Source organism: Nycticebus coucang, chromosome 9 (genome assembly GCF_027406575.1).
Source record: "Nycticebus coucang isolate mNycCou1 chromosome 9, mNycCou1.pri, whole genome shotgun sequence".
Taxonomy (NCBI): domain Eukaryota; kingdom Metazoa; phylum Chordata; class Mammalia; order Primates; family Lorisidae; genus Nycticebus; species Nycticebus coucang.
In genome coordinates, this window is record NC_069788.1 from 115348987 (window position 1) to 115637344 (window position 288358).

At 38.7% G+C, this 288358-nt stretch overlaps 4 protein-coding genes and 1 pseudogene across 5 annotated transcripts; 4 read left to right on the forward strand and 1 right to left on the reverse strand.

Moving 5' to 3' along the window:
* Positions 1-15583: 15583 nt before the first annotated feature.
* Positions 15584-24519, reverse strand: LOC128594789 (disintegrin and metalloproteinase domain-containing protein 20-like). The gene is made up of 2 exons (XM_053603654.1): positions 22287-24519; positions 15584-15876 (listed from the first exon to the last, which is right to left on the reverse strand). Exons 1-2 carry the CDS (start codon positions 24517-24519, stop codon positions 15584-15586), a joined length of 2526 nt encoding a protein of 841 aa, XP_053459629.1.
* A 34809-nt stretch (positions 24520-59328) lies between these two features.
* On the forward strand, positions 59329-158996 carry SYNJ2BP (synaptojanin 2 binding protein). Its single transcript, XM_053601871.1, has 6 exons — positions 59329-59512; positions 106225-106361; positions 114105-114200; positions 116225-125816; positions 143381-143452; positions 158934-158996. Exons 1-4 carry the CDS (start codon positions 59449-59451, stop codon positions 116363-116365), a joined length of 438 nt encoding a protein of 145 aa, XP_053457846.1. The 5' UTR covers positions 59329-59448; the 3' UTR covers positions 116366-125816; positions 143381-143452; positions 158934-158996.
* On the forward strand, positions 125711-193623 carry LOC128593656 (cytochrome c oxidase assembly protein COX16 homolog, mitochondrial). 2 transcript variants are annotated; one of them, XM_053601873.1, is made up of 6 exons: positions 125711-125816; positions 130637-131345; positions 143381-143452; positions 158934-158996; positions 182141-182262; positions 193594-193623. In XM_053601873.1, exons 2-5 carry the CDS (start codon positions 131277-131279, stop codon positions 182255-182257), a joined length of 321 nt encoding a protein of 106 aa, XP_053457848.1. In that variant the 5' UTR covers positions 125711-125816; positions 130637-131276; the 3' UTR covers positions 182258-182262; positions 193594-193623. The 2 variants fall into 2 exon arrangements, with proteins under 2 accessions (XP_053457848.1, XP_053457847.1); XM_053601872.1 differs by lacking the exon at positions 193594-193623 and having other exon boundaries at positions 182141-185071.
* Positions 138414-139695, forward strand: LOC128593653 (vasculin-like; annotated as a pseudogene).
* Positions 193624-254816: 61193 nt separating the features above from the next.
* On the forward strand, positions 254817-255617 carry LOC128594119 (DNA-directed RNA polymerase III subunit RPC9-like). Its single transcript, XM_053602653.1, has one exon. It carries the CDS (start codon positions 254831-254833, stop codon positions 255278-255280), a length of 450 nt encoding a protein of 149 aa, XP_053458628.1. The 5' UTR covers positions 254817-254830; the 3' UTR covers positions 255281-255617.
* Positions 255618-288358: the final 32741 nt, after the last annotated feature.

A 288358-nucleotide genomic window follows, 5' to 3' on the forward strand; every position in this document is an offset into this window, starting at 1 on the left:
ATCTTATGGAATTGGACAAAGAAGAACAATCTAAGCCTAGTAGAAGAAAAGTAATAACCAAAATTAAATCAGAGATCAATGAAATTGAAAACAAAAGAATCATTCAGAAAATTAATGAAACAAAGAGTTGGGGTTTTTTTGTTTGTTTTTTTAATGTGGCTACATTCCAGTGAAGCTTTATTTATGGATACAGTTTGAATTTTATGTAATTTTTATGCTTCATGAAATATTATTGTCATTTTTATTCACTTTCAGCCACAGGCAGAAATGGAAAAGCTACCCTTAGCTCACAGGCCATACAAAAGTGGGTGGTAGTCTGGATTTGGCCCATGGACTATAGTTTGCTGTCCTCTATGGTAAACCCTATTATTAGTTATCTATAACTGTGTAACAAATTACCCTAAGATTTATCAGCTTAAAGCAGCACATTTATTTCCTCAGAGTTTCTGTGGATCATGAATCCAGGTTCCATTTAATTGGGTCCTCTGACCCGAAGTTTCTTACAGGCTGCTAGTGAGGTGTTGGCTGGGGCTACAGTCACCTCAATGTTCACCTGGGGAGGATCTACTTCCAAGCTCACCAGCTGTCAGTTGGCAGATTCCAGGCACTCACTGGCTATTGACTAAAGACCTTCCTCAGTTTTCTCCCACGTGGGCCTTTCCAGAGGGAAGATCACAGCATGGTAACTGGCTTCTATAAGAATGAAAAAGAGAAAGCAAGAAAAAGTGAGCAAGATGGAAGTCAGACTCTTTTTGTAACCTAATCCCTTAAGTTATCTCATCACTTTTGTCATATTGAATCCTTTGGAAGCAAGTCCATAAATCCAGCCCACACCCAAGGTAAGAGGATTACACAGGACATGTTGGAGTGAGGATCATCTGGAGTCATCGCAGAAGCTGCCTACCCTACCCAGTGAGCGTGGGGCCATGCACCAAGGCATGGAGAAGAGTGGTTCCAGAGTGCAGAATCAGTCAACTGTATTAAATGTGTTGAAAGGTGTAAACAGATAAGAATGGGGAAAAGTGTTCATTAGGTAGAAGGGGTTGAAATGAACAATGAAATGTAGGAGAGTTCAATGGAAACTGTGCAAAGGCCACTTTCAAGAATTTTTGCTACAAAACAGAAGCCAGAAATGGGGGTGGGTGGGTGGAGGGACCATGAACTAATAATGAGTTTTTAAAAGAAGCTGAGTGATACTCGAGCATTTTGTATATAGCTGGGAACAATCCAATAGAAAAGGAGAGATTCTTGATGCAAGGGGGAAGAAGTAAAACTTAAGGACTTTAAGAGAAAGAGTAATAAGAAGATCCACATTTCTCATGGAAGGATGTGTCTCTGAGGAGGAAGGACACATCCTCTCTCGTAATCGCACAGACACTAGAAGACAGACCGAGGCAGTTTGTCTGTTTGGTGGTGGAAAGATAAAAGAGAGTTCCTGGATAGCTGTTATGTATTCAGATACATGTGGAGCAGACTTGTAAAGAAGTGTGAGTATAGAGTTGTAAATGTAAATAGGGCATTATTTTTTGGAAAGTAGGAAAGTCAACTTCGTGGGACTGCATTTCAGATAGTGTGGCACGGTTGAGCACTGTGTTCAAGTTCATCATGTGAAGCGGTTAGCCCGATGCCTTGATTTCCTTTATTTTTTTTTATTAAATCAGAGCTGTGTACATAAGTATGATCATGGGGAACCATACACTTGGTTCATAGACCGTTTGACACATTTTCATCACACTAGTTAACATAGCTTTTGTGGAATTTTCTTAGTTATTTTGCTAAGAACTTTACATTCCACATTTACTAGGATTCACATATACCCTTGTAAGATGCACCGCAGGTGTAATCCCATTAATCCCCGTCCCTCCACCGACCTCCCCCCTCCCTCCCCTCCCTTTTCCCCTTCTCCCTATTCTTAGGTTGTTACTGGGTTATAGCTTTCATGTGTAGGTCCTACATTAGTTTCATAATAAGGGTGAGTACATTGGGTACTTTTTCTTCCATTCTTGAGATACTTTACTAAGAAGAATATGTTCCAGCTCCATCCATGTAAACATGAAAGAGGTAAAGTCTCCATCTTTTTTTAAGGCTGCATAATATTCCATGGTGTACATATACCACAATTTATTAATCCATTCGTGGATCAATGGGCACTTGGGCTTTTTCCATGACTTAGCAATTATGAATGGGGCTGCAATAAATATTCTGATACAAATATCTTTGTTATGATATGATTTTTGGTCTTCTGGGTATATGCCCAGTAGAGGGATTACAGGATTGAATGGCAGATCTATTTTTAGATCTCTAAGTGTTCTCCATATCTCTTTCCAAAAGGAATGTATTAATTTGCATTCCAACCAGCAGTGCAAAAGTGTTCCCTTTTCTCCACATCCACGCCAAAATCTCTGGTTTTGAGATCTTGTGATGTAGGCTAATCTCACTGGAGTTAGATGATATCTCAAAGTAGTTTAGATTTGCATTTCTCTGATGATTAAAGATGATGAGCATTTTTTCATATGTCTGAAGGCCCTGCGCCTGTCTTCTTCAGAGAAGTTTCTCTTCAAGGCCCTTGCCCAGCCTGAGATGGGATCCCTTGTTCTTTTCTTGCTAATGCGTTTGAGTTCTCTGTGGATTCTGGTTATTAAACCTTTGTCGGAGACATAACCTGCAAATATCTTTTCCTATTCTGAGGGCTGTTTACTTGCTTTACTTACTGTGTTCTTGGCTGTGCAGAAGCTTTTTAGTTTGATCAAGTCCCAATAGTGTATTTTTGAAGCTGCTTCAATTGCCCGGGGGGTTCTCCTCATAAAATACTCGCCCAGACTGATTTCTTCAAGGGTTTTCCCTGCCCTCTCCTCTAGTATTTTTATAGTTTCATGTCTTAAGTTTAAATCTTTAATCCAGTGAGAGTCTATCTTAGTTAATGGTGAAAGGTGTGGGTCCACATTCAGTCTTTTACAAGTTGCCAGCCAGTTCACCCAGCACCATTTGTTAAATAGGGAATCATTTCCCCACTGAATGTTTTTAATTGGCTTGTCAAAGATTAAATAACGGTAATTAGCTGGATTCATCTCTTGGTTCTCTATTCTGTTCCAGATATCTACTTCTCTGTTTTTGTGCCAGTACCATGCTGTTTTGATCACTGTCAATTTGTAGTGTAGTCTGAGGTCTGGTAGTGTGATTCCTCCTGCTTTGTTTTTATTTTTGAGTAATGTCTTGGGTATTCTGATTTTTTCTGATTCCATATAAAATGAAGTATTGTTTTTTCAAGATATTTAAAGTATGACAGTGGAGCTTTAATGGGGATTGCGTTGAAATTATATATTGCTTTGGGTAGTATGGACATTTTAACAATGTTGATTCTTCCCAACCATGAGCATGGTATATTTTTCCATTTGTTAACATTCTTAGCTATCTCTTTTCTTAGAGTTTTATAGTTCTCTTTATATAGATCTTTCACATCCTTTGTTAGAAAACTCCCAAGTATATCATCTTTGGCACTACTGTGAATGGGATAGAGTCTTTAATTGTTTTTTCAACTTGACTATTGTTGGTATATATAAAGGCTACGGATTTATGAATGTTGATTTTGTAACTGAGATGCTGCTGTATTCCTTGATCATTTCTAAGAGTTTTGTAGTAGACTCCCTAGTATTTTCCAGATATACAATTATATCATCTGCAAAGAGCGAAAGTTTGATCTCTTCTGACCCTATGTGGATACCCTTGATCGCCTTTTCTTCCCTAATTGTGGTGGCTAAAACTTCCATTACAATGTTAAAGAGCAATAGAGACAATGGGCAGCCTTGTCTGGTTCCTGATCTGAGTGGAAATGATTCGAATTTAACTGCATTCAATATGATAGTGGCTGTGGGTTTTGCTGTAGATGGCCTCTATCAGTTTAAGAAATGTCCCTTCTATACCAATTTTCTTAACTGTTCTGATCACGAAGAGATCCTGGATATTATCAAAAGCTTTTTCTGCATCGATCAAGAGAATCATATGGTCTTTGTTTTTTAATTTGTTTATGTGCTGAATTACATTTATAGATTTATGTATATTGAAACAGCCTTGAGACCCTGGGATAAAACCGAGTTGGTCATGATGTATGATTTTTTGATATGTTGCTGGATTCTGTTTGTTAGAATCTTGTTGAATATTTTTGCATCTATATTCATTAGTGATATTGGTCTATAATTTTTTTTCTTGTTGGGTCTTTTCCTGGTTTGGGGATCAGGGTGATGTTTGCTTCATAGAACATGTTGGGTAGTCTTCCTTCTTTTTCTAGCTTTTGGAGCATGTTGAGTAATACAGGTACTAATTCCTCTTTAAAGGTTTGGTAGAATTCTGACGTGAAGCCATCTGGTCCCGGGCTTTTCTTTTTGGGGAGATTTTGTATGGTTGATGTTATTTCCGAACTTGATATGGGCCTGTTCAACATTTCCACTTGATTTTGGTTAAGTCTTGGAAGGTGACGTGCTTCCAAGTAATGGTCAATTTCCTTCAGATTTTCGTATTTCTGAGAGTAAAATTTCTTGTAATATTCATTAAGGATTTTTTGGATTTCTGAGGAGTCTTTTGTTATTTCGTCTTTGTTATTTCTGATTGATGAGATTAGAGATTTTACTCTTTTTTTTCCTGATTAGGTTGGCAAAAGGTTTATCTATTTTGTTGACCTTTTCAAAAAACCAGCTTTTTGATTTATTAATCTGTTGTATTATTCTTTTGTTCTCAATTTCATTTAGTTCTGCTCTGATTTTGGTTATTTCTTTTTTTCTACTGGATTTCGGGTTGGAGTGTTCTTCCATTTCCAGTCTCTTGAGATGTCCCATTAAGTTGCTTACTTCCTCTCCTTCCGTTCTTCTGAGGAAGGCTTGCAGTGCTATTAATTTCCCTCTTAGAACTGTCTTTGCGGTGTCCCAGAGGTTCTGGTATTTCATGTCTTCATTGTCGTTTTGTTCCAAAAATTTGGCAATTTCCTTCTTGATCTCATCTCTGACCCAGCAATCATTCAGCATGAGGTTATTTAACTTCCATGTTTTTATATGAGTATGCAGATTCCTATTGGTACTCATCTCAAATTTTATTCCATGATGGTCCAAAAAGATGCATGGAATAATTTCTATTCCTTTAAATTTACTGAGGTTAGACTTGTGACCTAAGATGTGATCGATTTTGGAGTAAGTTCCGTGGGCTGATGAGAAGTATGTGTATTCAGTTTTTTTGGGATGAAATGTTCTGTAAATGTCTGCTAAATCTAAATGCTGGATGGTTAGATTTAAGTCTCGAATTTCTTTACTCAGCTTTTTGTTGGAGGATCGATCCATCACTGCCAAAGGAGTGTTAAAATCTCCAGCTATTATAGAGTTGGAGGAAATCAAGTTGCTCATGTCTGTTAGAGTTTCTCTTATAAATTGAGGTGCATTCTGGTTGGGTGCATAGATATTAATAATTGAAATCTCATCATATTGAGTCTTACCCTTAACAAATATGAAGTGACCATTTTTGTCCTTCCTTACTTTTGTTGGTTTAAAGCCTATTGTATCCGCAAATAAAATTGCAACTCCTGCTTTTTTCTGGTTACCATTTGCCTGAAATATGGATGACCACCTTTCACCAAATACAGAGTCTGTATTTGTCTTTTAAGTTAAGATGTGACTCTTGTATGCAACAAATGTCTGGCCTGAGTTTTTGTATCCAGTAAGCTAACCTATGTCTCTTTAGAGGGCAGTTTAAGCCATTCACATTGATGGAGAATATTGATAAGTTTGGTGAAATTTTGGGTATTCAGTTTTCTGAAAGTCTAGTGGGCATTTTAAATCCTTTTGCCATTGTGGAAATTGGAGTTTGATCAGAAGTTTCTGAGTAAGTTTACTTTTGCAGTAGAAAATTGGGTTGGTTATTATGGAGGATAGGTCTGAGAATATCCTGAAGAGCTGGTTTGGTTATGGCAAATTTCTTTAGCATATGAATGTCATTAAAGTATTTAATTTCTCCATCATAAATGAAACTCAGTTTAGCTGGATACAAGATCCGGGGTTGAAAGTTATTTTGCTTCAGGAGATTAAACTTTGATGACCACCCTCTTCTGGCTTGAAGAGTTTCAGCAGAGAGATCTGCAGTCATTCTAATGTTCTTCCCTTTGAAGGTAATAGTGTTCTTTCGCCTGGCTGCTTTGAGAATTTTCTCCTTCACATTAACTTTAGTGAAGTTAATTATGATATGCCTGTGGGATGTCTTATTGGGGTTGAGTCATGCTGGGGTTCTAAAGCTATCTGCTATCTGAATTTCAGGTTCTCTAGGCATGTCTGGAAAATTCTCTTTCATAATTTCATGCAGAAGGGCCTCTGTGCCCAGTGAGGCCATTTCATCTGTTTCAGGAATTCCTATGAGTCGGATATTTGCCTTCTTTGAGTTAACCCAGAGCTCTCTGAGTGAGTGATCCATTTTTGCTCTCCATTTCTCTTCCTCTTTGAGAGTTTGAGACTGTTTAAAGGCTTTATCTTCAATGTCAGAAATCCTTTCTTCTGCTTGGTCCATTCTGGTGCTAAGGGATTCTACTGTATTCATATCATTGAGGGCTGCAAATTATTGCTTCAGTGTGTCTAAGTTTTTGGTAGTTTTGTCTTTAAATTCGTTAAATTCTTGAGACAGCTTTTGAATTTCTCCACAAATTCCTAGTTCCATTTTGTTAATCTTGTTTGCCATCCAAATTCTGAATTCGATTTCTGACATCTCAGCCAGTTGTTTGTGAATGGGATCTTCAATTACATCTGCCGTATCTTTCCTTGGGGGGGGGGTTGATCTATTCTGGTTATTCATGTTACCAGAGTTTTTCCGCTGATTCTGCCCCATGATTGTTTTACTCCCTTTGATTTCTCCCCTGGTGTTTTGTCGAGGACCCGTACAGTGCTGTGGCCTGAGAAACGGGGGCCCTGTTTGGTGTAGAGGGGCTAAGTGGTTCTGTCTTGTTTTCAGCTGGTTTCTATTTGACCCTAGTGAAACAGTTACTCTGGGTTGAAGTCTCAGCTGTGGAGAAATACCAGCAATTAAGTCACCCCACCCACCACAGGCAACAAATGGAAAAGGAAAATCAAACCTTCCTACAACCGCACACCCAGGGCACCACCTGGATAGTCCCCAGGTGAGTGGCTCAGTTCAAAAGGTCCAAATCAATTGTCTCAGTCAGCAGCTGCCTCGGGTGGGAGAGTTCAAGAGGTCCCTGGGAACTGGATCACAGGGGTCTGGTGACTGCTCTAACATGGCTTGCTCCAGTGCTGCGTGGAGTCAGGAAGAGCCACCCAGTAAATAGATCAGTCTGGGAAGATTGATGCCTCCTTCCCCACCTTGCAGCTCTGTCACACCCAGTCGCTGCTATCCCCATAGGGCTGTGACCCAGTCAGTTGTCTGCAGTAAGCAGATACTCCAGGGGGTTGCACCTGCCTAAGTCACAGGGTAGTCTGTGTCTGCTCATCTAGGCCGCTACTCTCTGTCTTTATCCAGCAGGGTGTGGAGTGGCCTGTCAACCTCGGGCACTTGATGGAGGCTGGAGGTGTTCACTCAGTTCCAGCCCCACTCTTAGTTTATGTTACTGGGTGAACGAAACAACCCTGTGGGAGTTTGTTTCTGACCCTGCTAGATTCTTCTGCAGAGGAGAGGCTGATTTGAGTTCCCAGAACCTGTGCCTCAGGCCCTGTCGTTAGTCCTGCGGGTTTGTATTCGCAGCAGGATCAGTTCCCGGCTGTAGCCTCTTGGCCTCCTTTGTCTATAGGCTGGTGATCCCCTGAGGGCCAGGTGTGTCTTAGGCTCAGTAAAGCGGTCCTCTGGATCAGCCCCTCCCGGGATTTTCCCAGCTCTGTGGGTGTGTTTTCTAGTCCCCGTGTTCCACCCAGGTCAGTGCCGCCTCAGGCAAAGCCTTTACTCACGGGGCCTGTGTTTCAGTCCCAGGTGTGTTCCATGGTGGTTGCCACCTGAGAAGATGCTCAGCCCCATCTGGTTGCCCAGGAAGACAGGAGGAGAGGCTATGGGATACCTGGGTGTCAGCCTTGTTATTGCCGAAGACGGCTGTTCTCTGCACCTCGGGGCACCACCACTCCAGTGTAATTCCCTCTTATCCGACTGTCATCTTCTTGCTCCTTTGCTACAGAGTCAGCACTGGCCAGCTGCAGTCCAGGTCTTGTCTGCACCTCTCGAGAGTTCACCCAAGAATCTGGACTCCTGGGGGGGCAGGTCTCCAGATCACGGAGTGAGAGTGGAGGGGAGTTTTAGGAGCTCAGAGTTGCAGGTCGTAACACCAAGCTCATTGAGACCAAATGAACAAACAAACAGATACAAAGGTTACCAGGCACATGGGCCCATAGATACAGAGATAGACGGAAACACATAGACATACAGGTAACAGCCACAACAACAGCAATATAAGAACAACTGCAATAAAAATAGTGATAATCATAAAATAATTGAAAGAAAGGGGAAAAAAGAGAGAAAAGAGTGGTGTTAGTAGGAATGTTAAATGAGGAGAAAGAAGAAATTAAAATTAGAGGACATAGAAATAAAAAATATATCTATATAAAAAGTAATAAAAAAATTATTGAAATCTCCTCTAAGAAAATGGTGAGGAAAAAGCAGACAAAAACAAAACAAACAAAAAAGAAACACAAAAACCAAACCAAACAAAACAAAACAAGGCACCAACTACAAAAATATTCTTGCGTGTAGAATTATACCTATATATATCTATATGTGTGCTGTAGGGATCAACTTTCGTAGGAATATATTCATACCGCAATATACTTTCTGGACACCAGGTGGCGCTGTGACGGTTCCAAGACTTGTACCTGATTTACAGTTTATACTATTACCATGGTAACCACCTTCCATGGCCGATCACCATTTTGGAATTTCTGTAAAAGTTTGTCGCCTAAGAATTGTGTAACCTCGGCTGTTCTTTTCCAGACAGCACTGCGACCGACCTTCCCACTCAGTGCAGGTGTCCACGCTTCTTAAGTCTTTCTACTCTGTTCCCAGGTTCTCCTGCAAACTGGCAACTGCAATCAGCTGTAGGGGGAGTGGTGCTGAGTTCGTGAGGTCGTTGGCAGGCTTGGGGTTTTATCTGCTGTATCTGGCTCCCGGGGCTGAAGCCAAGTTCGCGGCTTTAGCAGCTAAAGCCTGGTCTGCAACTTCAATAGCTTCACGGCTTTAGCAGACAAAGCCGGGTCCGTGGCTTCAAGCCAGTTCCTGTGGTTGGAGCATTCGGGGGACTTATTCTGGGTTTTATAGTTCAGAGTTTCCCTTTTGGATCGGCACCCGTCAGTTTGCCGCGCAGCCTGAACCGCCAGCCCCCTCCAATACCTGGGGGAAAGGTGCCCGCCCTTTTGGGTAGTTCAAAATGTCTGTTTCCCGGGCAGGATCCCTTCCCTTCAATTGTCCAACATTTTGCCCAGCTCCCCGTGGTTTTGAGTGGCTCTCCTTTTGGATGCCTCCCTCAGTTCAGGAATAATTATTTGTCAATTGGGTTTTGTCAGTATTTACAAGCTGCTGACCTCTGTAGGGGAGGGGCCTGCTGGCCGGCATGGCCGAGCAGGGAAGGATATCTACAACAGACTCTGTGATTTTAAATTACCCCTCATATATAGCAATCCGCCAGTTCGCTGGGTGTCTCCAGCTGTCTGTCCACTCCAATAATCCATTCACGAGGAGGGTCCAGACCGCATTTCCTCACACCTGATGGCTTGGGAGAGGTGGGCTACACGTCCGTCCTGTGCGCCATCATGCTCCGCTCCCCTTTTTCTATATTTGGAAAGAGATTTAGTAGTATAGGTACTAGTTCTTCTATAAAGGTTGGGTAGAATTCTGATGTGAAGCCATCTGGTCCTGGGCTTTTCTTTTTAGGGAGATTTTGTATTAGTTGTTGCTATTTCAGAACTTGATATAGGCCTGTTCAACATTTCCACTTCGTTCTGGCTAAGTCTTGGTAGGTGGCGTGCTTCCAGGTATTGGTCAATTTCTTTTAGATTTTCATATTTCTGAGAGTAGAGTTTCTTGTAGTATTCATTGAGGATTTTTTGAATTTCTGAGGGGTCTGTTGTTATTTCATCTTTACCATTTCTTATTGATGAAATTAGAGATTTTACTCTTTTTTTCCTGATTAGGTTGGCCAAAGATTTATCTATTTTATTGACCTTTTCAAAAAACCAACTTTTGGATTTATTGATCTGTTGTACAATTCTTTTGTTTTCAATTTCATTTAGTTCTGCTCTGATTTTTTTTATTTCTTTTCTTCTGCTGGGTTTGGGGTTGGAGTGTTCTCCCTTCTTCAGTTGCTTGAGATGTCCCATTAAGTTATTGACTTCCTCTCTTTCCATTTTCTTGAGGAAGGCTTGCAGTGCTATAAATTTCCCTCTTAGGACTGCCTTTGCAGTATCCCAGAGGTTCTGGTAATTCGTGTCTTGATTGTTGTTTTGTTCCAAATATGTGGTGATTTCCTTCTTAATCTCATCTATAACCCATCTATCCTTCAGCATAAGGTTGTTTAGCTTCCATGTTTTTGTATGGGTATGCAGGATCCTGTTGTTATTGAGTTCAACTTTTATTCCATGATGGTCTGAGAAGATGCAAGGAATAATTTCTATTTTTTTCAATTTGCAGAGGTTAGATTTGTGGCCTAGGATGTGGTCGATTTTGGAGTATGTTCCGTGGGCTGATGAGAAGAATGTGTATTCAGTTTTGTTGGGATAAAATGTTCTGTAGATGTCTGTTAAATCCAGATGTTGAATGGTTGAGTTTAAATCTAAGATTTCTTTGCTTAGCTTCTTTTTGGAGGATCTATCCACCACTGCTAAAGGGGTGTTAAAATCTCTAACTACTATGGAAGTGGAGGAAATCGAGTTGCTCATGTCTGTTAGAGTTTCTCTCATAAATTGAGGTGCGTTCTGGTTGGGTGCATAAATAATAATAATAGAGATCTCATCATATTGAGTATTACCTTTACAAATATGAAGTGTCCATCCTTATCCTTAATTATTTTGGTTGGTTTAAAGCCTATTGCGTCTGCGAACAGGATTGCAATGCCTGCTTTTTTCTGCTTTCCATTTGCCTGGAATATAGATGACCATCCCTTCACCTTGAGTCTATATTTGTCTTTTAATGAAAGATGTGATTCTTGTATGCAGCAGATATCTGGCTTGAGTTTCTGTATCCAGTCAGCCAACCTGTGCCTCTTTATAGGACAGTTTAAACCATTCACATTAATTGAGAATACTTATAAGCCTTTTTGGAGTCCAGTGGACATTTTTAATCCTTTTGCAACTGTGGAAGTTGAAATTTGATCAAAATTTTCTGGGTGGGTTTACTTTTGTGGTGGAGGATTATACTGGTCTTTATGGAGGATAGGTCTGAGAATATCCTGGAGAGCTGGTTTAGTTATGGCAAATTTCTTCAACATGTAAATGTCATAGAAGTATTTAATTTCTTCTTCATAAATTAAACTCAGTTTAGCTGGGTATAGGATCCTGGGTTGAAAGTTATTTTGTTTTAGTAGATTAAAAGTCAATGACCATCCTCTTCTAGCTTGAAAGGTTTCAGCAGAGAGATCTGCAGTTATTCTGATATTCTTCCCCTTGTAGGTAATGGTTTTCTTTTGTCTGGCAGCTTTCAGAATTTTCTCCTTCATATTAACTTTAGTGAAATTGATTATGATGTGTCTGGGGGATGTCTTATTTGGGTTGAGTCGTGCTGGAGTTCTGAAACTGTCTGCTATCTGAATTTCAGAATTTCTTGGCATGTCTGGAATGTTCTCCTTCATAATCTCATGAAGAAGAGACTCTGTGCCTTGTGAAGCCACTTCGTCACTTTCGGGTATCCCTATAAGGCGAATATTGATTTTCTTCGAATTATCCCAGAGCTCTCTGAGAGAGTGATCTGTTTTTGCCCTCCATTTCTCATCCTCTTTGAGAGTCTGGGAGCATTTGAAAACTTTGTCTTCAATGTCAGAAATCCTTTCTTCTACTTGCTCCTTTCTGTTACTGAGGGATTCTACTGTGTTTCTCAGATCTTTAAGGGATGCAAATTCTTGTCTCAATGTGTCAAAATCTTTGATCATTTGGTCTTTGAATTTGTTGATTTCTTGAGATATCTTTTGGGTTACTCCTTGGAGTTCTAATACTATCTTATTTGCTATTCAGATTCTGAATTCGATTTCTGACATCTCAGCTATTTGTTTGTGCATTGGATCTTGTGCTGTGTCTGCCCCATTGATCCTTGGGGGAGTTGATCTACTCTGATTATTCATATTGCCAGAGTTTTTCCTGTTATTTTTGCCTCATGATTGTTTTTCACCATTGCCTCTGGCCATCCTCAGAGTTGGGGAGATGTCTCTCCAAGATTAGATCCCCATGGGATCACTCCATTGTTGCTTGAGCTTTGTAGGGAGTGACCCTGTGTAGTTCCTCTGGGGCTGTTTCAGTTGGGGAGTTCTGGTTTTGGAAGCAGCTCCGGCGTGTGACACACCCGGATCCAGCAACAGGGCGGGAGGTGGTGCGCATGGTTCTGGAAGTACCTGGCACCCAGTGAGTTCAAAATTATACTTTCCAGCAGTCTCTGGCCACGAGAAGGGCTCTGCGCAGAGGCAGGGAGTGCTCCAGAGGGCATGCGGCTAGCAGTATCCCTGGCCAGATGAGTGGGCCAGTGTGGAGGCTGGGAGGATACAGGAGGGAGGATGCAGGGTTCCAGAGCTCCCACAGTTCCTGGTCAGGGCATGCTGAGGCCCAGTGGGTGTGGGGTCACGGCACAGATCTTACGGAGGTCTGAGCAGCACTAAGCCTAGGAATTTGAGGTTGCTATGAGCTATGACACCACAGCACTCTACTCAGGGCAACAGCCCTAGCCTCCAGTGTGCCAAAACCATCTCACTCTGCCCTTAAGGGTTAAGGCTGTAAGGCAGCTCAGGCCCCGCCTTTAGGCTGCTCAGTCACTAGGTTACTAGGTCCCACCCGGTCCTTGCTCTGGGACCCTGAGGGTGGAGCTTGCCGGGGCCGTTTTCTCACACAATGACTCCCTGTAGTCCAGCTCGGTGGCTCTGTCTGGGGCCCCAGACAATGCCCAAAGTTCTCCACACTCCTGCTCAAGCTCTCCCCAAGGCAGTTCAACTGAGTGCCAAGTCCAAAAACACTGAAACAGTTCACAGGTAAGGCCTTTCCGGTTTGCAGTCTCACTGCTGCTTGTACTTATAGTTGCCGGCGTGATTAGGTCGATCGAACACACACAACCACTTGCCAGTTTTCCACTGCTTTTGTCCTCCTCTTGGGGTCCAGAAGTCCCTTGTTGACTCCCTGTGTTTTCAAAGGGATGATTATAGGAAGATCCCACCAGCCAGAGATGTCTAGAGTCTTATCTCCCCAGACTCACCATGCCCATTTGCAGGGAAGCTGTTACTCGGCTACCATCTTTAATCTCTCCCAGCCTTATAATTTTTTTAATTATTTTTTATTTTTCTTAGCATGAAACTTGCAGGTTTTGATTATTTTAGGCCAAGATTTTGTCATAGTGAAGTCAGTGTTTTCTTGTTGTCTTTGGATGTTCTCTGGATGGGCAGAGAATTTAAGTGATTTTAAGAAAACTCCTATTCAACCTAAACCCCTGTCCAGATGTGCACTTAATGTACGATCTGGCACAGAATTTGTACATCCATTAAATTGATAAGTGGCATGATTTCAGAAAGTATAATTTTGAACTACAGTGACCTTTTGGTTACTTGGGACATGTCAAACTTGTACATTTTTGTGGCATCTTAGAAGAAAAGTATAATAGAACTAGTCATTTTGAGGCCTCTTTTCAACAATTTCCATGTTCTTCCTGTCTCTTACAACCCCCCACGCTTCTCATGTCCCTTCTATCATGTTCCCTGTCTGCTTTATCAATGCTAGCTCTCTCTTAACATTTGATTTGGAATACTACCTCCCATTGGATATGTGAAAGCCCTAAATATAGGGGAAAAAATATTTTAAAGGTGACCCTGAAATTTTCTGCCATCATGTTGATTGGGTTAATGGCATCAAGCTGACAATGGCGTGATGACTCTGTCTCAAATCTCTGGCAACAACTAACAGCCACTTTTGATGAATACTTACCTTAGGCCTTCACACTGAAATGGACACCTTTTTTGTTCATGGCCCATAGCCTGAATTATCAAATGCTAGTCAGAAATATCAAATAGTCTGGCACACCTTTTAGCTCTTCTCAAGCTAAAACAAGTAGTTCACTATTTTTCAAGCTAGCATGATAAACACAGAGAAAACCACACATATTCACACTTATGGAACTACAGACAAAACAGCTCAAGGACAACAAAAATGCTTCACAAACACAAAACAGACCAAAAGGATATAAGAAGATATTGCAAAGGAGGAAAAAGAGAGAAAAGGCTACATGGCCTGCAGCTGTAATGCTTCGACCCACAGTCTCCTCGAATGACTCTCCTTGTTGGATGACACACTCTCCTTTGGATCATGAGGACATAACCTGGTTCAGTAAGTGGTCATCCCACCTTGTTTTCAGTAGATAGTGGTGCCAGATACAAATGTGGCAACTGATGTTTGACAAGGGTACAGTAAACAGGGGTTAATAACCATCCACTACATAAAGATGCAGGTTACTGGCAAGACATGGGGACAAAAGAGCTATACAAAATTGGACATACTACAATGTCATACGTGGTGACCAGATGTTTTTTCTAGTTCCTCTCCCCTTTGGTGCTACTCTCATTCCCATTTGATATTTTCAGAAGGAATTGACCTGAGACCCAAGTCCTTAAAACATAAGGAATGCAATCATTAGTGCCTCTCAAACCCTATTGTAGTGCACTATTTCTGATGCGATTCTTCCTGTTTTCCCTTTAGCTAAAATAATATATCTGTCAACATATCAGGCACTCAGGTTCATCCTATAATTTACAGACAGGGTGTGCTTAGACAATTCCTGATCTTTGAAATATAAGAGCCTATGATTTTGATAACCAGAGGCATTAAGAAGTGATATGTCAGTGAACAATCACTCCCAATGTAATGATTTAATGACAAAGATCAAATGCCAAAGATGTTGCATGTGGAATACCCCAGGCATAGCACAACATGACTCTAATAATGAGAATTATGAGAATGATAGGAGACAGCACTAAGGGCCTAAATTGCTCCAGGTCTTTCTTAGGTGTTTTCTATTATCAGAAAACTTTGGGGAAGCATATTTTATCTCCAAAAACAAAATGTCAACCTTAAAACTCTGAAATACTAAGACTTTGCCTGTGATCACAGAGAAAGCAGGTGGTCAAACCACTGTTAAAACTCAAGGCGCCTATGACCCCGGGATTTTTAAGCTTCCTACCACATCACTGCCAGAGTTAACTTCTATGCCTATTTGTTTAATGCTAACAATGAAATGGACAATTGGCAGATATCTAGTACATAGAGAAAATGACCTTAAGACTTGTTAAAATGGAGCCCGGCCCTTAGCTCCCAAGATGCCCCGCCGTGCCTGGTACTGCTTCTTCCACCAACCTTCTTCTTTCCCCGCCAGTCACTCCTGGGACCTGCAGTCACATCTGCTCCTGCTCATCCACAGCCAGGGAAGGTGCGGGGCAGTTTCCCAGAGTGCTCTGCAGGAGGTCTTTTCTCATCTTCACCTCTTTCCAGGTCTCCTCCCACAAAACACTACAACTCCCAGTGTCCTCCGTGAGGCTACAGTGGCACTGTAGAGCCTGGGCCCTGCCCCTGTCTGCTGAAGTCTGCTCACGAATGCTGTGGCACGAATTTGGGACTACAACGTAGACCTGAACGGAACCGAGTGTGTTACCCTGGCAGTGGTGCACTGGATCCAAGCAAGGAACAGCTGATGGGAAAGGGGAAGAACTGGACAGGAAGGGAGAATTCTGATGCCAAGATGAAGCAAAGTATCAGTCATTTTTCCATCCCAAGAAAGAGGGTAAAGTGAAGAAGCCTGAGAAGGAGGCATCCAACAGCAGCAGAGAGATGGAGCCCCCTCCAAAAAGCCTGCCCTGGACTGCCTGAAAGTCTCCCTTCCTAATCCTGCCACATCTCCTGAGAACAGCCCTTCCCTCTCAAATACCTCTCCCATAGGGGTCTCCCCAGTGGGGATCCTGAAGCGCCGTATTGCAGGTAATCTGGTGGATCTGAGCTGCACTAAGAGAGAAGGCTGAAGAACACACATCAACCCCACTGAAGTGAGCTGAGACCACAAGGATGCAAACAAAAGCTGAGACTTCAACCCAGAGTAAATGTTTTACTAGGGTCGAACAGAAACCAGGTGAAAACAAGACAGAACCACTTAGCCCCACCACAACAGACAGGGCCCCAGTTCTCAGGCTACAACACTGTACTGGCCCTCGACAAAGCCTTAGGGGAAAAACCAAAGGGAGTAAAACAATCATGGGGCGGAATCAGCGGAAAAACTCTGGTAACATGAATAACCAGAATAGATCAACCCCCCCAAGGAAAGATATGGCAGATGTAATTGAAGATCCCATTCATAAACAACTGGCTGAGATGTCAGAAATTGAATTCAGAATTTGGATGGCAGACAAGATTAATAAAGTGGAATTAGGAATTCGAGGAGAAATTCAAAAGTTGTCTCAAGAATTTAACAAATTAAAAGACAAAACCACCAAAGACTTAGATACACTGAAGCAAGAATTTGCAGCCCTCAAAGATATGTAAAGTACAGTAGAATCCCTCAGCAACAGAATGGAGCAAGCAGAAGAAAGGATTTCGGACATCGAAGATAAAGCTTTTGAACGCTCCCAAATTCTCAAAGAGGAAGAGAAATGGAGAGCAAAAATGGATCATTCTCTCAGAGAGCTCTGGGATAATTCGAAGAAGGTCAAGATACGAATAATTGGAATTCCGGAAACCAATGACGTGACTTCCATGGGCACAGAGGCCTTTCTGCATAAAATTATAAAAGAGAATTTTCCAGACATGCCTAGAGATTCTGAAATTCAGATGGCAGACAGCTTCAGAACCCCAGCACGACTCAACCTCAATAAGACATCCCCCAGGCATATCATAATTAACTTCACTAAAGTTAATATGAAGGAGAAGATTCTCAAGGCTGCCAGGCGAAAGAAAACCATTACCTTCAAAGGGAAGAATATTAGAATGACTGCAGATCTCTCTGCTGAAACTTTTCAAGCTATAAGGGGGTGGTCATGACTTTTAATCTCCTAAAGCAAAATAACTTTCAACCCAGGATCTTGTATCCAGCTAAACTGAGTTTTGTTTATGATGGAGAAGTTAAATACTTTAATGACATTCATATGCTAAAGAAATTAGCCATAACCAAACCAGCTCTTCAGGATATTCTCAGACCTATTCTCCATAATTACCAACCTAATCTATACCACAAAAGTAAACTCACTCAGAAACTTTGGATCAAACTCCAACTTCCACACTGGCTAAAGGATTAACAATGTCCACTGGACCTTTGAAAAACTCCATACCCCAAATTTCACCAGATTTATCAATAGTCTCCATTAATGTGAACGGCCTAAACTGTCCTCTAAAGAGGCATAGGTTGGCTGACTGGATACAAAAACTCAGGCCAGATATTTGTTGCATACAAGAGTTACATCTTAACTTAAAAGACAAATACAGACTCAGGGTGAAAGGATGGTCATCCATATTTCAGGCAAATGGTAACCAGAAAAAAGCAGGTGTCGCAATTTTATTTGCAGATACAATAGGCTTTAAACCAACAAAAGTAAGGAAGGACAAGAATGATCACTTCATATTTGTTAAGGGTAATACTCAATATGATGAGATTTCAATTATTAATATCTATGCACCCAACCAGAATGCACCTCAATTTACAAGACAAACTCTAACTGACATGAGCAACTTGATTTCCTCCAGCTCCATAATAGTCAGAGATTTCAACACTCCTTTGGCAGTGTTGGATCAATGCTCCAAAAAGAAGCTGAGCAAACAAATTTTAGATTTAAATCTAACCATCCAATATCTGGATTTAGCATACATCTGCAGAACATTTCATCCCAATAAAACTGAATATACATACTTCTCATCAGCCCATGGAACCTACTCCAAAATCGATCACATCTTATTTCACAAGTCTAACCTCAGTAAATTTAAAGGAATAGAAATTATTCCTTGCATCTTCTTGGACCACCATGGAATAAAACTTGAGCTGAGTAACAACAGGAATCTGCATACTCATTCAAAAACATGGAAGTTAAATAACCTTAGGCTGAATGATAGCTGGGTCAGAGATGAGATCAAGAAGGAAATTGCCAAAATTTTGGAACAAAATGACAATGAAGACACGAACTATCAGAACCTCTGGGACACTGCAGAGGCAGTTCTAAGAGGGAAATTTATAGCACTGCAAGCCTTCCTCAAGAGAATGGAAAGAGAGGAAGTTAACGTAATGGGACATCTCAAGGAACAGGGAAAGGAAGAACATTCCAATCCCAAACCCAGTAGAAGAAAAGAAATAACCAAAATTAGAGCAGAATTAAATGAAATTGAAAACAAAAGTATAATACAACAGATCAATAAATCAAAAAGCTGTTTTTTTGAAAAGGTCAATAAAATAGATAAATCTTTGGCCAATCTAATCAGAAACAAAAGAGTAAAATCTCTAATCTCATCAATCAGAAACGACAATGACGAAATAACAACAGACTCCTCAGAAATCCAAAAAATCCTTAATGAATATTACAAGAAACTTTATTCTGAGAAATATGAAAATCTGAAGGAAATTGACCAATACTTAAAAGCACGTCACCTTCCAAGACTTAGCCAGAACCAAGTGGAAATGCTGAACAGGCCCATATCAAGCTCGGAAATAGCACCAACCATACAAAATCTCCCTAAAAAGAAAAGCCCAGGACCAGATGTTTTCACGTCTGAATTCTACCAAAACTTTAAAGAGGAATTAGTACCTATATTACTCAACCTGTTACAAAAGGTAGAAAAAGAAGGAAGACTACCCAACACATTCTATGAAGCAAACATCACCCTGATCCCCAACCAGGAAAAGACCCAACAAGAAAAGAAAATTATAGACCAATATCAATAATGAATATAGATGCAAAAATATTCAACAAGATCCTAACAAACAGAATCGAGCAACACATCAAACAAATTATGCATCATGACCAAGTCAGTTTTATCCCACCGTCTCAAGGCTGGTTCAATATACGGAAATCTATAAATGTAATCCAGCACATAAACAAATTAAAAAACAAAGACCATATGATTCTCTCAATCAATGCAGAAAAAGCCTTTGATAATAGCCAGCATCTCTTCATGATCACAACACTTAAGAAAATTGGTATAGAAGGGACATTTCTTAAACTGATAGAGGCCATCTACAGCAAACCCACAGCAAGTATCATATTGAATGGAGTTAAATTGGAATCATTTCCACTCAGATCAGGAACAAGACAAGGCTGCCCACTGTCTCCATTGCTTTTTAACATTATAATGGAAGTATTAGCCACCGCAATTACGGAAGAAAAGGCGATCAAGGGTATCCATATAGGGTCAGAAGATATCAAACTTTCACTCTTCGCAGATGATATGATTGTATATCTGGAAAACACTAGGGACTCTACTACAAAACTCTTAGAAGTGATCAAGGAATACAGCAGCGTCTCAGGTTACAAAATCAACATTCATAAATCGGTAGCCTTTATATATACCAACAATAGTCAAGTTGAAAAAACAGTTAGGGACTCCATCCCATTCACAGTAGCACCAAAGAATACGAAATATTTGGGAATTTATTTAACAAAGGACATGAAAGATCTCTATAAAGAGAACTATGAAACTCTGAGAAAAGAAATAGCTGAAAATATTAACAAATGGAAAAACATACCATGCTCATGGCTGGGAAGAATCAACATTGTTAAAATGTCCATAATACCCAAATCAATATATAATTTCAACGCAATCCCTATTAAAGTTCCACTGTCATACTTTAAAGATCTTGAAAAAGCAATACTTCATTTTATATGGAATCAGAAAAATCCTCGAATAGCCAAGACATTACTCAGAAATAAAAATGAAGCAGGAGGAATCACGCTACCGGACCTCAGACTATACTACAAATCAATAGTGATCGAAACAGCATGATGTTGGCACAAAAACAGAGAAGTAGATGTCTGGAATAGAATAGAGAACCAAGAGATGAATCCAGCTACTTACCGTTATTTAATCTTTGACAAGCCAATTAAAAACATTCAGTGGGGCAAAGATTCCCTATTTAACAAATGGTGCTTGATGAACTGGCTGGCAACCTGCAGAAGACTGAAACTGGACCCACACCTTTCACCATTAACTAAGATAGACTCTCACTGGATTAAAGATTTAAACTTAAGACATGAAACTATAAAAATAATAGAGGAGAGTGCAGGGAAAACCCTTGAAGAAATCAGTCTGGGCGAGTATTTTATGAGGAGGACTCCCCAGGCAATTGAAGCAGCTTCAAAAATACACTACTGGGACTTGATCAAACTAAAAAGCTTCTGCACAGCCAAGAACACAGTAAGTAAAGCAAGTAAACAGCCCTCAGGATGGGAAAAGATATTTGCAGGTTATGTCTCCGACAAAGGTTTAATTACCAGAATTTACAGAGAACTCAAACACATTAGCAAGAATAGAACAAGGGATCCCATCGCAGGCTGGGCAAGGGATTTGAAGAGAAACTTCTCTGAAGAAGACAGGCGCACAGCCTTCAGACATATGAAAAAATGCTCACCATCTTTAATCATCAGAGAAATGCAAATCAAAACTACTTTGAGATATCATCTAACTCTAGTGAGACTAGCCTATATCACAAATCTCAAGACCAGAGATGTTGGCGTGGATGTGGAGAAATGGGAACACTTTTGCACTGCTGGTGGGGATGCAAATTAATACATTCCTTTTGGAAAGATATATGGAGAACACTTAGAGATCTAAAAATAGATCTGCCATTCAATCCTGTAATTCCTCTGCTGGGCATATACCCAGAAGACCAAAAATCGCATCATAACAAAGATATTTGTACCAGAATGTTTATTGCAGCCCTATTCATAATTGCTAAGTCTTGGGAAAAGCCCAAGTGCCCATCGATCCACGAATGGATTAACAAATTGTGGTATATGTACACCATGGAATATTATGCAGCCCTAAAGAAAGATGGAGACTTTACCTCTTTCATGTTTACATGGATGGAGCTGGAACATATTCTTCTTAGTAAAGTATCTCAAGTACGGAAGAAAAAATACCCAATATGCTAAATTATGAAACTAATTTACGGCTTTCACATGAAAACTATAACCAGTTACAACCTAAGAATAGAGGAAGGGGGAAAGGGAGGGGAGGGAGGGGGCAGGTAGGTAGAGGGAGGGGGATTGGTGGGATTACACCTGTGGTGCATCTTAGAAGGTTATATGTGAAACTTAATAAATGTGGAATGTAAATGTCTTAGCACAATAATTAAGAAAATGCTGTAGAATGTAAATGTTTTGGCACAGTAACTGAGATAACGCCGGAAAGGCTATGTTAACCACTGTGATAAAAATGTGTCAAATGGTTTATGAAGTGAGTGTATGATGCCCCATAATCATATCATTGTATACAGTTATGATTTAATAAAAAAAATTAAAAAAAAAAAAAAAAAGAAAATGCCAGGAAGGCTATGTTAACCATTCTGATAAAAATGTGTCAAACGGTCTATGAAACTAGTGTATGATGCCCCATGATCATATCAATGTACACAGCTATGATTTAATAAAAAAAAAAAAGAGTTGTTAAAACAGGCAGCACCTTTGGCTCAACAGAATAGGGCGCCAGCCCCATATGCCGGAGGTGGCAGGTTCAAACCCAGCCCTGGCCAAAAACTGCAAAAAAAAAAAAAAAAAGAGCTGTTAAAACAAGTGCATATTAGTGCAAATGAGATCTGCTAGAGGAGTATTTAGAAGATGTTAGACCTCAAATCTTCGATGAGTTCAGATCCTCTTGTTAGTGTCTAAAGGTTTATGCCACCATCTATAAGAGTATTGGGAACATGACCAGGCAGGACATGGCAAGTGGATTTAGACACATAGATCCTTTTTTAATTGCCAAGTGATTTTATTTCAAGATGACAACTTCCAGAACTGCTAAAAGAGTAGGCAATTGTCAGAGTGATTATTGATCATTTCTCCCAGTAAGTGGTGAATGTGATTTCCTCCATTGCATGGGATTTCATTAGTATTTACTTTTTCTTAGCTTTACCTGCAGGTACAGTGGCTTGTACTTTTGTTTCTTTTACTTGTCGTTTTGTTTGTGTAAAGGCACCAATGATAATTACAAACAGGAAAAGAGCATAACGAGTAATCACAAAAACTAGCATCATGTTTATATTCACATTTATGTCATATCGAAAACCAAGTTCTGTATCAGGAGGAGGGCCACTGTTTATACTACCTCCAAGTCCTTTGATGTCACAAAATGGTGGTTTCCAGCCATGCAAACAGTGACAATTTTTGATATTGTTACACACTCCTCTGAAATTGCATTTCTTTACATTACAGTCAAAATGTATGTCATCATAAAAGGTACAATTCTGTCGCACACAATATTGTCCTGGGCCACATGTTGCACCATCCACTACAAGCCCCATTTCTGGCAACTCCGTTCCATGATGTGCATCATATCCAAAACATTTTTGTGCTGGAGCATCTCTTAGTAATATATTACGAAATGTGGTGTGCTCACCTCCACCTGGAATATACTGGACACCACTACAGTGCAGCATTCCACAAAAAACATCTTCTTCTTCACATGCAACTGGCCTACTTCCCCCAGAAACAATCTTTACCCCACAATTTCCAAATCGGTCCCCCATTTTATTCAGCTGTTTATAGCATTCTGCTGGACCATCTTTTACTTGGTAGCCAAAAAGTGCTTGACACTGCAAAGCACGGTCACTGCAGTTTCCTCTCACACAAACAGCTAATGCTGAGCATGGAGTTCCATCCTGGATGTAGAAATCATCTGGGCATGTCTCATTTTTCCCATTACAGTATTCTGGTAGATCACAAATACCAAGTATCTCTCTGCAAATCACTCCAGGGGGAGAATATTTACACTTCTGGCAGCAAATTCCCGTATTACATTGACTGCCAGATTTAAGGACACAATTGGTCTCGCAGCATTTATCAAGAACACACTCTTTAAGAGAGCCACAATCACATTCTTCCCTCCCATTTTTGATCCCATCTCCACAACGAGGAGCCTCATAAGGAAAGTTATGATATGGAGTGTTTGGAAGGCTCAAACAAGGATCCCAATTAAAAACTGTTTTGTGTATTGTATCAAAAGAACAGTTGCTCATCACATCTCGAAGACCAGGTGGTTCTTCCATAACACAGTGGGTTCTTCGAAAACAATAACAACCGTATGTATCCTCATGCACATTAAGGACATGACCCAATACATGTGCTGAAATAGTTGCAGCCAAAAAAAAGTGAACCCTTTCAACATAGACATACAATACTCCCCAGTTGGGATTGCAGATCCCATTATAAAAGCCATGATATTTTTTTCCTCCTCGAAGTACATGTCCTGTAAGAAGAACTGAAGTATCATGTGGAAATTGCCAATACCAATTCCAATATTTCCACAAACCAAAATCTTCTGCAGCTTTTGCAGCAAGTAAATTGTCAATGTTATGGTGGTCATTATCATCCCATATGCATAGCATACGTATGAAGACATTTAAAAAAACTGCCTTGTAAATGGTATGGAGTATGCTGTTTAAAATCAGTACATTGTCTATTACGCGTGTCGCATTACTTGCCTGCACCCGGTATAATGAGTTAGAAATCGTGTAGTGAATTTTCAGATTTTTCTGATGATGTCTCCACAAATAAACAGGGCCCGCTCTAGGAATCTGAGTAATTTTTTCCTTTTCAAATGCTTCATTTGTCCTTTTCTCCTCAATCATACACTTTTCAGCCTCTCCCGGTCTTTCTTCTGCCACAAGCAAAGATACCAGATGCTCAAATTTGGAAGAAGTTTCCAGGGGTTTGATTTCATAAGTCAAGTCATCCACCTGTATCATGCCACGTAGGCCTCCGTAGCAAGTGTCCAATGTGGCCATAGACCCAGGAACTCCTTCCAGGTAGCTGTAGTAGTAACAATCTCGGGGCACAAAGGGGTAGTTTTCCTCCGTGGCCCCTTGGTCGTTATCAGTGATAACAGGAAAATGTCTGGGCAGCAGGTCCTTCTTAAGCTTCATGTGGATCACGTGCCTTTTGCCCCAGAAGCGAATGCTGTAGGAGAGCTTGTCTGGCATCTCAACTCCACCCCTCCTATGGGGCACTTTTCTGGGGATCACAATTTCGGAGGAAGCGAAGCGCCATACTGGAGGAACAGGAGAGCAGCAGGCAGGGGATAGAAGTGGCCAGAGCATCAGTAGCCAGAAAGCACTTGTCAGGGGGACTTGGACCCAGGCGGGCCCCATGAGTGAGGGAGCTTTTGACCACAGAAAATGTAGTCACCTGGGAGGTAGCCAGGACTATCCCCCACACATCAACTGTCTCATAAGGAGAGCAGAGTGAGGCTACAGGCTTGGCACTTCCTGAGAGGTGAATGGGTAGGGTTAGGCTGTTACATAACAATGGTGTGTTCATGTGCTCATCAGGGGAGGCTGAGCTCAGTGAGCTGGAGAGCATAGGACAGGGGGCCTAGGGAAGAGGAACAAAACAAAACAAACAAAAAAGAAACCCTAGAGGAAAAATAGTGTGTACCTGAGCTGAAAAGTTCCCTGTCCTCCAAGGTTAGTCACAGGTAGGGGGGAAATGAATGATTTTGGTGCAATGAGTGGGTTTAGGACAGTTAATGAGTTATTATTCTTCTTTAACCTTAAAAGAGAAAAGCATTCAACATGTAATTAAAAGAAGGAATGATACTCAATGGTAAATAGACCGGAAGCTCCTCCTTAAAGGAATTTTGAGGGTAAATTACAATTTATAAAAGTTGAATGGAGTTGTGTGCGATTGATGGAATGTAAGAGTAAACAAATGTCTGGAGTAGAAAAATTCATGTGTACAATGATAGTATCTTATGGAGGACTGAACTCTGACCTTTATTTCTTTCTCCTGCCCAAGTTCCTTTCTAAGCAGCTTGGTGAGTCACATGTACCATGAAAAAGTCTCCTTAAATGGGTTGAGATTAGCCAGTGTGATGTGGCTTACTTTCTGACCTGATTCTGGTAGAGTAACACATGACCTATCAAGGACCCTCTTATCTTAACTCAAACATTGTAGCAGACCTCCTATCTTAACTCAAGCCTTTCTTTTTACTGAATCAGGATTTTAGATAAAACTTAACTTTTTCAACCACTTGCCAGTAAAGAATATCTAAAACCTACCTAAGGCTTATAAACTCCTGCTTTAAGATGTCCCACCTATTCAGGCCAAAGCAATGATACTTTTTCAATGTATGGACTTATGGTTTTACCTGTAATTTCTGTCTCCATGAATGTATAAAACCAACCTGTCGCCTGCCTGCTTTTGCTGCATTTTCTCAGAACTCTTGAGACCATGTTCTCCAGGCTGTGGCTGCACATATTTAGGTCATAATAAAACCTCGTTCAATTATTTCACAGAGCTGTGGGTTTTTTTTTTTTTTTCCTGGTGATGATATCAAGTTAAACTTATACCTACCTTATAATCTAGCAGTTCCACTCCTAGGAGCCTCCCTGTATCATCCTCTCCATGAATATCCATAGCAGCATTATTCATAAGTTTATTCCACAATCTGTGCACCAGAAACTAGGTTTTAGTAGGTGAGTGCATAAAGGAACTGATATATTCATTCACTGGAACAATTCCCTGTACATATAAGCACAGTTGTTATCAGATGAAGAGGGTCTGGTTGCCCTGTCACTGTCCAGCCAATATGCAGAATTGGGGAGTATGTTCAAACCAGCTTTATAATCAGAAGGCCAGTGATTCTGGAGAACAGTGAGAGTAGGCTCTCCATTCTCTTCTGCCTCAGTTACAGTTCTAATAGTTTTTGTAGTGAAATACAAGGAAATAAACCTAGAAAAAAGTAACCCCTGCTGGTTCTGTAAACACTCTGAAGGAATAATGGCCACAGAGGATGCTGTGTGCAAGGCCTAGCAAGAAACATTAACTAGGCCATCCCCTGCCTCCTTAACGGTGAAAGCAAACACGCATTGTGGAGATTTGTATTTGGCTGGGGCAGAGATCAAGGGAACAGCTCAAGCCCTGAAATATGGGTAGAAGGGCTTATCTTCCTTATCACAGAGTGATGAGAGGAAAATTCCTCTTTTCCACTGATCTTCAGAGTGATGCCAGTGGCCTTTTACTCCACAGTGAACTAGTGGGTGTTAACAGCCCCCAAGGAATTTATGTGTGTGACCAAAGACAGGAGGCTGCCCCCATGCAAGGCTCAGGTTTTGGATTTCTGAAGACTGCTTAGACCCTTAAAGTTAAGGATTATGGAAACAATAGAAGCCGATATGCTTACTCAGGGAAACTGCTGACGTCTTTGTTCCCTTCCTAATCTTACCCTCTGGGCTAATGAGGAAATAGTCTTCAATAAAACTGAGTGGAAATGACAGTAAGGGCCACCCACCAGAACCCCACAAACAGGCAGTGGTCCCCTATGCTCCCACCTTTGAAAATTCTGTTCTGTGTGTCTTGTCTATTTGTCTCTCATCATTTCCCTGATCAATCTATGTGGACCCTGCCCCCAGGTTGGGACTCCAGCACAACATCATATTTTTGAGATTTGGAAAAAAAAAGTTTTTTTAGATTTCAGGTCAATCTGAGGGTACAAACAACGAAGTGGAAATATTTGAATTTGTTACGTAGAGTGACTTTTGTAGTTATGTCAAAAGGTGTACCAAACACACCCACATCATCCCCATTCAGTGGGAGCACACGTGTACTTTTTTTCCCCTTTCCTTGTAGTCCCTTCCCCGGGATCAAATTGAAATGAGTTTTTCTCCTATGTGGGCATACATTAGATCGTCTACTGCAGCAGTTCTCTACCTACAGATCACAACCCCTTTGGGGGTCAAACAACCATTTTACAGGGGTCACTAAAGACCATTGGAAAACATATATGATTCATAACAGTAGCAAATTACAGTTATGAAGTAGCAACAAAAGTGATTTTATGTTTTGGGGTCACCACAACATGAGGAACTGTATTAAAGGGTCAGGGCACAATGTTAATTCTTTCCAGCCATGAACATGATATACTCTTCCCTTTTTTTTTTGTTTTTGTTTCCTTTTTTTATTAAATCATAGCTGTGTACATTAATGCAATCATGGGGTACCATACACTGGTTTTATACACCATTTGACATATTTTCATCACACTGGTTAACATAGCCTTCCTGGCATTTTCTTAGTTATTGTGTTAAGACATTTATATTCTACACTTAGTAAGTTTCACATGTACCCTTGTAAGATGCACAGTAAGTGTGGTCCCACCAATTACCCTCCCTCCACTCATCCTCCTCCTTCCCCTCCCCTCCCTTTCCCCTTTCCCCACATACTTAGGTTATAATTGGTTATAGCTTTCATATGAAAGCTATAAATTAATTTCATAGTAGGGCTGAGTACATTGGATACTTTTTCTTCAATTTCTGAGATACTTTACTAAGAAGAATGTGTTTCATCTCCATCCATGTGAACATGAAAGAGGTAAAGTCTTCATCTTACTTTAAGGCTGAATAATATTCCATGGTGTACATATACCACTCTTCCCTTTGTTAATGTCTGCTGCTATTTCTTTTCTTAGGATTTCAAAATTCTCTTTGTGAAGGGCATTCACCTCTTTTGTTAGATATATTCCTAGGCATTCCATTTCCTTTGAAGCTACTGTGAAGGGAATTGTGTCTTTGATTAGCTTCTCAACTTGGCTGTTACTGGTATATGCAAAGGCTGCAGATTCATGGACTTTGATTTTGTACCCTGGGAGCTTACTGTATTTCTTCATCACTTCCAGGAGACTTACGGTTGAGTCTTTGGGGTTCTCTCAGTATAAGATCCTATCTTTGGCAAAGAGGAAGAGTTTGACCTCCTCTGCCCCTATTTGCAAACCTAAGAAATTTTAACTTTATCTGATAGGAAGTAACATCAAAGTCATCTCCTCATAACAATGCAAAGTGATTAAACAATATAAAGGTAATTTTGAGATAATTTTTACTTTAACAAAATAGTGAAGAGAATCGTAAAAGGAAACATGATATTATCAAAGCAACCCTTACTCTACTAGTATCAAAACACCTATTGTCTAAGTATGTCTGACTACATTCTCAGGCATACAATCCTCACAAATCATTAAGGTTTCAGAAATGAAACCTTAACTGGACAATCACAGGAGAAAAATCTGTGGGAAGAATGTGAATTCAACGGGCTGGCTAGGTTCACTGCACTGCTTCAGCTTAGCTTCTCAGACTCCAAGTTGTAAGCTGCTTTTGTGGCTCCATGTTCATTCCTGTTTTAATACATGGTAGAATATGGATGAATTTCACAGAAACTATGAGAAAAACCAGATGAAATGGAGTAGACAATGTCTAATTTAGTTTGTACAGAGTTCTAGAACATTCCAAATTAATTTTTCAGAAAATAAAGAATAATTGATAGTTTTCTGAAGTGTGAGTAGGGGAATAGGGCACAGAGGGAACTTTCTGGAGTCAATCAAGTATCTTAACGCAATGGTCATGTTAAATCAAAACTCATCAAGCGGCATTCTTTAAAAGAATCTATGTGTTTCATAACATACTAAGTATACCTGTGAAGGAGCTCATAAAATTTCCCCCCAGAATATGTTTCCTTGGTATAAACAGTATTTTGCAGGCTCTTTGAGATGAAAAAGCACTGGAAGGGGCTTTCCCTCTATCTGCCTAAACCATGCTCACCTGGCCAGAGGATAAAAGCCTCCCCTCTTCTCACTTTTATCTCAATATATTGCAGGGGGTGGGGGGAAATACCGGATCAAGAACGCAAACTGACCTGGCCCAAATCATTTACAATCATTCTGTCTCCCCCATCCATTTGTCTTCCCTAGCAAACATTTATTTTCCTTAATCAGTATTACCTTTCTTCATCATTTTCACTCCCCCCCTAGAAAGGCATTTAAAAAAAATCTGGATCCCACTGCAATACTGGGTAATTGATCTGTGATTCTCCACATGTAAACCTTTGTTTTACTCATCTGCCTTCATGGTGAGTTGATCCTTCAGTGAACTTTTGTGGGTTAGGGCTTGTTTCCCCTCATCTCATACCTCAAAATGTTTCGTTTTTAATACAAAGTCTGACTTCAGCTTCTGTTTGACTCTGCCCAAAATTAGCACATCACTAACTTAACCTCGGAAACCATCTTCTTTACCTTTTCAAAAGTAATGTTATCATGGCTTTCCATGTAAGTGGGCTCAACTTGGTATAAGGAAGCTAGTGAGAGGAACTAACCTCATTCATTTTTCCCTTATGAATCTTCTAGTTGGAGGGGTCACATACACAGAACACTTAGAAAAGAAAGAAGTAAGAATGTACAGATTTGCCCCAAAATGTATACACATTTTAAGAAAGAAAAAACTGGATTAAAATCATAATACTCAATAAATACCATTAAGCAATGATGAATATCAGTGACTTTGAGCACCTCTTATAATTGCAGAAGTCAAACATGACATGAGTATTACAAATTTAGTAGTTATTTTCCTTTCTTAAAATGTGTATACAATTTTGGAGGACCCTTGGTATTAATGTTTCAATGTGGCATATGCAACATTGAAAGATTGTGTTTAAATCAGTGGAGGCAGAGATATATGAAAAGTTATAATCGTGAGTTGATCTCAGCCTGAAATAAATTTGCCATGATGAAAAAGTGTGATTTTTAAGATAAAAACAATGTAAAAGAGATAAGGAAAAGGATGAAAAGCAGTTGCAATGGTAAGAATTATAAACCCTCCTAATTTGTACATTAGATACATATTAAGAATTACTGGAAAAGAGGAACATATAAAAACAGTTGGGCCATTGGGAGAAGGAATTAATTATCCATTTATTATTTGGTGTATTAGAAAATGTTGATTGAAATTGAAATTTGTAAGAGTGGACATGACATGAAGAAGGTGACATTAGAAAGCAATGATGCTACTGAAGTATAGCCAGGAAAGCCCTCTAGTCAAAACATTGTATAAGTTAATATAGCATTGAAGTGGTCCAATAGGGACTGTGTGTGGACCCAGAGAAAATCCAGAAATGAGTTACGTTTGTTTGACTAATCTTGTATATGTGTGTGTATCTTTATTCTTTCGAACATCACCTCACATTTAATTCTCCTTTGCTCTGTTTCTCATTTGGGTTTAAATTAATAAGTGTATATTCTTTTTTGAAATCATGAAGATGTTTAAAAGTTTTGGACAAGAACAAATCAGCAACATATCATATTATGATAGGAGCTGCAAGCTTGCATTCCCCGTAGAAACATTGGGAGATAAACCCTATCTGAATGCACTTTGGTGGTGCTCTGGAAAGAAATAAAAGGTTTATTACAATCAGATACACTATGCATTAAAGAAAACATCTTTAAAATGCTCAAAGAATTCAAGAAAACCCTTGTGAAAACATCAGTCAACACAAGCTAAAGAAACAGTGACTTCACTGAGCGCACACAATGAGAAGTCTTGGCTAAATTTCTCTGGAAAGTCTCTAAACAAATAACATATATCCTTCAACAATTAATTTTTTAAAAGCATCACTAGAAAGAGTGAGATTTGTTTGTAGTCACCACATTATTACAAAGAAATAGCCAGTTTTCATCAACAACAAAGGATCACAATATATACAAACAAACAAACAGTAAGACATCACAAACTGAAGGGAACAAAACCAGTTGTTAGAAGCAATCCCTAAGAAAGGCAGACATCAGACTCACTGGCTAGACAAAGTCTATACAACTGTTTGAAGTACATTCAAAGAGCTAAGGGAAAACACGGACAAAGGACCAGAAGAACCAGGAAAATAATATACGAACAAAATATCTTATTAAAAAAGAGATCAAAATATGAAAGGGAATACACAGAAATTCAGAACTCGGAAAGTACAATAGCAAAATTTAAAATACATTAGGATCAAATAGAAGATTTGATGAAGCAGAAAAGAAAACTCATGTTATCTGAATATAGCACAATTGAATTCATTCTTTGCTCCAAACATGTGCTATGACTCCCTTTAATGGCAGAAATGAGACAAAAAGAGACTGTTAGCATCAGTTAGCATCAGAAGAACCAGGAAAATAATATACGAACAAAATATCATATTAAAAAAGAGATCAAGGGTGGCGCCTGTGGCTCAGTCGGTAGGGCGCTGGCCCCATATACCGAGGGTGATGGGTTCAAACCCAGCCCCGGCCAAACTGCAACCAAAAAATAGCCGGGTGTTCTGGCGGGCGCCTGTAGTCCCAACTACTTGGGAGGCTGAGGCAAGAGAATCGCTTAAGCCCAGGAGTTGGAGGTTGCCGTGAGCTGTGAGAGGCCACGGCTCTCTGCCAAGGGCCATAAAGTGAGACTCTGTCTCTACAAAAAAAAAAAAAAGAGAGAGAGAGATCAAAATATGAAAGGGAATACATAGAAATTCAGAACTCGGGAAGTACAATAGCAAAATTTAAAATACATTAGGATCAAATAGAAGATCTGATGAAGCAGAAAAAAAAACTCAGGATATCTGAATATAGCACAATTGAATTCATTCTTTGCTCCAAACATGTGCTATGACTCCCTTTAATGGCAGAAATGAGACAAAAAGAGACTGTTGTAATATTCTCCTTATTACAAACCACAGAAAAGACAGAACCCAGAAAGACAAAGGCCATATGTGGGAGGCTGAAGATGAGTAACCAAAGGCACTTAATGCAAACCCGTAGAGTCACAAATTCAACAAAGTATAAACAAAGGTTTTGTATAAATTTTATAGAAGTGTTTTTCTCTTGCCAATCTGAACCTGGAAGACCAGGAATGAGGAAAACTTTTACTTTTCTCTATTGACAAGGCACCACAGATCAAAATCTGGGAGAAGCTCACATTGGTATGAAATGTGAGAATTGAGAAGTAAGAGGACAAAGAGAAAGCAGTCCCAGGTTCCTGAAGTGGGTGGGATGTGGGGAGGTAAATCTATGGTGCTAAAGTCAGCTTCCAGATTTCTCTGTCCCTGCTGGCACCATCTGTGGATTGACATGTGCCGGTCTCCAGTAAGGTAGGATTTATAGCCCGTCCTTAGGAAAACACAGGAAAGGCAGTAAGAGTCCTCTTGCATTTTAACTGTCTTGCGCTCAAAAATTCTCAGTATAGGGTGGCACCTGTGGCTCAAAGGAGTAGGGTGCTGGCCCCATATGCCAGAGGTGGCAGGTTCAATCCCAGCCCCAGCCAAAAACTGCAAAAAAAAAAAAAAAAAAATGAATCTCAGTATATTCTCAGCATATATATTTTTTTAATTCCCTCACTGAAAACTGTTCAGGAAAATGTTTAGTATTCCAGTCACCATTAAGTTTTACACAAGAAGCGTATTGGAGTATTTGCTGAGTTTCATGACGTGGATGGACTAGCTGGTGAGCTACACCAACCACTCACATGAAACTCCCTGCTGTTGGTTTTCTCCTTCTTCCTTTGTAAAGGTGACGAGGACTATAGTAAATGGGAGAAAAGGTGCAGACCTGAAGATACAGCTCATTATGTTGAAGTAACACTAAGAACTCTGTTTTATGCCATTTGGAATAAGAAAACTTAAAGAGATGACCATAGATGATGAGAATTTCCTCAGGGGTTGTAGGCCATTCATCTGTCATCTTCAGAATTTGTTTCAAGTCTCTTGCCCACTAATGAATGGGGCTGTTTGCTCTTCTGTTCTGGATTAACTTGAGTTCTCTGTATATTCTAGCTATCATGCCTTTATCAGATTTGTGTTGAGCAAAAAGCTCCCATTCTGAAGGCTATCTGTTTGCTTTGGTTATGGTACAGAAGCTTTTTTGCTTGATCATCTTATTTAGTTTTGGTGTTGCTGCAATTGCCGGGTGGGGGTCGGGGGGCTCTTCTTGACAAAATTTTTTCCCAGGACAATATTTTAAAGTATATCCTCCACATTCTCTGCTTTAATTTTTATTGTTTTGTGTCTTAAATTTGAATTTTTAATCCAGTGAGTATCAAGTTTTGTCAATGGTGAGACGTGTGGGTCCAGCTTCAGTCTTCTACATGTGGCTAACCTGTTCTTCGAGCACCATTTATGAAATGGGAATTTATTTCTCCAGTGCATGCTTTTCTTTGGTTTATCTAAAGATCAAATGATGATATGTGGTTAGGTTCATCTCTAGACTATCTATTCTATTTCATAGATCAGTATCTCTGTTTTTGTGCCAGTACCAAGATGTTTTGATCATTATGGACTTTCAGTATAAGCTGAAGTCTGATAATGTGATGCCTCCACATTTGTTTTAATTTCTAAGAATTGTATTAGCTATTCAGTGTTTTTTCCCTTGGTTCTGCAAGAACCAAAATAGTATGTTTTCAAGTTATTCCAAGTCTGACATTGGTTGTTATTTCCCATTTCCCATTTCTGATTAAAGTTATTAGAGATCTTACTTTTCTAATTCTCATTAGTCTGGCCAAGGGTTTGTCAATTTTAGGAATCTTTTCAAAGAACCAAGGTATTGTTTCTCTGATCTTGGTGATTCTTTGGTTTTCAATATCGTTTAATTTTGCTCTAATTTTGGCTGGGTGCCCATAGTTTAGTGGATAGGGCACCGGCCACGTGCACCAGGGCTGGTGGGTTCAAACCTGGCCTGGGCCTCCTAAACAAAAAAAATGAGTGTTGTGGTGGATGCCTGTAGTCCTAGCTACTAGAGAGGCTAAGGCAAGAGAATTGCTTGAGTCCAAGAGTTTGAGGTTGCTGTGAGCTATGATGCCACAGGACTCTTCAGAGGGTGACAAATTGAGAAAATGTCTTGATAAATAAATACATCTCAAAAATAATTTTTTTGCCTGAATTTTGGTTATTTCTTTCTTCTGCTAGGTTTGAGGGTGGATTGTTCTTCCTTTTCCAGTTGATTGAGATATTCAGTTAGGCTGACTTCCTTTTTTCTCCTTGATGAAGGCATCTAATGCTACAGATTTGCTTGGAGGACTGCCTTTGATGTATCCCACAGGTTTTGATAGCTTTTTGCTTCATATTCATTTTGTTCCAGAAATCTAATGATTTCCGTCTTCAGCTTGTCTTTGACCCAGTTGTCATTCAGCATAAGGTTACATAGTTTCCATTACTTTATTTGGGTATGAAGATTTCTGTTGCTGTTGATCTCAACTTTTATTCCTTGGTGGTCTGAAAAGATATACAAAACAGTCTCTATTCTTTTGAATTTGTTGAGGTTAGACTTGTGTTCTAAGATATGATCTATTTTAGAGGATGATTAGTGGGGTTATGAGAAGTATATGTATTCATTTTTGTTAGGATGAAATGGGATGAAATGTTGTTTCTATGTCTCTTAAACCCATTTGTTCTAGGGACATGTTGAAGTTCATTATTTCTTTGTTCAGTTTGTGCTTGGAAGATCTGTCCAGGACTGTCAAAGGGGTGTTAAAATCTCCAAGTACTCTGAGGCAGGAAAATATCAAATTGTTCAGATCATTTAGGGATTTTTTTTTTTATAAATCGAGGAGTGTTCAGGTAGGGTGCATAAATGTTAATTATTGAAATCTCTTCATATCACGCGCTTCCCTTGACAAGTACGTACTGTCCATCCTTGTCTTTTTTTATTTTTGTTGTTTAAAATCCAATTGCCTCTGCAAATAAGATTGCAATCCCAGCTTTTCTCTGATTTCCATTGACCAGGATGATTGTTTTTCATCCCTTCATCTGGAGTCTTGTGAGGTCAAAGTGTTTCTTGGAGAAAACAGATATTGGGCCTGAGCTCTTGAATCCAGTCAGCCAACCTGTGCCTCTTTTGAGGGGGAATTCAAGCAATTCACATTTATTGAGAGAATTCATAGGTATCATTGGGTTTTAGTCATTTCATTTTTCAGAGGTCCAGAGCTCATTTTTATCCCTTGCACCATTGTGGAAACTCGACTTTGTGCTTTAACTTCTGGGTGTGTTTACTTTGGTGATTGGCCATCATGTTGATCATTATCAAGAATGGATCTCAGTATGTCCTGTAGAGCTGGTCTACTTATGGGAAATTTTCTCAACATTTGCATCTCAGTAAAATATTTGATTTCTGAATCACCAATGAAACTCAGTTTGGCAGGATACAGGATTCTGGGCTGAAAATTGTTTTGTTTAAGATGAGAAGGGCTGATGACCATCCTCTTCTGTCTTGAAAAGTTTCACCTGAAAGGTCTGCATCCTGATGTTTTTCCCTCTGTAGGTAAGACTTTTTCTTATGCCTAGCTGCTTGTAGGATTTTTTCCTTCATGTTAATTTAGGCAAAGTTAATTACAATGTGTCTATGAGACGCTTTGTTTGTATTGAGTCATGGTGGGTTTTTGAAACCACCTACTCTCTGAATTTCTGTATCTCTCACAATACTTGTGAAATTCTCTCCAGTAATGTTTTGGAGTAGAGCCTTAGTACCTTTTGGACAGCCCGTTCTCCTTCAGGAATCCCTATAATTTAGATGTTTGATCTTTTGGAATGATCCCATTAATCTCTGAAGGAATATTATGTTTTTATTTTTTCTTCTTCCTATTTGAATAATTGGGATAGTTGAAAAGTCCTGTCTTCAATTACTGAAATTCTTTTTTTATCATGTTTTCCTCTATTACTGAAGATCTTGACTGTGTTTCAAAGCTTTTCCAAGGCCTCCTTGGAAAAGTGAGCTCAGGTACCCACTATGACACACTACTGCTTTTGTCTATACTTGGCAAAGCAGTGTCTTGCTCTTCCTCAGGCTGATCAGGAGTACATGACTTCAGGTGACCGTCCTGCCATGAAGCCTTCGAGTTCTGGGATTGCTGTCACTGCACCCAGCCTATTACCATTATTATTACTTTTTCTCTTTCAATCTCTCTTCTTTCTTAATTTTTTTCATTCTAATGTTTTCCATTCTTGTTCTCTTGTCTTCTCCCTCTTTCATCCATGTAGCGATAGGCTGCATCATCATGAAAGCACAGAGGAAAGGAAGATTAGGGAGAAGGAGAAAATAAGAGAAGTATGGAAAGGATGTAAATAAGAAGAAAACACACATGAGGGGAGCCAACAAAACAATTCTGCTACATGAGAAAACAGATCAACTGCCCCAAGAGACCTTGAGGCAGCTGGCACCGATGATCCCACTCATAAAGAAATTATGGAAATAATGGAAAAGGGAATTTAGCGAACACATGGCAAAAATGATGAAGGGAATTGAAGTGATGTGGGAAACTACCAGAAGGAAACCCAGAAATTGAACAATGAAATGAATGAAAGACCTGAAGAAATTATAAAGTATTAGACCTTACAGTCTAAAATTAGAATGTTTTGGACCTTAAAGAATTGAAGGGGGCATTTAGTGAATTTCAACATACAGTATAAAGTTTCAATAACATTAAACTAGGGAGAAGAAAGAATCTCAGAGCTTGAAGACAAGTCTCTTAAGCCAACTCAGTCATTTAAAGAGATGGAAGAAGGGAGTCAAAACAGAGTAATGACTTGGAGAATTAGGGGACTGCATGAAGTGTACATACATATGAATTATAGGTTTCCCTGAAGGAGAGAAGAATGACCCAAAGGTATGGAAGACCTACTGGAGGATTTCATAACTGAAAACATCTCAAGCATCATCAAAGATTCACACATACTCCTTTTGTGGAGACCAAAGCTCAGTTCCTTTCAATTAAACCAGAGTCTGACCTGGATACATTGTAATAAACCTGTCCAAGGTCAAACTGAAAGAGACAGTTCTGCATATATCCAGTAGTTAATACCAACTGACCTACAGAGGCAAGTCCATCAGTGTGACAGAAGATTTCTCAGGTGAAACTTTATAATCCAGAAGAGTTTGAATCTCCAATTTCAATAAACTCAAACAGGCTTTTTTGGGGGGCAAAGTAAGAGTGTGGACCAAAAAAATTGTTCAGCCAATATACTCAAAGAAATCAACTTCCAACCTAGGATTCTTTATTTTGCTAATTGAAGTTTCATTTTGCATGCAGAAATCAAAATTTTATTGACAAGCTATTTCTTTGAAATTTGTCAGTACCAGACTAGCTCTACAGGAAATACTCAAACCCATACTGCATGTGGGCCATCAAAAGAGATCACCTGCAAAGTAAAGATACCCCAAGATGAAAGGTTCCCCAATGGCCAAAGTGATAAAACTAAGTGGAAGACCTGCATACTACCAGATAATCAGAACTCCACCGTATTTATCAATTCTCTCGTTAAACATGAATGGCTTTATTCCCCCACTGAAAAGGTATGGTCCAGCTTACTAGCTAAAAAGGCAAGAGATAAGTATGTGCTGTTTTCAAGAAATATATCTAACCTTCAAGGACAAACAAGACTCAGTGTGAAGGATTGGAGAAACATATGTCAGGAAAGTGGAAGTTTTAAAAAGGGCAGGAATTCTCATGTTATTTGTATATTCCTTGGCCTTCAAACCAATGAAGGTAAAGAAAGATAAAGATAGACGCTATATACTGCTGAAAGGAACAATACAGCAAGATGACATTTCAATCCTAATGATATATGCACCCAACATAAATGGTCCCAGATTTATAAAGTGAACCCTGAACAGTCTGAATAATATGATATCCTACAACACCATAATAATAAGGGGCTACAACACTGCATTGACAGAGTTGAACAAATCCTCTAAATAGAAACTAAACAAACAAACAAGGGAGTTAAACAAGTCCCTAAAACAATTGAGCTTAATGCACATATACATAACATACTACCCCAGTATAACTGAGCACATGTTCTTCTCATTAGTTCATGGATCATTCTCCAAATTGATCACATCCTGATACAAATCAGACCTTAAAAATTTGAAGTAATAGAAATTATACCTTGTATCTTTTCATACCATAAAGGAATAAAGGTAGAACTCAATTCCAAGGAAATCTTCCTCTCTTCGCAAAGCCATGAAAACTAAACAACCTTATGCTGAATGGCAAGTGGGTCAGGAGAAGACAAAGAAGGAAATCATCATAATCCTTGAACGTAACAATGAAACCTCAAGGTATCTAAACCTGTGGGTTAATGCAAAAGCAGTGCTAAGCAGGAAATTTGTTGCATTAGATGCCCATATTCAAGGAAGATACAACAATAACATATTGACTCATCTCACAGAACTGGAAAGGGAAGAGCAACCCAATCTCAAACCAACAGAAAAATAGAAATAACCAAAATAGATCAGTAATAAATGAAATTGATAACAAAACAACCATTCAGAAAATTAATGAAACAAAAAGATGATTCTTTGAAAAAGTAAATAAAATTGATAAACTTATCACCAGACTAACAAGAAACAGAAAAGAGAGATCCCTAATAACCTCAATCAGAAATGAAAAAGAGATAGATACCACAATAATAGATAACAATAGATACCACAGAGATACAAAAGATCTTCTCTGACTATTACAAAAATGCCCAGAAATTTTAAAATGTGGAGGAAATGGACCAACTTCTGTAATCATACTACCTCCCTAGACTTAACCAAGAAGAAATAGAACTCATGCACAGACCAATATCAAGCACTGAGATTGTAACAACAATAAAAATCCTTCCAACAATAACAACAACATCAACAAAGTCCAGGACCAGATGGTTTTACACCAAAATTCTAATAGGACTTCAAAGAAGAACTTGTACCTATGTTGCAGAACCTATTCCAAAACGTTAAGGAAGGAACCCTCCCCAACTCCTTTATGAAGCAAATATTACCCTGATACCTAAACCAGGAAAGGACTTGAGAAGAAAAAGAAAACTACAGAGCAATTTTACTGATGGATATTGATGCAAAAATACTTGATAAAATCCTAGCAATTAAAATACAGCTGTACATTTAAAAAAATTATACATGATGATCAAGTAAGCTTTATTCCAGGGGTGGAAGTTGGCTGAACATACACGAATCCAAAAATGTAATTCACCACCTAAATAGAAGCAAAAACAAAGACCATATGATCCTCTCAATAGATGCAGAAAAAGCATTTGACAAAATTCAGCATCATTTTCTGACAAGAATACTTAAAAAATAGGCATAGATGGAACATTTTTTAAACTGATAGAAGCCATCAATGACAAACTCACAGCTCATATCATACTGAATGCAGTAAAACTGAAAACATTTCCACTTAAGAATTGGAACCAGACAAGGATGTCCACTATTACCACTACTGTTCAAAATAGTGCTGGAAGTTCTAGCCAATGTAATCAGGCAAGAGAAGGATATCAGTGGTATGCCAATGGTGGCAGACGATGTCAAACTCTCACTCTTTGCTGACGATATGATCTTACACTTAGAAAACACTAGTGAATCAACCATGGGGCTCCCAGAAATTATCAAGAAATACTCTAACATCTCTGGATATAAAATCTATGTCCACCAGTCAATAGCCTTTATACACACCAATAACAGTGAGGTTGAGAATCAAATCAAGGACATGATACCCTTCACAGTAGCTTCAAGGGAATCAAATACTTGGGAATATACCTAACAAAGGACATGAAGGATGTCTACAGAGAGAACTATGAAATAGCAGAAGACGTTAACAAATGAAAGAGCATACCATGCTCATGACTGGGAAGAATCAACATCATTAAAATGTCTATACTGCCCAAAGTGATTTAAAGATTTAATCCAATGGCTATTAAATCACCAACATCATACTTTGAAGAACTTGAAAAAATACTTCTTCCTATTTCATGGAATCAGAAAAACACCAAAATAGCTAATGTAATACTTAGAAATAAAATTACATCTGGAGGCATCACTTTACAAAATGTCAGGTTATACTACAAGTCTATAGTGTTGAAAAGCATTGTATTGGTGCAAATATAGAGATATACATCTATGGAATAGAATAGAAAACCTAGAGATGAAGACAGCCTCACATTGCCACCTCATCTTTGATTAAAGAGGAAAAGAATCCTTGTTTAATAAATGGTGCTGGGAGAACTGGTTAGCCACATGCAAAAGACTGAAACTAGACCTGCATCTCTCACCACTTAGAAAAACTGACTCATGATGGATAAAATATTTAAATTTAAGACACACAATGATTAAATAGAAGAAAGTGTGGGAAAAACTCTTGGTATCAGCTTGGGGAAGAATTTTATGAAGAAGACTCCAATGGCAATTGCAACAACAACAAAAATAAATAAATGGGACCTGATGAAGTTACAAAGCTTCATCACAGTTAAGGACACAAAAATTAAAGCAAATAGACAACCTTCACAATGGGAGAAAATAATAGCATGTTACAAGTCTGACAAAGAACTGATATACAGAGAACTCAAATTAATCAATAAGAAGAGAGCAGTCAATAAGAATAATTTTATTTTTCACTGGGCAAGAGATATGAACAGAACCTTCTCTCAAGAGGATAGACAAATGTCCAATAAATACATGAAAAATGGTCATCATCCCTAATCATCATAGAAATGCAAATCAAAACCACTTTGAGATATCACCTATCCCCAGTAAGAATAGCCCACATCACTGAGTTGCAAAGCTACAGATGCTGGCATGGGTGTGGAGAGAAGGAAACAATTTTATACAGCTGATGGGATTGCAAGCTAATACAGCTGCTGTGGAAAGCAGTATGGAGAATTCTAAAGAGATAAATCAGACCTTCCATTTGATCCTGCATTCGCATTACTAGGTATCTATGCAGAAGAAAAAGAAATTATTTTATCATAAGGACATTTGCACTAGAATGTTTAGTGCAGCTCAATTCACAATTACCAAGATGTGGAATCAACCCAAATGCCCATCAACCCATGAGTGGATTAACAAACTGTAATATATGTGTACCATGGAATACTATTCAGCCATAAAAAGATGGAGACTTTACATCTATTGTATTAAACTCAATGGAGTTTAGGAACATTCTTCTTAGTAAAATATCACAAGAATGGAAAAGCAAATATTCAATGTACTCAATACTAGTATGAAACTAGTAGATGAACAACTACAGGCCCACTTGAGAGAAAAACAATTAAATTCAAGAGGAAGGGAGGGGGGAGAATGGAGATGAAAGAGGAAAGAAGAGGATTTTGGTGGGTTCTCATCCAATAGACACAATGTAGGGGTGGGTATATGGCACGTCTCCTGGGTGAAGGGCTCAATTACAATTTGGACTTTACCTAATAGATGCAAACAGTGTAACCTAATAGTTGCGCCCTCATATTAATATGAAATTTAGAAAAATAAATAAATCTCACAGGAGGCAGCCCTCAAAGAAAATAGATGAAAAATATTTCCATCAGACCTTTAAAGGTGTCATGCTTTGAGTTAATCTTCCCTAGATTCTGACAAAGGACCTTGGAAAGGCTGACTGCATCAATGTAGATTTTATTTGCTGTTACAAATTTCCCCTACAAAAGACATACTTTCAGCTGTTCTTATTTTTTTAGCCTCTCTGAATAGCCTTCTTGAAATATGCTCAGTGGAGCATATTTGGGGATGAAATATTTTGCTTTCCTTCAGTTTCTTCCAGACATTGGGTGAGGTTTATAAGTAGTGCACTGCGAAATAATTTAAATTTAATTCTAGCACTCTGGGAGACCAAGGCAGGTGGATTGCTTGAGCTCAGGAGTTTGAGAACAGCATGAGCAAGAGCAAGACCCTGTCTCTACTAGAAACAGAAAAAAACTAGCAGGGCATCGCATCTGTTACCTATATGCCCAACTACTTGGGAGGCTGAGGTAAGAGGATCACTTGAGCCCAAGATTTTGAGGTTGCTTTGAGCTATGATGATGCCACAGCACTCTACCCAGGGCAACAGAGCAAGCCTCTGTCTCAAAAATGAATGAATGAATTTGGTGGATCCCAGAACAGAATGTATTAGAGAGTATCTTTTAATTCCTTAGCTATTCTGTTTCTTTTTCTGCAAATGTATCCCACTTGAGGGAAGACAAGTGCAAGCTGAAAGGTTAAAAGGAAATGGGCCAAAGGAAGTCTGTTTGACCCAATGTATAATCTATGTAATATTATTTAAAATTCTTTTCTATCAATTTTCTTTTTCAGATTGTGAAGCATTTGCCTGATAATCATATCAGTAAGAGATAAAGGCAGGCCTCTAAATTGAGTGGAAAAGGATGGGGCCTCTGGCTTTAGTTGTATACTTAGTATCCTTCTCTGTCCTATCATTCCCTAGGGATAGGGTGTCAGTCTCTTTAGCCTGGGTAAGAAATAATTGCAATTTTAGTAGTAAGGTGAATACCTTGTAATATAGCAGGAATTATATGTCCTTTGACAATTAAAGTACCAGCAGAAGTTAAGAATCCACAGGATTTCCAGATTGTGCAGACAGCACAGCAGACTTCAAAAGCATCTGGAGTCTTTGCGAAGAGTAACAGTTTTTTTTGTTTGTTTGTTTTTTTTTTCAATAATTGCAAGCTCTAGTAAGGGATATAAGCTCAGGAGCTTGGGGTAACTCTAGAGTAGGCAAAGAATATCCCTCAAGTGTTTCATGTGGGGAAACTATAATTTAGAGTTATTATGTTTCCCCTGAAATTTAGATTACAATAGCCTTTCACTCGAGTAATTGTGATAATCACAGCCCTCTTGATTATATTTAGAACAAAGGGCTATTTGTGTTATAGCTGATTGCTCATGCTGTGTGCATGCACACGCGTGTGCACAAACACATACATACATCTGTCAGTGAAAGTAGAAATGCATATTGATAGTATATGCATTTGGTTACAACATGTCAGATGATGATGAAATGGGGCTAGGCAATTTGTTCTCAACAATGTTTTCTTGGATTCCTCAGGAAATTTGCTCTGTTCTTTCTGGGATCCTAAACTTTGGTTTCTCTTTTGTATTAATTATTTTTCTAACTTACCTAACAATAAATATGTTAATCAAATGTGGATTGAAATACTGTTCTAGGACGATATTAATCAAATAAGGATTTATGGCTATGGTAGATATGTAAAGATGTTGAAGATATCTGATCATCAACTTAAGATTCATATGTATTTTTTCCCCCAAAATTAATGGTAGGGTACATTGATTAGGTTACATTGTTTGCATTTATATTACTCTACCTACATTTGTAAGGTAAAGTCCAAGTGGCAGTTGTGACCTTCACATGCTACCTAGGAAGGGTGCCATTTACCCATACATTGTATATGTCAGGTGGGAACTTACCAATCCCCTTCTTTCTTTTCCCTTCCTGAATTTAATTGAGTTTTCTCTCATATGTGCATGTTGTTGTCAATCCGCAAGTTTCAACTTAGTATTGAGTACATGGGATGTTTGATTTTTCATTTTTGTGATACTTTATTTAGGAGAGTGTTCCATAAATCCATGCAGCATGTATGGAAACATGTGACAAAAGATACAAAATCTCCATCTTTCTATGGATGAATGGTATTCTATGGTATACTTATACTACAATTTATTAATCCATTTATGTTTTGAAGTGCACTTGGGTTGTTTCCACATGTTTGTCATGGTAAATTGAGCTGTTATAAACGTTTAAGTGCAAATGTCCTTATGATTAAATGGCTCTTTTCGAGTACATACCTAGTAATGGGATGTCAGGATAAAATGGAAGGTCTATTTCTTTTTTTTTTTTTTTTTTTGAGGTCTGTTCACTTTCATTTTTGTTAGATCATACATTGTGTATTTTTTTTTCTTTTTTTTTTTTCATTGTTGGGGATTCATTGAGGGTACAATAAGCCAGGTTACACTGATTGCAATTGTTAGGTAAAGTCCCTCTTGCAATCATGTCTTGCCCCCATAAAGTGTGACACACACCAAGGCCCCACCACACTCCCTCCGTCCCTCTTTCTGCTTCCCCCCCCATAACCTTAATTGTCATTAATTGTCCTCATATCAAAATTGAGTACATAGGATTCATGCTTCTCCATTCTTGTGATGCTTTACTAAGAATAATGTCTTCCACTTCCATCCAGGTTAATACGAAGGATGTAAAGTCTCCATTTTTTTTTAATGGCTGAATAGTATTCCATGGTATACATATACCACACCTTCTTAATCCTTTCCTGGGTTGGTGGGCATTTAGGCTGTTTCCACATTTTGGCGATTGTAAATTGAGCTGCAATAAACAGTCTAGTACAAGTGTCCTTATGATAAAAGGATTTCTTTCCTTCTGGGTAGATGCCCAGTAATGGGATTGCAGGATCAAATGGGAGGTCTAGGTTGAGTGCTTTGAGGTTTCTCCATACTTCCTTCCAGAAAGGTTGTACTAGTTTGCAGTCCCACCAGCAGTGTAAAAGTGTTCCCTTCTCTCCACATCCACGCCAGCATCTGCAGTTTTGAGATTTTGTGATGTGGGCCATTCTCACTGGGGTTAGATGATATCTCAGGGTTGTTTTGATTTGCATTTCTCTAATATATAGAGATGATGAACATTTTTTTCATGTGTTTGTTAGCCATTTGTCTGTCATCTTTAGAGAAAGTTCTATTCATATCTCTTGCCCATTGATATATGGGATTGTTGGCTTTTTTCATGTAGATTAATTTGAGTTCTCTATAGATCCTAGTTATCAAGCTTTTGTCTGATTGAAAATATGCAAATATCCTTCCCATTGTGTAGGTTGTCTCTTTGCTTTGGTTATTGTCTCCTTAGCTGTACAGAAGCTTTTCAGTTTAATGAAGTCCCATTTGTTTATTTTTGTTGTTGTTGCAATTGCCATGGCAGTCTTCTTCATGAAGTCTTTCCCCAGGCCAATATCTTCCAGTGTTTTTCCTATGCTTTCTTGGAGGATTTTTATTGTTTCATGCCTTAAATTTAAGTCCTTTATCCATCTTGAATCAATTTTTGTGAGTGGGGAAAGGTGTGGGTCCAGTTTCAGTCTTTTACATGTAGACATCCAGTTCTCCCAACACCATTTATTGAATAGGGAGTCTTTCCCCCAAGGTATGTTCTTGTTTGGTTTATCGAAGATTAGGTGGTTGTAAGATGTTAGTTTCATTTCTTGGGTTTCAATTCGATTCCAAGTGTCTATGTCTCTGTTTTTGTGCCAGTACCATGCTGTCTTGAGCACTATGGCTTTGTAGTACAGACTAAAATCTGGTATGCTGATGCCCCCAGCTTTATTTTTGTTACAGAAACTGCCTTAGCTATATGGGTTTTTTTCCAGTTCCATACAAAGCGCAGAATCATTTTTTCCAAATCTTGAAAGTACGATGTTGGTATTTTGATAGGAATGGCATTGAATAGGTAGATTGCTTTGGGAAGTATAGACATTTTAACAATGTTGATTCTTCCTGTCCATTAGCATGGTATGTTCTTCCATTTGTTAATATCCTCTGTTATTTCCTTTCTGAGGATTTCATAATTTTCGTTATAGAGGTCCTTCACCTCCTTCGTTAGGTATACTCCTAGGTATTTCATTTTCTTTGAAACTATGGTGAAGGGAGTTGTGTCCTTAATTAGCTTCTCATCTTCACTGTTATTGGTGTATACAAAGGCTACTGACTTGTGGACATTGATTTTATATCCTGAAACATTACTGTATTTTTTGATGACTTCTAGGAGTCTTGTGGTTGAGTCTTTGGGGTTCTCTAAGTATAAGATCATGTCGTCAGCAAAGAGGGAGAGTTTGACCTCCTCTGCTCCCATTTGGATTCCCTTTATTTCCTTGTCTTGCCTAATTGTATTGGCTAGAACTTCTAGCACTACGTTGAATAGTAAAGGTGACAGAGGACAACCTGGTCTGGTTCCAGTTCTAAGAGGAAAAGCTTTCAGTTTTACTCCATTCACTACAATATTGGCTGTGGGTTTGTCATAGATAGCTTCAATTAGTTTTAGAAATGTGCCACCTATGCCTATACTCTTCAGTGTTCTAATTAGAAAAGGATGCTGGATTTTATCAAATGCTTTTTCTGCATCTATTGAGAGGATCATGTGTTCTTTATTTTTGCCTCTGTTAATATGGTGGATAACGTTTATGGACTTGCGTATGTTAAACCAGCCTTGCATGCCTGGGATGAAGCCTACTTGATCATGATGAATGACTTTTTTGATGATAAGCTGTAATCTATTGGCTAGTATTTTGTTGAGAATTTTTGCATCTATATTCATGAGTGAGATTGGTCTGAAATTCTCCTTGGAAGGTCTATTTCTAATTTTTTTTTTTTTTTTTTTTTAATTTGGCCGGGGCTGGGTTTGAACCCGCCACCTCCGGCATATGGGACCGGCGCCCATACCCGCTGAGCCACAGGCGCCGCCCTATTTCTAATTTTTTAAGGATCCTCCATACTTCTTTCCATAAAGGCTGCACTAGTTGTCAGTCCCACCAGTAGTGTGTGAGTGTTCCCTTCTCTGTGCACCCTTGCTATCATCTGTTGCTTTGGGTCCTTGTGATGTGAGCCATTCTCATTGGGGCTAAGTTACATATCAAGGTGGTTTTGAATTGCATTTCTCTAATAATTAGAGAATATGAGCATTTTCTCATGAGTGTGTTCACCATTCATCTGTCATCATAAGAAAAGATTCTGTTCATGTTTCTTGCCCAGATGGTTTGCTCTTTTTTTGTTGATTTGCTTGAGTTCTTTGTAGATTTTGGTTATTAGCCCTTTGTCAGATATGTAGCCTGAAAAAAATCTTCTCCCATTTTGAAGGTTGCTCTTTGCTTTGTGTATTGTGTCTTTAGCCATCTAAAAACTTTTTAACTTGATTAGGTCCTATTTATTTATTTATTTATTTATTTATTTATTTATTTATTTTTTGCGGCAGGTGCCAATGGGATCTTCTTTATAAATTCTTTCCCAAGTCTGATATTGTTAAGAGTTTTTCCCATACTTTCTCCTAGAGTATTTATAGTTTTGTGTCTTTGGTGTAAGTCTTCTATCCATTGTAAGTTAATCTTTGTAAATGGCAAGAGTTGCAAGTATAGTTTCAGCCCTTTACATGTGGCTAACCAGTTCTCCCAGTACCATTTATTAAGTAGGGATTCTTTCCCCCAATGTATGCTTTTGTTTGCTTTAAGGAAAATCAGATGGGGATATGAGGCTTGGTTTCATCTCTTAAGTTCTCTGTTCTGTTCCATAGATATATATCTCTATTTTTATGTCAATACCATGCTGTTTTGATCACTATATATTTGTAGTATATAGGTTATATTGGTAGTATAACCTGAAGTCTGATAACATGATGCCTCCAGATTTGTTCTTATTTATTAGAATTGCATTGGCTATTCAGTGTTTTATTTGGTTCCATACAAAATGAAGGACCATTTTTTCAAGTTCTTCAAAGTGTGACAATGGAATTTAATGGTATTGCACTAAATATGTAGATTGTTCTGTGTAGTATAGATATTTTGACAATGTTGATTCTTCCCAGCCAAGAGCATGGTATAGTCTTCCATTTGTTAGCATCCTCTGCTATTTCTTTTTAAGTGATTCATAGTTCTCTCTGTAGAGATCCTTCACATCCTTTGTTTAGCAAATCCTAAAATATTTCATTTTCTTTGGAGCTATTGTGAAGGATATTGTATTTTTTATTTGATTTTCAGCTTGCTTGTTGTTGATGTACATGAAGGCCACTTATTTCTGAACACTGATTTTGCATACTGAGATGTTGGTTTATTTCTTGTTCACTTCCAGGATTCTCATAGTTGAATCCTTGGGGTTTTTTAAGTAAAATATCATCTCATCAGGAAAAAGTGATAGTTTGACATCTTCTTTCCCTGATATCCTTCTCTTGCCTGAATGCATTGGCTGGGACTTCCAGCACTATGTTAAACAGCAGTGGTGATCATGGATGGTTCCAGTTCTAAGAGGGAATGCTTTCCATTTTTCTCTGTTCAGTATGATGTTGGCTGCAGGTTTGTTGTAGATGGCTTCTATCAGTGTAAGAAATGTTCTATCTATGCCTATTTTCTTAAGTCTTCCAACAACAACAACAAAAAGCATGCTGAATTTTGTCAAATGCTTTTTTCTGCATCTCTTCAGAGGATCAGATAGTCTTTGCTTTTTCTTCTGTTTATATGCTGGATTACATTCATGGATTTGTATATGTTGAACCAGCCTTTCATCCCTGGAATAAAGCCCACCTGGTCATGATGTATTACTTTTTTGACACACAGCTGAATTCTATTTGCTATGATTATATTGTGTATTTTTATGTCAATATTCCTGAATAATATTGGTCTATAGTTTTCTTTTCTGTCAAGTTTTGGAATCAGAATGTTACTTGCTTTGTAGAAGGCACTGGGGTGGGTTCCTTTTTGAATTACATACTTCAATATAGGTATAAGAAGCTTTGGTTGGAATTCTGGAATAAAAATGTCTGGTCCAGGACTTTTTTGTTGTTGTTGTTGGAAGCTTTTTTATTGTCGTTGCAATTTTGGTACTTCATATTGGTCTGTTTTAGAGTTCTTTTTCTTCCTGCTTAAGTCTAAGGGAGCTAATGTGATTGCAGAAATGGGTCCATTTCCTTCACATTTTCAAATTTCTGGGCATAAAGTTTTTTGTAATATTCAGAGATGATCTTTTGTATTGCTATGGTTTCTATTGTTATTTCACCTTTTTCATTTCTGATTAATGTTTTTAGAGATCTTACTTTTCTGTTTCTGGTTAATCTGGCCAAAGGTTTATTGATTTTATTCATTTTTTCAAGGAATCAACTTTTTGATTTTTTAATCTTCCAAATGGTTCTTTTGTTCTTGATTTCATTTAGTTCTGATCTTATTTTGGATATCTTTTTTCTTTTTTACTAAGTTTGGGAATAGATTGAATTTCCTTTTCCAGCTCCTTGATATGATTTGTTAGATTGTTCATTTACACTTTTTTATACTTCTGGCTATGGGCATTTAATGCAATACATTTCCCTCTTGTGACTTCTTTTGCAGTATCCCACAAGTTTTGATAGCTTGTGTCTTCATTGTCATTTTGTTCAAGAAATCTAATGATTTCCTTCTTTATCTCCTCTTTGACCCAGCTATTGTTCAGCAAGAGGTTGTTCAGTTTCCATAACTGTGTGGGAATGTGTGTTTATGTTAGAATTGAATTCTACTTTTATTCCATTGTGGTCTATGAAGATATAAGGTATAATTTCTTTTCTTTTAAATTTGTTGAGGATTGATTTGTTTCAAAGGATATGTTCTTTTTCAGAGAATGATTCATGAGCTGGTGTGAAGAACACATATTCGGTAGTATTGGGGTGAAATATTCTGTATAAATCTGTTACACACATTTGTTCTAGAGTTGTGTTTAAGCCCATTGTTTCTTTAGTTTCTGCTTAGGGGATGTATCCAGTTCTGTCAGTGGGGATGTTAAAGTCCCCAACTATTATGGTGTCATAGGTTATCACATTGTTAAAATCAAGTAGGGTTCATTTTATAAATCTGAGGGTGTTACTGTTGGTCGCATGAACATTTAGGATTGAAATGTCTTCTTGTTGTATTGTTCCCTTGACCATTATATAGTGTCTATCTTTACTTTTGTACCTTTAAAGTCACAAAAACAATTGTGACTCCCACTTTCTTTTGGTTTCTATTTATTTGAAATATTATTTTGTAACCCTCATCCTGAGTCATGAAATGTCCTTGGAAGTTAGAAGTGTTTCCCGAAGACACCATGTACTTGACTTGTACTTTTTTAATCCAATGAGCAAGTCTGTGCATCTTCAGTAGGGAATTCAAGACATTCACAATTATTGAGAGAACTCTTTTCATCTTGTTATGGAGTGGTCTGTTGCCTTATTTTATCACTTGGGCCATTGTGGAAACCAGGATTTGTTCTTTAGGTTCCAGATGTCTTTGCTTTGCTGATGTTCCATTGATTTGGTCTCTGTATAATACAGGTGTGAGAATTACCTACAAAGATGGTCCTATCGTGGCAAATTTCCTCAAATTTGTTTGTCAGTAAAACATTTGATTTCTCCATCAAATATGAAACTTAGTTTTGCAGGATACAGAATCCTAGGCTGAAAGTTGTTTTGGTTGAGAAGGTTGAGAGTGGGAGCCAATTCTCTTCTGACATGTAAAGTTTCTGCTAAAAAGTCTGCTCTTGCCCTTAAGTATTTGCCCTTCTAAGTCAACTGCTGCATATACCTGGCTGCTTAAAAGATTTTCATTTTGGCTCTGGTCAAGTTAATTACAATGTGCCTAATTTACATGCTTATTTTTGGGAACTCCTGATTATTATAAGAAGCTATCATGAATCCTAATTGCAATAGGGTCTCTGAATTCTCTGAAGTAAGGAGATATACTATGAAACACATGGACATTTAAGCACTAAGTTCAGATCCTGATAATGCTTCTTTCTACTCATGCATCTTTAGGCAACTTAATATCTTCCCCATCTTTAGTTTCCTCATCTCTAAAGTAGACTTAATAGTACTTACTCTGAAGGTCTTTGTGAAGATTCAGTCCAATGTAGGCTGGGTTTGGTGGCTCATGCCTGTAATCCTAACACTCTGGGAGGCCAAGATGGGTGGATTGCCTGAGCTCATAAGTTCAAGACAAGCCTAAGCCAGAGAGAGACACACATCTCTAATAAATAAATAAATAAATAAATAATTGACTTGGCTTTGTGGCAGGAGTCTGTAGTCTCAGCTACTTGGGAAACTGAGACAAGGGGATCACTTGAGTCCAAGAGTTTGAGGTTGCTGGGAGCTAGATGCCATGGAACTCTACCAAGGGCAACAAAGTAAGACTCTGTCTCAAAAAAAAAGAAGAAGAAGAAACATTAAATGAAATGTACGTTAAACAAACCCACCTTATCCCCACATTTAGTTAAGTGATAAAGTGGGTTTCAAGATTCAAATTCAGACCCAGGAACTAGGATTAAGTTTCCCAAACCAAGATGTGATAAAGGTTACACTATTATTGAAGAGTGGGCATGGAGGGAGAACTGGTTTAGAAAAAACAAGGTATCCTGAGAAGGGATCCTATAGTCTACTCATAAATAACAGTTAATTGTTTTCAAGGAAATTGTGGGCAGTTGATCTTGTTCAATTCTAGGATAATTAATTTATTTACTCATTAAATAAATACTTAGTGAATAATAACTATGTATGCACCATTACACAAGAAATATACATAGGATGGACACAATCACTACATCTAAAATATAATGTAAGTAGAGAGATCAATAAAATGTATGGCATGAGAAACTCAAGGTGTCCAGATGTAAGGCAACTAAACTAATCTTGTTTGGGGAGAAGAAAGTGTCAAGGAAGTTGTCTTGGAAGATATCCCCTCTTTACTAAGTTGTAAGGATAAATATCAATTACCCAAGAAGAATGGATGGAAGGATAGTTAAGATACAGAGAATAAATAGCATATAAAAAAGCAAAGAATTTGAATAAATATAGCAAATATGAGGAACTGCTTCTAATAATGCATGGCTTGATATGAACTTAAATTCTACTGGGAGGAAGACTGAACATAAATCAACAAGATAGAAACATAATGATAAATTCTATCATGAAAGTGAAAGGGCTATTACTTAGTATATCAATGGTCAGAAATGCTTCACTGAGAAGATACCATTTTAGTTGAGATGTGAACAATGAGTCAGACATGTGAAGATCTGGGAGCAGATGACTCAGTAAGAGCTAAGACTGAAAGCAAGAACAAACTTCTGTGCAATGGAGAGAGAAGCCAGTGTGGCTGCAAAGTTGGAGGAATGGGCTGTCATAAGACTGTGGTAGTAGATGAGTTAAAGAGCTAAGAAGGGAAGATCACATAGACAATGTTAAGATTTGGCTTTTCTCATCAGTGAGATAGAAAGTTGTTGAAGGATTTTGGCAGGGACATGATGTAATCAAATTTATATTTTTATACCAAGAAAAATGTGTATAATGAAGTTAGAAAGATATATAAAATCAGATCATAAATCAGATCATAAATCAATGTGTGCCCTACCAAGGAATCTGGCTTTTACCTGAAGACTAAAAGTTGCTGATGGATTTGAAGTAGAAGAGTCAGAATAAAATATGAATTCTAGAATGATAACCTGGAAACTTGCAGAAGATGAATTTGAGGGACAAATCTATAGTCAAAGAGACCATTTAAGAGGTTTTCGAAAGTATGCAGACAAAATCTAAAAGGATAGGAATTAAAGAAATTAGTTTGAGAATGAAGAGGAAGAAAAAGTTTCAGTGCTTAAATACACAAATGGATGGACTTGATGGAGTAAAGAGGTTAGAGAGAGGAAGCAGGCTGGGATATCTCCCAGGTTTTGTACTTAGGTCACTTGGTATATAATGAGGGACCAATTCATTTAATAGAGAACAAAGTAATAGGAACAAATACGTTTTCTAAGTGTCTTAAATGAAAGGACTGTAAGACTTATCAAAAATTTTATAGACAAATTTATTTCAAACATATGTCAATTTTTTTTTTTTTTTGTCAAAGGAAAGGGAGGTACAGGGAGGGAGCCACATGTCAGAGTATTAACTTTTATTAACAAGTTGGGTGACTAAAAAAGGAAACCACTCAGGTGACTGAAATAAGAAAAGTAAACTAATTCAGAGAAGGTGTGAGGTATTACACAGGTGGGAAACAATACTTACAGGGGCAACTAAAATTTTTTTTCCCCTACAGGCAGGGTCTCTGTCTATCTCCCAGGCTGGAATGCAGTGGTGTGATCATTGATCATATAGTTCCCTGCAAGTTCAAACTCCTGAGCTCAAGCAATCCTCCTGCCTCCACCTCCCAAAGTGCTGGGATTACAGGCATGAGCCACCAGGCCCAGCTCCAGTTTTTTTTGGTTTTTGATTTTATTTAGTTTATTTTTTATTTTTTACAGACAGAGTCTCACTTTATCACCCTCGGTAGAATGCCATGGCATCGCACAGCTCACAGCAACCTCCAACTCCTGGGCCTAGGTAATTCTCCTGCCTCAGCCTCCCACGTAGCTGGGATCACAGACGCCCACCACAACACCCAGTTATTTTTGTTGTTGTTGTTGTTGCAGTTTGGCCAGGGCCAGGTTCGTACCCTCCACCTTCAGTATATGGGGCCAGTGCCCTACTCACTGAGCCACAGGCACCACCCTGTTTTTATTTTTTAATAGTAAGACTGAAGATTCATTTCATAAGGTCATAAAAATATCATGTCCATATCAGTTGTTTATTAAGGAAGACTGTGGAACAATGACCAAAGATGCTAGGCAGCCAACTCCCTTCACAGGGAAAGAAAAAAGCACCACAATTGAGAAGCAAAAGAGTCCAGGCATGGTGGCTCATATAGAGGCAGGAGGATCACTTGAGGCCAGCAGTTCAAAATCATCCTAGCCAACACAGTGAGAACCGTCTCTACAAAAAAATTGTTTTAATTAGCAGGGTGTGGAGACAAGTGCCTGTTGTCTCAGGTACTCAGGAGACTAAATCAGGGGATCTCCTAGGAGTTCAAGGTTACAGTGAGCTATGTGATACCACTGCACTCCAGCCTGGGTGATAGAGCAAGACTCTGTCTCGAAAAAAAGAAGAAAAAAAAAAAAAAGGGAGAGAGAAAGAAGAAGAAGAAAGCAAGTAATGAGAATAGTAATACATTTGGGTTTCATATTAGCGTAAAAAGACTTTGTCCCGCAACAGCGGTGTCCAGTAGGTCCAATTACTATATAAGCATTATGAAATAGTGTTAGCAGAATCCAGAAGCAACAAGTTGTAGTTTTAAAGAATTTTTTCATGGTATATAAAAGCTTTGAAAAAGGATGCAGATATATAGTTTAGCCATTTGTTACCCATGGGACAAAATACCTTCTTTTGACAGTCTGAACAAAATAAGGCTGCCTTTGGAAGCTGAACATTCTAGATTCATTTTGAGGGCATCAGTGATGTTAATGAGAATAGCAGAGAGGAATATAGGTGACAGGGCTAGGACACTAATGGATGCAGCAGGTAATGAGTATGATTTTTTTTTGTTTTTTTGAGACAGAATCTCATTCAGTTGCCCTGGGGTTGAGTGCTGTGGTGTCATAGCTCACAGCAACCTCAAACTGTTGGGCTCAAGAGATTCTCTTGTCTCAGCCTCCTGAGTAGCTGGGACTATAGGTCCCTGCCACAACACTTGGCTAATTTTTCTATTTTTCTTTTATTTTCTTTCTTTCTTTCTTTTTTTTAAGTAGAGATGGGGTCTCACTCTTGCTCAGGATGGTCCTTTTTTTTTTTTTTTTTTTGAGGCAGAGGCTTACTTGTCACCCTTGGTAGAGTGCTATAGCATCACAGCTCACAGCAACCTCAAACTTTTGGGCTTAAGAGATTCTCTTGCCTCAGCCTCCAGAGTAGCTAGGACTACAGGTACCCACCAGAACACCTGGCTATTTTTAGAGACTAGGTCTCTCACTGGTTCAGGCTGGTCTCGAACCTGTGAGCTCAGGCCTTGGCCCGCCTCAGCCTCCCAGAGTGCTAGGATTACAGGTATGAGCCACCAGGCCTAGCCTCTCAGGCTGGTCTTGAACTTCTGAGCTCAAGCGATCTACCTGCCTCAGCCTCCTAAAGTGCTAGAATGATAACCGCCAGCCACCCTGCCTGGCCTGCAGTATGATTTTTAATAAGTGACTGAGTTCACGTTTTATCATCACTAAAATTCATTTACTTATTGAAGGCCTACCACATATTGGCAACTCTTGTAGGCAATGGAGAGTAAAGCTGTAAACAAGAAGTAGTGGGGATAGATAGCATAGCAAATGCAAAGATCCAAAGCAAAACCAAATTTATTTGTTTGAAGAAAAAAGAAAAGTGCAAAGTAATGAATGGGGTTGTGGTAGCAAATGAGTTAGAGAGCTGGACAGAAGCCAGATCACAGGATCTTAAAGGTAATATTAAGGACATTGTCTTTTTTCTAAATGAGACAGAATTGATTGAAATATTTAAATTAGGAGCATGACAATATCTGATTTACATTTGTGTAAGATTGGTCCACCCAAAAGAAGAATGGATGGGGGATGGACAGTGAGCAACAGGACAAACTATTAGGAAGAATAGCAGAAGTAGAAGCGATAAATATACTTGTGGTTGTAATAAGATGGTAGTAGCAGACATGGTCAGACACAGACTATATTTTGTATGTAGACATAACAGGACTTTCTGAAGTGATGAATGTGGGTATGAAGAACTATCAAGAATAGCTCTTAAGATTGCTATTATAAACTGAGTAAATTAAGTTAATTAAAGGAAGGGAAAGACTAAGGGAGGTATACATTTGGGGGAATAGGAATTCTGTTTTCATCAGGATAATTTGTTTGTTAGGTATCTACACTTTGAGATGTCAGTAGGCAATTGGGTAATATATGACTGATACTCTAGAAGAGTATTTTCACCTGTTTTATCTCGCAGACCACTTGACCTATAGTTAAATTTCCATGGCACACTTAAATTATGTTGATCACAAAAAAGAGTAAAAAAAAAAAAAAAGAATATACTTACCATGCTTTGAACTTTTTTTGAAAATAATTTATTAATGATTTTTGAAAATTCTCACAGCGCAACTAAAATTTTTTCATGGCACACTGGTGTGCCACTAGGCACTTATTGAAAATCACTGCTCTAGAACACCCACTTGCTTAGAGGGTTGGGAATGGCCCTCCTAGTACAGGCTACCGTATTGGCCTTATAATATACATCCCTGCTTTTTCTAATGGTACCAATAGTTACTCCTCACCCAGTGTTGGTTCCACCTCTTCCATCTCCAGGATCAAGATGAAACCATGACTGTGTGATTTGCTTTGAGAATGAAGTTATTGCTGGCCTAGTTTCATGTGGACATGGCATGTGCTAAAAAGATTTGTGAAATGAGAGCACCAACATGTTCAGTTTGTCAGATAGCTGTTACTCAGGCAATGCAAATCCACTCTTAACTATATACAATTTGCATAGATACTATATCTCTGTACGGACTCATAAAGGCATGGGTAAAGTGGTACCTCTCAGTAAATTTCCTAATGAATTGTTATGACTGGTTATCAGGCTTTATTGGGATTAGGCTATGGTTGTTGGTAAACTTATAAAAGGCTGCTATGGTAACACTAAACCTAAGTGGTCTCTTATCTATTAGTTTGGTTTGAATTATTTATACTATCCTGTAGACTTAGAGACAGCTTGTATGTCATATCTGGGAGTTAGGGAATTTGCAGTTGTAACTGCGGACACCTCTTCTGCTAAGCCAGATTTGCCTGCTAAAGCTGAAGTTCAGTCTGGCTGAGTGAAGATAATCATAGGTTGTATGAGCCAATGAGAAAGAGTATATGTCTAATATTTCAAAACAATGGATTCCAAAGCACAACTACATTAAGAATTTAGTTGATTCTTACAGATGATTAAAACACTTCCAGTGCTGCCTCTTTACACTGCCAGTTCTAATGAAACAGGTTTGATTTTGTTTTACAACAACTTATGCCTAATTCAGTGGAATTTAAGTCACTTTTTAAAGTATTATAATTACTTAATGTGACAGTAGGGCTGATGGCCGTTTACTAGATCACTGGTTATAATTTCAGACAAAACATTGTCTGAAGAATGGTCAGAATCCTCAAGATTGATATTAAGAGTGGATCTGGAATGCAGCTGTAAATTCCTACCCATTTTCTCCCTTGGTGAATGTGGAAAGAGCCGCCTAAGTTTTCATATATCAGGAAGGGCATGAAGTAAAGCTACACTCCAAGGTGTGGGGCTAAGGAGGGACACAAAGCAGGAAGGAACTTGGGCCTGGGGCGATTGAGAAGCCTCCCTATCAGCTCTGGACTGTCTTATCTCCAGAGTTCTGTAGTGTGAGAGTAATAAACTTCCATCTTAGCCTCTCTGCATATCTTGTATATCTCTGCACCAGTCTTCCTACACAATTGCCTTTTCTTTAGTGTCATCACCTCACAGACTCAGTGGTATATTTTATTTCCTGAATATTCCCATGGCCTTGGTCCATTTGTGTTGCTATAAAGGAATACCTGATGCTGGGTAATTTGTAAAGATAAGAGGTTTACTTGGTTCATAGTTCTGCAGGCTGTACAAGAAGCATGGTGCCATATCTGGTTCTGGGCTTTAGGTTGCTTCCACTCATAGAGAAAGGAGGGCAGATGGCATGTGCAGAGATCACATGACAAAGAACAAGCAGTGGGGCAGGGAGGTGCTAGGCTCTTTTTAGCAAGCAGCTTTTACTGGAACTAGGTCCCACATCCAACACTGGGTATCAAATTACAACAAGAGATTTGGAGGGGACAAATATCCAAACTACAGCCATCTATTAACATCACTCTCCTGATTCTATAATTTTTAAATTGTTTTTTTCTGAATAGAATTTTCTTCTTCCTCTTCTTCTTCTTCTTCCTCTTTCTCTTCTTCCTTTTGTCTTACTACATATTAAAGCTTCCTACTTCATACAAACTATACTTCCATTAGGGAATAAAGGCAAGTTACATGCTTCATCTGTCCCTCTATTTATTGTCAGCATTTACTGAACTTAATTCATGATCCCTTTTTCTTTCACTAGATTTCTAAGTACAGAGTGGTGAATTTTCTCCCTAATAGTCTATAAGAAATCTTATGGTTTTGCCCTTACCAATCTCATTGATGACATCTTGATTTTCCCCCCATTTCTCTTTTATCTCTTATCTCTTGGCACTCCTATGTTATTTATTTATATTTTAGTTTTTTTAACTAACCATTTTCTGCATTTTAGAATGATCCTTTTATTCACTCCTTCAATCAGCTTATGTTGAGGAAGATTGGGGAAGTGAAGGTGGTAAGTCTGATAAGTTTTAAGTAGAAAAGTAGTTTTGAAAATTTCACTTAATTTAATTTTTTCAATAACCTTTTACACTTGCTCTTAGCCAAATGGCTAAGAAGTGATTTCATTTAATAACCTTCTAAAAGAGATATTATTGATCTATTTTTAAGATAGGAAAACAGAGTTCAGAGATATTGCACTACTCCATGAAAGACAGAGAAGTAAAAGAAGATGGAACTGAAACTTGATTACAGGTCTAATGGCATCCTCTCCTGTGTTCTTTCCTTGATTGAATAGGGTCTATTCCATGTTAACATAGACATCTGGTTATGTCTCCCTTTGTTTGGTAAACATAGTGGTTGTGCAGTTACTGAATTTGAATATCTTTACATTGGCCCTGCACTTTCCAGTCTTACAACATCCCTACCAATCCCTGCAGTCTAATTCTAGGTTGCTTGGCACATTTGGTCACTTTCCTGCCTCTTAAGGCTTTTGAGTTTTCGATCTCTGCAGTTTTGTTCAAGGTCAATTTGAAATGCTTGACCCTAAAAGTCAGAAAGGCCGGGCTAAAGTCATACTTAAACTGTGCACTAATCTTATTGTAAGAATGAAAAAAAGAAAAAGGGGGGGAAAAGATGGAATCTTCCTTGTTGCCAAAAGAGACTTTCCTCCTCTCCCTTTTCCTAAATTTTTCTTGAGAAAAATCTGTAATTAAAATCCTTTCTCTATCTCTGTGTATGTGTGCGCATATTTTTTTAAAAGCTAAATTTGCTTCTTCTCAGATACAGCCCAAGAATCTTTTTCTAAAGGTCCTGGGAACCAACTCTTTGTAATGTAAATAAACATCAAGAAAGATAGTGACTCTATTTCCCGTAGCAAAGCAGTTAGCCTAAGTACCTTGTTCCAAGCTGCACATACTGCTTGCCACAGAGATGAGAAGTTTTATTTTTTCTTTGGATAAAGGTAATTAACCAACATGGCTACCCAACGGTGAATTACAAATGAATGAGTAGCAAACGGTGTTGTCGTCTTCTCTTACATTAGAATTTGTATCTAACGGACTGTATCTGTTTGGACATATAAAAAGTGACATTTTTGTCTCTCTTTGCACTCTTATTAGTGGACTGCCTGTCATGCCCATCCCAGTCTGGTTACAGAATATAAATCCTTTTTTTCTTTTCTACATTTGTGGAGATTTACTGAAATGGCAAGAGACTTCATTTTTAATTTTTCCTCGACAATATCAATTTGTTTGTGTCCCCCGCTGATACTAGCCTCCCCCACCTTCACCTCCCCACCTGCTTTCAGTGGCAAATTTGAATGGTAACTTGTTTCCTGTTCACCGGCTACTTTGCTTTGAGAACCGGGAGAGAAACTGCAACCCGCGGGCGCGGGGACCACGATTCCCAGAGCTCCCCGCGCCCGCCTTCCTCTTCCGGTCTGGAGGCTGCGGAAAGCGAAAGTGCTGTGCTTCTGGCGCAGCGCGGAGATTGATTTACCTCCACCTGTGTGGAGCCCCAGCTGATCCCAGTAGGAAGCCGGGCGGCCGGTACAACATGAACGGAAGAGTGGATTATTTGGTCACGGAGGAAGAGATCAGTCTTACCAGAGGACCCTCAGGTATGTGCGAGCGGGAGTTAGGGGACTTGCGGTTGTAACTGCGGACACCTCTTCTGCTGAGCGAGATTCACCTGGCCTTGGAATGGGCAGGCCCCAGGCTGGAGATTTCCTGCAGCGCTTTTGAGTACTTAGAATTTGTTGGCATCCATAATATTCTGAGGAGCCCCTAGAGCAGTCGGATTAGCACACGTTTATAGTCAGGAAGGGTTTATTTCTGCTAATAGTGCTAGAAAAGGCTGGAAAAACAGTCCGCTTTAAAGTCAGCATACGGTGGACACCACACCCTTCGCTTGCCTGCTCAATCCCTGCTCCTATGCAGGACCGTTTAGTAAAAGTGGGGGCATAAACGGTGCGAAGTCTGAAGGCATAACTGTTTTCCTGGAGGTAAGATCTCTCCCTCTCTCTTTTATTTCTGGGAAATTCAAAACATTAAAATGTTAATTCTTAGGTCCCATCTCAAGGGATTTGGATTCAAAACGGGTTTTTATTTTTTATTTATCACGAGATTCTGATACAACCAAATCCTCACGCCCTCACTTAACCCCTGCTGTCCTCTTCCTTGACCATTTTCACTAAACTGGGCTCTTGACCTTAGTACACACTGCCTACTTTGGACTTTGTTGGCTTTCCTTTACAGCTGTTTATCAATGAAAAACTTTACTTATGAAATTACACTACCTACGTCTAAATCTTGTATCTAACTAGTTCTTTGATATTTATTAAGCTGATCTAAGACTTAGTTTATCATCTATAAAATGGGGATGGTTATACAATACTCTTCATAGCGATATGAGAAGGAAATGAATGAATCTGTGTAAAATATTTAGAACATTGCCTGACACACGGTAAACAACATGTGTTTGCAATGATTGTTATTGTTAATGGATGAATGGGAAGACTGACATGTAGTTAAGTCCTCCTGAATTCTGTATTCTAAGAATTTCTACTAAGTAATCAGATACTATGAGAGCTATCTCTGAAATATTTCTGAATTTTTTTCCCTCGTGTTCCCATTGCTACAACCTAAACTGTTCATCACCTTTTGTCATCTGCAATTTTACTGTAGCTTAATCATCACTGATAGATTATTCTTTATAAAATATAGCTTTTCAAATTATCCATACTTTGTATTTTCCTTTCTGTTATAAAATATTGAAAGTTGGTTTTATTTATGAGAGTATGACTTAATTGTTAATCTTTGTGGATTAGTGTCATGCTCTCCATATTAACTCCTAAACTTTGTTAAAGGCTAATTCAGATTGCCCAAGTTTTTTGGATTCATTTTTTTTTTCTTTTTACATAAATTTCACCTTCTCACATTCTTAATATTTATTGACTTTAATGTTAATATGGAAAGTGACTTTTAGACTAAAATCTGTTTTTCTGAACTTTTCATGGACTTGTTCTTTTCCTAGGGCCAACTATAACAGTGCTACTTCCTTTTCTGATAGCTCTGTGAGTTTTTAAAGGCATCTAGTTGTTCTTCACTTCTGCCTCTTCCTTCTTTAGCCTAAATATCCCCAGTTATTTTATTACCTCTTATGTTGTTTAAGGTTTGATTCTTTCCTCTGCTTAAGAATTTAATGTTAGGGTGGAGGGAAGGTAATAGGTGGGGCCACACCTACGGTGCATCTTAGAATGGGTACAGGTGAAACTTACTAAATGCAGAATACAAATGTCTACATACAATAATTAAGAAAATGCCATGAAGGCTACGTTGAACAGTTTGATGAGATTATTTCAGATTGTATATGAAACTAGCACATTGTACCCTTTGATTGCACTATGTACATAGCTATGATTTAACAATAAAAAATATAAGTTAAAAAATAAGAATTTAATGTATTTTGACATAGTCCTTTCACTGTGGCAGCTATAGTGTTTCCAGAGTATCCTCACCAGAAAAGAATAGAACCCTGATACTATCTTTCTTGTTATAACACTAAATATTTTTAAAATTCACTATAATATTACTTCATCTTTCTTGGCATTGGCTTAACAGTGTTGCCTAACGATCCGCTCACCATTCACTAAAATTTCAAAGCCTGTTGGTCTTGCAGACTTAAAGTTCCTAGTATTAGCATTTTTCTAAAACATTGGCATTCTGGCAAACTTCACAGGACTAATTAAGAGGAATGATTATATCCAGATAAGGTATTTCACCCAAAAGTGGTTTAATTTCTGTATTGTGTATGTATTTATTCAGAATGAACGAATGTATTCACTAAATCACTTCTTGAATTTTTCTAAGCATTTTCATGTCTTAATTATATAAGTCAATGAACTTACTTGGAAAGTGGAGCCACAAATTTAGGATTGAATTTGGATTAAAAACAGTCATTTGAAATTTGATTAGTTCAGTGAACAAGAAAAGGTTTCAAGTTGCTCCTGAATATCACTCCCTATAGCTGGTTTCCTGTATGTGATACTCTGGGTCTCTGAATTCAATTCAGCTTTTCTTCGGGGGTGATATCATAAAGATATATAGGGAAGAAATCAATTATCACCATTGGAAATGTCTACAGAATTTTGGTAGTCCCATAGGAATTTTTCTTTCCATAGAAGAAATATGAAAAGACTTCTAAATATGCATTTCTTTTTTGTAGGCAGCATTGTCATTTTTCGCCTTTGTAGTTTAGTAAGGTAACTGCAAAAATACATGTACTGTGGGCCTTTTGGGCTAGCATTCTGTCAGGGACAAGAGTCTTCGGTTATTTCCAGTGTTTGGGCCCCTGTTATAAAGCAAATGAATGTGTTCTCTCTAAATCTGCTTTTTGCAAGGGAAGTAATGCAATTTGGGAAAGTTATGATAATAAAGTGAGGAGGCAAAAAGAAGCTTGATATATAGCTTGACATCTCTCCTGTGTCTACTTTTTTAACTATATAAGGAGAGAGGGTGGGCTAGATAACTTTAGAGGTCCTTCTACATATAAGAGTTTATGATTCTTTGGCCCACTCCACATGTTATTTTATGATTCCTATTCTGGACTAATTAATTGTTTTAGTCTATTTTGTGTTGCTATAAAGGAATACCTGAGGCTGGGTAATTTACAAACAAAAGGAAGTTTATTTATCTCATGGTTCTGGGGGCTGTACAAGAAGGATGGCATCAGCGTCTGCTTCTGATGAAGGCCTCAGGAAGCTTTCTCATCGCAGAAGACAAAGGGAGAGTAGGTATGTTCTTTGCAGAGAGAGGGAACAAGGGAGTCAAGAGCAGTTGCCCAGGTTCTTTTAAACAACCAACTCATGTGTAAATTAATAAAACAAAAACTGTCATTACCGTGGAGGGGACACCAGGCTGTTTATAAGGGATCTGCCCCCATGACCCAAACACCCACTAGGCTTCATCTCTAACATTGCATCATCAATTGCAACATAAAATCTGGAGGCGACAAATGTTGAGACTATACATGTATCACTGAATGAGCTGAAGAATTTCAAAGGCAGTGGTCGAAATCTCAAATACCTTTAAGGGTTGAACAGTTCACCTTTTATTCTTTATGGAATGCTGTCTATTCTTTCAAGGGGAGTACAGCTTAATTATAGTCTCTAAGGCTATATATAATTAAGTCACTTTTCTTTTATCAAATTGAGAGCCTGTTAATGAGTCTTAAGACTCAAGTTTTTTTAAAAAGTGTGACAGGACTCTAATAATAGCTGTACCAGGTAAAGATTAGTCATAAAAACAACTCTACTGTACTTTGGGTACCTGTGTTTAGGCCTGAGGCCTTCAGGGGTTTCAGTAAGTTACTCCTGCTACATCATCTTTAAAGAAGGACGAGAATCTCTTTTCTTTCTCTAAAGACCTTACAAAGGGTGACATAGCAATGAATAATTAAGGAAGTTTTGTCTTTCTGGCAGTATGCTAGTTACTTTATATGTGTATACATACTAACTCATTTAATCTTCACAGCAGCCCTGAGTGATAGGTGTTTAGTCCCCATTATTAGATGAAGAAATTGTCCCAAAAAAGGTTAAAGACTTGCCCGAGTTTGAATGCCAGTAAGTTTCAAAGGATTTTAACCCAGGTCTATTGATTTTACTACACCATATACTACCTCCTACTATAGTTGTTATGCTTAAGAAGTTGACTGCTTTTCCCGGACCTTTAATTTGTTATATCATGCTTTATTCCCTGAAGGATTTGAGGCATATTAGATGACTAACACAATCTACAGTGGAAAGTTTTTATAGTTTGCTGTTGATAGCATTGATGGCATGTTAAGGTGAGAATCTGAAAACAAAAAGCTCCATTAAGTCCAAGCATTTATGCCTTTACAGACTTGTGTACTTTGAGCTCAACCCTGAGACTGTTGCTAACAGTTTTCTGATTTATTCCTTCCTTCATGTATCAAATATATCTGAGACTAATGTGCTATATCCTTACCCTATTTTCTCTTGATTACAAGAAGTCTATCCCTTTGTGGAATTTACAGTCTAGTAGAGACGTCATGGTCTTAAATAAAAGCTAAATCTCAGAGCAAAGATGCAGATGCTTGGGTAGTATGATAAGCATATACATATATGTAGTGGGAGGGCATGGAAATTTGGAAGGGAGCCTTTGCTAGAAACGTTCAAGGAATGGAACCACTGCTAAGGACCAGAGTAGTCAATTAAAAGAAGGTAGAACTTAATGTTTGTCTTGTAGAATGGACAAGCTTTTGGCTAGAGCCAGGTTTGGGGATGGGTAAAGCCTAAACAGGAATAGAAAAAAAAAAATAAAGCGTATTTTGAGGTCAGCGAGTAAACCAGCCTAGTTAGAAGGGAAGTTTCATTTAGGAGACTGAAAGGCTAAGAGGTTGGTAAGGATAGGTAGAGATTGGATTATGGAGAGTCTTCAATGTTAATGTGGAAATTTAACCTTTCTCTAAGGTTCCATCTTGATTAGTTTCTCTTCCTTTTCATTGATTAAAACCCAATTGAAGTCTTTCTTATGCAGAATAGATGCTTCCTTATTATCAGTGTGAATTGTATTTGTTCCCAGTTTGTTTTTTACTTCAAAATAAGATATGTGCAGTGTGCATAGGAATTTGTTCATAATTTTTTTTTTAAACTATAGTCCGGCCCTCCAACAGTCTGAGGGACAGTGAATTGGCCCTCTGTTTAAAAAGTTTGAGGATGCCTGATTTACCATTTATAGATTGCTAAGCACTTTATCTTGGCTCCTCTTTAACAGGAACAGATGAAGTGGTCATTGTTTCTGTTTTACAAATGAGGAAACCTTAATTTTTTCATGGTACAACTCTGTAAATGGCAGATTTAGGATTTTCATCCTCTGTGTGATTTAATAATAAAAAGCTGTGAACCACTATAGATAATTTTTTTCCATTTGCTTTCTCACTTGTGTCTCTTCCTCCCTCTATCTACATCACTCCACTGATTTAAAGAATATATATTTTATTTCTTATTTTCCTAATACTTTGTTCAATGCATGACAGAGTGGTAAGTAAATGTTCATGAAATGACTGGGCAAACTGATGGATGGCAGAATAATATAATAGAATTTTTTTTTTTTTTCTTTTTCTTGTAGAGACAGAGACTCACAGCAACCTCCAGCTCTTGGGCTTACATGATTCTTCTGCCTCAAGAATGTTTTTAAATAAAGAGAACTAGTAACTTTTTTTAGCATCAAAAAGTCTTAAACAAGGTTTTCCACTAAGTACAATTTGAGAGTAAAGTTGGACAGTTATGTTGGATAGTAAACTGGCTAAAATACAAGACAGAGGGAGAAATAATAATGGAAAACCCTTGGGACAAATCTCTTAAAGATTTCTTCAAGGATAAGTCTAAAGATCTCTTCAAAACTTTACTTAAAAAAGACTATAAAGTAATATACCTAGGAATTACTTTGGAGAAATAGAAAAGCAAGCTGATAGATGTTCAACTATGGAAACATTTTGTGAAGCCATGTGAGGGAGAAAAGTGGCCAATGACTATATTTGAATAAATGCAAAATTATTTATTGAGGGAAAATATCTAAACTATACTTAGAATCAGAACTGTTGGTTTCAGAAGACTCAAAATGAAACTTTTCAAAAAATTATTCCGTCTTTTCTATGTGCATGTACTATGATTAGGAATCATAGAGACTAGAATAAATAATAAGAAATTATCCCTGTTTTTAAGAATTTTACTGTTCAGTTGAAGGGGGATTGTAATAGGCATTGCTCTAAGTACCCTCAAGAGGTACCATAACCAAAGGGCTATAGCCTTTTATAAGGTATCTATTTCAGGGTGGCACCTGTGGCTCAGTGGGTAGGGTGCCGGCCCTATTTACTGAGAGTGGCCGGTTCGAACCTGGCCCGGCCAAACTGCAACAAATAGCCAGGCATTGTGGCGGGTGCCTGTAATCTCAGCTACTCCGGAGGCTAAGGCAAGAGAATCACCTAAGCCCAAGAACTGAAGGTTGCTGTGAGCTGTGATGCCATGGTACTCTACCAAGGGTGACGAAGTGAGGCTTTGTGTCTTTAAAAAAAAAAAAAGGTATCTATTTCATATAAATGCAGGCTCAATGGACCATTATAGACTCAACAAACTATTAAATGCCTTTAGGAAGGATTATGGAAACAAATTAGATAATGTTATTTTCCTCTTGTATAGAACTATGGATATTCCAGTGCAGAACCAAATAAATGACTAATGCAAAAATGTCAATCAGTGGAGGTTTTTCAAGCTAAGATGTTGAGAATGCACCTGGGAAAAATGCCAGCTGCAGACAAGCAGTGGGTGTTTTTCCAAGGGGCAAGTTCAGCATTTTAAAGACATACAGACAGAAGGAAAAAGGTGGTGGTGAGGTGTTGGGGAGGGACACAGTCTGATGAGGTAGTGGTTGCATTCTTGTAAGGCCCAAGAAGTCTACATTTTTACATAAAATAAGTGAGTGAAGGAACCATCAATTATGTTCCTGGGTGATAGAAGAATGTCTGATTCTATCTTGTCTCCTGTTCTATTAGCTGTAATAATTCATTATTAAGTATGGAATGAAACAGGTTTTAGTTGTAGGCGCTGGATGTAGGTATAATTTGCATGTCCTTGCTTATGGGAGGTTAGCGAGAAATTTCCTTACGAAATGATCTTTGGAGCCAGTTCTTCTCAGGTCCTGAGGCTTTTACCTTCTCTTTTGCATAGGAGATGGGGTGGCTCTGAGGTTTTGGTTTTCTTTTTACACCAGTAACATGGTCTGTTTCAGCATTTGCCTTTACTGTGTACATTTTACCATACATCAGGCAAGAAGTAGTAGAGTAAGAGAAAAGAGGACATTTGACAAGTATTGAGGCAATGGGGCAATCAATATCAGATTGAAATATGACACAAACTGAAGAAATTGAAGCTTTTCATTACCAAAAACAAGGGAACAAAGTGGCATGATAACATTTAAGTCCTCAGCAAGGACTTATTCTAGAGTAAGAAAATAAGGATGCTTACGTAAGTATTTGAACGAGAAGTTTAGGAATAATAAAAAGAGGTCCCAGGTACACCTGAAACATCTTTAGTGGGTATTTCTTTGTTGTCCCATCAGATGGAGCACCAGTTTGTGGAGGGACTGACTGTAGGCATGGTACTTTTTTTGTAACATCATCTTTCTCTTAATTCTTCAGAGAATTTAATAGTTTGGATGAAAGGATGCCTAATGATTTAAGCTCCTTGAGTTGCTTGTTTTTACCAACAAACAAACAAACACCCAAAATATAAAATAATTTAAAGATGTTATTCTGAAGCAAACATATGTGACCATGGCTGGGGAGGCATGCCCAAGAAACTTTGAGTAGGTGGTCCCCAAGTGGTTGGGTTACAGTTTGGTTTTATACATTTTTGGGAGACAGAAGTTGCAGGTAAAAATCATAAATCAGTACATGGAAGGTATACCTTGGTATGGTCTGAAAAGATCAGAGGTTTACAGGTTATAGGTGGGTTCAAAGATTCTTTGACTTATAATTGGTTAAAGAAATAAAGCTTTGTCTAGGATGTTCAACCTACTGCACCTGATTATTTGAGGACTATTTTGCTTATCTGTGGTGTGGGATATCATAAAAAGTATGCCTGGATCCTTTTTTTCCTTTTGCTCTTTAGCTTTATTTAATGTGTATTTAATGTGTGGGCCCAAGACAACTCTTATTTTTCCAATTTGCAACAGAGAAGGAAAAAAAGTTGTACATGCCCAGATATTTAAGATAAGGAGGTCTGCTAATCAGAGATAAATCACTCAAGTGATCTGTTAAGCACCTTGGTAGTCCGCAGTTGAGTTAACCTTTGCTCTATATGGCCTTAGGTCCTGTTAATAATTTAGTATCTTATTGTCACAAAGAGTGTGTTTTGTCAGTTGTTATGATCTCTGTTTTAACATTAGTGCTGATCAGTTGTTGTATCTGTACTCCAAACGTCCAGAAACCCAGTTTTAATGTTTTTCTGGGGTGCCCTTGGCTAAGAGGAGGTTTATTCAGTTGACAGGGGTGACGGGCAGGATTTTATTTTAGGTGACATTCCTTTAAATGCTTCAATTTTGTTTAAATTCACACGTATTTATTGAGCAACTATAGTGGGAAAAGCTTCAATGCTAGGCACTGTGGATACAATAGGGTATTGAGTTTTAATACAATTGCAGTGAAGAGAAGTATTTAATAGCTTGAGTTCAGATCCTAACTCTGATTAGCTGTTTAATCTGTGTAAGTCATCTCACTTTGATATGTTTTAGTTTCCTCAGCTATAAAATAAGAATATTACTAGAACCTATTTGTTGAGTTACAAGTGTTAAATGCTTTTGTATTCTGTTAGAAGTACATTTGAGAATTAATTCTGTAGCAGGTACTGTTCTAAGCACTTTACCAAAAAGTTACTCATTTAGTTTATTTAAAGTACTTGAGTGGTTAGCTAGGGTCAAGATAGGGTAACTTGAGTCATGGTAATTTTAGAGACATTGGATTCCTATTTCTGTTTTTTCGTCTTTTTCTTTTGTGCCTTTTTGGGTTTTGCAAAACCTTGCTAGAGGTTCACAGGAACACATTTAACTTTGTTAGATTTCTCCAGAACTAGAAATGTTAGGCATTCTTGACCTACATGTTCTTTCTTTTTTTTTTTTTTTTGTAGTTTTTGGCTAGGGCCAGGTTTGAACCCTCCACCTCTGGTATATGGGGCCAGTGCCCTACTCCTTTGAGCCACAGGTGCTGTCCAGACCTACATGTTATTTCTAATGGTATTACTAGTTAATTATAATTGAGCTGTATTTGTACTAGATACTATATTGGCACAGGAGATGTAAAAATGAATACAGGCTAATTACTTGGTCTTGCTGGTATTAATATTGCAATAGGTTATCTTTAATATACATGGAGGTATTTTCATTAGATATGGAGATAAGTCAGATATTCTACTTCTAGAGTCAGTTTCATTAACTTGTGATTTTTTGAAAGACTTTATTTTCTTTTCTAAGATACTATAATAATACTATAATATTCCCTTATTCTGGTGGTGCCTGTGGCTCAGTGAGTAGGTGCTGGCCCATATAACGAGGTGGCGGGTTTGAACCCGGCCCCAGCCAAACTGCAATAACAAAAAAAATAGCTGGGCGTTGTGGCAGGTGCCTGTAGTCCCAGCTATTCAGGAGGCTGAGGCAAGAGAATTGCCTAAGCCCAAGAGCTGGAGGTTGCTATGAGCTGTGATGCCATGGCACTCTACTGAAGGCGACAAAGTGAGACTCTGTCTCTTAAAAAAAAAAAAAAAAATTTCCCTTATTCTTTTAATGTCTTTAGGGTCTATAGTGATAATCTACATTTTAGTTGAAAATTGTGAGATGCATCTAGTATTGGTAACTTGTAAATTCTGGTTTTCTGGTTTAGTCTTGCTTAGTAGTCCTTTCAGTTTCATGAATCCTTTCAAAGAACCAACTTTTGACACTTAAATTTTTACTACTTTAGTGATTCTGCTCTTTTTTTTTCTTCTATCTCCTTTAAGTTTAACTGATTCTTTTTCCAATTTCTTAAGAAATTCAAATCATTGATATTATAGCTTTTATTTTCTATTGTGAGCATTCAAAGCTATAAATTTCCTTCTAAACAATGCTTTAGCTGCATCTCACAATTTTCAACTAAATTTTTTTTCTATTTTCCCTTATAATATCTTTAACACGTGTATTATATAGTTTCTAAATATTTAGGGATAAAAAATACCTTATTGCCAATTTTTAATTCAGTTCTGTCTTTTGAAATTTCTTACTTGATTGAGTCTTTAATTTTTTTTGAAACAGAGTGTCACTCTGTCACCCTGGGTAGAATGCCATGGCATCATCATAGCTCATGGTAACTAACCTCAAACTTTTGGGCTTAAGAGATCTTCTTGCCTCAATTTTTCTATTTTTAGTAGAGCAGGATCTCGCTCTTGCTCAGGCTGGTCTCAAATGCCTGAGCTCAGGTGATCCGCTGCCTCAGCCTTCCAGAATGCTAGGATTGCAGGTGTGAGCCACTGGGCCCAGCCTACCAATGAGATCTAGAACTCTTGAGCTCAGGTGATCCACTCATCTCAGTGTCCCAAAAGTGCTAGGATTACAGGCATGAACCACCATATGGACGTAGCCTATTGGGTCTTTATTGACCATGTTTGTGAACATTACCTTTGCAGTAGGAAAGAATGTCTATGTTATTCTGTACATGTAAATTAGGTCAATTTGGGTCTTGGTATTGTTCAAGTGTTCTGTATTTTTATTGATTTTTTGGTCTACTTTTTCAGTCAGTTGCTGAGAAAGGTGTTGAAATCTACAATTGTCATTTTTTATTTGTCTTTCTTGTTTCAGTCTTTGCTTCAGAACTTTCTAAGTTCTGCTATGGGATACATTAATATTTAGTTATTTTAATGATTTCTTGGTGAATCAACCCTTTTTTAAAATTATGAAATATTCTTTTTTGTTTCTTGCAATATTCCTTATCTTTTTATGATATTAATAGGGCTATTCTAGCACATAGCATTTGCTTAGGATATCTTTGTTCATTCTTTTTCTTTTGATTTGTATTTTCCCATGTGCTTTCTTTTTCCCTTCTTTCTTTTTTTGGGGTGAGGGGCACTGAGTTTGGGATCTTCTGGAGAGCAGTGGCACAATTACAGGTCACTGCAGTCTTCAACTCCTGGGCTCAAGTGATCCTCCTGCTTTAGCTTCCCAAGTAGCTAGGACTGTAGGTACATGCCACTATACCTGGCTACTTTTCTAAATTTATTGTAGAGATGAGAGTCCTCCTACATTGCCCAGGCTGGTCTTGAACTCCTGGGTTCATGCAGTCCTTCTACCTCCGCTTTCCCAGGTGTTGGGATTACAGGCATGGGGCACTGCACCCAGCTCTTTATTTATCCATGTTCAGAGGGGAACAAAAAATATACAGGTTCTGACAGTTAAGTTTGTGAGCTTGCTACCGTTTGCTTATATAGGCAGTACTGTACAAACAACTTGGTAAGGTTTCATAACCTTAGTATATCAGTGTCTCACAGTTGTGTGTGTGTGTAGATGTGTGGCAGTGTCTTGCTGAATGGTGTTCATTGTTGTTTTTGTGTTCTATTGTGAGAATGTAGGAATTTCATCAGAGCAATGAAAAAATATTTGTAAATTTCTTGTTAAACTTAGAGTAGAAATGAAATCTTTCTGATTTATGGGGATGATACCATTAAAAATGACATTGTACAAATGGATTAAAGATTCTTCTGAGGGGAGAGAAACATCACTGATGAAGAGAGGTCAGGGAAGCCAGGAACAAGGAGAATAGACGAAAACATTGCAAAAATTTGTTGAATTGTGCATCAAAATCATCAGCTGAGAAGGATAGCAGATCAAGTAAATGTCAATAGAGAAACAGGAAAATCTTAACTGAAAATCTTGGCTAACAACTCATAGCTCTTGAATTATGCAAGGTACCAGCTCACATGGCACTGTCCATGAGGGAGTATTTAACTAGTAAAAAATAACTGCATTGGGACACTCTCCCTGCTCACCTGATTTATTCCCCAGTGACCTTTTTCTGTACGTTTTGATGACATTCAGGACATCAAGGGCAATATGATGACAGCTTTTATGGCCATACCAAAATCGTTTTGAAGGATGGACTAGGTGCTAGCATCAGTGCCTACCTTCCCAAAGGCTGTATGTTGAAGGTGACTGTAGTGATATTCAGCAGCAAGGTGTGTAACACTTTTTCTAGGAATCGTGAACTTAATTGTCAGACCTTTGTATACATATTTTAAGAAAGGGAAAAACTGCATTAAAATTGTGATACTCAATATGTACTGATAACAAAAGATTTAAAGTCATGTTTGAGCACCTCTGGTAATTGCAAAAGTCAGACATGGCATGAGTGTTAGACTTTTCATACAGTTTTTTCTATTCTTAAAATGTGCCTACTTTTTTGGCACCCTCTATATTTGTGATTTCTGGCAGTATCCATTCCAGTCCAGTCTAAGTGTCCATTTAATATTATTTTTCTTTTGAGAACTTTTTGAACATTTATCATAGTGCAAGTCTGTTGGGGACAGATTCTTTTAGCCTTTGTTTTTCTGAAAACATGTTTATTGTGCCTTTTTTTTTTTGAAGCCTATTTTCATTAGATATAGAATTTGTAGTTGATCTTTATTTTTTTCTTTCTCATTTTAAGGATGTCATCACATTGTGTGTCTTGTATAGTTTCTGAGGAGGTCTATTGTCAGTCTTATCTTTACTCTTTTGTATGTCTTGTCCTTGTACCCTCTGGCTACTTTTAAGCTTTTTTTTTTTTAACCTGGTTTTGCAAATTGTGATTATGGTATGCCTTACTATTGTTTTCATTTGTACTTTTCATGATTGGAATTTGTTGAGCTTTCTGGATCTGTTTGTTTATAGTTTTCATAAAAGGAGAGCCAGTTGCATCTTTTTTCCCCCTTCCTTGAGACAGAGTGTAATTCTGTTGCCCAGGCTAGAGTACTATGATGTCAACTTAGCTCACAACAAGCTCAAACTCTTGGGTTCAAGTGATCCTGCTGCCTCAGCCTCCCAGTAGCTGGGACTGGGAGGCACCTGCCATGATACTCAGCTTATTTTTTTTCTATTTTTAGTAGAGATGAAGTCTTGCTCTTCCTCAGGCTGGTCTCAAACTCCTGAGCTCAAACAGTCTTCCTGCCTCAGCCTCCCAGAGTGCTAGGATTACAGGCTTGAGTCAGTCACCTTGCTGCCCTGAGCTAATTGTTGCTTTACGTGTTTTTCTGAATCTCCCTTCCTCTCCTTCTGAATTCCGAAAACATACAAGGTGGACATAAAGTGTGTGGACAATTTAAATAGTAAACAAATTTAGTTGTATGTGAACTTTCCGTCCACCCTATATATTAACCCAATTGATGTTATCTCACATGTTACTATGATTTCCCCCTCTCCCTCCCACAAGCCTTTTTTTGATATGTGATTTATTTTGGATTGATTCTGTTGCTGAGTTTTCAAGTTCACTGACCATCTGTTAATTGAAGCGTATTTTTTCCTCAGGTACTGTAGTTTTCAAATCTTTAAGTTCTGTTTTAAAATGTCTTTTATGCTGTACTCAAATGTTTATAACAGCTCAGTTCACAATCACAAAGATATGGAAACAACCCATGTTCTGAACAACCCATGAAGGGATTAATAAACTGTGATATGTTTACACTGTTTGGCCATAAAAAGATGGAAACTTTACATCTTTTGTATTTACCTGGTTGGATTTGGAGAACATTCTCCTCCATAACGTATCTCAAGAATAGAAAAGCAAGTGTCCTATGTACTCAATACTATGTTGAAACTAATAGATCAAAAACTACAGGCCCAAGAAGCAGGGAGAGGGAGAGGAGGTTTGATAAGTTCCCACCTAACCGGTACAATGTAGTGGCATATGGCACACTACCAGGGTGAAGGACTCAACTGCATCTATGACATTACCTTACAAATGCAAACAATGCAACCTAATTTTATGTACCCTCATATTAATCCAAAAATAAATAACTACATAAATAATTAAAAAATATCTTTTGTTTTCATTATATTTGTCTTCCTTTAATTACTTACACATAATTTTAATAGCTTTTAAATGTCCTCGTCTGCTATTTTCATGCTGTCTTATTTCTGGCTTTGTTTTTATTGACTGGTTTTTCTCTTAATTTAGAGTCTTCTTGCTTGGAATGCTAGTAGTCATTAATTAGATTCTGGATATTATAAATGTTATATTATTGAGTGCCTGCATTTTTTTTTTCATGAAATTTTGAACTTTGTTTCAGCAGGCAGTTAAATAAGTTGCAGGTCACTTTGGCTTCTTTAAGGCCCATTTTAAGCTTTTCTAGGGTGGTTCTAAAATAGGATTCATTCCTACAAGTGAAGTATGACTTATGTGGATACTCACTGAATTTCCAAGTTAATCACTGAGGATTTCCATTTTGGTTAGAATTTGGTCTTTCTGGGGGCGGTGCCTGTGGCTCAGTCAGTAGGGCGCCAGCCCCATATACCGAGGGTATACCGGTTCAAACCCGGCCCCGGCCAAACTGCAACCAAAAAATAGCCAGGTGTTGTGGCGGGCGCCTGTAGTCCCAGCTACTCGGGAGGCTGAGGCAAGAGAATCGCTTAAGCCCAGGAGTTGGAGGTTGCTGTGAGCTGTGTGAGGCCACGGCACTCTACCCAGGGCCATAAAGTGAGACTCTGTCTCTACAAAAAAAAAAAAAAAAAAAAAAAGAATTTGGTCTTTCTGGATAACTCTTGAGAATTACTCAGTTTAGAATTTTCTAGTTGTTGCTTGTCTGATTTGTGGAGTTTATAGTATACTCAGTAAAGACTGATGGAGCTTTGTGGAGTTCTTTTTTTCCATCTAGTTTCCTCTTTTCTAAACCCTATCCTGTAACTTCTAGCAACCTATCCTTCCCCAAACTCTGATCTTCATTTCATCAACTCAGTGAGGCTGTTAGACTCTGCTTGGTTCTTTCTCTTTGGCCATGATTCAGAAATTACCTCTACACAGAAGAAGGATTGATTTCCTTCTATCATGTATTTTAGCTCTGCACTGCCTTAGCCTGGAAACATTTATTTTGTATATCTGGTCTAGTTTTCTTGGTTTGTTTTATTGTGAGAGGTTAAATCCCATCCTTGTTCATTCATCATGGTTGTAACACATAAATTTTTTAGATTCATCTTGTTATTTTATATAATTTTATGGATACCTGAGGCTTTATTCTTTTTCTTTCAAATTTCTTTTTCAAATTTGTGTTTTTTCTACTGATCTGCCTTCAAGTTCTCTTGACTTTTTTTCTTTGCTCTCAAAGCCTGGCCAATGTACGTTTTATTTCGGTTACTGTACTTTTAATTTTCAGGTTTAATATATTTCCACTTAGTTCCTTCTGTTCACTCATTAGAAATAATATTAATTTTTAAAAATACAGTTCTTAGTTTTCTGAACATGTTTATAACAGTTTCTATACATCTTGACCATATCAGAGTTTGTATTGACTACTTCTCTTCATGATTGTCTCATATTTTTCTGTTGCTTTGAAAGTCTAGTAATTTTTATTCCTATACTGTACATGTACATTGGTACATCATGTTAGTGCATTATGAAAACTATTGTCAGAGCTTAGCTTCATGTTTTAAGGTGGGTCTAAAGTAGTACTTACTGTGGGCTTTATTCTTTATTTTTGAGGCCTGGCCTTTCTAGTATCTCACTTAGATCTATCTTGGTTGTTTACCAGGGTTAACAAGGTCTCCTCATTAAGGATGAGCCAGAACTCAGATGTCCCAGTGCTACTCATACTCTAGTATCTGCACAAATCCCAACCTAACCTCTGAGAGGCTGATCTCTGGTAAGCCTTGGGTCATCTTACCCTGTACCTGTGCAGCCCAGATTAAGCCAAAGATTTGTGGGGATGCCCACCTGAACTTCTGGGGTACCTCTCTGCATAGCTTTCTCTTTTCTGGTGTTCTGTAGATTCCAGCTGTATCAGCTTCTTGAAATTGTTTGTGCTTCCTCAGCTCAACAGGATTTATGCTATGCTTGGACTCCAGCTCATTGACAGCAGTTGAGAAAATGTTCTCAGAAACATTGAGAACATGATGTTTGTGGGGTTGACCCCATAAGTTTCTGTTCTTTCAAGAATTGTAGTCCAATGCCTAAAAAACAGATTCCTCATGTATTCAGTTTTATGCTTGTTTATAGCAGAAAGGTTAGTCTACTACTGTTTACTTCATCATACCCAGATAGAGAACTGATTCATTTTAAAGTATCATCTTTTGATTCCAAAATGATAAGATGATAAAGCAGATTCGGGGCTACTCTTTGCATGTACATATTGAATATATGGATATTTTCATTCCAGTAAATGTAAAGCCATCATTATTTTTTCATTGTTTTGTCTTTGTAAGATGCAAACAATTGTGCTAAAATACCTTATACAGCTGTCACTGCTGATCCCACGTTTCATCACCCTAAAAGGAAACCTCTTACTCATTAAGCAGTCACTCCCCATTCCCCTTCCCTGGAACCCCTAGGAAGCACTAGTCTGTTTTCTGTTTCTATAGATTTGCCTCTTCTAGATATTTCATATAAATGGAATCGTGCAATATATAGACTTTCCTGTTTCTTTCATGTAGCATAATGTTTTCAAGGCTTATCCATGTTGTGCCATGCATCAATATCTTCATTTCCTTGTATGGCTAAATAATACTATGTATTTCAACAGTTGGTGGATATTTGGGTCGTTTCCATATTTTAGCTATTGTGAATGGGGTCACTATGAACAGTCATATGTGAGTTTTTGTTTTAACACTTTATGTTCTTTTGGGTGGAATTGCTAGATTGTATGGTAATCCTTATTTAACTTACTGAGGAACTTCCATCTGTTCCTACAGCAGCTCCACCATTTTACATTTCTTTGAGCAGTTTATAAGAATTCCAAGTTTTTCACATGAAGTATGTGTGTGTAGCCAGCTAATGTGAACTGGTATTTTATTGTGTTTTGGATTTGCATTTCTCTAATAACTACTGACATTGACCATCATTTCATATGTTTACTGGCCATTCGTGTACCTTTTGGGGGGTAGTGTCTATTCAAGTTATTTGCCCATTTTTTAATTGGTTTAGTTTTCTTTTTGTGGTTGAGTTGTACAGGTTATTGATATACTCTAGATACTAGATTCTTACAAGATATATGTTTTACAAATATTTACTGCCAATCTGTGGATTATCTTTTTACTTCCTTCATGGTGTACTTAGATGCATAAAAGTTTTTATATTTGTTTAAATCTATTTTTCTTTTGTTTCCTATGGTGTCATATCTTAAAGCCACTGACAAATGTGAGGTCATAACGATTTATCCCTGTTGTTGTCTAAGAGTCTCATAATTTTAGCACTTACATTCTTAAATGTAAGCATTCTTAAAAGTGCTGATTCATTTGAGTTTGTTTTCATATGATGTAAAGTAAGTTCAACACTATCTCTTCCATATGTGAATATCTCATTGTCCCAGCACTGCTCCTGAAAGAGATTATTTATTCTTTTTTAATGAATGGTCTTCATGCTCTTGTCAAAAATCAACTGACCATAAATGGGTTTATGGGTTAATTTTGCTTACTTAATTCTGTGTTTTCTAATGGAAAATTGTTAATTTATCATGTTTAGTTCTGTCATCCATTTCAAATTAATTTTGTTTGTGGTTTGAGTTCAGTGTGACAGTTCTTTTTTGTGTATATTTCATGTAGATATCCAGTTGTTCCAATCAGCCTTTTGGCCACTACTTTCTGCCAGTACAACCCTTTATTGATTTCTGTGGCTTCATAGTGAATTTTGAAATCAGGACCATGAGTGCTCTAATCTTTTTCCTCTTTTTAAAATTGTGGGTGGTGCCTGTGGCTCAAAGGAGTAGGGCACCAGCCCCATATACCGGAAGTGGTGGGTTCAAAAACTCAGCCCTGGCCAAAAAAAGAAAAAATTAAAATTATTTTGGTTGTTCTGGATCATTGCATTTCTACATGAGTTTGAATATCAGCTCTCCTTTTTCTGCAAAAAATGCTTTGGGATTTGGATAGTTATTGTATTGAATCTGTTGATCGCTTTGGGGAGGATTGCTATCTTAATATTATATACGCTTGGATACATGAAAGTTGAATAGCTTTCCAGTTATGTAGTTTTCTCTCATTTCTTTGAGCAATATTTGTAGTTTTAGTAAGTTGTGTCCCTCCTTGGATATTATTCCTAAGTGTTTTTCTCTTATTGATGCTACTGTACATGACTCTATCTTCTTTCTTTTCTAATTATTCATTTCTAGTGTATATGGCAGTGATTTTCAACCAGGGTGCCATGAAAAATATTAAAGATCATTAATTAAATTATTTTCAAAAGAAATTCAAAGCACAATAAGTATCTTCTTCTTTTCATTTTTTTTTTTTATAAACATAAGTGTGCCATGGAAGATTAACTATAGGTTTAAGTGTGCCAGGAAGATAGAAAAAGGTTGAAAAACACCGGTATATAGAAATACCTCTGATTTTTGTGTTTTGATCTTATATCTTCAACTTTTCTGAATTTGTTTATTAGTTCTTGGAGATCTTTTAGAATATTTATAAGACTAGATTACCTTCTGAAAAGAGGGAGTTTTACATCTGCCTTTCCAATTTGGATGACATTTATTTCACTTTTTCTTTTCTTTTTCTTTTTTGAGACAGAGTTTCACTATATCACCCTCAGTAGAGTACAGTGGCATCCCAGCCCATAGCAGCCTCAAACTTTTGGGCTAAAGTGATTCTCTTGCCTGAGCCTCCCAAGTAGCTGGACTACAGGCACCTACCACAGTGCCTAACTATATTTTGTTGCAGGTGTCATTGTTATTTAGCTGGCCCCCAGCCAGGTTTGAACCTGCCAACTTGGGTATATGTGGCTGGCACCATATCTACTGTGCTATGGGCACTGAGCCTTTTTATTTGTTTGTTTGTTTGTTTGTTTTTTGGTTGTAGTTGTCGTTTAGCTGGCCCCAGGCCAGGTTTGAACCCATCAACTTCGGTGTTTGTGGCTGGTACCATATCCACTGTGCTACGGGCGCTGAGCCTTTTCGTTTGTTTTTTGTTTGTTTGTTTGGGTGGTTGGTTGGTTGCAAATGTCATTGTTTTTTAGCTGGCCCCGGTTGGGTTCAAACCTGCCAGCCTTGGTACCTACTCACTGAGCTACAGATGCCACCCTTCTTTTTTTTTTTTTTTTCTCTTCCTCTTCCTCTTCTCTTTTCTTCCTTTTATTTCCTTTCCTTCCCCTTCCCTTTTTCCACCTCTCCTTCCCCCTTCTCCTTCCACTTCTTTTCCTCTTCCCCTTCCCTTCTCTTTTTCTTTCTTTTCTAATGTCTAAAGCTTCAATAAAATATTGAATAGAATAGCAAAAGCATACATTCTTGTCTTGTTCCTGCTTTTAGGAGATAAGTTTTCAGTCTTTCACTATTGTGTGTGACATTAACAGTAGGTTTTTCATAAATGCCCTTTCTCACATTAAGGAACTTCCCTTCTGTTTCTAAATTGTTGAGGTTTTTTAGTTTTTAAAAACACAATTTTGTGAAATGTTGCCTTTTTTCTTTATTTTATTAATGTGCTATTTTACATTGATTTTCTTATGTTGAACTACTCTTGCATTCCTAGGGTAAGTCCCTCTTAGTCATGTATAAATAACCCTTTTAATGTGCTGTTGAGTTCTGTTTGCTGGTATTTTATTGAGGATTTTTACATCAACATTGATAAGGAATTTTGGTCCATAGGTTGGTATATGTATGTGTACTGTCTTTTGCCTTCATATCAAAGTAATGCTGATCTTACAGAATGAGTTAGGAACTGTACCTGATTTTTTTTGTTTTTTTTTTTTTACTTTTGGAAAGGTTAAAGAAGGACTGCTGTTAATTCTTCTTTACATGTTTGGTGGAATTCACTAAATTAAGCTATCTGGTCCAGAATTTTTAGTTTGTTAGGTAGCTGTTGAGTACTAATTCAAAATCTTTGTTACAGATCTGTGTAGTTTTCTATTAATTGGTGAGTTATTTTGATAGCTTGTATATTTTAAGGATTTTGTCTATTTGGCATGGGTTAGTTGGTGTATACATTCACATAGTATTCTCTTATTATCTTTTTTTTTCTTTATAGTGTTGATAATATAGTCCCACTTTATTTTTTTTTTTTTTAAAGAGCGCACCGCACCGGGAAGTGAAGGGCTGCCATGCGCTTCCCCAGTCCCAACACCTGGAAAACACAGTGGGGCCTGGGGTCAGGTCCCTGGATGCCCAAAGGCCCGCTAGCTGGGGGCCCTCCTCCGGCCAGCCTGAAAGCCGAGGGCGCGGCCAACCAGTGGGGTGCACATGGCAGTGGAGCAGGCCGGCAGCAGCGGCTGGGTGTGCCCAGGGGGAGTCTTGACCTCGCCCCTAGGAATGGCCTTGGCAACCCACACTCTAGCTCCGCATGAGCCGCCGCCCTCAGCTCCTGCGGTTTGAACTCCACTTTCTTTTTTTTTTTTTTTTATTAAATCATAACTGTATACAATAATATGATTATGGGGCATCATACACTCACTTCATAAACCATTTGACACGTTTTTATCACAGTGGTTAACATAGCCTTTCCGGCGTTATCTCAGTTACTGTGCCAAAACATTTACATTCTACATTTATCAAGTTTCGCACTTTCATTTTTTTATTTTAGTAATTTGAGTCGTCTTTCTTTTTTCTTAGTACACAAAGGTTTGTCAGTTTTGTTGATTGTTTAAAAGAACCAAGTTTATTTTATTGATTCTATTTTTCTATTCTCTATATCATCTATGCTTTGACTTTATTATTTTCTTTCTTTCACTATCAGTTTATTTCACTCTTTTTCTAATTCTAATACAGTGTTACAATAATTTTAGTCACTTCGTATTTTCTTTTTTTTCCTATTTTTTTTTTTTTTATTGTTGGGGATTTATTGAGGGTACAATAAGCCAGGTTACACTGATTGCAATTGTTAGGTAAAGTCCCTCTTGCAGTCATGTCTTGCCCGCATGTCTTGCCCCCATAAAGTGTGACACAAACCAAAGCCCCACCCCCTCCCTCCTTCCCTCTTTCTGCTTTTCCTTCCCTCCCCATAACCTTAATTGTCATTAATTGTCCTCATATCAAAATTGAGTACATAGGATTCATGCTTCTCCATTCTTGTGATGCTTTACTAAGAATAATGTCTTCCACTTCCATCCAGGTTAATACGAAGGATGTAAAGTCTCCATTTTTTTTAATGGCTGAATAGTATTCCATGGTATACATATACCACAGCTTGTTAATCCATTCCTGGGCTGGTGGACATTTAGGCTGTTTCCACATTTTGGCGATTGTAAATTGAGCTGCAATAAACAGTCTAGTACAAGTGTCCTTATGATAAAAGGATTTTTTTCCTTCTGGGTAGATGCCTAGTAATGGTATTGTAGGATCAAATGGGAGGTCTAGCTTGAGTGCTTTGAGGTTTCTCCATACTTCCTTCCAGAAAGGTTGTACTAGTTTGCAGTCCCACCAGCAGGGTAAAAGTGTTCCCTTCTCTCCACATCCATGCCAGCATCTGCAGTTTTGAGATTTTGTGATGTGGGCCATTCTCAACTGGGGTTAGATGATATCTCAGGGTTGTTTTGATTTGCATGTCTCTAATATATAGAGATGATGAACATTTTTTCATATGTTTGTTAGCCCTTCGTCTGTCATCTTTAGAGAAGGTTCTATTCATGTCTCTTGCCCATTGATACATGGGATTGTTGGCTTTTTTCATATGGATTAATTTGAGTTCTCTATAGATCCTAGTTATCAAGCTTTTGTCTGATTCAAAATATGCAAATATCCTTTCCCATTGTGTAGGTTGTCTGTTTGCTTTGGTTGTTGTCTCCTTAGCTGTACAGAAGCTTTTCAGTTTAATGAAGTCCCATTTGTTTATTTTTGTTGTTGCAATTGCCATGGCAGTCTTCTTCATGAAGTCTTTCCCCAAGCCAATATCTTCCAGTGTTTTTCCTATGCTGTCTTTGAGTATTTTCATTGTTTCATGCCTTAAATTTAAGTCCTTTATCCATCTTGAATCAATTTTTGTGAGTGGGGAAAGGTGTGGGTCCAGTTTCGGTCTTTTACATGTAGACATCCAGTTCTCCCAACACCATTTATTGAATAGGGAGTCTTTCCCCCAAGGTATGTTCTTGTTTGGTTTATCGAAGATTAGGTGGTTGTAAGATGTTAGTTTCATTTCTTGGTTTTCTATTTGATTCCAAGTGTCTATGTCTCTATTTTTGTGCCAGTACCATGCTGTCTTGACCACTGTGGCTTTGTAGTACAGACTAAAATCTGGTATGCTGATGCCCCCAGCTTTATTTTTATTACTAAGAAGTGCCTTAGCTTTAAGGTTATGGAGGGGGGAAGCAGAAAGAGGGATGGAGGGAGAGGGGTGGGGCCTTGGTGTGTGTCACACTTTATGGGGGCAAGACATGATTGCAAGAGGGACTTTACCTAACAATTGCAATCAGTGTAACCTGGCTTATTGTACCCTCAATGAATCCTCAACAATAAAAAAAAAAACAAAAAAAGAAGTACCTTAGCTATACGGGTTTTTTTCCGGTTCCATACAAAACGCAGAATCATTTTTTCCAAATCTTGAAAGTACGATGTTGGTATTTTGATAGGAATGGCATTGAATAGGTAGATTGCTTTGGGAAGTATAGACATTTTAACACTGTTGATTCTGCCCATCCATGAGCATGGTATGTTTTTCCATTTGTTAATGTCCTCTGCTATTTCCTTTCTGAGGATTTCATAATTTTCTTTATAGAGGTCCTTCACCTCCTTTGTTATGTATATTCCTAGGTATTTCATTTTCTTTGAAACTATGGTGAAAGGAGTTGTGTCCTTAATTAGCTTCTCATCTTGACTGTTATTGGCATATACAAAGGCTACTGACTTGTGGACATTGATTTTATATCCTGAAACATTACTGTATTTTTTGATGACTTCTAGGAGTCTTGTGGTTGAGTCTTTGGGGTTCTCTAAGTATAAGATCATGTCGTCAGCAAAGAGAGAGAGTTTGACCTCCTCTGCTCCCGTTTGGATTCCCTTTATTTCCTTGTCTTGCCTAATTGTATTGGCTAGAACTTCCAGCACTACGTTGAATAGTAAAGGTGACAGAGGGTAACCTTGTCTGGTTCCAGTTCTAAGAGGAAAAGCTTTCAGTTTTACTCCATTCAGTAAAATATTAGCTGTGGGTTTGTCATAGATAGCTTCAATCAGTTTTAGAAATGTGCCACCTGTGCCTATACTCTTCAGTGTTCTAATTAGAAAAGGATGCTGGATTTTATCAAATGCTTTTTCTGCATCTATTGAGAGGATCATGTGATCTTTATTTTTGCCTCTGTTAATATGGTGGATAACATTTACGGACTTGCGTATGTTAAACCAGCCTTGCATCCCTGGGATGAAACCTACTTGATCATGATGAATGACTTTTTTGATGATAAGCTGTAATCTATTGGCTAGGATTTTGTTGAGAATTTTTCCATCTATATTCATGAGTGACATTGGTCTGAAATTCTCCTTTTTGTTTGGGTCTTTTCCTGGTTTTGGTATCAGGGTGATGTTTGCTTCATAGAATGTGTTGGGGAAGATTCCTTCTTCCTCAATTTTTTGGAAAAATTTCTGCAGTACATGAATAAGCTCTTCCTTTCTGGTGTGAAGCCATCTGGACCAGGGCATTTTTTGGTTGGAAGATTTTGTTATTGTTTCTTTAATCTCAGTGCTTGAAATTGGTCTGCTAAGGAGGTCTATTTCTTCCTGGCTAAGTCTAGGGAGAGGGTGTGATTCCAAATATTGATCGATTTCCTTCACATTGTCAAATTTCTGGGCATAGAGTTTCTGGTAGTATTCAGAGATGATCTCTGATATCTCTGTGGGATCAGTTGTTATTTCCCCTTTATCATTTCTGATTGAGGTTACTAGATATTTTACTTTTCTATTCCTCGTTAGTCTGGCCAATGGTTTATCTATTTTATTTATTTTTCAAAAAACCAACTCCTTGATTCATTAATTTTCTGAATGATTCTTTTGTTTCAATTCCATTGATCTCTGATTTGATTTTGGATATTTCTTTTCTTCTACTGAGTTTAGGCTTAGATTGTTCTTCTTTTTCCAATTCCATAAGATCTCTTGTGAGATTGTTGATGTACTCTCTGTTTTTTGAATGTAGGCATCTAAAGCAATAAATTTTCCTCTCAAAACTGCTTTTGCAGTATTACACAGGTTTTGGTAGCTTGTGTGTTCATTGTTCTTATGCTCCAGGAAGTTAATGATTTCCTGTTTTATTTCTTCCTGCACCCATCTGTTATTCAACGGAAGATTGTTTAATTTCCATGCCTTTGTGTGGGTTCGAGCGTTTTTGTTAGAGTCGAGTTCCACCTTTAGTGCCTTATGGTCTGAGAAGATGCAAGGTAAAATTTCAATCCTTTTGATTCTGTTGATATTTGTTTTGTGTCCCAGGATATGATCAATTTTGGAGAATGTTGCAGGGGTGATGAGAAGAATGTGTATTCTTTATCTTTGGGATGGAGTGTTCTATATGCGTCTATCAAGTACAGTTGTTCTAGGGTCTCATTTAAATCTCTTATATCTTTGTTTAATTTCTGTTTAGAGGATCTGTCCAGCTCTGTAAGAGGAGTGTTAAAGTCCCCTGTTATCATGGTATTATCAGATATCATATTGCTCAGACTGAGTAAGGTCTGTTTCAAGAATCTGGGCGCATTTAAATTGGGTGCATAAATATTTAGAATTGAAACAACTTCTTGTTGTGTTTTTCCCTTGACCATAAAGTGACCATCTTTGTCTTTTTTGACTTTAGTTGCTTTAAATCCACATGTATCTGAAAATAAGATTGCAACTCCTCTTTTCTTCTGAATTCCATTTGCCTGAAAAATTGTCTTCCAACCCTTGACTTGGAGCTTTAATTTGTCTTTTGAAGCCAGGTGTGTTTCTTGCAGACAGTAGATGGATGGCTTGTGTTTTTTTAATCTAGTCAGCAAATCTATGTCTCTTCAGTGGGGAATTCAAGCCATTAACATTTATTGAGATAATTGATAAGTGTGGTAGTATTCTATTCGTCTTATTTTGTGAGAGTCCATTGCTTAGTTTTATCTTTGCATCCGTGTGGAGGTTAGGTTCTGTCCTTTAATTTCTGAGTTCCTACTTTGCTGCTGATCCATTGTGGTGGTCAGTGTGCAGAACAGGTTGAAGTATTTCCTGTAGAGCTGGTCTTGTTGTGGTGAATTTCCTCAATGTTTGTGTATCCGTAAATGATTTGATTCCTTGTCAATTTTAAAGCTTAGCTTAGCAGTGTACAGAATTCTGGACTGGAAATTGTTCTGTTTAAGTAGATTAAAGGTAGGTGACCATTTTCTTCTTGCTCAGAAAGTTTCATTAGAGAAGTCTGCAGTCACTCTGATGGATTTGCCCCTGTAGGTCAACTGGTGCTTACTCCTGGCAGCTTGCAGAATCTTTTCTTTTGTCTTGACTTTGGACAGGTTCATCACAATGTGTCTTGGAGAAGCTCAGATAGAGTTGAGGTGACTTGGGGTCCGATATCCCTCTGAAAGCAGTGTGTCGGAATCTTTGGTGATATTTGGGAAATTTTCTTTTATAATATTCTCTAGTATGGCTTCCATTCCTCTGGGGCATTCTTCTTCCCCTTCTGGGATTCCTATAACTCGTATGATGGAACGCTTCATAAAGTCCCATAATTCTGACAGTGAATGCTCTGCTTTCTCTTTCTTCTTTTCTGCCTCTTTCACTATCTGAGTTATCTCAAGAACTTTGTCTTCTACCTCTGAAATTCTTTCTTCTGCATGGTCTAACCTGTTGCTGATACTTTCCATTGCATCTTTAAGTTCCCTAATTGACTGTTTCAGTTCCTTGAGCTCTGCTATATCCTTTCTGTATTCTTCATATCATTCATCTCTTATTTGATTCTGTTTTTGGATTTCCTTTTGGTTATTTTTCACTTTATTAGCAGTTTCCTTTATTGTTTCCATCATTTCTTTCATTGTTTTCAACATGTGTATTCTAAATTCCCTTTCTGTCATTCCTAACATTTCTTTATAGGTGGAATCCTCTGCAGTAGCTACCTCATGGTCCGTTGATGGGGTTGTTCTGGACTGGTTCTTCATGTTGCCTGGAATTTTCTGCTGATTCTTCCTCATGAGTGATTTCTTTTATCTGTTCCTTTCCCTAATTTTCCTTTCACTTCCTCTTGCTCTTTAAGTTCTCGTGCCTGTGGACTAAGGTTTTGATAAGTCCTTTTGGTACAGGACCAGAAGGAGGAGAAGGTTGAAGAGCAAGAAAGGGATGGAAGAAAGGAGGAATGAGCGAAAAGAAAAAAAAAAAATAGAGAAAGGGGGGGTGGGTAAAAGGAATATTGACAAAAAGAAGAGAGGCACAGAAAGAGGGAGACAGAGCAATATAGGTGTACAGTAGGGTACTTTGATACAACCTTAAAAAAAAAACCACCTTCTGGGGGTGCCCAGTTGGGTGGTTCCCTTGAGGTCAGCAGCTCTTTGCTTATCTGGTCAGAGACAGTACCCCACTTCCACCAAGTAGAGAGAAAAGACAAAAATGCTATAAATCAAACCAAAACAAGCAAACAGAAAACTTTATGGGATAAAATTTGGTGAAAAACCAAATAATAGGGTAGAAACACTAGCAAAAATGAAGTTCTAGTTTTTGAAACAGGCAGCAATGGGAGATTATAATTACACTAGAAAAATTGAAAAAGAAAAAAATCTGTACAGAAAAGGTTGAAATTAAAAAACAAAGAGAAAATGAACCAAACAAACAAACAAAAAAAAACAGAAAAAAAGACATAACGGAAAACAAAGCAGTATGTATATGTTGTTGAATATTGTCTGGGGAATACGTGGTCTTCTGGGGTATGAGCGTTAATCACATTGCTGATACGACTGGAGGCTGCAGATTTCTCCAACCCCAGCACGTAGACACCATAACTGTCTCTTCAGCCCTCTTAAAAGGCACTTTGAACTTGTAAACTCGCTGAGTAGAAGCTTTCCCAGGAAAGTGCTTCTTGCTGGAATCACTGCTGAAGTGGCTATCCAGTTACCCAGTGTGCCAAAACCGGTCTCACTCTGCCCCTGAGGGTTAGGGCTGTAAAGCGGCTCAGACCCCACCCTTAAGCTTCTCAGTCGCTGGGTTACCAGCTCCCGCCTGATTCTTGGTCTGCGACCCTGAGGGCAGAGCTTGCCAGGGCAGATCACTCACAATGGCTCCCTGTGGCCCACAGCCAAACACTATTAGCGCCATCTGGCTCAGTGGCTCAGACTGGGGCCCTAGACAACAGCCAAAGTTCTCCGCATTCCTGCTCAAGCTCTCCCCAAGGCAGTTCAACTGAGTGCCAAGTCCAAAGACACCAAAACAGTTCACAGGTAAGGCCTTTCCAGTTTGCAGTCTTGTTGCTACTGTACTTACTTACAGTTGCTGGCGGGTTTAGACTGATTGAGCACATGCGACCACTTGCTGGTTTTCCACTGTTTTAGTTCTCCTCTTGGGGTCCAGAGGTCTCTCGCTGACTCCCTGTATCCTCACAAGGATGATTATAGTCAGATCCCACCAGCCAGAGATGCCTGGAGTCGTATCTCCCTAGACTCACGGAGCCCAGATGTAAGGAAGTTGTTACTCGGCCGCCATCTTGCTCCAAAGCCCCACTTTGTATTTTCTATAGGAGTTAAACCACAAATACAAAAAGCATAAGTTTATGTTATCAGGCGAACAGTATATAAGCATGTAATTTGTGACATCAGTAACATAAAGGGGTAATAGAGTTATACAGGAGTAGAATTTATGTAATTGACATTAAGTTGGTGTAAATTCAAACAAGATTTTTGTCTGTTTGGGATTTTATATGTAATCCCCAAGGTAATCACCAAGAAAATGTCTGTAGAATATACATGGAAAGAAGAAGAAAGTCAAGAAGTGTTATTATAAAAATAGTAATTAAAGATAAAGCAGTAATGAATGAAATGAACCAAGAACTCACTGTAAGGCATATAGAAAAATAATATTCAAATGACAGATGTCCTTCCTTAGTAATTAAATGTAAATAGTTTAAAGTCTCTAATCAAAAGGTAGATATTGGCATAATGGATTTAAAAAGTGATTCCACAATAATGCTGTCTATGGGAGACTCACTTTAGAACTAAAGACACAAGTGGGTTGAAGTGAAAGGCTGGAAAAAAAAATTTCATGGAAACAACCAAAAGAGCGGTTCTGCTGAAGAAGTAGGGGCAGGGGGAAGTTTAGGAGTTAAGGAAAGAAGATAGGGTGGCGCCTGTGGCTCAGTGAGTAGGGCGCCAGCCCCATATGCCGAGGGTGGCGGGTTCAAACCCAGCCCCGGCCAAACTGCAACCAAAAAATAGCCGGGCGTTGTGGCGGGCGCCTGTAGTCCCAGCTGCTTGGGAGGCTGAGGCAAGAGAATCGCGTAAGCCCAAGAGTTAGAGGTTGCTGTGAGCCGTGTGACGCCACAGCACTCTACCCGAGGGCGGTACAGTGAGACTCTGTCTCTACAAAAAAAAAAAAAAAAAAAGAAAGAAGATTAAAGAGCGTGAGGAGACATATCGAAACGTGTGTTAAGAATTGCCCTTTGAGACTCTGAAGACTGAAGAGTACCTGACAAATTGCAAGTCTGTTTGTGCCCCATAGCTGCACAGACTGCCTGAAGTTACATTTAGAGACTGAAATCACTGCACCTTAAAAACAAAAGATTGAGCCACACTGTATTCCTAATGTTTCATCGTCACTAACTGGATATTCATCACAACATTGCTGTCCAGTATATACATTGCTTTGAGTGGAAGTTTTGGTATGAATGAAACTGCAAGCAGTTAAAGGGCAGTTCTTTGACCATCGGTCTGGGCCTGCTTTTGCTCCTTATTCCGGCCCTTCAGTGGTCTGAGGGACAGTGAACTGGCCTCCTGTTTAAAAAGTTTGAGGACCCGGGAGGCGGAGCAAGATGGCAGCCCAGTAACAGCTTCCTTGCATCTGGGCACCGTGAGTCTGGGGAGATAGGACTACAGGCAACTCTGGCTGGTGGGATCTGCCTATCATCACCCCTGAGAGGATACAGGGAGTCAGCGAGAGACTTCTGGACCCCAAGAGGAGAACTAAAACAGTGGAAAACCGGCAAGTGATGGCGTTTGTTCAATCCGTCTAAACCCGCCGTAAGTTCAGTAGCAGCGAGACTGCAAACCAGAAAGGCCTTACCTGTGAACTGTTTTGGTGTCTTTGAACTTGGCACTCAGTTGAACTGCCTTGGGGAGAGGCTGAGCGGGAGTGCGGAGAACTTTGGCCTTTGTCTAGGGCCCCAGTCTGAGCCACTGAGCCAGACGGAGCTAATAGTGTTTGGCTCTGGGTCACAGGCAGCCATTGTGAGTGATCTGCCCCGGCAAGCTCCACCCTCAGGGTCGCAGAGCTAGAATTGGGCGGGAGCTGGTAACCCAGCAACCAAGTAGCCTAAGGGGGGGGTCTGAGCTGCCTTGCAGCCCTAACCCTGGGGGGCAAAGGGAGACCAGTTTTGGCACACAGGATAAATGGATAGCCACTTCAGCAGTGATTCCAGCGACAAGCACTTCCCTGGGAAAGCTTCTGCTCAGCAAGTGAACAAGCTCAAAGTGCCTTTTAAGTGGGCTGGAGAGAGATTTAGGGTGTCTACCTGCTGGGGTTTGAGAAACTAGCAGCTTCCAGTCGTATCAGAACTGTGATTAACATATCATACCCCAGAAGACCACGTGTTGCCCAGGCAATATTCAATAACATATACATACTGCTTTGTTTTTGATTGTTTTTTTTTTTTTTGGGGGGGGGGTTTGGTTGTTTTTTTTGTTTATTTTGATGTTGTTGATGTTGTTTTGTTTTTTAAGTTCAACCTTTTCCATACAGATCCTTTTTCTTTCTCAATTTTTCTAGTTTAATTATAATTTCCCATTGCTGCCTATTTCAATAATTAGAACTTCATTTTTGTTAGTGTTTCTACCGCTATTATTTGGTTTCCCACCCAATTTTATCCCATAAAGTTTTCTGTTTGCTTGTTTTGGTTTGATTTATAGCATTTTGTCTTTCCTCTCTACTTGGTGGAGGTGGGGTACTGTGTCTGATCAGGTTAGCAAAGAGCTGCTGACCTCAAGGGAACCACCCAACTGGGCACCCCCAGAAGGTGGTTTTTTTTTTAAGGTTGTATCAAAGTACCCTACTGTACACCTATATTGCTCTGTCTCCCTCTTTCTGTGCCTCTCTTCTTTTTGTCAATATTCCTTTTACCCACCCCCTCTCCTTTCTCTATTTTTCTTAACACTCGGTTCTCCTTTCTTTCATCCCTTTTTTGCTCTTCAACCTTCTCACCCTTCTGGTCCTGTAACCCTTAGTCCACAGGCACAAGAACTTAAAGGGGAAGAGGAAGTGAAAGGAAAATTAGGGCAAGGAAACAGATAAAAGAAATCACTCATGAGGAAGAATCAGCAGAAAACTCCAGGCAACATGAAGAACCAGTCCAGAACAACCCCACCAAAGGACCATGAGGTAGCTCCTGCAGAGGATTCCACCTATAAAGAAATGTTAGGAATGACAGAAAGGGAATTTAGAATGCACATGTTGAAAACAATGAAAGAAATGATGGAAACAATGAAGGAAACTGCTAATAAAGTGGAAAATAACCAAATGGAAATTCTAAAAGAGAATCAAATAAGAGATGAATGATATGAAGAATATAAAAAGGATATAGCAGAGCTGAAGGAACTGAAACAGTCAATTAGGGAACTTAAAGATGCAATGGAAAGTATCAGCAACAGGTTAGACCATGCAGAAGAAAGAATTTCAGAGGTAGAAGACAAAGTTTTTGAGATAACTCAGATAATAAAAGAGGCAGAAAAGGAGAGAGAGAAAGCAGAACGTTCACTGTCAGAATTATGGGACTTTATGAAGCGTTCCAACATACGAGTTATAGGAATTCCAGAAGGGGAAGAAGAATGCCCCAGAGGAATGGAAGCCATACTAGAGAATATTATAAAAGAAAATTTCCCAAATATCACCAAAGATTCTGACACACTGCTTTCAGAGGGCTATCGCACCCCAGGTCGCCTCAACTCTAACTGAGCTTCTCCAAGACATATTGTGATGAACCTGTCCAAAGTCAAGACAAAAGAACAGATTCTGCAAGCTGCCAGGAGTAAGCGCCAGTTGACCTACAGGGGCAAATCCATCAGAGTGACTGCAGACTTCTCTAATGAAACTTTCCAAGCAAGAAGAAAATGGTAATCTACCTTTAATCTACTTAAACAGAACAATTTCCAGTCCAGAATTGTGTACCCTGCTAAGCTAAGCTTCAAAATTGATGGAGAAATCAAATCATTTACGGATATAATAACCAAAAGAGTGCTAGGGTAACTGTACTAAAAATACAAAATAAACTGAAAGTAAAAAAAAAAATAAAATAAAAAACAGTATAAGAAACAAAGAGGGACATTATATATTGATTTTTTTTTAATCCATTAGGAAGTTGTAAAGTTTGTAAACATATATGCACCAAACAACAGAACCCCAAAATATTTAAGAATTGAAGGGAGTATAACAGTTATACTTGAATATCCTTATTTTCACTAATGAATAGGACAACTAACAGAAGATCAGTAAAGAATAGAGGATTGAACAATACTATGAACACGTTAGACCTAATAGATGTATATAAAACACATCATGAAATAACATCAGGATACACATTTTGCAACATATGATGCTGGGAAAACTGATTATCAGTATGCATAAGAATGAAGTTGGATTCTGGCCTTACACAATACACAAAAATATATTAAATGCCTAAATGCAAGAGCTAAAACTTCAAAACTTCTAGACAAGGGAAAACTTTTCTGACATTGGATTTGGCTGTGATTTCTTGCATATGACAGAAAAGCACAGGCAACAAAATAAAAATAAACTACATTTCATTAAAACTAAAAATGTTTGCGCATTAAAGGGCACTATGCCTTAAAGATAACAAATAGAATGGGAGTAGGTATTTACAAATTTATAGCCAATAATGAGTTAATATCCAGAATGTATAAAGAATTCTTACAAATCAACAATACAGGGCGGCGCCTGTGGCTCAGTGAGTAGGGCGCCGTCCCCATATGCCGAGGGTGGTGGGTTCAAACCCAGCCCTGGCCAAACTGCAACAAAAAAATAGCCGGGCGTTGTGGCGGGTGCCTGTAGTCCCAGCTCCTCGGGAGGCTGAAGCAAGAGAATCGCGTAAGCCCAAGGGTTAAGAGGTTGCTGTGAGCCGTGTGACGCCATGGCACTCTACCCGAGGGCGGTACAGTGAGACTCTGTCTCTACAAAAAATAAAAAACAAAAAACAAATCAACAATACATAAACCGAATTCAAAAATGAGCAAAGAACTTAAATAGACATCTCTCCAAAGAAGATAATACAGATGACAAGTAAACACACGAAAACATAGCCATTAGTGAAATCAAAACCACAATGAGTTAACTTAGTAATAACCATTAGGATGACTATCATAAATAAATAACAGGTGTTGGGTAAGGTGTAGAGAAATTGGAACCCTGTAGATTGCTTGCAAGAATGTAAAATAGTGCATGCTCTCTCTGTGGAAAACAGTTTGGCGATTCTCCAACTTAAACATGGAATTATGATGTGATCCAGTAATTCCACACTTAGATATATACCCAAATAATTGAAAGCAGGAACTCAGATACTTGTACACCAATATTCTTAGCATATTCCCATTAACTAAGATGTGGAAATAATACCAATGCCCATTGACAGATAAATATATAAACTGTGGCATATACATACAGTGTTCTATGTTACTCAGTCTTTTTTTTTTTTGTGGCTTTTGGCTGGGGCTGGGTTTGAACCCGCCACCTCTGGCATATGGGACTGGCACCCTACTCCTTGAGCCACAGGTGGCGCCCTGTTACTCAGTCTTAAGGAATAAAATTCTGATATATGCTACAACATAGATGAATCTTGAAGACGTGCTAAATGAAATAAGCAAGACACAAAAGAACAAATATTGTATGATTCTACTTGTATAAAGTATCTAGACAAATTCATATAGAAGTAAAGTGTCATAGAAGTTACTAGAGGATGGGGAAGGGGAGAATGAGTTATTTTCTGAGTATAGAGTTAATTTGCTGAAGAAGTTCTGGGTATAGACAGATGATTGCACATCATTATGAATGTACCTAATGCCACTGAATTTTGCCCTTAAAATTGGATGAAATGCTAAAATTTATGTTAAGTATACTTTACAACAATATATGATAAGATAGACAAGGTGTTGTGTGTCTGGTAGTTTTGTTGATGTCTAGAGGGAAATAAGTGGGATTGATCTTGGTATAGAGAAAGCCTTGAGATAATTAAAGTGAAAATGGGGTCTAGTCTTTATAAATCAACAACTGTTTATAATCCTTGGTGTTAGTGGTCTATTTTATTTCATTTTAATTATGTTCACAATTATTATTTCCAGAATAACAGGAAACACTGTTCTTTTACTTTATGATTTTTAGATTTTATAGAGAAGAATTTGGATGAAATGAAGGGTTTTCCTTATCTGATCTGCAGGTAAGCAATAGGAACAGTGACAGAACTCCGGAAAAACTCCAGAGTGATGAATTCTCCTCTGGAATGTACCATATTTTGCCCTGTATAATGCGCATGTTTTTTGCCCAAATTTTTGAGGAAAAAATAAGAATGCACGTTACACATGGATGATACTTATTCTGTGTCTATATTAATGTTTTTAATTCTATTATTTATGATTATGCATTAAAAGTATAACTCTAGAAAGCACTAATGATATCTGTATGCAAAACATTATGCTGGAATATGGTAATCAGTTTTGTTGAACTCATGAAGAACTCGGAGGAAAGCAGTTCAGCCAGTGGACTTGAAAACCAACTAACCAGCCAACTGCAAACCCTTGATATGTCAGTAAACAAGCCTTTTAAGCCCTAATGAAGAAAGAGTGGCCATCGTGGATGCAGTCTGCTGGTAATAATTTAATACCTACAGGCGAGATCAAAAAGCATCCATTGCCCAGCTTTGTGATTGGATCCTAAGATTGTGGAACAGTGTTAAGAAGTAAGTGGTTGTGGGCAGTGCCTATGGCTCAAGGGCACCGGCCCCATATACTGGGGATGTTGGGTTTGAACCAGGCCCCAGCCAAAAACTGCAAAAAAAAAAAAAAAAAGGAAGTGGTTTTGAAACTATATAAAAATTTTAGCATCAGCAATGCTATGGATGGAACTGAGGACAATGAAATTTACCAAGATGAGGAAAGTGTGACTCTTCAGAAGACACTGGTAATGTGGAAATTAACGAAGAAAATACATCTGATACAATGATGAAGAGCTCTTGGCCTTCTATGGTGCATAAATATTGTAAATTTGTACTGGTACATAAAATTTCTTGTACTTTGTATTTGTTATCATGTTTTATAATTATTTGTTACATAAAATTTCTTGTACCATAATATGTTAAAAAGTAAATGCTAAGATTCCTTTATAATAAAAAAGTACCTAAATGTAAACATAAAAATTTGAATTACAAAATTAAAATGAAAGATTTCTTTTCCTCAAAGTTTGGGCCAAAAATGTGGGTGTGCATTATACATGGGCATGCATTATACATAGCAAAATATGTTTTTAACTTTAGGGACTGTTCTACAACTATTATCCTAATATCGCTTATTCATAGCCAGCTCAAAGACAAGTTGGCTTCCCAGATAACCAGCAATGCTTAGAATATTTTTTTTCTAAAACGGTTCATGTTTTCTACAAAGAAACATCTGTGAAAAGTGAGTAATACTGGTGTTTGTTGAAATGAGATAATGCATATGCACAGCATATTAGTTGGAACGTATTAAGCCACTCAATAAATATTAGCTTGTTGCAACTGCTATTGCTCTTACTCATAAAGGTACTCGGGGTCTAGAATTGTAGTCAGGAGTCCAAAGACAGACATTTCTTATTGAACTTCCAATGCTGTGACCATCAAGCTGCAGTATGGTGGACTGAGAGTCCCCCTATACAGGTACCTTTCCCCACTGCTTAGGGTCTGGCAGATAAAGGGAAGGAAGGTGCTGTGAAATACACACACACACACACACACACACAAAATGTTTTGACCCATGAAAGGCAACACACACACACACACACACACACACACACACACAAATGTTTTGACCCATGAAAGGCAACACTGTATCAGCCCCTCGTGAGGCTAACAGGCACCGCCTCAAGCAGAAAAATTCAAGACTTTTTATTTAGGGGTTTTGGGGGTCTGTATAGACAAGGCAAAAAATGAAAAGATAACAGTTTCATGTTTCAGTTAAACAGGCAGTTCTTTGTTCAAAGAAGAAAGCTATCAGGCTGAAGGAAGGGAGTACTTAACTGCAGATCAAAGAAACCTTTGGATAGGATTTAATGAGGGAAAGAGTCTGCAGATCAGAGTGGCTGCAGGGTATCTGTGGGGCAAATATGAGTTACTTTCTAGCTTTCTTTATATCCTGTCTCTAAGCTTCTAGACATTTCCCAAGACTATTTTCTCATCTACTCTGCTGGACATTCCAACTCCCCCCTCACCACTTTAGGCATACCTCACAGCTGGTGGGAGCTGAGACTCAGGGTCTCAGGCGAAGCCAGCTTACTCTAAGCTCTCACTCACTCCAAGTCTCTTCTGGTAGGTACACTTTTCTCTCAAATCCTGTAGTGGTATAATTTTTACATCACCTTTACTTTTTTTGCGTTTAGATTACTTATCTAAATTAGATATCAAGCAACCCATTTTAATTTTGCTACATTATAAAATTTATTGGGACATATAACCAGAGTTCACTAAACTTTTTCATTCACTTGCTTTTTAAAAAAGTTATGTCGAATCCCAGTGTTTTTTTCTTTCTTCCCTTCAATCCTCTTAAGACTTCAGATGCTGACACTGAATTAATTGTACCCTTTATCTCGAAACCACACTGCTATCATCAGTATGTTTCTTGCTAGTTTTATTTTGCCTTTCATACCTAAACCCTATCCTGTTATTCTTCCCAAATACCCACTCCAATGTGTCTTTACATGTCCTTAAATATGCATATATTTTTGAAAATTGGTAATATTTTTTCTATATGTGCTTTTATTTATAGGAAGGGTTGTGCTATGAATATCAACATTACATTTTAAAACCTATTTTTGATATTTTGTTATTATTAAGTGTTACTAACTTTTAGCTAAATTTTAATCTATTCCCTAAAGTATGCACACCTAAATTACCATCAATTTCACAATACCACAAAATATGCTAAAGTGAACATACTCTTATATTACCCTTTAGAAATGGAATGATCACATTTGTCCAAATGGGATGGTTTTGAAATTGGAGAGGAACTCTTATAATTATGTTGGGACAACAGGTATATATTATATACATATTAGACTGTTAGACAAACTAGAATGTGTAGTCACTCTCTTAGGACAGATTTTTCTGGGACACAGCTGGTAATTAGCAAATATGTACTGAATAGCTTTTCCTCTTCTGACTGTTTCCAGCTGACATCTGTTCCAATTGCTTGGTGCATGTGCTGGATGATTGTTAAAGATTTTAAATACCACTCTTGCAGCTGGGTGCCGTGGCTCACACCTGTAATCCTAGCACTCTGGGAGGCCAGTGCCCGTGGATTGCTTGAGCTTAGGAGTTCTAGACCAGCCTGAGCAAGAGCAAGATTCCATCCCTAAAGATAGCTGATCTTTGTTGCAGGTTCCTATAGTTCTAGCTGCTCAAGAGGCTGAGGCAAGAGGATCGTTTGAGCCTGAGTTGATGTTGCTGTGAGCTCTGATGCTACAGCACTCTACCCAAGGCAACAAAGTGAAACTCTTGTCTCCAAAAAAAAAACAACAACAGTTAAATAAATAAATAAGCAAGTAAATACCACCCTTGCTAGAAACTACTATGAGGCAGATTTTTAGGTCACAGGTCATGGACATACTTAATTTCAATATGTTTGAGTTCTAATCATTCTTTTCCTGTTTATAGGTGGGTGGATTTTTTAATTTCTCTGTCTTGCTATCTTTCCGGAGGTTTTGTATTTGTACTGTCTATTCATTCATCCTTTCTCCATTAGACTTTCTAGTTTGGGTCTATACAGCCACTAGTTTATTAAAACTACGCTTAGTCCCTTACCTTAATATAGCAATTACTATGTAGTTTTAAAAAAGAGTTTTTTTGGCTGGGTGCCTGTGGCTCAAGTGACTAAGGTACCAGCCACATATACCTGAGCTGGTGGGTTTGAATCCAGCCTGGGCCCGCCAAACAATGACGGCTGCAACCAAAAAATAGCCGGGTGTTGTGGTTGGCACCTGTAGTCCCAGCTACTTGGGAGGTAGAGGCAGGAGAATCGCTTGAGCCCAGGAGTTGGAGTTTGCTGTGAGCTGTGATGCCGCAGCACTCTAACCCAGGGCAACAGCCTGAGACTCTGTCTCAAAAAAAAAGAAAGTTTTTTCAAATTTTATGTTAATGGCCCCTGCAATTTCCTTTGAAATAGAAAGGGCACAATTTGTAATCCTTATTTTACAGAAAGGGAAGCTGAGGATATGAGGTAAACTGACTTGCTTCAGGCCACATATCTGGTAAGTTGGAGTCAAACTTGGAACTAGGTCTTCTTCTTTTGTTTCTTCAGTATTTAAAAGGGATGAACTTTGGTCTGTGGTTAAAACCAGTACCGTCCAGGTTAGTTTTCTGTCTTCAGAACATACAGTAAATAAATGATCAATAATTTTTAGTGAACAAATTAACTAGGGATTATGTAGGTATCTATATGTCCCAGGTTTGAATTAATAATGCTACTAGTCAATGCTATAGTGACTTCTTTTCATTGTAGCAATGGTTTGGATTATAGATAAGTTCAGTTCTGTGAATATTCTGGCTGAACAGAGGACTTCACGTTAGTCCAAGAGTTCTCATCTTAAGTGTTTTTGTTCATTTACAACAAAGTAGTAATAGGATACAAATGTATTTATATAATGTGATGTTACAGGGGTAAGCGGTAGAATGCATTTGCTTATGATAAATCTCAGTTAAGATTTCTTCCACACTTTTTTTTTTTTGAGGCAGAGTCTTACTTTGTTGCCCTTGGTAGACTGCCGTGGCATCACGGCTCACAGCTCACAGCAACTTCAAACTCTTCATCACGGCTCACAGCTCACAGCTCACAGCAACTTCAAACTCTTCGTCACGGCTCACAGCTCACAGCTCACAGCAACTTCAAACTCTTGGGGTTAGCGATTCTCTTGCCTCAGCCTCCCGAGTAGCTGGCACTACAGGCACCTGCCACAACACCCAGCTACACACGTTTCTTTTCTTTTCTTTTTTTTTTATTGTTGAGGATTCATTGAGGGTACAAGAAACCAGGTTATACTAATTACATTTGTTAGGTAAAGACCCTCTTACAATCGTGTCTTCCCCCAAAAGGTGTGGCACACACCAAGACCCTACCCCGTCATTCCTTCCCTCTCTCTGCTCTTCCTTTCCCCACCTCTCCCTCCTCCTTTCTCTCTCTGATCTTCCCTTCCCCCACCCCACCATGTCATTAATTGTCATTAAGTGTCCTTATATCAAAATTGAGTATATAGGATTCATGCTTCTCCATTCTTGTGATGCTTTACTAAGACTAATATGTTCCACTTCCACCCAGGTTAATACAAAGGCTGAAGAGTCCCCATTTTTTTTAATGGCTGAGTAGTATTCCATAGTGTACATATACCACAGCTTGTTGATCCATTCCTGGGTTGGTGGGCATTTAGGCTGTTTCCACAATTTGGCAATTGTAAATTGCGCTGCAGTAAAGAGTCTTGTGCAAGTATCCTTATGATAAAAGGATTTTTTTCCTTCTGGGTAATGGGATTGCAGGAGTAAATGGGAGGTCTAGCTTGAGTTCTTTGAGGTTTCTCCATACTTCCTTCCAAAAAGGTTGTATTAATTTGCAGTCCCACCAGCAGTGTAAAAGTGTTCCCTTCTCTCCACATCCATGCCACCATGGGCAGTTTTGAGATTTTGTGATGTGGGCCATTCTCACTGGGGTTAGATGGCATCTTAGGGTGGTTTTGCTTTGCATTTCTCTAATAATTAGGGATGATGAGCATTTTTTCATATGTTTGTTAAAGCCATTCATCTGTCTTCTTTAGAGAAGGTTCTATTCATGTCTCTTGCTCATTGATATATGGGATTGTTGGCTTTTTTCATGTGCATTAATTTGAGTTATCTATAGATCCTAGTTATCAAGCTCTTGTCTGATTCAAAGTAGGCAAATATCCTTTCCCATTGTGTAGGTTGTCTATTTGCTTTGGTTGTTGTCTCCTTAGCTGTACAGAAGCTTTTCAGTTTAATTAAGTCCCATTTGTTTATTTTTGTTGTTACAATTGCCACGGCAGTCTTCATGAAGTCTTTCCCCAGGCCAAAATCTTTCAGTGTTTTTCCTATGCTTTCTTTGAGTATTTTTATTGTTTCATGCCTTAAATTTAAGTCCTTCATCTTGAATCAATTTTTGTGAGTGGAGAAAGGTGTGGGTCCAGTTTCAGTCTTTTACATGTGGATATCCAGTTCTCCTAGCACCATTTATTGAATAGGTAGTCTTTCCCCCACGGTATGTTTCTTGTTTGGTTTATCAAAGATTAGGTGGTTGTAAGATGTTAGTTTCATTTCCTGGTTTTCTATTTGGTTCCAAATGTCTATGTCTCTATTTTTGTGCCAGTACCATGCTGTCTTAACCACTGTGGCTTTGTAGTACAGCCTAAAATCTGGTATGGTGATGCTCCCAGCTTTGTTTTTATTACTAAGAATTGCCTTAGCTATATGGGCTTTTTCTGGTTCCATACAAAACGCAGAGTCATTTTTTCCAAATCTTGAAAGTACCATGTTGGTATCTTAATAGGGAAGACATTAAATAGGTAGATTGCTTTGGGAAGTATAGACATTTTAACAATGTTGATTCTTCCCATCCATGAGCATGGTATGTTCTTCCATTTGTTAATATACTCTGCTATTTCCTTTCTTAGGATTTCGCAATTTTCTTTTCTTTTTTTTTTTTCTGTTTTTGGTTGGGGTTGGGCTTGAACCCACCACCTCAGGCATATGGGGCTGGTGCCCTACTCCATTGAGCCACAGGTGCTGCCCCTCATAATTTTCTTTATAGAGGTCCTTCACCTCTTTTGTTAGGTATATTCCTAGGTATTTCATTTTCTTTGAAGCTATGGTGAAGGGAGTTGTGTCCTTAATTAGCCTCTCATATTGACTGTTATTGCCGTATACAAAGATTACTGACTTGTGGACATTGATTTTATATCCTGAGACATTACTGTATTTTTTGATGACTTCTAGGAGTCTGTGGTTGAGTCTTTGGGGTTCTCTAAGTATAAGATCATGTCGTCAGCAAAGAGGGAGAGTTTGACCTCCTCTGCTCCCATTTGGATTCCCTTTATTTCCTTGTCTTGCCTAATTGTATTGGCTAGAACTTCCAGCACTACGTTGAATAGTAATGGTGACAGAGGACAACCTTGTCTGGTTCCAGTTGTAAGAGGAAAAGCTTTTAGTTTTGCTCCATTTAGTAAAGTATTAGCTGTGGGTTTGTCATAGATAACCTCAATCAGTTTCAGAAATGTGCCACTTATGCCTATACTCCTCAGTGTTCTAATTAGAAAAGGATGCTGGATTTTATTGAATGATTTTTCTGCATCTATAGAGAGGATCATATGGTCTTTGTTTTTGCTTCTATTAATCCGGTGGATAAAGTTTATGGACTTGTGTATGTTAAACTAGCCTGGCATCCCTGGGATGAAACCTACTTGATCTTTTTTAATGATAAGCTGTAATCTATTGGCTAGGATTTTGTTGAGAATTTTTGCATCTATATTCATGAGTGAAATTGGTCTAAAATTCTCCTTTTTAGTTGAGTCTTTTCCTGGTTTTGGTATTAGGGTGATGTTTGCTTCGTAGAACATGTTGGGGAAGATTCCTTCCTCCTCAATTTTTTGGAATAATTTCTATAGTATGTGAATAAGGTCTCCCTTGAAGGTTTGATACAATTCTGGTGAAGCCATCCGGACCTGGGTATTTTTTTGTTGGAAGCTTTTTTATTGTTTCTTTAATTTCAGTGCTTGAAATTGGTCTGTTCAGGAGCTCTATTTTTTCCTGGCTAAGTCTAGGGAGAGGGTGTGATTCCAAATATTGATACATTTCCTTCTGGGCATAGAGTTTCTGGTAGTATTCAGAGATGATCTCTTATATCTCTGTGGCATCAGTTGTTATTTCCCCTTTATCATTTCTGATTGAGGTTACTAGAGATTTTACTTTTCTGTTTCTAGCTAATCTGGCTAATGCTTTATCTATTTTTTTTTTTTTTTTCAAAAAACTAACTCCTTGTTTCATTAATTTTCTGAATGATTCTTTTCCATTTCATTGATCGCTGATTTAATTTTGGGTATTTCTTTTCTTCTGCTGGGTTTAGGCTTAGATTGTTCTTCTTTTTCCAGTTCCATAAGATTGCTTGTGAGTTTGTTGATGTGCTCTCTTTCTGGTTTTCGAATGTAGACATATAAAGTGATGAATTTTCCTTTCACAACTGCTTTTTCAATATCCCACAGGTTTTGTTAGCTTGTGTCTTCATTGTTGTTATGCTCAAGGAAGGTAATGATTTCCTGTTTTATTTCTTCCTGCACCCATCTGTCATTCAATAGAAGGTTGTTTAATTTCCATGCCTTTGTGTAGGGTTGAACGTTTTTTGTTGGAGTTGAGTAGTTCCACTTTTAGTACCTTGTGCTCTGAGACAATACAAGGTAAAATTTCAATTCTTTTGATTCTGTTGAGGTTTGTTCTGTGTCCTAGAATATGATTAATTTTAAAGAATGTTCCATGGGGCGATGAGAAGAATGTATATTCTTTTTCTCTGGGATGGAGTGTTCTATATGTGTCTATCGAGCATAGTTGTCTAGGGTCTCTTTTAAGTCCCTTATATCTTTGTTTAGTTTTTGTTTAGAGGATCTGTCCAGCCCTGTAAGAGAAGTGTTAAAGTCCCCTGTTATTATGGTAATATAGGATATAGGTCCTATATAATACCTATATGGTATTATAGGATACAGTAGGGTACTTTGTGTGAATGTTAGTAAATGTGGAATGTAAAGGTCTTAGCAAAATAACTAAGAAAATGCCAGGAAGGCTATGTTAACTAGTGTGATGAAAATGTGTCAAATGGTCTATGAACCAAGTGTATGGTGCCCCATGATCATACTAATGTACACAGGTATGATTTAATAAAAAAAAATAAATAAATAAATAAAAACCTCCCAATCTCTGGGGGTGCTGGGTTGGGTGGTTCCCTTGAGGTCAGCAGCTTTTTGTTAGCCTGTCTGGACACAGTACCCCGCCTCCACCAAGTAGAGAGGAAAGACAAAAATGCTATAAATCAAACCAAAACAAGCAAACAGAAAAGTTTATGAGATAAAATTGGGGGGAAAAGCTAAGTAATAGGGGTAGAAACACTAGCAAAAATGAAGTTCTAATTGTTGAAAAAGGCAACAATGGAAAAGTATATTTAAACTAGAAAAACGAAGAAAGAAAAGAAAGGAAAAAGAAAGAAAAAATGTATAGGGAAAATGTTGAAATTAAGAAAAAAAACAAAGCAGTATGTACATCTTGCTGAATATTGTTTGGGCAACAGGTGATCTTCTGGGGTATGATATGGCTATCACAATGCTGATATGGCTTTACGAGATGGAGACTGGAGGCCTCTGCTGATTTCTCAAACCCTGCAGGGTGGAGAACCTAAATCTCTCCTCAGCCCACTTATAAATGCACTTTAAACTGCTAACCTTGGCTAAGCAGAAGCTTTCCCAGGAAAGTCCTTGTTGCTGGGATCACACCTGAAGTGGCTATCCATTTACCCAGTGTGCCAAAACCAGTCTCACTCTATGCCCCTGAGGGCCAGGGCTATAAGGCATCTCAGTACCAGCCTTTAAGCTGCTCAGTCACTAGATTACTCGCTCCAGCTGGATCCTTGCTCTGCCACCCTGAGGGCGGAGCTTGCCAGGGCAGTTCTCCCACAATGGCTCTGGGTCCACAGCCGAACACTATTAGCTTTGTTCTGCTCAGTGGCACAGTCTGGGGCCCTAGACAACACTTAAAGTCCTCCAGACTCTCTCCCTAGTTCTCCCAAGGTAGTTCAACTGAGTGCCAAGTCCAAAAAAAACCAAAACAGCTCACAGGTAAGGTCTTTCCAGTTTGGAATCTCACTGCTGCTGTACTTAACAGCTGCCAGCAGGATTAGACCGAACAATACATGCAAACACTTGCCAGTTCTCCACTGCTTTTGTTCTCCTCATGGGGTGCAGAAGTTTCTCACTGACTCCCTATGTCCCCAGAGGAACGTTTCTGGGCAGATCCCACCAGCCAGAGATGCCTGAAGTCTTCTCTCTCCTGACTCACTGTGCCCAGTTGCAAGGAAGCCGTTACTCGGCCGCCATCTTGCCCCTCCTTTCACTACCTACTTTTTTAAAGACCCTGTTCTGTAGTCTTAAAGCCTTAAATAACCAGTAAAAAAAGCCCTTCCTCTTGTTATCTGTTGTATTGCATTCAGCTGCTTGATGCGTGCTTGCCTTTCCCAGCATCCCCAGAGGCAGCTGTAGTGTTTGGTGAAAGATTCCAGTGATAGTGTTGATGGGTTTCACTGGAAAATTTTCCTCCCGTTGACCTTAGCCTGGTGGTTCTCAACCTTCCTAATGTCCCGAACCTTAAAGGGGTCGTGACCCACAGGTTGAGAACCACTGCGCTTAGCCTAAAGGCCAAAAAGCAATGAAAAATTTAATCTAAGTATTTTTTTCCAGCATTGAAAGAGGCTGGTTGGCCTCAGCCCCCTTGCTCAAACCTCACAGTTTTGAAGTCATTTCAAAACCTTGTATGATCTTGTTCTACCTACCTTTCTCCCTCATCTCAAATTACAATTCCCTCTCTGAAATCTCCTGCCTTTTATGAGACAAATTAAGGGGTTGCTCTAAGAAACTGTTCAGTAATGTAAAGCTCCTATTTTTCATACCTTACCCTTCAAGGAAGTTAAACTAGTCTTCTTCTAGAGGTAGCACTTTCTGTCATGTATCTTAAATCCTTTTTATTTTCTTGCTGCAGAGACTTCATGCACAGTGTGTAGTATTAAATTAGATGCTTCCTGCAGTTACTTTCTTTGGTTATGTTTTTCTTTAATTTACAGTTGATTTAATATCCCTTATGTTAATACTATGAGCTTCAGATGTAAACTTTCTTCTGACCAATGGAAAGAACTTTTTAGAGAGTCCCCATATCTCTCTTTAAGTATCTATTTTCTCTTGTGTCCAGTAGTAGGTTGATGATGATGGCTGTTCTTTCCAGTTGACCACCAAATTTTTTGTTTGGAGACAGAGACTCACTCTGTTGCCCAGGCTAGAGAGCCATGACCTCAGCCTGGTTCACAGCAACCTCAGACTCCTGGGTATAAGCAATTCTCTTGCTTTGAGTAGCTGGGACTACCAGTGCCCACCACAATGTCCAGATAACTTTTTCTCTTTGTTTTTAGTACAGTCAGGGTATCTTCCCACCTTGGCCTTCCAGAGTGCTAGGATTACAGGCATGAGCCATCATCATAGCTAGCCCAAATTTTTGTTTTTTAATTGATTCCAAACTATCTCCTTTCTTTTTGCACTGTGGCCCTGAATACGACTAGCTGACATTAAGAAAACCCTAGAGAAGTTTCTTTTTTTTTTTTTTTTTTTTTTTTTGGCCGGGGCTGGGCTTGAACCCGCCACCTCCGGCATATGGGACCGGCGCCCTACACGTTGAGCCACAGGCGCCGCCCCCTAGAGAAGTTTCTTAAGTTCCTTTTTCTTATCTTTATTTTTTAAATGCATAGGTAAAATCCCTTTATAGCAACTGGTTTCTTTAAAATGAAATCCTTTCAAAAACTTAGTTTTTGGTCCATGGAAATAGAGCTTTGGGAGTCAGCTTGCTTGTTTTCTTGTCTGTCTCTCCCTCTCCCTCTCTCCCTCTTCCTGTCTTATTTATTAACTTGAGATCTACCCTCTTAACAGATTTTAAGTGTATAATACAGTATTGTCATCTATAGGCACAATGTTATACAGCAAATCTCTAGGACTTATTTATCTGGGTTAACTGAAGTTTTATATCCATCTAAAATGTTCAAGGTCATAGACACAAAGAAGAGCATTGTAGTTGTCAGGGACTTGGGAGAGAGGCGACGGGGAGTTTCTAATCAACAGGTAAGTTAGTTTTTCCTACACTGTATAAAGCTTGACAGTAACTGTATTTAGGTATAGGTTGAATATCCCTAATCCAAAAGTCTGAAATCCAAAATGCTTTAAACTTCAGAACTTTTTTCCTTTTTCTTGAGATAGAGTGTTACTTTGTCACCCTAAGTAGAGTGCAGTGGTGTCATTTTAGCTCACAGAAACATCCAATTATTTGGCTCAAGCAGTCTTCCTGTGTCACCTTCCCCAGTAGCTGGAACTACAGGCAGTGCCACCATGCCCTGCTAATTTTTATGTTTTTAGTAGAAAAGGGTCTTGGCTTTGCTCAGGCTGGTCTCGAATTCCTGAGCTCAAGCAATCCACCCACCCCAACCTCCCAGAGTGCTAGGATTACAGGCTTGAACCACTGCATCCAGCCTACATTCCAAAACTTTCTGAGTATCAACATGACATTCAAAGGAAATGCTTGTTGTAGCATTTCAGATTTGGGATTTTTGGATTATGCTAGTAAGTATGCTAGTGAGTATAATTCAGATATTCTAAAATCTGAAAAAAATCAAAATCTATAATTGGTCCTAGGCATTTTAGATAACAGATATTCAAACTGTATGTGGTTTTTTGCCATTGAGGTAGAAAAGGACAGAAGAATAAATTTAGTAATTTGTCCTGCCATGAACCAGTAGTTACCTTTCTGATTCTGAGGTTTCCTGCCAACACCTACACCACTGCCCACCCCCAAACCAAAATAGAAAAAAATAAATGACACACCCAAGATCCCTTTTCCAAAACATTACCATACGTAAATTCTTTAGAAGCTTGAGAGAAGAAAAAGATGGAAGAGAAAATATGGTTAGGAATCTCTTTCCTCTATTTTAGGGGTTCATTTGATAATCAGTTAAAAAGCATAGCTTCTTCTCATGAACACAGCTAACCCTGTTAATGTTAATATTGGAAATGTCAGGAATTGGGTCCTCCGAATGCCATCAATAGGATCATAATTAAATGTGAGTGAAACTTACGTGTTTTAACAATCAATCATTATTCTTTACCTAAGTTCTGTATATATCTTTATTACATTCAACAAGCCATGTTGATCAGTGTTTGTATTTTTAGTCCTGCCTGATCTAAATGGATGCTCTTGACCTCTGTTGGTGATATTACTGACCTTGCTTATGGCTATATCACAGTCTGACTCACCAGATTTATCTTTTTTTTTTTCTTTTTTAAGAGAGCCAGTCTCCCTGTCTCCATTAGCTCTCCTCCCCATTAGGGCTTTCTTACCTCTTTTTTTCTCTACTTCTCTAATCCCTTTCTTTCTTCACCCCCGCCCCTCTTTTACTCCTCCATGATTTTCTCAGGGCTGGGCTTCAACATCGTCGGTGGGACAGATCAGCAGTATGTCTCCAATGACAGTGGCATCTACGTCAGCCGCATCAAAGAGAATGGGGCTGCTGCCCTGGATGGGCGGCTCCAGGAGGGTGATAAGATCCTCTCGGTGAGAACTGGCTTTGGCTGCCTTCACTGTCCTTTGCTTCCCAGACCCCAGGTCCTATCCCAGCCCCTTTCTTGAGAAGATTCCTGCTTGCCTTTTTGGATCTGGAAATACCCAGATTATAGAGTTGAACGTGAGGAACCTTGATCAGTCATCCTTTCCAGGTCTGTTATTGGTTTGGAGGGTAATATTTTCCTCATTTGACAGACAAGGCAAGTTAAGTGAAGAATGTGAAGTTACTTACCCAGGTTAAGAAAACACAAAGCAAGAAAAGTGGAAGACTGGTATTGGGGAAAGATCTTTAAAATTCACAATTTTTGTCTTCTATTATTTATTACCTCCTTTTGTTAATTAAAACACTAAGGTGTTGCTCCTTGAGGTATTATTGGCCCTTATAATTGGATTTAACTTCAAACACACAAAGAAAGAAGGTCAGAATTAAGACAGAGCTTTTTTTCACTTATTTTGATGAAAAATTAGAATGCAGTTTGATTTGGATATCTGTCCACTATGCTCCTATTTCACCCTGCTAATGCCTCTAAGACACTTAATACATGGTAATCATTAATTTTACTCAATTCTGGAATTTCTCAAGGGCAGAGGTCAGATCTTCTTTTAACCTTTTATACCCTAGTACAGTGTTCAATATATGTTTAACAAATGAGCAAGTTAAGAAATTCAGGTAAACCTAGAAAGATTGACTGATAAATGGGGGCCCACAGACCCCTGGTCTTAAAATAAATTAGAATAAGCCTAAAATCAATCCTAATACCTACAAAATAAGAATTTTTTTTTAAGTATTAAAATGCAAAATATAACTCTATACTCTTTAGTTCCCTATCATTGATTATGGTAACACCATGATACTATCAACTTCGCTAGAGTTAGGGAGAGTGTAGCTTAGAGATAACCATTCTGTAGTTTTTAAAATTAATTTTCAGAGCTAACTGAAGATGGCCAACTTATCACTTGTATGGAAACAGTATAGGTGATTCATATAAAGAATAGAGAAGTGCTAAGGGGGTTAGATACCATCTACGATATTTATGGGAAAGCTGGCTTCAAAACATTAAACTTAAAAGGAAATTTGAACTAGGATAAGGCTTCTCTTTGCAAAAGCTCCTACCTTCTTCTCCAAATGGGCTGTCAGTCCATGCTCTGAAGAGGAGGAAACTATTCCCTCCTTCCTCTTGTGAATTGAATAGGTTGTGATAGCCAGATTGAAAAAGGTTGACATAAGTGAATGAAGTACAGAATAAAAGAAGTGTTGATTGTCAGAATTAAATATTAATCTCAGAGACTTGATTTTGAACCTACCTCTATAAGATAGGTTTGTTTGTTTATTTCTTTAAAAAAGAAACAGGATCTCATTTTGGTACCTGGGCTAGGGTGCAGTGGTGTCATCATAGCTCACTGCAACCTCAAATTCCTGGGCTCAAGCAATCCTCTTGCTTCGGCCTCTCAAGTAGCTGGGACTACAAACACATGCCACCGTGCCCAGCTAATTTTTCTATTTTTTTTTTTTTCTCAATTAAAGATGTATCTTGCTATGTTGCCCAGGTTGGTCTCAAACTCCTGGTCTCAAACGATTCTCTTACCTTGGCCTCCCACAGTGCTTGGATTGCAGGCATGAAGAACCATGCTGGCCCAGTTTATCCCTTTAAAAGTTTTGTTACTATAGGTTTATTTTGAACTTTCCCATTTAGTTAATAAGCGATTAAATGCCATATGTTTGAAGTCTTGTGGCCCTCTTAGTTGCCAGTTTGTTGGACACTTCTCTCCCATCAAGCCCATTTAGTAGCAATACATGAAGGCAGAGATACAAAGCAAAGGAAAGAGAACTTCCACGTTTTCTTCATTTGGCATCTGAGCATTTGAGAGAGAAAGCTTAGCAGTATGGTTCTGAGCACCTCTTCAAGAAGACTGTGATTCCACTTAGTTCCCAGAAAAGAAGGAAAATCAGAACAAGTAGCTAATGGAGCTACCTAAATTAACTCACGAATGTTTCTTAAGAACTTGTTCTTGTTGATATGAGGACAATTAATGACAATTAAGGTTATGGTGGAGGGGAGGAAAAGCAGAAAGAGGGACGGAGGGAGGGGGGTGGGGCCTTGGTGTGTGTCACACTTTATGGCGGCAAGACATGATTGCAAGAGGGACTTTACCTAACAATTGCAATCAGTGTAACCTGGCTTATTGTACTTCAACGAATCCCCAACAATAAAAAAAATATACTGCAAAAAAAAAAAAAAAAGAACATGTTCTTGCTTATCCATAATATAAATACAGTGTCGTGGCAGTATTTAAATCCTTCTTACTATTGCTTTTCTTCAGTCAATTTCTTGTTGATCCTATTTATTCATCTATGAGATGGAGACAATGTTAATCTTCTTTTCATCTCAAAAGCATAGTGAAAAGTTTAGAAATATTTCCCATAGCTTCCAGGAGAAGGACATTCTTAAAATATGAATTAATTTGGCAATGGTAGGTAAGGAAAAATTAAGATTGGGTTATTAAATCTTAGGGACAGCATATACTTGGAATCTATGCAGTGTAATATTTGATGCGTAAAGCACATTCTCTTCACCTCGGGTCTACGGGTGAAGAAGAACCTGAGCATATAGGGGTTAAAGAAGAGAGCCATGTTATTTGAAAAACTTTGGTTAAAAGTAGATTATTATACAAGGAAGATGGTGAGAAGTTTTAGAGCACTAAATGCCAAGTAGAGTGCTAAGAACTTTAAATTTATGTTATTTAATATTGTAGTAACCCTAGGAGGTGGGTATGATTATTATGCCCATTTTGCAGCTAAGGAAACTGAGGCTAGGTGAAGTCAAGCAGCTTGTCCAAGATCACACAACTACTAAGCAGTAGGGAAATAAAACTCAGTCTGTCTGAATTTGGAGTATCTGCTCTTAACCAGCATGCTGTGCTGCCTCCTGAAAGGTAAATGCCAAGCTAGAATTAGTATCCTAAAGAAAAAGTTGCATAGCAAATTAATAGTAAAGTGTATGTATGCTTTTACATTAAAACTGAAATTAGTCTTTCCATAAAGAGTAGAATTAGGGAGGAGAAAAATGATGTAAACTGCAATGTGGAAGAATTATTAGATAGAAGCTGAGATGAGGAATCTTTCTTATGTGGGCTGTTACCTCACAGAGAAAAGAAAATGTCTAAATTCATAGCAAAGAGAGTTTACTTTATCAAAAATGTATGTAAGAAATCTAAGAAATATTGCAAAGATATATAGAAGATATTAAATGTTACAAAGATATATAAGATATATCACTAAGAGTGATATGTTAATGTTTTAGCCAGTTAAGGAAAAGACATGCAAAAGAAGAGAAGGAAAAATGCCAGGGAACGGAAAGGCAGAAATAGAAGACATATGGAGGGAAATATCACAAAGAAAAAGAAGGAGCATATATATACACACATACAAAAGAGTAAAGGCAGCGTCTCGTCACTGTGTCTGGGCCTACATTCCTTTGATTCCCATTTCCATTCTAAAGTTTATTTTAAAATTCTTCTTTCTAGATCCTGTTCCCTAAGAAATACATGACATCCAATCTCTTCTCTGTCCTTAAGTGAACTGTCAGGACATAACCATTAAATATACCTAAGGATTCATTGATTGTTAGTTTTGAAGTCTCTGTAAAATTATGCTAAATGATATACTAGCCTATATTCCTGTTTATCTTTGAGGGACATTCTTATTCTAACATGGGTTATGTAATATGCCCCATTTTTTCCTGGTAACTTTTGGATGCTGGATAATCAAACAGAAAATGTGTCTTTTATCACATACTCATTTTAGATAACTAATAGAAGTATCATTAGGTGATCTGTAAAATAATTCCCTTGAGTTATTATCAACTATTAATTTAATCTGTTTCCCCTAAATAATGCCCACATAATATCTTGATTTCAAGTTCTAAAATTAAATAACTTCATGATTTGTCCTGTAGTTTGCTGTTTCTCATCAAAAATGAAATTTAATTTTTATGATCACTATGGGTGATTTAAACTAAAAAAGAAAAAAAAACTTAACTAATGCATATAAATGACTTTTAAGACCATGTTGCATCTGACAACCATGAAATAAAAATGGGTGTTAGCAGGGGAAGAAGGGAAGAACAGACCTGGTGTTGAGGTGGGGGCTCAAAAATCCCACACCTGTAGTTCACTTTGTATGTGTTTATTGGTAAGGAAGATTTAATACTGGAACAAGTTACTATAGAACTTGGATAATTTTATTTTGGTTTAAAAATGTAAATTGTTTAGGTTTCTCATTTTCTCTGTATGTTTGCCTAAATGAAGAGAGATAGTCAAGAAAAGTCAATCCTTAGTGGACATTATGTTTTTATGTATGAAGCTTGGGGTGATGTAGCTGGTGATGTGTGGTCTATTTTAATCAAACCCCTTTATAACAAAATGGCACAGATTGGGCCATTAGCCAACTGCATTTCATAATCTTACTTTGGTGAATGAAAGAGTTAGTCATCAACATCTATCAACTATTGTACTTGATGGCCTTCAGAGCACTGTGCCAGGTGCTATGGAAAACTGCAAAGAAAATGAAAGATTGATCTCTGCCCTTATCTTAGAAATCAGTGGAAAGGGCTTCTCAGAAACCCCCAATCAACTGCAGAGACATTGAAATATGCATCAGAATCCATTAGAAAAGGTAGTTCTAGGGAAGACTCTTTGCCTTCTCATCTGTCCGTGTGTAGCATATAGGCCTTATCTGGCACAGAGTGCACATCTGGTAAGTTAGTCGTTCAGTTCATTTTGATGCCCTGACTTTTTTGGGTGAGCCTGATTAATTGCACCTATTTTTATTTGTTTAACTTTGATGAAAAAAGATACCAAAAAAATGTATGTTTCAGGATCTTGATAAAAAATTAAAGTCCCCAGAATATAATCTGAGATCAGTGCTCATTCAGTTGAGCCCATTCTTTCTCTATGCTTCTCCATCTGCATTTATATTAAAGCTCTATAGTCAGGGATCCTATTTGAGATTAGCTTGAGGCAATTCAAAATTCTTAATAATCAAAGAAAACTAATTTTAACTCAGCTTATTTTATAAGGTAGGAAATAGGAAACACATGTTTAAAGATTGCTAACAACCACAATTAAAGCAAGAAATTTTGTTTCCCCATCAGTTACTTGGAGCACCATCTTAATTCTCTGAACATTCAGAGTCATCACAATTTTCTAGCATGTAGCAAATCTGTATAATTCAAGTTCAGTGAAACTTACACTGTGAGTTAAGGAAGCTGAAGTAACAAGTTAACAAATCTAGGATTCTGATCTTCTATTGGGTAGAGACAAAAAAGAAGAACAAAAACAATTCTAGGATCACCCACTGGAGTATCTTTTGGTATTAAAAGTGAAGTCCAAGGACCAGCATTCTGGACATCTCCTAAGAACTTTTTTAAATGCAGCATTTGACCAGGCACTATGACTGACACCTATAATCCCAACACTTTGGGAGGCCAAGGTAGAAGGATCTCTAGAGCCTAGGAATCTGCGACTAGCGTGGGCAGCGTAGACTCTGACACTACAAAAACTAACAAAGTTAGGCAGGTATGATGGTGCACACCTGTAGTCCCAGCAACTCTGGGGGCTGAGGTGGATTACTTTAGCCTAGGGTTTCAAGGCTGTAGTGAGCTGTCATCACACCATTGTGCTCCAGCTTGGACGACAGAGCAAGAAAAAAAGTAACAGAGATTGTCAAGTCTCCCCGGACCTGCAGGCAAAAACTGCATTGTAACAAGATCCCTTGATGAATCTGTGCACAGTAAAGTTTGAGAACCACTGCTGTAGGCTAGTGTTTTTCAAACCTTTTAAATTAAGATCTGCAGTAGGAACTGCGTACATTTTTTATTTATCAAATAGGAATGTATATGTGTGTGTATATTTAGTATATATGAAATGAAAGTTTAACAAAACAGTACTTTTATATATGCGATGTCTTCTGGTATTTTGTTTTCGAATTAACGGTTTTTAAAAATTACATACTAGTCCTGACCCACTGGATTGATATTACAGTTTTCTGTATAGGTTCAATAAACCCCTATTTGAAAATGTGCTACTCTAGTAAAGGGAAAACCACTGATGAAATCTGAAGGTGCAAGGGAGGTAGTCGGGAAGTAGAGACCAGTTAGAAGACTGTTCCAGGCAGGTTAGGTTCAAGCTAACTCAGACTTGAAAATCACTTGGAAAGTTGTTAAAGCAAAGGACAAGGCCTAAAAATGTACATTTTAAAACAACTTCCCAGGTCATACTAAGGCTGCTGGTGATGGAACCACTGGTTTGTATTAGTAAGGATGATAAAAAGAGCGGATTCCACAGATATTTAGGGCTAAAGTCTTGTAGAAATTGGTGCTTAGTCACTAGGCAACTGGAATATGTACAGCTGCTTAGAAGCAGTCAGTATTGGAGAGCAAACTTAATTTGGAGTAGAAATGACATTATCAAAGGAGAAAGTCATAATCATGCTTTTTTTTTTGCAGTTTATAGCTGGGGCTGGGTTTGAACCCTCCACCTCTGGCATATGGGGCCGGCGCCCTACTCCTTTGAGCACAGGTGCCACCCCATGCCTTTTTTTTTTAAATCGAGTCTCACTCTGTCATCCTGGCTAGAGTAAGGTGATGTTTCATAGCTCACTGCAACCTTCATCTTTCAGCTGTGTATAATCCTGAGATTATGTCAGTCAGGCTTTGTTAGGTATGACTTTTCCGGGGTGCACTCTTGCAGTCATTCTTCAGAGAAAGGTGACATTTATTATGCTTAAGTATTGTACAAAGTACTCTTCAGGTACTATAAGGGTTATGATAATCTGAGATACAACCTCTTCGAGTTACAGTAGACTATAAAGTTTTATATAAAGCAGAGTTTAATTTGAACTTTAAGAGATACATAGTATGGAGATTCAAAGAAATAAATCGTATCTAGTGAAGTATCTAGAAAGGCCTTGTCAGTGAAGTGGCACTTAACTAAATTGTTTTTAAGTTTTAATGCTACTTCAGTGTATACAAATGAATAAAAATATTAATACAGAAACACTTTGTTTTTATACAGCTCTACAATTTTTTAAAGTATAACCAATATAGCTGAAAGTGTAAAAACAATAAACATATAATTTACAACATAAATGTGATGATGATATGTGGCTGAAATCCTTGCTTACAATGTAAGTTTGTATACATAGGTTAGTGTTTTAAAGTGAAGGATTTGGGGCCAAGCTGCTAGAGTTTGAATTCTGGCTTCTCTAGTTCCATTCTGTGTGTGCCTAGACAACTTGCATAGCCTTTCTGTACTTCAGTTTTATCAGTTATAAAATGAGGTTCCTAACTTTTAGGACTTGGAAGATAATGTTAGTTGTAGGGAAGCAGGCTAATAATGCTCTTGGAAGACATACAAATACAGCAACAGGATCTCAAGTGTCAAAATGAGATAGGCATAGAAAGTAAGAGAAAGGAGAGACCACATTTTATTTCGTTTTATTTTTACCTAGTTTTCTTCAAACGGCCTATGGAATGGCAGTTCTAGGAAAACATAGCTTTGAAAAGAAAAAAGTTCTGAGTAATTTTGTCCATACTCCTATCCTTTGGAATTTGCCCTGAAAGAGGTTTCTTGTTTTTTGTTTTTTTTTGTTTGTTTGTTTTTTAAGATTTGGACACATGAAAGTAAATTGTTGAATTATGCCTTTCTTACTATTCTTTCTTGCTGTTTTGACAGGTAAATGGCCAAGACCTAAGGAACTTACTGCACCAGGATGCTGTAGACCTGTTCCGCAATGCAGGCTATACTGTGTCCTTGAGAGTGCAACACAGAGTAAGTGTCACTACAGCCAGAGACCTGGCTCCAGTCTTTTGCTTCATTTTACTTTTTTAGGGAAGAAACTATGTTTGCCCTTGAAATCTTATTTATAAAACCAATTTATAGGCCAGCCTCTGGCTCATGCCTATAATCCCAATACTTTGGGAGGCCAGCACAGAAGGTTCACTTGAGGCCAGGAGTTCCAAACCAGCCTGGGAAACATAGGCAGACCCTGTCTCTACAAAAAATTTAAAAATAGCCAGGTGTAGTGGTATGCACCTGTAGTCCTAGCTACTCAGGAGGCTGAGATGGAAGGATAACTTGAGCTCAGGAGTTCAAGGTTACAGTCAACTGTTAACAGGTGGGCCGCTGCCTGGGCAACAAAATGAGACCCTGTCTCTAAAAAAAAAACCAAATAATTTTTTAAAATTTATAAAATAAAACTCTACAAAGATAGTAAGCTTTCTGGTAGCACTATGTGCTTTTTCCCATCACTGCCATGCACCTTTTACTTCTCAAGTGAGTGGCCCTCTTGACCAAAGCTCTAGGGTTGAAAGGAAAGCTCCGGGAAAAAGGAAATGGATTCAGAATTCAGTCAAGGCAGCACCCATCCCTACCTCTGCTTCTTATTTTCTTGTGTTTTATAATTTGGATGATGTAAAGTGAAGCCTAGGTAGATATTATTCATCCTGTAGCACCGAGGATTTCTGAGTGTACCACAAGACAGGTTCAGTATGCCTTTAAGTTTATGCCTTCATAAATTGCTGTACTCTTTTTCTTACTAAGCAGCTGAGTAAAGCTTCACAGGCCGAAGAACATTGAGAGGAGTGCCTAAAAAAGTAGAAAAGACAAAACATAAAATATATCTGAGAAAACACCCAGGGTTGCAAGCAGAATCTGGGTGTAATGGATTAGGGAACAGGTCACTAAGGGACAGTATTGGTCATCAGCTGCTTCTGCCTTGGCTCTTCTCTGTTTCCAAAGCATGGCAGAGTTATCCAGTAGATAAAGACAAGTGAATATAGCCACCCTTTAGATTTGATTCCAGGTCTTTTGATAGGTATGTGGGATGTGACTTTTAATGTTTACTTATAGGAAACATCCATAAATAATTCCTAATAAAACAGACCCTTCTGCTCAGGGAATTTGCCTAGCCCTAAAAACCATGTCTTCCCATTAAGCATGCCCTCTCAGGACATCTCATCAACAAATGGATGAAGGATGTAGGGGTCCAGTAGCAGGTATAATAGCAGTTCATACAGTCTCACCTTTCAGATTGAAGGGTCAGAGTTTTAGATTATAATGAGGAGGTTAAATCTAATAGAACAAGATGGCACCATAATTATTATAAGTTACTCATTAAAAATTGATGTTAAGAGCCACCCAGAATGAAATGACTGAAATGAAGACCATCCAGCCTCAAAAGGAAGCACTAGGCAATAGAAAATTATAACTACTAGTATATAATTTCTTTTTACTTACCTGTGAATTTTTTACCTCTATGTTCAATATATGTCAAACTAGGAGATGAAGGATAAGACCCTATCTTAGGAGGGAATAAGCACCTCTTGGGAATTGGAAAGCATTTCAAGTGATGGCATTGCACCTGTATTGACATTGCCCAGATCTGGTCTTCTGCCTTTTGATTACTGGTGATCTTTCGAAGTAAACATTTCCAGAAAGCTCTAGCTCCCCTCCCAATAATAGGTTTCATCTTATATTTTTATTTTCCTGATATGCAAATACTGAGGTGGCAGAAGTATGGAAACAGAAGGTATCTGACTTGACTTTAGGAGTTCCTTTATGTCAGTAGCACTTTAAGGTTAAATACCTCCTCATCAGACCTATTTTCTTCCTGAAGATGCTGTGACACTGATGTATCAGCTCAGGACAAAGAGAGGAATCCTGCTAGGTAGTGCTTGCGGGTTATACCTTTGGGTGGTCTACAGACTATAGACCCAGATGATGTATCACCTGGACATTTCAGTTGTAAACATACATTTGTCACTAGAGTTATAACATTTTTCTTCCCCTTCCAGTTACAGGTGCAGAATGGACCTACAGGACATCGAGGTGAAGGGGACCCAAGTGGTATTCCCATATTTATGGTGCTGGTGCCAGTGTTTGCCCTCACCATGGTAGCAGCCTGGGCTTTCATGAGATACCAGCAAAAACTTTGAAAAACTTGCTTTCTTTCAGTGCTCCCAATGAAGATACATTTCTCCTACCCTCCGCCCCTGCCATTCTCCCATATCTTTTCCTCTCTGCATAGCCAACAAATGATTTAAAGTGACTAATACCCACCCTGAACCTTGCTGTTCAAAATCTCCAAAATCTTCATATTCTCATGGGAAAGTAATGGTATTGCTTGAAGGAAAGCTGAAGACAAAAAAAAAAAAAGAGGAGTTATATTTTTCACAGTACTTTCAATAGAAATTCAGCTAGTGCCGAAAGAGGAAAAGGTCCAGTCACTGTGGATGATCCTTTTTTCTTAGCTGGCATGCCTTAAAGGCCAGCTGCATGATAGTGGAAGAAGAGAGGATTTTTGTTGTTAATGATCCTTCCTTGGAAAGTTTTTGTGGCCTTTATTTAATTTTTAACTATAAACTTGGTGCCTATATCAGATAAAGGAGAATGAGAAGAGCATTTTTTACTTTTTTTACAAAACACACATATACATATGCATATATAATAGTGTGTGGTGTCGCCTATGAAGAAGTAAAGAGGTAGGAAAGCTACTCTGTAAAGATACTTGTGGAGCATATGTAGTAGGAACAAGAGTGAGCCTTAAAGAGGATGTTCAGTCTGGGTCATTTAAAAAAATAACTGGAATGACTCATTAAAAGTCTTAGAAAAGCAACATTTCTTCTCATAATTGCAATGGTGAAGTAAGTTGCCATAATCCAGCTCTGCTTATGTCAATCCAGTCAGAAAACTTTGGGGATAAGTAAATCTTAACCAGTATCTGGGCTGCCCTAGTGATTTTCTTGGTACCTCTTTAGTTCTATTAAAGAAAAGGCTGGAATAGTTGTGGTTGGGGCTGTGGTGATGGGGCCAAACTAACCCAGGGAGAAAACCCTAAAGAACACAAGATAATTCCTCCAGCGCAGCCCATGGACCCTCTCAGGCCCTCAGTCTTTCTGGACTCTAGTGACAGGAAAACCTGAGAGGAGGAACTGCCTCCCTGGTGGGATAGGTATGAAGTCAGCTTCTGCTTCTCATTTAGTTAAAATGAGAGGGCCTGGATAGGTAGTTTTTTTTGAAGGTGCTAAATACTGTTTAATTAATAAACTGTTTGCAGAGAAGGGGAGGAAAAATGTTTTGTTTGCTTTAGGGGATAGTGGGATTTGGTGAGTGCTTCATGGAGCCTGTAAGGAGGATATGAATGAAGGGAGACTAGGAAGTACCAAGGATATCCGTGAGGCAGGAACCATCCTGTTCATGTTTAGTTAAGGTTTGGACAGCTGAACCAAGAAAATTTCTAGTTAAAAAAAAAAATCATTTACATTCTCCAAATATGCTGGCCATACTTAGGCCTTCTATAATTTTGACTGCAAGGTTATAAGGATTTGCTCTCAGGCAACGAATTCTATTCGTTTTTAGTGTAGACTATCTAGTAACTAAACAGATGTTGATGGGACATCAGGTTTGTCCAGACACTTTTACAAATAATTCAAATGTATATTGCCCAAAGTGCTTTCTGGTTCCAGTCAGAGAGAATGCTTAAAATGAATTAGCCACACAAGCAGGACATTGTTAAGTTGGTATCAAGTTTATATTGCAGACAGCAAGAGAAAATTAAAGAAATGGGTACCATGCAGAACTTGATGCAGCAAAAAAGAAGATATGCAGCCAACCATTGCAGTCTTTTTGCCTTTTTTTTTTTTTTTTAGAAATTCAGAAAAAGCTATCACATAATGGCATCAGACTAGATGGGAAAGAGAAAGCTTTTAAAAATGAAAGGTCCCGTAAGACCTTGCCTCTGGGTCAACTGTTAGTATCAATCCTAGCATAACTATGCCTTTTAACCTAAACTGTTCAGTACCTTTGAGACTCACTTACACAACTAGACTCATTGTAGGTTCCACAGAGAAACACTGACAGCATTCCAGTTGGCACTTCAACCAGCCACATTCTGGGGGCACTGCCTCTGGTGCCTTCTGCGCGGCGGCTTCCACGGCGTGTCTGCGCACCGCCCAGCATTTTTAGGATTTGGACATTAACTCCTGACAGGACCTTGAGACACACAAAATGAAACACATGGCAAGCAGGAAAGAAAAGGTCTTTGGTTATGTTTCTTAGTATATGTAAATAAAAGAAGAAAAAAACACCTATCGCATTGTTAGTAGAAGTTTTGCTTTGGTTAATAATAGGGATTCTGATGCACTTTTTTGTCTCAGAAATTAAATAGGCTTTACAGATCTGTATATTAAAGTTTTAGGCAGGTACACTAATTCTGATTTTTATGGCAAACTAAAGTGATCATAGATGAGGTATCAGAATCTGTTATTGATTGTAAAAAAAATTCCTGTTCTTTTTAGATGAATCTAATATACCTGCCATTTTATAGATTGTAATAATGTTCCTACCACCTAAATCATTATGTTTAAAGTTTTGAAAATTGAACAAAGGTATTTTTAAGACCCTATACTTTCAGGCATTTCTCTCTATTTTTTAATTCTGTTTTGTATATAATTCTAATAAGATATTGTTTGCTTCAATTGTCTCTATTTTCTTTTCCTGCAAAGTTTTAGTTTATATGTTATTAATTTAATTAATTGTACTATCTAGCCATGGATAATGGGAAAAAGGAGTTGATACTTGTTATTGTGTTCTGTGCCAGGGACTGTACCAAACTGGAATTGGTACTTATTTACATATGCCTCACAACTCTAGGATCTAAGTATTGTTAGAAAGAGGCTAAAGATGAGAGAGTAAATTACTTCTTAAGATTCCATAGGTGGTAATAATAGAATGAAGACTTAAACTCAGAACTTTTGGTGCTATCATCAATGATATTACCTCACTGGTAGTGGTTCTCAAAGCAAGGTCTCTGAAATGAAAATGTCAGCATTACTGGAAACTCACGCCAGACCAATTAAACAGGAATCTCTTGGGGTGGGACTGAGGCAGCAGTGAAATGAAGTTCATCAGGTGATTTCCAGTGTACATCCTTCGTTGAAGACACTGGCATTTAAACCTTGACACTATTTAAATTAAGTTACATACAGACATTGCTCCAGCCAAAATCAAAAACTTCGGCCTTTTCAGATCTCAGCTCTCTCAGCTTCTGTCCCAAGTAAGAAGTGGAACATTCTTTCAGCACTAATTCAGCACTAATTCTTTCAGCACTAAAGACTGATCAGCCTCCAGCAAAATGTACAATTAGTGAGCATTTCAGTTTGTGCATCTATTAAATTACAACCAAGTCATAGAACATTGACGCTAATGAGGAACCAGAACCATGAATCTGTCTTAGAGATGAAAAAAATCAAGGGTCAAGAGAGGTGAGCTCACTTAACTATGATCAGACTGTTGCGGAGATGACCCTTGTGTCTCATATTTGGGTTTTGAATGTGTTCACTATGTAAACATATATGAAACTATCTGTTTTGCCTCAGTCTACTTCCATCTTCTCTCCCTGGGCCTGAATAGAGACCAGAGGAACTGATAGACAGGTAAAAGGTATTGTAAGCATCATTACCGGAAGATTCCATAAAGCAGTCTGAGAAAAATCTAACATCAAATGCAATCAGATGAGTTCTGAGATTAATAGTTGTAAACTAGGGATGTTTTTGACTGCAGTCAATAAGCAATTTTAAAAATGTTTATTTAAAGAAAAACACAAGGCACTATAAGACTGTCAAATATATGGTGAAATACAGTTAATGTAGTTTCATGTAGAGCCAATAAAGATTTTATTCTAGTCAATTTTAGTGGAAATTTATCTTTGGAAAGAGTTCCCTTCATTAAGCAAGTAGCTAGTGACTGCTTACTGTGTGCTAGGTGCTGAAAGTACAAAGATATTTTATTTAAGATACAATCACTCTAAACTGAAATAACTCAGCATATTAGAGTGGGGAAACATGTGGGTGATCCTGATGTTAAAAGTATTTTTCTAACATTACCTAGAAGGTTTGAGTTAGGGAACTCTCTACCTCTTGCCTATAGTAGGTTTAGAGTTGGTTGCTATCTTAGGTTAAGAACTTTTGGTTGTTTCTATTTTAACTGTAAATCTTTTTGAGACCAGTTCTCACAACCAAATGGGCAGTTGTGATGAAAAGACAGTATTTTAAGAATTCTACTCTGATCAAAGGAATTCTGCTCTGATCAGAATCAGATTCTTAATGCCATAGACTCACGTGTGATACTGATATTTATATACAGAATACAAAGCACTTGACCTGCTTACCTGAAGCACTTAATGATACTGCATAAAAACCTATATTGTAAAAGCATTGCTGCATTTAAGGAATCAAGTTAGAGCAAACACTAGGTCCTATTTGTAGAAGTTTTCCACACTGTTCATGTTCTCTTTTTGCAGGGGAAAAAAGGGAAGAGGGTAGAGAGGGCTGAAGTATGTTTTCAAATACAAGTCAATTATTAATCAACAGTCATTTACAAAAGAACTTTATTTAATCATTAAATTTATTGATTAATCACAGGAAAATGGGATGATCCTTCTTCCTAGTTTGTAGATTTCAAATGGAGACACAGATTGAGTCACATTTTAATCTCATATCTGCAATGCTGATGGCGAATTTGCTTACAGATATATGTGCAATTTACCTCCAGGCCAAATTCTTATAAAAATTATTTTTCTTATGAACCTTATTTTGTTTTGCTGCCTTTCTACTTTTTAAAATCACCTTGCATCCCTGGATATAAACAGCAGTGTCTCAGATCCAATACAGTCCTGTAGCAACTTGGAAGACACATAGATACAAAACATTATCTAGGGACTATCATGACAGATTATGTTAATGAGGTCATCAAAATCTATGATGATCTCTCTTAAGCTTTGCTATTTGATATAAGATACTGCACATGAGATAATAGTTTATCTAACTGTGCCTAGCCAGTACTGGCATTCAATAAAAACTTCCTGAATTTGCCATTGAATCTTTGCAATCTTTTTTTCATCTTACTTTGGAAACTGTTGGTTAAATATCTACTTTTTCTGCATCCTTGTTAGAGCAACACATCTGACAGAAAAATGAAAATGGGAAAGAAATTTAAATGATCAATTTGAAGCTTGGCTTTGACATAGGAGATAAATGTCACTATCATGACATTGCGAATGATAGTAATAATGAACAAGCAATTATAGAATTATTACTAATATTCCAGCTTTTGTTCTAAGCCCTTTGCATATATTCATTTAAGCCTCAAAACTATGAGATAACTGCTATTATTTCCATTTTACAGATGAGGTAAGCAGAGCATAGAGAGGTTAAGCAACTTGTCCAGGTTATATAGTTACTAAGTGACAGAGCTGGGATTTAAACTCAGGCAGTCTGAGTTCACAACCTGTGTTCATAACCATAACAACACTATACTGTCTTCCAGTTTCTGTGGTATCAGGTACTGCATTGGGCCATCCTTTTTGCACAATTAATAACAAATTCTCACATCTATGCAAAGCGCTATGAACATTCCCATTTTTATAGATAACGTAACTCAATACTTAAAGAAGTTAATAACTTGCTCAGATACATAGCTAGTCAGTTCCACACCTGGGAATGTACTTCAAGCCAATGAGGAGTCCATTGCTCTCCTACCATTCTAGAAATTAAAGTTTATTATGTTCAATTTGATTTAACTATACTGTCACAGCCTTCCATTATAGATAATAGAAAATTGCACTAGGTTAAATGTTCTTTAACAGGAGCAATAGCAGCACCATTCTGTATATATATACAATGTTTGAAAGCAGTGACCAATATTTGCTATCTTACTTGCATCCCTTCCATTCCCCAAAGATACATAGAAGGCAGAAATGAGTTTATGCCGTAGGATGAATACAGACTTGTCAGAACTGAATATTGACCTTTGGCCCGAGTCAGGTTGCCTATAGCAGCTTCCTTTGATATGAAGAGAAAAGGCAGTTTACACTGTTAAGCAAAGTTCAGACCTGTAGTCAAGTTGCAAGTCAATAACTAGTATAGAATGGCCTTTTTCTTCCTTGATGGGCAAAGTTGTGTCACTTACTGATTACATAATCGATTACCCACTGTAAAGCTAAGTGCTTAAAACAAATGTACTAACAATTTTCTTTAAAGATATTGTCAGTTGACTAAGTATTTCTTCTGCTGATAACACCTGGGATCACTCATGAAGCTGCAGTCATCTGATGGGTAACCAGGGTTGGGTGGTCCAAGATGGTTTCTGGCAGTGCTGGCTATTGACTAGGGTGCCTTGATTGTCCATGTGGCCTCTCTTCCAGTATACTCGACTGGACTTCTTCACAACACTGGGGGCCTCAGGGAAACATCCCAAGAAGGCAAGCAATGTGAATACATTATCGAGCCTTTGCATTTGTCACATTTGCTGATGTCTTATTGGCCAGAGCTATTCATGGTCAAGCCCAGAGTCACTGTGGAAGGGGACTCCATCTCCACCTCTTGATGGAAGTAGTGCAAAGATTTTATGGGCATTTTTAATCCAGCACAGAAAGAAACCAGACTTAAAACAGCAAAGACAAGGGGTTAGCTAACTTTTTCTTAAAGGGCCAGATAGTAACTATTTTAGGCTAGCAGGTTTCAGGTCTTTATAGTGTGAAAGCAACCACAGACAGTCTATTAGCAAAAGGGTATAAATAAAACTTTATTTACAAAAACGGGAGACCCTGCCAGACTATAGTTTGAGCATCACTGGTAAAGAGTATTGTATGTTGAGATGGACCTTTGGGAGTAAAAATGAGAGGATAGAGCTCCCAAAGGTTGGCCCCTTTGAGCCCCAAATTGAAAGGCATTGACTCATTTCCTAGGAATGGTTCTTTTTAAAAAAATAAGTTCTTTAAGAAAGCGAAGCCAGGCAAACTCCAACAAAAGTTTCTTGAGTAGCTTCAGCATTATCAGACTTGACTGAGCACCCATCACGGCCATGACATCATTCAGGATTCAAGGATTCACATAAAAATATTAGCCAGATTGAGTACTCCCTTTGTAGAAGTTATTTTGTTTAATGCTTAAAATAAGCCTAACATCAAAATTAGTTCCCCCATTTTAAACATGGAAAAATAGAGATGTGAATTACTGTTCTAGCTGTTTTAAGGGAGTCAAGATTTGAACCAGAACTTTTTCTGTGCTCCTTCTACACCACCACATTTTTATCTTTTGATTCAATTCAAGAGGGAAATAAAGTATATAGAAGAATAACATATTCACAGGAAATTTTTGGATATCACTTCAGGTGCAGATGAAAGATAGGGAATAAGTATGGTAGGTAGTTTTACCCTTTGGAAAATAATATGTAATAATAGAAAAATTGAGGTATAGCAAGAAGGAGATGACTGCCATTGAGAAGAAAATTTGTTAATCACAGTTCTGCAGAGAAGGGAGCATACCACAGCATGAGGCTTCCTACACGGAAGCACTGGGTTTGTAGGGAGGAGGGCGTGTCGGCAAGAGTCTTCACTGGTTTTCATGGGAAGGAACAAGTGAGGCAGGGTAAGCAAGTTTAGAATTGGCTCATTTAAATACTTTCATTGGGTTCTGTGGCATAAGGGCTGTCCTTAGTTGTCTGGTACCTGGCCCTGGGATGAGTAGAGTAGGCCTAGAATATAAGAGCTTGAAAAAGGAGGTGGTTGGGGATGTGACCCCTGGATTGGTTGGTTTGTGTTTGAGAGGTACACTCGTGTGTAAGTTTTTTACCATCTCTAAGAATTGGCTAACCATGGGAGAAGCAGTCCGCCCAAGGTCAGCAAGGCCTCAAATGTAAAAGAATCAGAATACAAAACATAAAAGACGTGACTAAGGGCGGCACCTGTGGCTCAGTGAGTAGGGCGCCGGCCCCATATGCCGAGGGTGGCGGGTTCAAACCCAGCCCCGGCCAAGCTGCAACAGAAAAATAGCCGGGCGTTGTGATGGGCGCCTGTAGTCCCAGCTGCTCGGGAGGCTGAGGCAGGGGAATTGCCTAAGCCCAAGAGTTAGAGGTTGCTGTGAGCCGTGTGATGCCACGGCACTCTACCGAGGGCGGTACAGTGAGACTCTGTCTCTACAAAAAAAAAAAAAGACGTGACTAATACACTGTCACAGCTGCGTCTGGTGGTAGGTGCCTATAGTCCCAGCTACTCTAGAGGCTGACTCAGGTGGATTCCTTGAGCCCAGAAGTTTGAGGTTGCAGTGAGCTATGATGACGCCACTGCACCCTAGCCCAGCTGACAGAGCAAGACCCTATGTTTCAAAGAAAGGAAAATTCATAATTTCATTTTATATACCTTTCTAAAAACCTTGGTTAGCTAATTTCCTATCCCATAATAAATTATTTTAGTTAAAATAATGTCTATCTCCTATCACTGTATGCTAGAGTCTGGCAGTGATACCTACCAAAACCCCACGCAGTTAATGGGGAGTGGTTCTTGCATTTCATAGTTTTCATCTGTCCTCATCCACAGTGGAACTGCATTTCAAACTCTGTGCATGAGATCAATGGTTAATCAGGAACCACTCTACAGAAAAGAGGTTTTAATCCAGCTTTGTTGGACAACTACCATTATCTGAAGCAAAGGCTATTAATCTGTCCTAATAGTGTTTTCAGCCACATCAAATGCCCTTGCACACCCAGTAGTCCTTGGGACTGTTTACTTCAAGGACCTGTTTGCTTTAAGCATTTCATTCTGTTTCCCAATGGTTATCACCAACTGCTCACATTGTTCCTTGAATCTTAATCCAAACCAACATCCGGTTTTACTTGGACTACTGCATTAGCTTCCTAACTGTCCTCTGTCACTATCCCCTGGATTCCTTTGCAGTTTTTCTGCACAGACTATCTAAAGAGATTCTGGTAAAACATGGAATCAATTGTCTCTTTCCTGCTTAAAAATCCCCTAGAAATTTCTTAGGAGTCAGTCCAAAATACTTGACATAACTGATAAGACATTGCATGATCTAGTTCCTACGTATTTCTTCAAACTCTCTTCATTTCCCACTGCAACCTTTTATTCTGACACCTGTCCTCATTGGTCTTTCAGTAACTCAAAACTGCCAGGCTCCTCACTGCAGGGTTTTCCCTCAGACGTTGAGTGTGTGTATGTGCATGTCTTCTCTTCCACGGATTTTCTGGCTAAATTCTCACTTGGTATCATTTCCTCAGGGAAGTCTTTTCTCTCTTTTCAAGCTTGGTTGGTCAAGTCTGAGAGCACCTTAGACTTGATTCCCTTAATACATCCCTTCTCCCCCAGGTGAACTTGGTCAGACTGCAGGAGGCTTCTCTCCACAGCCTAACTGGAATCTCTTCTGAATCCTCCATAAATGAACCCTGTAACATTTTTTTTTTTTTAAGGACAGTGAAGAGCTTTGCTTCCAGAGAGGACATAAAGGACAAAGCTTAAGAAGTCAAATACTTCCAGAAACCTTCAAATGACTAGAAAACGTGGTCTTTGATCTCAGCTCTGTGATCATATATAAGGTCAGAGGAAAAGCCTTTGAATTTAGAAAATGGTAAATTCCTATAAGGCAGTGAGAGGACCAAGTAATAATCCCCGTGAAGATCTTAATAGAAAAAGAAACACAATTTCACACAGGGGTGGAGGGAATAAGAAACATATTTTAATCTGGCTCTGTGGAGAGGGGAGGCTGGAGTAAGGAAATTTAACAGCATCACTGCAGTGGTCTTTTAAGGCTTGTCTTAGCTACACCAAAGTAAGTGACAGACTGGTAATAGGGAAAGTGTAAGAAGCTTCTTCCTCCCTCCCTCCTTCTTTCCTTCCTTCTTTCTTTTTCTTTCAGAAGCTTTACTTTATCTCAGCATTATTTTAGGAAGTCAGGGAATTTATCTTTGAATTTAAATAAATCTAGTATTCAGGAGATGTGCTAAGTTGAGGTAAATACTTTTAGATAATGGGTATAAGATCTTAAAGTGTCTTTTAAAGGGAACTTTGTGCTGTAAGGGATGTTGGATAATAAGTAAAATATACTGTATTTCCACTGTTAAATTTTGTCCCGTCTACTCCCCTGGTCTGTTTGCTAAAAAGAACAGTTTTTCTCTGGACACTTGAAAGAGAGTCACTGTATGGCTAAATTAAGGTGAACTTTTCCTTTTGTTTTAACAGCTAAGGACATAGTATTCCTTCTTTAATGTTAGATTTTCATTTCCTCAGTAGTTGGTATGCTCAGCTTTTAAATGATCATTTATGTTTTGTCACAAAACCATCAATTTCTCCAGCTGTTCAATTATAATAAATTAGAACGTGACATTCTCATGTAATTATTTTCACTTTTTTATATATCTGATTCCTACCATATATTTAATATATTTTTTATTCATTAATTTTTTTTCAAATAACCAGCTTTTTTATTATTTGTATTTGTTTTCTGTTTCTCTTATTTTAGCTTTTATTTTGATTGATTCCCTGTATATGCTTTCTTTTCTTCTTATTGGGGGGTTCTTTTCCTTTACATAGTTGCATGTTTATTTTCAGTCATGTACAATCATAGAACTTCATATGAACTTTTTGTTAATTACCATAATATAATTTCTATTTTTATATCCTATATCCTCTTCCACCTGAAGGTTATTCAAAATAGTCTTATTTGATATTGAAGTGGGTTATTTAGGAAGTAGATTCACTCGTGAGATGTTAAGTTTGACTTTTATTGGATGTGCATTGTGCTTTTTTAAAAAGAAACTGTACAATAATATTTTACTAATTGTTTTAAACTAGTGGTAGATAACTGATGTTATTTGAGCATGTTAAAGCAACACAGAACACACATACAGACCATTTTTTAATGGTCTGTTTTTCAAAAAGTTTAATGTTGAGATAAAAGTATACTGTACTTACTTTTTTTTTTTTTTGAGACAGAGTAGAGTGCTGTGACGTCACAGCTCACAGCAACCTCAAATTCTTGGGCTTAAGTGATTCTCTTGCTTCAGCCTACCAAGTAGCTGGGCCTACAGGCGCCTGCCACAAGACCTGACTATTTTTTGGTTATAGTTGTCATTGTTGTTTGGCAGGCCGGGGCTGGGTTTGAACCCGCCAGCTCCAGTGTACACAGCTGGTGCTCTAGCCGCTGAGCTACAGGTGCCAAGCTGTTTTTTTTTTTTTGAGACAGAGTCTCACTATGTCACCCTTGGTAGAGTGCTGTAGTGTCATAGCTCACAGCAACCTCAAACTCTTGGGCTTACGTGATTCTCTTGCCTCAGCCTCCCAAGTACCTGGGACTATAGGCGCCTGCCACAACACCCAACTATTTTTTGTTGCAGTTGTGGCAGCTGTCGCCATAACCACTGTGCTACAGTCACTGAGCCTGTACTTACTCTTGAATCAAACATGTAACTTTTTTTTTTTTTTTTTTACTAGAGACAGGGTGTTGATGTGTTGCCCAGGTTGGTCTTGAACTCCTGGCCTCAAGCAATCCTTTCCCCTTTGGCCTCCTAGAGTGTTGGGATTACAGGTGTGAGTCACTGTGTCCCACTTGTCTATTTCTAAATATAATTGTTTCTGGGAAGGTTTTTAGTTTTCTTGATTTTGCTAACAAGGTTTTTTAACATAAATTTCAATAGACAAAATCCTGTTTCACTACTAACTTATATTACAAAAGCACACATTCCCCCTAGAAGCTTGTTAAAAAAGTAGATTTTCAGGCCCCATCTATGACCTCCTGAATCAGAAACTCAGGTGATGTGGCCCAGTGGTCTGTTTTAATGTTCTCCAGGGGATTCTGGTGCCCACTAAAGTTTGAGAGTCATTGGGACACCAGGAAAAACAGAAGAGACTGAGGACTTCAGCTTAAGGTTTACAAGGCTGAAGACAAGCAAAAGAAGTCTCAGAGTTGGGAAGGGTGGATGGTGGTGAAACATCCATGACAGCCACAGGAGAAGACATCAAGGACATGGTCAATATTATCAAATTCTATAGGAAGTTTAGTCCTGTTTGGGATGTTTGTACTACTTCACAAAATATAACCTCGTGAAAGCCACTTAACCTTTCTGAGCCTCAGTTCGTTTACTGATAAAATGAGTCTGGTGTCATGTCCTGCCCCAAACTCAAAGGTTTTTCAGTGAATCAAATTAGATAGGAGATGAAAATGGCATTATGAAAGCAAACAAAGATTCATGAAGTAATTAATATTTCCATATCATACACATGAATTTTGGACATAATTCTAAAACCTAAAATGTTAACACTCTCAAGAAGTCTTGTGGTTTTTCTATTTTATAACAATACTTTCATGTACTTGCATGAGTTAAATACTGGTAGAGCAGATACTGGAGGATAATATAATTTGCCTAGATATCAAATACATACCAGTCCTCAGGAACTGACATGGTGGTGGAGAGGCTTTGTTTTCTGGATATAAATTTTCTATCCGGGTCTACTGACAAAGTGAGACTCTGTCTCAAAGAGTCCCACTTGAAGGATAGTTAAGATAACTGAGTCAACAGTTAGATAACAGAGTCAACATTTTGACTCTTTATGAACCCTGGAAATAGATAGAATTTGAGCCATATTTCTGAGAAGGCAACAGATTCATTCCGTACTGGTAAGAAATTGTGTGAACATTTTTTGTGAGAATTGTAAAATGATGACAAATTTCACTTATCTGGTTTAACAGATGGAGAAACTGAGGTAGATAATAGTGATGCTTAAGGTAAGCATTGTGCATAGACAATGAGGTTTATCATCTATAAAGTACAATTTGATAGGTGCTTAAATTCCTCACTGCCACAAATTTTGTCCCCTGACAATCTTGCAGCATACTTGCAATTCCTACTACATATAGTTACTCCTTTAGGACCATCTCACAGTTCACAATAAATGTTTATTTGAATGAATGAACAAATGAAAGACTGAAGACCTATAGTCACTTAAATTGAATATATTCCTTATTTGAAAAGGATAACAAATTATTGGCTGTAACACTATTGAGAGTACAGTAGAACCTCCATAACTGGCCACTTCCTCAAGTTGACCTTAGTATCTATTTTCATAGACCAGACATGCACCACATGTACATATCAGTACAGTAGGCCTAGTTCCTTATGTTGACCACATCTGTATGTTGAGCAGTTTGTTACAGTCCCTTGGATGGTCAACATACAGAAGTTCTACTGTATACGTATATGATTTAATCCATTATTAACTACTTGCAAGGAGCAGGGCTATGATGGAGTGGGAGATCCAGTAGGGTGATGTTCTGTGTACCGAAAAGTTCAAATTCAAGCTTTGAAGTATTCTTCCCATTCTTGCTTATGTGCTAATCAGAGCAATAATGACTTTTGTACAGTACAAATGATAACACAGCACGATACTGCTCTGTGATGTATACATGTATTAGTCAAAGGTTACCCGAGCTCTGAGGATGGAATAATATACATTGCCTATGGAGTAGGGTGACTTCAAGAGCTGGTGTTTCTGGAGCTTCATTTTGAAGATAGGGAAATTCCAGGAACACAGTCTTCAAGGAATAGTCTTCCTCCAGGGTGGAGTATGGAGTGAACAGTGGCAGAAAAAGCAGAACAAAGTCATATTACAAAGGGCCCTAAACCTCCATAAGAAAACTGGAGTGAACCCTGTATGTACTGGTGAATCTCATTATTTTTTATGTCGCTTAGATAACTTTCAGCAGTGTGGAAGACAGACTTGGGAATCACTATGTTTCCACCCTCCTTCCTTTGTATTTGACGCTACAGTTCTATAGACATGAGTGTTCTTGGAGCAGCCTAAAGGCAGGTCTGGGGTTTCTCCATTGGAGACCATTGAGGGGGGTACTGGAAATGGAGAGAGGCGGGAACAGATGGGAAGATTTCAGAGACAGCATGGGAAATGTTACAACTTTGCATCCTGTGCTGTAGGTGAGGTTTTCTCTGATTCACTCTGGCAAATGGCGCGTGCTGGAGCTTTATTTCCTAAGCTATCACTGTATTTTTAAATACACGTTCATTTGTGTGCCTCACCTCCCACCAGTTTAAGGTAGGCATCATATCTCTTTATCTTTGTGCTCTTAGATCAGTCCAATGACATCCAAAAAGGTAGCCAGTGTGGTTGCTGATTTGGTGTAAATAGATATTCATAAATTCTTGAAGATTACAAACTATCTCGCAGTAAAATCATTAGCATTAAAGGTTCAGTGTAAGACGTTACACTGGTTACATTCTACCTACCATTTCTAGCGATTTCTTTTAAAACCATTATTAAGGTTGGTAAATTCTCCATCCCATACAGCCACAGCGGTTAGGATACTACTTTAAAATATCATTTTTGTTTTCTTTTTCCTATCTGCCAGGGAGTGTTCTAAGATGTTAATCAAGACTCAGCTAATGGCTGGGCAGGGTGGCTCACGCGTGTCATCCTGGCACTCTGGGATGCCAGAGTAAAGAGGATCGCTTGAACTCAGGAGTTGGAGACTAGCAAGAGACTCCGTCTCTACTAAGAATAGAAAAAGCTCCCCTGGCCTGAGATGTAGGCACGCAGTCCAGCTATTTTGGAGTCTGAGGCAGGAGGGTCAATTCTCTGGAGTTGGAGATTGCAGACGCCACTGCACTCCAGCCGGGTCGACTGACAAAACGAGACTCTATCTCAAAGACAAACAACACTCAGAAGATGGGAAATACCAGTTTCCACAACAATTAGACAGCGACTGCATACTAGATTCAAGCTGCTCGCCTAAATGGCAATGATTTGCTGGCATTAGGGAACCAAAACCGTAGACGCCCAAATTTCCGGGCGAATGCGCCATTATGTTACGCTGGATCGATTGCTTTTGCCTGGCGGAGACGTATCACTAAAGGACAGCTTCCGGAAGAGCCGAGGAAGGATGAGTTAAGAGCGAAGTCCTTTTGGGTAGATTAAGAGTTTGGGCCGCTGAGATTTGGGACTCTGCGCTGGGCCGCGCTGGAGGTCTAAGCAGGTCCAAGGATTTACTCATGTTTGTACCCACGGTGATACGTGCGTTGCGCAAGAACAAGACCCTTCGCTACGGAGTCCCCATGTTGGTGAGTGGCATGAGGAGTATGGGGCTAGAATTACGGAAAGGGTGGAATCTCTTCCCAGGAGGGCTCAAGGTGACGGGGAATCTGCAGTAAGCGAGGTCGACGACTAGCACACGGGTTTGGAAGGGGCTGGCGATAGGTGGAGAGTTCTTGAGCAGTCTTGTTTATAGTCGTCTCCCCTCGCTCGTAGTGGGATCTCGGGTCCTCGCCGCCGCCTCTCCGGTGGTTACCGGATCTGCCGACGTGTGAGTGTGGCATCTTTTCCATCGCCATGACCATTCGTTGTTACTGTCCCAGATTCACAGTTGAGTCAAGTGAAGCTCAAAGAACATATCAGAGCCAGAGTTTAATCGAAGTCTGGATGATTATTAAGTTTGTCTACCCCATCCCAACCCTAGCTATATTTTGACAATACTGTGGATCAAGAGAGTTGATATTTAATTTATCAAACTTAACTTAATATTTAACTTAATTTAACATTATAAGTTAAATACATCTAGTTGGGACTAGATGTATTTAACTTAATGTACAATTTCTGGTATTTCTCTGTCTCAGCATCCTAGTTTGTGAATTGGCTTTAATTCTTCAGGGTTATTGTGATGAATTAAATAAGACCTCGTGAATTAAGTGTTTAGCACACTGCCCACCCCATTGCAGTAACCCCCAAATGGTCTCAAGGAGCTTTGGTATTTATATGTTTGCATCCAATTCTGCAGAATTACCTAAAGATGTCATGAGGATACAGGTGGAGGCTTACATAAAACCATCAAGCGTTAAAATCCAGAGGACTTTATTTGCTCTTTGCTCACCAGCAAGTTATTTTGCTTCGCCAAGCATAGTAAATGAAATAATCTGGGTAAATCATATGAACAAAAGCTACTTTCTTTTAAATACAGAATAGTTTCTTACTTTGGCATAGATGTTTGTGCAGATGAAGTTACCAGCTTTTGTATTTAAGCAGACTAAAGGAAAGAAGTGACCTTAGAAAAGTAATGAGTTTTTGCTCATTTTTGATGAATCTGGATTTGAGGAAACTCTTTGTTATGCACATTTAAAGAGTTTAAAGATTAACTGTCTTTATAAGATAATGTAGTTATTATGTTTGTGTAGATAACAAGGCATGTTCAAAAACTACTGTCTCTGCAGATTGTTCTGCCCTCAAATGGAGAGCCATTCAGAAGTATTGTGATTGTGGTTGCTGACTTAAGGTCACCACCATGTCCCAATAGAAGCCAGTTTGATTTTTGGTCCTAACTGTTCAAAATTATCAAAGCCAAAGTCTTAAAACAACTATGCATTGAAGTACCTTCTTTGTTTTAGTTTGTGGACTGGAAAATACCACAGTAGCCTTCTTTAAATATATTACCCTAGAATGCTCTATGTCTGGCGTAGGCCTGGAAGACTGTGTTGCTGAACATGAGCCCTAAACATGTAAATACAGTTGACACTTGAACAACATAAGTTTGAACTGCATGGTCCATTTATATGCAGATTTTCTTCCACCTCTGCCACCCCTGATACAGGAGGACCATTCTCTCCTCTTCCTCCTTTTCAGCTTGCACCAAGTGAAGACAACAGGGAGGAAAAACTTTATGATGAACCACTTACAATTAATGAATAGTAGATATAATTTCCTTATGATTTTTTTATTACCATTTTCTTTCTTATAACTCATTTTATTGGAAGAATATGATATATATAATACATAGAATGTACAAAGTATGTGTTAATGTGTAATCAGTAAGATTTCTGGTCAATAGTAGGCTAAGTTTAGGAGTACTCAAAAGCTATACATGGACTTTTGACCTCAGAAGGTTGGCGCCCCAGCCTTGATGTTGTTCAAGAGTGAACCACAATTTTATAGAGGAAAATATTGTATTCAGTAGGCTCAGAAGACTCATTCTGTTCATCATGTATCAGTTAAATATACCATAATTACTACACTGCATTTATTTTCAAGTCGATGTTACTTAACTCTCTTGGTTAAATACTGTAGCTTCATAGGAACTCAATAGCATATAAATGAGGACTTTGATTACCAGGTATATGTTAATAATACTCCTTCTCTTGTAAATTACTTGAAAAATAGAATGTATTTGTTGTTTCAACTTCTGCACTACCCATTGAGTCCACAGAATTTACTTTTGTAATCTGACCAGTGACCTGTTTGTACACTAATTTAGAGGGTTCAATTCCATTGTTTTTAATATATTCTTAGTTATGCAGACATCACCACAATATAATTTTAGAATACATTCATCACCCCAAAAGAAGCACCATAATTATTAGCAGTCACTTTCCATTTTCTGCTGCTCCTTACCCCACCCTAGGCAACCGGTAAGCTCCTTCTTTTGTAGATTTGCTTATCCAGGACATTTTATATTAATAGACTAATACAATATGTGGCTTCTTCTACTTAGAGTGTTTTCAAGGTTCATTCACATTGTAACCTGTATCAATATTTCATGCCCTTGTATGGCTATATAATATTCCATTATTTAGATATGTAACATTTTGTTTATGCCCTTAACAATTGATAAACATTTGGGTTGTTTCCATTTTTTCACTATTATGAATACTGGTATGAACATTTGTGTACAAGTTTTGTGTTGGAAGTATGTTTTCATTTCTCTTGGGTAAGGTATATACCTACAAGTGGAATTCCTGGGTCATGTGGTAACTCAGTTTAACTTTTGAGGAAGTGTTAGATGTTTTCCAAAGTGACTGCATTATTTTAGATTCCTACCAGCAATGTATAAAGTTTTCAGTTTCTCCATGTACTTGTCAACACTTGTTATTGTCTATCTTTTTATTACCGTTCTTTCTAGTACGTGCAAAGTGTTACCTCGTTGTGGTTTTGATTTGTATTTCCCTAATGTCTGAGGATGGTGAGCATCTTTCACTTGCTTATTGGTCACTTGTATATCTTTTTTGAAGAAATATCTGTTCAAATCCTTTCACTGATTTTTAATTGGACTATTTTTCTTTTTATTGGACAGAACTTTTCTTAAACACTTAGAACCAGCAGGTCTCCCAGTTTTTGTCAAGGGGGATCTGCATGCTTTTTGTGTATGTTTTCAACATCCAGCCATGCAGTTTACATCCACCTTAAGCCTGCACTTCTTGCTTGCTCAGAGCTTTAAGATAAGCTATGGGTAAGAGTTTTACAGCCTCCCAGGTTTTTCTTGAGCCTACACATTGCTTTGGGCATGCACACAGTTCTGTTCATGTATATGACTTTCCAGATTCTCAGGCATGTGTTTGAGATTTTTAGTCCTCTATGGACACTTTATTCCTCACATATTCTTTTTTTTTTTTTTTGTAGAGACAGAGTCTCACTTTATGGCCCTCGGTAGAGTGCCATGGCCTCACACAGCTCACAGCAACCTCCAACTCCTGGGCTTAAGCGATTCTCCTGCCTCAGCCTCCAGAGCAGCTGGGACTACAGGCACCCGCCACAATGCCCGGCTATTTTTTGGTTGCAGTTCGGCCGGGGCCGAGTCTGAACCCTCCACCCTCGGTATATGGGGCCAGCGCCCCACTGACTGAGCCATAGGCGCCGCCCACTCACATATTCTTTTTAAGCTTTTAGGTTAGCCTATTGTTTGCCATAACTCGGGCAGTCACAATGTTAAATTACCTGTTTGTTTTTTTTTGACAAATACCTTCTGAGAGAAGTCTGTCTATACTACTTGAGTTCCAAATCAGGGAAACTAAAGACAATCTTGTGAGTAGTATCTTCCAGGAACCACCAGATCAATCAGATAATGACAGTTCTTGTGAGTGGGATTTTAAGGTGTTCCAGCCCTTCTACACTGTCTTGTGGGTACTAGGCTTTACAACAGATTTACAGGCTCTAGGTTTTTGTGGTTATTATGGAGCTGGGGTGGAGAGGAGAGAATTGGGTAAGTTAAAAACAACACCAAGCTTGCTGTTCTTCCTGAGAGTCAGTCATTTTTGTTCTTAAGTAAATGTCCTACACATTACTGCAACAAGACTTTGCCTAATTTCCAGAGTTTTGAAAAAATTGATATGACAATTTTTCATTGCTTTTGTGGAAGAGAAGGTTTTGTTTATTTATTTATTTATTATTATTTTTTTGCAGTTTTTGGCCAGGGCTGGGTTTGAACCTGCCACCTCTGGCATATGGAGCCAGCGCCCTACTCCTTTGAGCTATAGGCACTGCCCTGGAAGAGAAGATTTTTGAAGATCCTTAGTTTGCCATTTCCCTGATGTGACCCTTTTATTCTTTTTTATGTCTTCTATGTCTTTGATGAGATTTTTAAATTTTCCTTTTGATTCAAGACAGTCTGTCATTACTGGTTGTAGCATTTTTGTGATGATTCATTTAAAATCTTCATCAGATAATTCAAACTCTGATTTATCTCCACATTAGCAACTCTTGATAAGTCTTTTTAAATTCAGGTTTGTCTTACTCTGTGTTGCTATAAAGGAATACCTGGGGCTGGGTAATTTGTAGAGTAAAGAAATTAATTTGGCTTTGTTCTATAAGGCTGTGCAAGAAGTGAGGTGTTAACATCTTCTGGTGAGGGCTTCAGTATGCTTCCACTCATGGTAGAAAGGGAGCCTGTGTGTACAGAGGTCATATGGTGAGAGCGGAGGCAAGAGAAGCAGGGGAGAGTTTTTCCAAGATCTTTTAAAAACATCTCTTGAGGGAGGTAATAGAGAACTCACTCCAGGCCCTTCCTGAGGGATCTCCTTCTCCTCATTACCCAAATACCTCCCACAAGCCTTACCTCCAATATCAAGATCACATTTCAGCATGAAATTTGGAGGGTCAATTATCCAAACTGTAATAAAATTGTTATTTTCCTGGTTCTTGGGCATTTTGAATATTACTAACTATAGGAAACTATTTTATTTAAGTCTTCTACTTTAGCAGGAGATCACCATATTTAAATTTAGCCTGTTGGTAGTAGCCTATTATTTTGGGTTCTCTTTCCTGATAATTTAGGTTCCAGAGCCTTTGCAGTGCTGATCTGGTCTGTGTGGAATGTTGTAATCAACTTATAAATATTTCTAAAGCCATACAATTGATTTGAGATTATAAAGGAAGTGAGTAGAAAAGAAGAGCAAGTATTATGCTATTGGGTTAAGGTGTACAGGAGGAAACAATAAAGGAGGCTAATGGGGAATCACTTTGAAGTAAAAGATAAACCAGATGGGACTGGTTGTGGCAGAGAGAAAAGCAGCAAAAGGGGATTATTCAAAGTACCGAAAAACTCCAGGATCAAGCGCAGTGGCACCCCCAGGCCAGGTGCACCTCTGGTGGGGCAGAAGGTGATTGAATTAGTCTGATATGAAGATCATCTTCTAGGTTTTATGTAAAAGGTCCTGATATTTCAAGTGGCCATTTTGGAGTTAAAATGTTTTCGGATAATTTTGTCCCAGAAGTTTATTAAAACTGGCAAGAATCATCTTTGAAGTGAATTGATGTTAGTGAACAATTGAACAAACAACTTAAAGAGAGACCCAGGCATTTCTTCATTATTTTTGATTCAAGTGGATTATATAACTGGTTAAAGTATTTCAGCTGGTGAGCTGGTGGTTGTTTTTTTTTGTTTGTTTGTTTTTTGTTTTTTTGCCTTCCCCTCCCAGTTGTTGGTGTTCTTCAGACAGAACTGTAAGATATGTTTGAGTTGTATGCTGAATGGTTTCACCAGTTTCAAATGACTATTTAAAATATTGCTGAAGTTTCTTGACAGTTTATTTTTATGTTTATTAGAAGTTTTAGTAATTTTTTAAGGGACAAATTATTTATTTGTAATATTTATTTTACTAAATCATAACTGTGTACATTAATGCATTTATGGGGTACATTGTACTGATTTTATGTACAATTTGGAATGCTTACATCATTGGTTAACATATCCTTCACCTCACTTATTTGTTGTGTTAAGACATTTATACTCTACTCTTAATAGTTTTGACATACGCCCTTGCATTGTGCACAATTTTTACCTTCATCCTTTTCATGTCACAATGGGACAGCTTTTCTTCTTTTTTTGGGGGGGGGACAGCTTTTCTACTGAATACATTGAAAGAATACAGAATCTTTTTCCTTTTCTCTTTTATTTACATGGAAATTTAAGATGTTGGTGTTTGAGTAGTATTGAGATAGCTATGTGTGTCTCTGTATATCCTGATATTTAGGAGTGCTCTTTAGGTGTGAAATTTTCTTTTTGTTTTTGCTTTTTGATTCATTAATTGGATATTTCCTCTGTAGAGTACAACCATGGCAAGTACATACAATAATACAGAAGACTTTGATCTTACATCCAAGGAACTTGGCTAATTCTGGAGATAGCCATATGAAAACTTTAAAACACAAGTATGGGGCTGGGCATGGGTGGCTCACACCTGTAATCCTAGCACTCTGGGTGGGGTGGGGGGAAAGGCAGGCAAATTGCCTGAGCTCAGAAGTTCAAGACCAGCCTGAACTAGAGCAAGAACTCATCTCTAAAAATAGCCAGCATTGTGGCAGGTGCCTGTAGTCCCAGCTACTTGGGAGGCTGAGGCAAGAGAATCGCTTGAGCTCAAGGTTTGTGGTTGCTGTGAGCTATGACACGAAGGGTGACAAAGTGAGATTAAATAAAGAAAATGAGAAAATAAGAAATCAAATGAGAAAAACCCCAAAAACAGAGGTATGGGTAGCCAACTTGAAGTAACTCTATGTCAAATAGTAGTAGGTCAAGTATCTTCAATGAACTTGGATATTATTTCAGAGGATACAAAATAAAAAACAAACCAGAAACCTAAGGGTTGCGAGAAAAAACCAACACCTTTCTGTGCAGTCCTATTGGAATTTGGATTTGCCATGAGGTGCTGAAGTCTTGTTTCACTGAGTTGGAGAGACTAGACCTAAAAGGCGCAGCATGACTTTGCTCCAGCCTGGCTTAATTTTTCTACTCCACCATCATCAACAAAGTCATCACTGAATTTTGAAAAGCATTCTGAAAACTTTTCATGGACAGATGGCTTTGATTCTGGTGTTGGGCATCCTACTGGAAGTAACTTTAGAAGGAAAGAAAAAAATGGATAGAGTACACAGGGAAGAAATGGTATTGAAAACATAAATCATCAAGGGGATACCATGGTGGAAGTTTCTGTTCTCCTAGCAGTATTTTACATTTTGGAAAAATCCAAGGACTACATGAAAACAACATACCTGACAATCAAACTGGGAGGAAAGAAGACAAGAGAGAACACAAACAATTTGAGGCTAAACGTTTTCTATCTTTAAATCCTGAATATCAGAGAGACTCAAATCAGAATAAATCTTTCGCTGCAGGTGTATGGGGCCTACACACCCAGACATACACATACCCAACTAAAATATATCTCCCATGCTCCTCTCTTGGAATAGCCTTCAAATCCTAAATCTAGAGCTCCAAGGATGCTGGTCATTAAAAAAGATAATACAAAAGACTTATAGCTATGTGAATTCCCAGTAGCAGGAAATCTTCAGGCACAGCCAGTTAAGAACAGAACTGGTCCCAGTGTTTTTAAAGGTTTAGTCCCTAGTCCTGCTTTTCCTCCTACAAAAACTACAGTGGAAAAGCCAAACTAAAGAAAATAAAGTGGGACTTCTTTCCCCCATGAGTCTACATATGGTGTTGGCAACCTTAATGCTTTAAAATCAACTGCCAAGAATTTTAGTCCATCAATAAATGCAGTGAAAGAGCCTCGTCTAACCAAACAGACACAAATGTGCACTGATGAGAAGAGTGAATTTTTGAAAGCATTGAAAAGAGACAGAGTAGAAGAGGAATATGAAGATGAAAGCCATGCTGACTCAGAGGAAGATGAGGACTCATTTAATTTACATAACAGCAATAGCACTCACCAAGAAATGGATATAAATGAGAACTTTGATGAAAATGAAATTCCACAAGAAGATGGTAACGCCTCAGTGATTTCCCAACAGGTCATTCGCTCTTCAACCTTCTCACAAACTGATATTTTTTCAAGTTCACTTGAGGCAGAACACAGATTGTTGAAGGCAGGAAGACAGTGAAAATGATGAAACCTGGCATCCTTAACTGTGGATGAAACAAGAGAATTCCAAGTTACTAGTGAACATTTACAGAATGGTCTAAGAAAAAAAATGGTGTTTTGAAAATGGCTTGATTTGTGCCTTCACATTTGGATCCTGGAAGAACAGCAGTTTCCAACCCACAATTGAGAATGATGACACAGAGACAAGTAGCAGTGACACATCAGATGACAACTATGTGTGAAGGATTTCCTAACAGCTATAGAAATTTTAGTGTGATACATCTTTCATACAGTTTGGGGTGAATTGTAAAAATGAAGAACTATAATTTATGTAGTGAAATACCCCATTAGAAGATTTGGGGGGGACTTCAAGATTTCAATGACACGGGAAAGGGGAGAATTCATGAATTAGTGTCCTTCAGGAGATTAAAGAAGATAGGATCTAGTGCATAAATGAAAATATTTAGTTAGAAGTGTGGATTCTTCGTTGACAAATGATAAGTGGTACAGTGCAGTTCAAATGCTAAGCCCCTCCCCCCCCATATACTATCTATAAGCAATCCTCCACAGAACGCCCCTTACTTCAGATACCAGGTGCAAGCTCTGGGTTTCTCAGGCCACTCATGCTTCTAACCAACTGATAATGTATCCAGATATTCAACTGCCCCTTTAGGTTCAGCACTAATTCCCTAAAATGAGTCACAGAATTCAGGAGGACACAGTACTTACAATTATACTTTTATTATACTATGTTGACCATATTTGTAAAGGATGCAAATTAGGAACAGCCAAACAAAAAGACCCATAGGGTGAGGTCCAGGAGTTTTATGTGGAGGTTCTGTGTCCTTTGTGGAATCCGGGCATGTCACCCTCCTAGCACACTGATGGGTTCACTGGCCAAGAAGTTCAACCAGGCTTTGTCCCAAATTTTTATTGAAGTTTCATTATGTAGGCATGAGTGATTGAACCATTGGTACATGACAAAACTCAGTTTCCAGCCCTCCTGTTTTCCCTTGAGGTTTAGAGGTTGAGTGAATATCACATAGCTTGAAGACCTAGACTAGCCCTCAAGTCATGTGGTTGGGCTTTCCAGCATGGCCGGCCTCTATCCTGAAACTATCTAGGGGCCTACCATAAGTTCCTCCAGTCTTAATCCATTTGCATAGAGGGAACACCTAAGGCTGGGTAATTTATAGAGAAAAGAGGCTTATTTGGCTCACAGTTCTGCAGGTTGGCACCAGCATCTGCTTCTGGTAAGGGCTTCTGGGTACTTCCATTTATGGCAGAAGTCAAAGGGGAGCAGCCATCACATGGCTAGAGGAAGGAGGGAGGACAGAGAGGGGAAAGAGGTGCTTGGTTCTTTTTAGCAATCATTTCTCATGAAAACTGATGAGAGTAAGAACTCATTACTGTGAGGATGGCACCAAACCATTCATGAGGCATCTGCCCCCATAACCCAAACACCTCCCACTAGGTCCCATCACCAATGTTGGGGATCAAATTTCAAAATGATACTTGCAGGGAACAGATATCCAAACTATAATCACCTCCTTCGTGTAAAGTCAGGCATTATCCCAGGAGCCCGCCCAGAATAGCAAAGTCACCTACATAGTATCTTTCTGGAAATTCTAAGTTCAAAGCTTATTCCCAGGAACCCAGGACAAAGATTAGGCAGATTGTTCATTAAGCAATGTTCAGGCACTGTGATTGCATTAGTCCAGGAAAGAGATAATGGTGGCCTGAACTGGGGTATTAGAAGAGTAGAAAACTGTCAGATTCAAGAAATATTTTGAAAGCAGTGGTACCTGGTTCTTTGTACCCTCAATGAATCCCCAACAGTTAAAAAAGGCCGGGTGTAGTAGTTCACGCTTGTAATCCCAGCACTGTGGGAGGCTGAGGAGGGAGAATTGCTTGAGCTTAGGAGTTTAGAGACTTCCCTGAGCGAGAGTGATACCCCGACTCCTAAAAAAATGAAAAACCCAGCTGGTTGCTGCGGAGAGTGCCTGTAATCCCAGCAGCTTCTGGAGGATGAGGCAGCAGGATACCCACAACCTGAGTCTGAAGTTACAGTGAGCTATGATGCCACTGCACTCTGCTCAGGGCATAAAGTGGAACTGTGTCTCAACAACAACAATAACAAAAGAAAGCAAAGAAATACAAATAAATAAGCACAGAAAAAAATATATTTTGAAAGTAGAGGTGACAGAACTCAGGGTCATATTAAATATAAGAATGAGGAGCTTAAAATGCCTCCAAAGAAGATGATTTGAAGAGTCAGATGGAAGTAATTGACATTTACTGAGATGTCAAGTTTGGTTAGAGCAGATTGAAGCAAAAAAAGCGATTTGGGGTAAGGATCAAGAGTTATTCTTTTATGTTAATTTGTGTATATATACTTGCCATATACCTGTATATACCTCCAACATTTTGAAATTGGAAAGATAAGGAAGAATACATAAAAAGAGACTGAGGAGGCAGGAAAACCAGGAGTGTGTTTTTTCATTGAAACTAAGAGACAAGTTATTATACAAAGAATTCTTACATATTGACATCACAGGTATTAATTGCTTATATACAGGGTGCCATAAAGTTTTTGTGCTATTTAAAATTGCACACTATTTTGAATTGCAACTTTATGGATACCCTGTATATTGTCCTTGTTGGGATAGAAGTTTTAATTTTTATGTGGTCACATATACTGGGTTTTGAAGTTCATAGCCTTAAGGTTTTGTTGGTAGTCTTCACTTCAAAATTATCATTTGCAGTCTCATGATTTTTAAAAAAAAAAATTATAAAAGTTTATATTTTATAATGTTCTATATACTTTTTTATGTTTAATTCTTTTTTGTATGTGTGTTGTTTTTTTTTTTTTTGACCGTGGCTGGGTTTGAACCCTCCACCTCTGGCATATGGGACCGGCGCCCTACTCCTTGAGCCATAGGTGCCGCCCTTATGTTTAATTCTTTAATACCTCGATATGAAGAGGATGGTAGGAATTTAAGTTTATTTTTTTTCCAAATAGACTTTTGCATCGTTAGGGTCAGAGATTAAAGCTAGTTAGATTTTTGAATGAGATGACAAGGCAGCAATGACAATTCAGGGGATCTTTTTAGGTTACCACATAGTAAAAGAACCATGGCATATTTCATGAGATTCCTTTATCACTTGGTAAGAAAATGAGGAACAATTCTTTCCAATTGGCTTATTTTGCAAAATCATAAAATTCAAAGAATTCTGGTCTCAAAGAAACAAGGCCAGAGTTTTACTTCTGGGTTTACCCTATATAATTATGGTGTTAACGTAAAACTTGAAACAAAATAAATTTTCAAGTTTGATTTCAGCAAAGGAAATTCATTAAGTCAGACATTTCTCAGAAGCAGAAGTGGTTCTGAGAACCACTGCAACATGGGCAATGAGCATTTATAGAAAAAAAAGTTCAAAAATAGTTTGATTGGTTACACTGGCCTTCTTTGGACCTTTTCTGATCAGTTCAAGTTTTGGTTTCTTTACCTACTAAGGTTGCAAAGGAATTCAGAGTATAGGCAGCCTCAAGCCAAATTTAACAATGGGCGAGTCCTTAGGCAAGCAAGTTAGACTTTCTGAGACTCAGTTTCCTCACCTCTAAAATAATATATAGACAGTCTTCAACTTGCACCGTTGGCTGTGCTTCTATTTTTTCATCTGTCAAATGTTTTGTTTTGTTTCCTTAGCTGATAGATTTGTTGTAAGGGTCAAAGAATATAATACTTGTCATGATGTGATTTAAATCATAAAGTCAGCTTCAGGTATGGGGTGCTGAATTTGGTATTTGGCAATGTTATACTATGATGTTGCCTAGACAGTATATACTGCATATACTCTGAAAAGATGAGTGAGAAAGTAATATATAGGATTAACCAGGAAATATAATCTATAGGATCTCATATAATCTGTCCCTGTTGTTATTTAGATAAGTAATCTATAGAGAGTCTGAATTCTACTCTTCTATTTTGTTTATTTGTTTCCTTTCTTTGTTTTAGTTGCTGATTGTTGGAGGTTCTTTTGGTCTTCGTGAGTTTTCACAAATCCGATATGACGCTGTGAAGATTAAAGTAAGAACTATAATTGGGATTTGACATGTGTCCATGTTATGTGTGTTCTAGTTAGGAGAATTGTATTAAGCTTTGAAACTTGATTTTCAAAGTTAATGTATAATCTTTGTGCTTTTTCTTAATCTTTAAAATAACATTAATGATCCCATGAAAGTAAATCATGAAATGTAAAGAATTTAGTAATCTTTCTTCTTATTCATTGGAAAATTTGTAATATTGTTAGCTTTCTCTCACAAAATATGGTCTGTGTAGTTGCTTTTCACATCATTTTATATCTCCAATTATAAATTAGCTTTTTCATATTAATTTCAGTAATTTTATAAAGTGTAGTGATACATCTCTAATAACTGTTACTAAAAGAAAGGAAAATAATTTTTCATTATAAATAAAGATAGCTATCTTTTTATAGTGTCTACATTGTGGTGGGACTGTAGTCATTCATATATATACCTGTATAAACACACACACACACACACACACACACTCACTCATACAGATGTCCCTTGACTTAACAGTTGAGGTATGTCCCAATAAACTTATTTCAACACAAAAATGAATTTAATATCCTAACAAACTGACCATAAAGCTGAAAAACTGTAGGTCAAACCACTGCAAGTTGAAGACTGTCTATTTTAGAGGTGAGGAAACTGAGTCTCAGAAAGCCTAACTTGCTTGCCTAAGGTCACTTGGCTATTTAGGGATAAGCTGGGATTCTTACCCTCTGTGATTACACGATTACTGTCAAATTCAGGCCAGGTTTTACATAATAATTCTGGTTCACTTATTCAGAATTATATAGTTTTATTGTGGCACATAACTGATATTTATAGGATTTTTTGCAAATAATATATGTATTAGGTTTTTAAATCTGCAATGTCCAATTTCAAGTCAAAAGTCTAGTTTATTGTATCTCAAGCAAGAAGCAGTACAGTTAATGAAAGTATGCACCTAAACTATTAACATAGTTTTGCCATCTTATTGGTAGCTTATGTGTTCCAGCAGCAAAAAGGTTGGAGAGCAATTGGCATTGAAATCACCAAGGCATTTTTCCACAGCTTGTTGAGAATTCAATATCTTTTCTTGCAAGAAGTGATCCAAAGCCTGGAAGAAGTGGTAGTCAGTTGGTGCAAAGTCTGTTGAATACAGTGGATCACAAAGAAGTTCCAAATCCAGCTTCTGTAGTTGGAACAGTGTTGTTTGTGCAACAGTGTTTGTCATATAAAAGGATTGGTCTGTCTCTACTGACCATTCTGGTTGCTTAATCACAAGCATCCTCAATATTCCATCCACTTGGTTACAGTAGACATCCACTATACTTGATTGACTAGGTTTCATGAAACTTAGTTGATAATGTTAGGTTGGTGCAAAAGTAATTGCAGTTTTGGGCAATGAATTTTAAGTCATTGTAACTAGGCTCAAACACATCTTTCTTAACCAAAATAGGAACCATTATAATCAACACATTGTTGCCAAGGAGAAATAAACTTGTTTATTCCCATAGCATAAAAATCCATGCTTAGGGATTTGACAAGCTCTTGGGAAACATTTTCCGCATCCTGCTGGTTGTGGAAGTGTTCTCCCTGTAAAACGTTGTCAAGATGCTTGAAGAGGTGGTAATCTGTTGGCAAGAGATCTGGTGAATATGGCAGATGAGACAAAACTTTGTAGCCCAGTTCATTCAAGTTTGAAATGTTGGTTGTGTGAAGTGCCAGGTGTCATCAGGCGGTGTCATGGAGAACAGTTGGGCCCTTTCTGTTGACCATTGCTAGCTGCAGGGATTGCAGTTTTGGGTGCATCTCATCAATATGCTGAGTAGACTTCTGAGATGTAATGGTTTTGCTGGGGTTCAGGAGGCTGTGATAGATCAGACTGGCAGCAGACCACCAGATAGTGACTATGACCTTTTTTTGGCATAGGTTTGCTTTGGGAAGTGCTTTACAGGTTCAAGTTGGTCCAACTACTGGGCTGGTCATTATTGTATGAAATCCACTTTTGGTCACACATCACAGTCCCATTGAGAAAAGGTTCATTTTTGTTTTTCTTTTTTTTCCATCACCCTTGGTAGAGTGCCATGGTATCATAGCTCACAGCAACCTCAAACTCTTGGGCCCAAGTGATCCTCTTGCCTCAGCCACCCCAGTAGCTGGGACCACAGGAACCACTACAATACCCAGCTATTTTTAGAGTCTGCTTAGTCTGGAACTCCTGAGCTCAAGCAATCCACCCGCCTTGGCTTCCCAGAAAGTTAGAATTACAGGTGAGAGCTACTGTGCACACCCAGGGTTTCATTGTTGTTATATAGATGATAGAAGACAACACTTGAATGTGACAATTGCTCTGATACTCAGTCAGCTTATGAGGCACCTACTTATGGAGCTTAAACCTTTCCAGTTTGCTTCAAATGCTGAACAACCATAGAATGGTCCATGTTGACTTCTTTGGCAATTTCTCATGTAGGTGTCAGAGGATCAGCTTCAATCATTGCTCTCACTTGGGTCATTGTCAATTTTCAACAGCCAGCCACTGTGCTTCTCACTTTTAAGGCTCTCATCTTGTTTGCAAAACATCTTGAACCACTACTGCAGTGTACATTTATTAGCAGTTCCTGGGCCAAATCTATTGATGTTGTGAGTTGTCTCCATTGCTTTATGACCCATTTTGAATTCGAATAAGAATTGCTTGAATTTGTTTTTTGTCTAACATCAATTCTATAGTCCAAAATAAGTATAAAACAAACAGCAAGTAATACACATAAAAACATTGAGAAATGCATATTAAAATGATGTATAACATAACCACATTTATTTAAGAATGCATTTCATTATCAAATGGCAGATTTCAAACTTGCACTTATCTTTTTCTAACCATTGTACTGAATGCTTACAGTCATCAAAAAGAATTTTTCATCACACGTAACAATACAGTATAGGACTGGTTCACTTTTATCTTGAGACTGCAAAGAAAGAGAAGCTGCAAGCTGATCTCATCCATCCAGGCTTTTATACCTTGCTAATTTTTTCAAACAGTCCAATATTCTTGGAACAGTAACATCAAACCTTATTGCTAATTCAGTCATAGGTTGAGCTGGATTTGCTTCCACTATTGCTTTCAGGGCGTCATTATCTACCTTGGTGTCAGGTTGCCCACATGGCTTATTATCAAGATTAAAACCACCAGAATGAAACTTCTCAAACCACCGGCATACTGTGCATTCATTAACCACATCCTTCCCAAACACTGTTGATATTTTGAGCTGTCTGTGCTGCATTGGTTCCGCAATGGAACTCATATTCAAAAATAACACCAGTTTTTGTCTTATCTATAGTTTCACAAAAATCCCCCCACCCCCAAAATTGAAAGACAATCACAAGCCAAAATATGCCTTTGAAAGAATGAGGATGTACCTTCACATACATGTACCAAAAAAAAAAAAATCAAGAAATGTCAAAAGTGAAATATCAGAAGAAGTACCTATCAAAGTTAGTACTGAAGGAAATTGGACTTTTCATACTTGATTGCTTAGAATGTCATTAGCAGACCTCAGTAATATTGGTGGGAAGTAAGGAATGTAAAAGCCTATTCAGTTTTTCAGATAATTTTATGGTTTTAGTGAAACCATCTCCAGCTAGTCTTAAAAATAGTAGGTATTAGAATAAATATTAAATTTCTTTTTTTCCTTTTTAAAATTTTCAAAATGTTAGGGGATACACATGTTCTGTTTACATGCTTTGTTTTTGTCCAGATTGAGTCAAAGTTATACGTGTAAATGTGCCTTTCACCCAATAGGAGCAAATTTACCCATCTCCTCTTCCCCTCTCACTCCAGCTTGATGTCCACTGAGATTTACTTCCATATTTAAAAGGACATTCCATTTCTATGAGGGAAATAGAACTTTTTTTCAGTTAACTAACAATTTTCAGTTTAACTGTGTTAAAAGGTTCTAATTAACATCCCAATTACTTTAATATGGAAGTTGTGGTAATCTGACATTTAGAAGTGGAAGAACATATGTATTTCAAAAAGAATTGAATATTTATCATGTGTTAATCATTCTTTAGAATGTGGTATCAAGAAACTGATTCTTACAAACATAAAACAATGCCCAGTAAAATGCCACTACTAGAACTTCAAGTACAGGCGTACAGTTTCTTGCTACGAAGAATCAGAGGTTTCCTAAAGGTATCAACCCTTGAATTAGTCTTTAAGAATGAGTAAGCATTAGCTAAATACAAGAAATGATTTACATTCTATAACATAGAGGGAGTATTGGGTATATAGTTAGAGTTTCATTTTAGAAATATCTCTCTGGTAGTGAAATATAGAATGAATGGGGATTGGGGAAGCAAGATAGAAAGTAGGAGATTGTTTGGATTGGAAGTAAAGAGACCTGTTAGGATTCTGGAGCAATAGCATAGAAGAACAGTATTGGAACCTGAAATAAAACATTTGCAGTGGTTATAAAGAGAAATGAGTGGGATCCAGGAAATTTTTCTGCAGCATATTGGTAATATTTGATGACTAATGTGATGTATATAATATAAAGATATGAATAAATCTTGAATGACTCAAGGTTTTGGTTTTGAGGACTGTATAAATGGCAGTGCTAATCACCCACTTAAGGAGAAAGAAGGAGATTGAGATAACAGGAAAGGTCTAGAAGATGGAGTGAAAGTAAAGAGAATAAGGTTAAAGTCAAGAGAATGAAGTCGATTGAAGTTAAAAGGACAAGGTAAGTTGAAGTCAGAGGATAAGGTTAAAAGAATGTGGTTGGTCAAAGTCTAGAGAAGGAAGATGAGAGAACAAGGTTGAGGTGAGAAGGATCAGAAGATAAGACCTACTAAGAGAGATTGAGGTTGTTTGATGTTGAGAGGTCAAACCCAGGTCAAGTCAAAAGTCAGTATGTGGATAAAGTTGAGTTCAAACAAGGTAGAGAAGATAGGGTAGGGTAAAGCTGAATGGAGTTGAGACGGTGAGTTTTCCTTAATAATTGAGAGAATAAGATTGGTTGAAATTGATAGCAGTTGCAAGGGTTGAGAGGTTGAGGTCAGGAGCGGGTTAGGAGGGCTAGATTGCTGAGTCAAGAAGGTTCGAAAAAGGGATATAGAAGACAAAGTTGGCTTAGAAAAATCAAAAGAAGATAAGTCAGTTGAGAAATATGGAGAAGGGTGGAGAAAAGACAGTATAGATTTGGGGTGATCAGCCATCATAGTTTGCTTGAAACCATCCTGATTTTAATACTGAAAGTTTAGCATCCAAGGATAGGAAAATTCCTGCTTTTCAGTGATGGATGTGGAAGATTGAGAGAAAAGTGAAAGATCCATCCAGGTGGGCTAAAAAATAAGGGTTAAAAAAGGCAACAGTTTTCAAGTTTCAGTGTGAAACAGGGCATAGTTTATCTTTGGTCCCTAATGGCTATTTCTGTTTTTTTTGTCCTGGTTATTGATAACTATTAATAATAGCTAGGTATCTACAATACTGGATTATCCATTGTTGCATCACCCCAAGTGATGTGATTTAAATGTGCAGTTTAAGTATATTGCAGTTGTGAGCAGCTGCAGTCTTTGACTTTGCCTGTCTGTCATGCTTTGTAAGAAGATAGTGCTAGTTTTAAATTTTTTTTTTTTTTTTTTTTTGAGGCAGGATCATACTTTGTTTCCTGGGCTAGAGTGTAGTGGTGTCATAGCTCACTGAAGCCTTAAACTCCTGGGCTCAAGCCATCCTACTGCCTCAGACTCCCAAGTAGCCGGGACTACAGGCACTCGCCACCATGCCTGGCTGATTTTTAAAAAAAAATTTTTGTGGAGGTGGGGTCTTATGCTAGGTTGCTCAAGCTAGTATCAAACTCGTCCTTCCTTGACCTTGCAAAGTGCTAGGATTACAGGTGTGAGCTACCACCCCTAGCCAGTTTTTAACACTATAAATATTATGACTGTTTTATAAGATACAAAATAGTGAAAATGAGAACAATTACAATACTAATGCCAGTATGATCTGGACATCGCTGAAAAAGAAAGCTAAATGATTCTTATTTTAATGACAGATGGAAGAACACATACAACTGGATTAGGGAATTAAATAACAAAAACACAGCACACTACACAATATGCAAAAAAGAAATTGAGACTGGGCATGGTGGAGACAGGGATGTGAAAACACATTTGAAGACTGAATCTCACAGATCCAGAATGAGACAGGCAAGTATTTATACGTTTGCTTCTGCTTACCATACTGAGAACATGTTTTATTGTATTGTTCTTTTGATTATTCTATAAAACTGAATAAAGTTACATTTTTTATATTTAGAGATTAGAACTGAACTATCCTGTGGGCAAACAAGGGGAAATTCTGGCACCAGATCTGTTGACACTATAGTATATAGTTCATTCTGTTAAATATTACCAAGGATCATGCTTTCTATAGTGTTATCAACTGATGAATTGAATCCTCACAACCAGATGTCTACCTTAGTTCTGAGGTACTCTGATTTGGGAAAAAATGAAATTTTAAACTATCTTCTGGTTTCTTTGAAGATTTTAATATAAACAGAAAACTTAGAACAAAAAATTGTTTTTGTTACCTAACAATTGCAATCAGTGTAACTGGCTTATTGTACCCTCAATAAATCCCCAACAATAAAAAAAAAAAAAAACTGTTTTTGTTAGTTGTTACTTTTGTCCAATTTTCTCACTTTTTATTTTCTTAGTTTTTTTTTTATTAAATCATAGCTGTGTACATCAATATGATCATGGGGCACACCATACATTTGGTTCATAGACCATTTGACACATTTTCATCACATTAGTTGACATAGCCTTCCTGGCATTTTCTTAGTTACTTTGCTAAGACATTTACATTCCACATTTACCAAGCCTCACATATACCCTTGTAAGATGCATCACAGGTGTGATCCTTTCAATGCCCCTCCTTCTACCCACCTCCCCCCTCCCTCCCCACCCTTTCCCCCTTCCCCCTATTCTCAGGTTGTAACGAAAAAGTATTCAATGTACTCACCCCTACTATGAAACTAATTTAGGACCTTCACATGAAAGCAATTTTCTCACTTTTTAAAAATTTCAAGATATTAAGGAGATATAGATTTTTTTGTTACATTGCTTGAGTCAGGGCTACAAATGTGCCATTATCTGAATATTGTTCATTGTACCTATTAGGTGGCTTTTTATCTCTCCCCTCCCCCCCCTTGATTTCCAGTGACTTTTACTTCTCTTTGTACTGAAAGTACATGTACTGTTTATTTTTCCAGTCTTGAGATACTTTGCTTAGGATAATGGTCTTCAGTTCCTTCCAAATTGCCAAAAGGCATTAATTTCTTCTCTTTTATGGCTGAATAGTACTCTGTTGTACAGTTGTACAATTGTACAGATGTTGTTTTGTTATCCGTATATTTTATCTTGTACCTCTCGTAATTTCAGAAGTCAAACTTGTTTATTACAAGTTTAATACAGTTTTTCCTTTTTTAAATATGTATACATTTTTTGGTACCCTCTGTATTTAAGGATGTTATATCTTCTTGTTGAACTATTCCCCTTACTATTATGTAATGACCATCTTTGTCTTTTTTTACCGTTGTTGATTTAAAGTCAGTCTGACAAGAACGTGAATACACCTGATCTCTTTTGGTTTCTATTTGTGTGGAATTTTTTATTTCCTTCCTTTCACATTGAGTTTGTGTGCATCCTTGTGGTTTAGATTTGTCTGCTGGACATAGCAGATTCCTGGGTGTGGTTTTTTCATCCATTTAGCCAGACAAAGTCTTTTGAATGGTGAATTAACCTGTTAATATTGAGAGAGAGAATTGATATGTGTGAATGTTGCAGGAAGACGAAGCCCGACGAAGAAAAAGAGCACCCAAACACCATGTTTATAAGAGGAAGGGCTTTATTCACCAGCCAGAAGCTTACAAAGAGGACTTCCTTATGGCCATGCTCTCTGACTGGCTTGGTCTTTCCCTTTTTATTGACAGTCAAAAAGTTCCACCCCACAGGTACCCTTCTCATTGGCCAGTTTGAATCAAGCGGGAGATGCTATTCCAGCCCCTACAGAACCCTACAGAACCACAGGATTTCACAGAACTTGGAAATTTCCAAGTTCCAGGAAGTTAAGTTTACAAATTCCCAAGAGCTGAGTCACCATGGAGAGGACCCTGCAGATGTATCCTTGTGGTCTCCTTAAGAAGACCTGTTCTTCTAGACCTCACCCTTCTTGGGTATCCTCTCTCATTCCCCCCTTTTGAGACTCTAATATATTTTAATTTGGGGGTCTCAATATCAGCTTATTTCTGCAGGTGCTGATATTAATTACTTTTTAGCATTGAGGTTTTAGAAACTCTGACTCTTCTTGGGTTCTCTACTCAGGCCTTAGTAGTACAGTGGTGGTGGGCTAATATACATATGAGTTTTTACTTTTCCCTGTGACATTGCCCCTTCCTCAAAATCCAAAGTCCAATTAAGACAGGTCCCTCGAAGAGTTTCCTCAGGCTTCAGCCGTGCGTTGACCAGCCAGCTTTCAGTATGTGGCTGGAGCAGGGCATGTTGACTGTCTTGAGTTACCTTTACTTTCCCAGGGGCAGTGAAGTCCTATTCAGCTAGCTGTATTGACTCCAGGTGAGGATTCCTTTCACCTTCTCTGCTGTGCATGTGGTCAGGATGATGGTGTAAAGTCAGTTCTACTTGGTTTCAGGGGGACAGGTTCTGATTCTGGACCTAGACTTGGTCCTTTGATCCTCAAGAGAGGATCAAAAGACTAAACAGAACACAGTTAATTACCCCAGTGGAGATTTTCCTTGCTACTTTTTCTAGGGTTTTTGTCTGTTCAGTTCAGTCTTTCCCAGTTCTTTTAGGAGTTTGTGCAAAATTGCAGAAGATCGACAGAGGCCTTTTTGAACAACATCAGTGGCAAAGCCTGTATTCAATTAGGCTTTGCTTTCTGGCAGAGTTTACCGATTTCTGCTTTTATGGTCCTGTTCACACACTTTACCCTGTCTAAGCTTTGAGGCCTCTAAGTTATTCAAAGCTTTAGCTTATTATTTGTACTAGTTTTGTTACGAAGGCTAGCCCATTGTCAAATTTAAACCAGACTGGCAACTTAAACCATGGGATGATTTCTCTGGGCAATACTTTTGCTAATTCAGAAGTCCTTTTTATCCTGGTGGGGAAGGCTTTTACCTATTCCAAGTCTGATAGACCATCACCAGCAAGTACTTGTGCCCTCTAAACCTGGGCATTTCAGTAAAGTCTACCTGGAAGTCCTCAAAGGGCGTTGCTCCATACGACTGGATTCCTGGGGGTACTGCTGGTTCTTGGCACGCATTGAACTGGCTGCAGGTGACACACTGTAGACTGACAGTTTTGGCCAGGGCTGGCAGGTGGGAGATGTAGAAGTACCGGCCCAGCCAACTTCATCAAATACTCCTGTCACCATGGTGACTCCTAGAATCTGGAGGACTGCTGGAGGACTGCTACTTGTCCATCTGGCATCTTTATCCATCCTCCCTCTGCTTCCTGGCTCTCCTCTGCTGTCAACCATTCCTTCTCTTCCCGGGAGTAGATAGCGGTGAGCTCCGGAACCCACAGGATGAGGGGAGCCACTAGCGACACCTGGTACAGTTTGGATGCAGCCCTTTTTGCCTCTACCTACCCTAGTGTTCCCTTTAGTGATGGTGGAAGCATCTGCTTGATGTCCACAACAGTTCATCACTGCTACCTTCTGGGGTTTCCATATTGCCTCTAGCAACTGAAGTATCTCCTGCTGATACTTAATGTTCTTTTCCCCAGAATTTAATAGTCCCTTCTCCTTGTACAATGCCCCGTGTACCTGGAGAATCAGAAAAGCATTCACATTTTTCCCTTGACTTAGTTCTAAAGCTCAAGTCAAGGCAATTAACTCAGCCTTCTGAGCCAATGTTCCTTGGGGTACAGACTCAGCCTCTACAGTCTCTGTTAAGGTAACCACTGCATACTCAGCCCGCCACTCACCTTGCGCCATTATCTACCTGCTTCAGTCTATACACAAGTCCCAGTTTGCAAATGTCCAAGGGTCAAGTCTTTTAGAATACACATTATCTATAACTTCCATACAGTCATGCTCAGTCACTCTTCCACTGACTGGAAGGAGCGTGGCTAGGTTCAGGGTGTTCTCACATTAGAGAGCAAAAAATGTCCTTTAGTGTCCATTAAAGTGACCACAGAGTGGTGTACTTTCACTCTTGAGATTCTGCCCTTCAGTCAGCTTATCAGCTTCTTGCACAAGGAGAGCAGTAGGGCCTAGAGTCCGTAAGCAGGGTGGCCATCCTTTTGCCACTCCATCCACCTGCTTAGACAGGTAAGCTACAGGCCCTGGCCAGGACCCAACCAGCTGGGTTAACACACCTATAGACATCTTTCCTCTCTCTCAGATATACAGAGTGAAGGGCTTGGCCAAGTCTGATAGCTCCAGTGTAGGTGCATTTATCAGCCTCATCTTCAGCTGGGAGAAGGCATGTTCCTGTTCTCCTCCCCATTCTAAGGGCTCTCCTTCCTCTCCTTTAGTTGCCTCATACAAGGGCTTAGCCAAGACAGCCAAGATGGCAAAATTGGGAATCCAAAGGCAACAGAAGCCAACCGGCCCTAAGAATTCCCAAACCTGAATTTTCCAAACCTGCTTTCAGCTCGTGAGGATGGGGAGGCAATTAATGACCTGCCTCCATTTTACGCCTAGCTACCTCTACCCCTGCTGGATAGTAAATCCTAGATAACATACTTGCTGCTGGCAAATCTGGGTCTTTCATTTGGACACTTTGTAGCCATATACCTCTAGATGTCATAAAAGACAGTCCATGCCTCAGGCACAGCCCTCCTGGGTAGGGTGCCCTGAAGGGAGGTCATTGACATACTGGAGCAGCACACATTCTAATTCCTCAGCTGGGAATTTCTGGAGGTCATGAGCCAGTACTTCTCCAAAAATTGTGGGTGTTTTAAACCCCTGTAGCAAACTGTTCCATGTGCCCTGGATGGCAGTTTCCATGTCTGGTCTCTCCCAGTGGAAGCAAACAGCCTCTGGCTTCCCAGAGCCAGCCTTATACTGAAAAAGGCATCTTTTAAGTTGAGGGAAGTGGGCCACTTGGTTTCTGTTGGCAGCAGACTCAGCAGAGTATACAGATTAGGCACAGTAGGATGCACTGTTAACAGTTACACCATTTACTGGGAAATTTTCATTTTAGGATTTAATTTTTCCTGAGGTATAGACAGAGTAGATAATATTTAATACTGCACAAATTCTTCCAGTGTAGCCAAACAGGCGACCTCTGTTGAGTCTTAAGGCTTCAGAGTAAATATAACTACTGTATATATTTCTATACTTTTTGGCCAGTCTCTTAGTCCCATTGAACAGATCAATTTAGTAAAACACTTATGTATCATTTTAGGAGTTGACAGTACAGACAAGGCTTGGATTTAATACAGGTGGGCCACAGCCTCTTTTCTCTTTGAATCATTTTTCTCTCTCCAATCTCTCTCTTTACTAAAGACAAATTACAGCAGAACCAACTCAGTTGCCAAAATAAACTGTACCTTCAGTATACTGGGTCTGATTATTTGCATTAAGTACAGTAAGAATAATTAATTATTAGCCATCTTGGCTCTTCATTCCTTTAAAATTGGCTTTGCTGGAATCTTTTGTAAGGAATCTCAGGCTGGACTTTCTTGAAAGCCTTTTGTGAGCCCAGGTTTCATCTGTGCTATTAGATACTCGTATGCACCGGGTAAATTCCTCTTCTCTTGAGGTCCCCAAGCACATTTTGATTCCCGGACCCATCAGCAAGCAACCTTCAGATCAGGAGATGTTACTGATGGGTATCTGGCCAGTTTTCCAAAGGGCTTTTTTTAATTGGCTTTATAAAGTCAACCTGAATTCCTTAATGCATTCTGGACACCTCTGGAAATGCTATTCCAGCCAAAGCCTTGGTAAAACAACCAGTGCCTTCATCATGTCCTATAGAACAAAACAGATTCTTATTGAACTTATGCAAGTAACTGTATTGTCAGAAATTAGGAATACTTACAAATGGCTTTCAAAATCCAGAGAAATCAAGGAGAAAAGAAAAATATATGTTTCAAATCCTGTTCATAAGTATGTACATTGCTTGAAAAGCTACAAATAGCTCAAAAGACAGAAAATGATTTTCTTGACTTCTGGAAAACAGAACATGGAATCAACAATTATGTTGAGTAGAACGTTATTGTTTTGTTTTCCTTCTTGTGTTGTTGTTGTGTAAGAGTTGTGAGCTTTAGCTTTTTGGGGGTGATTTAAAATTGGTGTATATCTATTATACTGTTTCATGAGTTAATGCAGTTCTGAATATTTCCTTCAGGGAGGTCTGTTCATGACAAATTCCTGCGGTGTTTACTTGTCTGGAAATGAATTTTTTCATTAATTGTGGAAATTAGTTTTGCAGGATACAAAATTCTAGGCTGGCAGTTGTTCTGTTTAAGAATACTGAGGATGGGACCCCACTCCCTTCTTACTTGTAAGGTTTTTGCTGAGAAATCTACTATTAGCTTGACGAGTTTTCCCATGTAGGTCAATAGTTGCTTACAACTTGATGGTTGTAGAATTTTCTCCTTCATTTTGACTTTGATCAGATTGATTACTGTGTGTCTTTGAGATGTCCTATTTATTAACATCTCTTCCTGGTGTTTGATGACCATCTTGCATCTGGATGTCTGGATCTTTGGAGATATCAGAGAAGTTTTCCTCAATACCATATTTTGCTATGTATAAGGCACTTCGATGTCTAATACTCACCCATGCTTTTGGCCCAGACGTTCAGGAAAACACCCCTAGAGAACGTAGCCAGCTCTTACCCAGGACAGACACATGTGGGGAGGGCTATTCCTCCTCTAGTAAAGCATGCAGATCACACCCCCTTCTGCAGCTGCCCACTCTGAAGGCTCCCCCTTCCCTCTCTCCCTTCTCTCCCTGCCACTTCTCATAGTGGCAGAGCAGGAGCTTCTGAGGCCACAGGTGCTCTGGTCCCCTCCATGTGGCGGGGCCTCAGGCTTCCCTTGTCCCACATAGATGCAGCCTGCCTTGCCAGCCCCATCACCACCCACCCACCCCCTATCCAGCACATTCCCACTGGTTCCCAGATCCTCCAGAATTCAGGAGACCCTCTGGGCTCTTCTCTTCCATGTTGTGTATGATGTGCATCTTTATTTTTCCCTCAAAAATTTGGGCCAAAAAGAGTGCATTATACATGGTAAAATACAGTAATTCTGTTGAATAGATTTTTCCATGCTTTTAGCTCTCTTTTCCCTCAGGGGATCCTATAATTCATATGCTACTTTGCTTATCTCTAAGTGATTGCTCTGCCTTTTTTATTCTCCTCTTTGCCTCTTTAAATGTCTTGAGTTAGTTTGAGACGCTTTTAGTCAAGATCTGAGATTCTTTTCCTTGGTCTAGTGTGTTGCTGAAGCTTTCTACGGTGTTTTGAAATTTCCTAATTGACTGTTTAAGTTCTAATTTATGCTTTCTTATGTTGGCTAGCTCTTCAGTAACATTTTCATTAATTTCCTGAAAAATTTTTTGACTTCTTTTGGTTGGTTTTCAGCTTTCTCTTTGATTCCGTGTATCTTATTTCTGATCATTTTCTAAATTCTATTTCTGTTATTTTAGCAGTTTCCTTGTGGTTGGAGTTAACTACTATAGCTCTATTATGATCCCTTGGGGATGTTCAACTGTTCTGTTTTTTCACTTGTTCTTTTCCTGGTTTCTTCTTACCTGAAACCTCAACTCTTGGCTAGTAGGTTTGCAGGACAATTGTTCTTTGCTGGGAACTCCCCAGATTAATTAGAAAAAGGGGAGGTCCCTGATGGTGTTTCTTTTCCTTCTCTGGAATGTTCATATGGCAAGGGAGGGACATATACACTAGCAACTTGTAATGCAGCTGTTCTGATTTGTCCTGTTCACCTGTGTTTGCCACTGTTCAAGCCTGTTCTGGGATGGTATTTGTGCTAGGTGTTGGGCGGTTCACTAGATAGTTGTAGGAAGTTCAAGGTAGGAGCTGGGTGAAACCCTCTTCATGGAAGCTGGTATTGTGAGGTTGCTCTGCCCAGGGTCTCCTCACACAGGTGACAGTGGCAGCTATGCCATGGGTGTTTGCTTGAACTAGGTCCCAGTGTACTGGTGGCTTGAGGTTGGGAAGTCCTGGTGGGGTGTTGGACCTTGAAGCAGTTCTGGCCCTGCAGCAGTGGTGGAGGCTTAGGAGTAGAGGCTTAGGAATACAGATTCAGTACTGAAATCTTGGGAGTGGTGACATAGGACCTTGTGGGAGCTCTGGAGCCATAGGGTCTGAGCCTCAGCCTCCAGTGTGAGAGCCTCAGAAGTAGGACTGAGGAGGAGCCAGAAGCAGAGATTCTGAGCAGGACCTCAGAGCTCAAAGCAGTGCCTGCCACACAGGCAGAGGACCTAGAAGGTAGAGTCAGGGCCAAGCAGGCAGCAGGTTGTTCTGTAGGCTCAGGGACTACAGGAATGCCAAGTCATGTAGGAAGAGGTCAGTTTCAGCAGCCTCGGGACCATGGGGTTCTCCCCTTCACACCAGACCCACTGAAGCAGTTACCCAAAGCTTCCCACATCAGAACCTGTGGTGTTGCTCAAATCAGCTCTCATGCTTAGATCCCATTGTGCTGTACGGAAGGAAAACTTGGCTTCCAGTCACAGGGCAGTCTAAGTCTTAGTCTAGTGTTAGTCTAATGACTAAGTCTCCACTTAGTCATTTCCTTCCCCAGTCCAATGAGGGTAATGTGAAGTCCACTGCCACAAAACTGGAGTTCCATGCTGACTTGGCACCAGGCCCCCAAGAGTACAGAAAGGCTTCAGCTACAGAAACTTGGGATCAGCTGCTGCGCGATCCCTGCTGCACCTGTTCTCAGTGCACTGACTTCATATAGACTCTAGGCAGGTCCCCAGTCTATCCAGGCAGAGGCTTGTCCCGTGGAGGGAGCACAACTTAGTCACAGTGCTTGTGTTGTGAGCATAGTACTCCTGAACTCTGTCTTCTTACTCTTCCCTTTGTGTAGACAGATCACTTTGATCTTGTCAAATATATCATTCTGGTTAATAGTGTGGACTGTGATAGGAGAGGGCCAATGCTCAAAGCGAGGCTCTGCCTCTTTGATAAGTTATTAGACTTCGTATGCCCCATTTTCCTTACTTGTGATAATAGGGATAATAATACAAGATTTTTGAAGATTAAACAAAATAATATATGTCAAAATGCCTTGCACATAACAAGTAGTAGTTATCAGCTGTTGTTAGTTTCAATAGATAGTAGTAGTACATTAGTTAAGATTATGTGATTAGAGTAGATGGTGATTTTGCCATGTGTTTTTGTATTTGGTCATACTATTTCACCCTTCTGTAAATTTTAAAATTAAAAATTGAATCTAACAGACTTAAATAACTTATGGCTCTTCTTTCTTTTCTACAGATTGATCCTGAATTGGAAAAAAGACTGAAAGCGAATAAAATATCTTTAGAATCAGAGTATGAGGTACAGTTTGTTAATATATTCTGTCTTATTCCAATCTTATAAGTCAGAAACTGGTTTTATCTGACTTAAAATAAGATTCAATTATTAATAATGCTGAAAAATGATTTATCTTGACCACATGATATTTGGTAAACTGTGTAGTCATTTGAAAAGGAAATAAAGATGGGTATATACTTAATATACAACTAAATAAATTGCAGATGGAGAAAGAGTTTAAAAATAAAAAACAATGCTGGCTCAGCGCTTGTAGCTCAGTGGCTAGGGCACCAACACATATACCAGAGCTGGCAGGTTCAAATCTAGCCCGTGCCTACCAAACAACAATGATAACTACAACCAAAAAATAGCTGGGCATTGCGGCCGGTGACTGTAGTCCCAGTTACTCGGGAGGCTGAGGCAAGAGGCCAACAGGTTGCTGTGAGCTGTGACGCTACTGCACTCTACCAAGGAGGACATAGTGAGACTCTATCTCAAAAAATAAATAAATAAATAATAAAAAATAAAATAAATAAAAAATAATGCTAAAAGTACTAGGAAAAAATGGAGGATTTTTTTGTAGTCTTAATCAGAGAAGGCAATTTAAAAAATAAAGATTGATAAGCTCATACATAAAAATTCAAAAGTTCAACCTCAAAAACCTAACATATATAAAGTTAAAAGTTATATGATAAATGCTAAAAATACAATTTCTGTTATCATAGCAAATTAATTTATTTAAATATGAAGATCACATGCAAATAAATATGAAAAAATACAGCAACTCAAGTTGGTCAGTAGGAACGTGGGCAAAGCATATAAAAAGTTTAGAAAAGAGGAACTAAGTATTTTTAAACATATGAAGAGATGTTCATTTATCATAATAGGAATGTCAGTCAAAGCTTTAATGGTGTGTTATTTTTCTTTTTTTGGTGTGTTATTTTTCAACCATCTGATTAGCAAAAATGCAAAAGTGTAAAAGCAAACTATATTATGGCATGTGGTGAGGTAGGATGTTCTTCATCTCTTAAGAGTTTGAACATTTTTTTTTCGACTGGATTCTATTTTCCTATTTCTTCGTATGTTTTGACATTTTTTGATTGAAAATTAGATCCTGTGAATATTACATTGAAGAAAATTCTGAATAGTGTTGATTTTCATTTTAGCAGGCAGTTTAATTATTGGCTAATCACCTTGAACTTGGTTTTGTGCTTCATAATGAAGTAGCTGTGGAAAGGCCATGGTCTTCTCTAGGCCCCTCTGTCTTGGTGAGACTCAATCTGGAAACTGTCTTTCCAGAGGATCTTGTCAAGGTGTTGGCTGTAAGCTTTGTTGGAATGAGTCTAAAACAGGTCTTATTCTCAGTTATAATCTTTATTCCTGAAGAACAGTCTTTTTGTTGTCTTCGGTGTATCTCAAAGTAGCACAAAGTATTAAGGAGAACTCTCCAGGCTGTCAGGGCTGAAAATCTCTTTTTTTCTGTTTTTGGAGACAGCGTACCACTTGTGTCATCCGAGCTAGAGTGCAAAGATGTTTGTAGTGTACTGCAACCTCATAATTGTGGGCTCAAACGATCCTCTCACCTCAACTTTCCTCAGTAGGCTAGGATTACAGGGACATGCCATCACATCCAGCTAATTTTTTTCCCCATTCTTTGTAGAGACAGGGCTTTGCTCTGTTGCTCAGGCTGGTCTCAAACTCCTGGGCTCAGGCAATCCTCCTGTGTCAGCCTCCCGAATAGCTGGAACTACAGGTGCATACTACCCTACCTGCCTTAAAATCCAATGTCTTGACACTATTTTTCCTCAGCATTTCTTTTTTTTTTTTAATTAATATATACCTCATCTCGTTTACTTAATTATTGTGTTAAGACATTTATACTCTATACTATTAGATCCGACATGTACCCTTGCATTGTGCACCATTCACCCTCCCTCCACGGGCCTTCTTCCTCCCGTCTTATCCCCCCCCTCCTTCCTCCTTCATCTGGGCCATAGTTGTGATCTATTCTTCATATGAAAGTGTGAGTGACTGTAAATTGGTTTCATAATACTACTGAGTACATTGGATACTTTTTCTTCCATTCTTGAGATACTTCACTAAGTAGGATATGTTCCAGTTCCATCCATGTAAAAGAGGACCATCTTTATGTTAAAAAGGTAAAGTCTCCATCTTTATTTAAGTCTGCATAATATTCCATGGTATACGTATACCACAATTTATTAATCCATTCATGGATCCATGGGCACTTGGTCTTCTTCTATGACTTGACTATTATGAATTGAGCTGCAGTGAACAATCTGGTGCAAATATCTTGGTTATAAAGTGATTTTTGGTCTTTTGGATATATACCTAGTAGAGGAATTGCAGGATCAAATGGCAGGTCTACTTTTAGATTCCGAGTATTCTCTATACTTCTTTCCAAAGGGACGTATTAGCTTGCACTCCCACCAGCAATGCAGAAGTGTTCCCTTTTCTCCACATCCACCCCAGCATCTGTGGTTTTGAGATTTTGTTATGTGAGCCTCTCTTATGGGAATTCTCAAAGTGGTTTTGATTTGCTTTTCTCTGATGATTAAAGATGATGAGCATTTTTTCATGTTCTGTAGGCCATGTGCCTATCTTCTTCAGAGAAGCTTCTGTTCAAGTTCCTTGCCCACAATGAAATAGGATTACTTGTTCTTTTATTATTAATAAGTTTGAGTTCTCTGTGGATTCTGGTTATCAAACTTTTGTCAGAAGCATAACCTGCAAATACCCTCTCCCATTCTGAGGGCTGTCTGCTTGCTTTACTTACTGTGCTCTTGGCTGTGCAGAAGCTTTTTAGTTTAATCAGATCCCAGTAATATATTTTTGGTGTTGCTTCAATTGCCCGGGGGTCCTCCTCATAAAGTATTCTCCCAGGCCAATTTCTTCAAGTGTTTCTCCTGCACTCTCTCCAAGAGTCTTTATAGTTTCATGTCTTAAGTTTAAATCTTTTATCCAGTGAGAGTCAATTTTTGTTAATAGTGAGAGGTGTGGGTCCAGTTTCAGTCTTCTACAAGTCGCCGGCCAATTTCCCAGCACCATTTGTTAAATAGGGAATGTTTCCCCCAATTTATATTTTTGATGGGCTTATCAAAGATCAAATGATGATAAGTGTCTGGGTTCATCTCTTGATTCTCAATTCTGTTCCATACATCTACCTCTATTTTTGTGCCAATACCATGGTGTTTTGGACACTATAGATTAATAGTATAGTTTGAAGTCTGATAGCGTGATTCCTCCTGATTTGTTTTTATTTCTGAGTAATGTCTTGGCTTTCAAGTTTTTTTCTGGTTCCATATAAAATAAAGTAGTATTTTCTCTAGGTCTTTAGAGTATGACAATGGTGTTTTGATAGGGATTGCATTAAATTTGTAAATTGCTTTGGGTAATATGGACATTTTAACAATGTTGATTCTTCCCAGCCATGAGCATGGTATGGTTTTACATTTGTTAACATCAGCTGTTTCTTTTCTCACAGTTTCATAATTCTCTTTATAAGAGATCTTTCATGTCCTTTGTTAGGTAAATTCCCAAATATTTCCTCTTCTTTGGCACAATTGTAAAGGGAATAGTCTTTGACCTTTTTTTCAGCTTGACTCTTATTGGTATATAGAAAAGCTACTGATTTGTGAGTATTGATTTTGTATCCTGAGATGCTGCTGTATTCCTTGATCACTTTTGAGAGTTTTATAGTTGAATCCCTGGGGTTTTCCAGGTATAAAATCATATCATCTGCAAAAAGTGAACGTTGTTTGATCTCCTGTGTTCCTGTTTGGATGCCCTTGATTGCCTTCTCTTGCCTGATTGTGATGGCTAAGACTTCCATTACAATGTTAAAAAGCAGTGGAGACAATGGGCAACCTTGCCTGGTTCCTGATCTGAATGGAAATGTTTTCAATTTAACTCCATTCAATATGATATTGGCTGTGGGTTTGCTGTAGATGGCCTCTATCAGTTTAAGAAAAGTCCTATCTATACCTGTTTTCTTAAGTGTTCTGATCATGAAAGGATGCTGGATATTGTCAAAAGCTTTTTCTTCATCTATTGAGAGAATCATATGGTCTTTGTTTTCTGGTTTGTTTATGTGATGTATTATATTTATAGTTTTATGTATTGAACCAACCTTGAGACCCTGGGATAAAATCCACTTGGTCATGGTGTATAATTCATTTGATATGTTGCTGGATTTGATATGTTTGCTAGGATCTTATTAAATATTTTTGCATCTATGTTCATTAAAGATTTTGGTCTATAATTTTCTGTTCTTGTTGGGTCTTTTCCTGGTTTGGGGATCAGTGTGATATTTGCTTCATAGAATGTGCTGGGAAGTATTCCTTCTTTTTTGATGTTTTGGAAAAGGTTAAGTAATGTAGGTACTAATTCCTCTTTAAAGGTTTGGTAGAATTCTGATGTGAAGCCATCTGGTCCCAGACTCTTCTTTTTTGGAAGATTTCATATAGTTGATTCAATTTCAGTACTTGATATAGGCCTGTTGAACATTTCCAATTCTTTCTGGGTAACTCTAGGAAGTTGGCGTGCTTCCAAGTATTAGCCATTTTTTTTTTTTTTTCAGATTTTCATATTTGTGAGAATAAAGTTTTTTGTAGTATTTATTAATGATTCTTTGAATTTCTGAGGTATCTGTTGTTATTTCACCTTTGTCATTTCTGATTGATGATATTAGGGATTTTAGTTTTCTGTTTTTGGTTAGGTTGGCCAAAGGTTTATCAATTTTGTTGAATTTTTCAATAAACCAACTTTTTGATTCATTGATCTTTTGAATAATTCTTTTGTTTTTTATTTCATTTAATTCTGCTCTAATTTTAGTTATTTCTTTTCTTCTGCTGGGTTTGGGGTTAGAATATTCTTTTCTCAGTTGCTGAAGATGTCCCATTAAGTTACTGACTTTTTCTCCTTCAGTTCTCTTGAGGAAGGCTTGCAGCCTTTAGGACTGCCTTTGCAGTATCCCACATTCTGATAATTCGTGTCTTCGTTATTATTTTGTTCCAAAAGATTGGCAGTTTCCTTCTTCATCTCATCTATTTAGTTTCATTCAGCCAGAGGTTATTTAGTTCCCATGTCTTTGTATGAGCAAATACCTGTTATTGGTGAGTTCAACTTTTATTGTGTGATGACCTGACAAAATATAAGGAATAATTTTTATACTTTTAAATTTGCTGAGGTTGGACTTGTGACCTAAGATGTGATCAATTTTTGAGGATGTTCCATGCGCTGATGAGAAGAATGTATATTCAGTTTTGTTAGGATGAAATGTTCTGTAGATGTGTGTTAAATTCAATTGTTGTATGGTGAAGTTTAAGTCCAAAATTTCTTTGCTTAGTTTCTTATTGGAGGATCTATCCAACACTGCCAAAGGGGTGTTAAAATCTCCAACTGTTATGGTGCTGGAAGATATTAAATTGCTCATGTCTGTTAGGGTCTCCCTTATAAATTGAGGAGCATTCCGGTTGGGCACATAATTAACACCTCATCATGTTGAGTGTTTCCCTTAACAAATATGAAGTGACCATCCTTGTCTTTCCTTATTTTTGTTGGTTTAAAGCCTAGTGTATCTGCAAATAAAATTGCCACCCCTGCTTTATTCTGATTTCCATTTGCCTGGATTACAGATGCCCATCCCTTCATGCTGAGTCTATATTTATCCTTTAAGGTTAAGATGATATTCTTGTATGCAGCAAATATCTGGCCTGAGTTTCTATATCCAGTCAGCCAGTCTGTGCCTCTTAAGAGAACAGTCTAAGCCATTCTCATTAATTGAGAGTGTTGATAAGCCTGGTAGTATTTTGGGTGTCAAGTTCTTCGAAAGTCCAGTGGACAGTTTGAATCTTTTTACCACTGTGGAAATCGGGTTTTGGTCAAGAATTTCAGAGTGAGTTTACTTTGGTGGTAAAGCGTTGTGCTGGTCATTATGGAGATGGGTTTGAAGATATCCTGAAGAGCTGGTTTGGTTGTGGCAGATTTCTTCAACGTGTGTATGTCATTAAAGTATTTAACCTCTCTGTCATAAATGAAGCTCAGTTTAGCTGGATACAGGATCCTGGGCTGAAAGTTGTTTTGTTTTAGGAGATTGAAGGTTAATGACCATCCTCTTCTGGCTTGAAAAGTTTCAGCAGAAAGATCTGCAGTCATTCTAACATTCTTCCCCTTGTAGGTCATGATTTTCTTACATCTGGCTGCCTGTAGGATTTTCTCCTTCTTATTGACTTTGGTGAGGTTAATTACAATGTGTCTAGAAGATGCTTGGGTTGAGTTGTGCTGGGGTTCTGAAACTGCTATCTGAATTTCTGTTGCCATCTTGGGAAGTTCTCCTCAATTATCTCTTGGAGTAGGATATCTGTGCCTTTCGGACCATTCTCTTCTTCAGGGATTCGTATGAGGTGAATGTTTGATCTTTAGTATTGGTCCCACAGTTCTCTCTGGGAATAATCTGTTTTTGCTCTCCACTTCTCTTCCTCTTTGAGCGTTTAGGAGTGTTCAAAAGCTTTGTTTTCAATGTCAGAGATCCTTTCTTCGGCCCGCTACATTCTGTTACTGAGGGATTCTGCTGTATTATTCAGATATTTGGGGGCTACAAGTTCTTGCCTCCATGTGAAAAAATCTTTGGTGACTTTTTGTTTTTGAATTCATTGAATTCTTGAGAACCTTTGAATCGCTCTTTGAATTTCATTTTTTTTAATTAATTAATTTATTTATTTATTTTTATTGTTGGGGATTCATTGAGGGTACAATAAGCCAGGTTACACTGATTGCAATTGTTAGGTAAAGTCCCTCTTGCAATCATGTCTTGCCCCCATGAAGTGTGACACACACCTTGGCCCCACCCCCCTCTCTCCATCCCTCTTTCTGCTTTCCCCCCAAAAACCTTAATTGTCATTAATTGTCCTCATATCAAAATTGAGTACATAGGATTCATGCTTATCCATTCTTGTGATGCTTTACTAAGAATAATGTCTTCCACTTCCATCCAGGTTAATACGAAGGATGTAAAGTCTCCATTTTTTTTAATGGCTGAATAGTATTCCATGGTGTACATATACCACGGCTTGTTAATCCATTCCTGGGTTGGTGGGCATTTAGGCTGTTTCCACTTTCTGGCGATTGTAAATTGAGCTGCAATAAACAGTCTAGTACAAGTGTCCTTATGATAAAAGGATTTTCTTCCTTCTGGGTAGATGCCCAGTAATGGGATTGCAGGATCAAATGGGAGGTCTAGCTTGAGTGCTTTGAGGTTTCTCCATACTTCCTTCCAGAAAGGTTGTACTAGTTTGCAGTCCCAACAGCAGTGTAAAAGTGTTCCCTTCTCTCCACATCCATGCCAGCATCTGCAGTTTTGAGATTTTGAGATGTGGGCCATTCTCACTGGGGTTAGATGATATCTCACGGTTGTTTTGATTTGCATTTCTCTAATATATAGAGATGATGAACATTTTTTCATGTGTTTGTTAGCCATTCGTCTGTCATCTTTAGAGAAAGTTCTATTCATGTCTCTTGCCCACTGATATATGGGATTGTTGGCTTTTTTCATGTGGATTAATTTGAGTTCTCTATAGATCCTAGTTATCAAGCTTTTGTCTGATTGAAAATATGCAAATATCCTTTCCCATTGTGTAGGTTGTCTCTTTGCTTTGGTTATTGTGTCCTTAGCTGTACAGAAGCTTTTCAGTTTAATGAAGTCTCATTTGTTTATTTTTGTTGTTGTTGCAATTGCCATGGCAGTCTTCTTCATGAAGTCTTTCCCCAGGCCAATATCTTCCAGTGTTTTTCCTATGCTTTCTTGGAGGATTTTTATTGTTTCATGCCTTAAATTTAAGTCCTTTATCCATCTGGAATCAATTTTTGTGAGTGGGGAAAGGTGTGGGTCCAGTTTCAGTCTTTTACATGTAGACATCCAGTTCTCCCAACACCATTTATTGAATAGGGAGTCTTTCCCCCAAGGTATGTTCTTGTTTGGTTTATCGAAGATTAGGTGGTTGTAAGATGTTAGTTTCATTTCTTGGTTTTCAATTCGATTCCAAGTGTCTATGTCTCTGTTTTTGTGCCAGTACCATGCTGTCTTGAGCACTATGGCTTTGTAGTACAGACTAAAATCTGGTATGCTGATGCCCCCAGCTTTATTTTTGTTACTAAGAACTGCCTTAGCTATACGGGGTTTTTTCCGGTTCCATACAAAACACAGAATCATTTTTTCCAAATCTTGAAAATACGATGTTGGTATTTTGATAGGAATGGCATTGAATAGGTAGATTGCTTTGGGAAGTATAGACATTTTAACAATGTTGATTCTTCCCGTCCATGAGCATGGTATGTTCTTCCATTTGTTAATATCCTCTGCTATTTCCTGTCTGAGGATTTCATTGTTTTCTTTATAGAGGTCCTTCACCTCCTTCGTTAGGTATATTCCTAGGTATTTCATTTTCTTTGAGACTATGGTGAAGGGAGTTTTGTCCTTAATTAGCTTCTCATCTTGACTGTTATTGGTGTACACAAAGGCTACTGACTTGTGGACATTGATTTTATATCGTGAAACATTACTGTATTTTTTGATGACTTCTAGGAGTCTTGTGGTTGAATCTTTGGGGTTCTCTAAGTATAAGATCATGTCGTCAGCAAAGAGGGAGAGTTTGACCTCCTCTGCTCCCATTTGGATTCCCTTTATTTCCTTGTCTTGCCTAATTGTATTGGCTAGAACTTCCAGCACTACGTTGAATAGTAAAGGTGACAGAGGACAACCTTGTCTGGTTCCAGTTCTAAGAGGAAAAGCTTTGAGTTTTACTCCATTCAGTAAAATATTGGCTGTGGGTTTGTCATAGATAGCTTCAGTCAGTTTTAGAAATGTACCACCTATGCCTATACTCTTCAGTGTTCTAATTAGAAAAGGATGCTGGATTTTATCAAATGCTTTTTCTGCATCTATTGAGAGGATCATGTGATCTTTATTTTTGCCTCTGTTAATATGGTGGATAACGTTTATGGACTTGCGTATGTTAAACTAGCCTTCCATCCCTGCGATGAAGCTTACTTGATCATGATGAATGACTTTTTTGGTGATAAACTGTAATCTATTGGCTAGGATTTTGTTGAGGATTTTTGCATCTATATTCATGAGTGACATTGTTCTGAAATTCTCCTTTTTGTTTGGGTCTTTTCCTGGTTTTGGTATCAGGGTGTCGTTTGCTTCATAGAATGTGTTGGGGAAGATTCCTTCTTCCTCAATTTTTTGGAATAATTTCTGCAGTATAGAAACAAGCTCTTCCTTGAAGGTTTGATAGAATTCTGGTGTGAAGCCATCTGGATGAGGGCATTTTTTGGTTGGAAGATTTTTTATTGTTTCTTTGATCTCGGTGCTTGAAATTTGTCTGTTCAGGAGCTCTATTTCTTCCTGGCTAAGTCTAGGGAGAGGGTGTGATTCCAAATATTGATCTATTTCTTTCACATTGTCAAATTTCTGGGCATAGAGTTTCTGGTAGTATTCAGAGATGATCTCTTGTATCTCTGTGGGCTCAGTTGTTATTTCCCCTTTATCATTTCTGATTGAGGTTACTAGAGATTTTACTTTTCTATTCCTCGTTAGTCTGGCCAATGGTTTACTATTTTATTTATTTTTTTAAAGAACCAACTCCTTGTTTCATTAATTTTCGGAATGATTTTTTTGTTTTCAATTTCATTGATCTCTGATTTGATTTTGGATATTTCTTTTCTTCTACAGAGTTTAGGCTTAGATTGTTCTTCTTTTTCCAATTCCATATATCTCTTGTGAGATTGTTGATGTGCTCTCTTTCTGTTTTTCGAATGTAGGCATCTACAGAGATGAATTTTCCTCTTAAAACTGCTTTTGCAGTGTCCCACAGGTTTTGGTAGCTTGTGTCTTCATTGTTTTTATGCTCAAGGAAGTTAATGATTTCCTGTTTTATTTCTTCCTGCACCCATCTGTTATTCAACAGAAGATTGTTTAATTTCCATGCCTTTGGGTGGGGTCGAGCATTTTTGTTAGAGTTGAGTTCCACCTTTAGTGCCTTATGGTCTGAGAAGGTACAAGGTAAAATTTCAGTTCTTTTCATTGTGTTGATATTTGTTTTGTGTCCCAGGATATGATCAATTTTGGAGAATGTTCCATGGGGTGATGAGAAGAATGTATATTCTTTATCTTTGGGATGGAGTGTTCTATATGCGTCTGTCAAGCACAGTTGTTCTAGGGTCTCATTTAAATCTCTTGTATCTTTGTTTAATTTCTGTTTAGAGGATCTGTCCAGCTCTGTAAGAGGAGTGTTAAAGTCCCCTGTTATGATGGTATTATCGGATACCATATTGCTCAGACTGAGTAAGGTCTGTTTCAAGAATCTGGGAGCATTCAAATTGGGTGTATAGATATTTAGAATTGAAATGTCTTCTTGTTGTATTTTTCCCTTGACCCATATAAAGTGACCATCTTTGTCTTTTTTGACTTTAGTTGCTTTAAATCCACATGTATCTGAAAGTAAGATTGCAACTCCTCTTTTCTTCTGAATTCCATTTGCCTGAAAAATTGTCTTCCAACCCGTGACTCGGAGCTTTAATTTGTCTTTTGAAGCCAGGTGTGTTTCTTGCAGACAGCAAATGGATGGCTTGTGTTTTTTAATCCAGTCAGCCAATCTATGTCTCTTCAGTGGGGAATTCAAGCCATTAACATTTATTGAGATAATTGATAAGTGTGGTAGTATTCTATTCATCTTATTTTGTGAGAGTCCATTGCTTAGTTTTATCTTTTGCATCAGTGTGGAGGTTAGGTTCTGTCCTTTAATTTCTGAGTTCTTACTTTGCTGCTGATCCATTGTGGTGGTCAGTGTGCAGAACAGGTTGAAGTATTTCCTGTAGAGCTGGTCTGGTTGTGGCGAATTTCCTTAATGTTTGTATATCCGTAAATGATTTGATTTCTCTGTCAATTTTGAAGCTTAGCTTAGCAGGGTACAGAATTCTGGGCTGGAAATTGTTCTGTTTAAGTAGATTAAAGTTAGATGACCATTGTTTTCTTGCTTGGAAAGTTTCATTAGAGAAGTCTGCGGTCACTCTGATGGATTTGCCCCTGTAGGTCAACTGGCACTTATTCCTGGCAGCTTGCAGAATCTTTTCTTTTGCCTTGACTTTGGACAGATTCATCACAATGTGTCTTGGAGAAGCTCGGTTAGAGTTGAGGCGACCCAGGGTCCGATATCCCTCTGAAAGCAGTGTGTCAGAATCTTTGGTGATATTTGGGAAATTTTCTTTTATAATATTCTCTATGGGTTCCATTCTTCTGGGGCATTCTTCTTCCCCTTCTGGAATTCCTATAATTCGTATGTTGGAACGCTTCATAAAGTCCCATTATTCTGACAGTGAACTTTCTGCTTTCTCTCTCGTCTTTTCTGCCTCTTTTACTATCTGAGTTATCTCAAGAACTTTGTCTTCTACCTGTGACATTCTTTCTTCTGCATGGTCTAACCTGTTGCTGATACTTTCCATTGCATCTTTAAGTTCCCTAATTGACTGTTTCAGTTCCTTCAGCTCTGCTATATCCTTTTTATATTCTTCATATCGTTCATCTCTTATTTGATTCTGTTTTTGGATTTCCTTTTGGTTATTTTCCACTTTATTAGCAGTTTCCTTTGTTGTTTCCATCATTTCTTTCATTTTTTTCAACATGTGTATTCTAAATTCCCTTTCTGTCATTCCTAGCATTTCTTCATAGGTGGAATCCTCTGAAGTAGCTACCTCATGGTCCCTTGGCGGGGTTCTTCTGGACTGGTTCTTCATGTTGCCTGGAGTTTTCTGCTGATTCTTCCTCATGAGTGGTTTCTTTTATCTGTTTCCTTGCCCTAATTTTCCTTTTACTTCCTCTTGCTCTTTAAGTTCTTGTGCCTGTGGAAGTTGCGGGCGGGTTTAGACCGATTGAACACACGTGACCACTTGCCGGTTTTCCACTGTTTTAGTCCTCCTCTTGGGGTCCAGAAGTCTCTCGCTGACTCCCTGTATCCGCACAGAGGTGATGATAGGCAGATCCCACCAGCTAGAGATGCCTGGAGTTCTATCTCCGCAGACTCACGGTGCCCAGATGCAAGAAAGCTGTTACTCGGCTCTGCTCTTTGAATTTCTAATTCCATCTTTACGTTCATTCTGTTAATCTTATTTGCAATCCAAATTCTGAATTCAATTTCTGACATCTGAGCCATTTGTTTTGAATGGGATCTTCTGTTGTGTCTCCTTTGCCCTTCCTTGGGGGAGTTGATCTACTCTGATTATTCATGTTGCCAGTTTTCGCACTGATTCTGCCCCATAATTATTTTTCACCATTTGGCTAGAGGAGCTGGCAAGGTGAAATTGAATTGAGGGCTCCTAGAGTTGTAATTAACCAGTCCTTTACCAAAGAACTGGGACTGGTGATTGTGGCTTTTCTCTTAGAGCTTTCCAAAGGTCCCATTCAGAACTACTGCCTGAAACTCTGGGCACCTGCTTGGTGTGGTGGGGCTAGATGGCACTGACCAGTATTCAGCTAGTCTCTGTCCAATACTAGTGAGTGGCTTTGAGCTGAAGTCTCAGCTGTGGAGATACATAAGCAAGAAAGACCCCTCAACCCCCACAGGCCATGACTGGAAGGAGAGAATCCCACACTCTCACAACAACACAACCAGGGTACAACCTTGGTGGGTCCCTGGGTTATTGGCCCAGGTCTAGAGTTCGGTGGGAGAGTTCAAATGGTCTTAAGGATCTAGGCAGCCAGGGTCCACTGGCAGTTCAATTTGACCCCAGTAGGAGGGATCATGGAGCTGCCACCACTATCAGGTGCAGCGTTGCCAATGTGGGGTGTGGTGCCACCAGTCTGGGTTACTGTTGTGTGCAGGTTGCTGGAGCCAGTGGGGAGCTGGAGAGTGTTGCCACTGGCCACAAGGGTTACAGGAGCCCGGGAACCAGAGGGCGGAGCCGCTGACCCCTGTCTCATGCTGCAGGAGCCAGACGAGGAACTAGAGAGCAAAGCCACTGACCCCCTGCCTTAGGCCACAGGAGCCCAGGCAGGAAGCCATAAGGCAGAGTTGCCAGCCTCAGGGGTCACAGGAGCCAGACAGGAGTCATCGGCCACGGGCTGCAGGTCTCAGGAGCCGGGCGGGGAGCTGAATGGCAGAGTTGCCAGCTCCAGACTGGAGGACAGAGTGGCCAGCTGTGGGCTGTATGGGTCACAGAAGCCAAGCAGGATTTGCCAGCCACAGCCCACTGGTCTCAGGAGCCAGAGGGCTGAGTCACCAGCCATGGGCCGCACAGGTCACAGGAGCCAGGCAGGAGTTGCCGACCAATAAGAGCCAATGAGAGTCACCAGCCACAGGTGCAGGTGGGCAGGAGTTACAGGAGCCCAGCGGGTAGCCAAGCTGCCTACAGTGGGCTCCTGAGCTGGGGAGCCAGTGGGCCACGGTCCCTGGTGGTCCATGGTTGGTAGCACAGGACCCAAGTTATGCTCTTTCCAACACGGGGCAAATCTCTCTCCTCTTGTGACTCCTTGCCTCTATTAAAGTTATAGTTTCAGCTCAACTGTCCGACAGCTCATGAGGTGCCCCTCCCTAGCAAAAATCTGCTAAATGCTCCAGATTTTGCAGGGGGTAGTTTTCCAGACTGTCAGGAGAGGGGAAAGGGGTGGATTGGGAGTTCAGGAAGGTAGGGAAAATATTAGATCAACTTTTGTCCCGGGCAAAAGACTGCCTGGGCTTGCAGTGGTATCTCTTGGTGCAAGCAGTGCCAGTCCTCAGTGGTTCTCTCCTCTTTGGTGAAACAAAAGGTCCTCTGTTCTCTACTCGCCTCAAGCTGCTCTCCTAGCAGGGGGCAAGGGAAGGATTTCTGTCCTCTTTGGGATGGGTTTTGTACCTGAAATTTGTTTCCTTGGAGTCCTAGCTTGTCGCAGCAGGGGTGATGCAAACCTATCGATCCTCTATCTCAGCTCAGCTCCCAATTTTCCACTTTATTGGGTCATTTCGGGCCATTATTTCTCCCTCTGGACGGAGCCTGTGCTGAAAGCTAGCTTCAGTTGGCCATCTTGCCTCCTCCTCCTCAGCATTTCTTGATTCTTGTTCTGTACTTAATCCTACAGATGTTGTTTAAGTGGTAATTCTTGAGTGGTCTTGCCCAGCAAATTTATACAGCCCAGGCTTTAGCCACTTTGCATGTTCACCAAAGATCTTTAAAGGCTGGGCCACTTTTATATTGACTTGTTTTTCCCACCTGGCAGTTTATCTAAAAATTATCTTAAATTCTCTTAAGCATATATCTTATGTTATCTGGATAATGGTTATATTATCCTTTATTAAAACCTTTTCATAAAGTTAGATTATTTCATAACTATACTTGAAAATACCTTGCCTTCTTGCATGCTAAATTAGAGTTTTGTTTCTCCATGTATATTTAAAACAGACCCCTGGTGAATCTGTATGTGAAATTTAGACAGTGTTTTCATTCACTACTTTGCCATTATTTGGCCCAAAACTGTAGTTTGCCATTTATAGATACATAAGTAGTAAGCCACTCGTGATGCTGTGGGGGGGTTGTTTGGGAGTAGATTTTCCTTCTAGTTCTTTTAGAAACCAAAGAATGTGAGAACTAGAGAAACCATATAAACCATTTGGTCTAGTCTTTTAATTATTACTTAGGAAGAGTTAGTGGTCAGATGGCTTAAATCACTTGCCAGAGATTATACAGCTAGTTAGTAAAAGAGTAAAGCTTACTATACCAAGTGTCAAGGCAAATTGATCCCATTTTCCTTATTGCTGGTTATAAACTATTATGTGTTTTCTGAGCCATTTTTTTCTCTCTTAATTATTTCAAAACAAAGCAGCAGATACATAAAAGTTACTATCAGTGGTGGTCAATAGAAGGGTGAAGAAGAAATATTTATCTTCTTCCCTTTTATCCTACCTTCATTTCTTTGCTTGAGAGACACGTCAGACTAAATGAAGGTAGGATAATTCAAAATGCAGTTGAAATTAGCCTTGATTGCCCAAAAGGATTTTGTTTATGATGTCTTTGGGGAAATTATTTGCATTCCGAAACCCAGGCTGATTTTTCTGGCACAAGACAAATCATCTCAGTCTCTTTTCTTTCTTGTGGAAGACTTTAGGGCTCTACCTTTGTTCTTTTCTTCTAATTTTCTACCAATGCCCATGTAATTCTTTCAGTCATTATTATTTTGGATCAGCCTTCAGATAATGGACTATTGTTTTCCCAGCTTTTCCCTTTGTGCTATCAAAAATAAGGCTATTTTAACAGTTTTATGATTTGGGGAGGGAAGATGAGAATTAACATCAATAACAAACAAGAAAAGTTCTAAATTCAATGGGGAGGGAGACAAGATGGCGGAATGAAGCCAGCTTTCAACAGAGGCTCCCGTCCAGAAGGAGAGTTAAGGGACAGGAATTTAGTAAGTATCCTGGTGGACTTGAGCCACACCAAGAGAGAAGGTTGAAGAACGCACATCAACACCACTGAGGCAAGCTGTGATCACAAGGACGCAAACAAAAGGTACAAAATCCACCACCAAGCGGACGGGAGTCCCCCTCCCCCATGAGACCGGCTCAAGAGCCCCACAATTAAACAAACAGGCAGAAATTAAAGGCCCTCCCACTACACTCCAGGGAGAGACATTCTAAAAACTGGACCTACCTCCCCTACTGCGTGCCGTGGCGTTCTCCTGCCGGGCATAAAACTGAATAAAACTTTAAAAATCCTTTGCCGGCAACCCTGAATCCCCAACACTCCCCTCCCGCCCACTGAGGTCTGGAGGCCTGTCCCCCAGGAGTTCGGATTCTTGAGTGATTTCTCAAGGGAGTGGACAGTCCCCGAGTTGTGACTGGTCAGCATTAACTCTGAGGCACACGAGTGAGGAGAGGGCACCGGGCTGAGAGGGAGTCACGCCTCAGGGGCACTTCCCTGTAGTGCGGTGCAGCAGCCCTCCCTGTGCATCAATACGGCCAGGCATAAAACTGAATGAAACTCTAGCTTCCCCCCCACTCTCACTCGGGGTCTGGGGGCTTGTCCCCTAGGAGTTCAGATCCTTGGGTGATTTCTCGAGGGGAGCGCACAGTGCCCGAGCCGCGACTGGTCAGCGCTGATTCAGACACGCGAACGAGGAGAGGGCACTGGGCTGAGGGGGAGTCACGCCTCGGCGGCACTTCCCTGCGGTGCGGTGCAGCAGCCCTCCCCGGGCAACATTACCGCCGGGCACAAAACTGAATAAAACTCTAGCTTTCCCACTGAGCACCCCTACTCTCACTCGGAGTCTGGAGACCTATCCCCTGGGAGTTCGGATCCTTGGGTGATTTCTCGAGGGGAGTGCACAGTGCCCGAGCTGCGTCAGGTCAGCGCTGACTCTGAGACACGTGAGCGAGGAGAGGGCACTCTGTTGAGGGGAAATCAAGCCTTGGTGGCACTTCCCTGCGGTGCGGTGCAGCAGCCCTCCCGGGGCGGGCAACAATACAGCCGGGCATAAAACCGAATGAAACTCTAGCTTCCCCCCCACTCCCACTTGGGGTCTGGGGGACTGTCCCCCAAGATTTCGGATTCTTGGGGGATCTCTCGAGGGGTGTGGACCCAGCATAAACTGCGGCTGCTCAGTGCTGACTCTGGGGCGCGAGACAGTGGAGAAAAGGGTCGGCTGACGGCCCACACCAGAGCTGCAGTTCCCTGGAGGCAGAGCAACAGCCGTTTTTTCTTTAACGGCAGAACGGCTCACTTCTGGATATTCTGAGGCCACGCCCCCTGTCTCCCTGGGCAACCAGAGGAGGCCACCGGTGAGCGGAGGATTTCCTGACACTGCTCACAAACACGGGAAGCTTCCAGGGCGGGGCTGACCCAGAGAGGTGATCGGACGCAAATCTTCAGCAGCAAAGAGGACACAAACCTCCAGCAGCAAAGACGTTTGAACTCAGAACAACCCGTCTTCTGTAGGCGATTTCAGCAGGAACAGAGACAGAACCCCGCAAAGTTGTCTGTTCTGTTCTGTTCTGTTAACAGCATCCATCAGGGACGGGGCTAAGCCTGAGTGAACACCTCCTTCCCATCACCTGCATCAAGCACTCAAAGATGTCAGGCCCCATCTCCTCCTGCTAAATAGCGGCAGTCTGCGGGGGCCTGGCAGACTTCCTTGCTATTCAGGCAGGTGCAAACCCCTGGAGTGTCTGTTCACTGCAGGCAACTGGATTAGCCATCTGCAGAGATACCAGTGACTGGGTCCGACGGAGGGGCAAAGTGGGGAAGGAGACGTCAACCTTCCCAGACTGCTTTGTTTCCTGGGTGGCTCTTCCTGACTCCACGCTGCACTGGGATGAGCCGTGTCAGAGGAGTCACCAGGCCCCTGTGATCCAGTTCCCAGAGACCTCTTGAACTCTCCCACCCGAGACAGGTGCCGATTGAGACAGTTGATTTGGACCTTTTGAACTGGGCTAATAGACTGAGGACTTTTCAGGCGGTGCGCTGGGTGTGCGGTTGTAGGAAGGTTTGATTCTCCTTTTCCAACTGGGGCCAGAGGGTGGCAGGCAGGGTGACTTAATTGCTGATTTTTCCACACAGCTGAGACTTCAAGCCATAGTAGAAGTTGTAATAGGATCGAACAGAAACCAGCTGAAAACAAGACAGAACCACTTAGCTCCATCACACAACACAGGGCCCCAGTTTCTCAGGCCACAACACTGTACGGGCCCTTGATAAAGCCCCAGGGGAAAAATCAAAGGGAGTATAATAACCATGGGGTGGAATCAGCGGAAAAACTATGGTAACATGAATAAACAGAATAGATCAACCCCCCCAAGAAAAGATACGGCAGATGTGATTGAAGATCCCATTCATAAACAACTGGCTGAGATGTCAGAAATCGAATTCAGAATTTGGATTGCAGACAAGATTAATAAAATGGAATTAGGAATTCGTGGAGAAATTCAAAAGTTGTCTCAAGAATTTAACGAATTTAAAGACAAAACCACCAAAGACTTAGACACACTGAAGCAAGAATTTACAGCCCTCAAAGATATGAAAAATACAGTAGAATCCCTCAGCAACAGAATGGAGCAAGCAGAAGAAAGGATTTCTGACATTGAAGATAAAGTCTTCGAATGCTCCCAAACTCTCAAAGAGGAAGAGAAATGGAGAGCAAAAACAGATCACTCACTCAGAGAGCTCTCAGATAATTTGAAAAAAAGCAATATACGAATTATTGAGATTTCTGAGAATGATGAAGTGGCCTCGAAGGGCACAGAGGCCCTTCTGCATGAAATTATGAAAGAAAAATTTCCAGACATGCCTACAGAATCTGAAATTCAGATAGCAGACAGCTTCAGAACCCCAGCACGATTCAACCCCAATAAGTCATCCCCCAGACATATCATAATTAGCTTCACTAAAGTTAACATGAAAGAGAAGATTCTCAAAGCAGCCCGGCGAAAGAAAACTATTACGTACAAAGGTAAGAATATTAGAATAACTGCAGATCTCTCTGCTGAAACTTTCAGAAGTGAGTGGTCATCAACTTTTAATCTCCTAAAGCAAAATAACTTTCAACCCAGGATCTTGTATCCAGCTAAACTGAGTTTCATCTATGATGGAGAAATTAAATACTTCAATGATATTCATATATTGATAAAATTTGCCATAAGTAAACCAGCTCTTCAGGATATTCTCAGACCTATCTTCCACAATGACCAACCCAATCCTATACCACAAAAGTAAACTCACTCAGAAACCTCGGATCAAACTCCAACTTCCACACTGGCGAAAGGATTAAAAATGTCCACTGGACCTTTGAACAACTCGATACCCAAAATTCCACCAGACTTATCAATACTCTCCATCAATGTGAATGGCTTAAACTGTCCTCTAAAGAGGCATAGGTTAGCTGACTGGATACAAAAACTCAAGCCAGATATTTGTTGCATACAAGAGACACATCTCAACTTAAAAGACAAATACAGACTCAGGGTGAAAGGATGGTCATCCATATTTCAGGCAAATGGTAATCAGAAAAAAGCAGGTGTTGCAATTTTATTTGCAGATACAGTAGGCTTTAAACCATCAAAAGTAAGGAAGGACAAGACTGGTCACTTCATATTTGTTAAGGGTAATACTCAACATGATGAGATCTCAATTATTAATATCTATGCACCCAACCAGAATGCACCTCAATTTATAAGAGAAACTCTTAACAGACATGAGCAACTTGATTTCCTCCAGCTCCATAATCATCAGAGATTTCAACACTCCTTTGGCAGTGTTGGATCGATCCTCCAGCAAGAAGCTGAGCAAAGAAATCTTAGCTTTAAACCTAACCATCCAATATTTTGATTTAGCAGACATCTATAGAACATTTCATCCCAACAAAACTGAATACACATACTTCTCATCAGCCCACGGAACTTACTCCAAAATAGACCACATTTTAGGTCACAAGTCTAACCTCAGTAAATTTAAAGGAATAGAAATTATTCCATGCATCTTCTCGGACCATCATGGAATAAAACTTGAATTGAGTAACAACAGGAATCTGCATACTCATACAAAACCATGGAAGTTAAATAACCTTATGCTGAATGATAGCTGGGTCAGAGATGAGATTAAGAAAGAAATCGCCAATTTTTTGGAACAAAATGACAATGAAGACACAAACTATCAGAACCTCTGGGACACAGCAAGGGCAGTTCTAAGAGGGAAATTTATAGCACTGCAAGCCTTCCTCAAGAGAACGGAAAGAGAGGAAGTTCACAACTTAATGGGACATCTCAAGCAACTGGAAAAGGAAGAACATTCCAACCTCAAACCCAGTAGAAGAAAAGAAATAACCAAAATTAGAGCAGAATTAAATGGAATTGAAAACAAAAGAATAATATAACAGATCAATAAATCAAAAAGCTGGTTTTTTGAAAAGGTCAATAAAATAGATAAAACTCTGGCCAACCTAATCAGAAAAAAAAGAGTAAAATCTCTAATACCATCAATCACAAACAACAAAGACGAAATAACAACAGACTCGTCAGAAATCCAAAAAATCCTTAATGAATATTACAAGAAACTTTATTCTCAGAAATATGAAAATCTGAAGGAAATTGACTGATACTTGGAAGCACGCCACCTTCCAAGACTTAACCAGAATCAAGTGGAAATGTTGAACAGACCCATATCAAGTTCAGAAATAGCATCAACTATACAAAACCTCCGTAAAAAGAAAAGCCCAGGACCAGATGGTTTCACGTCAGAATTCTACCAAACCTTTAAAGAGGAATTAGTACCTATATTACTCAACCTGTTCCAAAATGTAGAAAAAGAAGGAAGACTACCCAACATGTTCTATGAAGCAAACATCACCCTGATCCCCAAACCAGGAAAAGACCCAACAAGAAAAGAAAATTATAGACCAATATCACTAATGAATATAGATGCAAAAATATTCAACAAGATCCTAACAAACAGAATCCAGCAACACATCAAACAAATTATACATCATGACCAAGTTGGTTTTATCCCAGGGTGTCAAGGCTGGTTTAATATATGTAAATCTATAAATGTAATTCAGCACATAAACAAATTAAAAATCAAAGACCATATGATTCTCTCAATTGATGCAGAGAAAGCTTTTGATAATATCCAGCATCCCTTCATGATCAGAACACTCAAGAAAATTGGTCTAGAAGGGACTTTTCTTAAACTGATAGAGGCCATCTATAGCAAACCCACAGCCAATATCATATTGAATGGAGTTAAATTCGAATCATTTCCACTCAGATCAGGAACCAGACAAGGCTGCCCATTGTCTCCATTGCTTTTCAACATTGTAATGGAAGTTTTAGCCACCGCAATTAGGGAAGAAAAGGCGATCAAGGGTATCCGTATAGGGTCAGAAGAGATCAAACTTTTGCTCTTCGCAGATGATATGATTGTGTATCTGGAAAACACTAGGGAGTCTACTACAAAACTCCTAGGAGTGATCAAGGAATACAGCAGCGTCTCAGGTTACAAAATCAACATCCATAAATCGGTAGCCTTTATATATACCAACAACAGTCAAGTTGAAAAAGCATTAAGGACTCTATCCCATTCACAGTAGTGCCAAAGAAGATGAAATATTTGGGAATTTACCTAACAAAAGACATGAAAGATCTCTATAAAGAGAACTATGAAACTCTAAGAAAAGAAATAGCTGAAAATGTTAACATATGGAAAAACATACCATGCTCATTGCTGGGAAGAATCAACATTATCAAAATGTCCGTACTACCCAAAGCAATATATTATTTCAATGCACTCCCTATTAAAGTTCCACTGTCATATTTTAAAGATCTTGAAAAAACAATACTTCGTTTTATATGGAATCAGATAAAATCTCGAATAGCCAAGACATTACTCAGAAATAAAAAGAAAACAGGAGGAATCACAGTACCAGACCTCAGACTTTACTACAAATCAATCGTGATCAAAACAGCATGGTATTGGCACAAAAACAGAGAAGTAGATATCTGGAACAGAATATAGAACCAAGAGATGAATCCAGCTACTTACCGCTATTTGATTTTTGACAAGCCAATTAAAAACATTCAGTGGGGAAAAGATTCCCTATTTAACAAATGGTGCTGGCTGAACTGGCTGGCAACCTGCAGAAGACTGAAATTGGACCCACACCTTTCACCATTAACTAAGATAGACTCTCATTGGATTAAAGATTTAAACTTAAGACATGAAACTATAAAAATACTAGAGGAGAATGCAGGGAAAACCCTTGAAGAAATTGGTCTGGGTGAGTATTTCATGAGGAGAACCCCCGGGGCAATTGAAGCAGCTTCAAAAATACACTACTGGGACTTGATCAAACTAAAAAGCTTCTGCACAGCTAAGAACACTGTAAGTAAAGCAAACAAACAGCCCTCAGAATGGGAGAAGATATTTGCAGGGTATATCTCTGACAAAGGTTTAATAACCAGAATCCACAGAGAACTCAAACGCATCAGTAAGAAAAAACAAGGGATCCCATCGCAGGCTGGGCAAGGGATTTGAAGAGAAACTTCTCTGAAAAAGACAGGCGCACGGCCTTCAGACATATGAAAAAATGCTCATCATCTTTAATCATCAGAGAAATGCAAATCAAAACTACTTTGAGATATCATCTAACTCCACTGAGACTAGCCTATATCACAAAATCTCAAGACCAGAGATGTTGGCGTGGATGCGGAGAAAAGGGAACACTTCTGCACTGCTGGTGGGAATGCAAATTAATACATTCCTTTTGGAAAGATATATGGAGAACACTCAGAGATCTAAAAATAGATCTGCCATTCAATCCTGTAATCCCTCTGCTGGGCATATACCCAGAAGACCAAAAATCACGTCATAACAAAGATATTTGTACCAGAATGTTTATTGCAGCCCAATTCATAATTGCTAAGTCATGGAAAAAGCCCAAGTGCCCATCGATCCACGAATGGATTAATAAATTGTGGTATACGTACACCATGGAATACTATGCATCCTTGAAGAAAGATGGAGACTTTACCTCTTTTATGTTTACATGGATGGAGCTGGAATATATTCTTCTTAGTAATGTATCTCAAGAATGGAAGAAAAAGTACCCAATGTACTCAGCCCTACTATGAAACTAATTTGGGGCTCTCACATGAAAGCTATAACCCAGTTACAACATAACAGTAGGGGGAAGTGGGAAAGGGAGGGGGGGTGGTGGGTAGAGGGAGGGGGATCAGTGGGATCACACCTGTGGTGCATCTTACAGGGGTATTTGCGAAACTTGGTAAATGTAGAATGTAAATGTTTTGGCACAGTAACTGAGATAACGCCGGAAAGGCTATGTTAACCATTGTGATAAAAATGTGTCAAATGGTCTATGAAGCGAGTGTATGATGCCCCATGATCATATCAATGTATACAGTTATGATTTAATAAAAAAAAAAAGTTCTAAATTCTAAGAAATATGACATTTCTTTAATTATGGTTGTTTTGTAGTTGATTTATTTGCTAAAAGTGTACTTGGGGGCCTATTAGATTCTTTCTGCTCACTTATCTTTTCCTTTATTCAGTAATGTCCTAATCAGACTCCTATGCGCCTATGCTAATATGCATACTTTTAATTTTTTGTGCTTCTATAGAAAATAAAGGACTCTGCTTTTGATGACTGGAAGAATATTCGAGGACCCAGGCCTTGGGAAGATCCTGACCTCCTCCAAGGACGAAATCCAGAAATTCTTAAGACTAAAACAACTTGACTATGGTGATTCCTCTTTTTAATTAAAATATTATAAACTGTTCTTCCCACTACATACTCCTTTTTAGTAGGAAGAAAACTCCAGGTCCATGGAAACCTGGATAAGAGTAATTTAATGTTAGATAATCTTGATAAAATGTCAGGTACAGGTCTTGCACAGGTCTTACTACTGCTCAGCTATTCCATTTGCAAATAAAAGTAACAGTGTTGACCAGACATACCTTACACAGAGTACTGCTATTAAATTTTGTATATTTTCTGTTCCTCAACTACCCACCTGTATTTCTTTCCCACTAGGGGATCCCAATAGGGCAGCAGTTCTCAACCTGTGGGTTGTGACCCCTTTAGACAGTATTAATGGTTCGCAGCATTAGGAAGGTTGAGAACCACTGCAGTAGGGCATCATTTTGATACTTCATTCTGATTTTATTCATAGTGAGAATAGTAGATCTACATCCAAATTCTCACAGTAAAGTGAAGCAGTGGCTTTATGTCAAACCTATTAAAAAAAGAATAGTGATCAGAGTCTTGCTTTTATTTCTAATATCTCACATAGTGTGCTAATCCTGCACTCCGCAGTCCCCGGGCCACAGACCAGTACTGGTCCATGGCCTATCAGGAACTGAGACTTACAGAAGAAGGTGAGCAGGGAGTAAAGCTTCATCTGTATTTATAGCCACTCTCCATCACCTGCATCACTGCCTGAGTTTTGCCTCCTGTCACATCAGCAGCAGAATTAGATTGTCACAGGAGTGCGAGCCCTACTGTAAGGTACAGACAGGAGGGATCTAGATTGCATGCTACTTATGAGAATTTAGTGCCCCCCACCAAGTCTGTGGAAGAATTGTCTTCCATGAAAACTGGTCCCTGGTGCCAAAAAGATTAGGGACTGCTGTGTCAATCTGTTTCCAGTGCAACACCTTATGATTGTATTGATAACACTGACATGTCAACAAAATATTATTTCTGGCTAAGTAAAAAATCATGAAGTAGAGCATGATTATAAGCAGATACAGCACATTTGTTCAGGTAGTCTAAAAATGACTAACATTGGGAAACAAAGACTTAAGGTTTAGTTTATGCTGTGGCATAATTTGTCTCCAAGGTGACTCAATTTTTGTTTTTCTTTTTAACTTTGAGTTTGCTGTGATCTGATCTCTAGGCAAAAGGAGAGAATTGAGGAAAGTTAGGGTTTGTCTTTTTTTCCTTGTTTTTGTTTTTTGTAGTTTTTGGCAGGGCCCAGGTTTGAACTAGCCACTTCCGGCACCCTACTCCTTTGAGCCATAGGCACCGCCTGGAAAGTTAGTTTTTCTGAACTTATTTTCTCATTTTTACTCTTGTCCTGGGCAGCCTTGTTCCCCTACCTCTGGTATTTTCATACTAACTTCCAGATGCCTAAAATCTCAATGGAAATTATAATTGCTAAAAATTATAAACTACCTCACCCCTTACCCCCCCAATCAAAATTTGTATTCTTTTCAGCAGTTCGGTTTTAGCAAAAAGTAAAGTAAATTGATTATCTAGTGATGATAATTTATTATGGAGATGATTCATAGGAGTTATCTGGAGGAGCCATTGCCTTTCAAAGGCAAAAAATAAACAAACCTCCACCTAAACACATTCTTTATACAAAAGTAACTGAAAATGAATCATTAAATGTAAAACATAAAACTATAAAACTTTTAGGAAAAAGCTGGGCATGTAGCTCATGCCTGTAATCATAGCATTCTCAGAGGCTGAGGCAGATGGATTGCTTGAGCTCTGGAGTTCCAAGACCAGCCTGAGCAAGAGCAAGACCCCATATACTTATAAGAGAAAAACTAGCTAGGCACTATGAGAGGCACCTTAGTCCTAGTTACTTTGGAGGCTGAGGCAAGAGGATCTCTTGCGCCAAGGAGTTTGAGGTTGCTGTGACCTGTGACGCTACAGCATTCTATCCAGGATGACTGAGTGAGACTCTGTCTCCAAAATAAAAAAAAATTAAACTTTTAGGAAAAAAACAGGAGAAAGTCTTCCAGATCTAGTGAATAGTTCTTGATGAATAGAACTCAGCAGATTAACCTCATCAAAATTAGTAGCTTTTGCTTGCCAATAAAATTGATAAACTTCTAGTCAGACTAAAGAAAAGACAGAAATTACTGAATGATAGGAAAAGGAAAGATGGCCAACAAAAGACATTAACTGCCAGAGTATCTCAGTAAGAAGGAGGTTTCAGGAGATGAAAGACAAAAAAATATATATGTATATAGATCAGGTGTGAGTCTGAGGGAAGGGTGTCTCCTCAGGAAGCTCCATGGGAAGTTGTGGAGCAGAACACAAAGGAGCAAGCTATTGGCAGATATAGAGGATTAAACATCATACTACAACAGTCACCAGTATAACTCATCTGAGGAATTCCTGAGAACAAGACATTCTCCTGGCAAGCCTGGAACTCTCTTGTGACTTGGAAGGCAAGCCACCAAGTAACTCAGGAATCCTGGAGGAGCAAAGTTCAATCCTGTAGTAGTAAGGCTATTGTTAAACTTTAAACATTTTATGACAGTTCCTTAAAGGATTAGTGGAGAAAAATTGCATTTAAAATTTTAGAGATCATTTCCTTACCACCCTTGAAGATCATTTCCTTGAGTACATACTCTGTTGGCACCTATGAGATCATTTCCCCAAGCACGCAGCCCCTGCATGTCTTTGCTTAGTAATCTTTCTGCCTATTATGTATCTTCTCAATAAAAGGACTCTGTGAGAAGTGCTCAGGGCTATCCTGCATCTATGGTTAGCCTCACCTCTTGCAGAGTGTACTGTCAATCCATGTCTCGTGTGATCATTTATGCAGGGTCACGACAGGCAGAGATCAACTGAGAGGCTTGGAGCCACATGAGAAGGGTAGGTGGAGTGATTTATTTCTCCCGCCCTTGCATCTCTGACAGTGGATTTCTAAGCTGCTAGAGAGACTTTCTGCCCACAACAGCCCAGAAGCTTCTGCCCCCAGTGAGCTTCCCAGTTAGTTTCCACTTCTAGTGGACAGCACTAGCCTCCCTGGGGCACCTCCCATTTCCCCAGACCTGAAATGGTGGCAGGCACCATATCACTTCTCTACCCACTGTGCTCCTTTGTTCTACTCAGGGGACTTCAACCCAGGTTTCCTCTTGCTCCTTAACACACAGACATACCCCAACTTTGGCCCAGACTGCAGGAGCCACAGGGGTCCACTGGGACCCAAGTGATCTTAACTCCAGTGCCTTGACATTCTGGGTCGGCAGCCTCTAAGAGAGGAACAGGCACAAAAAGAATGCCAGCATTACCTCCATCAAGACTTTCTCCCTTTTCCCCTCTCCCACCCACGGATGCTGAGATAATTGAGCCACCACACCAAGGCTTCTGTAGAGAGTAGGGCATAGACCTTTCCTCTAGGAGTCCTGCAGTGGGCTGAGGGGTGCTTGGACTGTGAGCTCTGCCTGCTGGCTCTCCCTGGTGCTGCTTGCCCAGTGATTACATCAGAGTGGGGCATGCCCTGAGGTAGAGGGACATCAAATCTGCTTGGGCACCCAGTGGGCAACTCGAGACCAGTGCAATTATCCTTGTCATGGTTAGGAGAAGGTCCCCTATTTGGGGACCCACAGGCCAGATCCTATTCCCCCAGGTCCAACTGTCACACTCAGAAGCACAAACAGGAGATTTCTGAATTAATCTCAGGAGGGTGCTAGCATGGGCAGATTGGGAGAAGAGTGCAGTGTGGGTCCTAGCCATAACATGTTTGTGGGACACCCTTCCCCCTACAGGAAGGCTGTAGTCTCAGCTCAGGCCAGGATCTTGGGTGAGGAACCGCTTGGCCCACATCACAGTCTGGGGGAGCTCATGGTGAGGGCAAGTTCACTCAGCCCTGCCCAGCCATACTTCCCCCACCTAGCTCTGCTGTCACACCTGGAGTTTCCGGGACTCCAACTACCACTTGGTGCTTCTCCTGAGGGACTAGAATTGATCACAGGACCCCCAAACAACATTGCCACTTGGTGCATCCAGCACCACTCACAGGTCAATTTGCATCCTTTATAGCATTTCCTGACTCAGTCATACAGAGTGTGGTTGAGTCTCACCCACAAGTACCACCTACTGTCTCAAAGATTAAACAGGGTGTGCCATTACCTAAACAAAACCCCAAAATAACAGCCAACAGCTGCACCAGATGAGAAGGAATCAGCAAAAGAACACTGAAAACATGAAAAATCAGAATGAAAGGTACCCCCCCAAAAGAAAACAATAACTCTATACCAATGGAAACCAACTAAAATGAGAATATTGAAATGACGGATAAAAAATTTTGAATGTGGATTATAAGGAGTTGAATACAAAGTGAAAATAGAAACCCAACACAAAGAAACCACAAAAACAACGCAGGAAAAGAATGAAAAACTCACTAAAGAAATGGAATTACTTAAAATGAAGCAAAGCTTCAGGAAATGAAAAATTCATTGAAGGCAATACAGAACACAGTGTAAAGCCTTAAGAATAGACTAGCAAAAGAAAGAATCTCAAAGCTAGAAGACAATACCTATGAATTAAGTCAGTCAAAGAGAAATAACAGAGAAATAAGATGAATGAACTGCACCTACAGGAAAAACGGGATTGTGTAAAGAGGCCTAACATAAGAGTCATAGGCATCCCTCAAGGTGAAGAAAAAAATACACAAGGGCTAGAAAACCTATTTGAGGACATACTGGAGAAAATTTCCCAGGCCTTGCTAGACATCTGGACATCCAGGTGCTAGACACTCAGTGGAATTCTGGAAGATTCACTGCCAGGAAGCAATCACCACAACATAGTTATCAGACTGGTGAAAGTTAACACAAAAGAGGAACTCCTATGAAACAACAGGTGAAAGCATCATGTAACTTACAAAGAAAAACTCATCTGATGAACTGCAGACAATTTTTTTTTTTCCAGTTTTTGGCTGGGACTGGGTTTGAACCCACCACCTCTGGCATATATGGGGCCAGCGTCCTAACCCTTTGAACCACAGGTGCCGCCCAATTGCAGACTTCTTGACTGGGTCCTGATATACCAGAAGAGACCGGGGCCCCATACTCTGTCTTCTCAAACAGAATAATGGCTAGCTAACCATTCTAATAAAATTAAAATTTTGTATACTAGACAACTAAATTTTTTACATGAAGGAGAAATAAAGACTTTCTCAGACAAGCAACACCTGAGGGAATTTGTCAAGACCAGACCTGCCCTGCAGGACATAGATCACTGGCCAGCACAATAGACATCCACAAGTGTAAAATGATCCAAATGCTAAAGTTCAGAGCCCAGATAAGGCAGTGACTCAAGAGTAAAACAAAGGAGTAAAGCTCACACAACAGGATAAAACAAAAATCTACCCCGCTTACCATTTCTTTCCATAACTATGAATGGATTGAACTTCTTTCTAAAGAGACGTAGGCTGGGTGAATGGCTAAAAAAAAAACACCTACAAGCCAGGGTGGTGCCTGTGGCTCAAAAGAGTAGGGCACCAGCCCCATTTGCCAGAGGTAGTGGGTTCAAACCCAGCCCCGGCCAAAAACTGCAAAAAAAATAATAATAATAATAACAATAATAAAATAAAATAAACCTACAAGCCAACTATCTGCTATCTCCAGCAAATGCATCTAGTCCATAAAGAATCATTCAGTCAAGGTAAAGGAATGGAAAACAATATTACATGCAACTGAAAATCAAAGGAGAGTGGTGCCTGTAGCTCAGAAAGTATGGTGCCGGCCACATACACCAAGGCAGGCTGGTTGGAACCTGGCCTGTTCCAGCTAAAAACAAGAACAACAACTGCAACAAAAAAATAGCTGGGCGTTGTGGAGGGCGGCTATAATAGTCCCAGTTACTTGAGAGGCTGAAGCAAGAGAATTGCTTAAACCAAAGAGTTTGAGGTTGTGTGAGCTATGATGGCATACCACTCTACTGAGGGTGACATGGTGAGACTCTGTCTCAAAAAAAAAAAGAAAGAAAGAAAATCAAAAGAAAGCTCATGTGGCCATTCTCATATTAAATAGCATAGGCTTCAAACCAACATCAGTAAAGAAAAACAACAATGGTCATTATATAATGATGAAGGAAACAACAAGAGGACATAACAGTTCTCACTATTTATGCACTTAACACAGATGCACTCAGATTTATAAAGGAAACCTTACTAGATCTAAGCAAAGTGATAAATAGCAACGTTGTAATAGCCGGGTACTGCAACACCCCACTAGAGAAATTAAACAAATGTGAGACTCCTGAGCAAATGTGCCTAACAGACATTTATAGAACATTCTACCCCCAAAGATTGACTATACATTCTTCTCATAAGCACACAGAACATTCTCCAAGATTGATCACCTCTTAGGCCACAAAACATGTCTCAACAAATTCAAAAGAATAGAAATTATACCATTTATCTCAGACTACAGTGGAATAAAATTGGAAATCAACTCCAGGAGAAACATGCAATTGTACACAAAGTCATGAATTTGAACAACCTATTGCCCAATGAAAAAAAAACCTGACAAAACCCTTTGAAAATTGCCTACTCCTACTTCCCTGGACTTTACAACACTGTGAAGGCACAAACTGCCGCTAGGACAGCCTTCTCTTCCCCACCTGCTAGCCTCCTACCTTCTCCCATCAAGGAGCTGGCAAGAAGCCACCACAGTTGTTGCCTCTTTCCCCCCTTCCTTTGTTATACTCCGTTAATTGATTTTCTTATGCACTTTCTCTGAAGATCTGAGAGGCCTGTACTATACCATTCTATGAACTCAGGCCAATTTCTTGCTGTGGCCCAGAAAATACTATTCCCTACAATGCACTAGAAAATTGTCTAGGCTTTTCAGCAATTTCCCCCAGCTAATAACTTCAGCTTTTCCTGCAATTGACACAGGGCCTCTGTTTATTAAAGGATAAGAGAGTTACAAAGTGTAAAACCAAGAAGGAAGCTTAAAGAACACTGTCCTAGACCAAGTATCTCATTTTACAAAATGCAAAAATGAGGCTACAGAGAAGAGCAGTGACTTGCTCAAGGTTACATAGGTGGTTACTGGAAGATTCTAGACTAAAATCTAGACTGAAATCCTGACTACCAGGTGAAGAAAGTCTTGTTCACCCTCAGTTTAGACAGGGTTATGTGGATGTGGAAGCCAGTTAATTTTTTCCCAACTTGATAAAGCCTGCATGTCTCTGTTTGTGAGTTTGTGTTAGAATACAAGGCTTTGAGAGCAGGTACAGTATCTTTGGCATTTATAACCATGCTCAGCAAGTATGTGCTAAAAAATATTTATGGAATGAATGGATTGATATGTGTGAATAGAGAGAAGGGGAGTGACCATATGCACAATATTATCCATGACTCAGAACTCAACAAAAGGAGACAAGTTAGGGACACACAGATACCAGGTAGTATGTTTGTTCATTGGGTATGAAACCTGGATGAGGGAAGGATTACCCGTGTATAAATGATCCCTGTAAACATCAGGAGTGCTGAGAGTCCAGTCTGTGATTCTAGCATTCCTGGGGTTAGACTTAACTTCTCTGGGTTTTATTTTCTTGTCTTCCTTAACATTAATTAATTAGGATAGATTTCTAGGAATTGTCTCAAGTCTATGTCAGACCACAGGCCTCAAGGAGAAAATGGATCTCATGGGAAAGTCACTCTGTGTGACAGAATGCTGCTTTGGACATGGAGTGGGTAGAAGGCCAGAATTCCCATCACGACTAATTTCATTTCTACATCTCTTCTGTTCATGAGGAGTTCATTCTCTGGAATGAGAACTTGGAAGAGAGATATAGAGTTCAGTTTTGAAGTGCTGGTTGCTGGTGAAACAATCTTGGTATAACTAATGGACTATTTAAATTTTTAACGCCTAGATAGCCATTTATTCCCTGTCATATACCAGGCTGTATCCAGTTAGATCAAAGTATTAAAGTCCTATACCAATTTATTATTCTTTTAGCTGTTACAGAAAATGTTACCTGCAAAATGAGCACATTTCTTAAAATTATATTTCATATTTCCATACTCAGACCACTTATGAATACAAAGCCACTTATGAATCCATGTGTCCCAAAGCCTCAGTGCTGCTGCATTAGATAGATAATGAGGCAGAGGGAAGGGACTAGAAGAAGAGTCCCAGCACAGAACAGCCCTTCTCTTCTGCGCATTGACGAGTACCCTAAGGTTTGGTGGGACGATTCTGCTGCTTGCTTTTATGGGAGCAGGCTTGATCTAGGCCTATGATCCTTTGAAGAAGGTACTACATTACCAGACCGGAAAGCATCTTTGGTGCTAAGCCAAATTATAATGTGCTTCTCTAGAAATGAATATTAACCTGAGCTAAAGTCCTATCTTTGTAAAAGAAAAATCAGATGAACTAAAAGGTCAGATACTGTGACTCACCATGAAATCCACTGTGTTTTGTGCACAGAATGGGCTTACGTTCTCTCTAACAAATGGATATCAGATTTAAATTCAGCCTCCAGTGGCTGAATTTAAATCTTTTTACAACATATTGCAATGCACTGAAAGACACGTGGGTGCTAGTGATCAGGTTCGTGACAGCCACAATGGTTATAGAGGGAAAATAAGTTTATGAAGAAAAAAAATACTAGGACTAGTGAGGCTGGTTAGAATGAGCATGACATATGGTTCCCAATTGTGAGAATTTTGCAAAGTAATTGCTACCCAGTTGTTTGTTTATATTAGCTTATCATGTATCATGGGCCTGAGAAAAAACACAGAATGCTTCACTGGCAGTAAAAACATTCAGATCTTGGACTGAATAAACATGGTAGAGCAAACAGCAAGGGACTTCTTCTTCTTTTTTTTTTTTTGAGACGGAGCCTCAACCTGTCGCCCTGGGTAGAGTGCTGCAGCATCACAGCTCAGAACAACCTACAGTTCCTGGGCTCAAGCTATTCTCCTACCTCTGCCTCCCAAGTAACCTGGAAGTACAGGTGCCCACCACAACACCTGGTTATTTTTTGGTTGCAACCGTCATTGTTGTTTGGCAGGCCCAAGCTGGAATTGAACCTGCCAGCTCAGGTGTATGTGGCTGGTGCCTTAGCTGCTTGAGCCACAGGCACTGAGCCAGCAAGGGACTTCTATCATGGGCAAATATCAGCAGAAAGGAGATGGCAAGGATTAATTAGTGAGACAACTATTTACTGAGTGACTACCACAATCCAAACAACAGTCTCCCATTTGGAATACAACAATGTTAAAAACAGAAAAAGACCCCTGCCTTCATGGACCTTATATTTTCACAGACAAGTATAGACACATTCAATAATCAAACTATAAATAAGTAAATCCTGTGGTATGTTAGAAAGTGTTGAGTGCTACAAGTAAAAAAGTTAAGAAAGATATGGGATTTGAGAGTGTGTGAGGGAAGAGAACAGCAGGTTACCGTTTTAAATGGGATGCTCAGTGTAAGGCTCCTCAAGAAGATGATGGGTAAGTGGGCTGCAGACAGAGGAAATAGTCAGTGCAAAGGCCCTGAGGTGTGAATGTGATTAGAGGAACATAAAAAGCAAGTAGGATTGAAGCCAATTGAGTCAGGGGAAGAGTAACAGGAGAAATGAAGTGAGAATTAAAGGAACGTAAAGAGGTGTAAATAACAATTTATTGGTCATTTTAAGGCCTTCAGCTTTTATTTGAAGGGAATGGTAAGCTATTGGGGGTTCTAAGCAAAAGAATGATATGATTTAATTTACATCAGACAAGTATCTCTCTGGATGCTGGGTTGAGGCATGCATTTGATTTGAGCCAAAGGCCTCCTTCAGATGACTTCACACTAGGATAAAAAAAAAAGGCAAATGAAATATGGATATGTGGCAGAAGGCAGCAAGAGAAGTAAAGTTAAAGACTTGCTAGGCAGTCAGCTATGGAGAGGTTTGTTTTGAACAATGCTGTGCTGAAATTCCAGAAATATCTTCCAACATGTAATAAGCCTTTTTTTTTTTTTTGAGACAGAGTCTCACTATGTCGCCCTCGCCTTTTTGCAGAGCTTGTCCATTTTGTGTCCTAGAAAGTGTCCTATTCAAATGCACCACTCCAAGGGTATTAAATGGCCCCATGCGGCATAACACAGGAACCTCTAGTGGGCAAGCATGCAGGGGTCCTCAAACTTTTTAAACAGGGGGCCAGTTCACTGTCCTTCAGACCGTTGGAGCACCAGACTATAGTTTAAAAAAAAAAAAAAAAAACTATGAACAAATTCTTATGCACACTGCACATATCTTATTTTGAAGTAAAAAAACAAAATGGGAACAAATACAATCACACCACCTAATGTGGCCCACGGGCCGCAGTTTGAGGACCCCTGAATTCTTCTTTGGCTCATTCCAGCTGTTTTTCTTCCTAAACAGGGAAGAAATTCCCTTCAAATAAGCAAAGTATACCTCAAAACTTCTTTATAGCACAAACTTGATTAAGGTGTTGGCATAGAACACTTTTATTAAAATCATCTACATCATCATTCATTCAATAAATATTTATTAAGCACTTGCCATGTGCCACAGACTTTTCTAGATGCTGGAGATTCAACAGTAAAATTATATCCTGTTTTCATATTGCTTATATTCAAAGCAGTAATTTGTATATTAAAAACAATAATAGAGTATGATAAGTGCTTTTGGATATATATGAGTCAATGGTTCTGAGGAGGGAGTAATTTCCATTTCCTGAGGAAAAAGGAAGTTTGATAAACCTGATTTCCCTAAAGCTGCATTTTGAAGTTGTAGAAAGCAATGGAATACTCAGGGAATGTTGTCTTCCCTAGGATAGAGTATAAAGTAAATGGGAGATAGTGGCAGATAGGCAGGTCAAAGTCATATTAAAAAGGGCCTTAAATTCTTCCCTAAGAAAATAAGAATGAATGCTATAGGGAGAATATAGGGAGAGTCCCTCTACCATTCTCATCTCTTAAGTAACTTTCAGTAGTGTCAAATATAGACTTAAGAATAGCAATGAAGTTTCTTTCTTTTTTCTCCATATTTGTAGCAATTGGGTGTTTCTCTCCTGGAGACCAATAAAGGGGCTACTCCAACAGCAGGGTGGAAAGACAAGGGATTAAGATAGACAGAGAGAGGCTGGGACAGATGGAAAGATTTTAGGGATACATCACCTGCACTCTTTACAGTTTTGTCATCTGAGAGAATATTTGGGTGAGGCTGTCTCTGAGTCACTCTAGCAACTGGCACAGGTGGGGGCCCATTTCCTACCCTAACATGGTACTTTAAAAATACGTTTCATTTGTGTGCCCATTAGATTGCCAGCTTCTTTAAGGCAATGATCCTATCTTTTCATTTCAGTATTCTATGACCCTTCCAATGATGCGTGGGCTGGATGGCTGTCGAATTAGTTTAAAGTAGGTATCTATAAAGTGACTGAAGAAGACGGGCTATCTTGAGGTGTAGGCATTTGCATAAACAGTTTAATGACAGCAAGACAGTATGCTGATTACTGTTCAACCTAACCTTTCGTAACATATTAAAGCACATTGTTAGTTCGGTAAACTTCCCATCTTACAAATAGCCATACAGACTAGAGCACTCGCTTTAAAATCACTTTCTTCCCTTAGCTGATTTTATTGAGTGGCTATGTGCCAGGAAGTGCTCTAAGAAGAAGTTAGCCAAGACCCAGAACATGGGAAATACCGGTTTCCATATAATTTGATGTTCATCACAAACCAGATTCAAGTCCCTAAACGCAACCACACGCCTGCGTTCCGGAATAAAAACGCTAGCGCTCCAGTTTCCTGGAGCGAAGTATGTTACCGCGGATCTATTGGTTTTGCCTGGCGGAGGCCCTTCCGGGAGAAGACTAGATACCGGTTGGTCCAGAAAAAGCGGTGGGTCGCTGATACTCAGGAGGCCGCGCTAGGCCTGCGTGGCAGGGTCGGCCAGGGGGAGATTTAGTCAACGTTTGCGCCCGCCCTGCACTAGACCGAAACCCTGTTATAATGCCGATGGAGTTGGAGAGGCGAGAGCAAGGAGGGTTGAGGAAAAAGCGTGGAGCGCCGATTCCGGAAGGGGTGGACCACCTGCTGGGCAGGGAGGAGGCTGGGGGAATATGTAACACCTGAGGCCAAGGACAAGTACCCCGTTTCCCCGAAAATAAGACGTCCTCCAGAAATAAGACCTACTTACAGGAAAGATAAGACGTCCCCTGAAAATAAGACCTGGCGCATCTTTGGGAGCACACCTTAAAATAAGACACTGTCTTATTTTCGGGGAAACAGGCTAGGAACTCTGCCTCCGTGGCTTGAGAGATCTCAGACAGCTTTTTTTTCGGGGGGAGGAGTGGGCGTGTCAAGGACAAGAGACTTGCAAGAGGAAACAAAATTAACCAACATTAGAGCCAAATTTTAACCCAAGTCCATATGATTACAAAGCCTGGATTTCTCTTACTACACACGCCATGAGGCTTCTCAGGACCATTGGGACTAGATATATTCCCTTAACTACAATTTTGGGAATCTCCGAAAGGTGAGTTTCTAAGTTTGTGAAATGGGCTTAAAATTCCTATTTCACATAGTTTTTGTAAGGATAAGTGTTTAGTCCAATGTCTGTCAAATGGCAGGGGCTCTCAGTGGTAGCTGTCCTTTGTTTCTACAGCATTACTGTTCACATGATCTTACATTTCATTCCTTGGGTAACTGTGTCCCGTTCTACCTTGAGTGTCCTGAGGATAGGGAACTTATCCCCATTGCTGGAGGGAATGTAGGATAACTTTGGTATAGCAATGTCAGAAAGATTAAGCCTTGCCATCAGTCAGACCTGAGTCTGACTCCCACAAACAACTCCCTTTAAGTACCTTTTGACCTTGGGCAAGTTCTTTGCTTTTGCCACCTTTACTCTTGTAAATTTAGATAAAACTTTGAAACAGGAGCTAGACCTTTTAGTGCCAGTTAAGTCCAGTTGTGCTAACAAGGGCACTTCGTTTTAAACACAAACTGTTCTTTTACTGTCAGAAGGTTATAAGTCTTATCTCAAGGAGCTTGACAAATACACTAATTAACTTGTTGGCACAAATGCAGTAAGGCAGACAGAAAATGTTGGATTCAATGTTCTTTGTTCTAACAAAACTACTTTCTAGAATGAACTCAAGTAATAGGCTTTTTCCCATGTAGGAATCTTATGTAAAAAACAGCATATTATTACACATATGCCACAATTACTATAATATCTTCAAGATGTATTATATCCTTTAGTAAAGATCACTAATACATACAGAAGAACGTTTTAAAGTACTAAGTATATGTTGGTAATTTTCTCATTTCCTTCTGAAATAAACTTCTTGGAAAAAAAATACTGAATTTTCTGGTTCAGCTTCTTGCCTATCCATTCCCTCAGTTCCCCTTGTCAATATCACCAGTGACCCACTACTTTCTAAATCCAATACTTTCATATTTAAAATATATGCTCATTATGTTCACTTACTGCTTTTGAAACTCTTGTCTTACACCATTGTGCTTAGGCTTCTCATAGCATAATGCTGGGTTCCCAGAGGGAGCGTCCTTGGGAGGCAATATCTGAATATTGAATGCCCCACGAATCAGGTAAAAGTGTCTTTAATTTTATTTTTTGTTTTATTTTAATTTATTATTTTACATATTTTATTCCTTATTTATTTTGTTTTACCTAGCTTCAGATTGAACCAGTTTTATTCTATTAGTTACAAAGAAATCACTAAGGCCAGCTAAGCCCAGATTCAAATGGAAGGGAGTTAAGAATCTATCTCTTGGGCGGCGCCTGTGGCTTAAAGGAGTAGGGCTCCATATGCCGGAGGTGGCAGGTTCAAACCCAGCCCCCGGCCAAAAACTGCAAAAAAAAAAAAAAGAATCTATCTCTTGATGGCAGAATTGCAAGGTCATCTAGCATAAGAAAATGTAGGATGGGAGCTAGCTTTGGAAAATGCTGTCTACTAAACACACACGTATACATGTATCTATAGTTGACTATTTTAAATTGCACATGAACTTTATGGACACCCTGTATATGTATGTATATATTTGTATATATATGTGTTTACATACAGGGAGATTTTTTTTCAAAGAACAAAAATATTAGTAAATTGGTTTAAACTGTATCTCTCTGCTCTTTTGTGGAATCAGGGTTTTGCTCCATCAATGCCACTTTTCTTCTTCTCTCCCCATTATATTTATAGTAGCCCACAGAGCTCTGTACACAAAACACAGAGTAACCACTGTGGGGGAAAAATAGTATTGATTGTGTTAAATACTGGTAATAGCAGGCCTACTCATCTCTTTAACTTAGTAAGTGAACCCCTTTAGAGAGGAAAGTGGCCTGGATTCCAGCCTTAATCACTAATCAAAAGATAGAGAACAGAGTTTCTTCTTTCTCTCTATAATTTGGATGATTAGTGTGATCTCAGTTTCCTGGGCTTTCCTTGGAGTTCACTAGCAGATTGCCAATCCTTTTTTATGATGTTCTTTTTCCTGAATTCCAACTTTTCCATCACACCTATGTTGCTTTTCATTATTAGAAGAACTTCATTACCACGTGCTTGAAATAATATTAATAGGTGCAAATTTTAATGTAACAAGGATTTTGATATTACTATGGTGGTCTCCTAATGTGGGCCTTAGGGGTATAGAGAGAAGGTACCTCATATTCTAGTTAACCTGAGTTTGCTAAATGTAGTTAGGGTAAAAGAAAGTTCTGCAGAAAAGTGAGATTCCTAATTCTGTTCAACTCCAGTCAAGCCAACTTTGCACTGGCAGTTATACCTGTAAACATGGACAGGTACCTCAGTATCTTCTCAGCCCACAGTACTTACCAAATTCTGTGTCCCACTGTCGTATCTTTTGCATCTTGAAGAGGTTGCATTAATAAGTTACCACAATCTTAGTAGCTTAAAACAATACAAATTTATTATTTTATAATTTTGTTTTTTCATATTCAGATTATTTTATTTTATTTTTATTTATTTATTTTTTGCAGTTTTTGACTGGGGCTGGGTTTGAACCTGCCACCTCCGGCATATGGGGCTGGCACCCTACTCCTGTGAGCCACAGGTGCCGCCCCCAGATTATTTTATTTATTATGCATACACTTGTACTTATTACCCAAGTATTTATTATACACAGACAACATGCTTAATATAGTTATTTTACAATTTTGAAAGTCAGAAGTCTAACATGGATGTCACCAAGGTGTTCAGGACTGCATTCCTTTCTGGAGAATCTATTTGATTCTCTAGAAGCTTCCCTCATTGCTTGCTTATGGCTGTATACTATCTTCAAAGGCAGTAATGGCAGGTTCAATCCATCTCACAACACATCACTCTGACCTCCTCTTCAGCCTCCCTTTTAGGCCTGTCTGGATAGTCCAGGAAAATCTTCCTATCTTAAGGTCAGCCTAAGCAACCTTAATTCCACCTTCAACCTTAACTCCTTTCTGCCATGTAAAAATAACATATTTAGTTTTTAGGGATTATAACATGGACGTTTGCCTGCCACAGGGAGCTTTTATTATTTTGAAGATAATATCTCAGCTCACTAGGATATTTAATAATATAAAGCCATCTGCAAGTTATCACTGAATCCTTAGATGCTTCAATATTAAAATATCCAAAGCAATATGAACAAATGAGCTCTCTCCCCTCTCTCTCTCTCTTTTTTAAAGAGAGGGTCTTCTTTTTTTTTTTTTGTTTTTTTCTTCCTCTGTCACCCTGGGTATAGCGCCATGGTGTCATAACTCACAGCAACCTCAAAATCCTGTGCTGAAGTGATCCTCTTGTCTCCACCTCCTGAATAGCTGCCACCACACCCAGCTAGTTTTTCTATTTTTAGTAGAGATAGGGTCTGGCTCTTGCTCAGGCTGGTCTCAAACACCTGAGCTCAGATGATCCACGGCCTCAGCTTCCCAGAATGCTAGGATTAGGTGTAAGCCATTGGGCCCAGCCCACCAATGAGATCTTTAACAGTCTTCTCTACCTATCACATTGGCAAAGAGTAAAACATTTGACAATGTACAGAGGTAATGAAAATGTGTAGAAGTAGGCACATTCATTCACTGCTGGTATTAATTAATCTGATATAAGTTTGGTAATTGTATCAAAATTTAAAGTAGTTATCCCTTTTGACCTTACACTTCCACCTGTGCAAAGTAAATATTTAGATTTCCTTTACAATACTGTTAATAATTTTGAAGAACAGAAAAAAAAAAAAGACATGCGTATATGTCTATAAAAATAGCTCTGGTATATATAAATTATGATGTATCTATATGTTAAAATAATACCTATTCCTTTAAAAATATGTGGGTAGAAGACTTCTAGTTCTGTCCAAGATGGAGTATCCTCATCCTCCCTAGTATTTCCCTTTGCAACTAAAAAACCATGGACATAGCACAGCAAACAATATAGGAGGACTCTGAAAGGACTCTCAAAGGTAGAAAGAAAACAGCGGACTGCCTCAGGACTTCATAAAGCTGGGTTAAGAACTGAGATCAAGCATTCACTTAGCCTCCGGATAATGGATATTTCCTTTAATTCTTTTTGCATGAAGATCTTTTGGTGAATATAAAGTGTTTTTCCCCCCAAAAGAAGAAAAATCCTTAAGGATAATTGGCAAAATTATATCATGCCAGACCTTTACAAGTTTGCTTAGTTTTGGAGTTGATGCGCCTGTGGAACATGTATGCCAGGATGACTGAAAACCAGGTGAGAGTTCCTAGGGAGTCCCAAGCTGCTGAAGAAACATTCTTATTATAAAACTGTATCCATGTAAATAAGTGAGAAATACACAGTAATCTTTTTTATTAACAAGTGTCTAGTTATACTTGAAAGGTATTGACAAAGAGGTCAGTAGGACACTTGGCTTACAGAGTGGCTAGGCTATGGAGGAAAATCCTTTTGAAAATAGGTGTAATTTTTTTTTTTTTGCAGTTTTTGGCTGGGGCCGGGTTTGAACCCACCACCTCCACTATATGGGGCCAGCGCCCTACGCCTTTGAGCCACAGGTGCTGCCCGAAAATTGGTATAATTTTTTTTTGTTTTTTGGGGGGTTTTTTTGTTTGTTTGTTTTGAGACAGAGCCTTGCTCAGTTTCCTCAGGTGGTAGAGTGCAGTGGCATCAGTGCAGAGCTATCATCATTGTTCACTGCAACCTCATACTCCTGGGCTTAAGTAATTCTCCTTGTCCTGAGTAGCTGGGACTGCAGGCGTGCACCACAACACCCAGCTAATTTTTCTATTTTTAGTAAAGATGTGGTCTCACTTTTGCTCAGGCTGGTCTTGGACTCCTGGGCTCAAGCAGTCCTTCCACCTTTGCTTGGAATGATTATAGGCGTGAGCCAATGTGGCTGGCAGTTGGTGGAATTTGAATGGCTCAGAGGATCATGACAGAGAAGGAATGTAGGGATTTTGGAAAAGAAAGATATGAGGAATAGATCCTGCTCCTCTTAAGTAGGGTATGCCAGGGCAAGAAAAGAAAGGAATCTATCTTCCTTGATCATGTTACTCATTTTATCATCTTTTTTTTTTTTTTTTTTGAGACAGAGTCTCACTTCATTACCCTCAGGTAGAGTGCCAGGGCATCACACTTGACAGCAACCTCTAGCTTTTGGGCTTAAGGGATTCTCTTGCCTTGATTATAAGTGCTGCCTCTGAGAGGATTCTGTACTCCTGTTAACCAGGAGAGAGGAGGCAAGTGACACTGGGGTATGAAAACTTGCTGAGGAGGGAAGGCAGGGAAAAGTTGAATGCTGACAGCCTAGGGTTAGGATTGCTCTGTTTTAGATTTCATCCCACATTGAAGCTTATCTGCAAGGTTACTATCTGCATGTGGACACCATGTGGTAGGAATAATGAGGCCTTTAGAGGTGTGCTGGTGGCAGAAAGCTAGAGACCCCTCTGAGACAGGGACTGAACAAAGAGCATCATGTGTAACCAAGGAAACAGTGCCAAATTGCTTCAAGGGCAGCTTAACAAGAGGAAGATGGCTATACCAGAGCTCCAGGTAGAATAGGGAAGTGTTTATAACATGCACATAGTAGGCTTTCTGTTTGCTTATGAACTCCAAGGTGAAAATGAAGACACTCAAAATTGGAACTCTTGAGAGAGAAAAGGAGAGAGTATGAATGAACCAGCTGGGTGATCTTTAAAACATGGCCAAGACTGATGAAGCATCCTTCCTGAGTTATAGAAATTCCAAATCTCTCCCAAAGATTTCTGAAATTCTAGAAGAGTCCATGTCCTTCAGGATCCCCATCAACTCCATGTTCTTATTCTGCTGAATACATTCAGTTGATAGTTTCCACACCCTGTCTACTTAGCCTGCCTAAGTTAGTCTACTTTTGCCCCTTAGCTACCTCATGTCTTTGGACAAATTACTTAACCTCTCTGTGCTTCTTGTGCCTCACAAAATGGTGAAAATACTATTTCTTACCTTATATGTTTGCTCTGAGTATTATTAAACAATTACTATAAAAATTTAAATATGTTAGTGTATGTAAAGAACTTAGAACACCACTTAGCACTTTTTAATGATTAAGGTCAATAATAAGTATTTTGATGTTATTAAAATTATGCTGACCTGATTATTTTGCATTAAACCAGATGTTGAGCTCAGCCTCCTTTATTTCTTTGCACTCAAAACAGTCCTATTCTAAAGGGTCTTAAGTGTGTGTTTGTGTAGAAGACTTCATTAAAGATTAGAGTGATGGAGGAATTTTCATTTTGTTTGGCTAACAATGTACAATTTTATCACATGTAATTATGTTCCTGAAAGTTCCTGAGATGTTTCTAGTTTGAACTGACCCTCCTCTCATTTTCTCTTCTTTCCACATTTCTCATCTTTGTGAATGTAAGGTAATTTAGCTATGTCTTTCTCTTCCTTCAACTCTACTGACTTATGCTCCCAGAGTCTCATCATCTACCCCCAACTTATCAAGAATTTTTTAAGCATAGTATTTACTTTTGCATATACCACACAGTAGGTAGAGTTCCTAATTGTTCTCCTGAATTCTTTAATATTGAAGTACAGTAGAACCTCTGTAAGTTGACCACCTGAGGGACTGTAACAAACTGGTCAACATAACAAGGTGGTCTACATCAGGAGCTAGGCCTTCTGTACCGATACGTACATGTGTTGCATGTCCAGTCTATGAAAATTAGGTCAACTTAAGGAGGTGATCAATTATGGAGGTTCTACTGTATGTTGAAAGCAATTTGATTAATTGTTTTATCATTTTTCTTATCATTACAGAAAATTCACATTTTCACACTTCAGACCATAAAAGTAATACAAGAAGAGACTGTGAGCCCCTAGAAAGCAGAGATTGAATCTTTTTCATCTTTATATCCACAGCAATACCCAGTAGGTGACTTAAAAATTGACGTACACTTGTAATTCATTGTCTTTACCTTTTCAATAGGAATGAAATACTTTCTTCTGGGAGAAGGCTTTATACCTGGTGCTCATTTGCAATTAATGGGTATAGTGATGCAGAATTTCTTCACTATCACAATGAGAAAGCAGGTGATTCCTTTTGGGCTCAGCTAGATAACAAGTGGTCCAAATGGTAACTGTTCCACTGTATAATCCCAGGAACTTTTGAACATCACAAGTAATTCTCATTCTTTTTGCTCCTTAGAACTTGGTATCTAAATGTATATTATTGTAATAATCTCCCTTGATATTTGATTTTTTCTTGTGAAATAATGAATAACTTCAGTTTCTACATATGTAACATTTTGACTACAGATGTTCCTTTAATAGGGTATTCCTGGGAGAAGAAAAATGGAGTAAATGATTTCTAAAAGAGAAAGATGACATTCTTTTCTCTGCAGGTATGTCATTTCCAACATGGCAGACGTTCTTTGTTTTGTATATAATTCTGTTTAAAAACTTTTTTGTAATAAAGAATCTCACTCTATTTTTTGTGTTTCATTCTGACATATGAAGCCTTACCTTTTCTTTTTCCCCTTCTGTCCTACATAATGGGAAAGCTGATAAGAAAGTTCAGGTGATCCTCCTTTGGTACCAAGAGAATTAAAACAATACATAGGAACCCCTTGTCTCAGTCTCATTCCTCAGTCACCATGAAAACCCCAAGCCAATTTTCTTTCTTTGCTTTCTCAAGCCGTTTTTGGGCCTGCATGAGAGTCACTGTGCTTTCCCCAGAAAGCCTTATTATGTGAGTAATAAATCTTTTCATACCCTATGTGTATGTGTGTGTGTATAACAAAACCACGTTTGGGGTGGGGGTCTATCCTGAATTTACAAAGTATCCAAACAATTTTATTAACTATTTAATGCGTGCAAAGAAATAGTCCTATGTTTATCTATATATGGTTAAAATATAACATTAGCTGTTTAGTCTTTTCCTTCTGCTACAAAAATATCTTCGACTTGGTAAACAGAAATTTGTTTGTCAAAGTTATAAAGGCTGGGAAGTTCAAGTCCCAGGTGCCAGCAGGTTCAGTGTCTGGTGAAAGTTGCTTTCTACTTCCCAACATGGTGCCTTATTGCTGCATCCTGACATGGTGGAAGGGACAAAACCTGTGTCCATCTTAACTGAGGACTGAGGCTTTCCTTCCCAGAGATGCCTAAATCCAAGATGACCAATGAAAATGAAAACGTATGACCACACAAAGACTCAAACATAAGTGTTCATGGCAGCATTATTCATAGTAGTCAAAAAGTGGAAACAACCTAAATGTCTATCAACTGGTAAATGGATAAATAAAATATGGCATTTAAAATATGCAATGGCATGGCATTTGACAATAAAAAGGAATGAAATACTGATACATGCTACAACATAAATGAACTGTAAAACCATTATGCTCAGTGAAAGAAGTCAGACACAAGACACAGATTGTATGATTCCATTTGTATTACTTGTCCCTAAAAAGTGAATCTGTAATGAATCTATAGAGGCAATAAATACTCTTAAAGCAATGGCTGCCACTGATCATTTTAAGCTCATTGAGCCAGCAGGCTGGCAAGAAAAGAGTTTTCATACTTGAAGAGGTAATTGACTTTGATAATCATGAGGATTCCTGACAATTATTACTGCTACATAATGGTAGCAGGGAAGAATATAGTTAGCACTCACAGGAACCACTGGGGTACCTCTTGGTAATTCCAAAGCCCCATTTTCACTGGAAATTGTCAAGTAGAGCAACTGTGGCCATATTAAGTGAACGGTAAACAAAATCTCCTACCCCCTAAAGTGAAACCAACCAATACATCTAGACCAGCAGAAGTGCTGGCTGAGAGGGAAATAGAGAATGGGTAGTAAAGAAAGGAATCCATTGTCAATTCTGACCTCAGGACCAACTGTAGCAGCAGCTTCCACTAACTGGGAGTCAACCATAATCCTGAAAGACACAATCTCAAATGGTCAAATTCCAAAAGTTCAAAATCCCTCTAGTCTAAAAATCTCAAAAATCACAATCCTGAAAAATCAAAATTCGAAAAGTATAATTCTGAAAAAAATAATGAAAAATTTATTAAAAGGTATTTATTAACTATTTACTTAACAAGAGGATTTGTTTGAGTAACATAAAAACATGACAGAACACTTCATAGGCCACTTTACACAATAAAACAGGCAATAAATAACCATTTTGCAAGTATAAACACTTAGCTATACTAATGGCAGTCATTCGCATGTAATATTTGTAAGCAGATGAACTATATTCATAATGAAATAGTTTATATAACTGCAGTCATCTGAACTACCATGATAGCCTAAGTCTTTCAATGAGCTCAGTGGAAATCCACGATAGGTCACCACTACATATGCAGTAGCTCAAAGAGCTGAGAAAAGAAATTTTCTCTTTTTATGAGTGCAGATGAACAAAAGGATATCTATTTATGGAGGAATTTTATTAATGTTTTTAGGTACATGCACATTACTTATACACAGTTACCATTGTGGTAATGCATCTTTGTGGAGTCAAATTTCCAAAAAAAAAAAAAAAGCATAAAAGAAATTAACACATTAGAACTCTTTAAGTCTTTACATAATTTATACCTCTAGTACTGAAGAGGTATACATAGCATAGTGAATTTCCTCTTCCTGGGAAGAGGAAATATATAGCATAGTGAATTGCCAAAAATAATGCTGACAATTTAAAATCGTGGGGAAAAACTAAAAAACAATAACAACTAAAAAGAAAATTTAGTACGTGAAAAAGGGTGTTACAGGGAGGGATTATGGGCAATTGTACAGAGGTAATCTGTACAGCTGGCCAACTTTCATGACCATTAACTATACTTTGACGTCTTACATCACAATGCATAGCAACTTTTTTTGAGGGCATAGCCATCCTCAAAGAGGATGTTCACATTGATTTACTACATGGTGCTGTTTTTTTCAAATTATCTGTGATTTGATATACATAGACGTAAGCATTCCTTATTAACTTTTCCCATCTTCTGTTCTATGGTTTTATGTTGTTTTGGGCACTTAAATCCATTTTGCATGCTCTCATATACAGGCCACAATTTGGTGAAAACAAAAGTGATAGAACAGCAACACCATCGCCTAAATGTCTTCTTACCCTACCACGCATGTAATAATTACTTTCAAGCCAGTCAGAAACTTGGTTAGATTCTTCAGGCAAACTCAGCTTTAACGTTTTAAAACCTCCTGGATGCAATCAGCTGGAAGAAATGCCAATATATACAAATGACGCATTTTTAAACTAAAGTTTTCATCTTGTCATATCATATGGCCAGTCCAGGTAAGATTTGGCACTCATCTGAATTTTTTGACAATTGCATTTGGCTGAATGGAAAGGAATAGACTTTATTGTTAACACCTCAAAATTCACTGTTTGAAGTCTGAATCACACCTAATTCAAAATCTGTCATTATAGTTTGGGGATTAGGTGGACTTTCTTCTGCAAAGTCCACCAAATCTTCAAATAAGCATTTGTAAAATGCCTCACTTTTTGCAGTTATTGACACATAAATGAGAGGATATGCTTTAGTATTTTCAGGTCCAACAGGGGCATGACTTTTATATAGTTGATAAAAAACAAGACAGTTTTGAAAGTGAAGCATGTGCTAGTTTTTCTGCGTTATTATAGATTAGTGGTAAATCTAAGACATCTGTGTTCTTTAATAGTCACATCTCAAGAATTGTTCACCATGTAACAATATATTTTGTAACACCAGAGGAACCACAATATCAACACGTGTGCAGGGGTCCTCAAACTATGGCCTGCGGGCCACATGAGGCAGTGTGATTGTATTTGTTCCCGTTTTGTTTTTTTACTTCAAAATAAGATATGTGCAGTGTGCATAGGAATTTGTTCATAGTTTTTTTTTAAACTATAGTCCGGCCCTCCAACGGTCTGAGGGACAGTGAACTGGCCCCCTGTTTAAAAAGTTTGAGGACCCCTGGTTTATTTTTTTATTATTTCTTTCTTTCTTTTTTTTATTGTTAAATCATAGCTGTGTACATTAGTGCAATCAAGGGGTACAATGTGCTGGTTTCATAGACAATCTGAAATATTCTCATCAAACTGTTCAATGTAGCCTTCATGGCATTTTCTGAGTTGTTGTATGTAGATATTTGTATTCTGCCTTTAGTAAGTTTTGCCTGTACCCATTCTAAGATGAACCATAGGTGTGGTCCCACCTATTACCCTCCCTCCCCCCTAACCTCCCCACTCCTTTGCCCTTTCCTCATAGTTTTGTGTTGTAGTTGGGTTATAGCCTTCATGTGAAAGCTATAATTTAGCTTCATAATAGGGTTGAGTACATTGGATACTTTTTCTTCCATTCCTGAGATACTTTAGTAAGAAGAATATGTTCCAGCTCCATCCATGTAAACATGAAAGAGATAAAGTCTCCATCTTTCTTTAAGGCTGCATAATACTCCATGGTATACATGTACCACAATTTGCTAGTCCATTCGTGGGTCAATGGGCACTTCGGCTTCTTCCATGACTTAGCAATTATGAATTGGGCTGCAATAAACATTCTGGTACATTCTGTCTTTGTTATATTGTGATTTTTGGTCTTCTGGGTACAAACCTAGTAAAGGAATTATAGGATAGAATGGCAGGTCTATTTTTAGGTCTCTAAGTATTCTCCAAACATCCTTCCAGAAGGAATGTATTAGTGTGCATTCCCACCAGCAGTGTAGAAGTGTGCCCTTTTCTCCACATTCACGCCAACATCTCTGGTTTTGTGATTTTGTTATGTGGGCTATTCTTACTGGGAAAACTCTTGAAGGAATAGGCCTGGGTGAATATTTTATGAGGAGGACTCCCCAGGCAATTGAAGCAGTATCAAAAATAAACTACTGGGACCTGATCAAATTAAAAATCTTCTGCACAGCCAAGAACATAGTAAAGCGAGCAGACAGCCCTCAGAATGGGAGAAAATATTTGCAGGTTATCCCTCTGATAAAGGTCTAATAACCAGAATCCACAGAGAACTCAAATGTATTAACAAGAAAAGAACACATGATCGCATCTCAAGGCGGGCAAGGGACTTGAAGAGAAACTTCTCTAAAGAAGACAGATGCACGATCTACAAACACATGAAAAAAAGCTCATCATCTTTAATCATCAGAGAAATGCAAATCAAAACTACTTTGAGGACCCCTGGTTTAGAAGGTCACTGAACTTGTAACTTTTTTTATTCTCTAACAAAGTGTGTTTTTTGAAGGCAAAAATGCTGCCACGTGTGAAGGGGCAGGAGTCACACATGACTGAATGATATGACGGGAGATTTCTTGTATTTTTCACCTGCATTTCACATCTATGGTTTAAAGACTTACTGCCTCGCTGCACCTGTGTTTGGAGAGTGGTTGTGCTCTACTAATTTTGTAAGTATGTGCTGTTCATTTGAAAATCTGGTTATTGCTCAGTTGTTGCAATTAAGTGAGTTTCTGCTTTCACAGCACTAATAATAATTAGCTTTTAAACTTTTAGCTTTCACTATTAGGTAGCCTCATACACTTAAGCCATCATAGCCTTTTTCTTGAAGGAACAATTCCACAGATCTTTTCCACTGAGTTGTAAGGAATACAGTAAAAAGGAATACCTATGTTTGGTTTCCCCCGCCCAATCTATTCATCAGAGTTCTCCAGAGAGACAGAACCAACAGGGTATGGATATAGATAAATGAAAGGAGATTTATTAGGGCAATTGGCTCATGTGATTTTGGTGGCTGGCAAGTCCCATGAAAGGCTGCCTGCAAACTGGAGATGTTGGGGATGCCAGTAGCCTGCCTCAATCCAAGTCCAAAGGCCTCAGAACCAAGAAAGCCAATGGTGTAATACTTTCAGTCTGAACTCAAAAGCCTGAAGACCCAGGAGGCTGCTGGTGTAAGTCCTGGAGTCCAGAGGCCAGTGATCCTGGAATTCCGATGTCCAAGACTTCAAAAGAAAAGTGTGTTCTAACTCTCAGGCCAATTTGATTTTCAGATATTTGTTCTTTCTGGGCCCCCAGCTAATTAGATGGTCCCTGCCAGCATTGAGTGCATGTCTTCCCCAGCTAATTCCCTCAGCCTTGTACACTAATTTCCTCTGGAAACACCTTCACAATCACATCCAAAATAATGTTTTACCAGGCTTCTAGATATTCCTTAATCCAGTCAGGGTGACACCTAAAATTAAGTCTATACGTCTGTTCCTTCTCAAGCTGGCACCTGTACACATCTCCTTAAACCATATTTAATTTCTAAATAGAGACAATAACAAGTAATAGTTCTGCTTAACATGATGCAACTATCTTGTGATTGTGATTTGGGGGATTTTAGATAGGAGATTTTGATGAATTTAAAAATTTCCATTATGAAATTTTTTGGTACTCAAAAACAGTTTAAAAATTTCAAACACATGTTCTACTTGTCTTTTGGTTACTGATTTCTTTTTCTTTTTTTTTTTTTACAGTGGTAAATTTTATTATATATATTTGTTTATATGTTTTTCCACATATATGTTTTTCCACAATGAAAAGTAATTAAAAAATAACTTCCAGGTTTCTCGAATGAAGGATGAGAAAGTAGCTTTGATAAACAAAATAGCTTTGGTGGAAACGTTGTGGATGAAAGAGCTGAAGATTCTCCAGACATCTGTTGAGGTCCTGTGCCATTTGCAAACAGCTTTTCCCTGACTGCACCTACCTGGTCACCTCCACTGGTGGGTACGAATTATATTTTTTTATTTTTTATTTTTTTAATTAAATCATAGCTGTGTACATTAATACAATCGTGGGGCACCATACAATGGTTTTATAGACCGTTTGACACATTTTCATCACACTGGTTAACATAGCCTTCCTGGCATTTTCTTAGTTATTGTGTTAAGACATTTATATTCTACATTTACTAAGTTTCATATGTACCCTTGTAAGATGCACCGCAGCTGTAATCCCACCAGTCTTCCTCCCTCTGCCTCTCTCCCCCCTCCTGCCCCTCCCTTTCCACCTTCCCCCTATTCTTAGGTTATAACTGGGTTATAGCTTTCATGTGAAAGCCATACATTAGTTTCATAGTTGGGCTGAGTACATTGGATACTTTTTCTTCCATTCTTGAGATACTTTACTAAGAAGAATATGTTCCAGCTCCATCCGTGTAAACATGAAAGAGGTAAAGTCTCCATCTTTCTTTAAGCCTGCATAATATTCCATGGTGTACATATACCACAATTTATTAATCCATTCGTGGATCGATGGGCACTTGGGCTTTTTCCATGACTTAGCAATTATGAATTGGGCTGCAATAAACATTCTGGTACAAATATCTTTGTTATGATGTGATTTTTGGTCTTCTGGGTATATGCCTAGTAGAGGAATTATAGGATTGAATGGCAGATCTATTTTTAGATCTCTAACTGTTCTCCAAACATCTTTCCAAAAGGAACATATTAATTTGCATTATCACCAGCAGTGTAGAAGTGTTCCCTTTTCTCCACATCCACAATCCATAGAGAATGATGATCTCTGGTCTTGGGATTTTGTGATATGGGCTAATCTAACTGGAGTTAGATGATATCTCAAAGTAGTTTTGATTTGCATTTCTCTGATGATTAAAGATGATGAGCATTTTTTCATATGTCTGTAGACCGTGTGCCTGTCTTCTTCAGAGAAGTTTCTCTTCAAGTCCCTTGCCCAGCCTGCTATGGGATCACTTGTTCTTTTCTTGCTTATACGTTTGAGTTCTCTGTGGATTCTGGTTATTAAACCTTTGTCAGAGAAATAACCTGCAAATATCTTCTCCCATTCTGATGGCTGTTTGCTTGCTTTACTTACTGTGTTCTTGGCTGTGCAGAAGCTTTTTAGTTTGATCAAGTCCCAGTAGTGTGTTTTTGAAGCTGCTTCAATTGCCAGGGGGGGTCCTCCTCATAAAATCTTTGCCCAGACCAATTTCTTCAAGGGTTTTCCCTGCACTCTCTTCTAGTATTTTTATAGTGCATGTCTTCAGTTTATATCTTTAATCCAGTGAGAGTCTATCTTAGTTAATGGTGAAAGGTGTGGGTCCAGTTTCAGTCTTCTACAGGTTGCCAGCCAGTTCACCCAGCACTATTTGTTAAATAGGGAATCTTTTCCCCACTGAATGTTTTTAATTGGCTTGTCAAAGATTAAATAACTGTAAGTAGCTGGATTCATCTCTTGGTTCTCTATTCTGTTCCAGACATCTACTTCTCTGTTTTTGTGCCAGTACCATGCTTTTTTGATCACTATTGATTTATAGTATAGTCTGAGGTCTGGTAGCATGATTATTCCTGCTTTGTTTTTATTTCTGAGTAATGTCTTGGCTATTCAAGGTTTGTTTCTGATTGCATATAAAATGAAGTATTATTTTTTCAAGATCTTTAAAGTATGACAGTGGAGCTTTAATAGGGATTGCATTAAAATTGTCTATAGCTTTGGGTACTATGGGCATTTTAACAATGTTGATTCTTCCCAGCCATGAGCATGGTATGTTTTTCCATTTGTTAACATTTTCAGCTATTACTTTGCTTAGAGTTTCATAATTCTCTTTATAGAGATGTTTCATGTCCTTTGTTAGATAAACTCCCAAATATTTCATCTTCTTTGGCACTGCTGTAAATGGAATAAAGTCCTTAACTGTTTCTTCAGCTTAACTATTGTTGGTATATATAAAGGCTACTGATTTATGAATGTTGATTTTGTAACCTGAGATGCTGCTGTATTCCTTGATCACTTCTAAGAGTTTTGTAGTAGAATCCCTGGTGTTTTCCAGATATACAATCATATCATCTGCAAAGAGTGAAAATTTGATCTCTTCTGACCCTATATGGATACCCTTGATCACCTTTTCTTCCCTAATTGCGGTGGCTAAAACTTCCATTACAATGTTAAAGAGCAGTGGAGACAATGGGCAGCCTTGTCTGGATCCTGATCTGAGTAAAAATGATTCCAATTTAACTCCATTCAATATGATATTGGCTGTGGGTTTGCTGTAGATGGCCTCTATCAGTTTAAGAAATGTCCCTTCTATACCAATTTTCTTAAGTGTTCTGATCATGAAGGGATCCTGGATATTATCAAAAGCTTTTTCTGCATCAATTGAGAGAATCATATGGTCTTTGGTTTTCAATTTGTTTATGTGCTGAATTATATTTATAGATTTACATATATTGAACCAGCCTTGAGACCCTGGGATAAAACTGACTTGGTCATGATGTATAATTTGTTTGATGTGTTGCTGGATTCTGTGTGTTAGGATCTTGTTGAATATTTTTGCATCAGTATTCATTAGTGATATTGGTCTATAATTTTTTTTTCTTGTTGGCTCTTTTCCTGGTTTGGGGATCAGGGTGATGTTTGCTTCATAGAACGTGTTGGGTAGTCTTCCTTCTTTTTCTACCTTTTGGAACAGGTTGAGTAATATGGGTACTAATTCCTCTTTAAAGGTTTGGTAGAATTCTGACGTGAAGCCATCTGGTCCCGGACTTTTCTTTTTAGGGAGATTTTGTATGGTTGATGCTATTTCCGAACTTGATATGGGCCTATTCAACATTTCCACTTGATTCTGGCTAAGTCTTGGAAGGTGACGTGCTTCTAAGTATTGGTCAATTTCCTTCAGATTTTCATATTTCTGAGAATAAAGTTTCTTGTAATATTCATGAAGGATTTTTTGAATTTCTGAGGAGTCTGTTGTTATTTTGTCTTTGTCGTTTCTGATTGATGAGATTAGAGATTTTACTCTTTTTTTTCTTGTTAGGTTAGCCAAAGGTTTATCTATTTTATTGATCTTTTCAAAAAACCAACTTTTTGATTTATTGATCTGTTGTATAATACTTTTGTTTTCAATTTCATTTAACTCTGCTCTAATTTTGGTTATTTCTTTTCTTCTACTGGGTTTGGGGTTGGAATGTTCTTCCTTTTCCAGTTGCTTGAGATGTCCTATTACGTTGTTAACTTCCTCTCTTTCCGTTCTCTTGAGGAAGGTTTGCAGTGCTATAAATTTCCCTCTAAGGATTGCCTTTGCAGTATCCCAGAGGTTCTGATAATTCTTGTCTTCATTGTCGTTTTGTTCCAAAAATTTGGCAATTTCCTTCTTTTGCAGTTTCTTGGCTAGTGCTGGGTTTGATCCCACCATCTCTGATATATGGGGCTGATGCCCTACTCCTTGAGCCACAGGCGCCACCACTGGCAATTTCCTTCTTAATCTCATCTCTGACCCAGCTATCATTCAGCATAAAGTTATTTAACTTTCATATATATATATATATAAATATATATATATATTTATATATATATATAAATATAAATATAAATATATATATAAATATATATATATATATATATTTTTTTTTTTTTTTTTTTTTTTTTGGCCGGGGCTGGGTTTGAACCTGCCACCTCCGGGATATGGGACCGGCGCCCTACTCCTTGAGCCACAGGCGCCACCCTTAACTTTCAAATTTTTGTATGAGAATGCAGATTCCTGTTGTTACTGAGTTCAACTTTTATTCCATGGTGTTCTGAGAAGATGCAAGGAATAATTTCTATTCCTTTAAATTTACTGAGGTTAGACTTGTGACCTAAGATGTGATTGATTTTGGAGTATGTTTCATGGGCTGATAAGAAGTATGTGTATTCAGTTTTGTTGGGATGAAATGTCTGCAGATGTCTGCTAAATCCAAATGTTGGACGGTTAGGTTTAAATCTAAAATTTCATTGCTCAGCTTCTTATTGAAGGATCAATCCAACACTGCCAAAGTAGTGTTGAAATCTCCGACGATTGTGGAGCTGGAGGAAATCAAGTTGCTCATGTCTGTTAGAGTTACTCTTATAAATTGAGGTGCATTCTAGTTGGGTGCATAGATATTAATAATTGAAATCTCATCATATTGAGTACTACCCCTAACAAATATGAAGTGACCATTCTTATCCTTCCTTACTTTTGTTGGTTTAAAGCATATTGTATCTACAAATAGAATTGCAATACCTTCTTTTTTCTGATTACTGTTTGCTTGAAATATGGATGACCATCCTTTCACCCTGAGTCTATATTTGTCTTTTAAGGTAAGATGTGACTCTTGTATGCAGCAAATATCTGGCCTGAGTTTTTATACCCAGTCAGCTAACCTGTGCCTCTTTAGAGGACAGTTTAAACCATTCACATTAATGGAGAATATTGATAAGTCTGGTAAAATTTTGGGTATTGAGTTTTTTGAAAGTCCAGTGGACATTTATAATCCTTTCGCCAGTGTGGAAGTTGGAGTTTGATCAAAAGTTTCTGAGTGAGTTTTCTTTTGTGGTAGAGGATTGGGCTGGTCATTATGGAGGATAGGTCTGAGAATATCCTGAAGAGCTGGTTTGCTTATGGCAAATTTCTTCAACATAGGAATGTCATTAAAGTATTTAATTTCTACATCATAAATGAAACTCAGTTTAGCTGGATACAGGATCCGGGGTTGAAAGTTGTTTTGCTTTAGGAGATTAAAAGTCGATGACCACCCTCTTCTGGCTTGAAAAGTTTCAGCAGAGAGATCTGCAGTCATTTTAATATTCTTCCTTTTGTAGGTAATGGATTTCTTATGTCTGGCTGCTTTCAGAATTTTCTCCTTCATATTAACTTAGTGAAGTTAATTATGATATGCTGGGGGATGTCTTATTGGGATTGAGTCGTGCTGGGGTTCTGAAACTGTCTGCTATCTGAATTTCAGAATCTCTTGGCATGTCTGGAAAATTCTCTTTCATAATTTCATGGAAAGGGCCTCTTTGCCTAGCGAGGCCACTTCATCACTTTCAGGGATTCCAATGAGGCAGATATTAGTGTTCTTCAAATTATCCCAGAGTTCTCTGAGGGAATGATTCATTTTTGCTCTCCATTTCTCTTCCTCTTTGAGAGTTTGGGAGTGTTCAAAGCCTTTGTCTTCAATGTCAGAAATCCTTTCTTCTGCTTGCTCCACTCTGTTACTGAGGGATTCTACTGTATTTTTCAGACCTTTGAGGGATGCAAATTCTTGCTTCAGTGCATCAAAATCTTTGGTGTTTTCTTTTTTGTTGTTGTTGTTGTTTGTTTGTTTTTTCTTCAAACTCTTTTTTTTTATTGTTGGGGATTCATTCAGGGTACAATAAGCCAGGTTACACTGATTGCATTTGTTAGGTAAAGTCCCGCTTGCAATCATATCTTGCCCCCAGAAGACGTGCCACACACCAAGGCCCCACCCCCTCCCTCCATCCCTCTCTCTGCTTTTCCTTCCCCTCCCATGACGTTGATTGTCATTAATTGTCCTCATATCAAAATTGAGTACATAGGATTCATGCTTCTCCATTCTTGTGATGCTTTACTAAGAATAATGTCTTCCACTTCCATCCAGGTTAATACAAAGGATGTAAAGTCTCCATTTTTTTTTTAAATAGCTGAATAGTATTCCATGGTATACATATACCACAGCTTGTTAATCCATTCCTGGGTTGGTGGGCATTTAGGCTGTTTCCACATTTTGGCGATTGTTAATTGAGCTGCAATAAACAGTCTAGTACAAGTGTCCTTATGATAAAAGGATTTTTTTCCTTCTGGGTAGATGCCCAGTACTGGGATTGCAGGATCAAATGGGAGGTCTAGCTTGAGTGCTTTGAGGTATCTCCATACTTCCTTCCAAAAAGGTTGCACTAGCTTGCAGTCCCACCAGCAGTGTAAAAGTGTTCCCTTCTCTCCACATCCATGCCAGCATCTGCAGTTTTGAGATTTTGTGATGTGGGCCATTCTCACTGGGGTTAGATGGTATCTTAGGGTGGTTTTGAATTGCATTTCTGTAATAGATAGGGATGATGAACATTTTTTTCATATGTTTATTAGCCATTCGTCTGTCTTCTTTAGAGAAGGTTCTATTCATGTCTCTTACCCATTGATATATGGGATTGTTGACTTTTTTCACGTGGATTAATTTGAGTTCTCTATAGATCCTAGTTATCAAGCCTTTGTCTGATTGAAAATATGCAAATATCCTTTCCCATTGTGTAGGTTGTCTGTTTGCTTTGGTTGTTGTCTCCTTAGCTGTACAGAAGCTTTTCAGTTTAATGAAGTCCCATTTGTTTATTTTTGTTGTTGTTGCAGTTGCTATGGCAGTCTTCTTCATGAAGTCTTTCCCCAGGTCAATATCTTCCAGTGTTTTTCCTATACATTCTTTGAGGATTTTTATTGTTTCATGCCTTAAATTTAAGTCCTTTATCCATTTTGAATCAATTTTTGTGAGTGGGGAAAGATGTGGGTCCAGTTTCAGTCTTTTACATGTGGATATCCAGTTCTCCCAACACCATTTATTGAATAGGTAGTCTTTCCCCCAAGGTATGTTCTTGCTTGGTTTATCGAAGATTAGGTGGTTGTAAGATGTTAGTTTCATTTCTTGGTTTTCTATTTGATTCCAAGTGTCTATGTCTCTATTTTTGTGCCAGTACCATGCTGTCTTGACCACTGTGGTTTTGTAGTACAGACTAAAATCTGGTATGCTGATGCCCCCAGCTTTATTTTTGTTACAGAGAACTGCCTTAGCTATACGGGTTTTTTTCTGGTTCCATACAAAACGCAGAATCATTTTTTCCAAATCTTGAAAGTACGATGTTGGTATTTTGATAGGACTGGCATTGAATAGGTAGATTGTTTTGGGAAGTATAGACATTTTAACAATGTTGATTCTGCCCATCCATGAGCATGGTGTGTTCTTCCATTTGTTAAAATCCTCTGCTCTTTCCCTTCTGAGGATTTCATAATTTTCTTTTTTTTTTTTTTGTAGAGACAGAGTCTCACTTTATGGCCCTCGGTAGAGTGCTGTGGCCTCACACAGCTCACAGCAACCTCCAACTCCTAAGCTTAAGTGATTCTCTTGCCTCAGCCTCTCGAGTAGCTGGGACTATCATAATTTTCTTTATAGAGGTCCTTCACCTCCTTCGGTAGGTATATTCCTAGGTATTTCATTTTCTTTGAAACTATGGTGAAGGGAGTTGTGTCCTTAATTAGCTTCTCATCTTCACTGTTATTGGCGTATACAAAGGCTACTGACTTGTGGACATTGATTTTATATCCTGAAACATTACTGTATTTTTTGATGACCTCTAGGAGTCTTGTGGTTGAGTCTTTGGATTCTCTAAGTATAAGAGCATGTCATCAGCAAAGAGGGAGAGTTTGACCTCCTCTGCTCCCATTTGGATTCCCTTTATTTCCTTGTCTTGCATAATTGTTTTTTTTTTTTTATTAAATCATAGCTGTGTACATTGATATGATCATGGGGCATCATTCACTAGCTTCACAGACCGTTTACCAAGTTTCACATATACCCTTGTAAGATGCACCACTGGTGTAATCCCACCAATCCCCTTCCCTCTACCCACCTCCCCTCTCCCTCCTCTCCCTTTCCTCCTTCCCCCTATTCTTAGGTTGTAACTGGGTTACAGCTTTCATGTGAAAACCCTAAATTAGTCTCATAGTAGGGCTGAGTACATTGGGTACTTTCTCTTCCATTCTTGAGATACTTTAATAAGAAGAATATGTTCCAGCTCCATCCATGTAAACACAAAAGAGGTAAAGTCTCCATCTTTCTTTAAGGCTGCTTAATATTCCATGGTGTACTATACCACAATTTATTAATCCATTCGTGGATCGATGGGCACCTGGGCTTCTTCCATGACTTAGCAATTATGAATTGGGCTGCAATAAACATTCTGGTACAAATATCTTTGTTATGATGTGATTTTTGGTCTTGTGGGTATATGCCCAGTAGAGGAATTACAGGACTGAATGGCAGATCTATTTTTAGATCTTTAAGTGTTCTCCATATCTCTTTCCAAAAGGATTGTATTAATTTGCATTCCCACCAGCAGTGCAAAAGTGTTCCCTTTTCTCCACATCTGCGCCAACATCTCTGGTCTTGGGATTTTGTGATATAGGGTAGTCTCACTGGAGTTAGATGGTATCTCAAAGTAGTTTTGATTTGCATTTCTCTGATGATTAAAGATGATGAGCATTTTTTCATATGTCTGAAGGCCGCACGCCTGTCTTCTTCAGAGAAGTTTCTCTTCAAATCCCTTGCCCAGCCTGTGATAGGATCCCTTGTTCTATTCTTGCTAATGCGTTTGAGTTCTCTGTGGATTCTGGTTATTAAACCTTTGTCGGAGACATAACCTGCAAATATCTTCTCCCATTCTGAGGGCTGCTTGCTTGCTTTACTTACTGTGTTCTTGGCTGTGCAGAAGCTTTTTAGTTTGATCAAGTCCCAGTAGTGTATTTTTGAAGCTGCTTCAATTGCCCAGGGGGTCCTCCTTATAAAATACTCGCCCATCCCGATTTCTTCAAGGGTTTTCCCTGCACTCTCCTCTAGTATTTTTATACTTTCATGTCTTAAGTTTAAATCTTTGATCCAGTGAGAGTCTATCTTAGTTAATGGTGAAAGGTGTGGGTCCATTTTAAGTCTTTTACAGGTTGCCAGCCAGTTCACCCAGCACCATTTGTTAAATAGGGAATCTTTTCCCCTCTGAATGTTTTTAATTGGCTTGTCAAAGATTAAATAACAGTAAGTAGCTGGATTCATCTCTTGATTCTCTATTCTATTCCAGACATCTACCTCTCTGTTTTTGTGCCGATACCATGCTGTTTTGATCACTATTGATTTGTAGTATAGTCTGAGGTCTGGTAGCGTAATCCCTCCTGCTTTGTTTTTATTTCTGAGTAATGTCTTGGATATTTGAGATTTTTTCTGATTCCATATGAAACGAAGTATTGTTTTTTCCAGATCTTTAAAGTATGACAGTGGAGCTTTAATAGGGATTGCATTGAAATTATATATTGCTTTGGCTAGTATAGACATTTTAACTATGTTGATTCTTCCCAGCCATGAGCATGGTATGTTTTTCCATTTGTTAATATTTTCAGCTATTTCTTTTCTTAGAGTTTCATAGTTCTCTTTATAGAGATCTTTCACGTCCTTTGTTAGATAAATTCCCAAATATTTCATCTTCTTTGGCATTACTGTGAATGGGATAGAGTCCTTAACTGTTTTTTCAACTTTACTGTTGTTGGTATATATAAAGGCTACCAATTTATGAATGTTGATTTGGTAACCTGAGACGCTGCTGTATTCCTTGATCACTTCTAAGAGTTTTGTAGTAGAGTCCTTAGTGTTTTCCAGATATACTACCATATCATCCGTGAAGAGTGAAAGTTTGATCTCTTCTGACCCTGTATGGATACCCTTGATCGCCTTTTCTTCCCTAATTACAGTGGCTAAAACTTCCATTACAATGTTAAAAAGCAATGGAGACAATGGGCAGCCTTGTCTGGTTCCTGATCTAAGTGGAAATGATTCCAATTTAACTCCATTCAAGATGATATTGGCTGTGGGTTTGCTGTAGATGGTCTCTATCAGTTTAAGAAATGTCCCTTCTATACCGATTTTCTTAAGTGTTCTGATCCTGAAGGAATGCTGGATATTATCAAAAGCTTTTTCTGCATCGATTGAGAGAATCATATGGTCTTTGTTTTTTAATTTGTTTATGTGCTGGATTACATTTATAGATTTACGTATATTGAACCAGCCTTGAGATCCTGGGATAAAACCGACTTGGTCATGATGTATAATTTGTTTGATGTGTTGCTGGATTCTGTTTGTTAGGATCTTGTTGAATATATTTGCATCTATGTTCATTAGTGATAACGGTCTATAATTTTCTTTTCTTGTTGGGTCTTTCCCTGGTTTGGGGATCAGGGTGATGTTCGCTTCATAGAACATGTTGGGTAGTCTTCCTTCTTTTTCTACCTTTTGGAACATGTTAAGTAACATAGGTACTAATTCCTCTTTAAAGTTTTGGTAGAATTCCGACGTGAAACCATCTGGTACTGGGCTTTGCTTTTTATGGAGGTTTTGTAGGGTTGATTCTATTTCCAAACTTGATATGGGCCTGTTCAACATTTCCACTTGATTCTGGCTAAGTCTTGGAAGGTGACGTGCTTCCAAGTATTGGTCAATTTCCTTCAGATTTTCATATTTCTGAGAATAAAGTTTCTTGTAATATTCATTAAGGATTTTTTTGATTTCTGAGGAGCCTGTTGTTATTTCGTCTTTGCTGTTTCTGATTGATGATATTAGAGATTTTACTGTTTTTTTCCTCATTAGGTTGGCCAAAGGTTTATCTATTTTATTGACCTTTTCGAAAAATCAGCTTTTTGATTTATTGATCTGTTGTATGATTCTTTTATTTTCAATTTCATTTAATTCTGCTCTAATTTTGGTTATTTCTTTTCTTCTACTGGGTTTGGGGTTGGAATATTCTTCCTTTTCAAGTTGCTTGAGATGTCCCATTAAGTTGTTAACTTCCTCTCTTTCCGTTCTCTTGAGGAAGGCTTGCAGTGCTATAAATTTCCCTCTTAGAACTGCCTTTGCGGTGTCCCAGAGGTTCTGATAGTTTGTGTCTTCATTGTTGTTTTGTTCAAAAAAACTGAGGATTTCTTTCTTAATCTCATCTCTGACCCAGCTATCATTCAGCATAAGGTTATTTGACTTCCATGTTTTTGTATGAGTATGCAGATTCCTGTTGTTACTCAGCTCAAGTTTTATTCCGTGGTGGCCCGAGAAGATGCATGGAATAATTTCTATTCCTTTAAATTTACTGAGGTTAGACTTGTGACCTAAGATGTGATCGATTTTGGAGTAAGTTCCATGGGCTGATGAGAAGTATGTGTATTCAGTTTTGTTGGGATGAAATGTTCTGTAGATGTCTGCTAAATCCAAATGTTGGATGGTTAGTTTTAAATCTAAGATTTCTTTGCTCAGCTTCTTGTTGGAGGATCGATCCAACACTGCCAAAGGAGTGTTGAAATCTCTGACGATTATGGAGCTGGAGGAAATCAAGTTGCTCATGTCTGTTAGAGTTTCTCTTATAAATTGAGGTGCATTCTGGTTGGGTGCATAGATATTAATAATTGAGATCTCATCATAGTGAGTATTACCCTTAACAAATATGAAGTGACCGTTCTTGTCCTTCCTTACTTTTGTTGGTTTAAAGCCTATTGTATCTGCAAATAAAATTGCAACACCTGCTTTTTTCTGATTACCATTTGCCTGAAATATGGACGACCATCCTTTCACCCTGAGTCTGCATTTTCTTTTAGGTTAAGATGTGACTCTTGTATGCAAGAGATATCTGGCCTGAGTTTTTGTATCCAGTCAGCTAACCTATGCCTCTTTAGAGGACAGTTTAAGCCGTTCACATTAATGGAGAATATTGATGAGTCTGGTGAAGTTTTGGGTATCGAGTTTTTCAAAAGTCCAGTGGCCATTTTTAATCCTTTCGCCAGTGTGGAAAGTGGAGTTTGATCCGAAGTTTCTGAGTGAGTTTACTTTTGTGGTATAGGATTGGGTTGTTCATTATGGAGGATATGTCTGAGAATATCCTGAAGAGCTGGTTTGGTTATGGCAAATTTCTTCAACATATGAATGTCATTAAAGTATTTAACTTCTCCATCATAAATGAAACTCAGTTTAGCTGGATGCAAGATCCGGGGTTGAAAGTTATTTTGCTTTAGGAGATTAAAAGTCGGTGACCACCCTCTTCTGGCTTGAAAAGTTTCAGCAAAGAGATCTGCAGTCATTCTAATATTCTTGCCTTTGAAGGTAATGGTTTTCTTTCTCCTGGCAGCTTTGAGGATTTTCTCCTTCATATTAACTTTAGTGAAGTTAATTATGATATGCCTTGGGGGTGTCTTATTGGGGTTGAGTCGTTCTGGGGTTCTGAAGCTGTCCGCTATCTGAATTTCAGAATCTCTAGGCATGTCTGGAAAATTCTCTTTCATAATTTCATACAGAAGGGCCTCTGTGCCCAGCGAGGCCACTTCATCTGTTTCTGGAACTCCTATGATTCGGATATTCACCTTCTTCGAATTATCCCAGAGCTCTCGGAGAGAATGATCTGTTTTTGCTCTCCATTTCTCTTCCTCTTTGAGAGTTTGGGAGCGTATAAAGGCTTTATCTTTAATGTCAGAAATTTTTTTTTCTGCTTGCTCCATTCTGTTGCTGAGGGATTCTACTGTATTTTTCATATCTTTGAGGGCTGCAAATTCTTGCTTCAGTGTGTCTAAGTCTTTGGTGGTTTTGTCTTTAAATTCGTTAAATTCTTGAGACAAATTTTGAATTTCTCCTTGAATTCCTAATTCCACTTTGTTAATCTTGTCTGCAATCCAAATTCTGAGTTCGATTTCTGACATCTCAGCCAGTTGTTTATGAATGGGATCTTCAATTGCATCTGCCATATCTTTCCTTGGAGGGGTTGATCTATTCTGGTTATTCATGGTACCAGAGTTTTTCCACTGATTCCACCCCATGGTTGTTTTACTCCCTCTGATTTTTTCCCCTGGGGCTTTGTTGAGGGCCTGTACAGTGTTGTGGCCTGAGAAACTGGGGCCCTGTCTGGTGTGTTGGGGCTAAATGGTTCTGCCTTGTTTTCAGCTGGTTTCTGTTCCACCCTAGTGAAACAGATACTTTGGATTGAAGTCTCAGCTGTGGAGAAATATCAGCAATTAAGTCACCCCGCCCCCCACCGGTGTCTTGCCTAATTGTATTGGCTAGAACTTACAGCACTATGTTGAATAGTAAAGGTGACAGAGGACGACGTTGTCTGGTTCTAGTTCTAAGAGGAAAAGCTTTCAGTTTTACTCCATTTAGTAAAATATTAGCTGTGGGTTTGTCATAGATAGCTTCAATCAGTTTTAGAAATGTGCCACCTATGCCTATACTCTTCAGTGTTCTAATTAGAAAAGGATGCTGGATTTTATCAAATGCTTTTTATCCCTGGGATGAAACCTACTTGATCATGATGTACGACTTTTTTTGATGATAAGCTGTAATCTATTTGCTAGGATTTTGTTGAGAATTTTTGCATCTATATTCATGAGTGAGATTGGTCTGAAATTCTACTTTTTGGTTGGGTCTTTTCCTGGTTTTGGTATCAGGGTGATATTTGCTTCATAGAATGTGTTGTGGAAGATTCATTCTTCCTCAGTTTTTTGGAATAATTTCTTCAGTACAGGAATAAGCTCTTCCTTGAAGGTTTGATAAAATTCTGGTGTGAAGCCATCTGGACCAGGGTATTTTTTGGTTGGAAGATTTTTTATTGTTTCTTTAATCTCAGTGCTTGAAATTGGTCTGTTCAGGAGCTCTATTTCTTCCTGGCTAAGTCTAGGGAGAGGGTGTGATTCCAAATATTGATCTATTTCCTTCACTTTGTCAAATTTCTGGGCATAGAGTTTCTGGTAGTATTCAGAGATGATCTCTTGTATCTCTGTGGGATCAGTTGTTATTTCACCTTTATCATTTCTGATTGAGGTTACTAGAGATTTTACTTTTCTGTTTCTCATTAGTCTGGCCAATCGTTTATCTATTTTATTAATTTTTTGAAAAAACCAACTCCTTGTTTCATTAATTTTCTGAATGATTCTTTTATTTTCAATTTCATTTATCTCTGATTTGATTTTGGGTATTTCTTTTCTTCTACTGAGTTTAGGCTTAGATTGTTCTTCTTTTTTCAACTCCATAAGATGGCTTGTGAGTTTGTTGATGCACTCTCTTTATGTTTTTCGAATGTAGGCATCTAAAGCGATAAATTTTCCTCTCAAAACTGCTTTTGCATTATTGCACAGGTTTTGGTAGCTTGTGGCTTCATTGTTGTTATGCTCAAGGAAGTTAATGATTTCCTGTTTTATTTCTTCCTGCACCCATCTGTTATTCAATGGAAGATTGTTTAATTTCCATGTCTTTGTGTGGGGTCGAGCATTTTTGTTAGAGTTGAGTTCCACCCTTAGTGCCTTATGGTCTGAGAAGACACAAGGTAAAATTTCAATTCTTTTGATTCTGTTGATATTTGTTTTGTGTCCCCGGATATGATCAATTTTGGAGAATGTTCCAGGGGTGATGAGAAGAATGTGTATTCTTTATCTTTGGGATGGAGTTTTCTATATGCATCTGTCAAGCACAGTTGTTCTAGGGTCTCATTTAAATCTCTTATATCTTTGTTTAATTTTTGTTTAAAGGATCTGTCCAACTCTGTAAGAGGAGTGTTAAAGTCTCCTGTAATTATGGTAGTATCGGATATTATATTTCTCAGACTGAGTAAGGTCTGTTTCAAGAATCTGGGAGGATTTAAATTGGGTGCATAAATATTTAGAATTGAAACATCTTCTTGTTGTATTTTTCCCTTGACCAATATAAAGTGACCATCTTTGTCTTTTTTGACTTCAGTTGCTTTAAATCCACATGTATCTGAAAATAAGATTGCAACTCCTCTTTTCTTCTGAATTCCATTTGCCTGACAAATTGTCTTCCAACCCTTGACTCGGAGCTTTAATTTGTCTTTTGAAGCCAGGTGTGTTTCTTGCAGACAGCAAATGGATGGCTTGTTTTTTTTAATCCATTCAGCCAATCTATGTCTCTTCAGTGGGAAATTCAAGCCATTAACGTTTATTGAAATAATTGATAAGTATGGTAGTGTTCTATTCATCTTATTTTGTGAGAGTCCATTGCTTAGTTTTATTTTTCGCATCAGTGTGGACGTTAGGTTCTGTTCTCTAATTTCTGAGTTTTTACTTTGCTGCTGATCCATTGTGGTGGTCAGTGTGCAGAACAGGTTGAAGTATTTCCTGTTGAGCCTGTCTTGTTGTAGCGTATTTTCTCAATGTTTGTATATCTGTAAATGATTTAATTTCTCTGTCCATTTTGAAGCTTCGCTTAGCAGCGTACAAAATTCTGTGCTGGAAATTGTTCTGTTAAGTAGTTTAAAGGTAGATGACCATTGCCTCCTTGCTTGGAAAGTTTCATGAAAGTTTCATGGATGTGCCCCTGTACGTCAACTGGCGTTTACTCCTGGCAGCTTGCAGAATTTTTTCTTTTGTCTTGACTTTGGACAGTTCATCACAATGTGCCTTGGAGAAGCTTGGTTAGAGTTGAGGCAACATGGAGTCTGATATCCCTCTGAAAGCAGTGTGTCAGAATCTTTGGTGATATTTGGGAAATTTTCTTTTATAATATTCTCTAGTATGGCTTCCATTCCTCTGGGGCATTCTTCTTCCCTTTCTGGGATTCCTGTAACTCATATGTTGGAACGCTTCATAAGGTCCCATAATTCTGACAGTGAACGTTCTGCTTTCTCTCTCTTCTTTTCTGCCTCTTTTACTATCTGAGTTGTCTCAAGGACTTTGTCTTCTACCTCTGAAATTCTTTCTTCTGCATGGTCTAACCTGTTGCTGATACTTTCCATTGCATCTTTAAATTCCCTCCTTGACTGTTTCAGTTCCTTCGGGCTCTGCTATATCCTTTCTATATTCTTCATATCATTCATCTCTTATTTGATTCTGTTTTGGGATTTCCTTTTGGTTATTTTCCACTTTATTAGCAGTTTCCTTTGTTGTTTCCATCATTTCTTTCATTGTTTTCAACATGTGTATTCTAAAGTCCCTGTCTGTCATTCCTACCATTTCTTTATAGGTGGAATCATCTGCAGTAGCTACCTCATGGTCCCTTGGCGGGGTTGTTCTGGACTGGTTCTTCATGTTGCCTGGAGTTTTCTGCTGATTCTTCCTCATGAGTGATTTCTTTTATCTGTTTCCTTGCCCTAATTTTCCTTTCACTTCCTCTTGCTCTTTAAGTTCCCGTGCCTGTGGACTAAGGTTTCAATGAGTCCTTTTGGTATAGGACCAAAAGGATGAGAAGGTTGAAAAGCAAGAAGGGATGAAAGAAAGAAGGAAAGAACGAAAAGAAAATAGAGAAAGGAGAGGTGATGGGTAAAATGAATATTGACAAAAAGAAGAGAGGCACAGAAAGAGGGAGACAGAGCAATATAGGTGTACAGTAGGGTACTTTGACACAACCTTAAAATATCCCAACCTCTGGGGGTGCCCGGTTGGGTCTTTCCCTTGAGGTCAGCAACTCTTTGCTAACCTGATCAGACACAGTACCCCACCTCCACCAAGTAGAGAGGAAAGACAAAAATGTTATAAATCAAACCAAAACAAGCAAACAGAAAACTTTACGGGATAAATTGGGGTGAAAAACCAAATAGTAGGGGTAGAAACACTAGCAAAAATGAAGTTCTAGTTATTGGAAGAGGCAGCAATGGGAAATTGTATTTATACTAGAAAACTGGAGAAAGAAAAGAAAAAATCTGTGCGGAAAAGTTTGAAATTAAAAAACAAAACAACAACAGCAACAGCAACATCAAAATAAACAAAAAACAAACAAACAAAAAACAAAATAAAAAACAACCAAAAACAAAGCAGTATATATATCTTGTTGAATATTGTCTGGGCAACAGGTGGTCTTCTGGGGCATGAGATGTTAATTACAATGCTTATACGACTGGAGACCTCCACTGATTTCTCAAACCCCACAGGCTAGATACCCTAAGTCTCTCTTCAGCCCTCTTAAAAGGCACTTTAAGCTTCTAAACTTGCTAAGCAGAAGCTTTCCCAGGAAAGTGTTTGTCACTGGAATCACTGCTGAAGTTGGTATCCACTTACCCAGTGTGCCCCAAATGGTCTCACTCTGCCCCTGAAGGTTAAGGCTTTAAGGCAGCTCAGACTCTGCCTTTAGGCTACTCAGTCTCTAGATTACTAGGTCCTGCCCAATCCTTGCTCTGCAACCCCTAGGGCAGACCTTGTTGGGGCAGTTCTCTCACAATGGCTCCCTGCAGCCCTCAGCCAAACACTATTAGCTCCATCTGTCAGGCTCAGCGGCTCAGTCTGGGGTGCCCAAAGTTCTCCGCACTCCCGCTTAAGCTCCCCCCAAGGCAGTTCAACTGAGTGCCAAGTCCAAAAACACCAAAACGGTTCACAGGTAAGGCCTTTCTGGTTTGCAGTCTCGCTGCTACTGCACTTACAGCTGTTGGTGGGATTAGACTGATCAAACACACGTGATTACTTGCCAGTTTTCCACTGTTTTGGTCCTCCTCTTGGGGTCCAGAAGTCTCTTGCTGACTCCCTGTATCCTCAAAGGGATGATTATAGGCAGATCCCACCAGGCATAGATGCCTGGAGTCTTATCTCCTCAGACTCACGGTGCCCAGATGCAAGGAAGCTGTTACTCGGCTGCCATCCTGCTTCCCACCTAGTGGTTTTGTGTTTAAATTTGTTAAATTCTTGAGACAACTTTTGAATTTCTCCTCGAATTTCTTTTTTTTCTTTATTATTATTATTTTTTATTAAATCATAACTTTGTACATTGATGCATTAATGGCGTTCAGGGTACTACTTTGATATACAATGTGAAATGCTTACATTGAAGTAAGTAACATATCCATCACAATTATACTCATTTCTTACTAGTTTTGAAATGTACCATTGCATCATGCACATAAAACCCCTATTCTTCCATTTCAAATTTTCCAATGATCGCATAAAGTAGGACTGTCTTCACTATCAGGCTAGGGTCAAAAGTTGAAATACTGGAGGTAATAAATATGGTCACTGGTTGCAAAGGAAAATCTCAAGTGTGGTGTTCAGGCAACATGTAAGGCAATTAGACAAAAGTGGGGGTAAGTGGATAAAACAGTTGAGGTGAGGTGGGCAATTAGAAAAAATAGTTATAAAATTTATCATCTGACCTGCAAAATAATGGCTTTATGAGAATGACATTTTGTAAGTTGATTTCATGCTTCTCTGATCCAAAACATAGGATTTTTGAGCAGAAAGAACCTCAGAGATCACCTAGTGACCATTTTATTTTCAGGCCTGGAATGCCTATGATTGTAGCATTTTTTCCTCGAATTTCTAATTCTGACTTTTGAATTGCTGCTCGAATTTCTAATTCCAAATTTTCCTCCATTTTATTTATCTTGTTTGCAATCCAAATTTTGAATTTAATTTCTGACATCCTGGCCAGCTGTTTATGAATGGGATCTTCAGTTACATGTGGCATATCTTTCTTTGGGGGGGTTGATCCATTCTGGTTATTCATGTTACCAGAGTTTTTCCGCTGATTCCACCCCATGATTATTTTACACTGTTTGATTTTTCCCCTGGAGCTTTGTCGAGGACCCATACAGTGCTATGGCCTGAGACACTGGGAACCTGTTTGGTGTGGTAGGGCTAAGTGGTTCATCTTGTTTTCAGCTGGTCTCTGTCTGACCCTAGTGAAACAGTTACTCTGGGTTGAAGTCTCAGCTGTGGAGAAATACCAGCAGTTAAGTCACCCCGCCCCCCACAGGCAACAATTGGAAAAGGAAAATCAAACCTTCCTACAACCACACACCCAGGGCACCACCTGAATAATCCTTGGGCAATTAGCTCAGTTCAAAAGGTCCAATTCAATTGTCTCAGTCAGCACCTGTCTCATGTAGGAGAGTTTAAAAGGTCTCTGGTAACTGGATCACAGGGGTCTGATGACTACTCAGATATGGCTTGTTCCAGTGCTCCATGGAGTCAGGAAGACCCATCCAGCAAATAGATCAGTCTGGGAAGGTTGATGCCTCCTTCCCCACCTTGCACCTCTGTCACACCCAGTCACTGATAGTCCCACAGTTGACTGACCCAGTTGCCTGTAGTGAACAGATACTCCAGGGGTTTGCACCTGCCTGAATCACAAGGAAATCTATTTCTGCTCAGCCAGGCCGCTGCACTCTGCCTCTTATCTAGCAGGAGGAGGTGAGGCCTGACAACCTTGGGCACTTGATGGAGGCTGGGGGTTGTTCACTCAGTTCCAGCCCCACCCCTGATTGATGTTACTGACGGAACAGAACAGAACAACTTTGCAGGAATGTTTCTGTCCCTACTAAATTCCCCTGTGGAAGAGAAGCTGTTTTGAGTTTCCAGAGCCTGTGCCTCAGGCCCTGTCTTTGCTCCTGCGGGTTTGTATTCGGTTACCTGTCAATTCTAGCCTCCTGTCTTCCTTTGTCTATAGGCTGACGATCCCCTGAGGGCCAGGTGGTCTTAGGGTCAGTAAAGTGGTCCTCTGGGTCAGCCCTGCCCTGGGAACTTCCCGGCTCTGCATGTGCGTTTCTAGTCCCCGCGCTCCACCCAGGCCAGTACCGCCTTAGGCAAACCCTTTACTCACGGGGCCTGCATTTCCGTCCCAGATCTGTTCCGTGGTGGTTGCCACCTGAGTAGATGCCAGGCCTCCTCTGATTGCCCAGGGAGACAGGGGGTGTGTGGCTTCACAATATCCTGGAGTGAGCCCTATTGTTGCCAAAGGACAGCTGCTGTTCTGCATCTTGGGGCACCGCCACTCCGGTGTGGTTCCCTCTCAGCCAACTGTCCTCTCCTCACTCCCATGCCCCAAAGTCAGCACTGACCAGCTGCAGTTTAGGCCCTGTCCACACCCCTCAAGAAATCACCCAAGAATCTGGACTCCTGGGGGACAGGCCTTCAGACCTCAGAGTGAGAGCAGAGGGGAGTGCTGGGAGCTCAGAGTTACAGGTAGAGAATATATACAGTTTTATACAGTTTTATGCCTGGCAGGAAAACACCGTGGCACCCTAGTAGGGGAGGTAGGTCCAGTTTTTAGAGGGTCTCTCCCGGGGAGTGTAGTGGGAGGACCTTTGAACTCTGCCCGTTTGTTTATGTGAGCACTCCCAGCCATTCTCATAGGGGAGGGGACTCCCGTCCACTTGGTGATGGATTTTGTACCTTTTGTTTGTATCCCTGGGGTTGCAGCTCGCCTCAGCGGGGTTGATGTGCGTTCTTCAACCTTCTCTCTTGGTGCAGCTCTAATCCACTAGGTTACTTGCTAAATTTCTGTCCTTTAACTCTCCTTCTGGATGGGAGCCTCTGTGGAAAGCTGGCTTCAGTCAGCCATCTTGTCTCCACCCCCTGCAGTAGAAGCTTTTAAGTCAGTATGTTGTTTTGAGTTGTTCTCTACCACAATACCTGCAGTGTCCCATGCTGAGGATCTGAGGATGTTCCTTTGTCTGTGTTCCAGCTCCAATTGTTGATGCCAGCTGAAGACTGCCAGGTTAATGTGAGTGAGAAATAAACCTTGGATTCTATAATTCACTGATACTTGTGGGTGACTTATTAAATGCAAAATGAGCTTACAAAATCTGACTAATACATTTAAATTTATTTCTACCACATTATTTATTGCTCTCTAGGTATAGCTTTCTGTATCTGTTCTTTTTCTGTTATGCTTTCTTCTTGATTCACTTTGAAGTTTTAAAATTTCTTGTCTCCCCTAGTAGTTTAGAATTATATTCTGTATTCTAAGTTATTTCCTATGTATTTTAACTTGTATACCAGTATCCATTAGGATAGGCTGCATTATACATTGGGAATAAACAATTTCAAATTCTTAGAACAATAAAGATTTCCATTCTCCCTCTATAATACTATATATACCGGCTGATGGAGCATCTGCCACCTGGGGACATCCTCGGTTGTAGCAGCAAGAAGAGAGAACATGTAGTTTGTAATGACACTTAAACATGTGAGACTTGGGCCACTTTTGTTCATATTTCACTGGATGAAAGCTCCGTGACTGCACCAAAATTCATGGGACCCGGGAAGCGCAATCCTCCTGTCTGAGTGGAAGGAGAAGAAAAATTGAAATATTGGTGAGGAGATGTAATGTCTACTAGTTTGCCCTTATGCTCACCAGATATTTGGATCATTCTTCTCCCATGTTGAACACACTCCCATCTTAAAGAAAACAACTCCCTAATCCCATCTACTTAGAAAGTTTAGCTCAGAGTCAGATGCCCTTTACATTTCAAGGTAGGTCAGATGCATAACAGTCTTTACATCAGACCTTGATATAGTTATTTTTGATATAAGCATTTGAACCAAAAATATAAATTGTATTCATTGCAAGCATCCAGTATACGGTGATAAAAGCAGGTACAGTATAACCAAAAAAGCACTTTTGGCTCAGCGCCTATAGCTCAGTGGTTAGGGTGTTAGCCACATACACCATGGCTGGCGGGCTTGAACCCCTGAGCCTGCTAAACAACAATGATAACTACAACAACAGCAACAACAAAATAGCTGGGTGTTGCAGCAGTCCCCTGTAGTCTCAGCTACTTGGGAGGCTGAGGCAAGAAAATCAATTACGCCCAAGAGTTTGAGGTTGCTGTGAGCTGTGATGCCACAGCACTCTACTGAGGGTGACACAGTGAGACTCTGTCTCAAAAAAAAAAAAAGCACTCCCATTTGAAAAGAAAATCATGATACATAACAATTATTAGTCTATAACAATTGAAATGCTGATTGGCAATATTGTGGCTATTACTTGATTAAATCTACTCTCTGTAGATGGGGGGACTTGTTTTTCTATAGTTCTCTGGAGCTCTGGCTCTATCTTCCGGAAATTTCTTCCTTTTTCATTATTATTCTTGGCCACACCTAAAGTGGAGGTGGGAGGGCAACAGAGCTCCTTGTGTGGTAGGCAGGTTTCTCAACCTTCTTATTTCTTCTGGCAATAAAATTCCTAATGTAGTAGGCTTCCTCTGTGATTCCAGTCAAAGATTGTGTGCCAGCATCTATATAGTGCTTTATAAGATGTGCTTTCTTAGATGTTATATTTTTCTTCCTTCTCACACATATGATTACCTTTCCACATCCCCTTTCATGCACACATCAGATAACTGGAGTCTATTAGATGTCACTGGGAAAGACATACACTTTAGCTCTTTATCCTGAGTGATTTTGTCAAAACGAAGCAGTTTGTTGGAAACCACACCCTTAATTGACTTTTTGTCCTGAGATCCATCCTCAGTTCATCCAGTGATTTTCACAAGGGTATAAAGTCTACACCTTTGATTTGGTTTCTGTCTCAAGGCTGAGTGAGTTGTAGTTGACCTTTGTTACTCACAGGTTTACTTTCACTTAACTTTTACATTTTAGGGTGATGAGGCAGTTTTCCATTCCTGAAAGCTGATGGATTTTTATATTCTCTCTACTACCTTTTATTCCTGTTTGCAAATGTACAAATTCTTTACTGACCTCAGAAAATGGCCAAATGCGCCAAGAATAACTGACACTCACTAGTAAAGTTTTGTTTTCCAACTTCTTCCCCTAGAGCTGCATATAACTTTATTGAGTATATAATAAGATGACATTTTTGGATCACTCTTAGCAGATGACATTTACTGAATATTTTGGCATCACATCTGTCTCCACCTTCAATATGCAATTCCTCACTGTTTCCAGTACCAATGTTTGTTTCTGTTGGGATAAAGTAAGTTACATTGTCATACAAAATCCCAAGTTTTCAAAAGGAACCAGATTTCTTGCACAATTTCATTCCAGGTTACAGGCTGTGAAGTTTCAAAAGGAATAAAACTAGTCTCTGGTCAAGGTAGCAAGGAAAGAGAATGGCTACTCAAATAAGATTTTAAATACTCTTTTTGAAAGTGACATGTTCATACTTTATTGATCAAGCTAGTTTTATGGCTAAGGCTAACTCATAAGTAGGCAAGGAGGTCCAGGGTGTCCTCATTCCCCAAAAGAGAGGAGAATCATTAATACTGAAGAGTAACATTAACATTCAGCAACAAAGCCCTAATGAGCATCTTTAGCCTCTTTTAAAATAATATGAAGACATTAGAAAATTTTAATTCTGATTTCTCCCAGCTTATATCATATTTCTCAGGATATTAGTTATATCTTTTTTGTTATCTTCTAATTAGATATTATTAATATTGTTATATTTACCACTTTCATCATTCCTTTACTTACATTACAACTTAATCGGTTTAATTTTGTGTATGTGTGAAATATAGCCTTTAGAATCCTTCAACTAAGTATCTGTTGGTAGTAAATTCTTTACTTTTGTTAGTCTGAAAAGGTTTTATTTAACCACTCTTCCCTTTTTTTAAGCCACAGTTTATTTTCCTGGGTACTCAATTCTAGGTTTTTATTTCAGATTTTGAAGGCATAATTCTGTCTTGACAGTACCGTTGTTGTTGAGAATTCAGCTGTAAAATTGCCATTACTTTGTACCTAATCTGCCTTTCCTTCTAGCTTCTTTTACAACCTTCTTTTCTTCGCCTTACTGTAACACACTATAATTTGTCTGGGTGTGAAATTCATTCATTGTGGGGTTTAGAAACATTAAATCTGAAGATTTTTGTCTCTCATCAATTTGGAAAACTTTCAGCCTTCATCTCGAGGATTACTGCTTTTATTAATTCTCTCTTAAAACCCTGACAGATGTAAGGCAGATCTTACCTTAGTATCTGGGATTTTTAACCTAGCTCATATTATTTATCTCTTTGCCTCTCTTTTCTCTGTAGTATAATTTCCTTAGAACTATTGGTAAGTTCACTAATTTTTTTTCTTTAGTTGTGTATAACCTGGGTAATTAACTTGCCCTTTTGGCTTTTTGTTTTTTATATATATATATATACACACACATACAAATATATGTATTTATATATTATTTAAATATACATATTGAATTATATATATAATAAAAGTTCTATTTGTTTTTTTAAAAGCTGTCTAGCCATTGTCATAGTTTTTAAATAATATCTTTGATAATCTCTTATTGAAATTATAAAACATTTTTATATTCTGTCTGACAATATAAGTAACAGAATTCATTGTAAGTCTCATTTTGCTATTGTTTTTATTGTTGACTTATTCATATGAGTTTGTTTCCTTGTGTATTTTATGATGTTCAAAAACTCAAGTTTGATGAATTATATCTGTGGAAATTTTATGAAACCAAAGTTAAAAATGCATTTTTCCAGTGAGGGTTAGTTTTGTCTTCCATGCCTTGAAAATGCCAGAACTCATTTTTTTTAAGATAGATTATTGCTTAAAGTTTTTAGTGCTATATAAGCAACTTAGTGTCAGTTTATTCCCCCAAACTGCACAATGACTGGCTTGTATGTAACAACAAAGTGATTTGTTTATTCTTCTACCACCTAAAAATGTAAAAGGGAATTTTCCTTGTTATTCCTGTCTGAAGGTTATATTTTCTATTCATCCACCTTGTTTTTATCCTGTGACTCTCCTAAAAGCATGTCCTTCTTAGCAAAGCCCAGACCTTACCTACTATCCCATCATTACATGTAGCCATTAAAATGTAATCTAAGCTCAAGTTCACCAAGGATGGGCAGATACCCTCAAAAGAGGTAATCACCTCAGAGTCACTTTCCTCTCTCAATTCTTGCTTTTGTTCCATTTTTGATCTTTGAGGATTTCCTTTACTTTCTTGTAGTGCAACTATGCATATTAAGAAATTAAGAGGGTTAAAAAATTTATCCAGGATTTTAAATTATTATAACATGCAAGCTTGAAACTGGGCATGTAGCCAAATATGGAAATTCAATTTTCCAATTTTTTCTTATTTATTCTGTTACTTTTAAATAAGTACACTAGAAAGATCATTAGAGAGCTGGTATTTGTTTCACAGAGCTCTAGACTACACTGATCTATCCAGGAATCACTGGCTTTGATCCCATAAATAGAATCTCTAGCACTTCCAATTCTAGGCAGTTACTTTGACCCTCTCTTACTTTGTCCATTTCCTTTGTGTGTGTGTGTGAGTGTGTGTGTGTTTGTGTGTGTGTACTCTCCCTCTTGAATCCAGAGCATCTTTGGAGTCTGACCTTTGTCTCTGTTTTTCATTCTAAACCCAAATCGGCCACCAGGACTTAGACACAAATTTAGTTTTCTGAGTTTTTGTAGATTGAAGCCCCCTAGAACCTGCCTTTGCTCATATCATTGAACCTTCTGCTTTTTACTGTCGAAACCTAGCATTCCACTTGATCTGATCCTATACCAACCATTCTACTCTGTCATTAGATATCTGACATATGTCCTGACAAAGCTTCTCCCCATTCAAAAAGGGGAGGGATAAGATACCATTAGTTCAACCTGTGACCACTCTTTTGACAGTGATCAAATTTTGATATCCAAAGGCCAATATACGCCAAGTGTTCGTGTTTTACTATTAGTAATGTTGGTATTAATATGATGGCGATGGCGTCATCCCCTGCCGGGCAGACCGCAGTGCCTATGTCTGGAATCAGGAGGATGGTGTCTGGAAGCCCACCCTGGCCATCCTGAGAGTTAATCCCGCAGCCATTTTTGTGACGTGGTCCCCCTTAGAGAACAAATTTGCTGCGGGAAGTGGAGCAGGACTCATTTCTGTTTGTTACTTCAAGTCTGAAAATGACTGGTGGGTAAGTAAGCACATTAAAAAGCAGAGTCGCTCTACAGTCCTCAGCTTGGGTTGGCATCCCAACAATGTTTTGCTGGCAGCAGGATCATGTGACCTCAAATGCAGAGTTTTTCTGCCTATATTAAAGAACTGGATGGAAAGCCAGCCAGTGCACCCTGGGGCAGCTGCTGTCAGACTTTGGGGGCAGTCGCACAGGTGACTGGGTCCATGGGGTCAGCTTTTCCGCCAGTGGGAGCCGCCTGGCCTGGGTCAGTCATGACAGCACCGTGTCCTGTTGCTGATGCCTCAAAAAGTGTACAGGTCTCAACTCTAAAAACAGAGTTTCTGCCACTCCTGAGTGTGTCATTTATCTCGGAGAACAGTGTTGTGGCTGCGGGCCATGACTGCTGCCCCCTGCTCTTTAACTACGATCACCTGAGGCTGCTTAACTTCTGTGTCCACGTTAGACGTTCCAAAACAGAGCGCCCAGCGCAGCATGTCTGCCAGGGAACTTCTGCGCACCAGCGCCAGGGGGCGACCGAGGACCCGATCCAGCCGCCGAGACTGCGCAGGAACAGCATCTCTCAAGCGTCTATGCTTGAGGTGGACAAGCAAGGTGCTCGCAAACTTTGCACTACTGGCATAGATAGAGCCATGAGAATTTGGGATTTCAACACCTTAGAATCTTCTATCCAGGACCTCAGGCTAATGTGAAGCTGAGTGAGCCTCTGCCATCCAGCAGGACCAATGCCTGCCCACCTAAGCTCTGCCGGCTCCAACCGAACACTGACAACACACATCCTGCAGAGACTGTGTGGTTTTGAGTATAAAATTGGTGAAAGTGTTGGTTTTTTTAAAAAGCAGCAGTGTTTTTATTTATTTTTTACTATTTCATTTCGTTCTTGACCAAAGCTTCTCTATAAGCAGTTTATTATGAATTGTCACAGTAACTTAAAGGAATGTGTGAGGGAGATATGTAAATTTGCCCAGTAGAAAATTAAATTAAAATACTGACTATGGTTTTGGATTTGTTTCTTTGTACTACTTCCATATTTCCATTTTTAGTAGAAAAATATGAGTAAATTCTTTATTAGATTAGTTCATTTTTAGAGTAAAATCTTAGATTCTTCATTTCTTAAATTGCACTATCCTATTCAATCTTAAACTAAAAGAATGATTTATGGGGGGGAGGAACCATTTATTGAATGTTATCTCAACATTATAGTACTGTACAAAAAAAAAGAAATAAAGAAAAAGTAGATGCAAGATAAACAAAAAAACAGTTTTTTACTAACATTTCTCACTGCCCCTTTGGACAAAGTCCGGCTACAAAAGGATTTAGTGGAAAATATCTCCTCACCCTAGAAGCCACCACTCCTTGAACATTTTTTCTTATACCTTTACACACTTGATTGGATCTATAAATGCTCTCTCCTTCTTTGTGATTTAGACAGCCCACATCTTAGATTGCCAATGGGTAGCTGAGGCTCATGTTGCCTGTAAACTCAGCAGAATTTCCACCTCTCCCCAGGCCTAATCCTATTTCTTGGGGTAGTCCATTCTCTGACTTACCACAAGGTACAAGAGGCCTAACCAATGATGTAAAGAAGAGACTAGGTGAACTTGCAATTGATTAGTCCAAGCTGTCTTTGATTCAGATCACCAGTACTACCACATGGGGGCAGTCGGAAGCAAGAGAAAGGGATCTACACACACAACTTTTTAATACACAATGGCTGCCAATCAGTGTCCGAGGCCCAAACAATATCCCAGAATTAGAACATTAGCACTCCTCCTGGGGATAGAGATGGGAGGTGGAGGGCAGCAGAAAGGGAGAGTGAGAGAAGGGGATGGAGATTTTCTTTCTACTTCAAAATTCATCTTTCCAGTCATTTCTCTAAGCATAGGAGATAATGTAATGCTTCATAATTTGTTTTTCTACATAAGAGTATATTTTTTATGTCCTTAAATATTTGATAACACATAACTTTCTAATCACTGGAAAAATTAGGTATATTATATCTAATCAAAACACTATATTGAGGCAGCTAAAGTATTTCCAGATTTTCTGTACTATAAATTAGGCTAGAATTAACTTATATAAGGTACATCTTTATCCAAAAAATACTTATTTCCTCAGAATAAATTGCTATAATTTCCTCTGGGTTAAAATGAATATAGATTTTTAAAGATAAGTATTGCTAAATACTTCAAGAAATGCATGCCAATTTATACTCCACAGACAACATATTAGTTGCTTATTTGTCTTTACCATGCCAACATTTGGTGATTTGTTTTTAATCTTTGACAATTTGACTCTTTGCTTATATTTATAAAATTGTAACAAGTTTCAATGTTTTATTCACATATTTATTGCTTATTTTTTATTTCTTTTTGAAATTTTCCATTAGTATTTTTAATCCAGAACATTTTTTCTGAGTTATTTTGCTCTGGTTTGGATGTGTAGTACCCCCGTCACCCCAGATACAGAAAGCATTGGCAAAAGAGGAATTTGCATCATGATTTGAAGAGATACTTGCCTTTCTAGGGTGTGTTTTGTTTAAGTTCTTTGCCTGCCTCGCCTCATAATTTCCCTGCCTTTTCCTTGGCTTTCTTTCTCAGATGGCTGCCTCCATGAAGAGTTTAGAAACATTTAGGTTAGACCCATTCAGAGTCCTCACAACAGGAAATTGAGCCCAGCACTCTGCTACCGAAAGGTGATCTCCTGACAAAGCATCTTTTTCTGGCCTTTCCCGGTTTGTGATGCACAGCCTTTCATTCAGTTTCCTGTGCAACCCATTCTGGTGAATTCACCTCAGAGTCACTTTTATTATCAGTGGATCAATCATATTAAAATGGCACTTAGGAACTGGGTGAGGCAGTGGGGAGGAGAGAAATAAAAGAATGAGCAGAAAGAAGGGAGAGGAGAGAGGCAGGAACCCTGATGCTTGAGGGAAAAAATGAACAGTTCATTTTTTGGATTTGATTTATTTTTGGATCAAATCCCAGTACTCTCTCTACTAGATTTGACAGCTAGAGTGGATTATGTTTAACTTTTCTTCCTCTATATGACAAAGTTATTTTTAGGAATAATTATGAAATGAAACAAATAATGGCCAGAAAAATTTAAACAGTGAACATTTTCTTTTGTTGAACCTCATAATATGTCATCAGTAAAAATAAATGAAAATAGGTAAGAGTCCATTTTATAAATGGACAGAAGTGGCTTTCTTTCTTTCTTTCTTTTTATTTTTTCTGTCTTTTTTTTAGACAGAGTCTCACTTTGTCACCCTGGGTAGAGTTGCTGTGGCATCAGCCTAGCTCAAAGAAGCCTCAAACTCTTGGGCTCAAGCAATCCTCTTGCCTTGGCCTGGGTAGCTGGAACTAAAGGTGCTTGCCACAACACCTTGCCTTTTTTTTTTTTTTTTTTAATAGAGATGGGATCTTACTCTTGCTCAGGCTGGGCCCAAACTCCTGAGCTCAAGAAATCCATCTACCTCTGCCTCCCAGAGTGCTAGGGTTACAGGCCTGAGCCACCATACCCAGTCTAAAATATTTTTTCATTGAACTACTAATATATAATTATACCATTGGAAGAGTTCTAAAAAATAAAATACATAGGGTAGTATAAAAGAATTGGGTAATAAAAAGGTAATAAATTAACACTTAGTAAATATGTTAATGTATATTTTTGAAAAAATAGTAAAATTTACTTCATACTGGCCTATTATAGAAATGAATAGTAGCATTACAGTATCTTATTGACCTTTGCAGTATTTTATTGACCTTTATCTTCCACAGATTTGTCTATGTCATCAATAAAATTCATCTTCACATAATCATGTTCATAATGGTATATATACAAATATAGTTAGATTTATCACTTAATTTTTTTTATTAATTTTAACCTCAAAAGTTTTGTTAACATGTGTTAAGACAATCAGATTGTTAAGAAAAGCTTTAAACAAAAAGATAAGCAGAGATTCATCAGAATCCAATTTCTCAATAAAATCCAAAAATTTTGAAACTGCTATGTTTATGTTTCTTTGGGATCAATTCTAGTGGTTTTCAAATATCTCTATAATCTAAAATTTTAAACACAAATAAAAAATTCACCTTATCATATAGAATAATTGAAGGAATTCAAGTTTTATTTCTTTACCTTTATAATTACTGTGCTATTATTGTTTATTTGAATCTTTTGTTTGAACCTGAATTATGTTGTATCATAAAAGTGGAGATACAAATTTCACCCAAAGTTAACTTCAATGATTATGAACCTTTACAAACCTACTCTTAAATAATGCATGTAGCTAAGTCTGCATGAGTCAGGGATCTCATAATTAAAGTCTATGTAGAATTCAATGTTTAATAAAGAATAAGCAACAAAAATACTAGTTTGAAGGTCACATATACATTATTAAAATACAATAGCCACAGAAATTATTTAAAAACTAATCCATAAAATATTTCCTTTGGTAACATGCAGAATCAGAGAAAGTATTTGCAAACTATTCATTTGTCAAGGAATTAATGTTCAGAATATATGAAGAACTTAAACAACTCAACAGCAAAACCCTTGAACAATCCAATTAAAAAATGGGCAGAGGGGGGAGAGACAAGATGGCGGACTGAAGCCAGCTTTCAACAGAGGCTCCCGTCCAGAAGGAGAGTTAAGGGACAGGAATTTAGTAAGTATCCTGGTGGATTTGAGCTGCACCAAGAGAGAAGGTTGAAGAATGCACATCAACACTGCTGAGGCAAGCTGTGATCACAAGGATGCAAACAAAAGGTACAAAATCCACCATCAAGCGGACGGAGTCCCCCTCCCCCATGAGACCAGCTCAAGAGCCCCACAATTAAACAAACAGGCAGAAATTAAAGGCCCTCCTACAGTCCATGGGAGAGACCTTCTAAAAACAGTCCATGGGAGAGACCTTCTAAAAACTGGACTTACCTCCCCTATTAGGGTGCCATGGCATTCTCCTGCCAGGCATAAAACTGTATAAAACTTTAAAAATCCTTTGCCAACAACCCTGAATCCCCAACACTCCCCTCCCGCTCACTGAGGTCTGGAGGCCTGTCCCCAAGGAGTTCGGATTCTTTGGTGATTTCTCAAGGGGAGTGGACAGTCCCCAAGCTGCAACTGGTCAGCGCTGACTCTGAGGCACGCGAGTGTGGAGAGGGCACCCGGCTGAGGGGGAGTCACGCCTCGGCAGCACTTCCCTGCAGTGTGGTGCAGCAGCCCTCCCCGTGCATCAATACGGCCAGGCATAAAACTGAATGAAGCTCTAGCTTCCCCGCTGAGCTCTCAGGACTTCCCACAACTCTCACTCGGGGTCTGGGGGCCTGTCCCTCAGGAGTTCGGATCCTTGGGTGATTTCTCGAGGGGAGTACACGGTGCCCGAGCCGCGACTGGTCAGCGCTGACTCTGAGACACGTGAGTGAGGAGAGGGCACTCGAGGAGAGGGCACTTGGCTGAGGGAGAGTCACACTTTGGTGGCACTTCCCTGTGGTGCGGTGCAGCAGCCCTCCCCGGGCAACAATACAGCCAGGCATAAAACTGAATGAAACTCTAGCTTCCCCCCACTCTCACTCGGGGGTCTGGGGGCCTGCCCCCCAGGAGTCTGGATTCTTGGGAGATCTCTCGAGGGGTGCGGACAGAGCATAAACTGCGGCCACTCAGTGCTGACTCTGGGGCACGAGACAGAGGAGAAAAGGGTTGACTGGGTGCCCACACCAGAGTGGCAGTTCATGGAGGCAAATCAACAGCGTTTTTTCTTTTTTTTTTTTTTTTTTTTTTTTTTTTTTTTTTTAATTTTTTTACTAAATCATAAGTGTATACAATGATATGATTATGGGGCATCATACACTCACTTCATAAACCATTCAGCGTTTTTTCTTTAACAGCAAAACGGCTCACTTCTGGATATTCTGAAGCCACACCCCCGTCTCCCTGGGCACCAGAGGAGGCCACCAGTGAGCAAAGGATTTGCCTGACACTGCTCACAAACCCAGGAAGCTTCCAGGGCAGGGCCGACTCAGAGAAGTAATCGGACACAAACCTCCAGCAGCAAAGACGTTTGAACTCAGAACAGCCCATCTTCTGTAGGCAATTTTAGCAGAAACAGAGACAGAACCCCGCAAAGTTGTCTGTTCTGTTCTCTTCTGTTAGCAACATCAATCAGGGACAGGGCTAAGCCTGAGTGAACACCTCCCTCCCACCACCTGCATCAAGCACTCAAAGATGTCAGGCCCCATCTCCTCCTGCTAGATAGCAGGAGAATGCAGGGGCCTGGCAGACTTCCTTGCAATTCAGGCAGGTGCAAACCCCTGGAGTATCTGTTCACTACAGGCAACTGGGTTAGCCATCTGCAGAGATACCAGTGACTGGGTCCGATGGAGGGGCAAAGTGGGGAAGGAGACATCAACCTTCCCAGACTGACCTATTTGCTAGGTGGCTCCTCCTGACTCCACGCAGCACTGGAGTAAGCCATATCAGAGGAGTCACCAGACCCCTGTGATCCAGTTCTCAGAGACTTCTTGAACTCTCCCACCTGAGACAGGTGCGATTGAGACAATCGATTTGGACCTTTTGAACTGAACTAATAGACTGAGGACTTTTCAGGCGGTGCCCTGGGTATGTGGTTGTAGGAAGGTTTGATTTTCCTTTTCCAACTGGTGCCAGAGGTGGGGGTGGGTGACTTAATTGCTGGTTTTTCCACACAGCTGAGACTTCAAGCCAGAGTAAACGTTACAATAGGATGGAACAGAAACCAGCAGAAAACAAGACAGAACAACTTAGCCCCACCACACCAGACAGGGCCCCAGTTTCTCAGGCCACAACACTGTACGGACCCTCCATAAAGCCCCAGTGGAAAAATCAAAGGGAGTAAAATAACCATGGGGCGGAATCAGTGGAAAAACTCTATTAACATGAATAACCAGAATAGATCAACCCCCCCCAAGAAAAGATACGGCAGATGTGATTGAAGATCCCATTCATAAACAACTGGCTGAGATGTCAGAAATCGAATTCAGAATTTGGATTGCAGACAAGAGTAGTAAAATGGAATTAGGAATTCGAGGAGAAATTCAAAAGTTGTCTCAAGAATTTAACGAATTTAAAGACAAAACCACCAAAGACTTAGACACACTGAAGCAAGAATTTACAACCCTCAAAGATATGAAAAATACAGTAGAATCCCTCAGCAACAGAATGGAGCAAGCAGAAGAAAGGATTTCTGACATTGAAGATAAAGTCTTCGAATGCTCCCAATCACTCAAAGAGGAATTGAAATGGAGAGCAAAAACGGATCACTCACTCAGAGAACTCTCAGATAATTCAAAGAAAAGCAATATACGAATAATTGAGATTTCGGAGAATGATGAAGTGGCCTCGAAGGGCACAGAGGTCCTTCTGCATGAAATTATGAAAGAAAAATTTCCAGACATGCCTAGAGAATCTGAAATTCAGATAACAGACAGCTTCAGAACCCTAGCATGATTCAACCCCAATAAGTCATCCCCCAGGCATATCATAATTAGCTTCACTAAAGTTAACATGAAAGAGAAGATTCTCAAAGCAGCCCGGCAAAAGAAAGGAAAGAATATTAGAATAACTGCAGATCTCTCTGCTGAAACTTTTCAAGCCAGAAGAGGGTGGTCATCAACTTTTAATCTCCTGAAGCAAAATAACTTTCAACTCAGGATCTTGTATCGAGCTAAACTGAGTTTCATTTATGATGGAGAAATTAAATACTTCAATGACATTCATATGTTGAAAAACTTTGCCATAAGTAAACCAGTTCTTCAGAATATTCTCAGACCTATCCTCCACAATGACCAACCCAATCCTATACCACAAAAGTAAACTCACTCAGAAACTTCAGATCAAACTCCAACTTCCACACTGGCAAAAGGATTAAAAATGTCCACAGGAGCTTTGAAAAACTCGATACCCAAAATTCCACCAGACTTATCAATACTCTCCATTAATGTGAATGGCTTAAACTGTCCTCTAAAGAGGCATAGGTTAGCTGACTGGATACAAAAACTCAAGCCAGATATTTGTTGCATACAAGAGTCACATCTTAACTTAAAAGACAAATACAGACTCCGGGTGAAAGGATGGTCATCCATATTTCAGGCAAATGGTAATCAGAAAAAAGCAGGTGTTGCAATTTTATTTGCAGATACAGTAGGCATTAAAAGATCAAAAGTAAGGAAGGACAAGAATGGTCACTTCATATTTGTTAAGGGTAATACTCAATATGATGAGATCTCAATTATTAATATCTATGCACCTAACCACAAAGCACCTCAATTTATAAGAGAAACTCTAACAGACATGAGTAACTTGATTTCCTCCAGCTCCATAATCGTCAGAGATTTCAACACTCCTTTCGCAGTGTTGGATCGATCCTCCAACAAGAAGCTGAGCAAAGAAATCTTAGATTTAAACCTAACCATTCAATATATAGATTTAGCAGACAGCTAAAGAACATTTCATCCCAACAAAACTGAATACACATACTTGTCATCAGCCCATGGAACTTACTCCAAAATTGAGCACATTTTAGGTCACAAGTCTAACCTCAGTAAATTTAAATTATTCCTTACATCTTCTCGGACCATCATGGAATAAAACTTGAATTGAGTAACAACAGGAATCTGCATACTCATACAAAAACATGGAAGTTAAATAACCTTGTGCTGAATGATAGCTGGGTCAGAGATGAGATTAAGAAAGAAATCGCCAATTTTTTGGAACAAAACGACAATGAAGACACAAACTATCAGAACCTCTGGGACATCGCAAAGGCAGTTCTAAGAGGGAAATTTATAGCACTGCAAGCCTTCCTCAAGAGAACGGAAAGAGAGGAAGTTAACTACTTAATGGGACATCTCAAGCAACTGGAAAAGGAAGAACATTCCAACCCCAAACCCACTAGAAGAAAAGAAATAACCAAAATTAGAGCAGAATTAAATGAAATTGAAAACAAAAGACTAATACAACAGATCAATAAATCAAAAAGCTGGTTTTTTGAAAAGGTCAACAAAATACATAAACCTCTGGCCAACCTAATCAGAAAAAAAAGAATAAAATCTCTAATCTCATCAATCAGAAATGACAAAGACGAAATAACAACAGACTCGTCAGAAATCCAAAAAATCCTTAATGAATATTACAAGAAACTTTATTCTCAGAAATATGAAAATCTGAAGGAAATTCACCGATACTTGGAAGCACGCCACCTTCCAAGACTTAGCCAGAATCAAGTGGAAATGTTGAACAGACCCATATCAAGTTCGGAAATAGCATCAACTATACAAAACCTCCCTAAAAAGAAAAGCCCGGGACCAGATGATTTTACGTCAGAATTCTACCAAACCTTTAAAGAGGAATTAGTACCTATATTACTCAACCTGTTCCAAAAGGTAGAAAAGAAGGAAGACTACCCAACACGTTCTATGAAGCAAACATCACCCTGATCCCCAAACCAGGAAAAGACCCAACAAGAAAAGAAAATTATAGACCAATATCACTAATGAATACTGATGCAAAAATATTCAACAAGATCCTAACAAACAGAATCCATCAACACATCAAACAAATTATACATCATGACCAAGTCAGTTTTATCCCAGGGTCTCAAGGCTGGTTCATTATACGTAAATCTATAAATGTAATTCAGTACATAAACAAATTAAAAAACAAAGACCATATGATTCTCTCAATTGATGCAGAAAAAGCTTTTGATAATATCCAGCATCCCTTCATGATCCGAACACTCAAGCAAATTGGTCTAGAAGGGACTTTTCTTAAACTGATAGAGGCCATCTATAGCAAACCCACAGCCAATATCATATTGAATGGGGTTAAATTGGAATCATTTCCACTCAGATCAGGAACCAGACAAGGCTACCCATGGTCTCCATGGCTCTTTAATATTGTAATGGAAGTTTTAGCCACCACAATTAGGGAAGAAAAGGCGATCAAGGGTATCCACATAGGGTCAGAAGAAATCAAACTTTCTCTCTTCACAGACGATATGATTGTGTATCTGGAAAACACTAGGGACTCTACTACAAAACTCCTAGAAGTGATCAAGGAATACAGCAGCATCTCAAGTTACAAAATCAACATTCATATATCGGTAGCCTTTATATACACCAACAACAGTCAAGTTGAAAAAGCAGTTAAGGACTCTATCCCATTCACAGTAGTGCCAAAGAAGATGAAATATTTGGGAATTTACCTAACAAAAGACGTGAAAGATCTCTATAAAGAGAACTATGAAACTCTAAGAAAAGAAATAGCTGAAAATGTTAACAAATGGAAAAACATACCATGCACATGGCTGGGAAGAATCAACATTATCAAAATGTCCATACTACCCAAAGCAATATATAATTTCAACACACTCCCTATTAAAGCTCCACTGTCATATTTTGAAGATCTTGAAAAAACAATACTTCCTTTTTTGTGGAATCAGAAAAAGCCTCGAATAGCCAAGACATTACTCAGAAATAAAAACAAAACAGGAGGAATCACACTACCAGACCTCAGACTTTACTACAAATAGATAGTGATCAAAACAGCATGGTACTGGCACAAAAACAGAGAAGTAGATATCTGGAACAGAATAGAGAACCAAGAGATGAATCCAGCTACTTACCGTTATTTGATCTTTGACAAGCCAATTAAAAACATTCAGTGGGGAAAAGATTCCCTATTTAACAAATGGTGCTGGGTTAACTGGCTGGCAACCTGCAGAAGACTGAAATTGGACCCACACCTTTCACCATTAACTAAGATAGACTCTCATTGGATTAAAGATTTAAACTTAAGACATGAAACTATAAAAATACTAGAGGAGAGTGCAGGGAAAATCCTTGAAGAAATTGGTCTGGGTGAGTATTTTATGAGGAGAACCCCCCGGGCAACTGAAGCAGCTTCAAAAATACACTACTGGGACTTGATCAAACTAAAAAGCTTCTGCACAGCCAAGAACACAGTAAGTAAAGCAAGCAAACAGCCCTCAGAATGGGAGAAGATATTTGCAGGGTATATCTCTGACAAAGGTTTAATAACCAGAATCCACAGAGAACTCAAACACATTAGCAAGAAAAAAACAAGGGATCCCATGGCAGGCTGGGCAAGGGATTTGAAGAGAAACTTCTCTGAAGAAGACAGGCGCACAGCCTTCAGACATATGAAAAAATGCTCATCATGTTTAATCATCAGAGAAATGCAAATCAAAGCTACTTTGAGATATCATCTAACTCCACTGAGACTAGCCTATATCACAAAATCTCAAGACCAGAGATGTTGGTGTGGAAGTGGAGAAAAGGGAACACTTCTGCACTGCTGGTGGGAATGCAAATTAATACATTCCTTTTGGAAAGATATATGGAGAACACTCAGAGATCTAAAAATAGATCTGCCATTCAATCCTATAATCCCTCTGCTGGGCATATACCCAGAAGACCAAAAATCACAACATAACAAAGATATTTGTACCAGAATGTTTATTGCAGCCCAATTCAGAATTGCTAAGTCATGGAAAAAGCCCAAGTGCCCATCGATCCAGGAATGGATTAATAAATTGTGCTATATGTACACCATGGAATATTATGCAGCCTTCAAGAAAGATGGAGACTTTACCTCTTTCATGTTTACATGGATGGAGCTGGAACATATTCTTCTTTGTAAAGTATCTCAAGAATGGAAGAAAAAGTACCCAATGTACTCAGCCCTACTATGAAACTAATTTGGGGCTCTCACATGAAAGCTATAACCCAATTACAACCTAACAATAGGGGGACGTGGGAAAGGGAGGAGAGAGAGGGAGGGTGGTGGGTAGAGGGAGGGGGAACGGTGGGATCATACCTGTGGTGCATCTTACAGGGGTATTTGCGAAACTTGGTAAATGTAGAATGTAAATGTTTTGGCACAGTAACTGAGATAATGCCAGGAAGGCTATGTTAACCATTGTGATGAAAATGTGTCAAATGGGTGGAGCAAGATGGCAGCCGAGTAACAGCTTCCTTGCATCTGAGCACCGTGAGTCTGGGGAGATAGGACTCCAGGCATCTCTGGCTGGTGGGAACTGCCGTTCATCACTCCTATGAAGATACAGGGAGGCAGCGAGAGACTTCTGGACCCCAAGAGGAGGACTAAAACAGTGGAAAACCGGCAAGTGGTCGCGTGTGTTCAATCCGTCTAAACCCGCCCACAACTGTAAGTTCAGTAGCAGCGAGACTGCAAACCAGAAAGGCCTTACCTGTGAACTGTTTTGATGTCCTTGGACTTGGCACTGAGTTGAACTGCCTTGGGGAAGGCCTGAGCGGGAGTGTGGAGAACTTTGGCCGTTGTCTAGGGCCCCAGTCTGAGCCGCTGAGCCAGACGGAGCTAATAGTGTTTGGCGGAGGGTCACACGGATCCATTGTCAGTGATCTGCCCCGGCAAGCTCCGCCCTCAGGGTCGCAGAGCTAGAAACGGGTGGGAGATGGTAACCCAGCAACCAAGTAGCCTAAGGGTGGGGTTTGAGCCGCCTTGCAGCCCTAACCCTCAGGGGCAGAGTGAGACTGGTTTTGGCACACTGGGTAAGTGGATAGCCACTTCAGCAGCGATTCCAGCGAGAAAGCTGGGAAAGCTTCTGCTGAGCAAGTTTACAAGTTCAAAGTGCCTTTTAAGTAGGCTGAAGAGAGATTTAGGGTGTCTACCTGCTGGGGTTTGAGAAATCAGCAGCCTCCAGTCGTATCAGAACTGTGACTAACATCCAATACCCCAGAAGACCAGACAATATTGAATATTGTCTGTGTTGCCCAGACAATATTGATCAGGTTAGCAAAGAGCTGCTGACCTCAAGGGAACCACGCAACTGGGCACCCCCAGAAGAGGGGGTTGTTTAAGGTTGTGTCAAAGTACCCTACTGTACACCTATATTGCCCTGTCTCCCTCTTTCTGTGCCTCTCTTCTTTTTGTCAATATTCCTTATACCCACCCCCTCTCCTTTCTCTATCTTTCTTTTTTTCTTATCACTCGGTCCTCCTTTCTTTCATCCCCTTTTTTTGCTCTTCAACTTTCTCACCCTTCTGGTCCTGTAACCCTTAGTCCACAGGCACAAGAACTTAAAGAGCAAGAGGAAGTGAAAGGAAAATTAGGGCAAGGAAACAGATAAAAGAAATCACTCATGAGGAAGAATCAGCAGAAAACTCCAGGCAACATGAAGAACCAGTCCAGAACAACCCCACCAAGGGACAATGAGGTAGCTACTGCAGATGATTCCACCAGTATAGAAATGTTAGGAATGACAGAAAGGGAATTTAGAATACACATGTTGAAAACAATGAAAGAAATGATGGAAACAATGAAGGAAATTGCTAATAAAGTGGAAAATAACCAAAAGGAAATCCAAAAACAGAATCAAATAAGAGATGAACGATATGAAGAATATAAAAAGGATATAGCAGACCTGAAGGAACTGAAACAGTCAATTAGGGAACTTAAAGATACAATGGAAAGTATCAGCAACAGGTTAGACCATGCAGAAGAAAGAATTTCAGAGGTAGAAGACAAAGTTCTTGAGATAACTCAGATAGTAAAAGAGGCAGAAAAGAAGAGAGAGAAAGAAGAACGTTCACTGTCAGAATTATGGGACTTTATGAAGCGTTCCAACATACGAGTTATAGGAATTCCAGAAGGGGAAGAAGAATGCCCCAGAGGAATGGAAGCCATACTAGAGAATATTATAAAAGAAAATTTCCCAAACATCACCAAAGAGTCTGACACACTGCTTTCAGAGGGATATCGGACCCCAGGTCGCCTCAACTCTAACCGAGCTTCTCCAAGACACATTGTGATGAACCTGTCCAAAGTCAAGACAAAAGAAAAGATTCTGCAAGCTGCCAGGAGTAAGCGCCAGTTGACCTACAGGGGCAAATCCATCACAGTTACCGCAGACTTCTCTAATGAAACTTTCCAAGCAAGAAGACAATGGTCATCTACCTTTAATCTACTTAAACAGAACAATTTGCAGCCCAGAATTCTGTACCCTGCTAAGCTAAGCTTCAAAATTGACGGAGAAATCAAATCATTTACGGATATACAAACATTGAGGAAATTCGCCACAACAAGACCAGCTCTACAGGAAATACTTCAACCTGTTCTGCACACTGACCACCACAATGGATCAGCAGCAAAGTAAGAACTCAGAAATCAAAGGACAGAACCTAACCTCCACACTGATGCAAAAGATAAAACTAAGCAGTGGACTCTCACCAAATAAGACGAATAGAATACTACCACACTTATCAATTATCTCAATAAATGTTAATGGCTTGAATTCCCCACTGAAGAGACATAGATTGGCTGACTGGATTAAAAAACACAAGCCATCCATTTGCTGTCTGCAAGAAACACACCTGGCTTCAAAAGACAAATTAAAGCTCCAAGTCAAGGGTTGGAAGACAATTTTTCAGGCAAATGGAATTCAGAAGAAAAGAGGAGTTGCAATCTTATTTTCAGATACATGTGGATTTAAAGCAACTAAAGTCAAAAAAGACAAAGATGGTCACTTTATATTGGTCAAGGGAAAAATACAACAAGAAGACCTTTCCATTCTAAATATTTATGCACCCAATTTAAATGCTCCCAGATTCTTGAAGCAGACCTTACTCAGTCTGAGCAATATGATATCTGATAATACCATCATAACAGGGGACTTTAACACTCCTCTTACAGAGCTGGACAGATCCTCTAAACAGAAATTAAACAAAGATGTAAGAGATTTAAATGAGACCCTAGCACAACTATGCTTGATAGACGCATATAGAACACTCCACCCCAAAGATAAAGAATATACATTCTTCTCATCACCCCATGGAACATTCTCCAAAATTGATCATATCCTGGGACACAAAACAAATATCAACAGAATCAAAAGAATTGAAATTTTACCTTGTATCTTTTCAGACCATAAGGCACTAAAGGTGGAACTCAACTCTAACAAAAATGCTAAAGCCCACCCAAAGGCATGGAAATTAAACAATCTTCTGTTGAATAACAGATGGGTGAAGGAAGAAATAAAACAGGAAATCATTAGCTTCCTTGAGTATAACAACAATGAAGACACAAGCTACCAAAACCTGTGGGATACTGCAAAAGCAGTTTTGAGAGGAAAATTCATCGCTTTAGATGCCTGCATTTGAAACACAGAAAGAGAGCACATCAACAATCTCACAAGAGATCTTATGGAATTGGAAAAAGAAGAACAATCTAAGCCTAAACTCAGTAGAAGAAAAGAAATATCCAAAATCAAATCAGAAATCAATGAAATTGAAAACAAAAGAATCATTCAGAAAATTAATGAAACAAGGAGTTGGTTTTTTGAAAAAATAAATAAAATAGATAAACCATTCGCCAGACTAACTAGAAATAGAAAAGTAAAATCTCTAATAACCTCAATCAGAAACGATAAACGGGAAATAACAACTGATCCCACAGAGATACAAGAGATCATCTCTGAATACTACCAGAAACTCTATGCCCAGAAATTTGACAATGTGAAGGAAATGGATCAATATTTGGAATCACACCCTCTCCCTAGACTTAGCCAGGATGAAATAGAGCTCCTTAACAGACCAATTTCAAGCACTGAGATCAAAGAAACAATAAAAAAGCTTCCAACTAAAAAATGCCCTGGTCCAGATGGCTTCACTCCAGAATTCTATCAAACCTTCAAGGAAGAGCTTACTCCTGTACTGCAGAAATTATTCCAAAAAACTGAGGAAGAAGGAATCTTCCCCAACACATTCTATGAAGCAAACATCACCCTGATACCAAAACCAGGAAAAGACCCAAACAAAAAGGAGAATTTCAGACCAATCTCACTCATGAATATAGATGGAAAAATTCTCAACAAAATCCTAGCCAATAGATTACAGCTTATCATCAAAAAAGTCATTCATCATGATCAAGTAGGCTTCATCCCAGGGATTCAAGGCTGGTTTAACATACACAAGTCCATAAACGTTATCCACCATATTAACAGAGGCAAAAATAAAGATCATATGATCCTCTCAATAGATGCAGAAAAAGCATTTGATAAAATCCAGCATCCTTTTCTAATTAGAACACTGAAGAGTATAGGCATAGGTGGCACATTTCTAAAACTGATTGAAGCTATCTATGACAAACCCACAGCCAATATTTTACTGAATGGAGTAAAACTGAAAGCTTTTCCTCTTAGAACTGGAACCAGACAAGGTTGTCCTCTGTCACCTTTACTATTCAACATAGTGCTGGAAGTTATAGCCAATACAATTAGGCAAGACAAGGAAATAAAGGGAATCCAAATGGGAGCAGAGGAGGTCAAACTCTCCCTCTTTGAGAACCCCAAAGACTCAAGCACAAGACTCCTAGAAGTCATCAAAAAATACAGTAATGTTTCAGGATATAAAATCAATGTCCACAAGTCAGTAGCCTTTGTATACACCAATAACAGTCAAGATGAGAAGCTAATTAAGGACACAACTCCCTTCACCATAGTTTCAAAGAAAATGAAATACCTAGGAATATACCTAACGAAGGAGGTGAAGGACCTCTATAAAGAAAACTATGAAATCCTCAGAAAGGAAATAGCAGAGGATATTAACAAATGGAAGAACATACCATGCTCATGGATGCGAAGAATCAACATTGTTAAAATGTCTATACTTCCCAAAGCAATCTACCTATTCAATGCCATTCCTATCAAAGTACCTACATCGTACTTTCAAGATTTGGAAAACATGATTCTGCGTTTTGTATGGAACCGGAAAAAAACCCGTATAGCTAAGGCAGTTCTTAGTAACAAAAATAAAGCTGGGGGCATCAGCATACCAGATTTTAGTCTGTACTACAAAGCCATAGTGGTCAAGACAGCATGGTACTGGCACAAAAACAGAGACATAGACACTTGGAATCAAATTGAACACCAAGAAATGAAACTAACATCTACAACCACCTAATCTTTGATAAACCAAACAAGAACTTACCTTGGGGGAAAGACTCCCTATTCAATAAATGGTGTTGGGAGAACTGGATGTCTACATGTAAAAGACTGAAACTGGACCCACACCTTTCCCCACTCACAAAAATTGATTCAAGATGGATAAAGGACTTAAATTTAAGGCATGAAACAATAAAAATCCTCCAAGAAAGCATAGGAAAAACACTGGAAGATATTGGCCTGGGGAAAGACTTCATGAAGAAGACTGCCATGGCAATTGCAATGACAACAAAAATAAACAAATGGGACTTCATTAAACTGAAAAGCTTCTGTACAGCTAAGGACACAATAACCAAAGCAAAGAGACAACCTACACAATCGGAAAGGATATTTGCATATTTTCAATCAGACAAAAGCTTGATAACCAGGATCTATAGAGAACTCAAATTAATCCACCATGAAAAAAGCCAACAATCCCTTATATCAATGGGCAAGAGACATGAATAGAACTTTCTCTAAAGATGACAGACGAATGGCTAACAAACACATGAAAAAATGTTCATCATCTCTATATATTAGAGAAATGCAAATCAAAACAACCCTGAGATATCATCTAACCCCAGTGAGAATGGCCCACATCACAAAATCTCAAAACTGCAGATGCTGGCGTGGATGTGGAGAGAAGGGAACACTTTTACACTGCTGGTGGGACTGCAAACTAGTACAACCTTTCTGGAAGGAAGTATGGAGAAACCTCAAATCACTCAAGCTAGACCTCCCATTTGATCCTGCAATCCCATTACTGGGCATCTACCCAGAAGGAAAAAAATCCTTTTATCATAAGGACACTTGTACTAGACTGTTTATTGCAGCTCAATTTACCATTGCCAAAATGTTGAAACAGCCTAAATGCCCACCGACCCAGGAATGGATTAACAAGCTGTGGTATATGTATATCATGGAATACTATTCAGCTATTAAAAAAAATGGAGACTTTACATCCTTCGTATTAACCTGGATGGAAGTGGAAGACATTATTCTTAGTAAAGCATCACAAAAATGGAGAAGCATGAATCCTATGTACTCAATCTTGATATGAGGACAATTAATGACAATTAAGTTTATGGGGGGGGGAAGCAGAAAGAGGGATGGAGGGACGAGGGTGGGGCCTTAGTGTGTGTCACACTTTATGGGGGCAAGACATGATTGCAAAAGGGACTTTACCTAACAATTGCAATCAGTGTAACTGGCTTATTGTACCCTCAATGAATCCCCAACAATAAAAAAAAAAAAAAAAAGAAAATGTGTCAAATGGTCTATGAAGCGAGTGTATCATGCCCCATGATCATATCAATGTATACAGTTATGATTTAATATAAAAATAAATAAATAAACTTGAAGATTTGAAAAAAATAATGGGCAGATGAGCTGAATGGACAGTTTCTAAAAAAGTCATAAAAATAACCAAGAGGTATGTGAAAAAATGTTGAATATTACTAACTAAGGAAATGCACATTATAATTAAAATGAGATATTATCTTACTCTAAGTAGAATGGCTATTACCAAAAAGACAAAAAACAACAAGTTTTGGTGAGGATGCAGAGAAAGGGGAGCTTTTTTATACTCTTGATGAGTGGGTAAATTGGTACAATTACTGCAGAAAATAATATGGAGATTCCTAAAAAAAAACAAAAATAGAACAATCATATGTCTAGCAATCTCACTACAGAGTATATATATCCAAAGGAAAGCAAATCAGTATGTCAAAAAGATATCTTTTCCATATTTATTGCACACTATTTATTTCTCATATTTATTGCATACTATGCGTAATAGCCAGGATATGGAATCAACTTATATATTCATCAGTGGATGAATGGATAAAGGAAATGTCACATATATATGCATGTATACATGTATACAGCACTTATAGCTAACAACATTGCATTATATGCTTAAAATTTGTATGCCTTATTAGAGATGGGATCTTACTCTTGTTCAGGGTGGTCCCAAACTCATGAGCTTTATGTTAAGTGTTCTTACCATAAAAAATAACAACAATAATAAAAGGAAATGACAGATGTGATAGTGATACTTGATGGTAGTGAGGGTTTCATGGGTATACTTATCCCCAAACTCATCAACATGTATATATTAAATATGCATACGTTTTTATTTGTTAATCATACCTCAGTAAAGTGATTTAGAGCAAGACAAAGAGAGAGAGAATACACACCAAGGTCGGCTGCTGAACCCCAAAGACTTTGAGCTTTGGGGGTTTGACTGCTCACATGATGCAGGGTAACAAGAGGTAAGTTTTTGGACCTCAGAATTCTAACAAGAGAACTTTTTATAAAGCTATAAATCTAAAGGGAAAATGAGAAATGTACCTATTGCAAATAGGACAGTGAGAAAAATTACTTGTCTCAAACATGGTACAAACTAGCGTTTGGGGAAAATATCCCATAAGAAATTATAATAAGGCTGCCTTCAACAAGTTTGGGACCCATTCACACAATATGTTACCTTCTTTAAAAGTTTTCAGTGGAAAATTTAATTCAAAGCCATCTAGTTTGTTAGTGTCCACTGGGAAACTAGTGGAAGCAAGGACACATTTTTCTTAAGACATCTGTGACTACAAACTTACAAATTATCAGTATTCTTTAGGGAAAGAGAGATTAAAACCAATTTAAGGAAATAATCAATGAAAATTTCCCAAGTTTAGAAAGAAAGTTAGAAATCCAGATACAGGAGGCCCAGCGAGTTCCAGGAAAATACATCATAAAATGACTTCATCATGGCACGTTATATGCAGAAACAAAGTCAAAGTATAGGAAAGGATTTTAAAAATAGCAAGAGAATTGCTTGGTGCCCGTAGCTCAGTGAGTAGGACACCAGCCACATTCACCGAAACTGGTGGGTTCTAGGCTGGCCCAGGCCTGCTAAACAACAATGACAACTGCAACCAAAAAATAGCTGGGTGTTGTGGCAGGTGCCTGTAGTCTCAGCTACTCAGGAGGCTGAGGCAGGAGAATTGCTTGAGCCCAAAAGTTTGAGGCTGCTGTGAGTTGTGTCGCCATGGCACTCTACTGAGTGTGACATGGTGAAATTCTATCTCAAAAAAAAAAAAAAATAGCAAGAGAAAAGTGTCTAGCAACCTATAAAGGAAACCTCAAGAGACTAACAGTAGACTTCTTAGCAGAAACCTTTCAGGCCTAAAGAAAGTAGAATGGCATATACAAATACTGAAAGAAAGAAAAACCTGTAAGCCAAGAGTTGTATATTGTACCAGATAAAACTTCATAAATTAGAAATAAAGTCTTTCCCAGAGAAGCAAATGCTGAGGGAATTCATCATCATTAGACTAGCTCTTCATGAAACACTCAAAGATGTCTTAAACTTAAAAATGAAAGGTTTATATTTACCATCATGAAAACACACAAAAATAGAAAACTTACAGGTCTTATAAGACAATCACACAAAGGAGGAAGAGAAAGGAATCAAATGGTAGCATTATAGTATTCCATCAAACCACAAAGACAAAAAGAAAAATGAAGAAATGAAGAATTTATAAAACAACTTAAAAAATTAACATTATGACAGGAATAAAGCCACACATATCAATATAAACCTTAAACATAAATAGGTTAAATACTTCACTAAAAAGAACAAGATTGGCTGAATGGATTTTTAAAAAATGATCCAATTATATGCTATTTGCAAGAAACTTATCTTACCCATAAAAAAACACATAGATGGAAAGTAAAAGGGTAGAAAAAGATATCCCATGCTAATAGAAACCAAAAGTGAGCAATATTGGTTACACTTACATAAGATAAAACAGACTTTAAATTAAAAACAGTAAGAAAGGAAAAAGATGGCCATTATAAAGGCTGGACAAAAAGTTAAGTTGCACACAAACTTTGTGTCCAGCTTTTATAATGATAAAGAGATCAACTCGAGTGTACCGCTGAGGTCGTCAAGGCGGGGAAGACATGGAAGTGAAGGATGCCAATTCTGCGCTGCTCAGTAACTATGAGGTGTTCCAGTTACTAACTGACCTGAAAGAGCAGCGTAAAGAAAGTGGAAAGAATAAATATAGTTCTGGGCAGCAGAACTTGAATACCATCACCTATGAAACATTAAAATACATATCAAAAACACCCTGCAGGCACCAGAGTCCTGAGATTGTCAGAGAATTTCTCACAGTAATGAAAAGCCACAAAATGACCAAAGCTGAAAAGCTTCAGCTGTTGAATCACAGGCCTATGACTGCTGTTGAGATCCAGCTGATGGTGGAAGAGAGGGAAGAGCGGCTGACCGAGGAACAGATCGAAGCTCTTCTCAGCACGGTCACTAGCATTCTGCCTGCAGGGCCAGAGGCTGAGCAAAAGAAAAATACCAACAACAGCGATGAGGCAGTGGATGAAGAGGACCCAGCATAGGAGAGTACAGCTGCCCCAGGAATTTCATGAAGACCAAAAGCCCAGCAGCCATTTCCTGGATGTTCAGAGGACTGTTTATTTAATTTTATTCTCTATCCAAGCAGAGCTTGATTTTATGCTTAGCTGGGTAAATCATAAAAATAAGCCTTTCTCAAAAACAAGCTGAAAAGAAATATTTGTGCCTCAAGGAAAAGAAACACAGTGAAGACAAGTTGAGGGTGTCGGGGCAGAGAGCTAAAAAGGGGAAGACAATGACTGTGGACCCCTCTGTGATAGAAATATTTCCTCTACAGTTTTTCCACGTTTGTGGTGAGAGCTCTGTACAACAGTGAGGAAAATGCTTACTTCCTTTGAAAAAAAAAAAAAAGAGAGATCAACTCAATAAGAGATATAACAATTCTAAATATGTATGAACCCAACATAGGGGCACCCAGATTCACAAAACATATATTACTAGATCCAAATAAAGTTATAGACAACAACATGATAATAGTGGAGAACTTCGCCCATCAATTCAGAAATGAATTAATAAACTGTGGTACATGTATATCATGGAATACGATTCAGCCATAAAAGAAGATAGAGACTTTACATCTTTTGTGTTAACTTGTATGGAGTTGAAACACATTTTTCTTAGTAAAGTATCAAGAATGGAAAAGCAAGTATCCAATGTACTCAATACTAATATGTAGATGATCTAATTCACAGCCACATAAGAGAAAAACTCAATTCAATTCAAGATGGGGTGAGGGGAAAGAAGGGAGGAGGATGGGGAGAAGGGAGGGTGTGCTCTCACTTAATGGGCATGATGTATGGGTATATGACACACTTTGTGGGTGCATGACACAACTACAGTAGGGTCTCTACCTAACAAATGCAAACATTGTAACCTAATTATTTGTACCCTCACATTAATCTGAAATAAAAAATAATAATAATGGGGAACTTCAACACTCCACTCAGAGCACTAAAGAGACTGTTGAGACAGAGAATCACGAAGAAACATTGGGCTTAAAGTAGACTTTAAAACAAATGAATATAACTGACATTTGCAGATCATTCTACACAACAACTATAGAATACACATTCTTTTCATCAGCACATGGGATATTCTCCCATAGACATATGTTAAGCCAAAAATAAGTCATAACAAGTTTTAAAAAGTCAAAATCACATGAAGAAGAACTTTATCCAGATCACAGTGGAAAAGAAACTAGAAATTAATACAGAGACGAGACTTTGGAAACTATACATATACATAAAAATTAAACAACATGCTCTTAGATAATCACTGGATCAATGTAGAAATTAAGATAGCAATTAAAAATTTTTTGAGGCCAGGTGTAGTGGCCCATTCTTGTAATCCTTGCATTCTGAGAGGCCAAGACTGGAGGATCACTTAAGGTCAGGAGTTTGAGACCAGCCTAAGCAAGTGTGATACCCCATCTCTACAAAAACAGAAAAATTAGCCAGGTATGGTGGAATATGACTGTAATCCCAGCTATTCAGGAGGCTGAGGCAAGAGGATCACTCGAGCTCATGAGTTGGAAGTTGCAATCAGCTATGATGACACCACTGTACTCTAGCCTAGTGATAGAGCAAGACTCTACCTCAAAAAAAAAAAAAAACCTTTTCACAAAAAGAATGAAAATAAAAACACAGTATGTCACAAAACCTGTGACATACTGCAAGAGCAGTAGTAAAAGGGAAGTAATATCCTTAAATATCTACAACAAAAAAGTGGAGAGATCACAAATTAACAACCTAACATCACACCTCAGGGAACTAGTGAGACAAGAGAAAATTAGATGCAAAGGTAGTAGGAAAAAAAAAAACCCTTCAGAGCAGAAACAACTAAATGAAATAGAGACCAAAAGAATCCATACAAAGGATCAGTGAAACAAAAAGTTTTGTTTGTTTTTTTTTAAAGATAAACAGAATTAGTAAATCACTAGCTGGACTAACCAAGGAAAGAAAAAATCCAAATTTAAAAAGTCAGAAATGAAAAAGGAGCTATTACAAGTAATGCCACAGTAATACAAAACATCATCAGAGACTATGATGACCAACTATACACTCACGAACTACATAACCTAGAAGAAATGGATACATTTCTGGACACATAAAAGCCTCCTTCTATGAGGTCAGTATGACTCTGACACCAAAACCAGAGAAGGACACAACAGCAAAAAAAGCAAACTACAGACCAATTATCCCTGATAAACATAGATGCAAAAATCATCAACAAAATACTAGCGAACCTAATTCAATATCACATCAAAAAGATGTGCTATGATGAAGTGGGTTTTGTATCAGTGATGCGAGGGAAGTTTAACATAGAGCAATCAATAAATATGATATACCACATAAACACAATTAAAGAACAAAACCATATGATCATTTCAGTACATGCAGAAAAAGCACTTGACAAAATTTAGTAACCTTTAATGGTGAGAATCCTCAACAAACTAGGCACAGAAGGAACATACCTCAAAATAATAAAGACAAACCCACAGCCAGCATCATACTTAATGGGAGAAATGCTTTCGCAAGAATTGAAATAAGACAAGGATGGCACTTTCACCACTCTTACTCAAGTACTGGAAGTTCTTGCCAGAGCAATCAGGCAAGAGAAAGAAATAAAAGGCAACCACATTGGAAAATAGAAAGTCAAATTATCTCTGCTCACTGATACTGATGACATGATCTTATATCTAGAAAACTCTAAAGACTCTACCAAAATAAATCTTAGACTTGATAAATGAATTCAGTAAAGTTTTAGGATACAAAATCAATATACAGAAATCAGTAGCATTTCTATATACCAGTAACAATCTAGCTTAGAACTAAACAAGAAGGTAATCCCATTTATAATAGTTACTAAAAAAAAATATCGAGGGATAATGTAACCAAGGAGGTGAAAGACCTCTACAAAGAAAACTACAAAATATTGCGGAAAAAAATTGTAGAAGGCTCAAACAAATGTGAAAATAACTCATGCTTATGAATCAGAAGAATTAATATTGACTAATCTATAGGTTCAATGCAACCCCTATCAAAACACCAACATAATTATTTACAGAATTAGAAAAAACAGTTCTCAGAAGCAAAAAGAGCCTAAATAGCCAAAGCAATCTTCAGCAAAGAAGAAAAAAAAAAAAATGAAGCTGGAAGCATTACATTGTTTGACTTCAAATTATACTGTAAGGAAATAATAGCCCAAACAGCATTGTACTGGTATAAAAATAGACACATAGATCAATGGATCGGAATCTAATTACATATATAGTAAATTCCATCAAAAAAGAACAAAGTATAGACTATGAAAAAGAACATAAAACTACATTTGAGCACCAAAATGGAATATTCACCAAGACTGACCATATCGTGTGCCACAATGCCAGTAGCACAAATTTAAAAGAATTAAAATCATACAGTGTGTCCTCTGACCTTATTGGAATAAAACTAGAAATCAAAATAGACAGAAACAGGAAAATCTCTAAACATATGGAAATTAAGACTGGATAATTTATTGGTTAAAGAGAAAGTCTTAATGGAAATAAAAAAATACATAAGATTAAATGAAAATATAACATATAAAGTATGCATGATTTAGCTAAACCTGTGCTAAGAAGAAATATGTAGCACTAATTGTTCATATAAACCAATGAGGAAAGAATATAAGTTTTTTCTTAAGGCCAAATACTTTATTTAGTTTTCAGGGAAATATAAAATGTATATAAACATAAACAAAATATAAAACAAAACAACCAAATCTTAGAGTCTAGGAGCATGCCAAGACAGAACATTTTCTTTCTTTTTTTTTTTTTTTTTTATTGTGGGGATTCATTGAGGGTACAATAAGCCAGGGACAGAGAACATTTTCTTTTCTTTTCTTTTTAATTTCCAATCAGTATGAGTACATATACAATTAGGTTACATTGTTTGAATTCGTAAGGTAAAGTCTGAGTTGTGGTTGCCATATACCTGTCCTTTGTACCCATTAGGTGGAAGCTTACTGAACCTCCTTTCCCCCTCCCCTTCTTGAATTTGATTGGGGTTTTCTCTCATGTGGGCCTGTAGTTTTTATTCTACTAGTTTCAACTTAGAATTAAGTACATGGCATGCTTGATGTTTTATTCCTGTGATACTTTACTTAAGAGAATGTTCTACAAATCCTTTCAGGTAAATATGAAAATATGAAGTCTACATCTTTTTATGGCTGAATAGTATTCCATGATTATATATATATTACAGTTTATTAATACATTCATGGGATGAGGGGAACTTGGGTTGTTTCCACGCCTTTGAGATTGTGAATTAAGCTGCTATAAACATTCGAGTGGAAATGTCTTTATTGCAGAATGACTTTTTTTCTTTTGGGTAGATACCTAGTAATGGGTATTAGGATCAAATGGAAGACCTACTTTTAGTTCTTGCAGGATTCTCCATCCCTGTTTCCATAAAGGCTGTAATAGCAGAATATTTTCCGTAGACCAAAGAATCTTATCAGAGTGAAAAAGAACACCTGGAAAGTGGTAGGCCAAGGAGCCGGATCCTTTCCTTGAGCGCACTGCATGTTTGCAATGATATTTGTAAAAATCTCTACTATTAAGAATATTAGAAACATTTAGATATTGTAGCACTCTGTTTACTGCACTGAATTTAATGTTCTCTTCTCTAGTTTCTCTGCTGAGGGGGAAATATGAAACCTGGAGGAAAGGCTCCTCCTGACCCCACAGGGCACAGTAAGGGTTGGGAGGGGTTGAGTGGCACTATGAAGAATTAAGTTAAACTTAGAATGGCATCCAGTATGTTTCAGAGTTTTTAAAAAGATAGACATTTAAGGTTCGGCGCCTGTGGCTCAAGCAGCTAAGGCACCAGCCACATACACCTGAGCTGGCGGGTTTGAATCCAGCCCGGGCCCACCAAACAACAATGACGGCTGCAAGCAAAAAACAGCTGGGCATTGTGGTGGGCGCCTGTAGTCCCAGCTACTTGGGAGGTGGAGGCAGAAGGATCGCTTGAGGCCAAGAGTTTGAGGTTGCTGTGAGCTGTGATGCCACAGCACTCTACCCAGGGCAACAGTTGGAGGCTCTGTCTCAAAAAAAAAAAAAAAAGATAGACATTTAAGACATGGCTAGCCTATGTGATAAAAAGGGCCTGATTGACCAAGAACTAATCTGAGAAAACAAACCTATAGAAAAAAGTAAATAGACATTTTTGGAGAGCTAAAAACTAATTTCTACAAGCCTAGAATTCCTGCTGGTGATAGGAAGTAAAATCATAAGTATTCCATGTTCACATGCTTTTTGCTGAGAGAGGAGTGTTTACCTTGTTGTCATTGCATTGGACTGACACCCAGATTTAGTATAATGTGGGCTTGACAAGAACAGAACTACAAGTTAAAGTGAATTTTGTGTTTCAATGTGCAGTTTTAATATTACACAAAAGATATTTGGGTGTTCTAAAGGCTGCAAGAAGTTCAGAAAAGGAAACAGAAACATTAGACAGGAAAATATCATTTTTTATTAAATATAGATAATATCTGTCTAATTAGTCCTATTGATTTACATGGCTCCATTAAAAATCTTACATTTATATATCTTAGAGTATATTTTTCAAAACCCTCCACATCCATGGTCAATTGATTTGTGACAAGGTTGCCCAGATTGTTCAATTGGGAAAGAATTGTCTTTTCAACAAATGATGCTGGCTGGGACAGCTGGGTAATCACATTCAAAAGAATGAATCCCTCTCTCATACCATATACAAAAGTTACTTCAAGATAAAATCAATGACATAAATGTAAAAACAAAAACTGTAACACTTGTAGGAGAAAAATAGGGGAAATCATCATGGTTTTGGATTTGGCAAATGATTCTTAGATCTGACACCAAAACCATGAGTGACAACAAAAAAATAGATTAGACCTCATCAAAATTAAAGGCATCATGAAGGTGAAAAAGATAGCCAAAAGAATGGGAGAAAATATTTGAAAATCATATATATGAAAAGGGACTTGTGTCTAGAATTTATAAAGAACTCAATAATTCAATAATAAAAGACAAATAAACTATTAAAAATAGGCAAAGGATCTGAAGAGATATGTCTAATAAAGCACATGAAAAGATTTTGACATTATCAGGTGCTAGACATTATCCATCATCATGGAAATTCAAATCAAAGCCACAATGAGATATCACTTCACACTGCTAGGATAGCCAGAATGAAGAAGTCAGGTAACAACAAGTCTCGGCAGGGGAAATGCTGCCCACATGCTGCTGGCCGAATAGCTACCTGTATTCAGTCCTTCAGTTTTCCCAGTTCCCCTTCTCCCTGTCACTTAACATCCTGCCAGCTGTTCTCAAGGATGTCCCCCTTACTTTAAAGAGGTAGCAAACCATAACAGTTAAGATTCAAATCCCAGCTCTGCTACTTCTTGGTTCTATATCCGTGGGCAAATTATGTAACCTTTCTGTGTATAGATTTATTCATATTGTAAAACTGAGCTAATAATGATGCCTTTTAAATATAATTTTTGAAGATTTAGAGTAATAGTTTAAGTAAAACCTTAGACTGTTCCTTGCCATTCATAAGTGTTTCCTATTGTTGTAATTGCTGCCTGTCCTGTGTAGGCATTTCAGTTCGTATCCCTTGGTGTGGGGAACTCCATCCCTTCACCCTCACAGATCACAACTGGGTCAGATCTTAATAGTCTAGCAACATGTCTTCTGGGTTATTTTGTCCTAAGTAAAGCACACATGGACACCAATCACCCAGACCACATTGAGCTTAACCATGGCCAGACTATGCTTTTTATAATCTCTATTCATAAGGGAATACCCTGCTTCATGTTTTTGGTAGTTTTAAGTTTCTCAAATCCCAATATCCTCATATAATTAATCAAAAAGGGACACCAATAGCTTCACAAGAACAAACAATACTTGGCAAGGCAGTGTTCACTATATTCATACAGGCAGATGACAACATTCTTTCCATTTTCACCTTGAACTCTAGAAGTCACTGAGTCTCAGAGAAGCTCTGTTTCAAACACACTGGAGAAGGCCCATTACCAAACAGAATATTGACCTCTCGAACTAATTAGTTTGAATCAGATTAAGAGACTTCCCCCACCTTCAAAAGGTAAAAGAAGCTCTCTACCTCTTTTAGGACTGAAAAAATATCTGACAATGTTGAAAATACTCTAAAAAATCTGGCTATAAGTAATTATACCTACTGTGGCTCAGTGAGTAGGGCACCGGCCCCATACGCCAAGGGTGGCGGGTTCAGACCCAGCCCCGGCCAAACTGCAACAGAAAAATAGCCGGGCGTTGTGGCGGGCGCCTGTAGTCCCAGCTGCTTGGGAGGCTGAGGCAAGAGAATCGCGTAAGCCCAAGAGTTAGAGGTTGCTGTGAGCCTTGTGACGCCACGGCACTCTACCCAAGGGCGGTATAGTGAGACTCTGTCTCTACAAAAAAAAAAAAAAAAAATGTAGATTGTAACTATAAATACATGTAATTTTAGGTTCTGCTCTTCATATCTTAAAATCTGTATTTAGGTTCTGCTCTTCATGTGTTAAAATTTGCATTTTGCACTTTGTGCTGGATTACTAATATAATTTGATGTCCATGAATTTACTTCTGCAATTTTTTTAGTGGTTTTATGGTGTTTATCTGTATGGAATGCAATTGATTCCCTATACTTGGACATCTGGATTGTTTTCCTGATTCACTGATACAACAATGATGTGATAATCATTATTGTGCATTAAATTTTTTTACCATGGAAAATCTTCCTATATGTGAGTCTTCTAACTCCTGCTCACCTTTGAAAATAACCCATTTGTAAGACAAAAATTTAAAGTTTTTTAAATTTAATATTAAATACGATAACATTTGATTTAAATATTCCGTCTATTTCCTGTTAGACGCTAATTGCACGGAAGCTATTACTTATTAGTATCTATTATGTATCCTGCACTTCCCATTCTTTTCTTAAATCACCCAACAGAATTTTGTGATTTGTATTATTACCCTCACTTAAGAAATGAGGCTCAAAAAGTAAACTAATATGCCCGAAGTCACAGATAGTAGTAGCAGAACTAAAGCTTGAATACTTATTGGTCTGACTTCAAAATTTGGCACTTTCTTTGACATCACACTCCTGAAGAGATTTCATGATGCAATTTTTATATACATCCAATAATATTTTGGAAGCAGTGAGAAAGGTAATCATTTAAAACCGTCAGTGAACAAATTTGCAAAATGAATAACCACCCTAACAAAAAATTGATAGAAAAAAATTGGTTATCAGGAAACTGAAATCAAAACCATTCCCAATTTCCTTTGGTCCTGAAACCATACAGCTTATACCATCTACTCTGAGATGGAGGCTGTTCCAGCAAAGCTCCATGCTCTTCCCCAATGCCTGTCCTAAGCGCTTTGAGAGGTCTCTCTTCATAAATCTAACTCTTTTCTCTGTTAGTTGCTATCAAAGACATACATACTGGGTGGTGCCTGTGGTTCAAGGAGTAGGGCGCCGGTCCCATATGCCGGAGGTGGCAGGTTCAAACCTAGCCCCGGCCAAAAAAAAATAATAATAATAATAAAAAGTTTATTATTAAAAAAAAGAAAAGACATAAATACTAATAGACACATGTTTTAGACTTAACAACAAAGGACGCAATTTAAAAGCATGTCAGTTTACCCATCCTCGAGGCATTGTCAAATACACATTCCGATTGGTTCCTTTTTGCCCAAACTTGCATCTAAATTTGTCCATCATCAAATAACCCAGAACCAATGTTGAGAACATTGAGAACATTGGTTCTCAACCTTCCTAATGCTGCGACCTAATATAGTTCCTCATGTTGTGGTGACTCCCAAACATAAAATTATTTTCGTTGCTACTTCATAACTATAATTTTGCTACTGTTATGATTCGTGATGTAAATATCTGATATGCAGGATGTATTTTCATTGTTACAAAGGGGTCCCGACCCACAGGTTGAGAACTGCTATCTAGAAAGTTCAGCTTTCACCAGTTGAAGCACAAATGCATCCTGTTAGCCCAACTGTGGTGAACTCTTGAAATGGAATTTGTTGCTTTGCAGTTTTGCAGTTACTTTGATGTTGAGGCTGCCTTCAGAAAAGTTGGATCTTTTGCTAATTGGCCATGTGTCCATGAAGACAGGTCCACCTGCAAGAAAGAGTCATAAACCAAAAGAAATCTTCTCTTTTTCAGGGTGGCGTCTGTGGCTCAAGGAGTAGGGTGCCAGTCCCATATGCCAGAGGTGGCGGGTTCAAACCCAGCCCTGGCCAAAAAAAAAAGAAATCTTCTCTTTTTCTTAAGTGAGTTTCCTGAAGTAGGCAGCTCCAGAATTGATTGGCAGCTCATAAATGTGTTCAAGAGTCCAAATATTTTCCATCCTTTAACTCCAAGGATCCTTATCAGGCTGGCTTCTCAACCTCATGACTATCAGTTTACTGTCACAAGAAGACTGCCATAGTTACAGACATTAGGGCTTCACGGTACATTCAAGGATGATAAAATGGGCAAAGGAAAAGCACCTTTCTCGTCCATTAGAAAGGAAAAATTTCCCAGGTTTCCTCCTATGCCCATGGTGGGAACTGAATCACATGGCCATCTCTACCTGTAAGGCAGACTGAAAAGTGAGTACATGTCAAAAGGTCTTACGATTCCTGTAATTATCCAGTATTTTGGGAGGCTGAGGCAGGAAGATTACTTGAGGCCAAGAGTGCAAAACCAGCTTGGGGCAACATAGCAAGACCCCCATCTCTAAAAATAATAGCTGGGCATAGTGACACATGCCTGTAGTGCTAGATGTTTAGGAGGATCTCTCTGAGTGCAGGAATTAGAAGTTATAGTGAGCTATGCCGTCAAATATAGGTGCTTGCTCCAGCCCAAGCAACAGAGTAAGACCCTGTCTCAAAAAAATAAAGACTCCCATGATTAGCTTAGTAGACCAATCACAATTTATGTTTATTCCGTCGTTTCATTTGTACCCTTCGGGTTCCTTTTGTGATTTTCGCTTTTAACTGTAGTCAAAACAAAGGAAAGTGAAAGTGGCTGTTAGGCAGACACAGGGTCTGATAGTCATGGGATAGGCTATCTTATATCATCCTCTGAGTTCTGATAAGTAGAAAAGAACAGTAAAGTTACCTATGTGCCATGCTTGGCACTGGTCAAAAGTGGGTTACATCTCTATGTGGCTCCTGCATTAGACTTTTCCACAATGAAAAAGATAACAAAAACCTAAAGAATTGCAAAAATATGAAAGTTGATTAAAATATTCTATAGGCTGGCAAATTATAAACACAGTTAAGAAACTCAGCTGGACCAAAAATAAGCAGGTGCCTGAAGCTGTGTTGTAAGTCAAGCAGAGCACAGCAAGTCTCTCATACTATCTTTGCTGAAGACAGCTTTCCTTTATCTCTCAAGATCAAGAATTAGCCAGCTCTCTTGGTTAGAAAGCCCAGCTAATAGGGCAAAAGTCAGGATGTGTGTACCACAAATGGCAATTTTTTTTTTTTTTTTTTTTTTTGTAGAGACAGAGTCTCACTTTATGGCCCTCGGTAGAGTGCCGTGGCATCACACAGCTCACAGCAACCTCCAACTCCTGGGCCCAAGCGATTCTCTTGCCTCAGCCTCCCGAGTAGCTGGGACTACAGGCACCCGCCACAATGCCCGGCTATTTTTTTTTTTTTTTGGTTGCAATTTGGCCGGGGCCGGGTTTGAACCCGCCACCCTCGGTATATGGGGCTTGCGCCTCACTGACTGAGCCACAGGCGCTGCCCAACACAAAGGGCAATTTTAAATGCCATTTGTGTGTACATATGTGTGTATGTTCCCCAGCTTGTTATGCATGGAAACAAATCTGACTGACAGCTACACACCAAATATAATAACTTGCTTTAAAGAAACAGTCTCCAGGTCTGTGAATCTCCCCTATCCAATTTGGATGAGGTCTTGGAAGTCAGGAGTCTGCCAAGATTCTAACATGATGGCATTTACCCCCCAAAACTACATGCAGCATGTTTTGGCTTTTGCCTACCTCAGCCTCTCCCTGCACTGTTTTCTTGGTGCCACTGTAGCCTAGAGGCCAGTCTGGAGAATTAAAAGGCAATGAAAAAGTGATTCTGTATAATGCAAATTAAAAATTGGGATACAAAATTGTAGCTACCAAATGATGTCAGGTATACCCAAATATATGTATGCAATTATATAAAATTAGAAACTTTAATCATAGGTATCTCCAGGTGGTAGTATTTGCATGATGCCTGTTTATACTTTTCTGCATATCTAATTTCCCAACAATAAATATGCATTGCTTTCATAATCAGGCAAAAACCATTAGTTTTTCTTCTTTTTAAATCATTGTCACAGAAGATGCTGTTACAACAGCTAGTCTGAGCGCCAGGTTGAGAAGGAGAAAACCTTTCAAAAGCTGTTTTCTTTTCATCAAGTAGTGCATTTCTCACCAGGGAAAGGGAGAATAGTTACTAGAATCATCACAGAAGTTTTGTGATGATTTCCTAAGGGAGATACTGCCCAAGGTATTTAAGGACTGTTCTGTCTGGCCTGCTGCTGCTCCTGGCCCTCTAGGGAATTTAGCAGATTAATCACTCTGCTCTATTAGAGACTTTGCTATTTTTAGCTCTATTGACTTCTACATTGCAAGCAAACATGAAGTGGGCTGAGTACTTTGCAGGGAGGCAACCAAGACCCCATGAAGGGAAGCAGCCTTCCATCAAGAGGAAGACTACTTAGAGAAAGAATAATACATTGTTTTAGAGATGAGATCCAAGCTACAAAGCTTGGAGATTGCAGGCTGTCTGGCTTCCCCAGCAGCCAGAGCTCTGGTCTTCCTTAGGGTCTCTCCTCGCTCTCTCCATCATTCACCAGACTCTAGCCAGAACAGCTTCTTCTTGCTCCTCTGATGCCTGGTGGCTCCTCTGCCCCAACATGGCTCACTTCCCCCATTTCATATAAGTCATTGCTCAAGTGTTACTTCCCAGAGAGCCTTAGACAGTTCGAGTTGTTACAGCAAAAATAGGATAGACTGGGTAGCTTAAACAACACTCTTCTGAAGCCTGGGAAGTCCAAGATCAAGGCACTGGCCTCTTCAGTTCCTGGTGAGACCCTGCTTCATTTTCAGAGGAATGCCTTTTTGCTGTGTCCTCACATGAGGAGGAGAAAAAGAGCTCAGTCTAATCATCCCCTTATAAAGGCACTGACCCCACAGTGAAGGCTCCACCCTTGTATCCTCATTCAAACCCAGTTACTTCCTAAAGATCATACCTGCTAATGCCCTCACCCTAGGGATTAAGGCTTCAACATATGAAACTGAGGGCCACACAAACATCCAGTACATAACAGCTCCATTGAAATTCAATCTAAATTGCTACCAAAACACCTCCCCCCAACGCAGTTATTCCCTCTTTTTTGAGACAGAGTCTTACTCTGTTGCCCAGGCTAGAGTGCCCTGGTGTCAGGCTAGCTCACAGCAACCTCAAACTCTTGGGGTCAAATGATCCTCCTGCCTCAGCCTCTTAAGTAGCTGGGACTATAGGCACCTGCCTGCTGTGACACCCAGCTAGGTTTTCTATTTTTAATACGATGGGGTCTCACTCTTACTCAGGCTGGTCTTGAGCTCCTGAAGCTCAAAGGATCCTCCTATTTCATCCTTCCAGAGTGCTAGGTTTATAGGCATGAGCCATCGTCCCCAGCCACAGTCACTCTCTAACACCTCACCTGGCTTGAGTTTTCTTCATGTAACATATTATCATCTGAAGTTTCATTTTTATAAAATATACCCTACTTTTATTGTATATTATTTCTCTCCTTCTCCATTATGGTAGAATCACCATGAGATGGTAATGTTTTCTTGTTTATTGACGTACCGCAGCACCAAGAACACTGCCACATGCAGGCAGACCTTGTTGCACTGTGCTTCCCTTTACCACACTTTGCAGATGATGTGCTTTTTACAAATTGAAGGTTTGTGTTGTCCCTGCACCAAGCATGTCTCTAGGCATCATTTTTCCAACAGCATGTGCTCATTTTATGTTTTTTTGTCACATTTGTACATCTCACGGTGTTTCAAACTATTTTATTATGTATCTTTTACAGTGATCTGTGATCAATGATCTTTAATGTTGCTATTGTAATTGTTTGGGAGTGCCATGAGTGCATTCATGTAAAACAGCCAACTTAATCACAAAATCTTGTGTGTGTCCTGACTTCTCCACTGATTGGCCATTTTTCCAACTGTCTTTCTCTTCTCGGGCCTCCCTATACCCTGAGACACAATGAAATTGAAATTAGACCCATTAGTAACCCTACAATGGCCTAAGTCCTCCAGTGAAAGGAGGAATTACACATCTTTCATTTCAAATCAAAAGACAGAAATGATGAAGCTTAGTGAGGAAGGCACGTTAAAAGCCAGGACTCTTCCTTCAAACAGTTAGCTACCTTGTGAGTACAAAGAAAAAGTTTTTGAAGGAAATTAAAAGTGCTACTCCAGGAACACATGAATGACAAGAAAGCAAAACAGCCTTATGGCTAATATGGAGAAAGTTCTGGTGATCAGGATAGAAGATAAAATCAGCCTCAGCATTCCTTTAAGCCAAAGCTTAATCTACAGCAAGGTAACTCTATTCAAGTCTATGAAGGCTTAAAGAGGCATGGAAACTACAGAAGAGAAGTTTGAAGTTATCAAAGGTTAGTTGATGAGGTTTAGGGGAAAAGCCATCCCTATAACACACCAGGGTAAGCTGAAGGAGCAAATGCAGGTGGAGAAGCTGCCCCAAATTATCCAGAGGACCTAGCTAAGATCATTGATCATCTGTTCTTAAGGTCTAAAAACAGATTCTAAATGTAGATTAAACAGGCTTCTTAGAACATTCATGATTTATGCGAGGAGGTCAAAATATTAACATTAATGGGAGTTTGGAAGAAGTTGATTCCAACCCTCATGGATGACTTTGAGGGGCTGAAGACTTCAGTGGAGAAAGTAACTGCAGACGTGGTGAAAGTAGCAAGAGAACTACCCTGTTTTCCCAAAAATAAGACATCCCCCCAAAATAAGACCTGCTTACAGGAAAGATGAGACATCCCCTGAAAATAAGACCTAGCGCATCTTTGGGAGCACACCTTAAAATAAGACACTGTCTTATTTTCAGGGAAACAGGGTAGAATTAGAAGTGGGGCCTGAATTTGAGACTGAATGGATGCAATCTCATAATAAAACATGAATGGATGAGGAGTTGATTCTTATGGGTATGCAAATAAAGTGGTTTTCTGAGTTTGAATGGATACCTAGGGAAGCTGCTGGGAACATTATTGAGATGACCACAAAGGCTTTAGAATATCACATAAACTTAGTTGCTAAGTAGTGGCAGGATTTGAGAGGATTGACTTCAAATTTGAAAGAAGTTCTACTATGGGTAAAACACTATCAAACAGCATTTTAAGCTATAGAAAATCTTTCATGAAAGTAAGAGTCAATGGATGTAGCAAATTCACTGTTGTCTTATTTTAAGAAACTCCCACAGCCATCTCAACCTTCATCAGTAGCAGCTACCAACACTGAGGCAAGATCTTCCACCTGCAAAAAGGTTATGACTTTCCAAGGGCTCAGATGATTGTCGCCATTTTATTTTAGCAATAAAGTATTTTTTTTGTTAAGGGGTATGCATTGTTTTAGATACTATGCTATATTGCACACTTAATAGAGGCCAGAATATTGTAAACATACCTTTTATATGCACTGGGAAACCAAAACATTTGCATGTCTCATTTTATTATGATACTTGCTTTATGGTGGTGGTCTGGAACCTGATCTGAATTATCTCCAAAACTGCTTGTATATTTGGCTTTCAAAATAGGATTTGTAATCAATGAATAAATAAATGAATCATTTCCCCTTACCTCATTTATGAAAAAGATTTTGTGGCACCTTTACTGTTCCCCACCAAGGCAAGATAGCTTTGAGTCTGGTGTTTGAGATCCACTTTCCTCTAGTCTCCATCTCAACACCATGATTGCTCTCCTTTACCTCACGTTCTTTTTCTTTTATTTTTGTCCAATTCATTTCTTTCATCCTCTCCTGTGAGTATTCCATTGTTTTCTGGATATCTCCCTTGTATTCTTTCATTAGAATACAAAGCTGTACTTTCCCATCTGGACCTAGTCTCTGAACCTTGGAGACTGTGCGTGCTGTCCAAGGACAGTGATCAGAGAAGCCACCTTGGCAGCCTCGTGGCTGCAGAAACTTCTGTGGGGCTTTATTCATTTCTGACACTTAACATGGCACTGTGACAACTTTTTCTTCTCTGACCCAAAATGAATAGGCATTTATGCATTAAAAATCTCTTACCAATGGGAGTGTATTTCTTTCTTTCTTTTGTTTGCTTTTTGAAACAGTCTCACTATGTCACCCTCAGTAGAGTGCTGTGGCATCACAGCTCACAGCAACCTCAAACACGTGGGCTTAAGCAATTCTCTCGCTTCAGCCTCCCAAGTAGGAGGGACTACAGGCACCCGCCAAAACGCCCAGCTATTTTGTTGTTGTTGTTGTTGTTGCAGTTTTCATTGTTGTTTAGCAGGCCTGGGCCGGGTTCAAACCCACCACCCTTGATGCATGTGGCTGGCGCCATATCCACTGTGCTATGGGTGCCGAGCCAGGAGTGTATTTTTTTCAACAAATAAAGAATACCAGAGACTGCAAAACTCCTCTGGAGAAAGGAGTGTACAGTGAAGAAACACTGAGCTGGTTCTGGTCCGAACACTTCACTAACCACAAGCTCCTAAGTAAAGCACTTAATTGTTTATGGACCTCTGTTTCCTTATCTGTCAAATTGAAGAATACAAGGGGGGATAGGAGGAGAGGAGAGTGTTGAAGAACTACCTATCAGGTACAATGGACAAAATTTAGGTGATGGACACACTTATAGTCCTGACCAAAGCATTATAAAGCTATTCATGTAACAAAATTTGTAGTCCCTTAATATTTTGAAATTTTTAAAAAGGATGCAAAATAGCAAAGAAAGAGATGAGCATATACCTTTGAGGGTTATTATTAGTTTCTAAGAAGACGATATTTATTGAAATAATTTAAGATTATGTAATGCTACATAAATGTCAAATAATTATTATGTATTTTCTAAGTAAAGTGTTTCTCTTTAAAAGGATCCCCTCCCCAAATTTCATGACTTTGAAAACTCTTTTCTTGCCATGTTCTTCCAATATAAATGGGCTTCCCTAAACATCTATGGGAAACTTTAGCAAGGTAGAAAGGGCTGCTCCAGGAGTCTTTCTCTGCCAGGAGTAGGTAGGCAGTGATTGTCATGGAATAAAAAGAATGGGCTGTCCTCTTTGCCCTCTCACCCTAGACTCTAACATACACTTTCTTTTCTTGCATAGATTAAACTTGAAATTTAGAGATCTTCTTAAAAAGCATCCTCATCTAACATCCAGCAGCACAAACTTTTTATAAATCTGATATGTTTATGAAGGTTTGGTTTCAAGACTGTGAGTCACTTGAAAGAAAATATTTCTGTGATAGAACAGACAGACCTTGTTTGCTGACTGGATAAAGGATGTGGGAGGAGCCTTAGCATGACATCCAGGTATCTGTCTTGAGAAAGCATAAGGAAACACATGTTGGGAGGGCATGGAGGTAAGTGTCATGTTGGACCTGATGAACACGGGGAACCTGTGTGATATTCAAAGGGGGAAGTTTCATAGACAGCAAGAGGTATGTGTCACCCTTGACACAGTTTCCAGCTCTACATCTCCTCCCAGTCTCTCAGGGTGATCAATCCATTTATCTACAGCTGCCTCCTAGTGACCACCTCCCTATGGGCAACTAGATACAGCCTATTTGATGTGCCACACTGACCCTACCCTGAATGGATTGTGCAGGAATGCCACAGTGGCCACCTCTCAGGTACAGAGTGACCCCACGGAACTTGTGCCTGCTTGTTCTAAACCCACCAATTAGAACTACTCTCAGGAAACCTGCTTGGGCAACTCCCTGGACCTCAATAAAGGCTTCGTCCTACAGATCCTTGCTTTCTCTCTCTTTCTATTTTTTCTGTCTCTCTGCCTGCTGGTTGAATACCCACCAGACTTCCCATCAGCCTTTGTGCCTTTTCTCTTATGGATCTGATAGTAATAAAATATTTTGATTATTTCATGGGTGGTGTTGTGCTGCCTCTCCTGGGTCTTACCCAATTGACACACCTGAGCTTAACTCATCTCCTGGTCTGGGTTCTCCTAGAGAGTCACTATTATGGCTCATGGGCACTCTTAAAAGACAAAATTCAAATTTTATTTAATTTAGAAGAATTAATTTTGAATTAATAAAATTCATATTTTATTTAATTTCTTTAATTTAGAAAGAAATCATGAAAGTTTTACTAAAATCAGAAATGACAAATGTCTATTATTTCTTCTATTATTCAACACTATTTTGTAAATAAAATGAAATAATCAGTATAAATACTGGTAAATGGAAATTTTAAAATTTTCAGATTAGAAGATTATTTTCCTAGAAAGTTTAAGAAATTCTACTTTAGATTTTAGTTTCTCCATCCATAGAACAGATATAATAATATCTGCCTTATGAAGATAAGGTCAAATGAGCTCATACACATAAAACACTTAGAACAGAGCCTAGCGCATTGTGAGTTCTCCATAAATTTTAAGACTTATTTAGAAGATTGAATAAGGTAACTGGATATAAAATAAAAATATGAAAATTAAAAGATTTACTTTTAACAAATATAAATTTAAATGTTGGAGAGACTTAATTCCATTTTAAATAAAAATCAAAACTATAAAATACCTAGAAATAAAATTCACAAGAAAGGCAAAAGACCTAAATACATAAACTATAAAATTTCATTAAAATATGAAAAAAATGGGAGGGTGACTCCTGTGGCTCAAAGGAGTAGGGCGCTGGCCCCATATGCGAGAGGTAGTAGGTTCAAACCCAGCCCCGGCCAAAAACTGAAAAAAAAAAAAAAAAAAAATATATATATATATATATATGTATATATATATAATATTATATATATATGGAAAAAAGGTATCTAAGTGGAGTGAAAATTTTATGAAATAGAATCATATAATAATAAGACTACCTCCTTTATTAAATTTATTTATATGTTTAATGGAATTTCAACCTGCATCCTAGTTTGGTATTTTTATGCTGAATATAATGATTTTAAATATCAGTGGAAGAATAGCTGAGAATAGTCAATAAATTTTTCAGAAAAATAAAATAATCATATCTTGACTTACTGTATGTTGCAATTTGCTATGAATCCAATGCAATAAAAATGCAGTGTGGGGAGACAGGGGTTTATGGGAACTCTCTGTATTTCCTGCTCAATTTTGCTGCAGACATAAAGCTATTCTAAAAGTAAAGTTTATTAATTGAGCATAAATAACAATACAAAAAATATGAACTTGGCACAATAAAAGACAAATAAATCAATGAACTGAAATCCAAAATTGATTCAAATAGATACAAGTCTTAGCATTTGACAAAATGGAAAGGATAGTGAGCATATTTAGCAAACTATGCTGACAAAATTATCATCTGAAGGAAAATAGCTTAGACTCCTGCACCATATCATGCACAAAAAATTTTTGATGAACTAAAAATGCTAAAGAAAAATATGAAATAATAGAATCAATTTTAGGAAAACATTTTTATAACCTTAAGGTGGGGAAGACCTTAAGCCAAAGGATTCTCCCTTAGAACCTTCCCAAGAAAAGTAGCCCTGCTAATACCTTGGTTGTAGTCCAGTGAGACCCACATTGGACTTCCCACCCATTAAACTGTAAGATGATGAATTTCATCGTTTTAAGCCACTTTCTGGTAATTTATTTCAGCAGCCATAAAAAACTGATAAAATTTATTAAACATATTGAATCCCTAATTTAAAAATCTTTCCTCACAAAGGAATTCTAGTCCCAGGTTGGTTTCACCACTGTTACACAAACTCATCCAAAGAACAGGTAAGATGAGGTAAGAAAACATTTGTTTGATGAGGTAAGAAAACATTGATAGCAAAATCTGACGAGGACATTACAAGCATGGAAAATTATCGACCAATCTCTGTCATAAATGTAGATACAGAAATTCTTGATAAATTATAAGCTAAACAAATTCAGTAATACACATAAAAGGATAATACAAGGCAACCAAGATGACTTTATTCCAAGTATGTAAAGTTTGCTTAATATTAGCAAATAAACCATTGTAATTGCCATTTTAGCACATTGAAGAGAAATTTCATACAATCATCTCAATAGATGCAAAGAAAGCATTTGATAATAGTCAACACAAGTTTAAATATTTATGACTAAAAGAAAGACCTTAAGAAACTAGGGAACTTCCTTAATCTGATAAACATTTTTGCAGAGAATATACAGCTAACATGGTATTTAATGGGAAAATGTTGAAAGCATTTTCATTGGTATAAAAAAAAAAAGAAATTTCTGCTATGACCACTTTTGTTTATCATTGATTTGAAATCCTAGCCAGTACAAAAATAAGATTTGAAAGGAAGAAATTTGTAAGCATGGTTATGTATGAAGAAAAGAATAAATAGAGTTTATTTTATAGTTAAAAGTAAATTTAGCAGAATCACAGTATAAAAATCAATAATACAAAAATCAATTTTTATTTACCATAAAAATAATTTAACATAAATTTTTTTAAATTATAACAAAAGAAAAAATACCTTTTACTTGACATGATGAAAACCAAATATCTAGGAGTAAATCTGAAGAAATACAGTCATCCCTTGGTAAACTTGGGGGACTGATTTCAGGACCCAAATCCTGCCCCATAGAACCCACACATGCAAAAAGTTGGCTTTCTTTACCACAGGTTTCACATCTGGGAAACACTGTATTTTCCTTCTGTGTTGGTTAAAATTTTCACATATAAGCAGACCGGTGTAGTTCAAATTAATGTTGTTAAAGGGTCAACTGTGTGAACAAAAATTGTAGATCGTAAATTTTAAGACATCACTAGGAGAAATTAACAAAGATATAAATAAATAGATATTCCTCATTCATAGGTCAAAAGATTTAATATTATAAAGATGTCAATTATCTCCAAACTGATCTATAAATTTAGTACAATCTTAATTAAATTCCCAACTGGCATTTTTGTGAAAACTAACCAGCTGATTCTAAAATTTATGTATTTCAAAGCCCCCCAAATAACCTAGATACTCATGAAGAAGGACAAAGCAAAACACTCACTCCACTGGATATTAAATTTTCTTACATGATACAGTAATTAATACAGTATGATGTAGATACAAGAGGACAAACCAATAAAACAGAATAGAGTCCTTAAACAGATCTATACATGTACAAAGCTTGATTTATAGGAAAGGTGACAGGGCAGGTGAAATGATCTCTCTCTTTTTTTTTTTAATTTATGTATTTTTATTGTTAAATCGTAGCTCTGTACATTAGTGCAATCAAGGGGTACAATGTGTGGGTTTCATATACAATCTGAAATATTCTCATCAAATTGTTCAACGTAGCCTTCATGGCATTTTCTTAGTTACTGTATGTAGACATTTGTATTCTGCATTTAGTAAGTTTCACCTGTACCCATACTAAGATGCACCGTAGATGTGGCGTCACCAATTACTCTCCCTCCACCAAAGCCTCCCCCCTCCCTTCCCCTTCCTTGGCCCTTTCCCCATAGTCTTGTGCTATAGTTGGGTTATAGCCTTCATGTGAAAGCTATAATTTAGCTTCATAGTAGAGCTGAGTACATTGGATACTTTTTCTTCCATTCCTGAGATACTAAGGAGAATATGTTCCAGCTCCATCCATGTAAATATGAAAGAGGTAAAGTCTCCATCTATCTTTAAGGCTGCATAATATTCCATGGTATACATGTACCACAATTTGCTAGTCCATTCGTGGGTCGATGGGCACTTGGGCTTCTTCCATGACTTAGCAATTATGAATCGGGCTGCAATAAACATTCTGGTACAGATGTCTTTGTTATGTTGTGACTTTTGGTCTTCTGGGTATAAACCTAGTAAAGGAATTACAGGATTGAATGGCAGGTCTATCTTTAGGTCTCTAGGTATTCTCCAAACATCCTTCTAGAAGGAACGTATTAGTGTGCATTCCCACCAGCAGTGTAGCAGTGTGCCCCTTTTCTCCACATCCATGCCAACATCTCTGGTTTTGGGATTTTGTTATGTGGGCTACTCTTACTGGGGTTAGGTGATATCTCAAAGTAGTTTTGATTTGCATTTCTCTGATGATTAAGGATGAAGAGCTTTTTTTCATGTGTTTGTAGATCATGTGTCTGTCTTCTTTAGAGAAGTTTCTCTTCAAATCCCTTGCCCACCCTGAGATGGGATCACGTGTTCTTTTCTTGCTAATACGTTTGAGTTCTCTGTGGATTCTGGTTATTAGACCTTTATCAGAGGTATAACCTGCAAATATTTTCTCTCATTCTGAGGGCTGTCTACTTGTTTTACTTACAGTGTTCTTGGCTGTGCAGAAGCTTTTTAGTTTGATCAGGTCACAGTAGTGTATTTTTGATACTGCTTCAGTTGCCTGGGGAGTCCTCCTCATAAAATATTCACCCAGGCCAATTCCTTCAAAGTTTTCCCTACACTTTCTTCAAGTATTTTTATAGTTTCATGTCTTAAGTTTAAATCTTTTATCCAGTGAGAGTCCACCTTAGTTAATGGTGAAAGGTGTGGGTCTAGTTTCAATCTTCTACAGGTTGCCAGCCAGTTTACCCAGCACCATTTGTTAAATAGAGAATCTTTTCCCCACTGAATGTTTTTTTTTTTTTTTTTTTTTTTTTTTTTATTGTTGGGGATTCATTGAGGGTACAATAAGCCAGTTACACTGATTGCAATTGTTAGGTAAAGTCCCTCTTGCAATCATGTCTTGCCCCCATAAAGTGTGACACACACTAAGGCCCCACCCCCCTCCCTCCATCCCTCTTTCTGCACCCCCCCATAACCTTAATTGTCATTAATTGTCCTCATATCAAGATTGAGTACATAGGATTCATGCTTCTCCATTCTTGTGATGCTTTACTAAGAATAATGTCTTCCACTTCCATCCAGGTTAATACGAAGGATGTAAAGTCTCCATTTTTTTTAATGGCTGAATAGTATTCCATGGTATACATATACCACAGCTTGTTAATCCATTCCTGGGTTGGTGGGCATTTAGGCTGTTTCCACATTTTGGCGATTGTAAATTGAGCTGCAATAAACAGTCTAGTACAAGTGTCCTTATGATAAAAGGATTTTTTTCCTTCTGGGTAGATGCCCAGTAATGGGATTGCAGGATCGAATGGGAGGTCTAGGTTGAGTGCTTTGAGGTTTCTCCATACTTCCTTCCAGAAAGGTTGTACTAGTTTGCAGTCCCACCAGCAGTGTAAAAGTGTTCCCTTCTCTCCACATCCACGCCAGCATCTGCAGTTTTGAGATTTTGTGATGTGGGCCATTCTCTCTGGGGTTAGATGGTATCTCAGGGATGTTTTGATTTGCATTTCTCTAATATATAGAGATGATGAACATTTTTTCATGTGTTTGTTAGCCATTCGTCTGTCGTCTTTAGAGAAAGTTCTATTCATGTCTCTTGCCCATTGATATAAGGGATTGTTGGCTTTTTTCATGTGGATTAATTTGAGTTCTCTATAGATCCTGGTTATCAAGCTTTTGTCTGATTGAAAATATGCAAATATCCTTTCCCACTGTGTGGGTTGTCTCTTTGCTTTGGTTATCGTCACCTTAGCTGTACAGAAGCTTTTCAGTTTAATGAAGTCCCATTTGTTTATTTTTGTTGTTGTTGCAATTGCCATGGCAGTCTTCTTCATGAAGTCTTCCCCCAGGCCAATATCTTCCAGTGTTTTTCCTATGCTTTCTTTGAGGATTTTCATTGTTTCGTGCCTTAAATTTAAGTCCTTTATCCATCTTGAATCAATTTTTGTGAGTGGGGAAAGGTGTGGGTCCAGTTTCAGTCTTTTACACGCAGACATCCAGTTCTCCCAACACCATTTATTGAATAGGGAGTCTTTCCCCCAAGGTAAGTTCTTGTTTGGTTTATCGAAGATTAGGTGGTTGTAAGATGTTAGTTTCATTTCTTGGTGTTCAATTCGATTCCAAGTGTCTATGTCTCTGTTTTTGTGCCAGTACCATGCTGTCTTGAGCACTATGGCTTTGTAGTACAGACTAAAATCTGGTATGCTGATGCCCCCAGCTTTATTTTTGTTACTAAGAACTGCCTTAGCTATACGGGTTTTTTTCCGGTTCCATACAAAACGCAGAATCATTTTTTCCAAATCTTGAAAGTACGATGTAGGTACTTTGATAGGAATGGCATTGAATAGGTAGATTGCTTTGGGAAGTATAGACATTTTAACAATGTTGATTCTTCCCATCCATGAGCATGGTATGTTCTTCCATTTGTTAATATCCTCTGCTGTTTCCTTTCTGAGGATTTCATAGTTTTCTTTATAGAGGTCCTTCACCTCCTTCGTTAGGTATATTCCTAGGTATTTCATTTTCTTTGAAACTATGGTGAAGGGAGTTGTGTCCTTAATTAGCTTCTCCTCTTGACTGTTATTGGTGTATACAAAGGCTACTGACTTGTGGACATTGATTTTATATCCTGAAACATTACTGTATTTTTTGATGACTTCTAGGAGTCTTGTGGTTGAGTCTTTGGGGTTCTCTAAGTATAAGATCATGTCGTCAGCAAAGAGGGAGAGTTTGACCTCCTCTGCTCCCATTTGGATTCCCTTTATTTCCTTGTCTTGCCTAATTGTATTGGCTAGAACTTCCAGCACTATGTTGAATAGTAAAGGTGACAGAGGACAACCTTGTCTGGTTCCAGTTCTAAGAGGAAAAGCTTTCAGTTTTACTCCATTCAGTAAAATATTGGCTGTGGGTTTGTCATAGATAGCTTCAATCAGTTTTAGAAATGTGCCACCTATGCCTATACTCTTCAGTGTTCTAATTAGAAAAGGATGCTGGATTTTATCAAATGCTTTTTCTGCATCTATTGAGAGGATCATGTGATCTTTATTTTTGCCTCTGTTAATATGGTGGATAACGTTTATGGACTTGCGTATGTTGAACCAGCCTTGCATCCCTGGGATGAAGCCTGCTTGATCATGATGAATGACTTTTTTGATGATAAGCTGTAATCTATTGGCTAGGATTTTGTTGAGAATTTTTCCATCTATATTCATGAGTGAGATTGGTCTGAAATTCTCCTTTTTGTTTGGGTCTTTTCCTGGTTTTGGTATCAGGGTGATGTTTGCTTCATAGAATGTGTTGGGGAAGATTCCTTCTTCCTCAATTTTTTGGAATAATTTCTGCAGTACAGGAATAAGCTCTTCCTTGAAGGTTTGATAGAATTCTGGAGTGAAGCCATCTGGACCAGGGCATTTTTTAGTTGGAAGCTTTTTTATTGTTTCTTTGATCTCAGTGCTTGAAATTGGTCTGTTCAGGAGGTCTATTTCTTCCTGGCCAAGTCTAGGGAGAGGGTGTGATTCCAAATATTGATCCATTTCCTTCACTTTGTCAAATTTCTGGGCATACAGTTTCTGGTAGTATTCAGAGATGATCTCTTGTATCTCTGTGGGATCAGTTGTTATTTCCACTTTATCATTTCTGATTGAGGTTACTAGAGATTTTACTTTTCTATTTCTAGTTAGTCTGGCCAATGGTTTATCTATTTTATTTATTTTTTCAAAAAACCAACTCCTTGTTTCATTAATTTTCTGAATGATTCTTTTGTTTTCAATTTCATTGATCTCTGATTTGATTTTGGATATTTCTTTTCTTCTACTGAGTTTAGGCTTAGATTGTTCTTCTTTTTCCAATTCCATAAGGTCTCTTGTGAGATTGTTGATGTGCTCTCTGTCTGTTTTTCGAATGCAGGCATCTAAAGCGATGAATTTTCCTCTCAAAACTGCTTTTGCAGTATCCCACAGGTTTTGGTAGCTTGTGTCTTCATTGTTGTTATGCTTAAGGAAGTTAGTGATTTCCTGTTTGATTTCTTCCTGCACCCATCTGTTATTCAACAGAAGATTGTTTAATTTCCATGCCTTTGGATAGGGTCGAGCATTTTTGTTAGAGTTGAGTTCCACCTTTAGTGCCTTATGGTCTGAAAAGATACAAGGTAAAATTTCAATTCTTTTGATTCTGTTGATATTTGTTTTGTGTCCCAGGATATGATCAATTTTGGAGAATGTTCCATGGGGTGATGAGAAGAATGTATATTCTTTATCTTTGGGGTGGAGTGTTCTATATGCGTCTATCAAGCATAATTGTTCTAGGGTCTCATTTAAATCTCTTATATCTTTGTTTAATTTCTGTTTAGAGGATCTGTCCAGCTCTGTAAGAGGTGTGTTAAAGTCCCCTGTTATGATGGTATTATCAGATATCATATTGCTCAGACTGAGTAAGGTCTGTTTCAAGAATCTGGGAGCATTTAAATTTGGTGCATAGATATTTAGAATTGAAATGTCTTCTTGTTGTAGTTTTCCCTTGACCAATATAAAGTGACCATCTTTGTCTTTTTTGACTTTAGTTGCTTTAAATCCACATGTATCTGAAAATAAGATTGCAACTCCTCTTTTCTTCTGAATTCCATTTGCCTGGAAAATTGTCTTCCAACCCTTGACTCGGAGCTTTAATTTGTCTTTTGAAGCCAGGTGTGTTTCTTGCAGACAGCAAATGGATGGCTTGTGTTTTTTAATCCAGTCAGCCAATCTATGTCTCTTCAGTGGGGAATTCAAGCCGTTAACATTTATGGAGATAATTGATAAGTGTGGTAGTATTCTATTCGTCTTATTTGGTGAGAGTCCATTGCTTAGTTTTATCTTTTGCATCAGTGTGGAGGTTAGGTTCTGTCCTTTGATTTCTGAGTTCTTACTTTGCTGCTGATCCATTGTGGTGGTCAGTGTGCAGAACAGGTTGAAGTATTCCCTGTAGAGCTGGTCTTGTTGTGGTGAATTTCCTCAATGTTTGTATATCCGTAAATGATTTGATTTCTCCGTCAATTTTGAAGCTTAGCTTAGCAGGGTACAGAATTCTGGGCTGAAAATTGTTCTGTTTAAGTAGATTAAAGGTAGATGACCATTGTCTTCTTGCTTGGAAAGTTTCATTAGAGAAGTCTGAGGTCACTCTGATGGATTTGCCCCTGTAGGTCAACTGGCGCTTACTCCTGGCAGCTTGCAGAATCTTTTCTTTTGTCTTGACTTTGGACAGGTTCATCACAATGTGTCTTGGAGAAGCTCGGTTAGAGTTGAGGCGACCTGGGGTCCGATATCCCTCTGAAAGCAGTGTGTCAGAATCTTTGGTGATGTTTGGGAAATTTTCTTTTATAATATTCTCTAGTATGGCTTCCATTCCTCTGGGGCATTCTTCTTCCCCTTCTGGAATTCCTATAACTCGTATGTTGGAACGTTTCATAAAGTCCCATAATTCTGACAGTGAACGTTCTGCTTTCTCTCTCTTCTTTTCTGCCTCTTTTACTATCTGAGTTATCTCAAAAACTTTGTCTTCTACCTCTGAAATTCTTTCTTCTGCATGGTCTAACCTGTTGCTGATACTTTCCATTGCATCTTTAAGTTCCCTGATTGACTGTTTCATTTCCTTCAGCTCTGTTATATCCTTTTTATATTCTTCATATCGTTCATCTCTGATTTGATTCTGTTTTTGGATTTCCTTTTGGTTATTTTCCACTTTATTAGCAGTTTCCTTCATTGTTTCCATCATTTCTTTCATTGTTTTCAACATGTGTATTCTAAATTCCCTTTCTGTCATTCCTAACATTTCTGTATAGGTGGAATCCTCTGCAGTAGCTACCTCATGGTCCCTTGGCGGGGTTGTTCTGGACTGGTTCTTCATGTTGCCTGGAGTTTTCTGCTGATTCTTCCTCATGAGTGATTTCTTTTATCTGTTTCCTTGCCCTAATTTTCCTTTCACTTCCTCTTGCTCTTTAAGTTCTCGTGCCTGTGGACTAAGGGTTACAGGACCAGAAAGGTGAGAAGGTTGAAGAGCAAAAAAGGGATGAAAGAAAGGAGGACCGAGTGATAAGAAAAAAAAGAAAGATAGAGAAAGGAGAGGGGGTAGGGATAAGGAATATTGACAAAAAGAAGAGAGGCACAGAAAGAGGGAGACAGGGCAATATAGGTGTACAGTAGGGTACTTTGACACAACCTTAAAAAACCCCACCTTCTGGGGGTTGGGTGCCCAGTTGGGTGGTTCCCTTGAGGTCAGCAGCTCTTTGCTAACCTGGTCAGACACAGTACCCCACCTCCACCAAGTAGAGAGGAAAGACAAAAATGCTATAACTCAAACCAAAACAAGCAAACAGAAAACTTTATGGCGATAAAATTGGGTGAAAAACCGAGTGATAGCGGTAGAAACACTAGCAAAAATGAAGTTGTAGTTATTAAAAAAGGCAGCAATGGGAAATTATAATTAAACTAGAAAAATTGAGAAAGAAAAAGGGATCTGTATGGAAAAGATTGAAATTAAGAAACAAAAGAACATCAACAACGTCAAAATAAACAAACAAAAAAACCCAACCAAACAAAAAAAAAAAGAAAAAAAAATACACAACCAAAAACAAAGCAGTTTGTATATGTTGATGAATATTGTCTGGGCAACACGTGGTCTTTTGGGGTATGGGATGTTAGTCACAGTTCCGATACGACTGGAGGCTGCCGATTTCTCAAACCCCAGCAGGTAGACACCCTAAATCTCTCTTCAGCCCACTTAAAAGGCACTTTGAACTTGTAAACTTGCTGAGCAGAAGCTTTCCCAGCTTTCTCGCTGGAATCGCTGCTGAAGTGGCTATCCACTTACTCAGTGTGCCAAAACCAGTCTCACTCTGCCCCTGAGGGTTAGGGCTGCAAGGCGGCTCAGACCCCACCCTTAGGCTACTTGGTTGCTGGGTTACCAGCTCCCACCCGTTTCTAGCTCTGTGACCCTGAGGGCGGAGCTTGCCGGGGCAGATCACTGACAATGGATCCGTGTGACCCACCGCCAAACACTATTAGCTCCGTCTGGCTCAGCGGCTCAGACTGGGGCCCTAGACAACGGCCAAAGTTCTCCGCACTCCCACTCAGGCCTTCCCCAAGGCAGTTCAACTGAGTGCCAAGTCCAAGGACATCAAAAGAGTTCACAGGTAAGGCCTTTCTGGTTTGCAGTCTCGCTGCTACTGAACTTACAGTTGTGGGCGGGTTTAGACGGGTTGAACACACGCGACCACTTGCCGGTTTTCCACTGTTTTAGTCCTCCTCTTGGGGTCCAGAAGTCTCTCGCTGACTCCCTGTATCCTCATAGGAGTGATGATAGGCAGTTCCCACCAGCCAGAGATGCCTGGAGTCCTATCTCCCCAGACTCACGGTGCCCAGATGCAAGGAAGCTGTTACTCGGCTGCCATCTTGCTCCGCCCCCCCCCCACTGAATGTTTTTAATTGGCTTGTCAAAGATCAAATAACGATAAGTAGCTGGATTCATCTCTTGGTTCTCTATTCTGTTCCAGACATCTACTTCTCTGCTTTTGTGACAGTACCAGGCTGTTTTGACCTCTATCGATTTACAGTACAGTCTCAAGTCTGGCAGCGTGATTCCTCCTGCTTTGCTTTTATTGATGAGTAATGTTTTGGCTACTCAAGGTTTTTTCTGATTCCATATAAAATGAAGTATTATTTTTTCAAGATCTTTAAAATATGACAATGGAGCTTTAATAGGAATTGCATTAAAATTTTATATTGCTTTGGGTAGTAAGGACATTTTAACAATGTGGATTCTTCCCAGCCATGAGCATGGTATGTTTTTCCATCTGTTAACATCTTCAGCTATTTCTTTTCTTAAAGTTTCATAGTTCTCTTTGTAGAGATCTTTCACATCCTTCGTTAGGTATACTCCCAAATATTTCATTTTCTTTGGCACTACTGTGAAAGGAATAGAGTCCTTGACTGTTTTTTCAGCTTGGTTATTGTTGGTGTATATATAAAGGCTACAGATTTATGGGTGTTGATTTTGTAGCCTGAGACATTGCTGTATTCCTTGATCACTTCTAAAAGTTTTGTAATAGAATCCCTAGTGTTTTCCAGATATATGATCATATCATCTGCAAAGAGTGAAAGTTTGATCTCTTCTGACCCTATGTGGATACCCTTGATTGCCTTGTCTTCCCTAATTGCAATGGCTAAAACTTCTATTACAATGTTAAAGAGCAATGAAGTCAATGGGCAACCTTGCCTGGTTCCTGATCTAAGTGGAAATGATTTCAATTTAACTCCATTCAATACAATATTGGCTGTGGGTTTGCTGTAGATGGCCTCTATTAGTTTAAGAAATGTCCCTTCTATACCAATTTTCGTAAGTGTTCTGATCATGAAGGAATGCTGGATATTATCAAAAGCTTTTTCTGCATCAATGGAAAGAATCATATGGTCCTTATTTTTTAGTTTTTTATGTGTTGAATTACATTTATAGATTTACGTATATTGAACCAGTCTTGAGACCCTGGGATAAATCCCACTTGGTCATGGTGTATAATTTTTTGATGTGTTGTTGGATTCTGTTTGTTAGGATCTTATTGACTATTTTAGCATCAATATTCATTAGTGATATTGGTCTATAATTTTCTTTTCTTGTTGGGTCTCTCCCTGGTTTGGGGATCAAGGTGATGTTTGCTTCGTAGGATGTGTTGGGTAATATTCCTTCTTTTTCTATATTTTGGAAGAGGTTTAGTAGAATAGGTACTAGTTCTTCTTTAAAGGTTTGGAAGAATTCTGATGTAAAGCCATCTGGTCCTGGGCTTTTCTTTTTAGGGAGATTTTGTATAGTTGTTGCTATTTCAGAACTTGATATAGGCCTGTTCAACTTCCAGGTATTGGTCGATTTCTTTCAGATTTTCATATTTCTGAGAGTAGAGTTTCTTGTAGTATTTGTTAAGGATTTTTTGAATTTCTGAGGGGTCTGTTGTTATTTCATCTTTACCATTTCTGATTGATGAAATTAGAGATTTTACTCTTTTTTTCCTGGTTAGGTTGGTCAAAGATTTGTCTATTTTATTGATCTTTTCAAAAAACCAACTTTTGGATTTATTGATCTGTTGTACAATTCTTTTGTTTTCAATTTCATTTAGTTCTGCTCTGATTTTGGTTATTTCTTTTCTTCTGCTGGGTTTGGGGTTGGAGTGTTCTTCCTTCTCCAGTTGCTTGAGATATCCCATTAAATTATTAACTTCCTCTCTTTCCATTTTCTTGAGGAAGGCTTGCAGTGCTATAAATTTCCCTCATAGGACTGCCTTTGCAGTATCCCAGAGGTTCTGGTAATTCGTGTCTTGATTGTTGTTTTGTTCCAAAAATTTGGTGATTTCCTTCTTAATCTCGTCTATAACCCATCTATCCTTCAACATAAGGCTGTTTAGCTTCCAGGTTTTTGTATGGGTATGCAGGTTCCTGTTGTTATTGAGTTCAACTTTTATTCCATGATGGTCTGAGAAGATGCAAGGAATAATTTCTATTTTTTTCAATTTGCAGAGGTTAGATTTGTGGCCTAGGATGTGGTCGATTTTGGAGTATGTTCTGTGGGCTGATGAGAAGAATGTGTATTCAGTTCTGTTGGAATGAAATGTTCTGTAGATGTCTGTTAAATCCAGATGTTGAGTGGTTGAGTTTAAATCTAAAATGTCTTTGCTTAGCTTCTTTTTGGAGGATCTATCCAGCACTGCTAAAGGGGTGTTAAAATCTCCAACTACTATGGAAGTGGAGGAAATCAAGTTGCTCATATCTGTTAGAGTTTCTCTTATAAATTGAGGTGTGTTTTGGTTGGGTGCATAAATATTAATAATAGAGATCTCATCGTATTGAGTATTACCTTTAACAAATATGAAGTGTCCATCCTTATCCTTAATTATTTTGGTTGGTTTAAAGCCTATTGCATCTGCGAACAGGATTGCAATGCCTATTTTTTTCTGCTTTCCATTTGCCGGGAATATAGATGACCATCCCTTCACCTTGAGTCTATATTTGTCTTTTAATGTGAGATGCGATTCTTGTATGCAGCAGATATCTGGCTTGAGTTTTTGTATCCAGTCAGCCAACCTGTGCCTCTTTAAAGGACAGTTCAAACCATTCACATTGAGAATATTGATAAGCCTTTCGAGAGTCCAGTGGACATTTTTAATCCTTTTGCGACTGTGGAAGTTGGAATTTGATCAAAATTTTCTGGGTGAGTTTACTTTTGTGGTGGAGGATTACATTGGTCTTTATGGAGGATAGGTCTGAGAATATCCTGGAGAGCTGGTTCAGTTATGGCAAATTTCTTCAACATGTGAATGTCATTGAAGTATTTAATTTCTCTGTCATAAATGAAACTCAGTTTAGCTGGGTATAGGATCCTGGGTTGAAAGTTATTTTGTTTTAGGAGTTTAAAAGTCTATGACCATTCTCTTCTAGCTTGAAAGGTTTCAGCAGAGAGATCTGCAGTTATTCTAATATTCTTCCCCTTGTAGGTAATGGTTTGCTTTCATCTGGCAGCTTTCAGAATTTTCTCCTTCATATTAACTTTAGTGAAATTGATTATGATGTGTCTGGAGGATGTCTTATTCGAGTTGAGTTGTGCTGGAGTTCTGAAACTGTCTGCTATCTGAATTTCAGAATTTCTTGGCATGTCTGGAATGTTCTCCTACATAATCTCATGAAGAAGAGACTCTGTGCCTTGTGAAGCCACTTCATCACTTTTGGGGATCCCTATAAGACGAATATTGGTTTTCTTCGAATTATCCCAGAGCTCTCTGAGAGAGTGATCTGTTTTTGCCCTCCATTTCTCATCCTCTTTGAGAGTCTGGGAGCATTTGAAAACTTTGTCTTCAATGTCAGAAATCTTTCTTCTGCTTGCTCCATTCTGTTACTAAGGGATTCTATTATGTTTCTCAGATCTTTAAGGGATGCAACTTCTTGTCTCAATGTGTCAAAATCTTTGGTCATTTGGTCTTTGAATTTGTTGAATTCTTGAGATATCTTTTGGGTTACTCCTTGGAGTTCTAATTCAATCTTATTTGCTATCCAGATTCTGAATTCGATTTCTGACATCTCAGCTATTTGTTTGTGCATGGGATCTTGTGCTGTGTCTGCCCCATTGATCCTTGGGGGAGTTGATCTACTCCGATTATTCATATTGCCAGAGTTTTTCTGTTGATTTCACCTCATGATTGTTTTTCACCGTTGCCTCTGTCCATCCTCAGAGTTGGGGAGGTGTCTCTCCAAGATTAGATAGATCCCCGCGGGATCACTCTATTGTTGCTTGATCTTTGTAGGGAGTGACCCTGTGTAGTTCCTCTGGGGCTGCTCCAGCTAGGGAGTTCTGGTTGTGGAAGCAGCTCCGGTGTGTGACACACCTGGATCCAGCACCAGGGCAGGAGGTGGTGCGCGTGGTTCTGGGAGTGCCTGGTGGCCAGTGACTTTGGCACAGAGAGCCCAAGGCTCCAGCAGTCTCCGGCCAGGAGAAGGGCTCTGTGCAGAGGCAGGGAGGGCTCCAGAGGGCACGTGGCTACCAGTATCCCTGGCCAGATGAGTGGGCCAGTGTGGAGGCTGGGGGGACACAGGAGGGAGTGCGCAGGGTTGCACGGCTCCCGCAATTCCTGGTCAGGGCATGCGGAGGCCCAGTTGGTGCAGGGTTGCGGCACAGATCTTATGGAGGTCTGGGCAGTGCCAAGCCCAGGAATTTGAGGTTGCTGTGAGCTGTAACACCATGGCACTCTACCCAGAGCAACAGCCCAAGCCTCCAGTGTGCCAAAACCATCTCACTCTGCCCCTAAGGGTTAAGGCTGTAAGGCAGCTCAGGCCCCGCCTTTAGGCTGCTCAGTCACTAGGTTACTAGGTCCTGCCCGATCCTTGCTCTGTGACCCTGAGGGCAGAGCTTGCTGGGGCAGTTTTCTCACACAATGTCTCCCTGTAGCCCAGCTCAGTGGCTATGTCTGGGGCCCCAGACA

What these genes read in the sequence shown, in the direction of transcription:
- LOC128594119 (XM_053602653.1), top strand. Translation starts at nt 254,831, where the DNA reads ATGGAAGTGAAGGATGCCAATTCTGCGCTGCTCAGTAACTATGAGGTG.
- LOC128593656 (XM_053601873.1), top strand. Translation starts at nt 131,277, where the DNA reads ATGTTTGTACCCACGGTGATACGTGCGTTGCGCAAGAACAAGACCCTT. An exon ending in GCTACGGAGTCCCCATGTTG is followed by an intron (nt 131,346 to 143,380) that starts GTGAGTGGCATG and finishes TCTTTGTTTTAG; the next exon opens with TTGCTGATTGTTGGAGGTTC. An exon ending in CTTTAGAATCAGAGTATGAG is followed by an intron (nt 158,997 to 182,140) that starts GTACAGTTTGTT and finishes GTGCTTCTATAG; the next exon opens with AAAATAAAGGACTCTGCTTT.
- SYNJ2BP (XM_053601871.1), top strand. Translation starts at nt 59,449, where the DNA reads ATGAACGGAAGAGTGGATTATTTGGTCACGGAGGAAGAGATCAGTCTT. An exon ending in TCTTACCAGAGGACCCTCAG is followed by an intron (nt 59,513 to 106,224) that starts GTATGTGCGAGC and finishes TGATTTTCTCAG; the next exon opens with GGCTGGGCTTCAACATCGTC. An exon ending in AGGGTGATAAGATCCTCTCG is followed by an intron (nt 106,362 to 114,104) that starts GTGAGAACTGGC and finishes CTGTTTTGACAG; the next exon opens with GTAAATGGCCAAGACCTAAG.
- LOC128594789 (XM_053603654.1), bottom strand. Translation starts at nt 24,519, where the DNA reads ATGGGGCCCGCCTGGGTCCAAGTCCCCCTGACAAGTGCTTTCTGGCTA. An exon ending in ACAAGCCACTGTACCTGCAG is followed by an intron (nt 15,877 to 22,286) that starts GTAAAGCTAAGA and finishes CTTTCCCATCAG; the next exon opens with CTGTTCCTTGCTTGGATCCA.